At 40.9% G+C, this 288358-nt stretch overlaps 3 protein-coding genes and 1 long non-coding RNA gene across 7 annotated transcripts; 1 reads left to right on the forward strand and 3 right to left on the reverse strand.

Moving 5' to 3' along the window:
- Positions 1-11119: 11119 nt before the first annotated feature.
- On the reverse strand, positions 11120-28392 carry IL22RA2 (interleukin 22 receptor subunit alpha 2). Its single transcript, XM_059700443.1, has 5 exons — positions 28047-28392; positions 24048-24183; positions 21541-21719; positions 14278-14447; positions 11120-13307 (listed from the first exon to the last, which is right to left on the reverse strand). The coding sequence occupies exons 1-5, from the start codon at positions 28105-28107 to the stop codon at positions 13158-13160; spliced, it is 696 nt and encodes a 231-aa protein (XP_059556426.1). The 5' UTR covers positions 28108-28392; the 3' UTR covers positions 11120-13157.
- A 12311-nt stretch (positions 28393-40703) lies between these two features.
- Positions 40704-70110, reverse strand: IFNGR1 (interferon gamma receptor 1). 2 transcript variants are annotated; one of them, XM_059700446.1, is made up of 7 exons: positions 69896-70110; positions 57696-57810; positions 55898-56061; positions 52641-52810; positions 49217-49406; positions 43168-43295; positions 40704-41774 (listed from the first exon to the last, which is right to left on the reverse strand). In XM_059700446.1, exons 1-7 carry the CDS (start codon positions 69978-69980, stop codon positions 41202-41204), a joined length of 1425 nt encoding a protein of 474 aa, XP_059556429.1. In that variant the 5' UTR covers positions 69981-70110; the 3' UTR covers positions 40704-41201. The 2 variants fall into 2 exon arrangements, with proteins under 2 accessions (XP_059556429.1, XP_059556430.1); XM_059700447.1 differs by lacking the exon at positions 69896-70110 and adding an exon at positions 58500-58685.
- Positions 69113-139552, forward strand: LOC132236929 (uncharacterized). Of its 3 annotated transcripts, none has more exons than XR_009453416.1 (4): positions 69113-69579; positions 76756-76848; positions 107572-107721; positions 138564-139552. It is a non-coding gene; the product is annotated as an uncharacterized LOC132236929 (long non-coding RNA). The 3 variants fall into 3 exon arrangements; XR_009453415.1 differs by having other exon boundaries at positions 76759-76848; XR_009453417.1 differs by lacking the exon at positions 138564-139552 and adding an exon at positions 135482-135724 and having other exon boundaries at positions 76759-76848.
- Positions 139553-248602: 109050 nt separating this feature from the next.
- OLIG3 (oligodendrocyte transcription factor 3) lies at positions 248603-249421 on the reverse strand. The gene has a single exon (XM_059699602.1). The coding sequence runs from the start codon at positions 249419-249421 to the stop codon at positions 248603-248605; it is 819 nt and encodes a 272-aa protein (XP_059555585.1).
- Between the last annotated feature and the right edge of the window lie 38937 nt (positions 249422-288358).

Genomic DNA, 288358 nt, shown 5'->3' on the forward strand with positions numbered 1-288358 from the left:
ACCAGAACTTCGCTGGAGATCCTGGACAGAACTTGGCTAGAGATCCTGGCTAGGCTGCTGATCAACTGAACGCTGTCTCCGTGTCATTCCTTCTTCGCCGACTCCGTCCACACCTTTGGGGACCCCTGGACCTGCTGGGGTTGGACACCAGCACCCATTGAACAGTGAACCAATGTAAAATGATGGTACTCTGGCTGCTGCTGTTGCTGTGAGTATTAAAGGCCTTTGTCTCTCACCTAGGAGTCTCTTGTCTTCTACTAAGGGCTAAGAAACTTTTACAGGCTAACTTATCAGCTTCCAAGGAGGATAAAATACCAGGCCCCTTACAGCTCTTGATAATTGTTTATTGTACAGTTGAAGTGCTCAAAGAAAATAGGGAATATATTAAATTCATAAATATTTAAAATAATTCAATTAAATTATAAAAGCCCTTTTAAACATGATTGTTAAAAGTTTCCAGATTTATAAACACAGTAATGAAGCTTATGAGTTGAATTAAAAAAAAAACTCAATGAATTTGAACTTGTAGTTTTCATTAATTATCAATTGAAAGATATGACAACATTCCCTGAATAAATTTTTTTCTGGCACAAAAGCTATTGTTAAGGATGTTGTATGTTCTTGAGCAGAACTCACAAGTTCTTGGGTTGCACAGTCCAAGACAATTCAAATCTAAATTTTGATCATAGGCCGAGGCCTCTTCATAAAATCATTTTCACTTGTTTCATCATGGGACTCTCAGATCCCTGCCTCTTAGGCAAACTCTCAGTTTTTGACACATTTCTTCAAATTTTGTAGCCTTCAAGTTTTGTGACACTAGCTCTCCATTTTGTTATATTGACATTGACTACTGACATTTTTTAAATGTAAGTATTTACCACTCTCTTATTACTATCATTAGTAGTTTTCCCCTCCTAGAAAAGGAGAGATTGAGTTTGCCTGGGTAGCATTCCTCTGAGAACATTTGGTGAGTTTAACCTTTTGCAAGCTTCTCTCCAACCATCTTTATAATTGATCTCCCTGGGTAACTACTGGAGCTAATGGCTGCCAGGCCCCTCACCGCCCTGACTGTTGTGAAATCAGCAGAGCTGATCAGACCTTTCTATTCTTGGTACAGTTCCTGCTTCTCTAGAACTGTTTGGCTCGCTCACATGTTTTTATTCACCCTTTCCTGCTTATGAAGGTAGAAACAAATACATATGTATACTTTGAAACGTATAGTAATAAAAGAAAAACTCCATGAATGTCAACATTTGCCTACATTTAAATGTCAAGAAAAATGAAAATAACCTATTTTTTTCTTTCTTAGTATTACAGCTATCTTTTGTGTGTTTTTTTTATACCATCTCCTCCCTTCAGAGCTTTGTTTTGAAGTTAATCTCAAATAGCTTGGCTGTAGGGAACCCTGCTGCCTTCCACTTCATTCTTCTAGCTCTGACCCTGATGTTTTATAACAAAAATGGGGTGTTCCAGACCCATCCTGATATTTTGGGGGGGGATATATCTACTTGATATCCCAAAAGAGATATCAAGTAGACACTGGCTATATTTACTCCCTGTAAAAAGAGGTCTTTCGTCAGAACAGTGTTGTGTGGTAAAATATGGTGGTGAATAAGACATTTAGTAAATCCATAGGTGCTGGACAAGACAGAAGCATGACGGGTAGGAGAGAAAACCTAAATCTAGATGTGGAGGGAGGAGGGAGATAAGGATCTCCATGGGGGACAAATCACTGCTCCCTCCAAGATGTGTGTACAGCTCGCTTGCTGCTGTTGCTCAGGGAAACTCAGACTGGCAGTAGCCAGGTCAGCCTCAGTAGGAGGAAGCTTGTGCTTTCAAGCTGTGTATAATAATCGTCATTCCTACTGAATAGACAGCTGCTCATGAGCACATTCAGAAAAACTGTTGTGTCTGGGAAAGAGGCTGAGAGGTCACATGTTCTAAGAGTGGGTCATCTTCTCTGTTGATTCCAGAGGTCCTACACTTTATTTGTGCTATAAGAAAACGTTTGGGTCCAGTCTTGATTCTGTCCCTCTTGCCTCATGGCTTGATGGTCCAAGAGAACACCCATTTGTGATTGGAAGCTCCCAAACCCAGGGACCCTGGCTGTGATCTATTATTAAGGCTTGTCGCAGACTTCCTTCTTGGTCTCCTATCAAGTGTTGCCTCCTCCCATGTATTGCTCATGCGATAGCCAGAGTGATATCTCTAAAACTAAAATCTGATTATAGCTTTTGCTTTTAAAAAATCATTAGTTAGCCCTAACCGGTTTGGCTCAGTGGATAGAGCGTCAGCCTGCGGACTCAAGGGTCCCAGGTTCGATTCCGGTCAAGGGCATGTACCTTGGTTGTGGGCACATCCCCAGTAGGGAGTGTGCAGGAGGCAGCTGATCGATGTTTCTCTCTCATCGATGTTTCTAACTCTCTATCCCTCTCCCTTCCTCTCTGTAAAAAAATCAATAAAATATATATTTTTTAAAAATCGTTAGTTCAATCGCAGTGCTTTAACTCATATACAATGAACACCAATTATGTGCCCATTCTAGGTCAAGAGGAATCAGCAGAGACCAAGATAGAGGGTCCTTGCTTGTGGTACTGCTGAATCTAGTGGAGGATGAGGAGAATTGAAAATAATGTAAACAAACAAAATAGTGAAAAATGAGGAATAAATAAAGTCATGTGATACATATTAATGTAGGGGTGGGGAGACTTATTCTAGATGGAATAATGGGGGAAGGCCCTTTGAGGAGACAGCATTAAGCTGAAACCTGCAGGACAGGAAGCCGGCAAAGTGAAAAGGGAGGAAGGACATTCCAGGGAGAGGGAACACAATGGCTCCCGTTCTCTCATTCTGCAGGCTGGGAGATCAAGTCAAATAGACCATGTGACACAAACACGGACTTGTTTTATAAGCTGGGGATTGTGTTCCACTATGAGGAAAAGGGACCCAACTCCAATGGCTTAAACAGATTGGAAACTGAAACTGCTATCTAAAAATTTAGGTTCCTCATGCTACAGTGCGAGCCTCTCAAATGGGCTATGGTTGCCTGAAGTAACTGATTCTGACCTTCAAGAATAAATATAATTGCTCTTTCCAATGCAATCATGGATTGATATATCTGGTACCCAAGACATTCTCTAGGGTTTCTCCTAATACTTCCATGTTCAGTGGTAAATGTTAAAGAACAGCTACTGGAAGGTCTGGTCAATCACCTGTTACTCGTCCTCAACAATTTCAGAAGATAAAAACAAAGAGAACATGGAATGGGTATTAGAGGAGGGAAATCATGATTACCTACTACGGTCTCATCTCCAATGTCAAAAAGATAATTGTGGAGTCTTTTTCTGGGTTTTGCCTTCTGTGTCATCAAAGTTGATAAAGTTGAAAAGTTACAATTACCCACACTTTTTAACCTATAAAAGGTGATGAGGAAAGGAATAGAAAAGAAAGAAAATGTAAAAAATAAACATATGCACATGTATTTATTATACATAAATATACATATATATGTATTTTTTAAATTTCCTTTTTTCTTCTATACCTTTCCTTACTGCTTCTTGTAAGGTGCGTTGGCAATTGTTAGTTTTTAGCTTTGTCCACAAAAATGCAATGAATTGCTTATTCTGGGTCATAATAGCCAATTAGCCGAGCTGCTTGTATTATGGCCTGAATTGGCTAGAAAGCCATCTCCTGTTTTAGGCAAACTGAAACTTGGCAGCTTTTCAATTTATCTAGTAAGCTAGAGGCATGGTGCACGAAATTGTGCACAGGTGGGGTCCCTTGGCATAGCCAGTGATCGAGGCCTATCAGGGGGCTGGCCAGCCAGCGGGAGGGGCCGCAGGAGGTTGGCCAGCTGGGGGGAGGAGCCATGGGAGGTTGGCTATGGGAGCACACTGACCACCAGGGGGCAGCTCCTGTGTTGAGTGCCTGCCTCCTGGTGGTCAGTGTGTATCATAGCGACTGGTCGACTGGTTGTTCCACTCGTTCCAGTCATTTGGTATTTGGTTGTAACAGTTGCTTAGGCTTTTATATATATAGATGCTGAGGAACAGTGAACTGCAAGTCTTTTCATTGTCAAGTAGGCTCATTCTTAATGAACTAATTGCTACTTATTACGATATTTTAGAACTGCAGATAGTTGTTTACTTCTAGAAAATTGAATGATGTAAATTATTCTCTCTAGAGTAAGGCAAATGATATTTTTCCTGTAGAGATAAAAATGATCGCCAATAGAAAAGATAACCCTGGAAGTTATAGTTTTATTGACCTGTAGGACATTAATCACATTTGTATCTAAATTAACATTCTTTCTTTCAATGACTCTAAATACTTCTCATCCTCCTATAATTCTTTGTGTAAGTTTTACCATTCTTTTGGTTCCCTCATTAATGAGTTAAATCTTAATACATGCTCACTTAAAGACACACACATATACACACATGCACACACCACAATGAAATATAACTGTATAGCTACCAGTATGGCTAAAATTGAAAATAACAACAATACCAAATAGTTATAAGGATGTAGAACAACTCGAATTCTCTTACATTACTGGTAGAAATGTAAATTGAGACAGTTACTTTAAAAATGGATTTCTTACTAAAGCTAAACAAATCTACTCCTGCGTATATAGCCAACAGAAATCCTGAATATTTCTACCAAAAACATACAGAAAAAAGTTTATAGAAACTTTATTTGTGATAGCCCCAAACTGGAAGCAACCCAATGCCATAAATGGAATAGATCAATTATAATATAAATATACAATAGAAATCTACACACTAATTTTTAAAAACGGACAACTGATCCATGCCACCCCGTAGACCTAACATTAAAGGAAAGAAGCCAGGTACAGAAAACTATACAATGTATGATTTCATTTATATGAAGTTCAAAAACAGGAAACACTTGTCTCTGGGGTAGAAATCAGGATTGTAGTTACCCTTGGGCAATACTAAAAGGGAGGACTCACAAAGAAGCGTTCAGCGTGTTGGAACTATTCTGTATCTTGATCTGGAATACATACAGAATACACATGTTAAAAAAGTATTGACCTATATATGTAAGACTTGTGTACTTTTCTGTATCTTATAACAATTTTAAAAGAAAAAATAAATGAATTTTGGATAACTCACAGGCTCTCCAGGGGGTTGGGGGTGGGGCGGGAAAGAGAACCAGATTTGAGGCTGTAAAGCCAGGAACAGTGTCCCAGTTGAGTCACAGACTGGTCCATTAAAGACTCTTGTGCTACCACTGGGCACAGCCACTATAGCTTACATATCTTAGAGCTCTAACGGTAGACATTGAATACTGCCAGCAAAACCACAGCCACACCTGCCTCTATACCACCTTGCCAGCACCCTGGCCAGAATGGATTAGGCAAGACTGCCCATTTATGACCAAGCTTACAGTTCAAAGTCTGGGGCAGGGTATCAGATTGGCAGAGCCTCAGTACTTACCCCTTAGTTGCAAGGGAGGTTTAGGGAGAGGATACCTGCTACTATTTCATAAACTGGGAGAGTCCTCAGATATAAGGTGGGGATTCCAATATGAAGCATCCTGAAGCATAACACATGTCTGTCATAACACATGTGAAGCATAACACATGTCTGCACAAGGTAGGTAATTCAATTTGTCCACAAATACTTGCAGTGTTTCCATGTGTAGAAGCCATTGTGATACTGAAGGAAATCCTTGGGTTGTCTTTCTATTAGATGGTTGTTTTTCTCACTTAATTGCAGGAAGGGAAGGAATTTGTGCTCATTCAGGGTGAAGCTGCTGAGAGACTAGGTTCCGATCTTAAATAGTACACGTTTTTTTTCTTTTCAGACCAACATGAGTTCACTTTTCTTTTTATAGGTTTATGAAAGGCAAGAGTAATGATCTTAACTACCTATTTCTTATAAGAAAATGATTTATTACTTTTAATAATGAACTTGAACCATCAGAATACTTAATAATGGCAGTAGGTTTCAGCTTGTGGAGATCTTGGCAGACCATTAGTGTCTTGCCTCCACAGCTCCATTCTTGCCACATGGCCCAAGTTCTATGCCCTGGGGTATAGCTCAACAACAAAAACAAGAACAAAATGAACTTGGAGGCTGTTGTGCTGATGAGGAGTTGACAAGCCGTTGGTTCTGGAAACATTCCTCTTTGATAAAGTTAGTTTGAGAAAACAAAAAATGACAGATTAATTTTAAACAATGCAAAATATTGTTTTTCATGCAAAGATGGAAGATAGCGGTGAAGTCAGGTACTGGTTGGAATTTAGCCAGAATTACAAAGCACCTTTTCAAAACGCTGGAGATGACATGCTAGGAGCCTATAATAATGGCAGAGAGTGGGGAGGTGGGGGTGGAGGGGTCGGGGGGCAGGCACTGTAAGCATTTGAAACAAGTTCTGAAGGCATTGTAGATGTGGTTTATGGGGAATAGAGCCACTAGCACTGCCCTGGGTATATATTAAGATGTCAGCAAGTACTTGTGCCTAAACTTAGAGCATTCTAAAAGGACTTTCCTACCTTGAATATTATATTAATAGAACAACAAGAAGATATTGGCTCTTTGGTTATAGTATTCATACAGCTCTATGATTTCTGCAGAATATTGAATGGGACCTGGATTTGTTGTAAAACTGAGTACTCATAAAATTCCACATGTATTTAGAACCAGTATAGCTGTGAATTGAACCAAGGGATATAGCCAAGATGAGAATTCTCTGAATGCACAAGGTCTTGGCTAACAATATCTCCGATAAAGCCCTGACCAGAATCACAGACACATTTCTGTAGGGCTTTTCTGAGTTCAAACTGCATTAATTGTATCATCTGTAGATATAGAGACTTTCTAGCAATGTTCTTCTCAATATTTAGAGGTTATAGTAGGCACAAAAAGTTTACTTTTGTTAATACTGCACACAATTCATGCCACACACTTTTTTTTATTCTGTTAGTCAAGGATCTTTTGGTTGAAAGTGATAGAGAGTCCAGTCAAAGTAAAATAAGGAGGAAGGCAAATAATTTGCTCACTTAAAGTGGAAGTTGAGAAGCTAGGCTAGTTTTCAGCACAGCTGGATTTACCAGAAGACATCTGTCTTTTTCCATCTCTGCTCTCCTTTCCTTTGTGTTCCTCCTCTAATGGGTTTTCTCTAGCTGGTGGGAATATTGGCTGGTTTAGCTCCAAGCTTAGTTGGTCCTTAGAACGCATAATCCCAGAGAGAACAGACTTCTTTCTTCTACTCTCAGTATCAATATTTGAAAAGAACTCTGACTGACCTAGCTGAGTCAAATCTCATCAGGTGATTGTGCTGTGCATGTGTGTTGGGGAGGTGGGGATCCCTTCGATAAAGTGACAAAAGGGAAAAAGAAGGGAGACAGTGAGCAGAGTTCTGGGGGGCTGTCATATGGGAATCCTGGGCTTGGTGAGTGAAATGAGGAGTTAGTGTGAGGAAAGAATAAATGGTGCAGAGGCCACATTAGCTGCCATTACTGCCTCTTCTCTCGCCTTCCCAGACTCCCTAGATGAAACACACACATCTCCCAGATCATTGGCCTTGGACACAGTATGATTTGGGGGGCAGGGTAAAAGGCCTTTCTGTTTAAAATATATATTTCCAGTTGCACAGTGTGTGTGGAGTGAGTTTCACTCATGGCAAAGCAATTCAGTCTAGGTTAATCTGTTACAAGTTTTTTTTAAAAAGCCCCAAATGCAAATAGTCTAATTCGTGGGAATATCAGTCAAGCACAACTGACTGCTTTCTGTAACCTTCTGGAGGTCAGAGCGGAGGAAGGCCCAGGGCTCCCGAGAGGGGGAAGGAACACCCAGTGGACTAGCCCCTGCCCACATGGGGCTGAGGAGCTATGGGTAAAGAGAGGCTAGCTGTTGTTGAAGAAATGCTGAAAGGAATTGAGGTCTTAGCTTAAAAGAAAAAAGTCCACTTAGGGGCACTGGGGTCAAGGTCCTTCCTTGTCATTGGACTTCCCCTATTCCGTAGAGATTAATTTCAGTGGTTCGGTCTGGGCAACATTGAGCACTTGGCTGTGTAGTGAGTTTTTTCATTATTTAGACTCAAAGGCCTACTTTCCTTTCCAGGGAACATGGTCTCAATTTGCAGGATAAAAGAAACAGGAGAAAATTCATTGTTCTAGTCTCCAAGTTCACTTATGTCTCCGGGTAATTGGCACAGAAGTAAAGGGAACCCTATAGTGTGATGGAAGAATTTAAAAATGCTTATAATTTTAAAAAGGTTGTCTAGAGCTCATCCTAAATCAGATATCAACTTATCAGGGTTTTTTTTGTTTTGTTTTGGTTTTTTTTGCTGATGCTGTGTTGTTGTTGTTGTTCACCTTGAAAACATTGGGGGTTCAGTTACAAAATGCATTTCTGAATTTTGCTTGAAAATCACGATACCATAGAAATGATTGACACTAGCTTTCAGAGCAACTTGGAGTTAGAACTTATCAGTTAATGAAATGTTTGCCAATAAATGCATGGAGTTAAGGGATCTTTCAGTGACTAGGGACCTCCCAACCATGCAGGACAAATACATATTGTTGGACCCTGCTCCTATTTGTCCCTGAAAGCAGTAGCCACCTGCCATCTGCCTAGTTGTCCTGTCAGATTTGCCTGCCCTTATGCTGTCTTGTTTCAAAGGTCAACACTTGCCTTTCAATATCTTGAGTGACATTAAAGAGAAAAAGAAGTCCTGAAACTCAGCATGGCAAATCTAATATTTATGAAAGGAATTTTACTAAGGGACTGAAGGGACAGCCATATGTACAAAAATCCAGAGGAATTTCTGGAGGGTCTGATAATGTGCTTAAGCTACAACATTAGACTGATGTGGTTTCTGACATTGACAAGTCACAACCTCTCTGAGGCTAATCTAATAGAATAGGTGACTACCTTTCATGATAATCATAACTACTTTGTGGGCAAGTCTGAGGGTTAAAGAAATAATGTCTGTGCAAGTGTAGACCTCAGACAGGCTGAAGCCTGGACCTGCTGAGGGATGTGCCTGAAGAAATAACCATCTCTTCGCCCAATCTCACGGCCAGTTCTCAGGATTGGACTGAGCCAATTTGTCACTATTTGCTTGTTCCTTGTGATCAGGCTGAGTTCTAGCCTGGCTTCTCAAAATATCGATGAAAGGGGAACCTGGGAGGGTGTCAAATCCCTGTGAGAAGGGCACAGAAGGCCTCTCGCCTAGGAGAGTCTTGTTCTGAGCAGTTGGCAGTAGCTACGACCTGTGTCAGTGTGGGGAAATGTAGGACTCTGGGGAGTTAATGCCATTCTGGTAGCCCTGTGTTACCCTTCAGTGTTTAACCACTTCCCAGACTTCCTTATCATTTGCCATTGAAGAAGCTTTCAACCTTGTGTGTCCACTGGAATGTTTCCTCTTTTCTCATCACTGTCATATGGACACCCTCAATGTATAAATGCTTGGCAAACCCAGAAGCACAATGGAAGTTTGTTTCTTTCTGTAGCCCACTCTGTCAGACACTCATCCAAGCCTAAGTGAAGTGGGTTCACCTGCAGAAAGGGCATCCTAGTTTCTCCTGGCTTCTTTCACGTACCTCAACCCTGTCTTGGGAACACTCTCTAAAATCCCTTCTCATCAATGTGGATGTATCCTTTTCACATTCCCAATTTCAGTCCCCCTCTCCTTTTAAAGAAAATCTGAGACAGGACTTCTGGGCTTGACCAGCAGCAAGGAAAACAAATGATGCCTCGGAAGCGAGACTCAGTTGGAGGAAGAAACAGCTATTCTGGAGTAGCCAGCTCTCTGCTTTGGTGTCAGAATTGTCCGAGACCTGGTCTCCACTTAACTCCATCTCTGCATCTCCATACTCACCTGCCGAGGAAGATGCGGCAGCCGGTTGTGCAAAATAATAGGAAAAACCTCCCATCTAGCCCTCCTCACTCATCCCTCCCATGTCCTCTTGATTCACCAATTTATACAATAAATGTTGAGTGTCTGCTATGTACTGGTACTGTTCTAGATAATGTGGGGGGGGAAAGGGGACAGAGCTGCCTTTACATGCTAGTGGAAGAGGGGAGGATAAATGATAAACAAGATAAACAAGTAACTGTAGTGTGTCAGGTGGTTTCAGTGCTATGGAGAAAAATGAGGAGTAGAGAGAGTTGCAGGGGATAGTCTGCAATTTTAAATCAAATTTAAAACAAGTCTGCCGAAACCGGTTTGGCTCAGTGGATAGAGCGTCGGCCTGCGGACCGAAGGGTCCCAGGTTCGATTCCAGTCAAGGGCATGTACCTGGGTTGCGGGCACATCCCCAGTGGGAGATGTGCAGGAGGCAGCTGATCGATGTTTCTCTCTCATCGATGTTTCTAACTCTCTATCTCTCTTCCTTCCTCTCTGTAAAAAATCAATAAAATATATTAAAAAATAAAAAATAAAAAAACAAATTTAAAACAAGCCTATGGATATCTAGGGGCACAACTTTCTGGAAAGCAGCCAGTACAAAGGCCCAGAGGCCAGAGCATTTGTGTGTGAGAGCCAAGCAAAGGGGCCAATGTGCTGAAGTAAAGTGAGCAGACCAGAATGAGGGAATGAGGTCTGAGAGATCAGGAGCAAAGGGATGAGATTATGCAGTGCCTTGGAGGCCACAATAAAGATCTGGGTTTTTAATCCATATGAGCTGGAAAGCTAGGAGCACAGGAGTGTCATGATCTGACTTGTGTTCAAAGGGTTCACCCTGGCTACCCTGCTGAGACTAGATTAGAGGGAGGCAAGGGCAGGGCGGGGAGACCTGTAAGGTTGCCATAACCATTATCCAGGTGAGAAATGATGTTGGCTGGGAATAAGGTAGCTGTGAGAAATGTCATATTTTCAAACTCGATCCGGTAGGATTTATTGATGGATTAAATATATGATGTGAGGAAAAAGATGGGGATAGAGATGGCCCCAAAGCTTTTGGCCTGAGAAACTACAACAGTGGAATTGCCATTCGATCATAGAACAAGATCACCGAATGTTTGGAGTCCTGCTAAACACTGCTCCTTCTGGCTGGGATGTATGATGGGTCTAAAAAGTCTAATTTCATCTGAGAGACTTACCAATTTTATCCTCCTCTTAAATAAACCGAATAACAAATATGTCAAATTGCAAAGCAAAAGATTTATTGAAATAGGATGACCGCATATGCCTAACACAATGAAGAATGTGACAATTCTTATTTTTTACAAAGTATTTCACTCTTGCCTACGCGTGTCTAAGTGACTTGCCTAAGCATGAAAGCAAAACAAATAAACCCAAAACTTGGTGCTACCTATTAACTTTCATGAGGCAACCATAGCTGTTTTTAAATCGAGCTTCAGAACTGCTGAATTGCACAAACTTAAATGCTCTTGGCCACATGCAATCCCTGCTCCTCACAAAAAGCAAAAAAGATAATAAGGAGGAAAAAGCGTAATTCAAAAATATAAGGTAAAGGAATTTTTTGTCTCTAGGTCTATGCTCAAATTCATCTTTTTCTGACCGTAGGGCAAAGCAATGGAACCAGTTCTCTAGCTCTTGTTGTGTCCCTTGCTCTCTCCCTCCATACATTTTTAAATAATTTTTAATCCATTTATCAATTGTGTATAACTGTATGTGACCAGAAGCATTGAATATATTTTTATCACATTTTTGGAGAAACTTTCATGAGGAATTGTGCAAATGTTCTCCAAAATATACCTCCTCACAAGAAAGACAACCTCAAACAGATATGTAAGATAAAGCCACAAGTGAAGAAAGCAGCTTTCTGTTGATTACACTGAGCCTTAGGCTACGTACCTTTACTGGGGGGCAGTGGAGCTGCTAGGACCTTGTTGGGGGGCTTTAGCTGGCCCTATGATCTCTGCCAACACCAGGCCCTCTCCCGAGTAAACCTGTCACCCACTGAGTGCTGTCAGCTTCAAGCCAACATCTCCACCTGGTTCTCAGCCATCCCACATGTCTCCGGTCAAACTGTAATTCATAAGATCCTTGTACACAGGAGTTCCTAATGTGCAACTGGCAAGAGACCCTTCATCGGGAAGGTAGAGTAGTGAGGGTGGTATAAATTGGAGTTAAGGTTTCTTTTTTACTTTGTTGCTGAAATATATTATACCTGATTTTGAGAATAAGGTTGAATTCTTCTAAGGTAACATTAAGAAACAAAATAAAAACAGAAAAGAAAACCTTAATATGAGTATGTGCTAAATGAGAAAAATTGTATTGAGTAGACATCCTTCAGTATTTAGATGTTATTGTGGATAATCTTAATCTAGATATTCCTCCAGAGACTTGAGGTTCTTTGCAAGTACTATTGTTATTTACATAGGTTAAAAAATTGGTTCACTAAGTGGAAATAATTTATATAGAAAATCAATGTATGCAAAAATATCCTATATAATAAAAGGGTGATATGCAAATAAACTGGCAGAACGACCACCAATGGGCAGACGCTCAATGCAGGAGCTGCCCCCTGGTGGTAAATGTGCTCTCACAGGGGGACCACTGCTCAGCCAGAAGCCAGGGAGCCTCTCCCACCTCTGCTGCAGCGCTAAGGATGTCCGACTGCTGGACACCCCCGAGGGCTCCCAGACTGTGAAAAGGCACAGGCCAGACTGAGGGACCACCTTCCCCCACCCGCTAGTGCATGAATGTCGTGCACCAGGCCTCTAGTATTTATATAAAATAGAAATATATGGGAATATATTCATTCATATAAAATGTTCATTCATATAAAAGTTGGTACATCTATCTCAAATTGTCTCAATAGAGAGTGAAAAAGGTTGCTTGTCTATAATGCTATTTGTCAAAATTAATTCAACAACAGTTTGTTAAATGCCTACTATTCCTTGGTTCTTACATTTTTCAGAACAGTGGAGATTGTTGTTAGGGATGTTACATTCAGAAGTAAAGCTCTATATTTCGTAGAGCCCTTATTCTCTGCCTCTTTAAATTCTAATGTGTTGGAAGTGGATATGTTGCTAAAATTCAGTTTACAAATGAAGTATAAAGGAAGAAATAATGGATAAACAAAGAAGTCGCAAAAGTGTGACATTGCTTTAAGAAGAATAAAAACAATTTTCAATGAGCTACTTCAAGCATGAGCCATCCCATTCCCAGAGAGCTTTTGATTTCCATGTTGCAGAGCACACCACAACACTTCAAGGACATTTCACACATCTCTCTTCACTTCTCTGACTTCTTCTGTCTAGCATGGGCTGATATATTTCAGCCACTATACAGTAACCAGTGTGAGGTGTTACAGCTTCAATTTCAACCACTCTGTGAGTTCCTTCATACACCTTCCGTTCCTATATACAAGGGAAAAGAGAAGAGATGATAAATGGTTTCAGTAAGTCACTGGTTTGCTCTATTTTTGATACAATTAATAAGTTGTTCCTGGTCACAGTAGTAGATGGGCTGTAGGGTTTCCTCCTAGACACAGCCTCTTTCTCCAGAGTCCTGGAACACAGCCTAATACAGAGGCAGGTCAAGTGACTGTGTAGGTACTACGTGAGGGCTGCTGATTGACCCAGTGGTCAGTCTCTTTGTCAAGAATTTAAACTGTGCAGTGAGTAGAATCGAGTAGATTTGGAGACAGCTGTAGACATGCAACATGTGACCACAGAGAGGCAGAATAGGGTTCTTGAAAACTTGCTTCTCCATTTCTCCTTCCCAGCCATTACAAAGCTGAGCAGCACTTTACTCTTGCTTCTGGCTGTCCCTAAGATTGCTTGTTATTTCCTAATTAAACTCCTCCCCTCCACTAACCTACTTTCTACTTAACCAGTTTGAATGGGGTTCTGTTCCTTAGAACTTAAGGAACCCTGTCTTAGAAGGCCACCCAAAAGAAGGAACATTCAGTTAACCACCAAGTCAAAATAAAGGCACTGACAATGAATTAAAATATCATAGCGAAATGACACAAATATATAATGCTCTGACTCAAAAGCCACTTAAAAACAAGATCTGCAAAGTCCTTAAAATGAATATTTGTGGCAGTCAAATGGAATTAAATATTGTTAATACCAATCTTTAGATGTACAGGAAAGATCAAGCGGAGTGACTGAAAAGATACAAACACACATGCACATGCACAGATTCTTAATTTAATGCCAAGCACTAATTCCTCATCAATAAGGGTGAAGGAACTAAAAAAAAAAAATCTCAGGAAAAATGAAAAGGAATAGAATAACAAGAGAGAAGACATATTTTATGACTGAATTGTGAGTCAAATGAACAACAACAAATAAACAGACTTATCTATTCATCTGAACTTACCTTTTCTAGTGAGTTGTTAATTATAAAGACTCGGTACACTAGCTCATAGTAATTTTCCATTGATACATTTTTTCCTTTTTGGTTTCTATATGGTATCTTTGGAGGATGGAGAATCACCAACAAGGATCCATTGACTTGGGTTATATTCATGCCTGGAGGACCTATTTTTGCTGGAGAAAGAATAGGAAATTTTGATAAGTCATTAAAAAATGTAATATTCCACATGGATACATTATGCATAATAAATAATTATTAAATTTAGAGATCTGGCAAAAATCATTATGAAGAGATACTGTTGATACCTAAAATATAAATATCTGAGAAATATCTTTGAAGATAATTTTTTATTTTCAAAGACTAAGAGATTCTGTTTCAGCTATAAGAGTACATTTATCAATCATTTCCACATGCAGTGATTGTTTAGGAAAATGAACTCTAAAGTTTTGTTTATTGATTATGTTTTTATTCCCTTTGTTATATCATTTAACTTATTTTAGCTGCTTTCAATATTACAATATTTGAAGTGCTGAATGGGTCAGTGTTTGTTGCTTCCAAACTTGCTTCTGTCCATCTGCTTCCTTGTGCTTTTATTGTGAGCACACGTTTAAAAGTTGATACGTTCTTTTTGTTGATTTGGTTTGAATTTTGTAATTTTAAATAAACTTTTTATTGACCTATAAAATAGATATAGACAAAAAATAAATCACGAGGGTACAGCTCAACAAATTGTCTAGCTACCACTCAGATCAAGAAACAGGACATTACTAGCACTCAGAAACCGCCTCCATGTTCCCTTTAAGTAATTAATTCCAAAAGATAACCACTATTTTCCTGACTTCCATTTACATATACATTGATTTTTAGAATCATATCATATATACTTTTTTGTGTGCCTGGCTTCTTTTACTATATACATATATAAAATTATGGGCTGAATTATGTTAACCACAAATTCATGCATTGAAGTCCTAACCCCTAGAACCTCAGAATATGACTGTAGTTGGGGATGGCATGACTTTAAAGAGGAAATTAAGGTAAAATGAAAGCACATGGATGGTATGGATAGGCCCTAATCCAAAATGACTGGTGTCCTTATCAGAAGATGTGGACATGTGCAAGCACAGAGGGATGACTATGTGAGAACACAGCAAGAAGATAGCCAGCTATAAGCCAAGGAGAAGTATCAGAAGAAACCAGCCCTCTGACACCTTGATCTTCAGAACTTGGGAAAATAAATGTCTGTTGTTTAAGCCACCAAGTCTGTGGTATTTTGCTATGGCAGCGCTAGCAAATATAATTAATAATATAATATAATATAATATAATATAATATAATATAATATAATATATATGTAGTTCTTTTGGTTGCTGTGTGGTATTTAATTGTATGAGTATCACAGTTTATTGTGTTATTCACTAGGTTGTTTCTAGTTTTTTAATATTATGAGTAAAGTTGCTATGAGCATTCTTGTACATGTCATTGGGGAAATATGCATTTTGTTGGGACTATAACTAAGAATAGACTTGCTGGGTGATATATGTTGCCAGTTTTCACAGTGGATACACCAATTTATATTCCCTTTAGCAGTATATGAAAGTGCCAGTTCTTTACATTCTCTCTAACACTTAGCTTTATTATCTCAAAATTTTTTAATTTTAGACATTCTGGTAAGTGTGTGCACTTATTCTTTCTGTTTTTAAATTACATTTCCTGATGACTAATGGAATTTAATGTTCATTGCATATTTGGATATTTTTTTGTGAAGAGTCTTGCTGGGGTCCTGCCCCAGCGGGTCCAGGGGTCCCCAAAGGCGTGGACGGAGTTGGCGAAGAAGGAATGGCACAGAGGCAGCATTCAGTTGATCAGCAGCCTAGCCAGGATCTCCAGCCAGGATCTCCAGCCAAGTTCTGGTCTGGATCTCCAGAGAGGTTCTGCTTTGGATCTCCAGGGAAGTTCTGTGGCCATGTTCCCTCGCTAGGCTCTCCAGCCAGGCTCCATCCAGGCTCTCCAGTCAGGTTCAGTGTCCAGGTTCCAGTCAGGTTCTCCTGCCAATCTCTGTAGTCAGGTTCAGTCCAGGATCCCTTGCCATGTTCTCCCGCTAGGCTCTGTCTCTAGGCTCCGAGGCCAGTCCCAGTCCAGGATCCTCTGGCATGCTCTCTCCAGCGAAGTTCTTCTGTCTCTAGGCTCCGTGTAGGTTCTGTCTTCTTGATTCTGTTCTAAGTTCTGAGTGTTTCTGTCTTGTTACAACTGTATTTATACCAGTTGATTCAATCCTATCAATCTCTATTACAAAGGTTAGGGCGTTTCTTATCTCCATTCCAGGGAGAAAAGATTATGTAGTTTAAGCATGATTGTTCGTAGTTAAAGGGATTAATTACCCGCCTGGCACTTAGTTGAGGGGTTTTATTCCCTCCCTAACTTCAGGGGAAAATCCCTACCTGGGGAAAACAACCTTTCTCAGAGACCTTGGTTAAAACACATAGTGCCAAGAAGGTGAGCAAACATATTAAGAACAGTATGCCATATATGCCAGGTCCCTTGAAACAGCAAGCATGGACCGGCTCCCGGCAGAGTCTGATCAAACTTCTTGTCCATTTTTAATCTGTTGTCTTTTTATTATTAATTTGTATGAGTTCTTTTTACATTCTAAACATAATTCTTTGTCAAATATGTGCATTGCTTATATCTTCTCTCTGTAGGTTGCCTTTTCATCACTTTAATGGTATATTTTTAAAAATAGAAGTTTGTAATTTTAGTGTAGTCTTATTTATTAGTTGTTTCTTTCATCACTAGTACTTTTGAACTCTGGTTTAAGTATTTGGCTCTGTAACCTGGTACAACCTCAAGTTGATGTTTACTGAAACATGAACGTTGAATATATTTGAATCTCAGACCTTTTTGAACTTGGGAAACTCTTGATTCCTAAATGAGTCAAAACTGAAACATACACCTTTCATTGTTTCTCTTCTTTGATGGCAAGGCTTTCCCAAGTCTGCTCTTTTATAGAGAACTGTTGGTACAGTAGATTGGGCTTGAATTTCAAGTTATTCCAAAAAAACATGTGCTGGATACCATGGATCAGTTTGCTTAGTTCTCATTCCGCTCCTGATAGTTGAAGAGTTAGAAAACTAAACATGCCTTTTTCTAAACATCTAGCATTTTGGTCATGATCCAATTAGTTTGGCTCCAATGGGACATAGCACCAGCTATATCATTAGGCAAGTGAGGTAATAATGCTGCAAGTTGTAAGATACATCTTTTATACTTCCCTGAGGATAACTGCAAACTGGAGAAAGGTAAGTACAGTACAGACCATTTGGCCAATAATGGACCCTGATTCTGAGCTGATAGTAATCCTTGGGGACTCAGAATGTACTATGGGTTCTTGTAGCTGTCAGGTAATAAAAGCAGATTCAATGAGATATACATACCAACTGACAGGATCAATGCCCATTTTGGCTTTCTGAGCTGTGGCATGAAAGTTATTATGGGATGAAAGGCCAAATGGAAGCTAGTGGAATTCCTCCTCTGAACAAAATTGAAAATCAAAAGTACTATTGTATCCCAGGGGAAACAGCAGAGATTTGTGCATCAAAAGAACACTTTGGCTCTAGCTGGTTTGGCTCAGTGGATAGAGCTTTGGCTTTCGGATTGAAGGGTCCCAGGTTCGATTCCGGTCAAGGGCACATGCCCAGGTTGCAGGCTTGATCCCCAGTAGGGGGTGTGCAGGTGGCAGCTGACCAATGATTTTCTCTCATAGATGCTTCTATCTCTCTCTCCCTCTCCCTTCCTCTCTGAAATCAATAAAAATATATTTTAAAAAACACCTTGAATGATGCAGAGGTAGTAAGATGTATTACTTTCCCCATTTAACTCATTTATTTGAATTATATCCTCTTTTTTGCCCCTCACTCCCCCCAAAAAAGATGGAATAATAAAAGGGATAATGGTAAATGCACTCAGGTGGTGACCATGGTGTGACTCATTATAGTAACCGTTCTGGAGCCAATCAACACAGCCTTTAATATACAGTTACTGCTTTAGAGAATGACTCTTTTCCTTCCTTTGTCCAATAGTTAGAAAGTATCAGAAAAGTTCTCTTTCACTTGGCTTCCTTTCATTTTACTAAAGTGTTTTATTTTTATTTTTATTTTTATTGATTTCAGAGAGGAAGGGAGAGGGAGAGAGAGATCGAAATATTAATGATGAGAATCATTGATAGGCTGTCTCCAGCATGCCCCCTACTGGGGATCAAGCCCACAACCTGGGCATGTGCCCTGACCAATAAGCCATACCGGCCAGGCTCACTTGACTTTCATTGTCATCCTGGCTGTCTGTCACAAATAATCTGCAGTCATTGATCTTTTCACAGGATATCCTGTTGGTCCACCAAATTGATCATGTGATACCGATTACATTTGGTGTGCCTAAAGTACTAGGCACTCTAGATGCTTTAGTAAGATACATAGAAGCAGAACATTGTCATTAAATTTCCTCTGCGGTTTGTTGGAGACATTTCCTCTCAAGTGAAAGACAAGTTGCTTTACTTTTCACCCCCTATTACTAAGAAACATTCGCTGGGCTTGCTGGATGAATGAAACATAAAGCACATTTACTTGTGCTATGCATTTTCAAAATATCCCATGAAATTTTGAACTTTTGAGCTTTGATTTCTCCACATTCTCCACATGTTTTGTAATAAAAAAAAAGTCAGGTAAGTGTTTCTGAGAATGTGGATAAATCAGAACCTCATACACTGCTGAGGGAACTGTAAAATGGTACAGTTGCTTGGGAAAACAGCCTGGCAGTTCCTCAAATGATTAAACATAGAGTTACTATGTGACCCAGCAATTCCATTCCTAAGGCATGTGCCACAAAGAAATAAAAATATATGTCTACACAAAAACTGGTACATGAATTCCTATAGGAGCACTATTCATAATGGCCAAAAGGGGAAAACAACTCAAATGTTCGTCTGCTGAGAAATGGATAAACAAAGTGTGGTCTATCCATATACTAGAATCTGATTCTGTCACAAAAAGACAGGAAGTACTAAAATATGATGCAATAAGAAGAACCTTGAAAACGTTATACTAAGTGAAAGAGGCCAGTCACCAAAGACCACACATTATATGAAATGCCAAGCACAGGGTACTTTGTAGAGACAGAAGTAGATTAGTGGTTGTGTAGGGCTTAAAGGCTGGAGAAGTAGAGGAATAGGATGGTGATAGCCAATGTGTATGGAATTTCTTTTTGAGATGGTGAAAATGTTCTAAAATTGAGTGTGGATGATGGTTATACATATTTGTGAATATACAAAAAAAAATTGAATTGTACATGTTATAAGGGGTGTGAATTATATCTCAATAAAGCTGCTTAAAAATCTAGGTGCAGGCAGTGAAGGTCCACTTCCCTAGTGCCCCATACTTGCTTGATAGGCTCATGAATAAAATGGTTGTGTGAAATGGGTGGAGGCTATAGACTCAACCATATGGACTTCCTCTTGCCAAGGCTGGACTGACACTGCTGAGTGTCCAATTTCCCAGTAAGATGAACCAACCCTAGTACATAGTTCATTTTATATAGTAGATATTTTTATCTCTTTCCATGGGGGGGGGGGCAAGTGGCATTGGAATAGAAGCTGTAGTTATCAGCAGTCCCCCTGGCCACCCCCCACCATGGATGTAATCATGAATGCCTCATGCATGAGCATGGTACCCCACGCTACATTGCTTATGACAGAAGAACTAAGTTAATGTGGAAGAAGTGAAGCCTTACCATATATTCTATCTCAGCGATGGGGCTTTATATGAAGTAAAGTGGATAACTGAAAACTCAGTTTGGGAGACGACGCCTTGGGAACTTGTCTAGGAATTCGTATTTGCTCTAATCTTGTGACCAATATATGGCGCTCTACCTTCCTTCCATAGACAGAATTCACTGGTTTAAGATACAAGACATGGTGGTAGGAAAAGCAGTTCTCATAGCAACTGACTCATGAAATGGTTGTTTCCCATACACTTGATCCTTAATCATTCTGGATAATAACAATAGTTTCCAATACTTAAAAGTTAAGGCTGCCTCCTAATTGTTTGAAGCTCTTGGTGCCATTTAACCAACAAGGCGAAAATAAGGTCCATGGGTTGTCTGGGACGATTGATTCTGATTATCAAGAGGAAATAGAATTGCTATAGATACACCGGGGTCAGGGAGAAGTATGCCTGATATCCCTTGAGGTGCCTCCTAGAACTCTCTATTCTGTGATAAAAAATGAATGTAAGATTATGTCCAGCTTATACAAGAAAGACCAAAAGAACTCAAACTCCTCATGACTGAAGAGCTGAGTTGCTGGCTGGAAAGAAAGCGAACATTGAATTAATAGTGAGAGAAGAAATTAAAAATATTAACTACAGCTTCATGACTAGTTGCAATTATGAGGACTATAATATGTAACATTTTCTATCTTGTTTTGTTATGCATATCTTTGTATATATGCATTAAACACTCTTTTTTCTTTCCCTTTTGTCTACTCTTTTATATAAGGTCTGTTGGTAATGATTTATTTCATAATTTACATATTTGATTATAATATTATTCTTAGATTATGATTACCTTAGAAAAAGAATATACATCATGGAGATATGGATAAGAGAGCAAACTTTTTGTCTCCCCTTTGGGGAGGTAGCAAAAGTCTTAATTTCCTCAACAGAAAATTCTTCTAATGAGTATGATTATAATATTATTCTTAGATTATGATTACCTTAGAAAAAGAATATACATCATGGAGATATGGATAAGAGAGCGAACTTTTTGTCTCCCCTTTGGGGAGGTAGCAAAAGTCTTAATTTCCTCAACAGAAAATTCTTCTAATGAGTATTTTCAGGAATTTAACCCCCAATATTAGAAGGGGTCTAGGGTGGTACAACTCTTTTCTGCTATCTAAAACTCTTTTTTAAATTATTATTACCTAGGAGGTAACAATCTGGCAGAGCAACAGAGTGTCGACTCTGCAGTCAGATGCAGCAGAATTTGAATCCTGATCTGGTTATACAGGCTGAGCTACTACTGAAGCCTCCGTGCCTTGATTTCCTGGGCTGTGAAGTAAGGCTAGTGACCACCATCTTCTGGCATTGTTCTGAGTATTTGATCAAGTGAGATGATGGTGTGGACCTCTGCAAAGCACAGGGCCTCGCAACTAGACATGCTCTAGGAAGGCTACTCAAGGGCAGGAAAAGCAAATGCAAAGAAACTCCATGGACTCACTTTCCCACCAGGGTGTGAACCGCCGTGTCATGGTCCAGGCTGAGTGGGTCCCAGCCACAGCCGTCTTCACCCTTCCGTAATAAGCCTCCTGAACATCTGAGGTTTCATTGGTAAGGTCACAAAATAGTTCCGGAATACCCCAACAGTCCTCTTTATTTTTCCATTGTCTCTGTCCATAGCTATAAAAGGGAAAAGACAAATTTTGAGTGTCTTCTTTCTGTTGAAGGAGTGCGCAGTTTTCTCAGTCTGTTAATATTTTAGACTGGTTGAAAATTGTTCTCCAATATCAGTACTACTATAAAGGCTTATGGCTACTCTTAAGTATCCTTAAGAAGATTTCTTCTTGTCAACCAAAGTATTCTCTTGATAAAACATAAACTCAAGCCTGACACCTTCTGTATCACTAACCTAGAGCTTGTTTTATTAAAAATACTTTGTGAAGTTTTTCTTCTGGTCTATGGGCCAACTTTTATTTTTGAGAACTGGCTCTCCACATCCTTAATGCTTCTGGGGATTCAACTCTGTGGTTTTCCTCACTTCTCATCAGCTTGCTGTTGAGTAATGTGGCTGATTCTGAGAAGTTGCTACTACTTTTTATCTCAGGTGATGCTTACCCAACACATAGAACCAATTTCTTTATTGGAAATAGAGTGGGGGTTGTAGTGAGTGCTATGTGAGGAGCTGGAAAAGAGAGAGGGGCACCCATGAAATTGTTCAAAAGGTAGCAAGGCAGAGACAGATAGGCTGATTCTTCCTGAGACTAGGGCATGGGGTAACAGCAAAGGGGGAGGTCAGTGCTTACTTCCTTACCAGTCATAAATCAGAGAAAATGCAATAACAGTGGGAGCAGAGCACGAATTAGAGGCCAGGAGAAAGGCTTCAACGTATTTGTTGAAGGACTTGAAATCTGTGACTTTCTAGCCATAGGAATATTGCTGATATCTTTACTTTGTAAACTATATGACAGCAGTTTCACTATATCAGAAGATACCATAAAAAAAAAAGAACCAACATCATAGATTAAGCACGATTTAACGTTTTTTAATTGTTATTTATTGATGAGAAATTGTCTTTGCTCGCTGAGTTTAGCTGTAATGACTGGCCTCTCTATTAATGTGATACCTTATTTTTTGTCCTACCCCAAATGGGACAGATATCAATTATAGGCCCATATGAACTGGACAGAACCAAAGGAATGATTTCAAAAATATAAATCTGCATTGTGCTGTTGAAAATACCACAGAGCTAAGAAGGGATCCAGGTAGTCTGAATTTTATACACGTTTGGGAGCCTTCGTTAAGAAAAAGAATTACAAATATAAAATTCTTCTATGTTGCCTTTCAGCTTAACCTTCATTAGTATCATGATAAAACAACCCCTAATCCACTTTTTATATTGGACCACAAATAGGCCCACTTTGGACCTGTTTATATTGCCTAAGGAGGAAGGGCAAGAAGAACACTCCTCCCAATTCCCTACATGCTGGAAGCATCTCCGGCTATGCACGCTTCTGTTTTTGAAATGGAGGAATCTTTATAGTAAAGCTTTGTAAATTTTACCCAAATGTAAGAAAAGCTGCGGTAGTTACAGACTGATAAAATTCCAGAAATATTTCTTCTGAAGTGAGTGAGAGGTTAATGAATGGAAACATTGGACCTTGGACCTGCTCCATGCTGGAGAGACATGAATTTATGGAATAAAAATTGTTATTTTGGTCCAGAGCTACACCTGGTTTCTAAATTTATGGTGAAAAACCTTCAAAATAAAGGGTCGTATTTCCTGTCTCACGCTCAGTCAGCACCGGAAACTATGTAAGAGAGGAAAGAGCCTCAAAAATACCCCAGGAAATGCTTGAGTGAGAAAACCTGTCATTTGCAAATCAGGAACCTCTGTTCCAGGCCTCAGTCCAGGAAAGGAGTTGATCCTATCTGAGGTTTGGCAACGATCCCGCAGAACTAGCTTGAAGCTCACACGAGAGGAACATGCAGCAGCGCGTTCCAATTCATGTTCATGCTTACAGGAGTCATTAATTTTTGAAATGCATTTTCTAAATGGTAAACACACTCTAAAAAATGACTTTTACATTAAAAATATATTTTACACACTGACCTCCATGTGACCCACACCTTCTTTTTCAGTGTGAATAGTGTCAACTTAGTGAAGTGACTGCTGTATGCTTAGCAAGCTGTTTCCAACACTCGCTTGACAAATAGTAATTTGAGTGCCCACTATGTGCCAGACTGCTGTGACGCCAAAGGCTGAACCTGCAAGGTCTTGGTGCTGGTTTTTACGGGATGGCAGATGTCCCCAGCATTTTGCACCACATCATGCAGTTTGTGTCACCAGGTGGCCTTCAGGGGAGACAAGACAATCCTGTCCCTTACCTCTGCTTTTTCTCGGTCTCTCTGACACTGAAATAATGCTCATATTCTTACATCCCATTGCATTCTAGAAAATGTTCTCCCCGTGGCCATGTCTATCAGTTGGAGGAAGCTCAAATTACTTACATTTTATATTGTACAAAGTAGATACTGCTGCTGCTGGCAGAAGCCCTCCCAGGCTGCCAGTGCAAAACGTTGTGAAAGTTCCGGGACTGAAAATGTACTCTCTGAGGCTTCAGAGACTCATGGGCTGGATGAGTTTCTAAAATAATAGAGAAGGGAAAACACTGAACATTATTAATATGCGCACCATTGTTATTTTTTAAATATATTTAATTGATTTTTTACAGAGAGGAAAGGAGAAGGATAGAGAGTTAGAAACATCGATGAGAGAGAAACATCAATCAGCTGCCTCCTGCACACCTACTGGGGATGTGCCCACAACCAAGGTACATGCCCTTGACCAGAATCGAACCTGGGACCCTTCAGTCCACAGGCCAGCGCTCTATTCACTGAGCCAAACTGGTTAGGGCACGCACCATTGTTATTAATGTAGTTTTCAATGTAATACCTGAGGTGGGATTCCCTAAAGAAGTTGCTGTCAGTGCAGATAATGGAAGTGGAGCCCAGAAATCATCATTTTGAATCTTCAATGTGATGATTTTTATGCAGGCTGAAGTTTCAGGACCATTGTGTTTCAGACTATCAACACCTAAGTGATATCCTCTCATCCCATTCCCAAACCGTAGAGGAAATAAAGAGCAGTGGGAAAATACTGTCCTTCGTCCCTTCCCTGAGGGTCATGGAATGTAAGGACTGAGATGAAAGACCCATGCCAAGGCCACTCTCCCACCTTCTTAGGAGCCCTGTATGACGGCTCCTCTGATAGAACATTTTGCCTTGGATCGATTTTGGCTCTAGGACCTCAGCGCAGCACTCAGTTCTTCCTTTCTCAGATTCTTGCTCAATCTCTGGGTCCTGCCTCAGTGTCCTCCACCTCTCCCAGAGGACCCACCTATATTCCAGGTAGCAGGCTTTGCTGTCCCATTCCTGAAGGTCTGCACTGATTGGCCTGCGTCCTGGCTTCAAGTGTAAGTGCTCAGCTAAACTGGCCCATGCTATGAAGGAGGACCGCCCAAGACCCTGCCATGGGCCCAGTGTCCCTGAGAAGGCTCTCAACAGCAATCATGGCAGGAAAGCATAACTTTGCCCTGACATGGCTTGTACTTTCCACCTCAGGTCATGTGACGTGGGTGGTGCAGTCTCACCTGTTCTTAGTCCCATGGAGGCAAGAGACCTTTGACAATATTTTATTCTAGAGTCTGAAGAAAGCCAGAATGTGTCACCCCAAAATATGCCTCTTTTGACATAAAAAAAACTTATTTTGAGCTGAAGGCAAGTAAGCAATGCAGGCAGGAAAAGCCCCCTCCCCGCCCCACCCCTCCCCGCTTTTTCTGACTAAAGGCAGGATATAAATCCTTCTTCTACCGAGACTGACTCTTACCCGCCCAGAGATGGCACCAGAAGAATCTGCCAACAAATCGCACTCCATTAGTTTCCTCTCATATATTTACTTTTCTGTAGTTTCCCACCCTGGCAAGCCTAAAATTGCTTTCATTTGTCCTGCCACGTCTCTACAAATGTATTTTTATTTATTTTTTTGCTGAAGATGCTACATAAGCTCGAATTCTAACCCACCGTTTTGAGTGACTCTGTTTAGGTTTCTCATTTGTGGTGTGCTCTGTATGCATTAATAAGCTGTTTTTCTCTTGTTAATCTTTCTTTCTGCTAAAGCCTCCTAGCTGTGAACCTAAGATGGGCAGAGGTAGAGCTTCACCTCCTGGGCAGGTTCACGGTTTCTGAAAAGGGCTAGGACAGTGGTCGGCAAACTGCAGCTCGCAAGCCACATGCGGCTCTTTGGCCCCTTGAGTGTGGCTCTTCCACAAAATACCACGTGCGGACGCGCACGTACAGTGTGATTGAAACTTCATGGGCCATGCGCAGAAGTCGGTTTTCGGAAAGGAGACAGACGAAACAAGTATACAAGATGAGTGTGGATGAGAGAGTTGGAAGGGGTCGACCTCAGCGAACGTACCTCAATCAGATTGAGGACATTTTTAGCAAAGGCCAGCTTAGGAGTACCCTAATGAAGTTAAAACAATGTACCTACCTATATAGTTTAAGTTTAAAAAATTTGGCTCTCAAAAGAAATTTCAATCGTTGTACTGTTGATATTTGGCTCTGTTGACGAATGAGTTTGCCAACCTGGGCTAGGAAGTTGGACAGAAGGAGGAGTCAGGAAGCATAGCCCCTGTTTTCCCTGACCTCATTTTCTTTCTCCTGCTCCACCTGTGGGTGTGGTCCCCACTGAAGGTCCTTCCCTTTTCCTGAATGCTCCTCCCTGGATTTCCACATGCATCAAGTCTTTGCTCAAATATCATTGAGGTGGAAGCAAGTAATCCTAAACCCATAATCAGCTCTGAACATTCAAGATGTGCTATTTTCTGTTTGTTTATTTTTATCACCCAAATAGTGTTACTACTCTTATTAAGGGGGAAGGGCGTTTTTATTTTTTGACCTCCTTCAATGCATCACATGGTGGTGTGTACTTGGAAAGAGTCTATTGCCACCGTTAATTTTGCTCACTAAAATGCTGCGTAATCACTCATATTTAGTACATAAAACTCCCCTGAGTTTTTGGGAGATGACAGGCACAAATTCCTGAAACCCTTGCCTGGAGTTGATTTGCTGCCCTGAAGATAGATGATTCGGGGTCCCTTATCTGACTATGGATTTCTTCTCTGATTTTTGTAAGACAGTCATCAAAATAATAGCAAATCACTCTGTACCAGACACTGAGGAGCTTTTATCTGCATTAACTCATTTAATCTGCCCTGCTTTTCTATGAAAAATAGACTATTGTCATCTTCCTCTCACAGACTTAAAAACTAAGCCTTGTTGAGCAGAAGGAACTTGTGTAGCAGCAAACTCCAGAGCCTGCCTGTCACCACGGAAAACCAAGTACAAAGCCTCGGGAGAGAAGAGCTAATGGAGAAAACCAAACAACGACAGGCTGGAGATATTCCTCCTCCTCCTCCTCCCCTTCCTCTTCCAGCTGACATTCATTGAACATGAATGTCTATGAACATTAAACATGTATCAGGCACGGTGCTCAAAGCTTTACATCCTATTTCATTCCCAAATCACTAAATAAAGCAGGCATTTTTTTACTATATTTACAATAGGGAAGCTGAGACTTAAAGAAGTTGCCTATCTTGCCCAAGGTTACAGACCCGGTAAGATGCAGAGCCAGGATCATTTGGGTAGCACTGAATTCCTGCCATATTTTGCTAAGTTAGCCCTTGGTGTTACAAGGACCAAAGGCATAGTCTACACAATTGCACACATTTCTGGGAGATGGAGGCTTGAACTGTTTTTATGTAATCAGTCACTGGGCAACTGTGTAATTTTGGGAAACATACTTGAGTCACTCACATTGAGAGGTACCCATCTGTTAACTGGGGGTCCTAATGGCCTTGCTCAGAAGTATGTTGGGGTGATGATGGTCTCTGCTCTGGAAGAGTTCTCTGTGAATACTGAGAGCAAATTCGCACATGTTCTTTACTGTCTCTATTCTGTGCCAGGCATTGCTCCAAGCACTTGGCATATATTAATTCATTTAATCCTCACAATACGTACAATTCCCATTCTACAGATGAAGACATTGAGGCATGGGAACATTAAGTCAATTGCCCAAGTCTTCCTAAAGAGTAAATGGCAGAGCTGAAATCCAGACTCGGACAGTCTGGCGTAGAAGACTTTTTCTACCCAGTAAGCTGTCATGTCCCCTGAAGGCAAAAGAAATGCTAAGGAGACAGAGGTGGATGTGCGTTGGTCCTGTATGAACTTTGCACCCACTAGAGTAGCTACTCAATAAGTCCACGTGGAGTTAGTTATTCAGGTTGCAGATAAAAACTGACCCCACATCTGTTCTGATTATTTCAAGACAGAAGAAAGCTGGAATTTTTACAAAGCCCGGAAAAGCAGTATTGCCATTTCTAATAATCCCTCAAGCACACTCAGATGACAAAACCGTGAGCAATTAGAAAGAAATGAAGCACTTACCTGCAGCACCAGTCAGGAAGAGAGTGACGAGGAAGCCTAGAAGGCAATGTTTAGGCGCCATGGTTGCGCGTGTGACTGGTCAGGCAACCAGTGATCCCCTGAATGAGAGCACAGCTCTGATCAGAAGAGGAAATTGGAATCCTCATGCGCAGCACCCTCTTCTGAGTTTAACAGTGGTTCCGTGAATGCATTTTATTAGGGAAATTATGCAAGTGGAGAATTGCTTCAAAACATATTTGCTGTAAGTCACTTTGATGTGGAAGCTCAATTTTGTAGGGATTGAGGCTTCATTAACTGTGGAAAGGGAAAAAAATTCACTGAGGATTGGCAGACTGGAGGGCAGGGTAGGGCAGGAATTGTGCAAGGTGCTCTCAGGTGAGTGAATGGAGCAACTCATGAAATCTTAAAGGAACTTGGGCCCTGGAGGCAAAGAAGCTTATAGTGGGTGTGAGTTTGAGTGATGTGCTTGGCAGTTATAGCTATCAGAACCCCTGGCAGTGGTTCAAAGCAGGTGGGGTCTCTGATTGTTTTTCCTTTTCCTCCCTTATTGGAAGCTCTCCGAGTAAACTTCTTGGTACATCTTGTACCCTCCACACCCTCTGGCTCCCTGCAGCGCTCCCTGCCATACTCGTTGGTCTGATCCCCACTCAAGTGATGCCTGTTCCTTTCTATTCCCAACCTCAGTTCTTATGAATCTGATATTTTGAGTGATTTCTGAGTAAGTCAAACCGAATGAGTCTTTAAAAGAGAATCTGGAGAAATCATTTTGAGCTACGTTAGATCTTTTTCATATCTTTTTGGAAATTTGATTGGACTAGGTTATCTGTTCCTTGTCCATGGTTTATTATGTCATCTTTCTTGCCCAAACAGTTTTTATCACATGTTTTTAGAGACACTAAAACTGTACATTAAAGCACAAAAAAGTCAAAGGTGTTTTTTTTTTTAAAGAGGCTTAAAAGAGGAAATATATTCTGGCTTCCTTTTCCTTTATGTAGTCTCAAGTTCTTGGTAGAATGGTCTGTTTAGTAAGTAATAGTGATGGTTGCTGAGCAGTACTCATTCATTCGTTTGTTCTTTCATTCATTCAATAATGTAACGTGTATTTACTGCACTGTCATGTGCTAAGCATTGTTCTCAGAAGCAAGGCTGCAGCCCCTACCTTCCCAAAGCCAACTTCTAAAGGAGAAAGCAGACACTACAGTATCTATATATATAAAAGCCAAGTGACCGGAACGACCGGTCGCTATGACACACACTGCAGTGGCCAACTGGCCCGATCGGCCCCCCAACCACCTGCCGCCCCTCCCCATGGCCGGCCCCAATCGGCCCCCTCTGTTATGGGTTGGCTCAATGAGATAGACCACTGACTCAGAATTTAAATTTAAGAGCCTTTTATTAAGCTGGCCAGCTGACCACAGCGCCTATCTCCCCCTCTGGGAGATTCGGAGCATGTGGCAGAGATCAAGGGTGCAGTATGATCCTTTATAGCACAACAGTGTTACCTTAGAAGTTCATGGAAAGTTCATAAGCACAAAGGGGGGGTAAACAGAGTCACACCTGGCTGGAGCGTATCATAACACATTGTTTTTCTAAGACAATCTAGCAATTTTTCTTCTATGGTTCCTAACCCTGACACAATCCTCCATACGTCAGTCCCTCCTCCCAGCACATTCTGTAACATTCTGTAACCCTTCCATGCCGCAGTCCCTCACCCTAGCACACCTCCACCCTGATCAGGGGCAGGGCCGACTGACCTCCAACGCCACCCCCTCTCCCGCGGCCGGGCCAGCCCCAATCAGCCCCCCTTACCCCAATCAGGGATGGGGCCAGCTGACCAACCTCCTGTGCCCCCTCCCCCCACACTGGCCCAGCCCGATGGCCCCCACTGGGCTGGGCCAGCCGGATCCCATCTATGCATGAATTTATGCACTGGGCCTCTAGTGTGAGGATAACACTGTTACCGATTGGGGTAACACCAGTTTTTCCAGTGCTTCCAAACTGTCACACTTCTGAATCTACACTCCTTGTCCCCTTCTCCAAGTTAAATTTCTATTGCTTATAAGCTAACTTAGCTCTCCAAAAGGGGAACTTGCATCACATAATAGATTCGTTCCCTTTGCACCTTCTTGGTGCCCATTGTCTTCTAGCCTTCTCAGCATCATCCTTCACTCACTTGCTGACACCATCCTCTGAACTCTAGACTTTGCAAAAATGTTGGTATTTAAAGAGGGGATGATTATGTGAGTTTGCACTATTTTTTAAAAAATATGTTTTTATTGATTTTTTAGAGAGAGAAAGGGAGAGATAGAAACATCAATGTGAGAAACATCCTACACACCCCCTACTGGGGATAGAGCCTGAAACCTGGGCATGTGCCCTGACCTGGAATTGAACTGGTGACCTCTTGGTTCATGGGATGATGCTCAATCCACTGAGCCACACTGACAGAGCAGGATTTATACTATTGATGTTCAATAATTTCAACACCAATATCTCTTGTTTTAAAGCAATCAAATTGCTCCAAATTCTAGTTAAGAAAAAAAGAAAAATATATGAATTCAAAGTTTAAAAAGCAGAGCAGCAGAGAATAAAATTGGGGTTTCTGCTGGGTTACTGACTTTGTAGAACAAATAAAGGGAAATTAGGAGGGAAAGGGGGAAAGCATAGACTATACTAAAACCTGAATTCTCTCAAATGTGTGAACTTTTATGCTATGTTAAATTTCAGAAACCTAACCAGTTCTGTGAGCATTCAGTGAGCTCTCTAACTGTGTGATATCATACCTGCATTAAAAGCCAACACTGACAGCAATGCCTCAAAGTAGATGAAAAGATAAAATTAAATTCTAAAATTCTACCAATTTGGAAGCAGAAGAATTTTACAGAATTGTTTCTGCCGGAGTCCATTCATTGTCTTCACTAGCTGAGTTTAGACAGAGACCCCCAAAAGCTAGTAACCTTTGAAGTCCTAGCAAAGGTCAGAACTGTGCACCACCCAGTTAATCTAAGAACCACCCAGTTAATTTAGGTAATAATAGTTGAAGCATCATCCCCACTTTAGTTCACTTAATTCCTTAGATACTTATGTGGATCCTTGTTGATTATTGTTGATCAGATACTCTGCCTATTCCTGGAAATCATCTACTGATGAGCTAATCAGATACTTTGTCTATTCCTGGAAATTGTCTGCTGATCTGTGTGTCATTGAAACCTCCTTACCTAAGGCTACTCTAAGCTCAATAAAAGATTGGAGCAGCCTGAACATGGGTGGAAGTCCTTCGGGACTTGCCCGCCTGGTCCTCCAATATTGCAAAATTATCTCGTGTCATTTCTCTCTCATCTTTCAGATACTGAACCCTACTCCACGCAGAACGTGGAGGGAGTGTTACTCGACATGTTTCAAGTGAAATGACATTTGCTTTGGGAAGTAAAAATGTTAAAGAAAATGGGGGACCCCTGCTCTTCTTTGGTCCAGCCATGAAATGCTGGCTTCAAACTCATTCCCTAGCTGTCCCGCTCTGTCCCTTCCCCTCCCCCACCCTCAGTAGGAAGAGTCCACCTTGACAGTGGGAGTGGATTCCTCCATTGTGTTGGTTTGGAGAATGCGGTGACCCGCACCTTGGAGAGGGTCCGACGGGTAGAGGCGGAGTGGGATTAAAGACCAAGAGACAGGGTTGGGAGGACTGGCACAAGGCACCAGCACCAGCACCAGCAACTTTATTCTTTACACACACTCTTTTATATCTACGCTGTGGCTGGTCATGCTTCATAGATTACTGCTAGGACTTGGCCCATTATAGGGAAGTAGCAGATGGTTACAGGCTGGGCAAGACTGGGCAAGCTTTGCCTAGATCCATCTATGTTTGACAGTTATTATGACAATCAGGTTATGTTTTAGTAACTGCACTTTTAGCCACTGAGGTCGTGCCTCGGTCAAGCCTTGTCTAATTCCACTTTGCTGCAAACTCTAATTAAGCCTTTCCTGAGCTTCGACCTTAAAACCTTCCAGGATCAACTTAGGGTAGAGTCCAGGGCTTTGCCATGTCCTCTGGTCAGCTTAGACTTTGCCAGCAGCATGACGGTCCCCAACAGGAGAGAACTTGCCTAAACTTTGGCCTTGGACAGGCTTTATTCTCTTCCTCTTTTCTCCTTGTGGCTTCCAGCGGGCCAATAATTCATCTAATTAATGGTTTATTATTGATTATTTTTAAGTGTGATATGGGATTTGGGTTATAACTTTTTGTTGTTATTTTTAGAGATGCATATTGAAGTATTACAGATAATATGAATGATGTTTGGGATTTGCTTCAAAACTAAGAGGTTGGGGAAGTGGGCTGTGAGCTGATAATTGTTGAAACTGGGTATTGAGTACATGGAAGTTCATTATGCTATTTGTGTATATATATATATATATGCATATATATATATATACACACACATATATATATACACATACATACACACATATATATATAATATTTGGAAATTTTCATAACAAAAGAAAAATACAAGTTTATAAAGATGCCATCTTTATAAAACTCCTTTTGATGATTTTAAATGCAATTTTAGTGTCAATAGTAAGTTAATAAAATTATGGAGCACTGGGTTAATTTCTTTCCATGCATTATCTATAATAATAAAAGCATAATATGCTAATTAGACAGCCAAATGACCTTCCAGATGTCATTTTGGACGTCATTCCAGACCAAGCCGCGGCAGTGGGGGCCAAGGCATAGGTGGTTAGGGGCAATCAAGCAGGCAGGCGAGCAGTTAGGGGTGATCAGGCAGGCAGGCAGAGTGGTTAGGGGCGATCAGGCAGTCAGGCAGGCAAGCAGTTAGGAGCCAGTGGTCCCAGATTGCGAGAGGGATGTCCAACTGCCAGTTTAGGCAGTTTAGGCCAGATCCTGCAGGGATCCTGGATTGTGAGAGAGTGCAGGCCAGGCTGAGGAACTCCCTCCCCCCGCCCTCCTGTGCATGAATTTCATGCACTGGGCCTCTAGTCTTAGATAATCGTCACAACAAGCCCAGGAGGTTGTTATTATTACCCTGATATTACTGATAAATAAACTGAGATATAGAGAGGCTAAGAGAAACTGACCAGGCTCTATAGCCCATGTGATGACAGAGTGAGGGGTGAATTCAGGTCTGGCTGACCTCAGGGCCTGATACCTATTATAAAATCACTATGCATTGTTCTTCATTTGTAGTATTCATTCCATAAAATGATAGAATGATGTCAAAGAAGATTCGGCCATGTATTCCTTTAGTTGATGTTTACTGAGGATGTGCTGTATGCCAGGCATTGTGCCAGGCATACAGCAATGAGAAAGATGGCAAAGCCAGTCCTCATGGAGCCAACATCATTTTCATCAGCCAGGTCTTGGTAGTGAAAGGCCACATGTTTCTTATTCACCTTCAGAAAAGTGTTTAAAAAACTGGTCTTCTGGACTACTTCATCAGGGTTTTATTCAGTGGTCAGTGGACTAGGTTTCTGCTCCAGGCGCTTTCCCTTGTTCTGCGATTTGATTAGTAGATAGCTTTTTAAAATTCTATAATGAATCATAACTTAAACACCACCCTTCTCCCACTCTGACCAATAGACAACCATATGCCTATAGCACCAATAACTGGGAAACTATTTCCTCTTTCTTTTCTGCTGGACACTCAGTAACTCTTTGGAGTAATACTTATGACCTTTAAGCAGTTCTGCATTCTGGAAATAATTGTCATGCATTTCAAAATAGTTTATGAACTTTAATTTAAAAAAGGAACCTCATTGTCAAAACAGGAAATAAGCACAATGACCAATCTGATCAAGTTTAATTTTAATTGATTTCTGGACTATGAACAGTAATATATTATTTTAAATCTCCATACATAGGACTTAGGCCTTCATTCATATTGTTATGGATAAAAGATGCTCTTAATATTGTTTTGATTGTCCTTGACCAGGATCTTTCACTGATCTTGTAAACCCTATTAGATGATTAATCATTGTGCCTCTACCCTAGCATATGCCTATATATTGTTTTGACTTTAGAAAGATTTTTATGGCATAATCTGGTTCCAACCAGTTGCCAGCCCCTCCACTGCAACCACTTGGGTCATCACTACCATCATCTCTTTTCTGATTTGTGGTTACAGCCTCCTTTCCATTTTCCCTGCCTCTGTTCACTGCTTTAGTTAGGATGGTGCTGGGCACATAATAAACACTTAATGCATATCTGGTGAATTGATGAAAAGGAATGATATTAGCAGTGGGTATGAATTTACAAGACTTAAGCTAAAAGAACAGGAAGATGCTTCTCTGCTTTTTTTTTTTTATGGTCTGAGATGGTTGTCCTGAGGTATGGTTGTCAGGGGATTCTCTGATCTGTGAAGTCAGTAGGGTTCAGTCAGACACACACGGGCAACACTGGCCTATGCAACACTGTGTAGTGCCACTGCCAACTCTTCAGTTGGACGAGTTAATCTGTGTGACCTGGGAATTAGCTGCTTCCCTAAGACATTTCCTACGTACTTTTCTAGGGCCACGTGGGCATGGCATTTCTTTGGCAGTTTTCTAATTCTAATTCTTCTATGATCATTTGTCTGTTTAGATTTTCTATCTCTTCCAGGTTCAGTTTCTACAAAATATATTGTTTTTAGAAGAGTGTGCATTTCATTCATGCTTTTAAATTGATTTTCAGAGTTGAGCAAGTTATTCCCTTACAAGGTATTCAATTTCCCCTGCTTCTGTGGTTTCCCTTTTATAATTTCCCATTTTGAGTAATGACATTATCTCCCTTGTTTTCTTACTTTTTTAGTTAAGTTAGTTATTTATCTTTCATTTTATTCAAGGAATCAGATTTTATAATTAGTTATATATTCTACTTTAAAAAAATTTTTTGTCTCTTTTCAGATCTTCTTTTACTTTTTCTTTCTGTCTTTATTGAATCTGTTTGAGAATTCTTGAGTCAGATGTTTATTTTACTTATTTTACTATTTATCTTATATTAATACAAGTATTTACACTAGGAATTTACTCTGAAATGTATACCATAGGCTCCCCCTTTGGCTCTTAAGTGAGATATTTTCCTTATTTTTTCTTCAACAATTTGCAGTTTAGATTACTTTTTCTGATCCAAGTGTTTTTAAAAGAGAGAATTTTAAAAATAACATTTCCAAGTGGAAAGGAGTTTTAATTTTAATTCTCAATTTGCTTTTTCATGCTTTCCAGAGAAGGAAAAGATGCTGACTTATGCAACCACGCACCATGTAGAAATCCACTCTCTTACACCTTTGCTTTTTGGGAGTTGAAGGGCAGGCAGAGAGATAGATTAGTATTAATTTATTCATGAACAAAGATAAACATGGCCAGACAATGTCATATCAGTCCAACAAGATGTACACTTCTAAGCAAAATTTTAAAATTCTCATGAAACTGAGAGTAAGGGAAATACCTTTTGCATTTTAAAATAATGACTTTGGGGGGGGGGGGTCTTATTTTACTGTATCATTTTGTGTAACCATCATAGTAACTCATTAGAGTGTATTTCCAGCTTCATTGAAGGCTATTTTTGGAGGTAGTTGCCAGGATGTCAAAGTTAAAGTATGCCATATATTCAGAGAAGTGGTGACTAGAGTTAATAATATCTATACTAATAAAAGGGTAATATGCTAATTAGACTGGGTCGACCAACCATCTTCCGGACATCCAACTTCCTTCTGGACTAGGCCCTGGTGTTGGGGGCTGAGGCAGAGGAGGTTAGGGGCAACCAGGCCAGCAGGAGAGGGTAGTTGGGGGTGAGATCAGGCCAGCAGGGGAGGGCAGTTAGGGGAGAGATCAGGTCAGCAGAGGAGGGCAGTTCTGGGTGATCGGGCAGGCAGAGGCAGTTTGGGGTGAGATCAGGCCAGCAGAGGAGGGCAGTTGGGGGCGAGATCAGGCCGGCATGGGAGGGCAGTTGGGGGCGAGATCAGGCTGGCAGGGGAGGGCAGTTAGGGGTGATCAGGCAGGCAGGCAGAGAGGTTAGGGACAATCAAGCAGGCAGGCAGAGGCAGTCAGGGGCGATCAGGCAGGCAGGCATGTGAGCGGTTAGGAGCCTGTGGTCCCAGATTGAGAGAGGAATGCCCGATTGGAGAGGGTGCAGGCTGGGCTGAGGGACCCCCTCCGCCCCATGCACGAATTTCGTGCACCAGGCCACTAGTGTATTGTATATTTGAAAGTTGCTAAGAGAGTAGATCTTACATGTTCTCATCACAAGACAAAAAAAGTTACTACTATATGAGGTGATGGGTGTTAAGTAGACTTACTGTGGTGATCATTTTGCAGATGTGCTATGCCAGTTATATTTCAATTTTTTTTAAAAATCCTATATTCCCAAGAGTATGGACTCTACCTTAATACTGCAGAGGGGCAGTATTGGGTTGGGAACATAAACTGGAAGCTGTAACATCTCTGTTTAGGTTGTTCCTTATCTGGGTCAGTGCAAAACAAAGCCATTTATCTTTTGCCTGTAAGTGGCAATACTCCTGAACTGTGAGGATGAAAGGACAGTTTGAAATGGGAGAGAAAGAAATGGAATTAAAGTAATGTCCTTATGTACATTAAGATATGAAAAACTTTTTGCAGCTCAGGATCCTACATTCATTGTTCCTTAGGTTTGGAAGTTCCTTCCCAACTTACTCTCTCCGCAGACCATTTAATTTATGCTTAAATGCCACTTCCTCAGGAGGCCAACCTGATTCCCAATCTCAATTAGGTCCCCTTGTTATGCTCCAGCGCCAACCCATGCTTTTCCTTCCTTACATTTGTTAGTTTTGTAATTAAGAACTTGATGATTTGTTGTTTCCTTCCCACACTTATGGTAACTAATTTTTTATTAAGTGCTTCCACTGGCCAAATATTGTGTTAAGGGCTCTCTGAGATTATCTCATAATCATATTGTAAGTAAAGTCCTGTTATTACCCTTGCTTCATAGTAAACTGAAGGGAAGTAACTGGCTCCAAATCACTTGGTGAGGAGCAAAGTTGGAGTTCTAACTCAGGGTCTGACTTCAGAGCCCCTACTCTTAATTAACCACTGCACTGCACATACCTGGAATCAGGACCACCAGTGTGTGCTGAATAAATGCTGACTGAAAGAAGAGACTTCTTAGCCCACATAATCATTTCGAATTGATCCATCTTTGAGGTTTTGAATTTAAAGCACCCCTTCTCCAGCTATGATCTTTACATTTGGGTGTTTAGTGAAGTCTTGTTGCTCAGGCTCACAGGCTTCTCCCCACTTCTGTGTGCGACATGCCCTTCTTGATCTCTTACCAGCAGGAGAAAGGGGCCAAGCCAACCTACTCAGTGGCACTCTAGATTTCCTCTCCTTCCAACTTCTGGCAATCCCCAATCACATCCCTCATTTTGAAAAAGTGGCTTTGCACTGACCAGTTGTATGACATGATGGAAGTTACTCTTCGCCTACAAGCCTTAGTTTCACTTATAAAAAACAGGCAATATGGAGTTTTAGCCATGAGGTAGCACAAGTGAAGCTCTTAGCATAATGCCTGCACATAGTAAGGACTCAATAAATGTTAGGATTGTTTACTCCTCAGCTCCTCGGTTTCAGAGCTTACTAGAGAATATCAAAGTATCCCCCAAACGTAAGCATTAATCTTCAATGGGGAACTCAGTGCAACCCAGCGGGCAATCCTTCTTCTATCTCCTGTTGGCATGGATAATCATCAGATAGCTATCACTGGCTTTATCTTCCTCTATCTGCTTACTTCCTCTCCCCTTTCCTTTGGTTTTTAACTATCTCTGAAATATTTCTACCTCTATAATCTTTTACCACAGCTTAAGCATTCTGAAATACATTCTCTAAGATCTCTTTACCACCAAAGATGCAAATTAAGACAAGCAGGCAGCTGATATTTACTGGAAAAAAGCAATGAGGCAGAATCCTCATTTCATTACTCATTGAGCAAGTCACTTAACTTGCTGACTCATGGTTTCCTCATCTAAATGGGAATAATAATTCCTCTTCACAGGGTGTTGTAAAGATGAAGTGAGATGGAGTATTTTTGAAAACAGTTTAATAATTATATATTTGTACTTTTGTTTGTTCATTCATTCCTGATTGGTAGTTCTCATAGAAAGTGGCCAAGAGTCCAAGATCCAGAACATAGAGGCACAGAAAGGGAAAATTTGTACAGCAAGTATGGCACCTCATAGATGAGGCTCATCACCCTACAAAGTTGGAGTTTATTATCTAACTCATCCACTAAAAACCAGTATCTTAAGTGTGTCACAGCCAGTATTCTTAGACAGTTTATCTTGGCATGGAATGATGGTGCAATGACTCCAGTATTTGGTAACCAGTAATAATTTAGGGAAAATATTCAATAACAGGACTGTCAGGAAGACGATCCCTTTGTTAGAGATAACTTCCTCCTAGAGCAAAAAGATAGAGGTTTAATGCAACTCCTATGAGGCTAAGTGATTTACCCACAGTCACCATCTTTTGACTAATTTAGTAGGTATATACTGAGTGGCCAGATTATGACCACCTGACGTTTGTAGGCAAATTAGCTATAATTTTGTGCTGATGTTGCTAGCTGGCCAGACCATTATAAATAGGGAAGCAGGTTGTTTACCACGACAGTAGAAGTTATTTTTTTCTGAAGATATGCGTAAACAACGTGATTTAACAGCCTTTGAACATGGGATATACATACACTGAGTGGCCAGATTATTATGACCACCCCATCAGTACTTCGTTGGGCCACCTTTTGCCTTCAATACTGCGGCGATTCTTCGTGGCATTGACTCCACGAGATGTTGAAAGGTGATGCGAGGAATCTGACACCATGCCTGATGAATAGCACTGTACAGTTCTGTGAGATTTGATGGTTGTGGAACCAGCTGCCTGATGGCTCTTTTAACTTCGTCCCACAAATGCTCAATTGGATTGAGATCTGGTGATTGTGGGGGCCACCTAAGCAAGGTAAAGCCTCCCTCATGTTCTTGAAACCACTCCTGCACAATATGAACACCATGGCATGGTGCATTGTCTTGTTGGAAGAAGCCATCTCCATTGGGATAGCCATAAACATGATAGGATGAATCTGATCAGCAATAACACTTAGGTATGTTGTGCTATTCAGACGTTGTTCCACACGAATTAAAGGGCCCAAATCATGCCAGGAAAACAGGCCCCAAACCATAACACTGCCCCACCAGCTTACAGGGTTGTACTCATGCATGTGGGGTGCATGCTTTCATGCCGTTTCTGCCAAATTCTCACTCTGCCATCTGCATGATGCAACTGGAAACGTGATTCATCGGACCACATGACTGTTTTTCAATGCTCGACTGTCCAATACTTGTGTTCCTGTGCGAATTGGAGACGTTTTACCTTGGTAACTGCAGACAGCAAAGGTGTTCGAACAGGCGTTTGGCTTCCATATCCCATACAATGCAGGTACAGCTAATTTGCCTACAAACAGGTGGTCATAATGTGGCCACTCATGTTCAAATATATCCCACGTTCAAAGGCTGTTAAATCGTGTTGTTTACCTATATCTTCAGGAAAAAAATCACTTCTACTGTGGCAAACAACCTGCTTCCCTATTTATAATGGTCTGGCCCTCTAGCAACTTCAGCGCGAAATTATAGCTAATTTGCCTAACACATCAGGTGGTCATAATAATCTGGCCACTCAGTGTATTGCTTGAAATGGAGAGCCTCAAAAGTTAAAATACATCCCAGTATAAAACTGTAATTAAAAGAGTGTGATATAGTACTGAGAATTTGGCGTATGATGTGACATTTGAAACCAGCACAGAAAAGTGGGATAATTTAATACTATTGGAGCAATTAATTTATCAGATGAAAATATATTATGAAATTGAATTGTGTCCCTTAAGAAGATAGGTTGAAGTCCTAATCTCTGGCACCAATGAATGTGATCTTATTTGGAAATAGTGTTTTTGAAGATCTAATCAAATTAAGGGTCAGTGTGACCTAATCTGATGATTAGTGTCTTTATAGAGAGAGATTTGGACACAGAGACACACAGGGAAGAATGCCATGTGACAAGAGAGATTGGAATGAGGCACCTGCTGTCAAGGAAGACAAAAATAGCACCTCATTTTAATTTGAACTTTTAAGTGAGAAGAAAGTTTTCCATAATCGTTAATCTACTCATGTAAATTATATTTTTAAAAAATTTTAGTCAGTTAATTAATTTGAATCTTAAAATTCCTACCCTTAGTATTCTCAAGAATTCCTTGTGTAATATAGATAGATATCAACTAATTCTTGGTTTGCCTCTCACTGGGAATTCTCTCTTCACATCTGATGCTTCTGAGGGCTCCCTCACCCATTCCCATGGCTTCGACCACCATCTTTATGGTTCCTCAGTCCACATGCTCTAGAAATCAATCTGCTCCCATGCCACCCCACCCCCAAACAGCTTGGAACAGTGTTCTGCACACTGGGTGATATATACTGAAATATAGGCATAAAAGGACTGTTTTTTAAGGATTAGGCTACTTTTAGAACTATTTTAAAGATTAGTTATGAATAATTAGAAAATAATTCTATAGCATTAATTCATAAAAATAAGCAAATGGATAAAAAATATTCTAGTTAACTGCCAAAGTGCTTGAATAAATGAATACAAAAATGAATTTAAAAAATTCTTTATTTAAAAATCTCTAAATGCAGCATTCTATAAAAATTGTTTCTATTTACATACTCTTTATTAATCCTATTGGTATGAATTCAATTTTAAATGCAATTTTGTAAAGCTTCCAGAATTTCTTCGGAAAGTCAACATTTAAAAATATTTTTTACAGAAACTTAAAAAAAAAAAGGACCCTGGGAAATCACTTACTGTCGCAGGAAGCAGGGTTAATAGAGGATTGACTGTTTCTCAGAGCCTATGTAAATGGAAAAGTTCACATGCAACAACTGTCCCCTAAGAAGGGAGACACAGTTTGTTTTTTCAGTCTTTGCAGTTTTCAGACCAAATGGGACAGTGCCAGACTCTTTACACTGTTACCTACACCAAGGTATTCCATTTGGTTAATATAAAAAAGGCACCATTTCTGAAATCATGATCTTTTCATGAAATCAAAGCAGAAAAACTGTTCAGGATAAGCAGATCCTTCAGGCTGGCGCATTATGAAAACTCTTTAGAACCTGCCATGACTCTATAACCAATCAGGGACTCTCTACCACCTTCCCCCACAGGCAGATCCACTAGCACATGGGGCTTATCGTAACCGAAGGAGGCAGTAGTGTTTCTCAGCGTTATGGGCTCTGGTTCTTCTGTCTTCATTCCAGTTTTGTTACTTGGAGGAGATTCTGAGTCAGATAAGAAGATGCTCGATTCCACAAGGCCACTATCAGAACCATTTCTGGAGTGGTAACAGTTTAAAGTAACGATGCAGGGTTCAGACTGGTTACTGCCTGAATGGACAGAATCCCCTCTCCTTACCGGGGTCAACGGGCTACCAGGGGCCATGTCAGGAGTATTTTCTTCTGTGGTCCCTACTTGTGTTCCACTAGAATGATCTCCGTGTTCTGCTTTTCCTGGATGGTCCTCAGTCTGCATACTGGAAATTACTGCTGAAGACAACTGCTCTTCCCAGATCACTTTCTCATTTTCAGGGACAATTGGTTCATAGATGATGGGTGATATATATTTTGATTCAGCTTTTGCCTCTGAAGAGGCATTTTTTACCACCGATACCTAAGGGAAGAAAATTCAATGAATAAAAATAACATATTATTAAACTTAAAGAACTACCTCAAAAAAATGGTCTAAGGCTAATGGACAATTAAATATACCACTAAACAGCATATTTAGAACAGTAAAATACAAGCTAGTGGTAGCACTGTCTTTATTTTTAATGAAAATATACTATGTTAAGATTAGAAACAATTTTTAAAAGTTAGTATCTCACCAATATATGCTGTATTTTGTGCATTACTTTTCATACATATGAATGTTAAATTTGTAATGGGAGTCCAGCTACTTTATAAAATGTTTTTACCATTTTCCTTCATAATTATAATTTTCATTGGCTCATATGAGTTCTTTATATGCCAATGATTAAATAATTTCTCTAATAGATGTTAGCAGTGTTAACAATTTTTACTATTGATAGAATATGTTGAAATAAATATTCTTACCTGTCTTTTTACTTTAGAAATAAAAAAATGGAATGAACAAGTTCAAGGGAGGGGCATGTTTATGGAACTACGACACTTAGTACTCATTGTACGCTTATCTTCCCACCAGGGCTATATGACCAGTTTTACTACAGTTACTCCCGGATATTCAAGTTTATTTTTTTGTCTCTGGTGGGTATAAAATGGCATACTGTGAGATTGCTTTGTGCTTAATTAATAGTAAGGATGAGTGCTATAATATGTGAATTGTCTACTATTTGTTCATAGTTCTTATCCACTTTACTTAAATGTAATGTATTCATAACAAATTTAAATGGGCCCTTTGCATATCATAGATGTTATTCCTATCATATGTGATTCAAAAAGCTGTAATTATTACCCTTTAAATGTTTTTATCATCATACAAAGAATTTTAAATGTTAGACATTAAAATGTCAAACTTCTAGTTTAGTCTCACTTTTGGCCATCTTTCCTTCTGCACGCCAACCACAGTGAAGTGTTTCTGTATTTTCCTATTTTCAAAAGCCATGGTTTCTCTTGATGCTGAACCTTAGCACATATGGTCCCTTAGTACTTGGAAAAACTCAAATCTGTCCCTCAGGACTGCTCCGGCTTCACCGCCTCTAAACAAAGTCCTCTTTGGCACGTATATAACCCTCTACTTTTAAACCTGTCACACAGTACACCCACTGAATACTTACCTTTTTCTCCCATTAGACTTTAAGCTCCTTAACAGATTTGTCTAACTGTACTTTTGCCACATGCATAAAAAAGGCACCTGGTGTGTAGTGAAAAATGTGTCGTCTTGGATGTGTGGTAGATCTGAGTGATTTATGGTAGGTGACATGCTGCTGAACATCATTCTACTTTTTAAAAAGTTTCAAGTATTAAAAAGGTTCAAATCAGCACTTTAGTGTATATAATTAAAGAAGTATATTTAAATAGATTACCAAGGACTTGGGTAACATGATGCTTTCCCTCTTAAATGGATTTATCTTCTTAAAGTTCCAACATACAACTACCAGGGTAAGTACTAGAAAGAGTAGGAGAGCAGCAACAACTGGAATCCAAACAGAATCTGAAAGAAAGAAAAATCACAAATTAGAATTAGGATGGAACACTGGTATAATCAAATAGTTATAAAGTCTCTGAACTATTCTTTTTAAAAATATGTTTTTATTGATTTGAGCGAGAGAGGAAGAGTGAGAGAAACATCTATGTGAAAAAGAAGCAAAGATCGACTGCCTTTTGCAAGCCCCCCCCCCCATGGGGATTGAGTCCATAACCCTGGGCATGGGCCCTGACCAGGAATCGAACCAGCAACCTCTAGGGCAGCAGTTCTCAACCTGGGGGTCGAACGACCCTTTTACAGAGGTCACCTAAGACCATCGGAAAACACATATATAATTACATATTGTTTTTGTGATTAATCACTATGCTTTAATTATGCTCAATTTGTAATAATGAAATTGGGGGTCACCACAACATGAAGAACTGTATTAAAGGGTCACGGCATTAGGAAGGTTGAGAACCACTGCTCTAGGGGCATGGGACAATACCCAAATAACTGACCCACACTGGCTAGGACTGAACTATTATTTATATAGATTACATCAGGTAATATGATCAGGGTGTTAAGAAACACTGCCACCAAAGTCAGGAGAGATGAGTAAAAAATTATGTCCTTGTCCTAGATAGCAACATACTCTTCACAGCTCTACAATTCTTAACTTTCTGTGACTATCCTGTTATGACAATGTGGCTAAAATAGCTTTTCCCTAACCATTTCCTTACAGCACCAAATATAAGAGGTATACAGAGCTATGCTTTTCTCTCAATTAAAGAGGCAAAAGAAGAATTTTAAAAATATTTAAATAATACAGTCCCACTCCATAAAATTTTGTTATATTTTATATTTATTTCAAGATTGCAAATACTTATAAAGATACATAGACACACGCGCGTGCATATGCGCACACACAAACACACAAAGCTGCAAAGGAATAAAGTCTCCTTGACTTTTGTTTCAGAACACACACATCTATCATCACTGGTGTGATTTTTCTCTTATGCTGCTTTTTATTTTCACAGTACAATCTTCAGTACTTTTCCCCACAGTCCTCTGTTCCTAATTATCAGTACTTTACATATCGTGGTGGAATTTGGCTTCTTTCAAGGGCATTTCATTACCTTTAATTTCTATTCCAAAGTTACTTCTTTGGAATAGTAATTCTGGAAGTTACTACAAAAGGAATGCTTGTGTCATACCTGTTACATTGTGTCGAGCCAGCTCAGCCAAGGGTTCACAAGCCTGAGTGAGGGCAGCGAATGGATGAAGAAAAGACATATAAGGAGAATAAGCTGGGTCTAGGTGGATCTTCCTGTGCCTGGCTGAGGCCACAGAGAGAGAGAGCCAGAGGCAAGCTGAGCCTTTATTTTATAGCCAGAGGTAAACAAGGTAGTGGTCACCATAGTTACAATGTTCTTGTAAGTTTCACTTGTTTTGGCAGCACTTGCTACATCTCCTCAGCCCATTAGCTACCCAGATAAGATCTAGGGAGCGTCATAAGGTCAAGCCTAATTATGCTAAGAGGACTGTGCCCTCTAGGCTAGTACGTGTTTGTGGCTTTGCCAACAGGTCAGTCCGAGGCTTAACTCTATAGCCATGTCCTACGTCTCGCCCTTTTTTTTAAATTTTTAAGCTACTATAATGAAAGTAAAACAGCAAGGATGGACCGGCTTCTGGCACTTAAGCATCAAGAACAAAACTCTGGCTATTAAAACAATAAAAAAACAATGCCAATGCAAAACCCAAACTACATGTTAACATTTAAAAACTTAAATATAAAGCTCTGGCTATTAACAAAACAATGCCAATGTGTTAACATTTTTAAAACTCGTAAGAATAACAAAACAATACCAATGCAAAACAGCAATAAGTGAGAAATCAAACTACAGTAGCATTTTTCTACTAAATGAAAGTTTCTTTTGCTGATTTACTCAAGAGTCCTTGGACTTGGCTGCTCAAGACTTTGCAGAAGACTGGCAGCTAACCAATGCTAGCATAGCCAGAAACATGATTGAGGGAGTAGCTTCCACATCTTGTTTTTCTGCCATCTGCTGGGCCTCAGTTGTTAACTTCTTCAGCTGACCCCATGTTGGCACTTCAGTCCCTTGCGTAGCCTTTGTCATCTTCCTTTTCCATATTGCTGTCATCAGGGCAACTCTCAGTCTTTTGAGCGAAGGGACAAGGAGCTTCTCTGGGTCCATTGTGTTGACGCACGTAATGCTCTGGCACCAAAATTGGCTGCGCTGCTCCTCCTTTCTTCTTGTTTTCTGCACGTGCTTCACTGGAGCATCCTTTCACTTGACAACTGTAGTTCCTCTGAACTCAGGCCCCATGTTGGACACCACATGTGCTGAACCAGCTCAGCTAAGGGTTCACAAGCCTGAGTGAGGGCGGCGAATGGATGAAGAAAAGACAAAAAGAATAAGCTGGGTCTAGGTGGATCTTCCTGTGCCTGGCTGAGGCCACAGAGAGAGATCCAGAGGCAAGCTGAGCCTTTATTTTATAGCCAGAGGTAAACAAGGTAGTGGTCACCATAGTTACAATGTTCTTGTGAGTTTCACTTGTTTTGGCAGCACTTGCTGCATCTCCCTCAGCCCATTAGCTTCCCAGATAAAGATCTAGGGAGCATCATAAGGTCAAGCCTAATTATGCCAAGAGGCCTGTGACCTCTAAGCTGGGACTTGTTTGTGGCTTTGCCAACAGGTCAGTCCAAGGCTTAACCCTATAGCAGAGCCCTACATTACAGGATGTGAAAACAAATTATTACAATAGTAAAAGGTAAAATGAACTACATAATGGAACCGGCACTGGGCTCAGAAGCACTGGACAGGCAAGCAGGGAAGCTGCTGTGAGCCACAGTGGTGGCACAGTGCGGCCACTATATCAGCACAGTTTATAATTTAGGCATCTTTTTTGTGTTTGTTTTTTTAAGTAAATCTAGGTTATTTGCATTCTTTTCTCTTTTTATTTTCCTCATTGGTCCGGAAAAGATGATAAAATAAAAATAATTATTTTCAAATGTTAATAATCCATTAAGGCAATCTACATTTATTTTTTATTTATTTTTTTTTTTTGGCCTTTTTCTCTCTGTCTAAACTAAGTCTGGTGTCACTCTGACACTTTATTGAGATGTAATTGACAATGAAAAATTGTATACATTAGAGCTATACAACTTGATTTGAAACATGTACACACTGAGAAATATTCACCACAGTTAAGCCCCTTTTTGTGTTTTGTCCTTTGTTTACAGTTTGGATTATTTTTACCATGTATATGTATTAGCTACTTAAAGTAAATATATAACATTGTTAAATAAAAACGATTTTGTTTACCAAAGATAAAATAACAAATCAAGTTTAATGAGTCTTGTGAACTGGAGTGGAACACTGCTTATAATGAGTTGACCGACTCCATTTATGCAAATCCCCACTCTGGTCCTTTCGTGTGAAGTTTTGCAAAGCCTCTTGCGGTCAGCTGCAGGCAGCAAGGGGCTCTTTGGGTTTCAAGATGGAAATGAGACCAGGACTGTACTGGGAGCTTTACACAATGTCAGGCCACCCTTTCCCTGTGGAATAGGAATTGTTGGCAAAGTAGACATCCTCTCATAGAATAGTCTCAGCTTTCTCTTTGAAAAATATACAAAAAAGAAAAAGAACATTCTAACATGCAACCACAAGGAATGTGCATTAGGATCCTGTTTAGAGGAAACAAAATCTGTATCTTGAATCGGGATTCTGACTGCCCTCCATATGTCTGTCTGAACTAATAGTAGGATGATCCTTGTCTTCATTTTCGTACAGTGATATTTGAAAGCCTACGGCATTCACTGCACTATAGTAAGTTGTCAGTGAAAAGCAAAGTTAAATGGAATGTTCCAAAGTTATCCAGTAAATTCATCCTTTTTCTTCTTCCTCTTCTTAAAGGATACCTTTCAGCATTTCATATAATGCTGGTTTGGTGGTGATGAACTCCTTTAGCTTTTCCTTATCTGTGAAGCACTTTATCTGACCTTCCGTTCTGAATGATAGCTTTGCTGGATAAAGTAATCTTGGTTGTAGGTTCTTGGTATTCATCACTTTGAATATTTCTTGCCATTCCCTTCTGGCCTGCAAAGTTTCTGTTGAGAAATCAGCTGACAGTCGTATGGGTATTCCCTTGTAGGTAACTGGGTTTCTTTCTCTTGCTGCTTTTAAGATTCTCTCTTTGTCTTTTGCTCTTGGCATTTTAATTATGATGTGTCTTGGTGTGGTCCTCTTTGGATTCCTTTTGTTTGGGGTTCTCTGCGCTTCCTGGACCTGTAGGTCTATTTCTTTCACCAGGTGGGGGAAGTTTTCTGTCATTATTTCTTCAAATAGGTTTTCAATATCTTGCTCTCTCTCATCTTTTGGCACCCCTATAATTCTGATGTTGGTGCGCTTGAAGCTGTCCCAGAGGCTCCTTACACTATCTTCGTATTTTCGGATTCTTTTTTCATTTTGCTTTTCCAGATGGGTGTTTTTTGCTTCTTCGCATTTCGAATCTTTGACTTGATTCTTGCGCTCCTCTGGTCTGCTGTTGGGTGTCTGTATAATATTATTTATTTCAGTCAGCGTATGCTTAATTTCTAGTTGGTTCTTTATCACAACATCGAGGGTCTCATTAGATTTCTTGAGGATCTCACTACATTTATCGGCGGCTTCTAGACAGTTCTTAAGAGACCTTAAAAGTGTGGTTCTGAACTCAATATCCTCCATTGACAGTTTTGTCCTGTTTCTTTGTCTCCGCATTTTTTATGCTTTCTTGGTACACCCCCAAGTGGTCTTTGTGCGCAGTCTTGTTGCCTTTAAGCCTTGATTGATGTCGGCAATACCGGGGGTGATTTGACCTCCGGGCTAACTGGCTATGAGAGTCAGCTGTGTCTGCAGTGGGAGAGCTTCTGTGCTGGATCTCTAGGGCGGTGCTAATTTAGCGTTTGCCTGAGGCTATCTGGCAAATGGTTCTGCACTGGGCTTGGGCAGGACGGGTCCCCGGGGATCTACAGGGCGGGCGGGAGCGAGCAGTTATGGCTGCTCTCAGTTCCTTTCCCAGGGGTTCTGCCTCTCAGAGTCCCAGCAATGGCTGCCAACCTCAGAAAGAAAGCTGCCTTCGAGTTCCGACCGAAGCCAGACAGTCCCGCTTCTCCCGTTTGAGTCTGGGTCCCCAGAGACTCGCCCGGATCTGGAGCTCAGAGTCTGAAACTCCCTCCCGATTGAAAACAACAACCGCGCCCTCCGCCGCCAGCCCGCTCCGCGCGCGCACTCCGCACCTGAGTATTTCACTTCAGCACTGCGCCTCCTCTGAGTCTGGGTATGATATTCTCTTTCCTCCTAGTTGTAGAATTTCCACTCAGCCAGCCTTCCTGTGGTTCTGGATGCTGTCTGTTCTGTCCTTTAGTTATATCTCTGAAGTGGTTGTTCGAGGGCAGCAATCTCCGGCGTTAACCTATGCTGCCATCTTGGTTTCTCTCTATTTTTTAATATTAATTTCCAGTGCTTGTGCAGTTCACATGTCACAAAATTTTAATCAATTAACATTCCTGCTATTCAGTTTTTAAACTTACTGTCCTCATAAAGAACATACATGAATACATATCTTGAAAATATATCATCTTGCTGTATTGAATAAACTGATTTATATTATTATGCATAATCCTGAAATGTAGACATTTATCAACAGTTTTATGTGTTTTTATATTTTTCTTCCTGCACGAAAAGTTTTTCATATGGCGTCCCAACCTGATTGTTTCATATCTTGTAAGGCCTGAGATGTGGCCTTATTTGCAATTTTGAACTTCCCTGAGGAATGGAACTATTTTTAAAAGAGCAGTGATTACTGAAATTGCAAATGTCCTTTTTTCACATTACCCTATGTTATCACTCTTTATATTTAGGAAAAAAATGGTAAGAACTTACCTTTTATGCTCTTACTGTCAGAAATGGTAATACAAAGTTCTTTGGACATTTCAGTTTTAAAGGATCTTAAATTTGAGATTCCTTCTGCTGAAATACAGTACTTAGAATTCAGTGAGAACACTGGAATACTAAAGTTGCACTGAGTCTCATCACAATCATCTTCATTCTCTCCGAAAATTCTATCTATCATCTATATGAGAAAACAAAACACAATGAAAATTCATGGCTCCTTTTAATCTGCCAAAAAACCCCCCAAAAAACAACAAAAAAAATCATCATATTTACATTGGCCATACACCTGGAGAAAGCATATATGTGATGAATGTTGTACATGTCTGAAAAGACTGTTCATATCAAGTAATAAGTCAGTTTGTTACTTCAACAGAGCATGATGTAGCCATCAAAATTTTCTTTATAGGGATTAGGAATTTAAAACCACAAATAGCAGGAATATTTTATTAGTCCTATTTCTGTAATGCTAGAAACTTAGCTGGTGAGAGATAAAAGCATTTTCTAGGAGAATAATAGAGCTATTATGCAAAGGCTGTAGAATCTCTTGGTAGCAATATGTAGAAGGGACTGAAGCAATCTCTGGAAATTTATAATTCACTTCACCAGTCGAAGTGCGTGGATCACTGTGCTAAGGCCTGAAAACTCAAGGGCAGGAGAGTGGTGCTGACCTCAAAGAACTTACTGTAGGGAGTGGAAGAGAGGTAAGAATTAAATGTAAGAAATGTAATGAGTATTGCAAGAGGACATGTAAAAGGAACTAGGAATAACTAGACCATAAAAGAGGAAATAGTCTACTGTATCAGAAAATAATTCAAAGGCAAGATGATATGCCAGTTGAATACTGAAGAATAAGTAGAAATTTGCCAAAGGAGAAAGATGAAGAACATTCTATGAAAGAGCATATTACTTACAGGAATTAAGAACAGCAAGCAGTTCACCAAAGCATGAATGAAAATAAGGTTGGAAGGAAAGGGGAGACTGGGTGCTGGAAAGGATATAAGAGGCCAATTCTCGAAGGCCTTGTAGGCCATGCAGGAAAGAGAATTTAGATATTATTTTGCAGCTGATGGGGATTTGTTAAAGAGTTTTAAGCAGTGAAGTAATATGGTTCTAGAAACAACTCTGCTAGCAACCGAAATGATGTTTTAAAATCTAAATCACATGTCACTCTTCTGTTTAAATTTTTCCAGATGTGCAATATCTCACTTAGAAAAAAAAATCAAATTCCTCTACTGTCCTAAGAGATGTGGCCCCAGGGACCTCTCTAACCTCATCTGTTTCCCTACTCTGCAGCCTTGCTGCTCCCTTCATGTGCCTGGTGTCCTTTGGCCACACTCTGCCTGAAACACTCCCCTATCATGATCCATGGAGCTCACTCCTCCTCTCCTCCGGCCCTGGCTGTAGTAACATCTCGTCCAGCAGGTGAGGTCTGCTCTGACCACCCTCCTGAAAGTCACTACCACCCGTACCCCACTGCCCAACCCTCTTCCCTGCTTTTTCTCCATAGTACTTATCAGTTGAGTTTTGTTTGTACTGTTCATTGCTTCCTCCTGGTGCCTAGAAGGCACAGAGCACACATGCTTGACAAATATCTATATACTAGAGGCTCAGGGCACAAAAATTCGTGGGAGAGAGTCCCTCAGCCTGGCTTGCCCCCTCTCACAGTCCAGGAGCTCTCAGAGGATATCCTACTGACTCCTGGGGAGCAGGCCTAGGCTCAATCTGTCCTCCCTCTGCAGGAGGCAGCCGGCTGATCAGGGGAAGGTACTCCCCCATCACCCTGCAGCTGCTGCCACTGCTGGCTACCTTGGCTGCGAGGCCTGAGCCCTGGGCTGTGCAGCCGCCAGGACTCACAGCTCACTGAGCCCCGTGCTTCGCATCCGCTGGGCCTCACGGGTCACTGAGGACCCCCCACCCGTATACTGGGCCCCCATCAGAGCAGGCCAGCCGACCCCTACTCGTGTACCAGGCCTCTATTCTATACAATAAAATGGTAATATACAAATTGACCCTAAAGGCGGACGACCAGAATGAGCGCTGGACCAGTCACTTTGAGGTGCACTAACCACCTCTCAGTTTCTTCCTCGGCTGGCACACTCCAATTGCCTGATGGAGAACGGGGAATTGGGGGTGGGTGGCGGGGGATGTGGGCGGCGCCATGCCAAGGTCACCCCCCCTCCCCCCGCCAGTCGCCCCACACACAGAGGGCAACCGGTGACAGGGGTGGGGCCGTCGAGTCCCTTCTTCCAACCATCAGGCACTGAACACCCACCCGATGGCAAAACGGGAACAGGGGGTGGGTGGCGGCGGGGGGCAGGGCCGGCTGCGGGCAGCCAGGGAAGATGGCCCTGATCGCAGGCCAGGCCTAGGGACCGTACCCGGGCACAAATTTCGTGCAGCAGACCTCTAGTTGTTAAATAAAGGAATGGTAGCACTGTGGCAAATGGATGGAATAGAATAATTCGTGATCTGCACACCAGTGCTAGAATGTAATTATATGCCCACAGTATTACTGTTAGCTTTTTCTATCAAAAACAATGACTCCAATTACAGCTTTGTGTAATTTTACATTACTCCCAATGAGGAAGAAAAGCATATATTTATTCACATCTTACCAGTGAAGGAATGAAAATATACAGGTTAATATCCTAGATTAGGGCTATTCTGTTATACAAGACAAAGAAAAAACTTAAATGTGTTCACCTGGCCAGTGCTAGTGATTAACTATGCCACCAATTCCACTCAATAACATTTATATATGTATTTCATTTTTTTAACCCAAACCTAGGATTGGTAAGTCTTGGCTGAATATTCATAAGCATTTTTTGTTGTTGTTAATCCTCATCTCAGGATATTTTTTTCTATTGAGTTTTAGAGAAAGAGTGGAAGGGAGGGGGAGAGACACAGAGAGAGAAACATTGATGTGAGAGGGACACATCGATTAGCTGTCTCCCACACCCACCCTGACTGGGGCCAGGGACCGAGGCTGCAACCCAGATACATGCCCTTGACTAGAATCAAGCCCGAGACCATTTAGTCCATGGGCTGATGCTCTAACCCAGTGATGGCGAACCTTTTGAACTCGGCATGTCAGCATTTTGAAAAACCCTAACTTAACTCTGGTGCCGTGTCACATATAGAAATCTTTTGATATTTGCAACCATAGTAAAACAAAGACTTACATTTTTGATATTTAATTTATATATTTAAATGCCATTTAACAAAGAAAAATCAACCAAAAAAATGAGTTAGCATGTCACCTCTGACATGCGTGTCATAGGTTCGCCATCACTGCTCTAACCTCTGAGCCAAACTGGCTAGGGCAAGTGTTCTACTTTCTTACATGACACAGGAAAAAACTTGTTGGTGACAAAATTTTCCATTTTGAAAAAGATGAAATAGAAACACATACCAGACTTCCATTTATTCTCTCATGCACCTTGTACATGAATGTGTAACAAGTTTCGTCTCCATAAATGGTTCCTAGCACTTTTCCATTTACCATAATTAAAGGATGAAATATATTAATAATGATTTGGTCTTCCTTGTGACTGATATGCAGATTTGGTGGTCCAACTTTCCCTGGGTGGGAGGAAGGCAAAAAAGAAGTAGAATTAGTTGGCCTGGAACTTTATAGTACACTAGAGGCCCGGTGCATGAATTTGTGCAGGGTGGGGTCCTTCTGGGTGGCCTGCAGGGATCAGGCTGAAACCCACAGTCAAATGCCACCTGCATCTCCTACCTGCTGCTCCCAATCATCCCAGCCCCATTGTGTCTGCTGCGGGCTTGCGCCCAATCAGTCCAGATCAGGAGAGGCTCGTGCTGCCACAGCAGTGCTCCCCAGTCATGAGTCCTGCATCTGGCACCCTCCCAAGGGGTGGGTGGCCTGTGGGATGGGGCTAAAACCGGCTTACATCCCCCAAGGGGTTCTGGATTTCGAGGTCGCAGGGCAGGCTGAAGGACCCCACCAGTGCACGATCGAGCCTGGTAGGGACCATGGGAGGATTCCAGGGCGTGTCCGGCCCATCTCACTCAGTCCCAATCAGCTGGACCTCAACAGCAAGCTAACCTACCAGTCGGAGCATCCGCCCCCTGGTGGTCAATGCATGTCATAGTGAGTGGTTGAGCAGCCTTAGCATATCATTAGCATATTATGCTTTGATTGGTTGTTTGGTTATTCTGCCGTTTGGTCTATTTGAATATTACCCTATTATTACATAGGATTGTATAAAATTACCAAAATCAAACAACCTACTCTCTTTGCTGTTCTAAAGCAGAGCCACATTTAAACCATTCTAAAAAGATCTAGAAGATTTGAAGTGTACTTAATAAAGAAATGTTTATAATATATCTTCTCAGTCAAGAAGTATTCTTATCTAATCTAAACTCCTCTTTAACACATTATTTGCGGGTAGTTTTTATCGCACGCTAACAGGTGGCGTGGGCCATTTTTGCTAATTTTTTGCGCAAATGGCAATGTTCAGTAAAATTACGATAATTTTAGTTTACGTATTTATACGTTACCCGCATTCTACCGCTAGTCTATAAAAAACATATTAATACGAGTCCCGCGCTCTACTACACTGGTAGAATGTATAAATACGTAAAACGTGTAAACACGTTTCCCGCATACAATGTGTTACCAGTTTAAATTCATTTCAAGTCCTAAAGAAAAATAGGTGGTCATGAATCCCGGTAAAAAAACTTTGATATAATAGAAGTTATTTTTTCTTTACCTTTGGTTCTGTAGACAAAAAAAACAAAAAACAAAACACACACAACTGTTTTCACCTGGCCAGTACGGCTCAGTGGTTGAGTGTTGACCCATGAACCTGGAGGTCACTGTTCAATTCCTGGTCAGGGCACATGCTCAGGTTTCAGGCTCAATCCCCAGTAGGGAGGTGTGCAGGAGGCAGCCAATCAATGATTCTCTCTCATCATTGATGTTTCTATCTCTCTCTCCCTGTCTCTTCCTCTCTCTGAAATCAATAAAAACATATTTTTAAAAATGGTTTTCTAAAAACATGATTTAGAAAAGATGTTTTAGTTATCGTTAAACCTTTGCAGTAACTCTTTATATTTCCACACTATGGATATCTGGCATGAAAGCTCTATAAAAGTCTGCTGAATATATTCAGTTTTTACTGTGAAAATCAGAACTAGATATTCATTCATTCCAGAAATATTTATGATGTATCTTTGATGTTGGGGACTTTGTTGGTGAACCATTTAACTATTTTTCACATATTTATTATATACCTACTGTGTGCCAGGCAGGTCTGTTTTTGCTCACCCATGTATCCTCGGGGCCTACCATACTTTCTGGCATAAAGTATGCCTTTGAGAAGTCTTTCTGGGGAAAATCTGACAGACAGAGGGTATAGGTGTTGATGACAAAGGCATCATAATCTCTGGGGAATAAAACTATTTCAAGGGCAGGCAGAGAACGGGTGTGGAGGAGAACAAGCAGGCACAGTCCAGAATGAGGACCAGAAGGAGGTGGTGGTCGGGGTAATGAAGCACGAAGCTGAGCAGGAGGGAGTAAAGCCGGAAGGCAAGGCACTGAAGGGCTGGAAGCCTAGGGAGCAGTCACGTGACTACAGATCTCCTTTCACCAGACGTGAGGGTATAAGGGCTACAAGGGCGGACATTAGTCAGAAAAGGAACGGGCACTGAAGATTCTGGAGCTAATGTGATAGCAAAGACCAGGGAAACTATGGCAACAGGATGCTGGAGGCATGAAGAGCTGAAAATCATTGGGGTTAAAGAGAGTACAGAATTCTGGTATTTTTTCAAGTATGAAGTTGGTATTATAATTCCCACAACCTTGAGGACTTAAGGTAGGCAAGTAAGATAAGAAGCTGCCAAAGCCCTCAGTGAATGTAACTTATAAAGGAATGACCAAGACAGGGAGGGGCAGGGCAGTGCAGAGTCTAGTTGGACAGCACTAATCCACATAGTTATTTATTAAAATATATTTTATTGATTTTTCACGGAGAGGAAGGGAGAGGGATAGAGAGTTAGAAACATCGATGAGAGAGAAACATTGATCAGTTGCCTCCTGCATACCCCCCACTGGGGATGTGCTCGAAACCCAGGTACATGCCCTTGACAGGAATCGAACCTGGGGCCCTTCAGTCTGCAGGCCGACGCTCTATTCATTGAGCCAAACCGGTTAGGGCTAAACTATTATATTTCTATTCTACTTAAAAGGTGGATTATTAGCCCTCACCGGTTTGGCTCAGTGGATAGAGTGTCGGCCTGTGGACTGAAGGGTCCCGGGTTCGATTCCGGCCGGGGGCATGTGCCTTGGTTGTGGGCACATCCCCAGTAGGAGGTGTGCAGGAGGCAACTGATCAATGTTTCTTTCTCATCGATGTTTCTAACTCTCTATCCCTCTCCCTCCCTCTCTGTAAAATAAATAAATAAATAAATAAAATATATTAAAGAAGAAATATAATAGTTTATTAGGGGCAAAGTGATGGGCCCCTCAGCACTATTTTATGGGACTTGGGAGAAGAGGAAGACACGAATTCCCTAAATTGCTCCAAATGTTTCTTGGGCATTGTGATAGTTTTTAGCAACTGCTAATAAAAGCAAATATATATATAGAAGACACGTGTAAATACTCTCAAATTTAAAATTTAGATATGTATACGTTCTACTCACCCTGTTGGCACAAAATAAATTCTTCTGACTCTGCATAGGCTGATTCTTCTTGTCCAAGCCTCGCTTTAACTCTGGCCCAGAGAGAAACGTCTGGAAGCTTAATCATGGAAAAGATGTTACAGTGATGATGAGAGGTATTGCAGGCATCAAGCCATTCATCCTCCCTAAAATGAAGAGGAATAAAGAAACACAAAGGTAACTTTTATTAGTATATAAACCTGAACCATCTCTGGCTTTGCTTTGCTTTTCATTCACAGCATGGAGCTGGTAAAAAGAGCTAAATAAGAATACGATAGCCCTGGCCGGTGTGGCTCAGTTGGTTGGGAATTATTCTGTGCACCAAGAGGTTGATGGTTCAATTCCCCGTCAGGGTACATGCCAGGGTTGCAGGCTCGATTCCCAATAGGATGTATACAGGAGGCAGCCAATTCATGTTATGCTGTCACATCGATGTTTCTCTCTTCTCCCTTCCTCTCTCTCTAAAAAAATCAATAAACTATTCTTTAAAAAAAAGAAAAAAGAATAGGATGAAGAATCTAGACAAAGTAGGAAGGAAGCCCTTGCTCTTTGGTCAAAAGTACTATAATTTACAATAAAGAGGCTCAATTTAAATTACAAGATCTGTACAAATCATATTCCACATGCAATTTTAAAAAAAATCTGCTCTTTAAACAACTCGTTTCCATTAACATAATCATTACTCACTTACAGAATCAACCCATTACAAAGACTCCTAACACTTGTAAAAAAGTTTTTTGAAATTTTTCTTTTACTGAACAATACAGGTACACTATAGGAGGTAAGATGACATTATTTTTAATAGAGAACTGAAAGCTTTATTTATTTATCGTGCCTTAAAATCTGGGAAGTCAGCCTGGCTGGACTGGCTCAGTTGGCTGAGTTTTGTCCTATACCAGTGATGGCGAACCTATGACACACGTGTCATTTTTTTTGGTTGATTTTTCATTGTTAAATGGCATTTAAATATACAAAACAAATATCAAAAATATAAATCTTTTGTTTTACTATAGTTGCAAATATCAAAAAATTTCTATACGTGACACGGCACCAGAGTTAAGTTAGGGTTTTTCAAAATGCTGACACGCCGAGTTCAAAAGGTTCGCCATCACTGTCCTATACACCAAAAGGTTGCCTGTTCGATTTGAGATCAGGGCACATAACCTGGGTTTGATCCCCAGTCAGGGCACATGCAGAAGGCATCTGATCAATGTTTCTCTCTCACATTGATGTTTCTTCCCTGCCCCTTCCTCTCTCTAAGCATGTCCTCAGGTGAGGATTTAAAAAATAAATTAAGCCCAGCTGGTGTGGCTCAGTGGTTGGGTGTCAACCTATGAACCAGGAGATCATGGTTTGATTCCTAGTCAGGGCGCATGCCGGGTTGTGGGTTCAACCCCCCATTGGGGGCGTGCAGGAGGCAGGCGATCAATGAGTCTCTCTCATCTTTGATGTTTCTATCTCTTTCCCTCTTCCTTCCTCTCTGAAATTAATAAAAATATATTTAAGAAAAATAACAACATAAATAAATAAAAAAATTTTGAAAAGGTAAAAAGAAATCTGGGAAGTTAGTGATACTTGTCTACTTCAATTCTGACAGAAGGACTAAGAGGTAGGAAGTTTTCTGATAAGAACTACTTTGCATCGTTAGCTCTCTGGAATCTACAAGCAGTTCAGGAAGTTTTGCCACAACAGAAGGAAGGATAATAGAAGAGAACACAGTTATGAAATATGCAAGGACATGGACAAAACAGATTAAAAAGGATAAAAGAGTAACACTCACCCATAGACTTTTACCTGTACGGTAAAAACAGGCTTCTGCGCCATGATTGGGTAATTCCAAGAAAGGACAGTATCGAAGTTATAGGCCTCAATTGTAAGATTGGTTGGTATAGGCACTGTAAGAGATTTAAAAAGTAAAATGGACAAGAGGAAGAAATTAATTAACATTATAAAATCTTGCCCTAACCAGTTTGGCTCAGTGAATAGAGCACCAGCCTGCGGACTGAAGGGTCCCGGGTTCGATTCTGGTCAAGGGCATGTACCTTGGTTGCGGGCACATCCCCAGTACGGGGTGTGCAGGAGGCAACTGATCGATGTTTCTCTCTCATCAATGTTTCTAACTCTATCCCTCTCTCTTCCTCTCTGTAAAAAATCAATAAAATATATATTTTTTAAATCTTATAATAAGCCATGTTAACCAAATATAAAAATATATTTTTAAAAAGCATAATTCATAAGAATAAAATTATTTAAATTAGGAGATTTCTAAAAATAATTTTATTGTAAAATGTATAGGAAAGTTCTGATTCATTTTAAATTACTGAAGCAACATTGTGATATAAGGGAAACACAAATATAACAGAAGCAATAAATTCCTATGTTTTAGGAGTTTTTTAAATAAATGCACTGCCTGTTGTAATAATAATCCTCAATTCATTTAACAGTGGAATTTTCTATATACACTACAGATTGTATTCAATGTCTAGAGAAGAACTGGCTACAACAGAGATGGTGAATTTCACTCTCAAATACCACCACCCCGGTTCTCAACTCTACACCCAGCAGTATGACACATCTTCAGTACCTTTCCTGTAGCACAAGAGCAGGTGCCATTGACCATTCCAATCTCATCAACACTTTGCTCTCTGTAGTGTGCAAGGTTCTTTACAAAACAAACCCAATATTTCTTCTGGCCTTTGCTGTTTTAAATCATTTCATAAAACTTTTGTTGATGTGAGCCACATGATGTCACTTTAACATCTTCTCATCAGACATAACCAAAACTGCAATCTAGTTATTAAAAGTAGTCATTTCTCCCCTGGTCAATATAAAAGGTTGGCGTCCACCATCCCTTGGAAAATTAAACATCCCTTGGAAAATTAAACACACACCACACACACATACACCCTCCCTTCTTTCCCCTTTGTCGCCCTTCTGTCTCCCCTCCCTTCTTTCTCTTCGTTACGAATAAACATGAAGGTATTAAATACAATTAGCAATATAATCCCAAATGGAAAATTCTATTAAACATGATTTACTCATACAATTAAAAAATAAATGAATGGCAATGTGGCCAAGGTTCAGTGGCTTCCTAACATAACTTATCATCTTCTTCAAAAATTCTGAGAGCTACAAGAATACTTTTTAAAGCACCTCAGATAATAATGATGATCACTCAGGTTTATATCAAGCAGACTACTCTAATAAAAAGAATATTGCTTGGGTTGGACATTAAGAATGCTGGGTTTGCCCGGCTGGCAGGCTCAGTGATTGATCGGTTAGATTCCTGGTCAGGGTACATGCCTGGGATGTGGGCTCGATCCCTAGAAGAGGGTGTCCAGAAGACAGCCAATCAGTGATTCTCTCTCATCACTGATGTTTCTCTCTCTCTTTCCCTCTCCCTTCCTCTCTGAAATCAATAGAAATATTTCAAAAGAAATCTGGGTTCTTTCCTGCTGTACTACTACCTAGTTATTTCAGATTTCCTCATTTGTCAAGTGAGGTGTTAATTTCACACACATAGGACATTTACTTTCTGTTGAAGGAAACACCTACTCTACAGCATATAGCAGGATAGACTGAGGCTTCCTTAATAGGGTTCCTTGACTTTCTGAAATAGCTTACAATCCAGGATTGAGGCAGAAATAAAAGGTACAATCCTGGGTTCAATTCAATGTGAACATCAAATAACAATCAACATATAAACATAATTTTGCAACCAGATAAGAAAGAGAGGTACCTGATACTAAGAAAACTCATAATGAATCTGAACTTCCTTCAAAAGCCATTCTTAATTTTAGCATCTTTTGCCTCTTCAGAGGCGAAGAATTTTCAAACCATCAGGTCCTAGTTTCTTTTTGTTTAACAGTCTTCCTCTTGATTACTCTCTCTAGTTTTGCATTTACTAGAAGCAAGAAGAAACTACACGGCACCTTCAACACTTTGCTTGGAAACCTCCTTAGTTAGGTCATGCAGATCACTAGGCACCTTTCATAGTGTAGCCAAGCTTTAAGCTTTCTGCCACTACGTATCAAGGATCTGCCTTCCTGCAGTTTCCAATAATGGCAGGTTTTTCCCTTCCTTTCAAGCCCCTGCTAAAATACTACTCCCAATACGAATGATTTTTTAACTGTATATACTCAATTTAAAATTTCTGGGTTTGAAAAGAAAAGGCAGCCCTGACTGGTTTGGCTCAGTGGATAGAGCGTCGGCCTGAGGCCTGAGGGGTCTCAGGTTTGATTCCGGTTGGGGGCATGTGCCTTGGTTGCGGGCACATCCCTGGGGATGGGGAGTGCGGTAGGCAGCTGATCTATGTTTCTCTCTCATCGATGTTTCGGACTCTCTATCCCTCTTCCTTCCTCTCTGTAGAAAATCAATGGAATATTTTTAAAAATTTTTTAAAAAGGCATATAGAAGTCAATCTATATATAGAATAGCAAATAAACTCCATTTATATTTAAGAGATTACTGAATCATATAAAACCACAAAAAGCCCAGCTGGTGTGGCTCAGTTGTTTGAACACTGTCAAGGCTGCTAGATCAATTCCCTGTCAGGGTAAATACCCGGGTTGCGGGCCTCATCCCCAGTATGGGGCCTGCAGGAGGCAGCTGATCAATGTTCCTCTCATATTGATGTTTCTATCTCTCTCTCCCTATCCCTTTCTCTCTCTCTAAAGATCAATAAAAACATTTAAAATAATAAAAACTAATTTAAAAACCCCCTATAAACATTATTTTTTTAATGTTAGTTTTTAATGTGAATCAAACTGTTTCCCATAATTTAAGTAAAATCTGAACATGGTTAGACTAGGACAAGGTCTTAAAATCATAGCTTTCAAAGTAATCAAAACACGTGGCAGGAGGAAGAGGTTTCGATGGATTACAGCAGACAGAAATTACTAGTAGATTAAAGGAGAAACTGTTAAATATTTACACAAAAGGATATCACTTGTGGTTTTAATGCTACAAGAAGAGAAACCATGCGGTTATTAGATACCTGCCTTTGTCATCTGCTAAAATCACAGCAGGCATGAGTTTTCTCATTCAAACTCAGAATTTTGTAGCCTAAAGTTAAAATTGTTACATATCCTGATTGATATAATTAAGGCTTACAACAAACTTCAATTCATAATAAATTTATCTTATGTAAATAAGACATGTATATATATAGCCAGAGAGTATAGCATAGCATAGAGGTTAAGGAAAGATCCTACCAGATCACATGAAATAAAATAATATTACAGATTTCCCCATCTCTTCAAAATGCCCAAATAGACAGTTTCCATAACTGATGTTATTTTTGGATATGGATTCCGAGTTATTTACTGCGTATGTACACTCTACCCAGAGTAATCTAGATTATTTTACAGGAGTTCTTCCAAGAACTCCTCTAGAAACTAGCAGCTGAAGATTTAACCAAACCAAACACAGGAGAGAAGAATCAGATTTTCCTAACACTCAATTACAATGGGGGGGGGGGGGGGGTTCGGGGGGAGGGGAGAGTTCTGGTTGCAGCCAAGTGTTTCCTTGTGATAAACTAGCAGAGACAGAATATGAAAAAAGAGCAAGGGAGGGGATGGAAAATACTGATGAAGATCACATCAACAAGTCATTAAGTAGTGCCACTAGATCCGGGGTGGGCAACCCCTGGCACGCGTGCCAAACATGGCATGCCAGTAACTTTTGTTAGCACGCGAAACCCTCTCTTATAATCTTCCATTTACAATTTTTGTGAACACTTGAATGACTTAAATGTTAAATTACAAGGAACTTGCAAGACACTTGATGTTATGTTTGGTTACATAAAGGCTTTTGAAAAGAAACTGGAAGTCTTTAAGAGGGATATGGATGGTGAGAGATTTAGATATTTCCCAAATCTCAAGAGGCACATCAAAGACCTCCCAAAAGATGACAGTACAGACTGTCAAAGCCTTCAAAAGCTGTTTTTAAACATTATCGAGTCAACTATTGAGCAGTTCTTCTCAAGATTTGAGAAATTCAGAGAACTGGAAGAGATAGCAAAATTCATGAGGTTTCCAGACAGCATGAAACTGGAGGAAATAAACTTACAAATGTTTTCATGGATAGTAGACATGGCTGACTTTGAAATGCAGTTGATTGAATTTCAGAGTAGCTCAATTTGGAAGCAGAAATTTATTGACCTTAGAGTTGACTTGGAAAACATTGAAAAAAAACGATTAGAGACAGGAGTGCCAGAGAGAAGTGTTGAAAACGAACTACTGGGGACTTGGAATGCCATTCCAGAAATTTTTTTCTGTTTAAAAAACTTTGCAACAGTACTCTCCATGTTTTCATCCACATATGCTTGTGAATCTTTGTTCTCAGTGATGAATTTTGTTAAGTCTCATAATAGGAGTAGCCTGACGGATGAAAGGAGCAGCTCGTGCATATCTCTGAAGGTCACGAAATATAAACCTGATGTAAAATCTCTGTCATCAGTGATGCAGCAGCAAAAGTCCCACTGATAATATCAAACGGAGTCATAAAGTTTTCTCCCGGACTATCAGTGTACATGTATACATTAAAAAATAAATGTATTTTTCATCATCATATACTGTGTTTTCGTCGCTCAGATGAATTTTATTATTTCTTCAAGGTTCTTCACATACGTACACCTTAAGAGATATCAAGTAGGCATAACATGTTCTCAAAAAATTAGGGTTGGCATGCAGAAGAATTTTGAGTCAGAGATTTTGCTGGTTTTGGCACGCACTCACAAAAAGGTTGCTCACCCCTGCACTAGATGGACAATGGGGTTGTCACCAAAGACCAAAATACAGCAATACATCGACCAGAACAGTTCTGGGGACTGTTCATTTCTGGGAAAGGTAGGGTGGAGGGGTAAGCAGAGAGCCACAGACATCTGATTTCCACTGTATGGAGGGTGACAGACAGAAGTAAGGCTAGCTGCTACCAGTGCTGCATCCCATAACTGCCAAAAGCACCTGTTGCCTCTACTCAAAGAGGAACAGCCACAGGGATTCTTCACTAATTTTAACAACAGCGGTCCGAAAGGTTGGCGACCGCTGGTCTAGAAGATGTGTACATCTGTGTGGAGCAGAGCTCCATGCTCTGTAGACACCATTCCACAATCTGCTTACCTACCTCTCTATGGGAAGGACAACTGAGCAGCAAAGAGAAGTGAAAATACAGGAGTCAGTAAGTTGTTTTTGTGGATCTGAAGTCACCTGACATCACCACTCAAAAACAAATGCTCCATGTTAAAGCATCCAGACCCTTTCCTAAATGAGCAACTCTCAGACAAAAGATCTAACACCCTCTCCACACTGAAGGTGCAGGGCCATGGGTATTTTCACAATCATTTCTTCTTACACTGCAAACTGAGAAATGATGAGAAATATGATGAAAAAAGTGAAAAATATCAAATCAAGACTTTTGCACTTTTTTAGAATATATTTTTTCCCCAATTTTCCTCCTGAATGGTTTCATGATGTTGATAAAATGGCTATTATTCTTAATGCTTTTCCAACATTTTTTCTTTTTATTTTTTCTTGTGTTTTATTGGGATATAACTGACACACAAGTTTAAAGTATACCACAGAACTTGACTTATGTTGCAAAATGATAACTACAATAAGTTTAATTAACATTCATCATCCCAAATAGATACAAGAAGGAAAATAAAAGAGAAGCCAAATGTCTTTTTCCTTGTGATGAGAACTTCTGGGATCTGCTCTCTTAGACAATTTTTTAAAAACAGGTTTGTTTGTTTTATTGATTTCAGAGAGGAAGGGATAAGGAGAGAGAGAAACATCAATGATGAGAGAGAATCAGTGATTGGCTGCCTCCTGCACGCCCCCTACTGCGATCGAGCCTGAAACCCAGGCATATGTCCTGACCAAGAATCAACTGCCATCTCCTGGTTCATGGGTTGATGCTCTACCACTGAGCCACACTGGCTGGACTTAGCAATTTTAGAATATACCATATAGCAGTGTTAGCTATAGTCATCATGTTGTACATTACATCTCTATATTATTTTCTTGTATCTGCAGAAGTTTAAGAACTAAGCGTTTGAGTGAGGACACCTAAAATACTTAAAGTCTATTTTACCTTTTATGTAATAGTTCCTCAGCTGGGTCAAGACCCCTAGTATCCCTGCAGTCTTCTTTTTTATTCCTGTCTGTCTTGGGAACTATTCTGGTTTTATCACTCACTCTGTCTCTTAAAACATGGAGCCCAGAAGTGGTGTAATAGATGTGAATGAAATACTTCTCTTTTTTAAAGAAATGAACATATGGAATAGTGGCATATACTAAACTTGTAATTAACTAAAATCCCCCAAATCTTTCTCTCAAACCACCACCACATGAGGGCCCATCCACTTTTCTGACCTGAAACATAGGATTTTATTCTTGCCCATTTACCCAATTTCATCTAATGCCAATGAATTGCAACTAGAAGAGGCTCCTTAGTCACTGACTGTAGTCATTTCTCAAGATTAATTCCCCCTGGACTAAGTCATTCTAAGTTCAAAAATAATTTAGGAACTGGAAAATAAAAAAAAGGCCATTTTAGTCTATGGAAGGAAAAAAAGTAGAAGAGCAAGTTAGCTGCTGAGCCTATTTTAAGTTTCTTCAATTCTGCATGAGTTTTATTTTTTTTAAGGCAACACAATTTCTCATATATAACTAAAAATTTTACTATTTTTAAATATATTTGTTGCCAGGCTGGTGTGGCTCAATGGTTGAGTGTCGACCCATGAACCATAGGTCACCAGTTCAATTCCTGGTCAGGGCACATGCCCAGTTTTTGGGTTCGATCCCCAGTATGGGGCGTGCAGGAGGCAACTGATCAATGTTGATGTTTCTCTCTCATGGATGTTTCTATCTCTCTATCCCTCTCACCTCCTCTTTCTCTCAAAAATAAAATCAATAAAACAAGTTGATATATATATATATGTGTGTGTGTATATATATATACATACACACACACATATATATATTTGTTATAATGATGATGCACATTATTGAATGACAATCATAAATATATATCAAACATTTTCTACAGGACAAGGAACCTGCTCAACTTTTTTATGCATTATCTCAGTTAAGCACAACCATCCTATGAGGGAAGTAATAATATTATACATATTTTTACCAATGACAAAACAAAGGTTTAGAGAAATTATCTAAAGACTTGACAATATATGAAGTTTTGTTGATTTTAAGAAAAGATGTTTAAGTGTCATTTTTGTGATATAGTTTACTAAAATAAGAGGGAAATAACCTCCATATATAAATAGGAATTGGAAATGGTTATTTTCTGATGATTTCACAAGCACCTGCTTCAAGTAATTTTGCCCAATTTATTATACTATCACAATTATACTAGCCACTGTTAAGTAATGGCTACTGCAAAATCTGAACAATGTATTAAGGTAAATCATTTCTGTTACATGGACACACATGTATTTGGGACACCATGTGTTCGGATTACTATGCATTAGGATAATCTAAAATAAAGACACTCCCTTAATAAGAATATTACGAGTAAACTGATTCCTTCCTGTCAGAAATTCACTTAATTCTGGTTCAGCTCTCATTCTGATTCATTAAAATGGAACCATTAATTATTGATCGAATTCATCCAGCAACTGCAATTTTGCTGTGTGCAGCCAAATTTTATAAGGTAGCTCTTTAAATGGGTTATTTTTCTCTTCAATTCTATACATATTCTTTTATGTAGGACTGAAATGTGGAACTTGCAACATCCATATAAATCAGAATAAAATGAAAAGGAAAATTATTATTAACACTTGTCCAATAAGTATAATTAAAATGCATGATCTTAAATATCTGGAATCTCTGAAATAAATAAAAACAGAATCCAAAGAAAATAATGAAAAATTTAAACACACCCAGAGCATTATCCTAAAGTCAGACTGAGTAGAAGCAAGGTTGAAAAAGTGGAGGTCAATTAAAAAGCTCCACATCTATGCTAAAGTACAGGGTGTTCTTCAGATAACATCCAGAGTGGAAGATCAAACCAGAAGGAGGGAGCCACTAGCAGGCACTGATTCACTTAAAAATATATATTACTTTTATATGTAAAAGTGTCTGAAAAGTGAAACACTACTAATTATTAGATGACATACACAGGTTATTTTTGCCTATAAATTCACTTGAGAAATATTAACAAAAGCCCATAGCTGTAATATATTCCCAACCACTTGGATTTTTCTAATCCCTTGCCTGTTTCTCTGTTCCTACCAGGTCCCCTCATCTAATATAAACTTCCTAATACACAGTCAAAGCAACCACTAATAAGAACTAACACACTGATATTAAGTGCCAGACACTGGAGAGTCAGAGAAGCTAACCAAGAGCCAGAGCAGGTTGTCTTTGTGGGTTTTCCTCCTACACTCTTAGAGATTGCATTTTAAACTAATCTTAAAAGCATAGGGAACACAACAAAATCTAGAGAAATGCATTGAAAAAACTGGACAACTAACTGTATTTAAAATGCACTGAAGCCGAAACCGGTTTGGCTTAGTGGATAGAGCGTCGGCCTGCGGACTGAAGGGTCCCAGGTTCGATTCCGGTCAGGGGCATGTACCTGGGTTGCGGGCACATCCCCAGTGGGAGATGTGCAGGAGGCAGCTGATCGATGGTTCTCTCTCACCATCGATGTTTCTAACTCTCTATCTCTCTCCCTTCCTCTCTGTGGAAAATCAATAAAATATATTTAAAAAATAAAAAAATAAAATGCACTGAAAATAGGGGGTATCACCGATACTTGTGTTTACAAAATGCTGGTATACAGAAGGCCACAGCAGATCTTTCTATAGGGGACGGGCAGGCAAGGCAATTCTACTCCCAAGGCCTCCCAAGGATGTGCAAATTCTGCAGTCACAAGAGAATCCATGTTCAGGAGGGCCCTGTACTCAGAAGGTAGAGTCTTGGCACTTGGTTGAATCCTCTGCTTGAGCCAGGAACCTGCCACATCTCTTCTTCTCTTCCACATCCAGTCAGTCACAGGTCCTGCTGACTCTGCCTTCTAAATATTCGTCCAACTGTGTCCTCCCTTCTCCATTTCAACTGCCACTTTTTGTCAACTCCTCCCAGACTTAACCAGCAACCTAACTGGCCTCCCTCCTTTAATTCTACCCCCAAACTAGTTTATAAAATGAATAATTTTTCTAAATGACATATGTAATCCAGCATAAAATCATTTCTCCTCTTTAAATAATCTAATGGCTGCCTGGCTGGTGTTACTCAATGGTTGAGCATCGACCCATGCGCCTAAAGGTCACAGGTTCGAACCCTGATCAGGGCACATGCGGGGTTTCGCGCTTGATCCCTGGTATGAGGCATGCAGGAGGCAGCTGATCAGTGTTGATGTTTCTCTCTCATCAATGTTTCTATCTCTCTCTCTCCCTTTCCCTTCCTCTCTCTCTAAAATCTATAAAAACATATTTAAAAAAAAATCAGTGGCTGCCCACTGACTTGAGCAAGATATAGTGAGATTATTTTTCTCTTTAATTCTTTAAAAATTTATATGGATGTTTCTTAGTTCAGCATCTGTACTTCTTTCAGGAACATTATTTCTCTTCTGGCAACTCCCCTACTGCCATCCCCTGAAATGATATACTTACCATGTGAGCTGGCACCTGACCCAAGCTGGGTGAGTCAAAGCCTTCCCTTGGGATTTTGTTAGGTTGGAGGAAGCTGCAAACTGTCAAAACCCAAAAGCTGTCAACATCCATGATTCCTGCCAACTAGGGAAAGTGCTCAACGCTAAGGGAGTATTAAGAAATGAAGAGCCTTGGCAATTTGACTTTCTGGCCCAGCTCTCTGAGGCCCACCTTTCTATTTAACTCTTGCTTAGACTCTTGAGGAGCTGATCAATTCCTCTTTTTGCCCAAGTCATTCGAAGCTGTATTTCTATCCTTTGCTGTTACACATGACCATCTCAAGGCACTTTATTAATTAGTTCCTACTTCTCCACTCATCCTATCTCTCCTTGCACCTCACACACATATTTTAAAATAAAATGCGTAATAGTCCACTAATTCAACATGCTATTTCACGCGTCTTCCTCGGCACACACAATTGTCTCTGCATCTCCAGTTCCAATTCTGGAGTCATCTTCTCATCTTTCCTAACTCCCTGGTCAGAGCCAAGTAACCACATGTTGCTTTCCAGCAGCCTGTGCAGTAAGTTCACGCTCTTACCATAATGTACTACAGCTTCCCTTGTGTCTGACTAACTTGCTCTAGTAATGACAGTTTGCAGAGTATACGTGGAATCTAATGAACAAAATAAACTAACAAGGCTGTCAGAGAGGAAGGGGGTTGGGGGGCTGGGTGAAGATGGCCAAGGGATTAAGCAAAAGCAGCAACAACAACAAACACACCACACACACAGACAACAGTATGATGATCACCAGAGAGAAACGGGGGAGGGGGGAGGTAGAAGAGGATAAATGGGGGATAAATGGTGATGGAAGGAGACATAACTTGGGGGGATGAACACACAATATAATAAACAGATGATGTTTTGTAGAACTGTACACCTGAAACCTATATAATTTCATTAACCTTTGTCAGCCCAATAAATTAAATAAATTTAAAAAAAATAATAACTTGGGCTCTGACCGGTTTGGCTCAGTGGATAGAGCTTCAGCCTGCGGACTGAAGGGTCCCAGGTTCGATTCCACTCAAGGGCATGTACCTTGGTTGTGGGCACATTCCCATTGGGGGTGTGCAGGAGGCAGCTGATCTATGTTTCTCTATCATGGATGTTTCTAACTATCCCTCTCCCTTCCTCTCTGTAAAAAAATTAATAAAATATATTTTTTAAAAAAAGAACTTGGGAGTCTGGAGCCCACCTGCCAGACTCCCCATGAGTTTCAGCAGCCTCTCTACCAGTTGGGCAGACCTCTCTGTGCCTCAATTTCTCATCCATAAATGGAGATACCTACAGCGCCGACTTTATAGGGTTGCTGTGACATCAAAATGTGATGAGAATTTAACAACAGTGCCTACAGCTTGATAACTGTTAGCTGTATAATCATAATCCCTGAAAACAGAAACAAAGTAAACTCCCTTTTTTTTTTTTTGCATTCCCAACACCTGGTACGATGTCGGCCCCAGAGAATACGACCCAGTATTTGTTTGCTTGACTTTTAAAGAACAAGCCATAGGAGAGCTGGACCGGAGCGCAGCATTCCTCCCAGGAGCCCATGGGGTAAGCCACAGCACAGAGCTTCGGAACCAGCGTTCGCCGAGCTGGCGGGGCCGGGCCGCGCTGGCCGTGGGCAGGAAGGAGGCAGAACGGGGTTTCCGGTCACTGAAGTTTACCCGCCTTGCAGGCGAGGGATAAACCTACTAGGAAATGACCGCATCGGAGTTCCGAGTGGCCATTAAACGGAGCTCAGGAAACGCGTCTTCCCAGCACGTTTCCCGGGAAATGTCCATCAGCGGGCGGAAGCCAGACGCTCCCAGGGCGCGAGCGCCCACCGCCGGCCAATCTGGCAGGACACGCACTGTCCCTCCCAGGCGGGGACGCAAGATGGCCCATCGCTGCTCAGTTCTCCGCGGGCCAAGAACAACTTCGCTCCCACCCTGAGGATGCGGGGCCCACCCCGCCAGGATCGCCCGAAGCCAGGAGCTGTGGCCAGTGTCCAGGTGCCGGCCAGGACATTCATTTATTTAAGCATGAATGGGAAGAACTGAAGGACCGAGAGGCGCGCCGTGTTCTGCGGCAGCAGCGGAGGTGGTAAGAGAAAGGGAACTGAAGTGTGCAAACCGCAGAAACCCGAGCCGCCTTCCCCAACGGCCGCCCCCGCAGCGCCTGACGCCCCAGAGCGTCCGAGAACCGACCGCCCCGGGCGACTGCGACGCGGTCCCTCCCACGGGGCTTCCCGGCCGGGGCGGCCTCCTCCCTTCTCTCCTTCCCTTCCCTCCCGTCTACACCCGGCCGCGGCCGACTGTACCCGAGGACGGCTTCGGATCCGCCGCGCTACTCTCAGCCCAGCTCGCGGCCTGCGTGAGGAGGACGAGGAGAAGGAGGCGAGCCATGCTGCTGCGGACGGACGGGGTGCGGCCCCGAGCGGCTGCGGGCGTCTCTGGCCGACCCCGCGGCCCGGGCCTCCCCTCACTTCCGCCACCGCGGACCGAGCTGTAGGAGGCAGGGAGTGGACAGTGCGAGATTAGAACCAGAGGCGGGGGCGGGACCAGGCGCGGGAAGGGGCGGGGCCAGGGCCGGGGCCAGGGGCGGGGCCACGGGGCGGGGCGGGGCCATGGGTGGGCCCAGGACCTGAGCTGAGAGGCTGGAGACCGCCCAGGACTGAATCCAGGGCTGGGAGGCCCAGTTGGGACAAAAAGGCAAGGAGAGGCCGATTTCGAGGTATCCAGGCGTCAGGGGCAAGACCGTCTGGGGTCGTAACCCGGGTGCAGGGGTTTCTCAGGAACTTGGGTACAAAGGTTACTGTTTGTTGTTGTTTTCCTTGCTTGGCACCACCTCCCACCATTCCACTTCCTATTTTCTCAGTATCCTGGGGTTGAAAGCTTTGCCCTAGGGCCACAACCCACCCACATCACTGTATCCTGTTAGACTTCCCGCCAAGGCGCCCGGGAACTTGAGCGTTTAGAACAGAAAGAGCCCTGAAGTGCCTTCACTAATCCCTACATTTGTCTTTGAGGAATCTGAAGCTTTGCTGGTGAAATGTTTTATGGAAACTTCCACAGCCCAAATCAATTTGGTTTGGCCAAGAAATACGCTGTGCTTGAGGGAAAGTAGCTTGTATTACCTTTTCAGCAATTAAATATCAATATCAATTTATTAAATGGCCTCTCATCATGAGATCTACCCGCTTTCACATCTGCTGTTACTCCTCACCTCTCCCATCCCACTCCAGCCACACGGGGTGTGCATAAAGCTAACTACCTCGCCTGCTTCAAGTCTCTGCTTAGCATGGCCTTTTGCAAAAATTTGAAATTCCAGCCCACCTTCCCTTCTTTTTATCTTGACCTACTATATTTTCATGGCACTTAGCACCTTCACCCCACACTCTGCAATATGCATATTGTTATTTATTTTCTCACACTCCATAGGGCTGAAATCTTTGGCACTCGTATTTGTTGACCGAAAGTATACATGATTACACTACAGTTAAGCAAAATTTTAGAGAAAAACCATATGAAAATAGTGTACAAACTTGAGAGGCATTACTAGCTAGGTCATTTTATTTATATGAATAAATCCCTTTGCTAAGTACTCTCCAACTTCAATGTACAGGTGAATCACCTGGGGTGAGGGGGGCTTGTTACAATGCAGATTCAAATTCAGGAGCTCTGATTCAGGTTGGGGCTTGAGATGTTATATTTCTAATGAGATACGCAGGGAAAGCCAATGCCACTGGCTCTTGGGCCACAGTGAATAGGATGGCTTTAGCTCCATCTAGTCTGTGTTTTGGGGAATATTTTGTTTGATGTGTTTATGATGGCACTCTCTTAGTACATTCAGGCTGCAATAATACTATGGCATGGCTTATGAAAAACAGAATTTTATTTCTCACAGTTCTGAAAACAGGAAGGCTGAGGTGAGGGTGCCATCATGGACCACTGAGGGCTCTTTTCTGGGTAACAGACTTCTTGTAACCTCACATGATGGAAGAGGTAGGGATCTCTCAGGAACCTGTTGTACTAGTATCAAGGCACTAATCCCGTTCATGAGGGTTCTACCCTTGTGACTTAAGCACCTCTCAAAGGCCCAACCTCCTATCATACCTTCGAGAGTAAGAATTTAAACAGGTGAATTTTGGGTGGACATAGGAAAGGGACCTTCTAGTCACTGTAAGGATGCATGGATAAATAAGAACCGATCTTTGTTGTTTAGGAGTCTATGGAGTAGAACAGAACATAATATTCAGTTCAGTAAACATAATTGTGGTAGCCATCACAGGTTGGGTTACCCAGGAAGTAGAGTCTGAGGGGGGGATTAGCATGCAAGACATGCTCTTGTATGGTCTTAGGATCAATCCCTGTGAAAGGGAGGTGAGCAGAGGGAGAAGCTCATCTGTAATGCCATCCCAACAAAGGCTTCAGAGACCACTTGGGTCTCTTAAATTGATATGAATGGCTGGGCCTTCAACTGCCAGTGTTGATTAGACATTGGATGCAAACCAATGATTTGGGACTGTCCATTTCTTTAACTTAGGCTTCTCCAAAGAGTGCTGAGAGCTGAGGGTTTCTGCCAGGACTAGGGAGCAGATGGGGCTAAGTCTTGTATTCCTGAAGGGGGATTGGGCCGAGCTTCACAATCAGTGTCTACCATAGAAGACTAGCCTTTTGAGGCACTGTGCTAGTCACTTGTAGACTGAAGATATTGATTAATTCACTAATATTATTGAGTGCCACTGTGTATGTCCAGCACTGCTGCACAGTGAGATATAGACTTGAGCAAGGCAGATATGGCCCCTGCCCTCATGGAGCTTATACTCTGCTAAGGGATTAAGCAAACATTAATTAGCCCTAGCTGGCTTGGTTCAGTGGATAAAGCGTCTGCCTGCAGACTGAAGGGTCCCGGGTTTAATTGCAGTGAAAGGCGCATGCCCAGGTTACGGACTCCATCCCCAGTAGGGGGTGTGCAGGAGGCAGCCAATCCATGATTTTCTCTCATCATGGATGTTTCTATCTCTCTCTCCCTCTCCCTTCCTCTCTGAAATCAATTTAAAAAAACCAAACTAACAAAAAAACAACAGGCATTAATCAAGCTATTATACAAATAAGTACTGAAACTGTGGTAATCATTATCAAAGAGAGCAATGGATTTACAGGAGCATAAACAGAGACTTAGCTCAGTCTAAGTTTTAAGAAAATTCTTTCTTAAGGCAGCTACAATTATATTATAAGGTGAAAGATAAGGGAGAATTAGCCTAGATAAAGCCAGGGTTGGGAAGCGGAGTCACAAGCTAGTAAGAGAGGTAGGAGGATGATCAGTAAAACACACTTAAAAATTCAATATATAGATCTTATATAGCCACGCAGAAGTAAAATGGGCAGTGCCTTTCCTCGGTAAAAATCCAATGCCTAATGCTTAAGGATACTGAAGTATATGTTAGTCCTACTATATCCTCTGGTGAGTTTTTAAAAACCAAGAGAACCAATATGGGGTGAGAGGTGGATGATTCCAGGGCCAAGTGCAAACTGAAGTGCTGCTCAGAAGTTTGAAGTTTACACTAAGCACAGCCTAGAGCATTGGTTCTCAACATCTGGCCCTCTAAATATAGTTCCTCATGTTGTGACCCAGCCATAAAATTATTTTCATTGCTACTTCATAACTGTAATGTTGCTACTGTTATGAATAGTAATGTAAATATCTGATATGCAGGATGGTCTTAGGTGACCCCTGTGAAAGGGTCGTTCAACCCCCAAAGGGGTCGCGACCCACAGGTTGAGAACCGCTGGCCTGGAGGAAGTAAGTTTATAGGCCAACTATTTGAAAAAGTATAGAGACTGGGTGTGCAGTGAAAACGACACTTTTGTCTCCTGACGCTGAGCAATTCCTTCCCCACTTCTCTAGAGCAGAAATGTCTGCCAGTTTCCCTTTAAATAAGGAAAGTTTGCAGCATTTAGTACTAAATTCTAATGTTCTATAAATTATAGCCAATGCGCCCCTGCCCTCTCACTCTATCCATGTCTCCACACTGTCCCTTTCTTAGCTATGTTTTTGCCATAACACTTATCATTCACAAATATATAACTACTAAAATTGTGGTAAGCATTACTAAAGAGAACAACTGCACCTAGACAAGTGCCTATCATTCCATTAATATTGAGCAAATATTCAATATTTTACAAAACGTCTCCTAGTAGATGACTTGTCTCTAAGCACTGGCTAAGGTAGATGCCACATGCAAGTTAGTGAAAGTGACAGACATTCTTCATTAGCTGACTGCTAATAACCTTTCTCAATGTCCTTCTGTCTTGCTACCTTCCTACTATAGAGGCTCTAAAAGCTCAATGCTCACTTACCCAATAGTCACAGCAGTTAAGCATAGTCATATGACACAGTTCCGGGCAATGAGACAGAAGTAGGAGTCTTCCTGTATGCGTGCATACTCGTGCTACAGATGCAACAAGAGAGGGTGCTGGCCTTGACCCTTTTCTTGTCTAGCTTCCCTAAATGTTGGCACATGCTGCCTGGATCTGCAGCAGCCATTTTGCAACCACAGGTGTTAATATTAACATTGAGCAGTTGAACCAAAATCTGCAACCACCCACCTCTAGACTCTTGTTATAGGACAAAAAATAAAGTCCCATTAGCCAAAGCCAGTTGGTTTTCTGTTAATTGAGCGGAAAGTTTTCTCAATCTGCCTGGCTAGTGTGGCTCACTAGTTGAGCATTGACCTATGATCCAGGAGGTCATGGTTCAATTCCTAGTCAGGGCACATGCCCAGGTTGCTGGCTTGAACCCCAGTGGGAGGTGCAGGAGGCAGCTGATAAATGATTCTCTCTCATCATTGATGTCTCTCCCTCTCCCTCCTTGAAATCAATAAAAATATATTAAATTTTTTTTTCTCTCACTCAATATCAGGACAACCTAAATAAATTGTTTTTCAGAGAGTGACAATAAATCACAATGGACGGGAAGATGGCTGGGGGTAAGGGGAGCAAAAATAAAAAAAGAAGAAATAACCAGCTCAAGGACAGAAAGTAGAATACCAGAATAATAAGCAAAGATCCCTGGTGAGGAGAGAACTGGAGGCCCGGGTCTTGGAGCTGCAGCTGTAGCCAGAAGCTTGGTAGCACTTTGTATACCCATAACAATGTTCCCTCTCTGTGGCCCCTGGGGACCAGCTCACTGGGGACTATTTCCTCTTTGTCTGTCCCACACATCGTCACCAGAATCCCTTGGCACTAAAGGTAATCTGAGTGTCTTTGTCTCTGGCAACTAAAAGAGCACACCTAATAATGTGTGGTCAGTCCCATAAAGGACAGCTACCTTGTTCTTTTAGAAAACACTTCTCAACATCACGTAAAACATTGGTCCAGATAAACTTGCTAAAAAAAGAACTAGCAATGTAAAGACGCAGTCAATTTGTCTCCAGTACCTCACGCTTCCTCTTTCAGGGCTTCTTCCTCTTTGTCTAAGTGCTTTCCTTCACTGCACCGATGCCCAGTGCCCTCTTGCTGGTTTTTAGATACGGGCAGTCCTCCTGCTTTGAGAACCTGGAACTGCTCTGGTTCACAAGGCTTCAGCTTGAGGACTCTTTCCATCTTGATCTTTGGTCAACATTTCAGTACACAGTTCTGTATTCTGCAGGCAGATGCAAAAGGAAAAGGATCCTGGCTTCTTGCCCTTTGGGTTGTAAATAAATTTCTCCGCAGGGAAGACAAAACTAGAGTATCCAGCTTGACATTCCAGGAAATATCTCCATTGTTCTGGGGTGGGTTGGGGTGGGGGTCATTGCTCCTTGACATAAAAAATAACAACACACACAACCTGGCCTGAGTGGCTCAGTGGTTGAGTGTCAACCTAGGAGCCAGGAAGTCACAGTTCAATTTCTGCTCAGGGCATATGCCCAGGTTTCAGGCTCAATCCCCGGTGTGGGCGGTGCAAAAGGCAGCCGATCAATGATTCGCTCTCATCATTGGTGGTTCTATCTCTCTCTCCCTCTCCTTCCCTCTCTGACATCAATAACAATATATTAAAACAAAATGCACAACTCTGGGGAGATAAATCTCTCTGGATTATTAGGTAATCACATGTAAATTCACTTCCATGGTTGTTCTTTTTGTTTAAATCCCAAGTGTCAGTAAAATTTTCTCATAAAATGTAAAAGTTTTTTCTACAGCCCACAGTTCCCAGGTTGAACCACCCGCCCACTGTCTTGATTGATTCTTGGTCCTGTAGGCATTTGAGTTTGGGACCACTGCCTCATATCATCCTTTAAGTAAAGTTAACCTTTGAGAACATTTGAGATGTTGCTTCCTGTCACATGTCATAGGTGAGGACATCCCTTCTTGCTCCCCCACACCTGGCATGCCCTTTGTCCCGTGCCAGCTTTAACCTTCTCTGAAGCACTCTAGATGGCATTCTACACATTGTTTAAAGTCTGCCTCTCACATCTGGAACAGATGCTCCATGAGGGAGCAATCTCTCTAATGACCAGCACATAATTGGTGCTTAATAAATATACTGAATGAACTGATAAATGAGTGTGTGACTGAAAGAACGGCCTAAAAAAAAAGTTAACCTTTAGTGATAGCTTGGTGGCAAGCTATCATAATCAATACTTTGATCGAAGAATATATATGTGCTACCATCCAGATCTCTAAATAAAGAGTTGAAATATATTAAGTTTGTGTGAATGAAGAATTTATAAGATGATTTTTTCAGACTAGAAATCAAACCAAAAATGAAATGATAATTTCTTACTACTTGCTATAGACTGAATGTCTGTGTCTCCCAAAATTCACATGTTAAATCCTAACTCCTATTGTTATGGTATTTGGTGATGGGGCCTTTGAGAGGTGGGAGCCCTAATGAGCATAATTAAAACCCTTATAAAAGAGACCCTAGAGAGCTCCCTTGTCCCTTCACCATGTGAGAAGAAGACAGCCGGCCCTAGCTGGTTTGGCTTAGTGGATAGAGTGTCAGCCTGCAGACTGAAAGGTCTTGGGTTCAATTCTGGTCAAGGGCACATACCTTGGTTGCATGCTAGATCCCCAGTCCCGGTTGGGGTAGCTGTGGGAGACAACCACTTGATGTGTCTCTCTCACATCAATGTTTCTCTCTCTCTGTCTCTCACCCTCCCTTCCACTCTCTCTCTCTTTCTCATAAAAAAAGAAGAAAACAGCTGGCTATGAACCAGGAAGTGGGCCCTCACCAGACAGCAAATCTGCTGGCGCCTTGCTCTTGGACTTCCCAGCCTCTAGAACTGTGAGAAATAAATTTCTGTTGTTTATAAGCTTCCCAGTCTATTGTATGCTATAGTATTATGTGTTATTCAGCCCGAACAGACTAAGACACTATTCCCAATTATGTAGAGAAAATTTTTGCCTACATGGAAATGTCTAATGTGCATCTGTGTCTTAATCTTGTCACAGAAGCCTAGCTAGTGGTTAGGAGTGAGCAAGACAGTCTTTGCTATAGTCAGTCTATCATAAGACATTTTATGAAACAGTATTATTCTACCATCTACACTAATAAAAGAGAAAAATGGTAATTGGTGTACGACGATACCCTTTTCATTGGCTAATCAGGGCTATATGCAAATTAACTGCCAACTAAGATTGGCAGTTAACTGCCAACAAGATGGCGGTTAATTTGCATATGTAGGCACAATGCAGGGAGGCGAAAGGGAAAGCAGGAAGAAGCCCCCTGCCACTGACAGTGATCGGAAACCCAGGGGGGAGCTAAGAGCTGGGGGGCAGGGCAAAGGCGGCCCTGGGGCCGCCTTTGCCATGCCCCCCAGCCATGATCGGAGAATCAGGAGCCTTTGCCGCCCTGGCCAGTGATAGCAGGAAGTAGGGGTGGAGCCAGTGATGGGAGCTGGGCACGGTCGAAGCTGGCAGTCCCGGGAGCTAGAGGTTCCTTGCCTGGGCCTAAAGCGGAGCCCACAATCGCGGGGCCGCTGCAGCTGCGGGTCCCCGCTGCCCGAGCTGGACGCCTAGGCCAGAGGCGTTAGGCCTGGGCAGGGGCGGAGCCTGCAACCGCGGGGAGCTGGGGGTCCCCTGCCCAGGCCTGACACCTCTGCCGGAGGCCTCAGGCCTGGTCAAGGGGCCGATCCGGTGATTGGTGATCGGAGGGTGATGAGGGTCAACTCCTCTGGCCGAGGCATCAGGCCTGGGTGGGGGGCTGAGCTGGGGATTGGGGGGATATGATGGTCCCCTTGCCCAGGCCTGAAGCCTGGGTCAGAGGCTTCAGGCTTGGGCGGGGGGTGGAGCATGCGATCAGAGGGAGATGGGGGTCCCCTGCCCAGGCATGATTCCTGGACCAGAGACCTCAGGCCTGGGCGGGGGCCAGAGCCAGTGATCGGGGGGAGATGGGGGTCCCCTATCCAAGCCTGACACCTCTGGCGGAGGCGTCCAGCCTGGGCAAGGGGCCAATCAGGTGATCAGAGGGTGATGGGGGTCTACGCCTCTGGCTGAGGCATCAGGCCTGGGCAAGGGGCAGAGCCAGCAATCAGAGGGGTCTAGGGGTCCCCTGCCCAGGCCTGATGCCTGGGCCAGAGGCATCAGGCCTGGGCTTGGGGCAGAACCAGTGATGGGGGGAAATGAGGGTCCCCTGCCCAGGCCTGACGCCTCTGTCAGAGGCGTCAGGCCTGGGCAAGGGGCCGATCCTGTGATTGGAGGGTGATGGGGGTCAACACCTGAGGGCTCCCAGTATGTGAGAGGGGGCAGGCTGGGCTGAGGGACACTCCCCCCCACACACACCCAGTGCACGAATTTCGTGCACCGGGCCCCTAGTGATACAATAATTAATCACGAAGCCTCTGAAACTGGACTACCTGTGTTCAATGTGTCCATCGCTGCTGATTATAATCTTGGGGGTTACTTAACTTCTCTGTTCCTGCCTTTCATTACCTGTAAAGTGGAGATAGAATAATGTATACCACATAGGATCATTTTGAAGGTTAAATGAGATAATTATGAGCAGTGCTTAACCCCATCCCCTGATAGGTAAGTATATAAACATTAGCTGTGTATTATTTGCTAGGTTACCCCTATCACAGCAATTTAAAGAAAATAAGCTATCACTTACTCTCTGAAGGAATTTATGAGAGGGATTAAAAATAGCAATACACCTTTGTCTTGCAACAGAAGTTGTGCCAACTTTGTAAGAACACAGCAGGGAGTGGTCAGTTCTATTTGAAAGGGTGGAGAGTATTCGGGAAATTATTTACATAAGGAGAGGGAAGATCTTTGAACAAATTCTTGAAGCCAGTTTCTATTCTCACCTTGGGCTTCTAGCAACCACCAAATAGTGGTGAAGAAAAAAAAGTTAACAGTATGTCAGACGAATACGAAATGACTATATATTTGACAAAAAAATGCTTACTACCTTAGATTTCAGTGATTGCAAGTAACAAATTTGTCAGCATCATCAGGAGCTTAAATATCAAATCTTCCCGTGCTTGAGTGGCCATGCCTGTTCTGGCCTCTGACTTGTTCTCAGGTGTGACTGACAAGTAAGCATCTTCTCAAGCACCCTGACCTTACTGGGCAAGCATCTATTGTCCAGTCCCTTCCCCAGCGATCTGATCTGTGAGGAACAGACTTGGAGAATGTCAGCTGTAACTTCCTGGCAAAGTGCATAGATGACATGCCTATATTATATAGTCTCCCCTTTACTCCTTTCCTGTTAATTAATAACCAGATTGTTATAACTGGTATCAGTTGAACTTGGCCCCAATGACCTCTGGAAGCAAAACATTCAGCAAAAAGCATATTAATATCATCTGCTTCAGGAAGAAGACAATTGGTGTCTAGGACTGTTTTCATATACATTTTGGGTGTAATACCACAGGAAAATTGGAAATCTGAGACAGAGGAGAAATTAGGGAGGTGAATGGTGTCCTGATTTTGCCTTGCAGGACCTGGGCCCCATTTCTGACTGGGTGAGGATGAAAAACACCCCCAGCCCCAATCCATAAGCCACTGTTGGCTGTGCTCAACCTCATGGGGAACAGAGTCTGAGTTTATGTCTTATTGCCCTAAAATTTTCAACAAGTCAGAATTTCATTATAAAAATGGTTATTGAAATGTGATTGTGTTAAATTTAAGTTATCTAGCTCTGGCCGGTGTGGTTCAGTTGGTTGGGCATCATCCTGTGTATTGAAATGTTGTCTGTCCGATTCTGGGTCAGGGCATGTTCCTGGGTTTTGGGCTCAATCCTGGTAGGGAGGCAACAGATTGATGTTTCACGTCAATGTTTCTCTCTCTCCTTCTCCCTTCCTCTCTCTCTAAGAAAATAAATTAAAGAATCTTAAAAAAAAGAAATTTAAGTTACCTATATAGTATTTCTTTTAGAAAAATGGACACAAAGACAGAAGTAATATTCTGATGGCAAAAATTATGCTCATTTTCTGCCAAAAAAAAAAAAAATTGGGAGGTTTCGAAATAGAGCCTAGAAGTTTAAATAGCCATAGTGATGAGTTTCATTTTTAGAAGGTGTTAAATTCTAATCGTTACTTCATTATCACTTCAAAAGATTTGCTTTTTCAACTTTGGAGCTTAAAATGTGTTTGTTAAAGTGTCAGCAGTGAAGAGGAGCCAGGGAGTTGGTTGGGGTGTAATTGTAGTTTTTAGCTGGAACACTCACTGTAAACATTGCTTTAGGCCAAATTGATGTGGACAGACTCTTCTCTTTTAAAATAAAAAACAGACTGGGCATGCAATCTATTTCTTAAAATATGAAAATTTGGATGTAAAAACTTATGAACCCAGTCCAGTTTGGAGGGTAGGAAATGAGAAAGAGTAAAACATCTAAAGAGGTTTTTACAGTCTAGACTTGCCACTAGCTACATATGGTCACAAAACACTTTTAATGTGGCTTGTCCAAACAGAGATATGCTGTTAGTGTAAAATACACCTTGAATCTGGAAGAGTTAGTATTAAAAAATGTAAAACGCGTCACTAATGTTTGTTTTTATATTGATTACATACTGAATGATTATATTTTGAATATAATGAATTAAATGAAATGCACTCTCAAAATTAATTTCGCTTGTTTCTTTATACCTTTTTATACTTAACTAGAGGCCCGGTGCATGAAAATTCATGCACGGACGGGGGGTTCCCTCAGCCCAGCCTGCCTCCTCTCACAGTCCGGGAGCCCTCAGGGGCAGGAGGTGACCCAGCCATCAGGGGAAGGCAACACCCCCATCAGACCTCTGCTGCTGCCACTGCTGGCAGTGCAAGCCTCAGCCAGCCCTGGTTACCTGAGCCTCGGGTGGCCCTGGGCGGCTGGGCAGCCACCATCCGAGGCTTGCCTGTGCCTCGGGCCGGCCCTGGGCGGCTGGGGGGCTGAGGGCAGATCCTGCTGCATCGTGCACCTGCCACCCCCAGCGGGGCTGAAAGGACTGGGGGACTCCGGCGGGGCTGAGGGAACTGGACTTTGCCATCTTGTGGCTATGGGCGCTGCCATATTTGTGACAGTATGATGGTCAATTTGCATATTCCATCTTTATTAGATAGGATGTGGCTAAGAGAAAGTAAAATGGCACATGAACTCATTCAAATCTACTGGACTAGAAAATGATGTCCTTCATTTCTGCCATCTTCTCTACATACCTGTGATCACTATGTTGATCTCAGGCTGTTTTTGGTACTGCAACAGCCTGCCATCTGCCACCACATTCATTCCCACCTCGCTCCATTATAGAGGAGGAAGAATAATTTTCTTTCTTTCCTTCTAAGTTCTTCTGGCTGGTCTAATCAAATTGACATAAGACAGATTAATATGAGAAAATAAAATTTGTTATATATGTACATGTGGGGATTCCCTAAAAATATAAGACCTATGAACAAATCTGGCCGTTGAGGCATATATGCTATTCTGAGCTAAGCAGAGGAATCAGGGGGCTCAGACTTCAAAGGGAAAGGAGGCAATTCACAGGTAGATGAGAAGGAGCAAACATTTGGTGAATGAATTCTTGCTGGGCCACTAAGAGACAACAGGACATAGAAGAGAGTCTAGCAAACAGACTTTGCTATATTCTTCCCTGTCTGCCATACTTAGTTCATTTTATGATGCTAAGGTGATAGCTTCCTTCCTTTAGCCTCCCTAACAGGTTTTCTATCTGAATTTCTTTAGAGAAGTAAGGAGGGAGATTCAAAGGTGTGTTTATTTTTTGTTGTTGTTTTTTAATTCTGAGTCTTCCCTTAAAATGAGCAGCTTAAAAGAATCAGTATCACAGAAGGAATATTTTGGGGTGACAAACAACTCTACTTCCTCATGGAGACCACTGGATAGCTTCTGATTTTTATTCATGAGTCTGCTCCAGCTGTAGGTGGAGAAGTACGCCTCTTACAGTCTGATTATAAAATGAAGATGTTTAACTGGGGCCATGATCTAGTAACTGTATTTAATATTTCTTTAATCTTTCACATTGCAGTTTACTTGAGCATATACACCATCCCTAAGGGACTAACCTGATATTGACTGATATAACAATAGAAACAGGAACATATTGTTTGCTTTACAGCTTAGGAAGCACTTTTATTTTATTTATTTATTTATTTTTAATATTTTATTGATTTTTTACAGAGAGAAAGGGAGAGAGATAGAGAGCTAGAAACATCAATGGGAGAGAAACATCGATCAGCCGCCTCCTGCACATCTCCCACTGGGGATGTGCCCGCAACCCAGGTACATGCCCTTGAATCCGGGACCTTTCAGTCTGCAGGCCGACGCTCTATCCACTGAGCCAAACCGGTTTCGAAGAAGCACTTTTAAATAGCCATGATATTATTGGAATCCCACAGTTGTAAGCTGTAGATAGCACCATTATTGGTTATTATCATTTTATATATGTAGTGTGGGGACTAACACAATTAATACTTCCTCCCACCTTCTAAGTTCTTCTAGCTGGACTAACAATCAAATTACAGAGATTAACATGAGAAATTACATTTTAATACATGCATATGGGGAATTCACATAGACACGAAAATTCCAAAGACAGTGGGGGCAATATTGGGTATATATGACATTTTGGGCAAAGGCAAAAAGGGGGTGAGTGGGGTGTTAGATTTTAGAAGCAAGAATGATTTACAGGTAGTTGAGGAAGAGCAGAAGATATGTAGCAGGTAAATTATTGCTAGGTAGCTCAGAAACAATGGAACCCAGAAGGTATCTAATCAACAGGCCTTTGCCTGAAGTCACACTATCATACTTAAGTCAAATTAGGGTAGTGAACATGATGCCATAGTAATTAACCTAGTTATTAATAATGATAAAGGAGCAAAGGGAAGGCCAAATATTATAGGCCTGTCATTTGGGCAGCTTTGCCAGGAAGCTACAATTTAACACTTCCCAGGGAGCCACCAGTCCATTCCTGCAGATCTTTGGGGGAAGGGACTGAACAGTGGGGAGATAGATGCATGCCTCGTAAAGTTGGAGGGCCTAGCAAAGGTCCTTGTTGTCCGTCACACCTAGAAACAGGGGTCATTGGCCAGAATGGGTGTGGCCACTGCAAGCTTGGGAAGATTTGGAATATTTGATTGCCTGAACAAAGGAGTTCCCTCTCTTGGCCCTCTGTGCTCTTGGCCTGTTGCTCTTGGTTGACTCCTGGCTTCCGTGGCTCTGGCTCCTGCTTACCTGCATTCGCCCACATGGCTCACAGCCATGTGGACCTCTCACACAATGGACTAACGGACTAACCTGATACTAAGCTGGACCCAGCTGCAACATGCAACAGAAACGCTGGACACTGGCTTTGCTTCTAGCCCTACTTATCCCCAGCTACACTTCTTCCAGGACTGGATTAAGGGAAATGGGATTTTGGAAACAGAGATGTAATTCTGTGTGAATGTCAGAAATTCTTTTTCTCTCGATATTATAAGGACACAACCCCCAACACTCAGTGGGAACAGGAATATCCCACTTCCACTGATAACAAACTTCCTAAGACCTCCTTCCTGGAGGAGGCCTTTCCAGCTGAATCTCTGAGGTACCAAGGGAAAGGGTCAAAAAGTTCTTTCGGAGTCTTTTGTTTCTTAATAAACAGCTTAAAAATCAATTTCCATAAAAGCCAGCTTCAGGGTGCCAAAACTTTGGTTCCCTTCAATGGTAACAGAGGTGATGAATTAACTGACCTTACCGAAGTCCCAACTCGGTTGGCTTATCCTGAAGGCTGGGCTCTTGATCAAGCATCCAGGACTTTCCACTCTTGCAGGCTTCCTACTACTGTCTTTTTCCAGGAAAAATCCCCTCGGCCCTGACCTCTGAAAGAAAGCATACCTTTAAAAGTTTCCAAACAACCTGGTCTACTTTCTATCCAAGGCTCCTTGCACTGTGGGAAGAGGAAAGTGGTAAACTGTGATAAATAGATTAGTCATTGTTTCAAGATTGAGGTAGCCAAGATTTTATCCTGGGGACTTTTGAGGAGAATGATGAAAGTTTCCTGATGTTAAAACCAAGTATGCAGAAGAAAGAAGGAAAGTAGACCCCAAGTTTTTATTTTCCTTTCTTCCTTTTGATGCACATGCTTCCTCGTACATTTCCCACTGGCCATATTTCTTACTAATTTTAACAACTGTTTGTTAAAAATTATTTTTATTTCCCAACACTGTAGTTTACATTCTATACCATGTCCTTGAAGAAGACTAAAGTTTTGCAACCTTGAAGCTGCCTTTTGGGATATTGATATTAATATTTTTATTAAGAAACAAAGACTCAGAAAGAAACTTTGACCCTACCCCCTCTCCTGCCCAAGAGATTCAGACAGAGAAACCTTTTTTTAAAATAGGAATGGAGCCTTAGCTTAATCACCTTAAGAATATTCATCCTAGCATAGGCCAAGAAGACTCCAAGCCCCCTACCCCATGTCCCAGTGTTTCTAAGTTGCCTGGTAAGAATTTTCCTGCCATGAATGTTCTACTCTTCCTCAACTACCTGCAAACTGCCCGTTCTCACTTCTGAAACCCAATACCCTATGCCCACCACCCTCTCCTTTCTCCAAAAATGCCCTATGTACCCAATGTTGCCTCACTGCCTTAGAATTTTCATGCTTATGTGAATTCCTCATGAGCATGTATTAAAAATTGGGTTTTCTCCTATTAATCTGTCTCTATTAATTTGGTTATTAGCCCAGACAGAAGAACTTAGAAGGTGGGAAGAAAAGTATTAATTTTTTTTTTTTAGCCCCACATTCTTCATTAACTACTCTGTATAGGTATTGATACATATCCTTGACCAGGTCGTTTTTCAAGAAACCTTTTCTAACACTCAGATGTGACCTTACTTGTCTCTTTTCTTTCTTTTTTGTTTGCCTGTCCTCCTCCTCTTCCTCCAGCATTTTACTCATTTGCAAAAAGGGTTATGAAAGGTGTCCTTACTTCCTTGCCAGGAAGGAAAGAGCCATGAATTTCATTCCTGGTAGACACACATAGATGAGTCACATTCATAGCATAACTCTTTCCAGTATATGTATAATTCTTAAACATTTTCTTGCCAGCCTTTAACTGCTTTGGGGGGTATTTAATATTATCTGTGAAAGTCTGGAGGGCTAGTTAGTATTAAGGTATAAACTTTTCTTTTTAACTATGTTGCTTATTGTAGTGGGATGAATTAAGTTCTCTACTGAGAAAATAAATTCACGGGACAATGTTTTCTTTTGTTGTTGTTTTTCAGTTACAGTTTGTGTTCAGCATTTAGACAGACCTGAGCAGAGCAAGGACAGTGGGCCAGGTACAGAAAGTCACCAGGGTAAGCCCACAGTGCCTGGCAATGGGCGAAACTGGGAAAACAAGGACCTCACCTCCAGGCTAATCTTTCCTCCCCTAGCATATGGCTGGTCAGACAGTTTAGACCCCCTGACCTTTCTATTTCTGGTCATATGTTTCAGACCCTCCCCTGACCTTTCCTCTCTTGTCACATGCAATGGGGCCAGAGAATAGCCCTTAAGCATTAAGCCCCCAGTGCAATGAGGTTCTAACTGCATCGGATACATCTAGGCCTCAGTTGTATTTAAGCTCCAGGCCCAGAAAGGCAGCAAAACCAGGCAAACATTCCACAGCTGACTTCAGGATCAGCTGCATTGACTAATGACTACCTGCCCTGGTGCCCACCAATCAGTAGAGACCACAACTCTGAAAGTGTTACCAGAAAGGGGACCTGGCCCTTGACAGGTCTGCCTAGAGCCAGCTGGTAGTGTATGGTGCTTGACTTTGTGCAGGAAAAATTTCACAACATGAGTCCAGGTGAATTTTGGAGGACATTAATTAAAGCTAGGAACAGGAAACAAGAAGGAGCTGGGGAAATGAGCCCAGGCTGGTCTGCTCACAAAGAAGTCAGAGAAAAGGGAGCCTTGGGGACAGGCTCCGGGTGTTTGCCTGGGGTGAACTGCCATTGCCCACTGCCACCCTGTTCAGGCTTTGTGGGGTCCCTTAGAGTTTAGGAGATGCATGCCTGAGGGGAAAGAAGGGGGAGAGGCATGCGTGTGCTCTTGGGAAGAAGACTTGGTGCTGGGACTTTTGTTTTGAAGGATTTTAAAGGCTGGGTTTTTTGGGGAGGTCTTAGGAGTATTTCAATAGAATATTCACCAGCTTTATGCTGATGTACCAACATGAGATTTACTCTCTTAATTTCATCTGTCCTTGGGTATGGTCTGCAAATCGCACCAATCAGATATCTGCTATCTGTTTCCCTGAATAGGGTGGTTTAGCTATTTACCCTCTGGCTGGGGAGAAGTGCTAACCATTTCCTCTTAAGTGTCCCTGGTTTAGGAAAGATAGGATTTACTAGATGGCTGCAACTGCTTGGCATTGTGATTTTCTACATGGCTGCAAACTGCTGTACAGCTATCTGGTCTCAGTTTCCCTACTCTGCTCGCCCTGGCTTCCTGGCCTATCTCAAAAGGACACACCTGGAAAGCTGATGAAGATCATGTTGAGATCCTCCCCTGAGACCTCCAGAGAAATACCCTCAAGAAGGAGGACCTAATGTGTTCGGCTCTCTCTATAGAGCACACTTGTGCCTCCGCCCCCCCCTCATCTCCCCCCAGACTGGCCTACCCCAGGCTCCTTTTCCTTGCCTCTCTCTTTAGCCTAAGCTGCAAGGGCCCTTCTCTTGCCTCTGTAACTTGTTTCCTGAGACCATTTCTTCTATGGCTCACTTCTTCTGTTGTCAGTGGGGAACAGGCTCTAGAGCAGCGGTTCTCAACCTGCCGGTCGAATGACCCTTTTTCACAGGGGTCGCCTAAGACCATCCTGCATATCAGATATTTACATTACGATTCATAACAGTAGCAACATTACAGTTATGAAGTACAACGAAAATAATTTTATGGTTGGGTCACAACATGAGGAACTATATTTAAAGGGCCAGAAGGTTGAGAACCACTGCTCTAGAGAAAGGCATTTCAATAATTCACGTGGCAAGGTGGTTTATTGGTGATGGCCGCCCCTGCTCCTGGGCTTCTAATGTCCCACCTCCCTCCATTCTGCCATGGAAAAAATCCAACCATGTCTTCAGCGGGGCCAAAATAAAACCAGTGTCCAGAGTTTCTGCTTCATAGTCCTTGGGAGCCTGAGTAGTCTGCAGGCTCCAGATGGCCACTAGACCCACATGGCCATGAGCTCCCCTGCAGGAGAGAATGCATGATGACACCGATGGGTGAGAGTCAGAGAGAGACAGAGAGAGAGACAGAGAGAAAGACAGAGAGAGAGAGAGAGAGAGAGAGAGAGAGAGAGAGAGAGAGAGAGAGAGAGAGAGCTTTGTCTAGTCGGGTTTTAAGAGGAGCATTTTCAAAATAGCCAATTAACTTCCCAAGATTTCACATGCTTGCATTGGGATCTATCCCCCTAGCAAAAGATCTTTTTCCCAGGTTAGAATGACAAGTATCTATGGTCCAGGACCTCCCCAGCACTATTTTGACTTTATTGCACATGTGATTACCTCCACCTTTGTTCTTTCCTTTGCCCCCAGTGATCTGCCTGGAATGGACCAGTGGTTCCCTGGTGTGTGTGTGTGTGTGTGTGTGTGTGTGTGTGTGTGTGTGTGTGTGTGTATGTGAAGCTGTAGCTTTCAGGTGAAGCAAACAGGCCTTTGCTTCCTAGCTGACCATGCTCAACAGTGTCTCTATGTGCTTCCTCTCCCATCAATAACTTGCTAATGACAGTGACACTTTTACCTCTGTGACTTTCTAAATAAACTTTCTCTATAGTTTGAGTCTTGACTCTGAATTCTTTCCTAACCAGAACTCATGTACCGAGGTTGCTGAACCAAGGCCTCGTCTGACTCCGCTGGTCTTATACCCGGTGCTGTTTCACTGCCAACCACTTTATTTTGTATTGGTTTCAGGTATACAGCATAGTAGTTAGACCAGCGGTTCTGAACCTATGGGTCATGACCCCTTTGGTGGTCAAACGACCCTTTCACAGGGGTCACCTAAGACCATCCTGCATATCAGATATTTACCTTACGATTCATAACAGTAGCAACATTACAGTTAAGTAGCAATGAAAATAATTTTGTGGTTGGGTCACAACATGAGGAACTGTATTTAAAGGGCCAGAAGGGTTGAGAACCACTGAGTTAGACAATCATGCTTTACAAAGTTTCCCCCCTATATTTTTAGCACCTACCTGGTACTGTTTGTCTGGCTTTTTAATTTAATTTTTATTTTTAAAAATATATTTTATTGATTTTTTACAAAGAGGAAGGGAGAGTGATAGAGAGTTAGAAACATCGATCAGCTGTCTCCTGCACACCCCCTACTGGGAATGTGCCCGCAACCAAGGTACATACCCATGACTGGAATCGAACCTGGGACCTTTGAGTCTGCAGGCCGATGCTCTATCCACTGAGCAAAACCGGTTAGGGCTTATCTGGCTTTTTTCACTTAGCAATGTGCACTTGAAATTCATCCAGGTTGCTGCATGCATCAAGACTTCATTCTTTTTATTCCTTTGTAGGATTTTGTTTTATGGATATACAACAATTTGTTTATCTGTTCACCGTTTGATGGCCATTTGGGTTGTTTTCAGTTTGGGGTGTTTATGAATAAAATTGTATAACTATTCACTTACAGTTATTGTTGTTTTGGGGTGTGGTTATATGTTTTAGTGTCTTTTGAGAAAATAACTAGGAGTGGGACTCTTGAGTCATATGTTAAATATTTAAATTTTGAAGAAACTGTCAAACTATTTTCCAGAGTGCATTCCTACCAGCAGTGAATGAGAGTTCCAGCTGCAACTTGTCCTTGCCAGTGCAGTATTTGATGGTTTAGGTTTTTTAAGAATACTTTTTATTTATTTACTTTAACTATTTTAATAGGTGTGTGAGGTTATATTTTATTAGAAAGCATTAGTCCTTGGTCCAATTTAATCAGTATTGGTATTTTTTAATCTCCCATGCTTCTTTTTTTTTTTTAAATATATTTTATTGATTTTTTTACAGAGAGGAAGGGAGAGAGAGAGAGTTAGAAACATCGATGGGAGAGAAACATCGATCAGCTGCCTCCTGCACATCTCCCACTGGGGATGTGCCCGCAACCCAGGCACATGCCCTTGACCGGAATCGAACCTGGGACCCCTCAGTCCGCAGGCCGACGCTCTATCCACTGAGCCAAACCGGCTTCGGCTCCCATGCTTCTTAAATTAAGAGAGACTAAATTAGTTCATCAAATCACTGCAAATAGAGGGGCCCAATCATTCTAGCTGCTGGCTCTAATCATGGTTCTTTTCTGTGGAGTTCAGGCAGACCTTTGCAGTTCAGATGGGTATCAGGAGGGTATGTTTGTGCATGGGTCTGGGGAAGTGGGTGAGAGAAGCCTCTTATTGGTATGTTCTGCTGAAAGCCACAGGGCCTGGGAAATCCCTGAAAAATGTTTTCTTCCAGGATGACTAATCAGGATGGATTGCTAGTGAGGAGACTAGAAACCAGTGGACAGTTTAGCAGGGCACTCAGCCATCTAGTCCTGAGGTAACAGGGGCCTGAATTAGGTTGTGCTATTGGTAAAGGCTGGATATGATTTTTTAAAAATGAAATGATGGATATAATAAAAGGAGAATCTAAGTGTTGGTATGAAGGTAAGTAAGGAGTTGATATGCTTGAAGTCTTACATTTAAATGATAGGCGAGGATCTCAATAGCAAAGTGAAACAGCATTTTACAAAATCTCCCTCTTGCAAAATCCAATGGCCAGTAAATTAATTCTCCAGCACATTTTACTTATCAGGAATATTGATATAAGTCTCTTGGACACACTAGACACTCCCTTCTTTTTCTCTTAATCTAAGGATACACCTTCCTGAGTCTCCTTCTTAACACTGCCTTCTCCTTATTCTCCTTTTTTGGTTCCTCCTCATCTCCACCTCTGAATACTTGTATCTCTAGCTTGAACCTTTTACTTGAACCCCACACTTTTATATCTAACTACCTACTCAGCACCTGATTTGATGAAGTAATTCAGTCTCTCTTAACTTAAGAAGCATGGGAGATTGAAAAATACCAACACTGATTAAATTGGGCCAAGGACTAATGCTTTCTAATAAAATATAACCTCACACACCTATTAAAACAGAGTAAATAAATAAATAAGCATCTCAAGCTCAGCATATGCACAACCAAACTCCTGGCCTCCACAACCCCAGGCTGGAGTCTCCTTTAATCTGCCTCTCTTCTTCCCAATGCTCAGGCCCTGAACCCTGAAATCATCTCTGACTTCTCTTTCTCTCACCTTTACATCATATCCATCACCATATGCTTTTGGCTTTACCTTCAAAATATGCCTAGAATCTGACCATTTCTCCCTGCCTCTACTGCTACCAGCATGGGCCGAATCACCATTATCTCCAACTAGATTGTTTTGGGTCTCCCAGTTTTCACCCTAGATCCCTTAGATCTGCCCTAAAAGCAGTGATTTGAAAGAAAAACAGTCAGATCTTGTCATTCTTCCATTTAGCATCCTTCAGTGGCTTCTTATCTCACTCAGAGGCTCCTTACAAGGCTTAATGGCTACAACACACTACAGCAATCAAGTTTTGCTACTGCTCTGACCCAGGACCAGATACATGATTTGCAAGGCCTGGTACGAAATGGAAATGCAGAGCTCCTTGTTAAAAATAATAATTCCGAGGTGCCAACCTCAGAGCATTCAACAAAGTACATGGCCACTGTAAGCACAGAGCCTAGTCCATGAGCTGGCCCTTCTCTGACCTCATCTTCTCTTGCTCTTGCTCGTGTTTACTCGGCTCCAGCTATGATGGCTTCTGAGAGTTTCTTCAACATGCCAGTCAGGCTGAACCTCGCATCCTGTTTGCTCTGCTTGACTTGCTCCGTCCTAGAGATCTAAGTGGGTCCTTTCCTCCTTTCCTTTAGGCCTCTGCTCAAATGTCCATTCAGAGACATAGGCAAATTCAGAAGGAGAGGTTTGGAGAATAATGTGATGATTTTTAGTCCTATATATAGAATCACAGAACTATACAGTTTAGACATTAGGGACCATTTAAATGTAGTTCTTTCTAGGACTAAAAAACAACCAAAACAATTGAGGACCAAAAAATAAAATAAGAATTAAATGCTTCTCTTTCTCTGACTGGCTTATTTCTCTTAGCATAATATTTTCCAGGCCCCCTCCATTCTGTCTCAAAGGGTAAGAGATCCTTCTATTTTTACTGCTGCATAGTATTCCATGGTGTAAATGTACCACAGCTTTTTTATCCACACAGATCTTAGCTATTGTAATGTGATATGTGGAATCGAATGAACAAAATAAATTGATTAACAAAATATATCCAGAGTCATAGAATCATGGAACAGACTGTTGAATTTCAGAGGGAAGGCAGGGGTGGGTGGATGGGTAGGTGGGTGGGATGAGATCAACCAGAGAACTTATATGCATACTAGTATATGCATAACCCAAGGACATAGACAATTGTGTAGTGAAGGCCTGGGGCTGGGTGTGGGTGTGGGCTAGAAGTGGCCAATGGGGGAAAAAAGAGGACATATGTAATACTTTCGATAATAAAGATTTAAAATTAAAAATGCTTGTATATATACTCACACAATTACCTGTTGAGTTTAGAGTGAGACACTTAGAATAGACACCCGCAGCTAGAATTTAAGGGAAACACAGAGGAATGGTGCAGAATAAGTCAGACCTCACCAATCTGCAAAGTTTTATAGGTAAGAAGTGTCCTGATTCTAAGGTACTAATTTTGGAGGAATTAGTTAAAGGCAACAGTTAAAATAAATGAAAGAATATATGTAGTGGAAAGAGCAAGGGCTTTGGACCTGTTCTTTGAAAATACCTATTATTAGTGGGAAAGAGAATTTGCTAAAAAAGGAAATAAATAGAAGCACTGATTCTGGAATTAGACAAATATGATTTTGATTTTTGGTCAATTCATTGATTAACTATGCAACCTATTCTTCAAGCCTTATTTTCCTTGCCTGTGAAAAGAGGGTAATAATAATAATGTCTTTTTCATAGAATTTTTGGAAGAATATATGAGATAAGCCACATAAAGTAGTATAGTGTTTTCTGCATAATTAACATTAATTAACTACTGTTCATTATCTCTGTAATTTATGGGAAGAAGTACTCTACCAGAAAATACACAAAGCTACATTTCAAAAATAATTGTCCTTTTTTCCATAGTCCCAGCTTTGAATCTATTCCCCAATTGCTCCATTTTAAGGGCATCACTGTTTATGCTGAGACTGTTTGTGGTTTGGTTGAGGGGAAGTTGCACAATGTTCTGTATTTATGCTGACCACTTGAGAAATTTCTCTGTTGTTATAAGGAGTTGAACGCTTCTGAGTAACCTAAAGCATTGTTTTAAAATGGGAATTTCTGGGTATTGAGAATAACTAGCATGTTTCTAAATTGTTGTCAGCTGTTCTTTCTGTTTACAATAGAATGAGAAGTGCTTTTAGATTGGTAGTTCTTTCTTACTGTAGAGACCAGAACACACTCTTTCCTTGTCCTCTTTACCTCTAATCCTTACAATGAATGCTCATTTATCAAAAATTGGAGGATGGTTTTATTCTCTACTAGAGGCCTGATGCACAAAAATTTGTGCAAGAGTAGGCCTTCCTTCCCCTGGCTGCCGGCACCGGTTTTACTCTGGCAACCAACACCCACACTTCCTGCCGGTGGCCGGCAGGCACCCAGCACCCTAGCGGCTTTCCTCCAGCCCTGGCTTCATCCGGAAGGATGTCTGGAATGACGTCCGGAAGGATGTCTGGTCTAATTAGCAAATTACCCTTTTATTATTATAGATTATTTGATAGAAAGACTTATTAGGGAGAACTTTTTTGTTTTAAAATCAGCCATAGTTATTGAGAAAGAAAGACTAAAAGTGCTCTTATTCAGACTTTAACTTTTTCATTCCAAAAGATAAGAGGTTTAGATTTTGGAAAAATGTCCCAAATAAATGTTCTGTGGGTCACTAAAGAAGTCTTTATTGACTCATTATCCTGAGGACATAGGTTTCTGGTCATGATTTAAAAAAACAAAAAAGTTTTTCACAGGACTCCTTGTGAGAACTTCCTTCCTGCTAGAAGTGGCTGACTGGGACATGGGACACCCACTGTAGTCACTGAAAGTGAAGCGAGTTGGCAATGATTGTGTTCCCTCTCTAGCTGGGGATGGCAATATGGGACTCCTTTTTCTTACAGTGTGCATTCGTCAAATATTTGCGGGAACAAACCATAGAACTGTGGTGGCTTCTTGGAAGTTCTTTTTTGCTTGTAAACTATCCTAACTGGCTATGACCATTGCTATCACTATGTGTTGGCTAGAACTTACCAGCTCAGTGCTGGGAATACATGTATATTGAAATGAGGGTGGTGTACCAGAACCAATTGTGCCTTGGTTCATGGTCCAAATGAGGAGGCATCACATTAGAGCTCAGATTCATGTAAGAGTTCTGCCTTTTTCCAGTCATGTGTTTCTAAGAAATCATAAAGCCTTGACTATGAGCATGATTATTGGTCACTATGGTTAAAAATTGTAATTAGAACAAGAATTAAAGAGATATACATACTTAAGTATAATTAATGTTCTTTTCCCTGGTTCATAAGTACTGGTTCTTCATTCAATCTTTATTTCTTCATTGTAACAAATACAACTGTATTGCCTTTAGCTTCCTGCTTTGAGTGGAGGCCACTCTAGGAATACACCCAGGAGTAGGATTACCTTTACATGGTCTGTTCATCTGCTGAGGACTACTGGAGTACTCTCCTAAATTGCTAAAACACTACAGTCCTTCCTAGAGTGCATAATCATTCTCATTTCCCTCTGTTTTTACTAAAATCTAACATTTTTTGATTGCCTTTTTGTCTTTCTGATGCTTCGTTTATCTCAATTTACATAAAGTTTAATTTTGTTTAATTTCTCCAATTTATGGCAAAGTTGAGCATGCTTTTATACTTGTTAGCATTTTGTATTTCTTGTATATAAATTGCATTTATCCTTTGTTCATTCTTCTATTATGTTTTCTGTCTTTTGTTGATTCATATATATTCCTTCTCTATTCTAGACACAAATCCCTTTTGGACTTTAAGTATCACAAATATTTTCTCTCAGTCTGTCACCAATAAGTTTATCTTGTCTGTGGTAGTCTTTGTTAGCAAGAAATCCTGAATTTTAATGTAAGTTAGTTTATCTTTTTTTTAAAAAAAAACCTTATGACTTTTAGCATTTGGGTCACATTTAAATTATTCCTTCTTCTCTGAAGTCTGCAAAAATATTCTGCTACATTTTTTTTTCTGTTAACTTTATGGTAAAACTAATGTGATGAGAAGAAGAAGAAGAATATAGGGAGTAGAACCAGAGGCGATAAGAGTGATCTGTTCAAGGAAAACAATAGATCTTGACAAGAAAAAAAATTTTTTTTTTGTTAATCCTCACCTGAGGATATTTTTCCATTGATTTTTAGAGATAGTGGAGGAGAGGGGGAAAGACAGAAACATCAATATGAGAGGCCCGTTGATTGTTTGCCTTTGAGCATGCCCACCAGGGCCAGGGATTGAGCCTGCAACTGAGGTCCATGCCCTTGACCAGAATCGAACCCAGGACCCTTCAGTTCCCAAGCCTATGCTCTTTCCACTGAGCCAAACCAGCTAGGGCAAGAAAATTGAAAGAGAAAAAATAAACATAAACACAAACATGCATATTAGTAAATAAAAGGTGTTCACTGGACAGATTTAAAATGTGTAAATTTAAGACAAGGAAGTTTGAACTACCTAATGAAAAGTATAACAGGGGGGGAAAAAAAAACACCAGAAAGTATGGTCAATGGAAAATATAAAATACAATCACAGAAGAAGTCCTAATACAGTAGTAATTATATTCTATTTAAAAGGCTCAAACTTATTTATCAAAATGCACAAATTTTGTAGAAAAAAAGAATATAGAAAAGTTGAAAGGAATAAATAGAAAGACATATGCCAGGAAAACATGAATCCAACAGTAGCAATTTTAGGTTAAGTAAGAATTTAAAGTAACAAACATCTTAAGAGTCAAAAGAAAGACATTACACAAGGGAAAAGAAACTTTAGCTCAAGAAGATATAAATTATACATGTACCAATCAACTGGGGAGAAGTGCTTCAGGCTCATCAGCCCTTTTGTTATTTATTTGCCTTTAGCTGGTTGTGTGCACCTGGGAAGGGGACAAGGGCTCAGTTCCTAGCTTTTGCCCTTCCAAGTGCATTTAAAGAGTGAGCATGGGGAGATTTTCCTCAGCGTGGAGAGTTTTGATGTGAGATTCTTGTTTATTGTGTTCCCAATTCCCATTACCTCATCTGTCAGGTGACCTCCTGGGACATCAACCCGGCATTGCTCTGTCCCAAAAGCTGCCTCCTGGGTTGTCAATTCCTAGCTCCCAGGGGTAGCCTCTGCAGAGCTGAGGGACAAGGAAGGGAAGGCAGCTGGTCGTCACTATGTCCTTTTGGGGCCCAGTGGTGGAGTGATGGCATCAACATTAGTACATCATCTTGTGAGGAACTAGAACACCATATGCATCTTTATTCCTTGCAGATAGTAGATGCTTAAGCTATGTTTGCAGCCACATTGATCTGAACTGTCTCACCTACCTTCCAAGTTCATTATGAGGAATAATCACAGTTGAAAATTATAAATAGAAACATATAATACAGTGCACTTAAAATAGTATGACTTCCTATCTAATAAAAGAGAAACATGGTAATTAGCCATACCTCCGCTACCCTTCCCATTGGCTAATCAGGGCGATATGCAAATTAACTGCCAGCCAAGATGGCGGCCGGCAGCCAGGCAGCTTGAAGCGAACATGAGGCTTGCTTGCTTCAGTGACGGAGGACTCCAACGTTCCCCGCCTGCCGCTGCTGGCCTCTGAGCTTGCAGTTTGAAACATAGTTACAAATATAGAAGCTAAACAAAACCCCAGAAACCTGCTTTCAGCCAGCCAGGATCTCAGAGCTGGAGTTGAAACAGTGTTTCGATTATAGAACCCAAACAAACCAGATAACTGCTTTCAGCAGGTGAGGCCTAAGAGCTGGAGCCAAGCCTCAGAGCTAAAGCAGGACCAGAATAAAAAGAAAAAAAAAGAAAAAAAGGAGCAGTTGGGAGCTTCAGTCACCCACCAGCCTTAAAACAGCCCTCAGCCCCTCACCCAGACTGGCCAGGCACCCCAGTGGGGACCCCCACCCTGATCCAGAACACCCTTCAGGGCAAACCAGCCGGCCCCCACCCGTGCACCAGGCCTCTATCCTATACAGTAAAAGGGTAATATGCCTCCCAGCACTGGGATCAGCAGAGCCGCAAGGCCTCCTGGCACCGGGATCACCGTGACAGGGGGCAGCGCCCCAACCCCCTGATCAGCCCTGCTCTGTGCCTGATAGGGGGGAGCTCCCCAACCCCCTGATCGCCCTGCGGCTCTGTTTGGGACAGGCTGCGGTGCCCCAACCCCCTGATCGGCCCTGCTCTGTGTGTGACAGGGTGCAGCGCCCCAACCCTCCCACCCCCCGCCACGGGCCCTGCTCTGTGTGTGATGGGGTAGAGCCATAACCTCCCCATTGGCCCTGCCCTGAGTGTGACAGGGTGCGGCGCTCCAACCCCCTGATCCACCCTGCTCTGTGCGTGACAAGGGGTGGTGCCCCAACTCCTATATCGGCCCTACTCTGTGAGTGACAGGGGGGAGCTCCCCAACCCCGTGATCGACCCTGCTCTGTGTGTGACAGGGTACGGAGCCCCAACCCCCCTGATGGGCCCTGCTCTGTGAGTGACAAGGGGCAGTGCCCCAACCCCCTGATTGGCCCTGCTCTGTGCGTGATGGGGTGGCGCCACAACCTCCCCATCAACCCTGCCTTGAGTGTGACAGGGGGCGGTGCCCCAACCCCCCAATCGGCCCTACCCTGAGTGTGACTGAGGGTGGCATCGCAACCTCCCAATCCGCCCTGCTCTGTGCATGACAGAGGGCAGCGCCCCAACTCCCCAATCAGCCCTGCTCTGAGCCCGACCAGGGGCTGCACCTAGGGATTGGGCCTGCCCTCTGCCACCTGGGAGCAGGCCTAAGCCAGTAGTCGTTATCTCCTGAGGGGTCCCAGACTGCGAGAGGGCACAGGCCAGGCTGAGGGACCCCCCCCCCCCAAGTGCACAAATTTTTGTGCACAGGGCCTCTAGTTACATATAATAACCACTTAGTAAATAACCACTAAATAAATGTTAATTTGGGTGAGCAATTAGAGTAGGCTATATGCCCCTATGACAGCATTGTTTCCTATCACTACAGCTGTTATGCTTTGATTGGAGAGAAGAAAAGATTACTTCAGGTCAATGTGAGCCAAATCTTTTAACACAATTTGTACTTGTTTGAGGTGTCATTTCAAAAAATTTTTAACTTCCCAATTTTGACAAAAATACCACCAATTGTTTGTGAATGAGCTTTGCAAAATTGAATACAGAAGTTTTGATTGTGAAGCGAAAGCACTCTCACCCATGTTAAAGAAAATGTAAATGTTGTTCTTGCTGATATTTTAGGAAGAAAAAGGAGAAGTGTTCTCCAGAAGAGAATTTTCACTACCCTTGTTTTCCACCTCCTTGCAAGAGTGGAATAAGTCCCCATTTATTTGACAAGCAAAACTACCCCATAATTTCCAAATAAGGAGTAAAGTTTGCCATGTGCACATCTGGTACTTCAAATCTGTGGATCCAGTCTCAGTAAACAACAAAGAATACTTGTATTCTATGAAGTCACCAGAAAGTTCAGTTTGGAGTTGACCTAATTAATTCATGCAAAAAAAAATGCAGCTGATATAACTGATAATTGACAACAGTGTAAGTAAAATATTAACCATTTGCCCTTTGTGAGATTTCAATTCTAGCCTTTTATCATATTAGGTCACCATAAATTAAACTATCTGGTCTGAGTAAGTGTAACTCTGTAAAATTAAAATGTCCTTTACTAATGTAGCTTTATTGCTGTCTTTGGCATTCTTGAATGTTGATGTTAAAAGAAATGGTCCTGTGGAATTAAGATCTCTGCACCATTTTGGATGCCTCCATTGCAAAGATTAATAATCTAGCAAGACCTACCATTCAGAGAGTACACCGTATGTTTCAGGCACGTGTGTTAATGAATTTCATTCTCAATATAATCTTGCTAAATGGATATTATAATCTTCCCATTATAGATGAGGAAACTGAATCCAACTGAAACAACTTGTCCACAGCTAATAACTCGAACCACAGAATTCAAACTCAGGTCTGTTTGATTTCAAAGTCTGTAGCCTTAAAGAATGTTTTGCATTGTTATAATGCTACCCAGTTTCTTAACATAAGGATCCCAGTAATCAATTATTCTTATATTAGAGGTCTGGTGCACGAAATTCACACACAGGTATGGTCCCTAGGCCTGGCTGGTGATCAGGGCTTATGGGGGCCTTCTGGCTGTCGGCTGGGGCCTTCCTTCATTTTACGCCGCCCCTTGGTGGTCAGCGCACATCATAGCAAGTGACAGAACTCCTGGTGGAACTCCTGTGGGGACACTTTGCATATCAGTCTTTTATATGTATAGACTAGAGGCCCGATGCATGAAAATTAGTGCAAGAGTAGACCTTCCTTCCCCTGGCTGCCAGCACCGGCTTCCCTCTGGCACCTGGGACCCAGGCTGGCTTCCCTTGGGCCGCCCACAGGCATCTGGGACCTGGGCTGGCTTCCCTTGGGCCACCTGCAGGCACCCAGGACCCAGGCTAGCTTCCCTCTGGCTCTGGCTTCATCAGGAAGGATGTTTGGAATGACGTCCGGAAGACATCTAGTCTAATTAGCATATTACCCTTTTGTTATTATAATGACAAGAGGCGATCTTCAGAAGGGAAGAACTACATTCTAGAGCCACAATTCTGGTTGAAGTGGCGTGCCACAACCAGGATGATCTGTGACACATGTAGGATTGCCTGTAGATTCCCAGATTCCTTTTGCCAGGCAGTTAGAAAAAACTGGACTTTGGTTAGCCAAGCATGCTGGGTGACATGGACACCCAAGCCTTTGTGACTGGACATTGAAGGGAAATTTGATTTCACAGGCAAAGACATCTGGGACATTTAGATGACTTATATGCACAAGAGTTTACCTTTGATTTTAGTGTCTTCATGAACTACAAAGTGTAAGAACTCCCGATCTAAACCATGTCATTTCCCAGTATTTCTTAGTTTTAAGGAAACGTATATTAACTGAAATACTCAATTCTAATATTCCCCCAAATATTCTTATGTGTTTCCCACTCTCTAAGTTGATAGATTTCAAATTGTGTTTTGTGTAGACCTAGGGATCCCACAGTCTCTCTTGAGGGGTGCCCCATTGCTAGGGGGGAAGAAGGCATGGATGGGGCTCTGGCTAGGCATCACCACACCTCAACTGAAGCAAATCCTTGGACACAGTTGTAACGAACATAAGCTTTAGCTCCACTGTCGGGTGGTTTGATTTCTTTATGCTCAATGTCCTCATCTGTAAAAGGATACTAATGATTCTACCCTGTAGATTTCCAGTAATGATTAAATGACTTAATATGTATATGGAGCACTCAGTAATTTTTGGTTATTGCTATTACTATCTTAGTTATTACTACTGCTTAATTATGCTTCTGTATATAATCTATAATAATAAAAGCATAATATTCTAATTAGACCAGACGTCCTTATGGACGACCTTCCAAATGAAGCCAGGGCTGCGAGGGAAGCCCAGGTCCCAGGTGCCAGAGGGAAGCCTGTGCCAACAGCTGGGGGAAGGAAGGCCTACTCTTGCACAAATTTTATGCATCAGGCCTCTAGTTGTATTATAATAGAGAGTGTTGAAAAATTTTTAAATCACTATCTTATGATCACTGAACTTCTTTTATTGTATTTAAACTCTTTTTCTGTTTATTTAGTTTTTATTTAGATGTTATTTTCTCAGTAAACGGGATTAACTTATTCCCAGAATACCACTTATGAGGCAGTAAACTATCCTTCCTGAAAATGACCAGTTATTTCTCTGAGAAACTTGAAAATCGGCTTTATTTCTTGACTAGATGATCTGATAAAAATGAGATTATGACAACTTAAAATTTTTAGTCGCCCTTTCTTCAAATGAGGGAAAATAGAAGTAAAGGAGTTGGCTAACAGCAAAGGAAAAATAATGCCTATTACTAGTCATTTTGATGTTTCTTACTTTCCTTGGTCCTCATTTCTCTGTTTGAAACATCTGTAAAGTAATTTTTTAAGATGAAAAAAAAAATCCCATTATTTTTATTGTGCTTTCCCCCATTTTTGAGCGGTAAAATGTATCATACATACAAACTCGTATAAAAAACCTAATTTACTGATTTAAAAGGAGAATTAAATGAGCCCCACTGTGTGGATATCTTTGGTTTTCCCTTCACCTTGGCCCCCTTGCTCCATTCTGCCAATGTTCTGTGCTCTGCATGATCTCTACCTCCAGCCTCCTTTGCCTTCTGACTTCCAGTTAGCTTTGACCAATGTAGCACTGCATGAACTTATTTTTCTACACAGTGCCCCTACCTTTGTAAGTAATTGCCATAGTAACTTCCCTTCAAATTAATTTGAGTACACCATCTGTTTCCTTTAAAGACCCAACCAGCTCCCCAGGATTGCTGCAGCTATTCGGGATCTTTTTTTATTCCAGATGAATTTTTGGAGAGTTCATTCTAGGTCTGTGAAATATGCTGTTGGTATTTTAATAAGGAGTACATTGAATCTATAGATTGCTTTGGGTAGTATGGACATTTTAATGATGTTGATTCTACTACTCCATGAACATGATATGTTCTTCCATCTGTTTATGCCTTCCTCTATCTCTTTTTTCAGTGTCCTGTAGTTTTCTGAGTACAGGTCTTTTACCTCCTTAGTTAAGTTTATTCCTAGGTATCTTAATTTTTTTGGTGCGATGGTAAATGGGATTGTTTTTTAGTCTCTCTTTCTGTAAGTTCACTGTTGGTGTATAGAAATGCCATAGATTTCTCGGTGTTAATTTTGTATCCTGCTACATTGCCGAATTCATTTATTAAGTCTAATAATTTTTTATGGAGTCTTTAGGGTTTTCTATGTATAGTATCATGTCATCTGTGAATAATGACAGTTTTACATCTTCTTTTCCAATTTTGATATCTTTTATTTCTTCTTCTTGTCTAATTGTTATGGCTAGCACTTCCAGTACTATGTCGAACAGGAGTAGTGAAAGTAGGCATCCCTGTCTCGTTCCTGTTCTTAGGTGAAATGGTTTTAGTTTTTGCCCATTGAGTATGATGTTGGCTGCCAGTTTGTCATATAAGGCTTTTATTATGTTGAGGTATGAACCCTCTATTCCCATTTTTCTGAGGGTTTTTATCAAAAAAGGGTGTTGGATTTTGTCAAAAGCTTTTTCTGCATCAATGATATGCCTATGTGATTTTTATCTCTCAATTTGTTTATGTGAAGTATCACGTTTATTGATTTGCAGATATTGCACCATCCTTGCATCCCTGGGAGAAATCCTACTTGGTCATGGTGTATGATCTTTCTGATGTAATGCTGGATCCGATTTGCTAGAATTTTGTTGAGGATTTTGGCTTCTATGTTCATGAGGAATATTGGCCTGTAATTCTCTTTCACTGTGTTGTCTTATCTGGTTTTGGGATTAGGATAATGCTGGCTTCATAGAATGAGCTTGGAATTGTTCCTTCCTCTTGAATTTTTTGGAATAGTCTGAGGAGGATAGGTTTTAGTTTTTCCTTGAATGTTTGGTAAAACTCCCCTGTGAAGCCATCTGGCCCCGGGCTTTTGTTTGCTGGAAGCTTTTTGATGACTCCTTTCATTTCTTCCATAGTTGTCAGCCTATTGAGATTTTTAGATTCTTCTTGATTGAGTTTTGGAAGGTTGTTATTTTTCTAGGAATATGTCCATTTCCTCCAAGTTGTCTAGTTTGTTGGGATAGAGTTGTTCATAGTATTTTTTAACAATCCTCTGTATTTCTGTGGGGTCTGTTATTATTTCGACTCTTTCATTTCTGATTTTGTTTATTCTCTCTTTGCTTCTTGGTGAGCCTGGCTAGAGGTTCATCAATCTTGTTTACCCTTTCAAAGAACCAGCTCTTGGTTTCATTGATATTTTTATACTTTTTTTTTGTCTCTATGTCATTTATTTCTGCTCTGATCTTTATTATCTCCTTCCTTCTGCTCTCTCTGGGCTTTTCTTATTGCTCTCTTTCTAATTCTTTAAATTGTAGAGTTAGATGATTTACTACCATTTTTTTTTAGGTAGTCCTGTAGAGCTATACATAAGATGGGAAACCATAAAAATATTAGAGGAATCCACAGGCAGCAAAATCTCAGACATATGCCAAAGCAATATCTTCACTGATACAGCTCCAAGGGCAATGGAAACTAAAGAGAAAATAAACAAATGGGACTACATCAAAATAAAAAGCTTCTGCACAGCAAAAGAAACCATCAACAAAACAATAAGAAAGCCCACTGCATGGGAGAACATATTTGCCAAGTTATCACTGATAAGGGTTTAATCTCCAGCATTTACAGGGAACTCGTACAACTTAACAAAAGGAAGATAACCCAATCAAAAAATGGGCAACAGACCTAAACAGATACTTTTTGAAAGAAGACATTAGGAAGGCCAAGGGACATGAAAACATGCTCAAAGTCACTAATCATCCAAGAGATGCAAATAAAAATAGCAATGAGGTACCACCTCACACCTGTCAGAATGGGTATCATCAACAAATCAACAAATAACTGCTGGTAAGGATGCGGAGAAAAAGGAACCCTCATGCACTGCTGGTGGGAATGCAGACTGGTACAGCCACTGTGGAGAACAGTATGGAGTTTCCTCAAAAAACTAAAAATGGAACTCCCATTTGACCCAGTGATCCCACTTCTAGCAATATATCCCAAGAAACTAGAAACACCAATCAGAAAGGATATATGCACCCCTATGTTTGTAGCAGCACAATTTACCATAGCTAAGATTTGGAAACAGCCTAAGTGCCCATCAGCAGATGAGTGGATTTGAAAACAGTGGTACATCTACACAATGGAATACTACACTGTGGTAAAAAAGAAGGAATTCTTACCATTTGCAACAGCATGGATGGAGCTGGAGAGCATTATGCTAAGTTAAATAAGCCAGTCAGAGAAAGATAAATATCACATGATCTCACTCATTTGTGGAATATAATGAACAACATAAACTGATGAACAAAAACAAATCCAGAGATAGAGAAGCATAGATCAGACTGTCAAACCTCAGAGGGAAGGTAGGGGAGGGTGGGGGTAAGGGAGAGAGGTCAACCAAAGGACTTGTATGCATGCATATAAGCCTAACCAATGGACACAGGCACCAGAGGGGTGAGGACATGAGTGGAGGGTGGGGAGAGGAAGGGGGGGTAAAGACATGTATGTAATACCTTAATCAATCAAAAAATATTAAAAAAGAAATGTTTTTAAAAAACAAACTTTGGATGCTGTTTTAATGCAAGGATATTTTCCAACTAGTATTGATTATGATGTGGAGGAGTGGGGATGTGGTGATGGAGGGTGAAGAAGAACGAGGCCTTGACCTTCCCTGGAGGCCGAACTGCTCTAGGACAGGACCTCAATCATTCCTTCTTTCCTTTTCCATTCTGGCTCAGCACCTTTGCATGTGCTGTCGCTGCTGCCTGGTATGGTTTCCCAGGTGCCTCATTTGGTTAAGCACCATTCTTCTTCAGATTTCAGCTCAAAGTATCACTTCCTCACTGACATCTTCTTGGACCTCCCAGTTAGGTACATGCCCTTATTAGGCATTCATAGCTGCACGCACCTTGCCTTTAGGCAAATCACAAATGTAATTATTCTGTTTCTGTGGTATTTTGATTAATGTCTGCTGCTGGTAGTAACCTAGAAGTTCCATGAGGGAAGGGTCCGTGCATATTTGGCCTCTTGTCGTACTCCTGCTGACTCACACAGTGCCCTGCATAGAGGCACTTTAACGTCTATTTGTTGAATGAATGAATAAAGATACGCAACAAATATTTATTCAGTACCTAGTAGGTGCTCTGTGATAGGCACTATGACCACCTATAAGGGCCCATGAGAAAGGTCCTCTGCCTGAAGTAGTATTCTGTGCAGTGGGGGAGAAAAAGAAATATGATGCCCAGCTAGAGGTTACACACACAGTTCTGGGGAGTAAAGATTTTATGCTGGACATGAAAGATGTATTTCCAAATCTGCCTTTGAAACTCTACTCTCCATTACCTAAGATGGTATTTGCATTAGGTGCAAGGTCTGGTTTTTAAAATTTGAGATATAATTGATATACAACATTATATTAGTTTCTGTGTACAACATAGTGATTTAATAATTGTATATGTTGTGAAATGATCACCACAATAAGTCTAGTTAACAACTGTCATCACACATAGTTACAATTGTTTTTCTTGTGATGAGAACTTTTAAGATCTAAGCAACTTGCAAATATACTCTTCAGTATTATTAATTCTAGTTACCATGCTGTACATTATATTTCCAGGACTTACTTTATTTTACTTTGTAAATTTTCAAGGTATTTATATCCTTTCATTGTGATTTAATTGCACAACGTATGAATAATCACTCAAAAATATTTGAATCCCACCTCTACCATTTGTAAGCAGTGTGATCTGGGTAAATTAAGTTACTTAATGTCTCTAAGCTTTAGATTTTCTGCTATAAAATGTGATAGTAGTTCGCACCACAGGACTGTGGTAAAGATTAAATTCAGTAATGGGTATAAAGGGCTTCTCACAGTTGCTAGCACTGAAGAAGTGATGACTGTTATTATGCTGAGTGTAGCTTCATTGATGCCTATTCATCAGTGCCACCCCAGTCAGCAGCTCTAGTCAGGGCTATCTGACTGCCAATTGGAGGCTCTGCTAGGGCACACTGGCACCCTGGGGCTCAGCCTGTCCACAATCAAGCTTTTCCTGTCTCAGTGGTACCCTCACCTTCCTGTCATTCAGACAGAAACCTCTCCCTTCCCCTCCCTGATAACCAAATTCTGAGGCTTTTCCTCATCTAGCTATACCTTGTTAACATCCCTAGCGTGTGGCTTCTCTTCATCTACAGTGAATTTCAGTATCACTGACAGAATTGCCTAGCGTCTTACCACCTAGCCTTCTCTTGAGTGCATGACTGTCACTGTGCCTTTTCTAACGCGAGTTTAATCATGTTGCTTCTTTTCTTGAAACCCTTCAGGGGGTCTTGATTGCAGGCTGGGATGCAGGGTCCCTCCCAGACTTCTCCTGGCTTTCCTTCCAGAGCACTCTTCTCACCTCCCTCCCTCCCTTCACTTGCACTCTTACCCTACAGCGTGGGATGGCTGCAGGTTCCTGAATCAGCCACACCTAGAATGTGACTCAGGGGGATATCCTTTATACTCACAGAGCCAACCCTGCCTCACCTTCTTCACCCAGCAGACACCTACTTATCTTTCAAGACTTGGTTTAATCATTACCTCCTCTTTAGAAATTTCCTCCCAGGGTAGAGGTGACCATGGTGACTATCATGCCCTCACTTCTGTCAGGACACCTCCCTCTAACACTTTACAACTCTGGCCTCATTGCTAGACTGTGACTAGGTTTTTCATCTTTGCATCCAAAGGAATGGTTTGGAAAAGAAGGTAGTTGTTAGATGAATGCTTTAAAAAAATCAAACCACTGAAAACGATTCAATTCATATTGAAACTCTGACTAGGAAATAGGTGGTCTATATCTACAACTTCTCTGAACAGAGTGACCTCCGTTGCATGTGTAGATATAGTAATAGCACACCTTTGTGCTGCACAAAAAATGTCCACTGTGCTTGTGAAGCTATCCAGTGTCTTTCACATGTCACACTGTAAATATTTGCTTAATTCATGCAATGTGCTAGATACTTGTGGGCTTTAAAAAAGTATTTGGTCTTTTTCTGTTCTCTGAAAGAGGATGAAGTCTAGACTAGGTGTTGGCACCACTGGGCCGGCCAAGAGACTCTGTCTTCCTGTCTGTACTAAGCTCACCAGCTCATGGGGACCATGTTCAAGTCCAGGACACATCCTCTCCACCTTGGGGTCTATGATGATGTCTCTGCTCTGCTGCGCTGGGTCTTTGCCCTTCACTGGACCCCAGGGGCCCAGCACTTAGAAGTCCCCTAGCTGAGCATATTTTCTTTCTGAACTAACACCCTTCCCTTCCTAACTCTACTGTATTTTCCTTTTGAATGAACACCCTTCCCTTCAATACTCTACTGTATTGATCTAACAAATTACTACAAGCACAGCAGCTCCAAACAACACAGATATATTATTGTACAGTTCTGGAGGTCAGCAGTCTGAAATGGGTCTCGGTTGGTTAAAAGAAGGGGAAAGCAGGTTGTGTTCCTTTGGGAGGCTCTAGGGGAGAATCTGTTTATGCTTTTCCAACTTTTGAGGCCACTCACATTCCTTGGCTCGTGACCTTCGTCCTCCTATTCAAAGCCAGCAGCTGGAGGTTGAATCCTTTTCACATTATAGTACTAGAATCTTCTCTTCTGCCTCCCTTTTCCACTTTTAAACATTACACTGGCCCCCCTAAATAACCCATAGTAATCTCCCTATCTCAAAGTCCTCAACTTTATCAACGTCTGCCACATCCCTTTTGCCATGTAAGGTATAGGCTCTGACCGTTAGGATTGGACATCTTTGGGAGTGGGCATTGTGCTGCTCACCACATCTACCATTCCCATGATCTTTGTCATTTTTCACCCAAATATATATATAACCATCTGATTATTTTCCATTCTTTATCAATTTACTTATGAATTTAATAGATAATGTATTGCTTTTGTTATAAAGATGAGTTAAAATATCAGTCTAATATAAAACATACAACCAAGTAAATAATTATAAAACCATGTGAAAAGTACAATATTAAAAGAATGAGTGCCAAGAATCCAAGAGGAAACAGTGCTCCAGTTTTCCCCGAATCAGACAGGAACTTGGAAAGTGCAGGGAAGGCCTCTAAGGGGAGGCTTCTTTGGACAGAATCTTGAAGAATGCGTGGAACTTACTAAACAGAGAGGCAAAGGTGCCAGATAGAGAGGACAGGATGTACAAAGGCCCTCGGGCTAGGCTGTGAGAAAGTGATGGGGTGTGGGGAACTGCTATTAGTGTAATATCTCTAGGACTTTCTGCCATGATGGAAATGTTCTCCATCTGGGATGCCCATCGTGGCTGCCACTGCCACAGTGGCTCTTGAGCAGTTTAGATGTCGCTAGTTGACAACAATACTACATTTTTAATTTGATTTAATTAAAGTAATTTAAAGAGTTGCATGTAACGAGTGTCTACCATAGCGTCAGCCCAGTTACAAAGCATACGGTATCTCTGAGGGATTAATGGGAGGAGAGGAAGCTGGAGAGGTGAGTGGGGGTTAGGTGACTGAAGACCTTTTTTGCCATGCAGGTGATTATGTGTTTCTCTTTTAGAGGTGTGGTTTTCAAATTGTGTTTCATGGAGGCCACTGGTTCCGCGGTTACTCAGAGCTGCTGCCAGAGCTGGTGTAGAGGTGGGGGAGATCCAGGAAGGCTGAGTGGGTGCATGGATGCCTGTTCCTCCTCTTCCTACCAACCCATCTCGTGAGTCTTCAGCTGAGTAGCTCCTGTTTTATCATTTTAATATATTAGGTGTTTTTTTTAATACAGTACTATGGGGGGAAATGAGCGGATGGTGAGAAATGGGATGACAGATTTGCATTTCTGATAGATCACTCTGTCTTGAGGTTGGGTTTCAAATGTGAGGAAGGGGTTAGAGGCGGAGAGAAGAATCTGGAGTTGTTTTCAATAGTTTGGGGAAAAGGTGATGCTGCCTGAATGGAAAGGGGGGAGGGCAGATTTAAAGGGAACTTTAAATAGAAATGAGTAGAGTGAATAGAAATATCTAGGGAATAAAGGGAAAAAAAAGTTAAGAGAACTAAGATGATAACACAGGGCCCTGTTCATTTACACCTCAAACTACTCACTTGAATACATTTTTATCATGACGAATAAACTGGGAGCTGGAGCCACATGGGCTACTGTTTATAGACTGACCCTTCATAGGCTAACTGGATTGTGGATAGCACCTTGCTGTAAGAGGGGAGGTGCAGAAATGACTTGGAGAACATGTGGTTGCATCATACAGCCTGCCACTATCTGAACCAGCAATACCCCGGAGAGGTGCTTTCCAGGTGGCCTGTGGACCTTCAACACGACCAGTTCAACTCAGAAACCTGGGGGAGATGGGGGTGGGGGGTGGGGAATGAATGGTTCAGTAGTCTGCATTTTCAACAACTCACCAAGTAATTCTCATGCACCCTGGGACTGGAAACCCACATCTCTAGAGATGGTTTGCATAGACTTCCTGCGCTTAGTGCCAGACAGAAACTCAGATTAGGGCAGAGATTTTGAGAATCAAGTACCAGAACAATATCAAGTACATGGAGACCCTCCACTACTGTCTGTATTCAATGGAGAAGCAGCAGCAGGGCCCTCCATGGTGTGAGTGGAGCTCAATTGTTTGCAAGTAAGCACCTGTGAGACACACCTGGGCACATGAACTTTACAGGAAAGTCTAAATCCTGCGTAAGCTGCAGGCAACAGTTCCAGGGAAGTATGTGTCATCCTTGTTAATGCGACCTCACCTGCCTGGCCAGCTGGTGAGGTCTGGAAGAGATCAGGTTACAAGTATAGAGATGAGGAAGCTGAGGTCCACAGACTACAGGTCTGTTTTTTCCTGTTGTCTAAGACAACACAGCTGCGGGGTGGGATTCTAACCCAGGCCTGCCTACCTTCAGAAAGTGAGGCTTTGCTTCTGTGCTTCCACATGACAAAGAGTGTTAAAGTTCTTCTAAAGGTTTTGTAAATAATTAAGGAGTGGGATACTCTCCAAGTTTGAACTCATTGTTTTGTTTGTTCTTGGCAAAACTTCCACTGACGTAACTCGGGAGACTTCCAGGGTGTAGTTGAAAGTAGTTTTTAAATGCGTTGAGCAAGAGGTTATTCATTATTGATACAGAACTGAGTACAGATACACTTTGCTTAAATTTATTTTTCTAATTTTTCTCACAATACTTTTGCAAATCATTTATTAATGCAATTCTTATGTAAAAAAAAAAATTTAAATGCTACTGTATAGTTTTGCAGTGTAGCCTGGGTAATCTTAAAAGAAAGGAAATACTTGTGTTTTAAATGATGAGCAGAAAAGCCTTTTACGTAAATAATTGACCACTTCCCTGCAAAAGTTTTAAGATTTCTCTAGAGACAAGGTGAATCATAACAAGTAACCTAAATACTCTTTAGTTTTGAATAGGCAAATAGTTCAAGGCAAAGTGGCTGTTATGCTAAAATGAAAAAAGAAGATGTAAGAAAGAAGGCTTATCAAGAAATTGTCAAGAACTAATGGGCACAGACTTTCTTTTGGTGGTTATGAAAATGTTCCAAAATTAGGTACTTGAAATTAGATGGTTGAATAATTCTGAGGATCTACTTAAAGCCATTTTCCAGTTTAACAGGACAAATTTTATGTTATGTAAATTATATCTCTGTAAAGGTGTTATTAAATAAAATAGTAATAAGAGAACATAAGAAGAGTCAGTAACAAAAGAGAGACCCCCCCAAAAAACTTTCTATCTAGAACTAAAAGGTTTTAAACTAAAAATTTAAAAGATAAGATGGTCACTGTTGAAACCCTAATTAGTTACCTGAGAGATTTTTTTTTTTTTAATCTTAGGGAAAAAGAGACAGAGGGGCCTGATGCATGAAATTCGTGGAAGGGCCTTGGCCCCAGCCCCTACCTGCCGCCACTGCAGCTGGGGGCCTCTGCCCCTCTGCTGTGGTCCCTGCCCACTGCAGCTTTGTGCGGAAAGAAGGACGTCCAGTCTAATTAGCATATTACGCTTGTATTATTATAGATAGATAGATATATATCTATATATATATATGCCCATAGTGTCCGGGCAGGATGCTGGTGGCGTCACCCCGGCAACGTGAGCCCAGCAGGCAAGTGAGGCCCACAGGCAGCACCCAGCAGGTCCTGCTTGCCCATCACCATGGTGTGGAGCAGGCAGGCCCCTCAGAGAGCAGAGAACCATGGGGAGTGGGCCCAAGCCGTCAGTAGGACATCCCCTGAGGGCTCCTGGATTGGATAGGGTGCAGGTTGGGCTGAGGTACCACCCCCTCCGTGCACGAATTTCGTGTACCGGACCTCTAGTGTAAGTAATAAGTTTCCAGAAGAACAAAATACCTGGGTTTTAAAGTTCATATAAGCCCTAGCCAGTTTGATCAATGGTTAGAGTGCCAGCCCATAACTAAAGGTTCTATTTTGGTCAAGGCCACGTAACCTTAGCTGCAGGCTCGATCCCCGGCCCTTGTTGGTTATTTGTGTGTGTGAGGCAACCAATTGATGTGAATCTCTCACATTGATGTTTCTTTCTATCTCTCCCCCTCCCTTCCACTCTCTCTAAAAATCAGTGGGTAAGGGTTAACAACAACAACAACAACAAAATTCATATAAAAATGCAAGAGCAGGCTTCTGGTCAAGATGATGGCATAGGTAAATGTACTTAAACACTCCCACAACCATATCAAATTTTACAACTAAAATACAGAACAACCATCATTCAGAACCACCTGAAATCCAGCTTTATGGAAGTCCTTCAACTTGGGAATTAAAGAAGCACATGGAGACTGGTAGGAGAGGCAGAGATATAGGTGGAATTGGGGAATTGGCTGGTCCCACACCCACGTGTGGTGGTTTAAAATCAGGAGAGATATCTTGGCTGTGAAGGTTTCCTTAAGGAGCAAGGGGTCCCCAGCCCACACCAGGGCTCTCAGCCCAGGGTTCTGGTGCTGGGAAGAGACGTTCCAACTTCTGGCTATAAAAGCTAGAGGGGATTGTGACTGCTGGAGTTCCAGGCAGTTCCCTTTAAAGGGTCTGCACACACACTTACTTCAACTTACTCCCTCAATCTCCAGCACTGGGGCAGCAGCTTGAAAGGAAACTGAGATATTCAGGGAGGAACTAACTTGTCTGGGATCAGGGCAGGAGTTAGAGTGGCAGTTTTCTCCCAGCAGAAGTGATATATCCTATCTAATAAAAGAGTAATATGCAAATTAGTTGTCATTCCATCACTCCGTCGCAAAGATGGCCACACCAATAGCCACAAGATGGCTGGGCCCCACATCAGGACTCATGCAGGAGGCAACTAATCACTTTGATGTTTTTCTCTGTCTTTCCATTTCTCTTCCACATTCTCTAAAAATCAATGGAAAGATATCCTCAGGTAAGGATAAAAAAATAAAAATAAAAATAAAAATAAATGTCATATCCTATGAAAGACATCTTGAAAATGCCTAAAGAAAGTTGTCATTTTTTCATGGTGAAGGGACTGGAGTTGTGTTGATGAAAACACCTTGGTGGCTGTGGTGACTGGCAGTGGCTGCAGCAGCGGGGTGATGGGGCTGGTGTCTTCCCCTGATCAGCCCGGTCGCCTCCCACCAAGGAAGGCCAGACTGCGGCTTAGGCCCACTCCCCAAGGGGAGCAGGGAGCGGGCCTAAGCCATCAGTAGAACATCCCCTGAGGACTCCCAATATGTGAGAGGGGGCAGGCTTGGCTGAGGGGTCCCCCTCAGTGCACAAATTTTGAGAACCAGGCCCCTAGTGTGTGTGTGTGTGTGTGTGTGTGTGTGTGTGTGTGTGTGTGTGTATTATTGATTTCAGAGAGGAAGAGAGAGACAGAAACATCAACAATGAGAGAGAGTCATTGATTAGCTGCCTTCTGCATGCCCCCACCCACACACACACTAGGGACCAAGCCCACAAACTGGGCATGTGCCCTCGACTGGGACCCTTCAGTCTGTCCACAGGCTGACATTCTATCCACTGAGCCAAACCTGCTAGGGCTGTGCATATATTCTCTAGAATTAGTGTTTCAGGATTCTTCAGGTATATTCCCAGAAGTAGAGTTGCTGGGTTATAAGGCAGTTCTATCTTTAATTTTTTGAGATAACTCCATACTACTTTCTACAGTGGCTGCACCAATCTACATTCCCACCAACTGTACACAAGGGTTCCCTTTTCTCCACATCCTTGCCAAAGCTTATTGTTTGTGATTATTGATGATAGCCATTTTACAGGCGTAAGGTGATATCTCATTGTGGTTTTAATTTGTCTTACTCTGATTTCTTAAATATGCTACAACATGTGTACACCTTGAAAACATTATACTAAATGAAAGAAGCTAGTCACAGAAGAGCACTTATTGTATGATTTCATTTATATAAAATGTCCAGAATAGGCAAATCTATAGAGACAGAAAATAGATTAGTGGGTGCTTAGGACCAAGGTGGGGAAGAATGGAGAGTGATTGTTAATAACTATAGGGTTTGTCTTTTTTAGGTGATGAAAATGTTCTAAAGTTAGATTGTAAAGGTGGTTACACAAATCTATGAATTTATTTAAAAATATTGAACCTTATAATTTATGTAATTACTAGATGCCCATGTATGGGTGGGGCAGGGCAGGCAGGACACAATTGGCCTTCCAGGTGGCTGGTGGGATGCCCTTGCTGGCCCAGGATCTGGATCCATCCCACTGACATTTGCGCCGGTTGTTGGGAGCCACCTGGTAGCTGCCTTTATATTATTTCTTTCTTGAAGAACGTCTAGGGAAGGGAAGTGGCCGCTGTGCCCAAGGCTGACTTCCAGGAGGCCAGCAGTGCTGTTGGGATCATGCTTGCAGTGCTGGTCCATTGGTACCTGGCCCGTTCTCCAGAGATTGGACCTGCAGGACTACTGAGGGAGTGAGTGGCTGCCGCCAGGCTGGTGGACCACCAGGACAGGTTGGTCCGCTGAGCGGCGCTCCCACTGTGGGAGCACACTGACCACCAGGGGTCAGCTCCTGTGTTGAGCGTCTGCCCCCTGGTGGTCAGTGTGCATTATAGCAACTGGTCAACTGGTTGTTCTGGTCGTTCTGGTTGCTTAGGCTTTTATATATATAGATAAATTTGAAAATGCTCTTGAAATTTATGGTATATGACATATCTCAATGAAGATGTTTAAAAAACTTAAAGAGAAATAACAATAATGCAAATTATGCAGTTATTTCACTTTCCAGAATCCCATTAATTAATACACTTATGACTTGCTAGTTCTGATCCTTAGGCCAGATTATAATAACCCTGCACTTCACTAGGAATTTCCTGGACACATTCCAAATGGGACTCCTAAGCTGGGCTGGAGAGTCTTAGAAAGTCTGCATTCTCTTTTGATCAATAAAATTGGTCAAAGGAACTATTACTTCAAAAATGCAGGTGTTTGGTTAAAATCTTTCAAAACTTAATGTTAACAGAGAAAATTAATAACAGGGATTTTTTTTGTAGCGGAAGTATTGGGAACATTAGCAAGGCCTGCAGGAGATAGTACCAGAGCACTCACGTATTTATCAGGCACTAATTGAGCTCCTACTATTTTCCAGAGGTTAATAGGCACTGGAAAGACATGGTTACAGGCTGGATACCTGCCTGAAAGTAGCTTACAGTCTAAGGCAGTGGTCGGCAAACTCATTAGTCAACAGAGCCAAATATCAACAGTGCAACGATTGAAATTTCTTTTGAGAGCCACATTTTTTAAACTTAAACTATATAGTTTAACTAGTATACAATATGTAAACTTAAACTATATTGTTATTAACTTAATTAGGGTACTCCTAAGCTGGCCTTTGCTAAAGACGTTCTCAACTTGATTGAGGTACGTTTGCTGAGGTCGACCCCTTCCAACTCTCCCCTCCACACTAGTCTTGTATACTTGTTTCGTCTATCTCCTTTCATTCATCCTATGTGTCCAAACCATCTTAACATACCTTTCTCAATCCTCGACACTACATCTTCTTTCACTCCACAACATTCCCTAAAATTAACTTAATAATCTTTACTTAAAGTTTTAAGTCTTAGTTAAAGTTTAACTAAGTGGGCGGGCGCTCACATACAGTGTGATTGAAACTTCGTGTCCCATGCGCAGAAGTCAGTATTTTGTGGAAGAGCCACACTTCAGGGGCCAAAGAGTCGCATGTGGCTCGCGAGCTGCAGTTTGCTGACCGCTGGTCTAGGGAAAGAAACAAACACATTTAAGTTTCTATGTTGGTGCAAGGAAACTGAGGACACAGGTCAGTCAGCTATTGGCAGGGGAGGCTCTTTGGAGGACTTTCCAAGAACGAATCAGGGTTGGGGTAAGAGTGGGGCTGTGAAGCACAGGCATCTGGGATGTGCATTCCAGGGAGAAGAAAAAGTATTTCAGAAAGGGCAAGCCAATGTCTGCAAAACCCCACACAAGATTGTTCTCTTCTGCGATGCTGTGTTTAAGTGTCTTTGAAGAAGGAACTAATTTGGAGAAGCAAAGTATCTGAGCTTGAGAAAGAAAAGCCTGTGACTCAGTGCTACTTCCTCCTTAAAAAGTATTGTCTCAGACAACAGCTTAAATATGTGTACTAGAGGGAAAACAAAGTTAGTGTTCATTTACCTTCCTTTCTCATCTCTCTTCATACTCAGGTAAATTAGAAAACCAAAGTTCTTCATCATAGGAGCAGCAATCTATATATATAAAAGCCTAAGCAACTGGCCAACCGGCCAGTAGCTTTGATGCACACTGACCACCAGGGGGCAGACGCTCAACACATGAGCTGCCGAGTGACAGCAACTTTGCAGAACACTCTCTTGCACTCCAGGACCCCTCAGGGGATGTCAGAATGCCGGTTTCGCCCCAATCCCCACAGGCCAGGCCGAGGGACCCCACCAGTGCACGAATCCATGCACCAGGCCTCTAGTATACAATATGTATACTTAAACTTAGCACAAATTTTACATTTCCTTTTATAACTTTTTTTCCCCAAACATACACAGAACAATGTACTGAAACCCTATATTCCTGTCAAAAACAGGGAAATACTATATACTTTTTAACTATATATATTCTATGTTAGTATTTGTTTTCTGCTTCTTAAATTGAATTTCTATTTACTATGGCCAATACTATATATACTTCATGTGTTTTCAGTTTTTGAAATATTTGGCCAATTTTCTTTCTCTTTGCCTCAGTTTTCATAGCTGAAAAATTATTGGATTAGACTAGAGATGATCTTTAAACTTTTTCAAAGTTAACATTGTTATAACTAAAAATTGAGAGCTACCTCCAACCTTGTAATAACTGCTTTAATCCACCAGATGTCAATGCAACATAGCAACCTATTTTTTGGTCATTTAAGTCTCTTAGATCCCAGACTTAAAAACAGGAGAATAATAGTAAGTTTTATATCTGTTTTTTATTTTTGTTAAAAGATAAATGTAAAATATTCTTGTCAAAAAAGTCAATATACAAGCCTGTTCTACTTCAAAGACAATAAGCATAACTCTACTAGAGTTAATATTTTTGCAAAGGTATCATATTCTCATGGTTTAAGTTTAAAATTCAGTTTCTCTTTTGAAATCAACACTTGGAGACTATTTCCTATCAGGTAAGTAAGTGGCACCAAAATTTGAAAGTCACTAAATTAGCCGAAACCGGTTTGGCTCAGTGGATAGAGCGTCGGCCTGCGGACTGAAAGGTCCCAGGTTTGATTCCGGTCGAGGGCATGTACCTTGGTTGTGGGCACATCCCCAGTAGGGGGTGTGCAGGAGGCAGCTGATCGATGTTTCTCTCTCATCAATATTTCTAACTCTCTATCCCTCTCCCTTCCTCTCTGTAAAAAATCAATAAAATATTTATTTAAAAAAAAAAGAAAGTCACTAAATTAATCAGTCACTCAATAATTTTTAAAAATTTGAGCTACTGAGGAGAAAATGTTCAAATGTTCAGCGGTAATGGCTCCTCCAAATAGTATTATATTGAGTTAAACTATATATGAAGGTTAAACTATTTATTAACTTATTGATTTAATAATCTGCTTCATTCAGATTTAACTCCTTATGATTAATATTTATTCTGCAGATAAATATAAACACTTTTTTCTCTTTGAAAAAAGGATGATAAAAGTAATTTTAAATATAGATTGACGTCATGTTTAAATCAGAATGTTAGAAAAAGATTGGTTTATTTTATTTTTCATTAAAACTTCAAGTGTAGCAGGGTGAGGAAGCTGCTGGTGTTGCAGTTGTTTAGTTTTAAAAATTCTACTTTTTGCTTGTGAACCATCTTTCTATATATATAAAAGCCTAAATGTTAAGTGTCCAACCGAGCAGTCTACTGAATGACGTGCACTGACCACCAGCAGATGCTCCAACTGGTAGGTTAGCTTGCTGCTGGCGGTCCGGCTGATCGGACTGGGTGAGATGGGGCCGGACATGCCCTGGAGCCCTCCTGTGGTCTGTCCCCAGCCAGCCAACCTCCTGCAGGGACTGGGCGAGATGGTCCTGATCAGCCCCGATCGCAGGCCAGGCGGAGGGATGCCACGCATGCACGAATTCGTGTGCCAGGCCTCTAGTTATAAATATTATGTTCAAAATGTTTGAATTTCAAGCAAACACACACACATACACATGTCAATTATATCTTAATTTTTAAAAATCAAGAAAAAATGAACAATAGTGAAGAAGTTAGTAGGGAACTAAACTGTTAAGTTTTATGAAAACTCATGTAATACAGGGAAGCAATGGCCAGCCTCAGCTCTATATTACCTTATAACAGAAAATTAATGTAAACACATGAGTGAATGCTATTTAAACATATTTAATGTAAATTTATTGGTGATATTATGAAATATGTGTTTGTGTATATTTATAACTGTCTATATTTATATAACATATTTGTAGCTATGTCTATATCTGTTATATCTATCTAGCTACATTACCTTGACTGTTACCCCAATAAATTCAATGTATAAAGTTGTCATATATTTTTAAAATTTTAAAGGAATTTTATAATTATAAAAGGAATATATTTGATTATAGGCCATTTGGAAAATACAGGGAAGAAAATAAAAATTATACTTAAGCTTATCAGTATTTTGGTTTATATCCACTTTTGGTGCACAGGATGATGCTCAACCAACTGAGCCACTCCAGCCGGGCTTATATCCACTTTTAAATGTTTACTTATTTTAATAATAATACAAATATAAGTTTTGGATTAAATTTCAATTTAACATTTTATCATGAATAATTTCCAAGTTTTTAAATATGCTTTGGAAGCATCATTATAATGGCTGCATTATATTATGTCAGATTCATAAATTAGAAGTCATAATTTATTTTGCTATTTACCTACTTTTAGACCTTTGGATTATTGTTAATATTTCACTATTATAAATAACACTACAACGAACATCTATACATATATATTTGTGAACCTATCTATGACTATTTCTTTAGAAGTAGAATTACTGATTTAAGGACTATGAATATTTTGAGATACTTGTCAGTTTACTTTCCTAAAATTAATATCAACTTACATTTTTATAAATAATGTATTGTGAGTACCTGTTACAGTGAAGATTGAGAATTAACATTTAGAGTATATTTTGTCAATTGTGCAGATCATAAATAGAATCTTAATGTAGCTTTATTGTATGTTTCTCTAGTAATGAGGTTGGTAATTAAAAAAAATATATTCATTGCAGTTAGTGTTTTTCCAACCAGGGATTGTCTATTCATGTTTTTTATTATTTAGTGATTTTTAGAGCCTTATTGTTATTTATTAAAAAATCTTATTACCCAATTAAAATATTTATTTTATATTTTTATTGTTTTGTTTATTTTTTTATGCATAAAAGTTTTAATTTTATTTTATCATTTTCCTTTACTCTTTTATTGCCTTTATCTTAGAAAATCCTCTTGTACCTTCATATCAGTTTAAAGACACATCTCTTTTCATCTAATATATTAGAGTTTCATTGTTTACACTAAAATCTTTAATAAATCCATTAGTGTGCTATAAGTTAAATACTTATCTTAATATTTTCCTAAGGGCAGATTACTGGGTTAGTGAAGAATAAATTTGCTGAGCACCTAAAGAAAACAGAATGAACTATATTCAGAGATTCATAAATAATAATTCATAAATGCTAGTAAATTATTTCTTGATAAACTATGTAAGATAGAGATGTCTAATAAAATGGCAAATAAAAATACTTTTAGGTGCATTTATATGAAAATAAATTTGAATGATTCATGAATGTGATTTTAGAATTCAGATATCTGCATGCTTCAACAATGTAAAAATGACAGAGCTTGATTCTTATCCTTCTGATTGCTTAATCCTTAAACTTCTTGTAGTAAAAACGTTTTCATGCACATTTTCATCATAGTTTATATCTTAAACAGTGTCAGGAAAATTTATTGTTGTTTACTTAAAATAAAATACGTAAATATTTCTATATCTGCATATTCTGTGATGTTAAATATAGTTTTTACATAGCTGATGAAGCATCTGAAGGGACTTCCAGTCTTTTGGTCACTGGGGTTTTGGACACTGAGTTCAGTGTTAATTCACTAGGGCTAAAAATAAAATTAAAACACACACACACACACACACACACACACACACTCTGCATTTGTCATCCTCTCAATAGTTCAAAACCGTGTGCTTATTTGCACAAAGACACAGAGCCAATTAATTTGAGTTTAGTTTGGAGATACTTCACAAAACTGTTAATCTCAGAGATAAAACCATAATGGTGCTACATTTCACACTAAACAGTTTTAGCAATTATTATCAGATATAATAGGTAACTTTATGTGCTTTTCCTTTTGGATAGTGTCTACTAGTGTATATTAACATATATTTTATATACAACACGATACACATAATAATAGTAACATATTGAGATGTGGTGAGATAAAATTTATCTTAAAATATAAATAACTAGATCAAAGAAATACTCCAACTATATGATGTAGGTAATAGAATTCCAATTTTAATTTGAATAAATTCAATGGGTCAGGCCAAAAATAAAACTCCATCAATCACATTTAAATTCTTCCCATGGATTTTAAATTCATACCATGGACTTAAGTGCATGACACTATACTTAAGATTTATTTTCAAGAGGTTTAAATTATAAGCTTTTTATAACTAATTATATTCATAATAAGTTGTGAATAAATTAAGAACACAAGTAAATTATTTTTCAAGCAACATGTTCTTAATCTAATTAAGGCTCAAGATTTTTAAAATAATTTTTTAAAAATTTATTTTTGTATATTCCATTTAAATGCATCTTATAAGATTTTGTTTGTTTACTCTTTTGTGTTTTTGTTCATCTATTTGTAAGCAGTTTTTACTAAAGGGGTTATTAGAAATATAATGAATACTTACCACTAAGTTTATAACAATACATGATAGAATACACATATACATATATGTGTGTATATATATACACACAAGATGGTAGATAATGATTAAGATAACATCTATCTACAGTTCTGAAAATTTTAGAAGAATATTGATCTTTGTAATTGAATTACAACATTGAACTAATGTACTATCTTCTTTTATTTGGAATCTTGAAATAAATGTCTAATTCAGAAGCATGGCTTTAGCTGAGGGTCTGTATTTATTCTTAGGAGAAATTTGAAGAATTTCATAATTGGAAGGCTTTCCACAAGCCCAGTTTATCAACCTGTTCTCTAAAGGCTGCTGGAGCCCTGGAATTATCCATGGATTGATAGTTTTCAGGTGCTTGAGAGTTACTGAGAAGGAAAGGGAGGAAGAGATGGGTTGATAGTGCTAGGTTAGCCTCATTAATTTGCCTGGTTAGTGTTCATATGAACAATGATCAATTGAAAACTTATAAAATCTTTGTGGGGAAAATAAGGCTAATTCCATCTGGAAGGCTGATCTGGCCTGAGCCTGTTGGTATAAGTGGGTAGCAGTCTAAAAGAGTAGGGTCTACAAAACTCCAATATCTGTTTAGATCGATAGATGTGTTTACATACAACTTTGTATCATTTGATAACTTTCTGATTGGGCTTCTTTCAGTGTGCTGAAGAGCTAGGATTTGGATCCACTAAATTAATGTTTCTGTCTATAGCCTTTTGAAACCTTACAGCCTATGAATAAAATAGATAATGTTTCCCCATAAAATCAGCCATGAATTTTAAACAAATTAGCCCTTAAGCCTCCCCACTCCCCCCAGATTCCATGGTGACAACTAAAGCGTATTGTCCACCATTGCTTCTGTGAAACACAGTTCCCGTGAAAAAACTCTAAATGTAAACTCTTGAAGAACTTTTAGATCATTTTTGTTTTAATGAAGAGGCATTGACTTCTGCAATTTATTATACTGTATAATTTCTTTCTTAGAAACAATATTTTTTTTTATATCAATTGATTGGGTTTTGGCTATTTCCTCTGCTGTGATGTGTCTTTCAAGTTCAAATCGTGTCTCAAGTAGTATTTGTTTCACAAGGATCATGGACACCAGCCTTCCAGAATGTGTTTTAGAAAAGTCATGAAATGGAGTTCTTGTGGAGACTGAAAATGCACGTGCAGGACATGCTAATGAACCGTAGTCCAATTAACTCCTGAAAACAACAGCCCTAAATATCCTGTAAATGAACTGCATTCAGGTGCTAAAAAGACCTTCCATCATGATGGGATTATAAAGATCCTGCCCTTAATTATGAGTTGTAAAAGCCACTTTCAGGTAGAAATAAAGAGGGTGACAGTTGCTCAGTGAGAGGTGAACATTCATCTAGGAGGGGGGAAAGCCTTTCTGTGATAAGACCCAGAAATATGTTTTTCTGCTAATGCAATTTCATACATTTTTGTTGCGTGGTGGGCTAAGCAGCATTCCTGGTCTGTTGCCCCGGATGGGAATTGTTCAGCGCCATGTCACACATAGCTGTGCCCTCATGCTGAGTGGTGCACTGATCCCCTGGCTGCAGTGACAGTTGCTGCAGAAAGCAAGGCAACACTAATTCATTCTCAGCCTCCTCTTCCCAACTCTGTCTCCAGCCTAGCATCCCTTTCAGGTTTATTCATGAGCTCATCACTCCAGAAGAAAAAAAGTTTATTTGCATTATAACATTAGATTTAAAAGCTATAAATTATGCAGAGCTATAAATACTGCTCCTGGGTAAACACCACCTCTTATAAAACCTGTGTTTGTGCACACGCACACATGAGTATGGTCTTTGGATTTTCTCCCTCGCCTTACAACTCTACTCAATCTTCAACATCCTGAAACATAGCAGTTAAAACAGTGCTGTTTGGTTTTCTTTCTTTAAATGGAGAGGAAAGAATTTGGACTTTTTTTAGACAAGCTGGGATTGCTAGTGAAACATGACACCAGGCTTACTCAAATTGGAGACTCATCATCATTCCACAGTAAAAGTACTGCTGCCATATACTAGTATGTATCTAGAAAGTTAAAAAACCGATCATTTTTTGTCCTGTATTGTCTATCCACCAGAGGCATAGGCAACTGGCGTGATAAACAAATTTTCACCAGCTTTGCCACCCTGGAATACTCCTCAAGTGAAGGCCAAACTTCAAATCCTCGATATAATAATTACTACTGATCAAATATTTTCAGAAACTGAAGAGTTGGTCATTTGAGAAGAGGCTAACCTCAGATTGAATATAAGAAAGTCACGACTCTGTATCTCTCTTCTCACTGTAAAAAAGAAAATCCTGTTCACTAAGTTTGTTACTCACATGTGCACACAAACTTGAATTTCAATGAATCGTTGTGTCCTCTGCATCTGGTGGCCCGGGTACTTGGAGGTGCTGCTAGGAGTCAGACATGGCTGTTGTGTCTTTGGAGCCTGTGTCAGGGGTTGGGTGGGGGTGACCCAAGGTAGATTTGGCCCCAACTCTTTTCTCCTCGGTGAAATGCACATTGTGTACTGGCTTGATTCATTAATTCCAACTCATCATGAACCAACATATGAACTACAACTTTAGGAAGATTATAGACCAATCTTCTCTTTTAAAAATAACAATCACCTACTTTTTTTGGTATTGTCTTTATATTGCAGAAAGTCTCCCTCAAGTCCAATTGGAATCCTTCCTAACTCATTTTAAACCTTTCTTTTTTCTTGCCTGGACCTACTGTGTGCCAAGCATTGCTCAGAAACAAACTAAATAGACAAAATCCTGCCCTCATGGGGTTTCCATGCTGGTGGGCTCCCTTCCACTGCCCAGTTATTCCCAGAACTATGAGGGAGGGATGGAAGAAGGTAAGAGGAAAATTCAGCTGTGGGACCTGGAGGGAAGCGAAAGGGAGAAGGAAGTGTGGCGTCCCAGGAAAGCTGCCAGGTGATCTTAAGTTGCCTGGCTACCTGGGAAGAGTGACCCTCCTTCCTAAGCAAAAGACCCTCTTTGTGAGGCCAGGGAATAATATTAATTTCCCATCATTGCCTCTCCTTTCTCCTCTCCAACAAAATGTAAAACAAAAATAGAAGAGGAGCAAGAGGCCCCTCTCTCCCAAGAGCCTTCACGGTGCTGAGTCTCAGGGCAGTTGTAGAAGGCACCTGAGAGAGATATTACAAGACTTGGGTTCTAGTGTAAATTCTGTTGCTAACTAACCATTCACTTGTGTGTCAGATGAGTTTAGCTTACATAATCGCTAAAGTCTCTCTCAGTCTAAACCATCTATGGCTGTGAAACTCACTAGAAGCAGGAATAAAGGTGACCCCTGGTTTGTAAACACGTTTCTTGATCAAAACTCAAATCTTTACATAAAGGTTACTAATAGAACAAACAGAAAAGGCATGGAAACTCTTATATATAACAGAATGCCTGATATTCCTATATATCCTATCTAATAATAGACAAACATGGTAATTGACCATACCTTCGCTATGCCTCCCATTGGCTAACCAGCAAGATATGCAAATTAACTGCCAACAAAGATGGCGGTTAATTTTCATATGTAGGTGCGAAGCAGCGGAGCAAAGACTGAAGGAGGCTCTGGCCGGAGCGAAGGCCTAGGTCCTGGGTGCCGGAGGAAAACCGGTGCTGGCAACCAGGGGAACGGAAGGCCTATTGCACGAATCTTTTCATGCAACAGGCCTCTAGTGTGAATATAAGTTGAAATACCCCAGTGATGTTTTTATTATTAATACTGAAACTTCATAGTATGAAAAGTCAAAATAATGTTTTAATTTTAAACCAATCTACCAATGGTCAAATTTTCTTCCATGTAACAACTACATCTTCTTGCCTACTGAAACTTGTAGATTGTATCTGAAATATTAATTTACCCATAAAGTTGCTAATATTCTCAGTCAGAATGATTTTTTTTCTCAGCACTTACTTTCTCCCTCTATTGAATCACTTGGCATACTCTGACTGGCATACTCTGTGTGTGTGTGCATGCATGCATGTAATTCCCACAGACTGTGAGTTCTTTGAGGGTAGAACTTGTATCTTACTTATTTTTCTGTCTAAACAGTTAACACAGAACCTTGCATAAAGTAAAACACCAACACATGTTTGTTGGATTGCATTCTCTGGCCCCTGACCTGTTATGCCAACTGTTCTTATGCAATTTCTCAACTTCCTCAGTTCCCAGGAAACTCAGCTAATAGAGATGAAAACCCACAGATTGTAGAAGAAAATGAGATAAAACAGACAGATTGTTCAAGTCTTGGAAAGGACGTATTACAGATGGAATTAATATTGGCAAAACACCAAATAACATAAAAATGTGTTAGAATTGATTGATTCTGCCCAGTAAACAAAGTTAATTTACCTTCCCAGTTAGTCATAGACCTATCACTCCTGGCCTAGGCAGGGGTGGAGGCTTGCAAGCTCCTCAGGTCATAGGATAGAACCATTTGACCAGAGAGTCTGAGACAGGGTTTTCTTGAAAGGTATTTAATACTGTCTGAATCTACCCAGTTTACAGAATAGGGCCCCGATTGGTAGAATTCCAGTTTTCCTGCCTTGAGAGAAAGGAAACGCACTCCTTTTGTTTCTGTTCTTATATTTATGTTTTTTGTTTTTGTTGGGAGGGGAAGTCAGGGGCAATGGTAGGAAGTTGATCTACCACCAGGCATCATGGATGGTCTTTGTTTAGCAAATAAAGGAAGCCCTCAAGCAGAGGTTCCAGACAGCCAAGCCAGAATGTGCTCTTGGTTTTGGATCTACCACTTATAGCACCAGGATTCATCTCTTAGTAAATGGCTCTTTGGTATAAACTCTAGACCAGCTCAGGTTATTGCAAACCACTTTGATAGACTTTTTAATGTTACAGTGAGGAGAGGTTGGCACAAAGTGAAGGGGAGACAAGACTAAGATGAGTAAAAAAATAGTTCTTGTCCTCAAAGTTGGATATGGTCTGGGTAAATATTGACATGTCCACACTAGAAAGGGAAGTGGTTTTGTGGGCTAAATGTGGAATTTAGGAAATTTCTAACTTCTTACATTTAGTCCTAAATTTTTTTCTCTTCAGTTTTTTTGCTCCATCAATCAATAATGGGCTTCCAGAAGCAGGTATAACAAGCACACAGATGATAAAGTTACTGCCTTTAAGGAGTTTATAAGCATTTTATTTGTTTTTATTGTTTCAAAAAATATATTTTTATTGATTTCAGAGAGGAAGGGAGAGGGAGAGAGAGAAACATCAATGATGAGACAGAATCATTGATTGGCTGCCTCCTGCATGCCCCCTACTGGGGATTGAGCCCACAACCCAGACATGTGCCCTTGACTGGAATCGAACCTGAGACCCTTAAGTCTGCAGATTGACACTTTATCCACTGAGCCAAACCAGCTAGGGCTATAAGCATCTTTTAGAGAGGAAAAAAAAGACTCCATGAAACAGAAACCATATAAAATAGTCTTATGTGCCATGTTATAAGATAGTAACACTAAGTGTAGTAGAATTTTACATATACAGAAAAACTTGGCATTGGCTTGAGCAATGGGAGATGTCATGGAGGAGATAAGACTTGAAGTGGACCTTGAAGAAAGTCAGGGCTTACAGAGAGAGAAAATCCCAAAAGAGAGCTAACCCATTAGCATCAAAATCATATTGTGTAAATCAAAATAATTTTCTGCTATAATGTGATCATTGGTTCTTAAAGAAGCCTTGTGTATTCACGATAAAATTTTGATTTCAATTGGGTGGTTGGGCAAAAGAAGGTTAGGAACTAGAGAATTTCAGAAGTCCATTTATTTTTCCTGCAGGAAATTCAATTTTAAGAGTTTTATTGATGCATATTTTGCTATAACAAACTACAAAAAATTGTTAATCAAAATTAGAAAACAATAATCTAATGTTTCAGACAATGATAGGAATAGTACTTTAAGACCAGAACAAAAATCAATGAATTTCTAGATCATTATTATTTATACTCATTTTGGGGTAAAATTCCAAACTGATATAACTTTCTTTTTTTACAAAAACAATAAGATTAAAGCAAACTGTAGTGTAGTTCCCATGCCTCAACCAGCTTCTAGCCACTCAAACAAAGAAGCTATGTGATCCGAGACAGCTAGTTTCTCAGAGACACCGTGCCAACAACCTGATCAAACTACATTCTAACCAACAGGCATGGGATAAAATTAATGCAATTAATTAATGAAATTATATCTAATTCTCATTATGAAAATTTAAGCTGTAGGGGAAATGTTATGTTTGAATGGCAGTCCTAACCTTACCGGACTCCTACGTGCCTTTACACATATCACCTTGTCAGATTCTCACTCAGATGCCTAGGCAGACTTCCAAGATGACCCTCAATGGTCCTTGCTTCCTGGTATTCACCTTTTATGAACCCTCTCCTCTTCGCTGTGGTCTGGATCTGTAGACTTGCCTCTAACCAATAACATATGGCAGAAGCAATGGAATGTGGAACGTCACTGAGGGAGAACAAAGTTTTGCCACCTTTAAATATGCTTTTTTGGGATATTGATTTTAAGCTGGTTATTTTAAGAAACAAAAGATTCAGAAAGAACTTTTGACTCTCCCCACACCTGCCTAAATGAATTTAGATGGGGAAAACCTGCTTAAAAGAAGGGAGCTATCACTTTAACATAATATGAGCTAAGTGTGGCATATGGTACAATCTAGCAACTTCTGTTCGTTAGACTTCCCTCTGTGTCCATTGTTCCTGGGTGGCCTGGCAAGAATTTGTCTATCAAATGTTTGCTCCTTCATATCTACTTATGAATTGCCTACTTTCCTTTTGAAGTCCCAGACACCAACCTCTGCTTAGTCCAGAATGAAATATAATCCTAACTGCCAAATGTGTCTTTGGAACCCCTCTGTGTACATACATAATGCATTTGGTACTTTTTTTCCTGTTACTCTATGTCAATTTGATTATTAGATTAGCCAGAAGAATTTAGAAGGAAATTTATTTTTTTCTCCCTTACTGGTAGAAAACTGTGGAAAGGCCAATAATGGTAAATACAAGTTAGTTAGGTGTGCAACCTAGATTCCTCTGGTGCCTAGTAAAAGTCTAGAGTTGTCTCCAGTGATTCACTCTGTTCTTCCTATAGAGAGGGGAGATGAGAGAGGGGACACCTTTATAAATGTGCGCCCTGCTTTTAGGCAAAGAGGAAGAAGGCAGAGAGCTTTTATTGCATTTGTTTCTTTTTAATTGCCTTCTGCTCAAAATAATCCTTATGCTAAAGTGAAATACTTGGAGGTGGCATAGTCTGTTACCCTTCAACAGCAACAGATAAGGAATATATTTTGTAATATCGTAAGGGTCAGCAATATCTCCACTGTACAACCACACTAGTGTGGCTCAGAGACTTTAGATAACTAGTCTTCAGTAGAATGACCGAGCTAGGATGGTTGTGATTCTCAGCTGGATGATGTGTCATCAGTCCCTCAGACTATGCTCTTCCTTCCACATGAGTGTGATGCAGATGGACTGTCCAACAGCACCAGTCTCTCTTGTCACTTCTCTTTCCTCTACCTATTACTGCTCAGCCCAAGCCAATTTCCACTGAGAATATCTTTTCCTGTCCCCCGTTACAATCTATAATTGTGAGGAATGTTAAAAGATTCTGGGCTGCTGTATTTGGATCAAGCTCACCTCATATTGGTAGCTGAGCATCATACATTTGTGCTGTCAGGAGACAGTGGGGAAGGGGGTTGTACCTGTCAGGACCATAGGTTCTGGCATTAGGCACACCTGGGCTCAAATTTTAGCTATGGCATTTAATTGTTATTTGAAACTAGTGACCCGGTGCATGAAATTCGTGCACATTAAAAGGGAATTAATTAGAGGAAATATTTTAATATTGCTGTTTGCCCTTTCTCTATAATAGAAGTGTCAGAGATAAAAGAAAATTAGTAAAATGTATATGAAAATCTTTCTCCTGTCAGAGTCTGGGGTGCGCCACAGGAACCAGAGTCAAGTCCCCACCCACCCACGTGCACCTGGAAATAGCTCGAGACCCAGATCCAGCCTGCCCCACCCCTGTCAAACCCCGCTGGGTGGGGGGCGTAGCCTCAGGTCCCTCGGCCCAGTGCCAGCACGGGGGGCGTGGCCTGAGGTCCCCCGGCCCAGGCTGGGGCTGGGGGTGCACCTTGGGGTGCCTCGTCAAGCCCCACATGGCAGGGGGCACAGCCTGAGGTGCCCTGTCAAGCCCTACCAGGCTGGGGGGGGGGGGGTTGGCACAGCCTCAGGTCCCCTGACCCGGCCCAGTGCCATGCAGCCTCAGGTCCCTGCTGATTGCTTGTTAAGGCTCATTAAGAGAACTCGGCCTCTGTTGTGGGTGCAGCCATCTTGTGTTACGGAATCCCTGCCTCTGCTGTGGGCACAGCCATCTTGACCATTACAGTGTGACAATCAATTTGCATATTCCTTCTTTATTAGATAAGATATTACTAAATGCTTCTGTATACCAATTTCCACATCTGAAAAACAGCGGTAATAAAATTCTCTATCTCAAAGTGTTATGAAGAGTAACACATAAAGTCCTGATACAGAAATACTCAAATGTTAGTCTCTCCTTGCTCCTGTCTGTCTGTAATGTAGCCAGAGGTGCCTGTGGATCTCATTCCTCTCGGAAGCACATGTGTATTGGACAAGCTTCAGCCTTTTTAGAGTTATAATTTTCAAAATTTTCACTCAGTTTCTGCAAATTGATCCTGGCTATACCAGTGTGTTGCACACAAATAGCTGTAGTCACATGGCTCTAGCTGTAAAAGCACATTGGAAGATAGTTCTCCGTGAATCTCTCATGTTCCTTGTGACTTGCAAGCAGGAACTGACAGTTCTTGTTTTGGTCTGGACTACCCTTTCCAAGGATGTTTGTATCGCAAGCAAACAGCCTTGGAAGAAGGTAATAGGATCTGTCTACAGAGGAGATGGCAGATTTGCTTGCAATACAGTATAATAATATTATCTCTCTCTGGGGCAAAGGTCGAGCAAGTTTTCTTATAGCCCACTTAAAAAGTTGGGTTTCCTATGCTTGGAATTCTTTGGCTGTGATGCAAACCCACTCCATGTACAGTACGCACCAGGCCCACTCTCGTCACCACAGTAACACTTAGGGGACTAGGGGGTTGACATAAATATGAAAAATTCATGCTGCCTATTGTGCTGGGACTCATAGAGTCCTTTGTCTCTAGCCTGGATATCATGTCTTTTGCTATCATCCATGAAACTGCGGCAGCTAAATTGTTAGCCTGCATAAAGGGCAAAAATCTCAGACCCATGATAGTTTCCTCATCTGTATGATGGAGATGACGGGGTAATAGTACCAACCTCATACCTTGAGAGAATTAACTGAGAATATATACACACACATAATTATGATTAGAACAGGGCCTGGCACATGTACACTCCTTGAGTGTTTGGTATTATTATGCTTTTTTTGTTGTTGTTGTTAATCCTCACCTGAGGATATTTTTTCCATTGATTTTCAGAGAGAGTGGAAGGAAGGGAGGGGGAGAGACAGCAAGAGAAAAACATTGAGGTTAGGGAAACACATTGATTGGTTGCCTCCCTCACAGGCCCTGACTACAACCGAGGTATGTGCCCTTGACCAGAATTGAACCCGTGACCCTTCAGTCCATGGGCTGATGCTATAACTGCTGAGAAAAACTGGCTATTATGCATTTGTATAATTGGTGCATGAATTAAGACCAGTAATTCATCTCAGAATCCAGAGAATAAGACCTGAAATAACCATTACATGACTTTCCCCCCCCCTCACTAAAAAAATTGTTACTTTGCTTGCAAATAAATATTAGTGTGGAATCTCTAGCACAAACACAGCAGTCATTACTGTAATTATTTCATGCTGGATAGGTTGAGCCAAATAGGTAAAATTATAATAGTTTTCCTTTGCAGACTTGAGGGTTTTTAACCTAATAATCTATTACTGAATACATTTTTATTAAGTACCTATGTGAACAATTACATACTGGACATTTTTAGCTCAAAAAGATTGTTTCCTACTAACTCTGAGTCCAGGAGAAATCCTCTGTAAAACTTTTCATTAGCCAAGAGGGCATAAAAAATGTTGGGTTGATAGTGTAAGTAATTATTTCAGGATTCACGATTGCAAGTTTTTTAATCCAGTTCCCCTTACATTTTAAGACTACCTATTGCTTTATCTTTAGCTGGTAGATTAAGAGTCAGCATGTTCTTATTCATTTTTAGAATTTGAAGAACATTGTGATCAGAGACCTTCTTTTTCTTTTCATTTTGCAACCTAACTTCCTCTTTGGGTCTGTTGTGCCAAAAGCTATTTTCTAACACCCATTTCCTTCCCTTCTGCATCATATAGTGTCAGACTTTGCAGGACTCACTACCCAATAAATGTTATAAAGTGATTGGTAATCTATGATATCAGTTATTTTGGATCAAACTTAGAAGTACCTGGATAGCATCTCCACACCATACCTGACATAAAAATGCTAAGGACCCTTTAAAAATAAATAAATAAATATATATATATATATATATATATATATATATATATATATATATATATACATACACACACACACATACACATATATTTATATGTCAGGAATTTTTCTAAGCAAAATCTCATGTAACGAAGTTAAATTGTATCAAATGTGCCCAGTTATTAGGAATCAAGTAGCTGTAAAAGCAGCTCAATTGCCAAACCCAAGAATTATGAGTATTACATATTATGTGCTATTCTGAGTTAGGTTGAAAGTCTCATGTAGATATTGCTTAACCAAATATTTCCTCCAAGGCAAAGTGTAGCAACTCAGGCCAAGCTGCAAAGTTTAATTATATTGGTACATGGAGCAAGGATTCAGGCATTAGATATTTGGAATTTATATTTGTAGAAAAAAGTCACAGGAAATTATATTTTCAACCATTTTTTGCACACTTTAATTATGTCAAAAATAATTTTAGCTAGTTTTTTTAATGTTTAATTGGGTTTTTTTTTTAGAGAGTGGAAGGGAGTGGGGAGACAGAGAGTAATGTCAATGTGGGAGAGACACATTGATTGGTTGCCTCCTGCACGCACCCTGACCAGGGCCGGGGATCCAGCCTGCAACCTAGGTACTTGCCCTTGACTGGAATCGAACCCATGACCCTTCATTTTGAGAGCCAACACTATCCACTGAGCAAAACCAGCTAGGGCTTATCTCATTTTTCTTTTCTTTTTTTCTATAAGAAAAGGAGTATATCTGTGTTTTAAAAAGAATATATTCTCTCTTATAGCAATGTCAGTATATAAAAGGGCATGATATATAAACATCTTTCCTAAAGCACCATTTATAACCCAAGCTGTGGATTTATCCTTATGCCCTGTGGGGACTGGCAAGGTCTGTTTTATTATTTCCAAGGTTTGAGGTGTTTTGAAAATCATCTAGTTCCATTTCCTTGTTTTATAGATGGTGAAGGGAAGGCCCAGGAGATAAATTTAACCCAGTCAAAGTCATTGAAGAAGAGGAAAGAATAGTGTAAAATCACACTCCTCGAAAATATCTTCCTTCATAATTAATTTGAAAATTCCATGTCTAATCTGGAACTAAATATATTCTGTAAAAGAAAATTCTTTGAATACCATGGATAATGCATTCTAATATCTAACAACCTTTCTAGTCAGAAGTGTCATTCTTGAGTGTAATAACCTCTTTTCATGCAAATTAAGCTTATTTCCACTTGTTAGATGCTTAATAGAGATGGATGATAGGCACTTTAGTAATTACAATCACGCACATGTATTATAATACTTTTTAATGTTAACTTATTCTCCATTATTTTCTTTTATATGCATTAAAGAATCAAACACCTTTAGTTTTTGAACATATGTCTTTGCTTCCCTTCCCTAGTGGCTAAGCCAGATATCTAGATATCATGATTCACTCCTCTATTTTTTCACTTTCACCTCCATTTAATTACTAGGGTCTTCTGGGTTTTACTTCCTAAATAGCGCTTGACTCTCCCATCCTCAATATCACCACTATAATTTATGCCACAGTCATTTCTTATCTGAATTATCACAACATTTTACCTGATCCATTAGTCAACCATTACTATGACAACAAGCGATCCCAAAATTATTGCTCTCATTACATGAGGGCTTTAATTTGACCTTGAGCTTGGCTGGGCTTGGCTGAGCTTGGTTGGGCTCCATGTGTCTTCCCACTGTGGCACCAGATGAAAGAGCACCCCCCATTTGAGATTTACTAGTCTCACGACCAATAGCATAAGCTCAAGGGGGATAAAGCCATATTATGCTCATTTAAAGCTTCTGCTTGGAGGTGGCTTACGTCATGTCCTTCAAGATTATTTTGGCCCAAGTGAGTCTCTTAGCCAAGCTCAAAGTCATTGGAGTAGGGAAGTATACTATGCCCATTGATGAATGTGGCAAAGGTAGAGAGAGTGCAAACAGTTATGAACACTGAGTAACCTGCCTATAGCTATGTTCCTCTCCAATTCCTTGTCCACACTATCCACCTCACAAACAAGATCACACAATACCCAGTAGCTTCAGGATTTTTAAGAACAGGGGTGAGGGAAGAATTAGTGACTTCTTCAGAGAAATGAGTCTTGAGAGATAAATAGAATTTTCTACAAGAGGAGAAGAAAGGAAGAACATCCTCGACTGAGAGTTCCAGAGCACAATAATAAGAACATCCTTCTGATTGACTAGTTTATTTCTCTAAATCATTTAACCATGTAGACAGCTCTTCATATGATTGTCTCAGTTATAGTGCAATGATTTGTTGTATTGTCATCTTTACTCTGTCCCTGCACAACTGTGAACTTTTTAAAAATCCTCATTTGAGAATATGTTTTTTTAAAAATTGATTTGAGAGAGAGAGAGAGAGAAACACTGATGTGAGAGAAAAACATTGATTGGTTGCCTCCCATTCATGCCTCAACAACCTAGGTATATGCCCTGACCAGGAGTCAAACCCTCAGCCTTTTGGAGTATGGGATGATGCTCTAACCAATTGAGCCCCCAGGCCCGGGTCAGTTGTGAACTTTTTGATGGCGGAAATCATCTGTCTTATTTCTTTGATTACCCAGTACCTCAAATGGTGCCTGGAAGGCAGTAGGCTTTCAAATTACTTGAGGGGAACATTCCTATGTTCAAAAAAGTTTGATTTAGGTAACTGGACCATCTTAAAACCATGCTGCTGGTCTGAGACTGCTGGACAGTAACTGGCAAACAGACTGTCATTATCCAAATCCCATGGCATGCATGGTCCGAGACACTGCTTCTATTAGCTCTTCCTTAAGTATCCTTACTTATTTCCTCACCTCATTTGTCTTTTCTTACTTATTCTTAAATATTGCTTCTTCAATTCATCAAGGCATATAAAATGTTAGCCTGCTTTCCTGACCTGGCAGCATCTGTGACCCTAAAGGAACTCATTATTCAGTCTTTCATACAAATGCTTAATACCATGTCAGAGGTTGACCTTTACCTTGCACCCTAGATACACACTTTTATCCAGCTTTAGGGCTTAACCTATACTTTCTCCATTTCTTACAAAGTAAAGGTTGAGTCCATTCCTAAGATTTTTCATACCAGGCCCCTTACACACTTTTGTCCCTTATGTGCTGCTCTTCCCCTTGCACCTTCCTCCACAGACCATAAGCCTCAGCACATCCTGCTCTTCCACATCTCTAGACGTGGCTTTTGTTGATCCCCTTGCTAGGAACTCTTCCTCTTTGTCTTCGAGGAAAATCCTACTCATACTTCAAGGCTCTACTCTGTGAAGAGGTCATTATTTCTGCCTTTACTTCTCTACAATTGTCAAATGAATGAATGAATGATTTAGTTGACAGTTCAGATTTATTTCATATTAATTTTCAAGTTCTCTTTTCTATAAGATATCCTTTATTTTCCCCTTATTTGAACTATTGGTTTTACAAATTTATAAGCCCAATGCTGGCTGAGGCTCTAGATTTTTTTTGTGTGCACAATTAGGTTTCTGCCTTCTGAAAATTCAAAACTTAAAATGGACATTATTTTCTCTGACAAGTTTTTTTTAAAAATCTTTATTCATGAGAATATCACAGGTATTTTCACACACACACCCCACCCACCCACCCAGTTTCTTCCATCTATCTGGTTTCTCTGACAAGCCTTAATATGATAGATATGTCTGTAATAGTGTGGATTTCAAGGAAATAATGCATTTTTTAAAAGTACAGATGAGTTATTATTATGGAAAATAAGAGGAAAATGGAATTGTATCATTTGAGAAGATGGGATGAGAGAAATTACTATCTGACTTTCAGCCGATCAGACAGGCCTAATGATTCAGTGGAAGAGAGTGTATTGAGAAGTCTCAGTTCTAGTAGAGAACTTATGCCTGGACCCTGGAACCTGCAGCTTTAATCTGAATTCCAGCTCCACCACTTGGTTTGAGCAAGTGACTGAGGCTCCCTGTGCCTCCGTTTCCTTACTTGTAAGATTTGGGGGAATAACAGTGTGCACATCACAGGGTTGTTAGGAGGACAAAATGAGCTAATATATGTAAAGTACTTAAAATGGTATTGGGCACATGGTTAAGTGTTATAAATTGCTATTTCTGCTTTGGAATTTCTTCCACTTTTTTTAAAGTTGGAGAACAAAAATCCTTGTTCTCACACTTCTGGGTTTCAACTGAGAAAATTAGAAAACAGTATAAAGCTTTAAAGTTCTAAAGAGATGCAGCTAACCACCTGTCCTAGGCTGCTCTTTCCCCTCCCCCACCCTCAACCACTTGAGGATGCTGCCCTCTGGTGGTCACTCAGAACTGCTATCTAGCTCTTCATTCTAACTCAGGCCAGAATTTTCTTTGTCTCCATCTCCCTGTAACTTAAACTTTAATTTATCAGAAGTTAAAGTATTTCTCTCTGGGAATTGCTTGAAACGTAGCTGCTAAGTCACAAAAACATATGTAGATTTCAAAAATTGGAATGATTATTAAATATTCTATTTTTTATTTTAATGGTTATAAACTATTAGAAGATAATATATGCAATTACAAAATGTATTGCCTAAGTCTTTTCATTGATATACATATTTAAAAAACAGATAACTAATAGCCAAATACCTGAGGACCAAGTAGATATCTCTTTGTTACTGATTTAGACATTCCTTTTAAAAAAATATGAATGCTAGTTTAGGTATTATACTTCATATTAAAATTTGAATTCTTTTATTAAAATTTTATTATTTTGGCAAAATGTTTTCCAGAATTGAGGAGACAAAAACTATAGTCATTAAAATGAGAACTCGTGCATGTGTATGAAGTCTATTAATATTCTAGATTTTATTATTTTTATCATCTTTAGTCTGCCCAACTGCCTAAACCCTATTTCTCCATGAATCTCATTTATAGGCATTTATTTTAAAGTGAAATTATGAAAAACTATTCTTTGCTAATTCTTTGGAAAACTTACATAATTCTGGAATGTAGTCTGAAGCAGCTAGCTCACCTCTGCTGGGTGAACTGTTAATGTCATTCCCAGCACCAAAAAAGAAACATCAGAAGATCGGTGACTATTTATTTACACATTTGTTATAGCTTCTACTTGAGAATAAAGAATGAGTTTGAACTCTAGAAGCTGAGCCTGCAGGAAGCCCCATCAGTCTCTCCACACTTCTGCTGTCATTCCTATTGTAGGGGAAACATTATTCAAACCACAGGCTCCAAACTCCCAGGTAACTGAAGCCAGCAGGAAGCTCTGTTTGATATCAAGTATGTTCTTTATCAACCTTTTTGTTGTGATGGGAAGAAATGAACTAACTTTACTTTTATCTTGCCCTGTTTTAACATAACCCAGTAGGTGAATGCTTTATTGGTGTGTGTTGGCCAAACTCTTTGATATATACTGACTTTGTGGTCATAAATTTTCCAAATAAAAACAACAGCAATCGTTTTTCATCCATCTATACTAATCAGAAAATATTACATGTTCATATATTTTTATTAAAAGTGTATTTGAAATTTTGCTTACAGAGGTTGCCACAGAAAACACAACTTGATTTTTCTTACAAGATTCTGGGAAACAGAAGCCCTTCTGCCATCACTCAGAGAATCAAACATAACAATGCCACCGTGAACTTTGGGGTCAACATTAGAGACTCCACTGAATACTTGGTCTCAAAATGCTTTTTTGTATTAGACTCGTGTAAAATAAGGAAATTAAGGGTTTTTATGTTTTTCCCCCACAAGTAGTTGATTTTCAGTGGACAAGATCCTGATGCTGTATTGTGCAGTTGGTTAGCAAAGGTACTTCTAATGCTCATCTGCTTTTTGATACACCGTTAAACCATACATTAAAGCTGTTCTTTGTTCTTTGTAGAATATTATTTGTGCAATCTCCGATTCAGTATCTGTGTTTTACAGGGAAGGAACAAATTTGAACAAAATATAGAAGGTTGAAGCAACACAGATTTAGAATGATTTTAACCTCATGTCTTTATCTTTCCTGCATCATTTTCTGTGATACATGGTCTCTTTTGGTTGCTGAGTTTATTACAAATTCCCAGAATCCAAATAATTTAATTCAAGGGATTCAGGCTCTAACAGAAAGAAGAAAAAAAAAACATGAGAAAATTTTACTATTTTATTTTAACGCAACATTTTGCAATTTAAAGCTCATAAGTAATTCAAACACCAATTATTTCAGTGCTATTTTTATTCCAGTATTAGAGACATTATATATATTTAAACAAGTATTATTTAACCACTGTCTTGAGGAGGGCCAATGCATAGTTTGTTGAAGCTATACTCCATCAAAAGACAAATCTAACCAAGTATTAACCCACAATATGCTGGTAAATTTAGAATTACCATCAGAGTCTCATTCCTTCTTATCTTCTTGGTAAGGTTCATATTAGCCTTAATTCCATTAGTTGGGAGGTTTATGCTGATGGGAGTTAGTTAAGCATATTTGGTAAAACATGTGCCTATTTCTGTGGCTCCTGGGTACTCTTTCTCCCATTCGTTACTTTATATTCGTATCCTGTTTTTAATCACTAGTAGCAGACAAATGCCAAAGTAGATCTATAAGAGCATCCTTCAGCTGTTGGAAGTAGATTTTTGACACATCTGTTCTTGAAGGAAACAGGTATAATTAGCTATAAGAATTGAAAACAAATTATTTCTTTCAAATTAAAAAAAAAAAGACATTTTCAGGTTGAAAGGATGTCTGAGTAGAAGAGCAAGATAAAACACAAAATTTTAAGATGGCTGCATCTTTCTCAGGGAGATTTTTATATGGAGCATTCCTAGTGGAACAGAATACGACATTTTCTTGACGTTGGAGACTAAGCCCAGAGCAGAGAGGAAAGCTCTGTGGCCTTTATCTGAGCAGGAGTCCATACTGGAGCAATCCTCCGCTGCGTGTATCTTCTCCTTCCCACTGGCCTTCTTCCTGGGCAGGAACCCTCCGGAGATCTCAGCCCCTCGTGTCTGTGGCCAGAGGAAGAGGTGGAATGGTGTTTTCAGCAGCAAATGGCAGGTCCCATGGAAGGATAGTGGAATGGTCCAAAGGATGAGATGGAGGCCAAGTTTTCCACCTGAGGCTTTCTTTCTGCCCATTCCACCTTGTCTCTTTGCATTCTTTCCACTTTACGAATGACAATGTTATTCTCAGATGTATGTCATCCCATAGCTGGAAGGCTTCTACATCCAGAGATGTAAAAGAAAAAACTCTTTAAACTCCATGGGATCATTTTATGTGGAAAAGAGCTAAAAAAAAAAAAAAAGTGGATCCATGTGTTCAAAGCTGGGTGGGTGTGCAGGGCAGCAGGTTGCTGATGTGTCTTTGCCAACCTACATCCACGCAGATGCATACCTCTGGAACACCACAGCAGCTCCTGGCCTGCGCCATCTCTGTACTGAATCAGGTAGAAGGTCACTGGCCACCAGACCATCTCTGCTGGGATTTCAACCTCCTCGGGCTAAGGGAGTGAGGGGCCAAGGTTGTAGGGTATGCAAGACTACATTCTGGTGGTTTTCATACTGGTTACAGGGGCTTCTAAAAATGCTTCCCAGGGAACTGGTTAAAGTCATAGTGTGTCTCACCAAATAGCTTTTAGAAATATTTGGTGTTTTTCTTTTCTTTTTTTTTTGGTACACCTAAAATCCATACAATCCCATTAACCAATGTGGTGTTTTTCATTTTCAAAATGCTGCCTGTAATTTATCCAGTTCTTATGACATTGTTTCTGTTTGTGTGGTAACATTTGTTATCATAGACCCATTATAGAGAAAGAAAGGCCAAGACTATGAAAGGATAAAAACTGACAACAAATGGAGGGCATCTCAGATCATGAATATTTGCGATTTTCTAATATCAGCCTCAGACAGCATTTAGGAACATTTTTAATTTATGAAAAAGAGTTATGCTGTCAGTTTACATTGGTAACTGTGGAGACCAAAATTTAATAAGATGGAGAACATACCAAACAAAGGGGGAAAATGTGTGAAAAATTAAAATGACAAACTGAGGTTGGTATGGTGTTGTAAAGACCATTTATGTATAGTCTGATGGAGCTAAATGAAATATGGACTCAACTTGTTAAAAAAGAATTACAGATTTTATAGAAAATCTCTTCATAAATATAAAATTATACTTTTTATTTTTTCTATAAATTTTAATATTTATTGACTATTTTCACTACCATTTATTTTATTTATATTTAAATTGTAGTGGCTATGATTTCAAAAGCTCTGAATAAATTTTCTTAATTTCAAGTTAAATTTATTACTCTATTTTGGGATTTCTGGCAAGAAGTAAAAGACAGATACCCATTTGCTTTCCAATAAAATAGTAATTCATCTGATTTGTTAGCAGGAGCTTAGAGACGAATCCAGTATGAAATAGTTCAATGCACATAATACAATTTCTCATTTTATACCTGTGATTCTGAAGTCCCTCCTGCTCGTACAAAAAGTGAGAAATACATTTCCAATGACAACAGTAACCATATACTTATAAGGACATTGCTGAAATTGAAGTGCAGGGTATGTTTGTATGTGTGTGTGTGTTGTTGTTGTTTTATTAACTCTAATATTATCCCAAACCTATCAGGGGATTTGGAGAGACTGACAGAGCAAAATGCAGTGACCATCCTGTGCTGATGGTCAGCACACACTCTGAGAACCTGACGAACAGCTTGACCCGACAGCCTTTGACGCCCATAGTGAGTGGCTCTGGCCACAGCTCTCAGGCATGAGATGTGGGTTCTTCCAAAAGCAAACAACCTTCGACCCATGGTCTTCATTTGGGCCCATCAGGTCAACAGTTGTTTCACAGGACATCGGCAATTGTCTTTCTCTGTGTGTCAGGAGCCTCTTGAAACATTATACGAGGATAATTAAGTGGTGAATAAGGGTCAATGCGGACAAATAAATCAAACTGATAGTTTGAACACAGACTGATTGAGCAAAAACAAGGACTTCTGCCATGCCTGTTACTGCAGTGCTTGATGTTAACTGACTTTGTTAACATTACATCCAAAGGCAGCAAGTGGGAAAGCTTTGTGTGGAATCAAAAGCTGAGCAAAGAGACATGGGATTTAATTGTTCAGCTTTATTTTTGAAATAAAGACATGCAGCGCATCCATTTAGTTGACTTTAATGGAGCACAAAACCAAACCCATTCTTTAGCATGCTAATTGAGTTAGAAGATGCTTTCCTCTTGGATAACAGAGACGTAAGAAATACCAATGGAATCGTCAGACTTTTAGAGCAAAAGTTCAGAGTTAAAATATGGTGAGAAGTTAGGTATTTGTATCTGTTAAGGTAGGTTAAATATACCAGTAAATGTAATACAATTTTATAATTATTTTAAATCTTGTGTTACAAATCTGGTGGTACTGTATATGTAAATGAAACATTTGATATCAAATATATTAATGTATGGAGGAGATTTTTGTTAGCAGAAGGGCAGCCTAGAAATCAAGAAAAGAACAAGAGAGAGGAAGAGAAAGACAGAGAGAATCCTTAAAAAGGCTTGTATATGTCCACAGGATTGTTCTAAGGGGAAAAATTATTAGAAAAAATGTAAAGAATAAATCTGTCTTTTAATAAGAATAAAGAGCTGCTATTTTTTTTTTTTACTGTAAACATGAATCTAGACTATTTTATTTGGGTATTGAAATTCAACTTTTCCTAGCAGTCAAACTTTCATTTTTATTACCCACCTCTACATGCAGAAATAAGCATGTAGTTGAAACTATTACCTTGTTATATTAATTATCTCAGCTGTTCTTTAAAACTCTTGTCTTAATTTACCATATAGAGCTTTATCAGATAGTGTAGGACATTGCATTTCATAAATATCACATATTATCTTTACGCATGAGCAGCATGGTCTTTTTAAAGGGTGACAATTAATAGTCTCATCCATAAAGTGAGAACAATTAAGTTTGAAATATAAATTTAAAATATGGACAATATTTTATTTATATAATTATATCATACACTTGTTGAGCATTAATGAAATTTGTTTTCATATAGAAAACCATTATTTTATAATCTTAGTCAATAGAAAAATCTCTAGAGAGAAATGAGGAATTAATGACTTCTATTCTTTTGTGCATTTTCCACTTTATATTTAGATCATTTGAAGTTGGTAATATGGTGAACAGTGATTACAAACAGTAATTTATGAATTTAAATACATTTACATGACATTTGCTCAGAAACATTATAATTACACATTTATTCCCTTATTTGGGCATCTGTCTGCATTTAAAAAAAATTTAAGTTCAGTCACAAATACCAGTATGATGGGATTAATGAAACTCACACTATTTGTCATTAATATTGGTTTTTATAGTAACTGTGCTACTATAAAATGACTATCAAGAATAAGTTATATAGCTAGTTATATGGACAGTGGCTACTTACTGCAGTGCTCCTGGGGTTTTCTTTTGGCCCATAAATAATTTCACATAAAGAATCTAAGAGAAGCTCTTCTATGAGCCGCCTACCCTGAGAAAGTGGGCTGAGAAAGGTGTAATGGATTATGGAGGGAGATGAAGGCGAGCTTACACCATATCCAATCAGGCTTTTTCTTAAAGGTCAGGACGTTCTGTCTGGGTCCATTTGTGTTTTGATTCTGCCGTTTCACTATTCAGGAGCACAATGTAACTGTCAGTCTCAACAGCAGTTCCTGGCCCCACTGGCTCCACCGCTCTGGGGTAACATACAATATTTCACATCCACAAAACAATTCGGCGTCTGCGTGGGCAAACCATATGATGACCACGGGGAGCAATATGGTCACACCCTACTGAGCACTCTTAAGGAGGCTCTGTAAAGAACTACATCTAAAAAAGAATAAGGCTTTGCTCTTCTGGGCTTTTGCGCACTTGCCAAATAGCATTTTAATGTTTCATTTTTATCAGCAGAAGTCAAATGCAAATGTTTGCCCCCCCCCCCCGCCCGCCCCCCTGTTCCAGCTCAGCAGATAAAGACAGCTTTACTGATATGCAAAACATGTGCAGTCATGGAGTTAGGAGGGAGATAGATATTACAAATAATTTAGTACATTAATGATGGCCTTGTTGGATCTCCCCCGTGTATGTTTTGTGATATTATTGATTTCTCTTTCCAAACAAAACCAGACATCAGCTCAAATTTATAAGGGCAAGGGATGGGTTCTGACAGTCTTGGGAGAGCAGAGAACCAATACACTGTCTAACATAATTTTTAACCAGTGGGTTCTGAACTGAGCTCTGGAGAATTAACGCATATGGTACATTTTCACAGGATTTGGCCTGGGAGACGACTTTTTTGACCAGCTGATTGATTTAAGTTACATCCCAGTCTGTCACTGTACTCAGAGGAAAATTAAATAAAGAAATTATTTACATAAAAGGATAGCAAAGAAAAAAAAGCTTCTATTTGGGGGCATATAGATCAGATTGTTTCCCTACTATCTAATATTCATTCTTATGGCTGCATTTTCCATTTTTATTCTTTTTATTCAATAGCTTCATCATGAATTCATTTTTAAATGAATTATTTTTTAAAATATTTTAAAAACTTTATTGAATTTTTCTAACAGCAAACGCTTTTAAAATGTTTTAAAATGTGTGTTCTCTTTTTATCCTTCTCAACATTTCACCTGTGCCTCTGAAAATTTCTTCAAGTTCATAGCACTTAACTCACCAGAGACATTATTGAAAATTACAAAAATATAATGAAAGACAAAATAGAAATAATTTGTGGCTATTACCATTCTCCATCATTACATACACTTATAAGTTGATGGTAGTCCACCCAGGAGGAGAAAGTCCCACATGTGGGCAACTCTGGTGCAAAATGCAGAGCGTCTAAATGAACATTTTACAAATATGACTCAGCATTGTTTTCCTGTAACTTTTATAATGCAATAATATTTATCTGTCTTTTTATTCCTAGTAAAAATGAGCAAGTTACTTAAACTGTTTTTCCATAGGATCTTTCAAATCGAAACTTAGCATAAATTTATTCAGCTGTTTTAGTGACTGTCTCCCGCCGCCCCCCCTCCCGCACCACCCCCCCTTGCCAAGGGAAAAGTTGAGGGATGCTTCACAATGTGTTTCTGGCCAGAACAGAAACTATTGCTGTTTGCCATTGAGTAATGCAGGAATCAAGAGGTGTGGAACCAGTCATTTTAAACACAATTTTATTTCTTCTCACTCATACCTTTGGTCCCCACCAGTTCAATACCTTTTATCAGATTAATTTCAGGTGGCAAAAGGCAAGCAGGGAGGAGTCAAAATGGGTCTTCACCAACTAAAATGGCAGTGCCCTTCACAGGTTTAGAACAAGGGAGAATTATTGAAATCATGACTATAGATCTCCTCAGAATGAAGACCCTTGAGGTGGTATCTCATCCATCTCCTCTCCACAGTCTCCTGCCAGCACCCACCCTGTGTATAAGCAATGCGTGTGCCTGTTATACTGAAGAGGCTCAACAAATGATGTGGGGGAGGTAATTGACATGGACAAGCAATGACAGCATTTAGCCATCGTATGTGCTTGGGTACATGTGTCAGTGTGGGCAGAGAAAGCACTGTCTAGATTCTACGCCATGGGACCTGGTGGCCTGGCATAGGATGTTCCCTTTTTTCTAATCCCCGCCTTCAGGTCTGTTTCTCAGGGCAAACATTTTCAGGCCCATGTCTATCATTCATAGAGTGAGCAGATGGCTTATTTCCACGGACCTTCAGCAAAGGCATCAATCAGGCCAGCTTTTCCCAGGTCAGAATGGTTTGTTGCCCAGAGGAGAGGATGAGCTGTTCTGTTTTGTTTTCAATGTTGGAACCAGGAGGTAAGCACACTCCTTTCTTCTAGAATTTCTTGAAGTTCCTCTTCAAACTGCTCTCTCCAAGTCCATTCTTCATCTCTGCAACCCTCCTGGTTCTATCAGAGCCAGATCTATTGCTAAATCCTCAACCCTTTTCATGGATACATTTCCCATTCTACACTTAAAACTATGAAAAGTAGTGTAACCTATTATCGGAGAAAGCTGGGCTCTGAACTTGAGCCCTGGGTTTTCATTATTATCTACTGTACAATGCAGTTATATAGTACTCAGTACTTCCAACAATGAAATGAGAAGGCCGAAGATAACCAATCTCAAAAAGACTCAACTGAGCAAGGATTATTACTTAATCTGGCAGGAGGTGAGAAACGATATGCATTGTTCTCATATTAATTGCCTGTTCCTGTGGAGGGCACTGGACTTAAAAGATCTTGTTCATGCCTCATGACCACCTCATGAGGTAGGAATCATTGTTGCTTTTTCACAGAGAAGGAAGTTGTAAGTAGAAGGGATTTAATGAAACCCTCAAAATCACCCACCTGGGAGGTTGCATAACAGAGGCTTGAATTTGGAGCTACCCACCTCTCAAGCCCATCATTTCTCTCTCTCCTATGTTCCTGCGCAGGGTCAGGCAAGGCTCCTGCGTGCACAGCTCTGGTAGGGTTAACCAGAAGTAGGCTTTTTTGAACCTGCAAGTAATACAGTATTTTGTCCCAACATGCACTCCCAAAGTTGATAGAGCTTAGTTAATTGATATGTATTTATTATTCTGAATAGACTTTTATTTTAGTTTCACTTTAAGTAGAGAAAACATCAATTTCTTTAGACTTTAATCAAAATTTCTAACCCACCACATGCAGCCAGCTTGTGGTTGCCCTTCGGAGGCTGCAGATTATCTGAAAATACTTGCAGTCTATCCTCACATAATCTCCCTGATGGAAATGTTTCACTGACATGAACCCTTTCCTCTATCCCAGTGGTCGGCAAACTGCGGCTCACGAGCCACATGCGGCTCTTTGGCCCCTTGAGTGTGGTTCTTCCACAAAATACCACGTGCGGGCAGGCACGTACAGTATGATCGAAACTTCGTGGCCCATGCGCAGAAGTCGGTATTTTGTGGAAGAGCCACACTCAAGGGGCCAGAGAGTCGCATGTGGCTCGCGAGCTGCAGTTGGCCGACCACTGCTCTATCCAAACTGCTTTACTCACTATCTCCACAAGACAATCACCTTTATTTCCTTCTTGCCCTTGTTCATACGCCCTGCTTGTCTAGAATGACTTTCCTTCTCTCTTTGCTCAAATGATCTTACTGAACTACCTTCAACTTGCAGTTCATCTCTTGCTTCCTTAATGGAGTTCTCCCCAGTACTTGGAGAGACTTCAAGTTCTCGTATGCTCCCAGAATGCTTATGGCTCTTTATTACTCATTTGACATTTAACATTTGGTGTCTTCTATTAAACTAGTAAAGTGTGACAGAAAAGTCCTGGCCTAGGTGTCAGCAGACCTGAGTCCCGGACCTGACACAGGATACCACTTGCTCATTGTAACCTTGGTTTCCTTGTCTGTAAAATTGAGGTAATAATACTCAAGTGAATTGCTTTGACAACCCAAAGAAATGTTAGAACATTTTACAAGCAATAAAATGTTATACAAGAGAAGGTATTATTATTATAAGCACATATGTTTTACTGGTACCACCCTCCCAACGTCCCCCCCCCCACCAAAAAAAAGAACAAAAAAAAACACCCAGCCAGCATAGTGATTTGACCATAATGTCAATAAAATGAATGAATGAACCAACTAGGAATCTAAAGAGCTGATCACTGGAGCCTGTCCTGTCAGCGGCACAACCTTCAGTTTGACATCTGAATTCTATTCACTTTTTTTGTAAAATGTGAGGGTTTGTCTAGTCTAGACTAGACCAATGGTCACAACCCTGGTTGCACATCAGAAACACTAGGGAGCTTTTTAAAAATGCAGATGCCTGGGCCTCACCTCAAAGCAATCCAGATTCTCTGGAGGAGAAGCTCATGAATAAGTATTAAAACCTGTTGTTTTTAATTTTGAAAAACTACAACTTACAGAAAAGTTGGAAATACAGAATAAATAACTTTTTAACCCCGAACCATTTAAATTGCACACCTAATGATCCATCACTTCTGAATACTTTAATGTGAATTTCCTACAAACAAGAACATCCCCCAACACAAAAGCAAAGTAACTGTGAAAATCAGATGGTTAATATGGATACATTCAAGTTCCCCTTCAAGTTTCACCCATTGCCTCAAAAATGTTTTTGTATACTGGACCTGATTAGAATCACATCTTCCATGTAATTATCATGTCTCTCTAATCTCTGTTACACCAGAACATTTCCTCAGTATTTCCTCCATTTTCATGACCTTGTCACTTTTGAAGATTACAGGCCATTTATCTTGTAGAATGTTCTACAACTTGGGTTTGCCTGAAATTTCCTCGAGATTAAATTTAAGTTTGCATGTTTTATAAGAATATCATAGAATAGATGGCTCTTCCTGTTGAAGTTTATCATTTTAATTTGTTCCATCACTGATGAGGTTCATGATGGCTTGATTAGGGAGATGTTGGCCAGTCTTCTAAACAATAATGTTAACCTTTTTCTCCTTTGTTATGAGTAAGTATTTTGTGGGGAGGCACTTTGAAACAATATAATTATCTTGTACCTTATCAAGCTTCAACTGTATTCATTTATTTATGTCTATATGTTGTCATGATGTTCTATTTTATTCAATGAGCTGTAATACATTACTGTTGTTATTTATTTTGATGCTTACATCGTCCGCAGTTTGGCCAGCGGACGCTCCATCAAGTTGGCTCTGTGTCCTTTTCACATGCCCCCATCATTCTTTGAGCGCTTCCTGCTTTCTGACACAGTATGATGTTCCAGGCTTGTCTGGTACTTGCCCCCTCCCTGGGATCAGTGATCTCTGCAAGGAGCTGGGCTCCTGGGAATGGTATTACAGCTAAGCTCAGGGTGCTAGGTATGCACCTTGCTATTGAGCTGTCAAGTGGCTCTGAGACTCTCTCAGTGGATGATGTTAGGGAACACATAAATCTGCAAATATGTGCACACACATACTTGATGGGTATATTTATTTCTGTCTCTATGGGAAGAAATAAATATACACATAAAGTATATTTTGAAACCATGAATTTATACTAATTGCAGTCCTAAACCTGCAAAGTTTATTCTAAATTTTTCCCTTTCAATATTTGTGGAGTTTAGGCACTTGATTCAAACATTAACAAAGAAAATCCTCTTGAGATTTTCTAAACTTTTATTGCTTGCCAGAATAAACAATAAATTATAAAATTATTAAACAAGATACATCTATTTTTTAGTTCTATTATATTGTTTCTACACACACACACACACACACACACACACACACACACACATTTGCACACAGTCATAGTCACACATTTTTTAAGCTGAGAAAAGAGCATTCTACCAGACATTTAAATATTGCTTTTATACAAGCTTATGGATCTATGCCATTCTTTACACCTATTTAATTGCCTTCATAGAGTAACTGTTTAAAAATATTATAGGAAAAGTGACCTTTTTGGCATTTTAAAACCAGAGTGAGATACATAAATAGATTTGTTTCTTGTCAGGAGCAGTGGAGTGGAAGCCCTTCCACAAGATGGGAAAAGTTGTGCAGGAAGCAATCCGTGACGAGCACATGTTGAGCCAGACAACACGGTGCTGGAACTCTGCCCGCCTGATGGACACCCAGAGATGGGATTATTTGTGTTGGGAAAGCTTGTATCAGTCACAATGGGAAGGCGGAGGCTGCTGTGGATAGAGACTGCCATTTGGGAATGCTTGTATCATGCTAATTGCACTTTGCTTCTGATGCACTTTATTTTCAATATTTCCCTGATTGGAAGATTATACTGTATTTCCACTCAGAGGTATCACACATTTTGTTCACAATGTATTCACAATCCATACAGTTAGTTACAAGGAGCAGCTGAAATGATGTAATTTCTAACATTTTCTGTTGAAGTAAGTACACGATACCTTTGAACTGCCATGAAATTTTTAAACATGGTTGAAAAGTAAAAGAAAAAAATCACTCTCATTGACTTTTTAAAAACTGGTATGATCATACGTATTTTATTGGATTGCCAGCTTGGGTTCACTCTTTGTTACCTAAATACTCTTTATCTTTTAATAATTTCATACCTCTTATCACTGCAATTCTATGTGCCCAGTGTGATTCATTTCCTTCTTACCGTTTCACCCTCTTTCTTTTTATGATATTTTAAATCTTTATTATTGAATGTATTACAGTTGTCCCCTTTGGTTTTGTTTTTTGTATTTTTCCATTGATCCCCTCTAGCCCATACCCACCTTTTTTCTAGTATTTTTTTTGAGAGAGAGAATAAAGGAGAGGGAGAGAGAGAGAGGGAAAAAAAATCAATGTGAGAACATAACTTGGATCGGCTGCCTCCTGCACATCCTGCACTGGGGATTGAGCCCAAAATCTAGGTATGTGCCCTGACCAGGAATTGAACCTGTAAGCTTTTGGTGCCCAGGATGATGCCCAACCAACTGGGCACCAATTCACCTGCTTGGTAGATTATTGAGCCTCTAGGGTATATGCCACCTGGGTATATTCATAATAGATACTATCTTAAGTAAACAATTATTATGTTAGCTAATATGTCTTGGTTGAGCATTCAGCCATGCATTAATTACTAATCCACTCAATACAATGCAATCAATATCAATCAATTAATCAGGGTATTTTTAACCTGTTAGTTTGTCATTAAGTGGAAATCAGCTATTCCTTAGAATTTCTTTGATAATTCTAACCAGATTTTTCTTTTTAGAGATTAAAGCTAAATAGTCGAATTACAATTTTTTATTTTAAAATAGATGATTATTGGATATCTATTAATTGCATGACTAAGTTAGTATAACCTAGTTGGTAACTAATTGTATTGGCTTACTTGCTTAAAGTATATTTCTCTTGGAGGTGAAAGGAGGTAGAAAAAGATGTTGGGAGATTGGTGTAGAAAATGAGTCGTCAGTAGTATGAGACTGTAAACAAATAAATTTTCAAGAGATGGGAGTCATTTTAGACCAAATAAATTTTAAAGTGAATAATCAGAAAATGTGGGGGAAAGTATTTTACAAAATGAAAGGTTGAGAGTAGGATTTTCTCTAAAGGAAAATATTTACTAAAAATGAAACTAGAATGTTACTCTCTAAGAGTATTTTTACGTAACGAAGTGTTTCCTTTTTATATTTGAAATACATAAAGTAGTTTACTTTTCTATCAAGTCAGCCGAATGATTTAAACTCTGCAAAATTATACTGTTCTAATGATCTGAAGAGTGATACCACAAGAAAGATATCTAGTCTAAGAGCTGGGTATATTTTAGAAATGTCTAACCATGCATTTGAACTCAGCCCATTCTATCCCAAATAAGACAATGTTCCATTTTAGATTTGAAAAAATTTTGTATATTTCTGCCAAATGTTTAAAATCCTAGGGATTGTCCTTCCTCTCAGAGTCTTTTCTGAGCTGTTTAGAAAAGGGACTGTGTCGAAGTAGCTCTGTTTATAATAAAACCTCCCTTTTTGGTATAAAACCAGTTAAGTAGAGAACATTGCATCATGCATGAGAGAATCTTCCCTTGGGTGCGTCTATAACGGACTACAGAGTACCATCCACAGACTTTAACAGATGCCCAACAGAGGAGTTCCAGGCCCTAACCTTCCTCTCGTCTCTTGTGTTAATGAGGACTCTTGATGCAGTTTAAGGCACACTAGTGAGCAGCTCTAAATCAGAGTTCGTCCTGCAGAAGGAAACTTTACAATGGGTACCGAGGCCAGTTGGTTAGAATTCCAGATGTGGGGCCTGTACCCTGCCTCTGACCAGCATCCATTTCTGCGCGTCACAGCTGGTCCCTGTAAATGTGCCATATTGCCGCCCATCTGCTCAGAGAGTGCACAGTGGCACATCTCTCTCTGACAGTGGGCCGTTTTATTGAATGCTATAAATATTGAAATTCATAGGCATGAAGCAGCAGATTTTTAATGTTACTTAGAGAGACATTTGAGCCTCAACCTTTGGCAGAAGCATACACTGTTAGCATCTCAGTACACTGTGCACCATTTGGTTCAGACTCATGAACAACTTTTCCAGGGATTTCATGGCTCTCCAATCCCAGGTAAAATGGAGTACAGACCCTGAGGGATGATATTTAGTGTGAATGTCACCCTGCATACAATGCGCATTTGGGATATGGACTTTCCAGCCCTGGGCTGTGTTAAACCATATGTTAATGTTTTTATACTCAGAAAAGATTAGTTTGGGGACCAATAAAGTTTCAAAACTACAAATAATAGGCTAACCATTGAGAAACGTGAAGCATTCCTTCGGCTGATTTTTTTTCCAGAGTCTCTGCAATTTATAATTTTTAAACGGCAGGGCTGTATTTTGTTACAGGAAACTGGCTTATCCATATTTTATAAGCTAATATGTGCAAATTTTGGGCCAGAGAGTAAACATCCCCATTAATTTGAAATCACTGGCATGTGAGCTGGATAAGAAATAGAAAATTGCTTTGCGGTGTTTTCCCCCTTTGACCAAATAATCCCAAGCGAACTTTGAGGCCAAAGGGAAGTAAATCAAAGCACAGAAATGAAAAGGGTGCGAATCACCTTGCATGGTTTGACCTCTGGGTTAATATTCTTTGTCCTTAGTGAACTGTGAGCCAAAACAAAGCTGTTTAAGACAAAAATAAACGTGGTCTTTATATAAAGACCCCTCTACTTTTCCTTCAGTTCTACTGTGAAAATGCTAAAGAAACAGAAAATGCCCTTTTAGCAATTGTCAGGGATTTAACAACAGGAGCTAAGTCATTTATTTAGAACAGTAAGTAGTTGGAAAGAGACACGATACTGCTCCCAGTTTGGCATTTGTTTACACCAGAGCTGCTTAACAACGCTAATGTGACAACTATTTAAAAATAAAAGACTTTTCTTGCCTAATTGATGTGAAGAATTGAACACGATCAAAATCCAAACTGAATTTCAATTACTCTTCTGGCACGTACATTTCTCAAGACTGTGATGCTTTTTAAGTTTGCTTCATTATCATTTTCCAATTGCTCTGCAGTCTTTGCATTTTTTTTTTTCAAGCAGCAACTTGCATCTTTATTACTGGAGTTGTCACGTTGCACCAATAAGCTGTGTCATTGCTCAAACATTTCCCCGAGTTCCCAATCAGCAGAGTTATGTAAGGTGGCAGGTTAATAAATGCGACACACTGAAATCATTTGTACCAGATTATCTTTCTTTCCAAACTCTGACAGATGCTAAGTCCAGCTGGTACAAAAAGTTTATAGGCGAGTTGGATCTGGGGTCTTCACACACTCCACAATGTTGGCTACCAACGCTTGTTTTAATGAGTCACGGATTGCCTGTTTATCTTCTGCTCCCTGCTGTTTCTGCATTTTCTCTTCCAGAACAATCCTAGAAACACATGCTGCTACAGACGCTGGAGCAATGTGTGTAGACATTTGAGCCAAATTATTATAAAGAACTCTTTCTTCTCCGATATTAAAAAAAGGAGCGAGAATTGCACATTGCCTAGCAAATCGTTATCTCAGATGTTCACTGTGACATGCTCAATATGGCCTACCAGAAAAAGTTGGAGACATTTGAAACCTTAACAACTACACAGAATGACACTGTAATTGGCGGGTTTTGTTGTTCATGTTCTGGCTCAGCTAAAACTGCTCTAAACACTTTGTTTAATGATGTTACATTATGACAACACATGGCTTCTATACAGCAGGTCATCATGTTTAACATGCAACTACACAGGAAAAGTAGCAAGTGGCCAGGAAATGCTACCGGGAGTCACCCTTCAAAGTTCTTGCCACAAACCGAAATATCATTAAACATGAAATCTCCAAATAATGACGCTTGCCACTAAGGGCTCACTGAAGCCAGGTTCCCAATTCCACTAGTTTAGGGTGACTTTCCCAGGAAAGCTGTTGGTTTGAGTGTGTGTGTGTGTGTGTGTGTGTGTGTGTGTGTGTGTGTGTGGTGTGGTGGGGGAAGAGGAAGGTATTGCCATCACAATATTTAACTGCAACTTGGGAAACTAGGTTAAAAAAGAAAGAGAAAAGCATACAAGCAAGATCATGCTTTAAGCAAATTGCTGAAATTTAGGCATTTTCCTTTGAATTTCAAAAAATATTGCTTAACAAGAAACTATATATTCTCCTCCAAATACATTTGTTAGTATTCTACTGCATTTTAGTAATGTTTTTGGTCATCTCCTGAATGCCTAGCTTTTGCTGTCTGAGAAATATAGTGTGAAAATTAATGCGGACTCTATCTACAGATATTTTTTTATAATATCATGGGGAGAAGAAAGATATAGACAAATATAACATGCCGGGGTCCTGCCCCAGCGGGTCCAGGGGTCCCCAAAGGTGTGGACGGAGTCGGCGAAGAAGGAATGACACGGAGACAGCGTTCAGTTGATCAGCAGCCTAGCCAGGATCTCCAGCCAAGTTCTGGTCTGGATCTCCAGAGAGGTTCTGCTTCGGATCTCCAGCGAGGTTCTGTAGCCATGTTCCCTCGCTAGGTTCTCCAGCCAGGTTCTGTCCAGGCTCTCCAGTCAGGTTCAGTGTCCAGGTTCCAGTCAGGTTCTCCTGCCAATCTCTGTAGTCAGGTTCAGTCCAGGATCCCTTGCCATGTTCTCCCGCTAGGCTCTGTCTCTAGGCTCCAAGGCCAGTCCCTCTCCAGGATCCTCCGGCATGCTCTCTCCAGCGAAGTTCTTCTGTCTCTAGAGAACGTTCTGTGTAGGTTCTGTGCCTAGGCTCTGTCTCTCTTGGTTCTGTTCTAAGTTCTGAGTGTTTCTGTCTTGTTACAACTGTATTTAAACCAGTTGATTCAATCCTATCAATCTCTATTACAAAGGTTAGGGCGTTTCTTATCTCCATTCCAGGGAGAAAAGATTATGTAGTTTAAGCATGATTGTTCGTAGTTAAAGGGATTAATTACCCGCCTGGCACTTAGTTGAGGGGTTTTATTCCCTCCCTAACTTCAGGGGAAAATCCCTACCTGGGGATTCAACCTTTCTCAGAGAGGTGACCTTGGTTAAAACACAGCGCCAAGAAGGTGAGCAAACATATTAAGAACCGTATGCCATATATGCCAGGTCCCTTGAAACAGCAAGGATGGACCGGCTCCCGGCAATAACAGATATATACAGAAAAATATAGATGTAAAATGATGGAGGAGTTTGGTTAAAGATCACGGTGACAGGTTGCAAAATGTTTGGAATGACATTTGTGAAAGAATTTTCTACCGGGATAATAAAATATTGGAGAGGAAGGGTTGGACAAAGAAATATAAAATTGCTTTTGGATGTTTGGGATATCCCAGGAGAAGCCAGTGGGAACTGATGCCACGTCTATGCAAGAAGCAGGACATTCTGACAAGCTGGTCTGAGTGCTGTAGAAAAGGCTTGGAGGTCATTACTAAAAATAACCATTTTTTCCGGAGAAATCAGGAAACTGGCGTGTGCCATGAGCAAGGATAAAAGGTGAAAAATTTCAGAGGAGACAGAAGCAAAAGGCTAGGAAATGTGAAGTCATCTAGAATTATATCATGCTTGAATATCATTTTATTATCTCAGAAAATATGCTGGAAAATTTTTTCTGCATCTCACTCAATGTACTTTATAAAAGATCCCATGTGATAAATTATCATTCATATTGAGTTTCAGAAAATATTTTATTTCTTTAAACAAATTTGTATTTTTATTTCAAAAAATTAAGCATGGGACAGACTGTACCCTTGCCATTTTAGATGTCAAATACTTTAGCATCAGTTATTAAGATTCACTTGCTCACAGAGGAGTCTGAAATATTCTTCTCCTTCTGTTTCTGTCAGGGCATTTCTGCCCTGTTTTGTCTTTAAGTCCCTTGGTTCCTTTTGGAAGCAGAGGGTACAAAGTAGAGAAGGTACACAGATCTCCTCACACTTCAGGATACTGTGCAATGAAAATGTAGCTTCTTCATTAAAAAAATAATTTATCTAATTTTCATTTCAGTGACCTGATAGGTAAAGAGAAAAATAAACGATATTTTCGTACTCAGCATGTTTCATTAATTTAAACACGTTCTGTAAGTGGGTTAGTCTCTTGAAGTAAATATTTACTGTTTCAGGACCTTCTAGTGCTCCCCTCCAAAATGGCACCTGCGTATTTAAGGAAGAGGGGCCTCCATGCCCTCGTGTTGGAATGGAAGGAGGTGTCTAGTTATTCTCTGCTTGTCCTCCCTCCCCCTGCCCTCCATCTCTGCCTTTATCTGCTCTCCTGTGTGTCCTGAAAGATTGGCACCTGCAGACACTCTCCCAGGCTTCCCTGCTGATTGGCTTCTGTTGGGTTGGTTAATGGGAGACACCAGCAGGAAATGGGGGTTTGGAAGGTGAAGAGTGGGGGAGTTTCCTCCCTTCTCCCTCGTGCTCTGTGCCTCATGATTCAGACTGGCACAGTCCCAGCTCTCATGGGCTCTGGTTTATCCTCGCTGGTCCCTTTAGCCCCAGGGGGAGGGAGACTACGTTGCTTGTCTCTGGGCGCCTCACCATCCATTGTTGCTTCCTCAACTCTGTGCATGTCCCTGGAAGTGATGTCCACTGAGAGCCTTCATTTGTGCCACCTCTGCAACCTGCTGGGGCCTTGGCTGACTCACCAGTGTCCTTGCACTGACCTCCTTGCTTTCCTTTATGAGAGCCCTGCTCTTGGTGGCTGCTCCCCACCCCCTGCCTTTGTTACTGAAAGCTAGTGAACACAGATTGTTCTTTCTCAGCTTACTCTGGACCCACTGGTCCTCCTTGGCTAACAAGGGTTATTTTGGATCCTCTAGGCACTCAGACCCCCACCGAATTTCCTCTACTTCCTTCATGCCTAGCTTCTGGCTCAAGCTGTGAACTGCACAGCATCTATCTAACGCCCTGGCACTCCCAAAACTCACTGACCTCTGCCTGGAGAGTCCTCTCTTCTACCTATCCAACATGCTCCTTTTTTTTTTTTTTTTTTTTTTTTTTTTTTTTAAGAATTCCCGCTTCAAGGGGGAGCTTGGAATACACAGGTCACCATCTGCTTCTCCTTCTTCTTATAATTCTATGGGGCAAAAACGATGGATTCCCTGCTCCCCTGATTTTTTCTCTCAGTAACTATTGTCTTTACATTTTCTTTGAGCTATAACGATAGAATTCCTACTAGAGATTATGGGGAAGAGGTTAAAACATACATTAGTTAAATACTTTCAAAGTATTTGGCTATCTGGAAGATTGGACTGTAGAGAAAGGAATTTAGTCAATGGATAAGAAAGAAAGATTCTAGCCTTATAACTGTGGCAAAGAAATACAGGCATTTCTCAGATGCAATGTATGTGTTCCTGAAAAGCCTCATGTTCTACAAAATGGCAAAACATATACTAAAAATAACAGGGCTCTTGGGAAAACCAGGTTTGGGCAGATTTTCAAAACCCATATAATTTGTAACCAGAGTGTTAGCAAAACAATAGCAACCCCAACAAGAATTCTGGTACAGCTGATTGATTGTCCACCAGTCATGCTGGGCCTCTGTAACCTTAAACCTGGGGCTCCTGCTTCCTTTTTTGAAATATCTCATCAAAATTAATAATCTGATGCAAGATACAGATGTCTTCATCAATAAAAAAAATTTTTAATCACAGGTGGATTCTTCATCTGTACTGTTAGATTCTCTGGTTGTTTTTTCATGTCGATTTAAAAAATTATTATGCATTTTTATCACATAAGTCTATTTAACTAGAGTTCATTGTTTGGGGTGTACATTCTGCGGGTTTTGAAAAATGTATTATACAGAAAAATTGTTTCACTGCTCTAAAAGTTTTCTGTGCTTCACTTGTTCATCTCTCCCTCCTGCTTCTGAAACCCTGGAAAGCCCTGATCTTTTTTTTAATCCTCACCCGAAGATATGTTTATTGATTTTTTGTAGAGAGAGGAAGGGGGAGGAGAGAGAGAGAGAGAGAGAGAGAGAGAGAGAGAGAGAGAGAGAGAGAAGCATCAATCAGTTGCCTCCTATATGCTCTCTGACTAAGGACTGAACCCACAACCTAGGTATGTGTCCTGACTGGGAATCAAACCCTCAACCTTGTGAGCCACCCAGCCAGAGCAACTACTGATCTTTTTACGGTCTCCATAGTTTTGCCTTTTCCAAAATGTCCTATAGTTAGAATCATACATTATGTAGCCTTTTCAGAGTGGCTTCTTTCACTTAGCAATATGGCTTTAATTTCTTCCTTTTCATGGCTTGATAGCTCATTCTTTTTAGCATTTAATAAAACATTCCAGTGTGTGGATGGAGCACAGTTTGGTTATCCCTTCACCTATTGAAGGGCATGTATGTGTAAATAGTTAACAGAACAGAACACATAGGGACACTCCTTGTGCTAAAGAAAGTGGCTTCTGTCAAATTTACAGCTTTTTTCTTTATGACTTTCAACTATTGATAGAACATGAATTATGATAAACTTTGTCCAAGACATTAAAGTTTGGGGAAAATTGCATATGAACTAACATCATGCTATAGGTTAAGGTGTACTTGTACATAATTGTGTTGAAACCTTCTTTCTTATTACACCCTCCCAATTCTTTCCACAAGTAAGCATTTCTTGGACCCAAAATACTCTGTTGACTGTATTTAAAAACATTAGCACCTATTCCATCCCTCAGGAGGATTCTTCTTACCTTTTATCTTCCCTGACTCTACCAAATGAATCCCTAAACCTTGAGTGGTTTGACAGCTTCTATGTATGCAAGGCCTCTGTGTTCAATTTTCTAAATTTTTTCAAAATTTCCTTTGTTCCACTTCTTGGCCCAGACATCATTATCTTAGCAGCTACTTAAAAAATACTTTAATATGTCATTTTGACCATCTCTACAGACTTGAATTACTTGTCAACTTGAGGCATCTATAGCAGGAATAAGACACTTTATCCTTAAACTTGGAGATGACACTGTTCTCTAGAAACAAATAGATCCCTGTGGCCATCTGAACAGTGGGTGAGAGAAGAAACATCACATGTGCAGCAATTGAAATAGGGTAGTAGGTGCTCAAAGCATGTTTTAAATGATTATTATTGATTGCTATCTATGGAGCATTTTCTCTCACACCAACTCTGTCTCAGGCATTTCATGTACTTTTTTCCTGGATCCTCACAACCACCCTGAATGATAGAGTCATTCCAAAATTTTAAGGAGAAAACCGACTCAGACAAGCCACATGATAGCTGTACAATGACAGAGCTGGAGTCTGTCCCAGGTCTGCCTGGTTCTAACCACTGTCTTCTTTCCTCTGTCTGACTCATTTGAGCAGCCTTTCCATCAGAATGAGACATGGGCACCGCATCCAGGTAGGGCGGGAGCCTGGCGGGTCATCGGTTCTACAATGTGAGGTCAGGACTGAGGGTAGAATGTAGGAACCAGTGTGTGCTGTGGACCCGCCTCCTTCAGAGCCAGATTTTATCTCAGACTGCTGGGAAGTGTCAGTAGTTAGTTAAAAGCCACTATATTCTTCATTTTCCTGTACTTCAGGATGGTCCATAGCAGCCTCATCTTTGTTTTACATATTTCCACAGCATGGCTGTATAAATAGGGCCAAGTCATTTCTAACACATAAAATATGTTTGTATTGTACACAAATGGTGGATGCTATACAATATGATATATATATATATATATATATATATATATATATATATATATATATATATATCCCAGTGTATGAAATCCATGCACTCGGGGGGGAGGGTTCCCTCATCCCAGCCTGCACCCTCTCGCAGTTCGAGAACCCTTGGGAGATGTCCAGCTGACAGCTCCCATGGGGAGCGGGCATAAGCCTGCAGTCAGACATCCTTAGCACTGCTCCGGAGCCGGGAGAGGCTCCTGCCACCAGCGCTGCGCTAGCCAGCCATGAGCCTGGCTTCTGGCTGAGTGGCGCTCCCCCTGTGGGAGCTCACTGACCACCAGGGGGCAGCTCCTGCATTGAGTGTCTGCCCCCTGGTGATCAGTGCACATAGCCACCGGTCATTCCAACGTTTGGTCGATTTGCATATTTGCCTTTTAGTATATAGAATATATATATATTACAGTCTATCAAAATTTCAAGAGTACTACTCAGTGAAGATAGAATTTTGAGTTTTTGTTCCCTACTTTTTTATATTTTCACCAACAAACAAAATTATGTGTTGATATTTATTTGAGAAGCAGTAAGGTATGGAATAATATAGACTTTAGAGTCAGGCAAATTGGGCTAAAATATGTTCTCTGTGACAGTATCACAATTCAGTGGACTCTATGAACTTTAGCTTTCTCAGTCTTATAAACTAGAGAATTATTTAGTCCTTATAGGATTCCTTTGAAGTTTTTTAGTAATAACATATGTTACTACTTACCATAATGCTGGCACTTATTGAATGCTCACCAGAGTCCCTGTGGGATCGTGTATTACCACCCTTCTCTCTCAGATTTGGAAATTGAGGAACAGAGAGGTTACCCTGCCTAAGGCTGCACAGAGAGAAGTAGTGGAGCAGGAATATGAGCCCAGGCATTCTGGCTCCTGAAACACCTCTCTTAATCAGAAAGAAACAATGCTTTCATTAACACTGTTCTCAGTAACACTCCACTAAACCACAGATTTCTCTAGACCCGTGGTCGGCAAACCGCGTCTCACGAGCCACATGCGACTCTTTGGCCCTTGAGTGTGGCTCTTCCATAAAATACCACATGCGGATGCGCACGTACAGTGCGATTGAAACTTCGTGGCTCATGCGCAGAAGTCGGTATTTTGTGGAAGAGCCACACTCAAGGGGCCAAAGAGCTGCATGTGGCTCGCGAGCCGCGGTTTGCTGAGCCGCAGTTTGCCGACCACTGCGACCATAGTGTTGGTAGTCATCTCCCCCTAACCTTTTAAAAATAAACCTTTATTGTTGAAAGTATTGCATATGTCCCCTCTTTACCCCTATCCCATCCCCTCCCCCCCAAGCCTTCACCACCCTGTTGTCTGTGAGGATGGGTTATACATATATGCATATGAGTTCATTGGTTGGTCTCTTCCCCCCTCCACCCCTCCTCTGCCTTCCCTCTGAGGTTTGACAGTCTGTTCAATGTTTCTATGTCTCTGGGTCTATTTTTGTTCATTAGTTTATGTTGTTCAATAGATTTCACATATGAATGAGATCATGTGATACTTATCTTTCTCTGATCCCCCTTTTCTTATTATTAAGAAATCCTGTTTTCATGTATAGTTAGTATTCAGATATTGACTTAAGCATGACACCTCTCTTAAAAGAGTTGAAAAGTTGCTATGTCATCATTTCTCCTGCTATGTTTAACTATTTTCTTCAATTCCTTTTGTTCTAGATCTCCTATTTAAACAAGTGGCATCTGACTTCTGTAGGAAGATACATCTTAACACAGTTTTCACTGTAATTAGGTCCAGAATCATGTTGTTTAATAAAAACATCATGATATTTGGCAAGAAATAATAAATCATTTGCTAGCAATAAATAAAAAAACTCCTTTAACACTTTCAGAATTTTAAAAGACCCATTTTCAGCCTACCGATGGATTCTATGTGCTGGGATTTAATATGTGAAATTCAAATGATAACCATTTTCAACCATCTTGCAATTATTTAAAGAAAATTTTGTTTTCCTTTTTCCTTCAGCATGTGAAAGTGTGTGCCATCTTGACAGATGTCAAAACACCAAATTTATGTCCATCCATTTTGACAATGGTGTCAAACATTGTTTAAAAACCATTTGATAGGCAACATAGTCAATCACCCTTACTGAGTATTTGGCTAAGAGAAATTTTGTTCTGGGTATTTCACACATCCTCTTAAAGGAACCATCATTAATCTAAACAGTACTTTTTTTCTCAGCTGTTTTCCTCTTATGAAAAAGCCTGTGAACTTTACATTAACACGAGAATTATTATTTATAGCAATTCCCCATGGCTATGTTCTCATTCCATTTAGCTGTTTTAACAGTATGCTAATGACAGGAAGAAAACATACATATAAAATATTGTAAGCATCAGGACTTGGTAGGAGAGAGTAAGTTTGGCTTCTGACCATGAAATCTTATTCTGTGGTGCCTTCTAATGGCATCTCTTGAGGCCAGTGGCTTTGAATTCTCCCAATTGTATGTGGTCACTCTGGCAGCATTGACCAAGTAGAAAATATTCAGCCAGAGAAAACAATAGCAGAAGTCACCCTTTAAGTGTCCTGCCTCCGACATCATGCAATTGACTCCAAGGCTCCCCACTAAGATGTCACTGTTTGACCAGTTTGCTTTAAAACAGCTTAATTAGCTGAAAGGAAAGCTATGTCTGAGCATGTTTGTGAGAAAAAAAACACACACAAAAAAGATCTCTCCTTTCAGAAAGCTCATGCTCCATCTTGTCGGAAATCTTTGGTTCTGAAACAAAACAACATTCCTTTCATTCGAAATCAAGTCCCTGACAAATTTTCCTGGATTGGGAAATCAGTGGCCTGGAGTTATCTCCATGTGGTCATTTGAGTTCAGATTCTATATGCCTGGGTCTGTGTGGGACCCAGGCACAGTCACCTGAGGCAGTGCTAGAGGGATTCTTGCTGATATCATTTGTTTATTTCATTTACGAAGCAAGGTCTACAATGGGCATCACTGCATAAGACTATGTACATTTTCTGGTCAGAATCTACTGAAGTTTACTGTAATGTCAGTCATGTCAAAATAACTTAAATGGTCACATTGAAAACCACTCACACCACTTGATTCATTTGCTTCTAGTTAAAATTTAATAATTTCATTCATAAGAAACAACTCAGATTTCATTGCTGGAAGGATATGGATATCAACTTTGTGATAAAAGTTAAAAATATTCTCGATTCAACATGGACCTCCTGTGAATGCATGCATACCATCTACTGTCTCTGGACTTCTAGCCGTGCAGTGAATTTGGGACCCATTCTAAATTCCTTAATGCAAGAGGAAATTCAATGGCTAACAGTGGATTATAGTGGACCTTTCTTGGGATGTATTTCTGTTGCTACACCCATTTGAGCAACACAGGAAATCCATGTTTTTATTTTTCAAGGCAAATTGACAGGGAATTGTTTTCATTTTGATGGGACAAGTGGAAACAGCTATAGAAAAGTTGAATCCATGTAAAAACAGTTCACAGGAAAGCCAATGAATCCCTAAAAGGGAGGACCACTGGCCCCCTTTATCACCCCACTCCAGAAAGCTTTGTGGATTTTGTTTTTTTCAAAGTCGCAGAAGAAAATCCCCATGGTCGAAACGATATCCAACTGTAAAAATCAAATTCTTTCAAAAATTAACCACAGCAGTGTGGCCTGGCTACTCATCCAATTTCTTCCATCGTTTCCTGTCTCAGTAGTAATTACCTGATGAACACACACATTCCCAGGCAACTCCAGTTTAACTTTTAAGTCCTAATGAACACCCAATTCCAACCAAAGTACATTTGGTGTGTTTTTTTATTGTGCCGAACTCTGGAATTTGGTATAACTGTAAATAGTGCTCTCTCTCTCTCTCTCTCTCTCTCTCTCTCTCTCTCTCTCTCTCTGTGTGTGCTGTGTGTGTTTTGCCTATAATAACTCGAGAAAGTCAAAATTGTGGTTTGCAAAATCCCCTAAAGATGATGCCACCCTTCCTAAAGTTACAGTGGATTTTAATCTGGAACTGTATCTCCACGTTTTTTTCTAATGAAGAGAAGAATGAACAAATTAGAAAATAGTCTATCATAGCAATATAAATCTTTCACCGATTTCAGGAGATCACCAATGAACTGATGCAGACTTCAGACACATCTGCTCTTTTGGCAACTGCTGCCTCTTCCAAGCCTGCTCATTGGCTCTCGCTAATCATATGCGAGGCCTCCTGGAAGCGTTTCGTGCCTCTCAGGCTGAAGCCCGAAGCCGGGCAAGGCCAGGGACCAAGCTGCATTGCTCAGCTCCAAGTACCAACGCCATGCCACCTCCCACCTTCAAGAGGCCAGCAGTTGGGGTGGTGCAGCGGGAGCTGGATGTGGCTGGGGTGGGCAGTGGGAATCACCATGTGAGACTGGAGGAGCACGGTTTTCAGCCCCCAGAGGCTGGCAGGCAACTGTCAGGACCTGGTATTTTCAGAAAAGGTTTAGTGCCCACAAGGTGGCATCATTGGTGTCAACTTCAGAAGGTGGCCCTTAGCTAATCTTTGGAGTTGAGGTACTGTGCCGGTAGAGCCGTGGGTGAAGACAGAAAGGCCATTCTCATGAAAGAATTCAAATCTTAATAAAGTTGTTTCTTTTAACACAGTGTAAACAACAGTGGGGAGAAGGGGCTAAGAGTGTTGCTTTAGCTCACTGGCTATTGTGTTGTGAGGCTAGAGGCCAAAGGCCTAGTGCAGTGGTCGGCAAACTGCGGCTCGCGAGCCACATGCGGCTCTTTGTCCCCTTGAGTGTGGCTCTTCCACAAAATACCAACTTCTGTGTATGGGCCACAAAGTTTCAATCGCACTGTATGTGTGTGCCCGCACGTGGTATTTTGTGGAAGAGCCACACTCAAGGGGCCAAAGAGCCGCATGTGGCTCTCGAGCTGCAGTTTGCCGACCATGGGCCTAGTGCATTGAACAGCACTGGCCATCCTATATGATAAAAGGGTAATATGCAAATAGACAGAGGGCAGAATGACCAGAAGCCTGTGGCCCCTTGCCTTGCCTGCCCCCCTGCATCTGGCATGCCCTGTCCAGCCCCGCCCCAGATCAGCCCCCCCGCCCCCAATCAGCCCCCCGCCCCAGCAGGCTTGCTCCAAATGGCCCCATCGGGGCTGGCTGGCTGGACCCTACCAGTGCACAAATTCATGCACCGCACCTCTAGTGAATTAATAATAGAAACTAGACACTATACAGCTCAGTGCACTTTCATATAAATAATTGTGATTGTAAAGTATTGGTTTTCTCAGTGGCTAATGATGTGATGTAAATCCTAGGTTCCAGGCTGTGCATCTGAACTGGGAATGCAAATTCTGAACTGGGAATGGAATCATAAAGTTCCTTTTCTTGAAAAAGCTGCAAAATATTGTCAGTATGTGCAGTAACCCAGAGGAATAAGGCACTTGAGTCTTTTTTTGTATCAATGCAGAGCTAAGAGGCAGAATGTAATCCAAGTACAATATTATTCTCCACATTCACAGGCAGTTTCTTGCTTTGTATGTTATGGTAAATTCCCTTTTCATTAAATAGTGAATTTCACCTTATCTGTGACACTTTCTTATGATTAGGTAAGATCGACAGCCTCCCTCGTGATGCAGATACAGGATGTGGGTATACTCGTCTAGTAAACAATTCCTCGTACTTAACAAAGCCCTTTATTCCATGTTATTTTCGTTTTGATAACTGATAATTGTCCATTTTATGCCATCTGGCATTTAAAGATGTATGTGTCTATTTTATGGGGCCACTGAAGCTGGTCACTAAATATACTGGTCCAGCTCTGAAGGCGGAACAGGCAGGGGTTACACTTGGTCGCACACTGCATTTGGGAATGAGTCTGGGGAGGGGTGCTGGGCGGGGGGTCAGAGTGGAGTGGGGAAAGTCCGGAGCCCTCTCAGCAGTGAAAGGGCCCAGAGCAGGGGTGATCCCTGGCTGAGCATCTACTGAGTGAAGCCTGCAGAGCCTTTGTGCCTTGACACCATTCAAGGGAAAAACAAAGAGAATAAAAAAGACCTACTATTTTGAAAGCTCTCCTCATATTTTACTATTTTATTTAAGCCCTCTCCCACCTACTGGTATTTTCATCTCTCCCAAAACTGTTTGAGAAGATAATACAGCTACATGCTTCTAGTGTCCATATATCCTAGCATCTCTTAAAGTCAAGAATATGACTAAGACACCTAAGTTAACTAAAAAGTGTATTTATGCAATAACATATGCTGTCTCAGAGTCTTTCAGACACCAGTAAAATGTTCTTTACGCCACTTAATGCTACTTTCTGGTAGGCTATTTTTTCAGATCCAAAGCTAAACATTTCTAAAATTAATGTTACTGTTTATGTTAAAGGTGCCTGATCATATAGCCTAATCTCTGATTTATGCTAAAAATGATCTTTAAATATTTACTTTATTAAGTTATAACATATGTCCTCATTGAGAATAGGTCTGCTATCACCTTTACCTGAGTTTCTTATAGATAATTACAGAGAAAAAATTAAACAAGCTCTGAAGAAAAGTGTGTGATAGAAGGGGGGGAGGAGAAATATGCACAGAATTTTTAAATTGGTATTATTTAGGTGTTATTTTTACTAAGATTTCACTAATATGATTTTGTATGCACAGAACTGTTAATGATCTTAGGCTGTCTACTCTAAAAGAAACTTAGAAAACTTTTTTTTCAATTTTATTGAGATATAATTGACATACAACACTACAGAAGTTTAAGCCTAATGACTTGACATACATATATTGTGAAATGATTGAGAAACTCAATCTTAACCCAAGAACACAACTGTGTGAAGGTTTAAAATTAAGCAACTGTGGTGATGGTTGTATTTTAATGGCTATTTTGAGATAGTTTTAACCAGCTGTTAATTTTGTTAAATTGAGGTGATAGTGAAGTACATTCATAGTCACCTTTTCACTGATAAAGACTTAGCTATCTATATATATAAAAAGCCAGTGACCATAACACTATAATGACTGGAATGACTGGTCGCTATGATGCCCACTGTGGCCAGCTAATGGCCTGGTAGGAAGGGTGGGGCCAGCCAGCCAAACTCTTGCAGCTCCTCCCCCCAGCTGGCCCCACCTCTGATCAGCCTCTCCCACCCCGATTGGGGGGATGAAGCCAGTGGCCAACTTCCAGCAGACCCTGCCCCCACTCAGCCCAATGCCCATGGCCCCTCCCCCCAGCTGGCCCGGCCCTGATTGGGCCTGATCGGGGCAGGCCATTTGGCCAACCTCCCCCTGTCTCCTCCTGATCCACCCCAATTGGGGCTTGGCCAGCCATACCCCACCTGTGCACGAATTCGTGCACTGGGCCTCTAGTCTATAATAATAAAAGTGTAATATGCAAATTGACTGAATGGCCAAACAGCAAAACGACCATCTGGATGACCACACTATGACATGCACTGGCACCAGGCCAGCCAAAGTGGGTACGATGCGATTGGTTGGGGGGGCCCCACCATCGCCCCATGATCGTCCTGTAGAGGGAGGCCCAAGCCCCCGGCCAGTGGGGAGATCAATCAAGGGGAAAGGGGGGGTTGGTGGCAGACGAGGGCAGTGCCAGACCAAGGAGGGTGTGGGTCGGGGGTGGGGCTGGCTGCCAGCAGCTGGGGGAAACCCAGGTGCCAGCAGCTGGAGGGAAACCTGAGTGCCGGCAGCCAGAAGGAAGCCTGGGTCCCAGGTGCCAGCAGGCGAAGGGAAGCCTGGGTGCCAGTAGCCGGAGGGAAGCCGGTACCGGCAGCTGGGGGACGGAAGGCCTACCCTTGCACAAATTTTGTGCATTGGGCCTCTAGTAAGAAATATATAGCAATGTGCAATAGTGGATACACTAGATATTTTTGAAACATCTCTATGCAAATTAATACAATATGACCTCAAATATTAACTTGCCAAAGACCAATAATAAAATGTTTTACACTTTTTGGTGTGTCTGAGCTGGTAATAATTTGTACAAAATGTGTGATGGGGTGAACTGAAAAAATTAAAAAGCTAAATGCAAAGCTATAAGAATCATGAAACAGCAACCAATATTTGTTTAAATATATAGTTGTATTCCTTCCTCTTACCAATAAGACACTTATTTGATTACATATTTATTTAATCTTATTAAAGGGGATCAGATTCTTATTTTATTGCCTTTGTTGCTTATTTTGACACCAAGTTGAATTCTCCAGATTTTCAGAGATTTCTCAATTTATGATGGAGCCCAATCATTTACAGTAAGCAAAGAAATGTCTTTCCTTTGAACAAACTAAGCATGGAATAGACACCAAAACCACGGTTGGGGCTAGCTAAGTGAGTAGATCAAGGTTTGGGTAGCAGGACTCGGTGTTGTGTGGGGTACCATATACGCAGTAGCCCGGCCATCTCTGTGGAGTCCTCAGAAAAGAGGAGACTGGTCTTTCTTCTTCCCAGAGGCAATGAAGGCAGCTCAGGGTCTAGGCCGAGGGTGAGAGCCTTTGCTTCTCATGATTAGTCCTTTCTGAGCATCTCATCCCCTGCCAATGCCCCAGAGAGCAGGTTGGATCTCCCTGCAACTTACACAAGGAAATCCCACCTTTTCAAGATCCTTCTTGTAGTTTAAACGGAGGAGGAAACCCATAACTAAACTGTGGGATGGTACTGCACACAATGGGGTATTAAGCAGGTGTAAAGGACTCCTCCTCATTCTTTTGGGAACATGCCCTTTCTCTTTTGAATTGCCAGGGAAGGATGGAAATACGAACTTTCATGATGCCTATACAACACGTCATAAGCCAAACGCGAAAAGAAAACAGATAAAGGAGATTGGTGGGGAGAAAAGAGAGCTACCAAAAGAATGTCCAAGGTATCAATCAATTTGGTTCCCCCTATGGTATGTCACTCTTCAGTGTACATGAGGCTAAAGGCATAGTTCCTGGCACAAATCAAAAGAGGAAGAGATTCTTCTTGTGTAGAGAGAAGGTAACATTAACTTTGCTGAAATGACTTGGACAATACCTTCCGTATTTTATATAGGGGGAGAGGGAGTGGAAGATGAACCATCAGTGGTGTCCCTCTGTGGCAGAAAGGGAAGGTAATTTATTATCTTTCGGCTCAGTCTATAGAAAAGTAAGAAAATAAACTTGAGGAAGAATAGCCTGGAGCATACACATTCAGCAGGTCCATCTTTTCCCAAGCAGATTTCCAATGGAACTTTTTATGAAATGCTCCTTTCAAACCAGTGTGACATCTCACAATAAGGCACGATTTCTAGTCAAAACGAATGTCCGCTGTGATGCTGACAGCCGCCCAGTGGGATGGGGTCATATAACAGCACTGCAGGCATCCAAGGGACATCGGTTCTTGACCCCTGAGTCAACCTCCAGAGTTCCCAGGGTCGGGCCAGCATCCTCAGGACGCCCGTGGCCTCATTCGGGGACACCTCTGGGCTGTCCCACAGAACAGGGCCATTCTTTGCCAAAAGCGTTCCCAGCCCCACTTTGTGGCTTGCTTTGTAGAGTGAGACCATGGAGCCTGAAAACAAAAATGCCTGGGGAGTGGAGGTTGGGACAGAGATGGTCAAATCCTCGAGAAGCCTGGAAAAGGCAGCCTCCTCTCTGGGATGGTTTTGATGGGAATTATGGATTCGTACTGAGGAGTGGGAGGTAAAGGAAGGATGCTTTCTTTACGCAGTTCATAAAATACGTGATCACACAGAGTGCACATTCATAGTGCGGATTTTCATTTTTCAACTACTTGGCAAATGCTGGATTATAATCTTTAAGGAACATGCAAACTATAGCATTAACATTCCACTCCTCTAGGCTCAGATTTAAGAAATCCCTGTGCCCCAGGACAGCACCAAAGTGAGTAAAAGATGCCACTGTCCCCAAAGTCTCTGTCACAATCCTTTACCCTAGGGCTCCATTAGGAGCTCACTCCAAGCCTTAGTGTCTCTTAGTTTGGGTGCATTTTAACCCAAGTAATAAGTAACACAGAAGAAGAAGGGAACCTGCAGGGTGAAAACTGTTAAGGGGCAGGCAATGAGACAGCTGATATTCTGCTCAGAAGAGAAAACTCAGGATAGAATTATGATCCTGCATTGAAAAAATAAACATCTCTAGAGGAAACTCCAAGTCACCAAGACAAGTTTAAATGATATTACTATGTTCAATATATTCAGTTTTATACGGTAAAAACATAAAAAAGTGTACCCAAAGCAAATTTCCATGAAAAATATGGGAGAAAAGAGCTTTTTGTGTAAGTGATGAAGTTTACATTATTGTATAATTTGCTTGTATGGACCATGCTAATCTTTAAAGATGGATAATAAAACACTGCACTTGGGTACATATCGTTGGAAATTTTTAATAGCTTATTATGTGTAGAAATTTCTTTTCAGAATAAGTTATTTTTAGTTATTGCTAAAAATGATAGTAATCGGCCCAACAAGTGGTGTACAGATAACTCTGTCCTTATGAAGCTTATTTGTACAAGGCGGGAAACGAGTGTGTCTTTTTCTATGAGAGTAAATGCTTTTCTTCTGAAAGTGGCAGTAGGTTCTGCTTTCTTACCCATTGGGAGGCCCGTGAGAGCCCATGTACCCATTCTACCTCTAAAAGGAATGCTCCCAGGATGAAAAGCACCGCCCCCCACTAAGCTAATTTCAATGTCTAGTTCTGAAATATTCAAAGTGCACTACTTTAAAAATCAAATAGAAACAAAATTACTATTTTAAAAAGATATCTGCACCCCATGTTCATTGCGGCATTATTTACAATAGCCAAGACATAAAAACAACCTAAGTGTTCACTGATGGATTAATGGCTAAAGAAGTTGTGGGATATATATATATATATATATATATATATATATATATATATACACACACACAATGGAATGTTATCATCCATGAAGATGGAAATCTTGCCATTTGTGACAAGAATATGGATGAACTGTGAGGTCATTATGCTAAGTGAAATAAGTCAGACAGAGAAACACAAATACTGAATGATCTCACTTATATGTGGAATCTAAAATAAAAACTAAAAACACTGCATTCATAGATACAGAGAATAGATTGGTGGTTGCCTGAGATGGGGGTGGGCAAAATAAATGAAGGTGGTCAAAATGTACAAACTTCCAGTTATAAGATAAATAAGAACTAGTAATGTAATGTACAGCATGGTAAGTATAGTTAATAATACTGTATTGTATTTTTGAAGGTTGCTAGCAGAGTAAATTACAAAAGTTATCATCACAAGAAAATAAATTGTAATATGTGAGGTATCAATGTTAACTTATCATGGTAATCATTTTACAATAAATATGTATATCAAATCATGTTGTACACTTAAAGCTAAAGTTATACAGCTATTACATTTAAATTAAAAATAAGATTAAAAGTTTGAAAAGTCTCCAAATAAATAAAATGTTAGAAAAATAATGTTGATATAAATACTCTTTTATTACTCCATCCTGTCATTAACAATGGCTAATGTTCATGAAAGGAAGATGAAATTTATTCATAAATCTCTTAACCAACTATTTTTTGCATATACTAGTATATAGCAGGGATTCAGGGTTGCAGGGTTATTTTTGTCAAATAAACCACACTGTTTATACCATGGAGCATGACATGAGTTTCCAATATAGACTTCTTGAACTGCATCACTACTATTGAACTGACAGTGCTCACCTACTTCTCTTGGTTAGTCTAACATACTTTTATGCTTTTAACTAGGGGCCCAGTGCACGAATTTGTGCTGCAGCCCCTGGTCCCCTCTCTACCGGCAGCCCCGCTCCCGCCACTGCTGTTCGCACTCACTGATGGCTCTGGCCCTGCTCGCACCTGCTGCCCCGATTGCCCTTCAGAAGCAGGGGAAGGTGGAGCAGCCCTCAGAGGCAATTGGGGCCAGCAGCTGCTGCTCGCACTGAGTGTTCTGGACCGGTGCCGGGCACTGGCAGCGGGTGTGAGTAGTGGCTCCGGCACCAGCTGTGGGTGCAAGTGGGGCTCACGCCAGCAGTGGGTGCGAGAGGTAGCTGCCAGCCCCAATTGCCCCTCAGGAGCAAAGGGAGGTGGAGAAGCCCTGAGGGGCGATTGGGGCCAGTATCTGCCCCTTGCAACCGCTGACGGCGCCGAGCGATTGGGGCTGGCACCGGGCACCAGCAGCGGGTGTGAGCGGGGCCAGTGCCAGCAGGAGGTGTGAGTGCCAGGTGGGATGGTGGCACATGTGAGCAAAGAATTTTCAGTAACCACCAGAGGCTTGCCCCAATGACACTGACTGGTGCCCTGCACCTTGGTCTGTGCCCCTGCTCACCTGCTCCACCGTCCCGCTGCAACCAATGCCCACCATGTTTTGTGCGCGCCCCCTGGTGGTCAGCGCACATCATAGCAACTGGTTGTTCGGTTGTTCCGCTATTTGGTCTATTTGCATATTAGGTATATATATATATATATACATATATATGTGTCTATATATATATATATAGACATATATATATGTCTATATATATATATATTCTGGTGATTTGCATGGGACTTTGGGAATCCATTTACTAGACTCAGTGCAATGTAGATATTTACTCATGCAAAATAAAAACACGTTTGTCCTGTTAATGTATTATGCTACATCTGTGAACACCATCACTGGTTTCAGGTCTGGGCTTGAAATGTGAATTCTGGTTCTCATGCATGCACCTAGGTAATTTATGGGAAAATAGGTGTATCAGGTGGGTCTAGGAATGACCTTTTATTTGAGACATAAAAAAAACTGACCCACAAACTCAAAAGTAATTAGAAAATGTTGTATCATCTTGAAAATAGGAATATGGAAGTGAGAAGATAGCACATAAACAAACAGGCAAAAGGAAGGAATGAACTAAAATATATATCTACATGATATTTAACATGGAGGCTATCCATGGCAGAGTCTTAGGTTAGCTTCAAATCTATATAAGTTACCTTATTGGTAACTTATCAGGTATCCCCTCTTTCTCCCTAGCATAAATCAAGTCTAAAACTTCCCAAAATGCCTGTGTCATATATTTTTAATATATCTATAGTCTTATTTCTAGATGGTCAATGAATGTTCCTTCTTAACAGAAGCTTTCTTTGACTTTCTAATAATCAACTTCTGATTAGCGGAAACTAGGAGGGCATGGGCATGCATTTTAGATCTAAAAATAATCTGAGGCGCTCATTTGCTCTGGGTATCTGCTTTGGAGAAGTAAGATACACCCATTTCACAGAGGTAGTTGAGGCTCAGGGCCATAGAAAGAAAAGGAAAGCAGAGTGGGCACATACTGTATTTTAGACCTTTTCTCTCTGCTTGTGCCAATATTGATAGATCTCTTTATTATCTTAGAGGCATTTTGAAATCTGCTCATGGGGGTAATTTTTGTAAAATGAAAATAATATCTACAACTGCCTGCCAGTGCTGTTGTGAGCCTTGAAATGAAAGGATCTGTGTAAAGTTCAATACCAATCTGTTATTGTAATGTTATTAGGTGTTCATGAGCCATGCCTGTAGGGCAGAGAGAAACAATGTCATTTAGTTATTTTTAAAAATAAAGAACTTTTGAATTCTAAAGAACCTTAAAGATAATACCTTCTAACTCATTGTTTTATAAATGAATAACCTAAACTTGAAAGGGGTGAAGTGAGGTCAAGGTTACCCAGCTAGTTAGGGATGAAAATGAGACCAGCACTCAAATCTCCTCATTCCTGGTTCAAGCTTTCCACGGTGTTATGATGTGCTTGGTTTTTAATCCAGCATATTTAGCTATGTAGACACATTCTAGGACAACCTTAGAGAGCAAGGTGCATTTTTTAGAAAAAAAGCACTAGTTTCTGGGGCCACAAGCACTTGAATTCACAAAATGCTTCTGCAGGACAGTTAAAGGCAGCCATTGTTCCTACAATTATTTGACTGAGTTGCCCAATGTGTCTTGGAGAAACCAGTGTGCACATTCTCCGTGTCAGAGACTCCCACTCCTAGGCAGACACAGCCACTGTTTCCCCACCGGAAAAGGCCCTTAACCACAAATAATATGTACTTCATAGTAAATGCTAGACATCAACTAAATAGCAAGCGTAACTCTTCAACATCACACAGTGAATCAAGTATTCTGCATTCTAGGAGCAGAAGGAAGACTGCTTGCACACAAGCATCATAAGATTAAGGTGAGAGTAGATACCCTTAGGACAGAGAAAAATAGGCCAAACAGAAGAGTGTGAGAAAATTAGCTCAGCTGATTTGATGTGAACATCTGCATAAATTGTTAATGGGCACTATGTCTAATTAAATCCACCAGACAGATGCATGCCAGTTATCTGTGGAAAGGTATTCTTCCCCACGCTGCACCTGTTGCTGGCTGGGGTAGGCTTGAATTCTACCACGTGAAATGTCAAAAGGATTTGAGGGAGACGAATGCGAAGCTCCAGTCTGATTCACTTAGAGACAAGCACTTCAGCAGTGGGAGATAATCACATTCAGGACTCAAACACAGACTGTAAAATGCAGATACGCTGAACCCTCACTGCTCTCCAAACCACCCATCTGGAGCTCCTCACAATTCTCACCTAGAGAGTAGACCTCTGAAAGGTGTAGATTTGAAAGACAAATTCTTACTGCGAACCAAATTTCAAAGAGTTTATTCAACCTGTTCCATTGGAGGGCAACATATTTATGCTTATATCAACCTCCATTTGTGTACAAATGATTATTGTGCAAATAACAAATGATCTTTGCACAGCTGAACAGGCTTGTTTGGGGCAGATGTTTCCTTGGTTGTTCCACATTTGGTCAGGCATTACTTTGTGTCTAGCTATGTCCCAAGTTGTTCCTTTGATGAATGGTCTCCACTAATTCAGACAGAGCATCTCGCCAGTGAAGTGGGTGCAAGCTGCACTGATAAAGCATCAGGCACAGTGATGAATAGATAGGCTCTGGAGTCAGTTCCAGATCCCCACTTGCTGTTTAGATGAACCCCAAACAAGCCACTTCAGCCCGTAGGCTAGGTTTCCTTATCTGTAAGGTGAAGATAACAATAGCACCCACCCCGTATAGTACTAGTGAAGTTTAAATGAAGCGTGTCAAGTGCTTAAGGTTACATTGGCACAGTGGGAATACCCTCGAATGTCAAATACAGGTTGGGGCAAATTAGGTTTACAGTTGTGAGTACACAGTTTATTCTTGTATTATTATTATTTATTAGTTATTGTATTATTTTCCATACAGACAACTGTAAACCTATATTTGCCCCATCCTATATTTTTGTCAATTATTACTGAACAAACTAATTCTAGCAGATATCAATTGCAGCTGAGTGCTCAGTTTTGTTGTACTGAGGAGAGAAATGCAAATTAAAAACTAAGCTTGAGGTTGAATAGAGCTATTTTAAGACCTATAATACCAATAGTCACTTTATCACAACCACACCCTTCCCCCCTCTCCCATACACAGACACACATAGATACATGTTCATGTGCTGATGTAATTTGGTGAATTAAAAATTAGACTGATAGACAGGAAAGTTATCAGGGAAATCTTGGCTAGATTTTCCACTAATTCTGTGAAAATGTGTATAGTCAATATGCTTACTTAAGTTTTAAGCTAATGATATAACAAGGGACTATGCTAAAGCTAATATTTCCTCATGGGCTAATGAAGAAATTCTAGAAACTAGATCCTAATGTGAATGAGATCATCATGTGAAGCATTTTGTGGTCTTAGCAGGAGGTTTGGAATCTAAGTCGAATGGAGATGACCTTGCAGAGGACTTGTGCAATAACACTCCTCTGAGGGCATGGAGGTATTCTGAAGCAGAAGACACCTGAGATCACTGTAATTGACACTGGACTCTCCACAGAAGTTCTGCATGGATACTCCCTATTTTTAGCTCCTTACTTGCTTTTATTTCAACTTTATTGAGATCTGAATGGTGATTAGAACAATTGAAAATACAATGCACTAGTCCTGTCACAATGTATTTGAATTTTTATTTGCTATATGTATCTAAAAATTTTTACCCTTTCATTTAACATAATTTATTCATTTAGACTTGTAAATAACATTCTGTAATTTTTCAATGAATATGTCCTATTTTTGTGAGCCATTTAAACATTTATAAAGTGTAATGTGAGACAGAAAAGAAACACTAGATAGACATTAACATTCACACATCTCTTCCATATCACGTCTGAGAAATTCTTCTCAAATTAACCCCCACGGAGGAAAAGTCTGTGTAAACAGATGGACTTTGCACCTTGCCCTAAAGGTCAGCTGGCTGGACTGTTGTGAAGTTTGACAGAAAATCCTTTCGTCAAGGACCTTCCCATAAGAAAAGCTTCGTCTTTATTTCAATCCAAGTGACATCAAGGGGACCCGGCTTCCACCATGGACACAGCATTCAGCTAGGCTTTCAAAGAATTCTGTGATGATGGTGATGGTTGGGGAGGCGAAAAGCACGTTATATTTTCCAAGGCACTTTCACATCATTCTCACAACTGAACCTTAAAACAGAGAGAAATACATATGCAAAGTATTTTTTTTCCGGGTTAAAAAACAAACAAACAGAGACATATAAATCAATTTGAGTTCTTGAATGCCTCACATCAAAAGAACTTTACAATGTTTGAATATATCTTGACAGAATCCAATTTTAGCATTTTTAGAAGTACAATCTAGACTAGTAATTTCACCAGCAACTCTGGTTTGGGAGCTACAGAACTCACAAATCATTCAAATATGACACACTGTGCACCCCTTTCCTGACTCTGCCAAAAGAATAGCCAGCAAGAAATATGCTCATAGAGGACTGCTGGGCCGTGATGCATGCTGCAGCTGCATTGTTCTGGGGGGATCTGAGTTTACCCCATAGGAAAACTCAAGAATCTGGTTCTTGCCTGTCCCCCTTTTCAGAGTCCTTGGACAACACCCATTTTATGTCTCTTAAGTGAAAATCCTTGCTTAACTGTGTGTTTTGACAGAAGTATGTTTTGAAACTGAGTGCCTATTGTATCTTCTCTATGACCATAATGGTACAATTCAAAAGAACTTTATTCAAGATTTGGCTAATTTTCTTTCTTTCTCTCTGTCTCATCCCCCCTCCCCAAACCATTGTTGAGCTGTCAAATGGGCATCTCTCTCATCTGCCAGATTGATGGCGTCGTCTAGGACTTCCCACATAGACAAGATAAACGAAAGGCTTCCCTGGACAGGTATGTAACTGTGGAGACAGCAGTCCTGCAGAAGAGGCCTCCTGATCAGAAAGAATGCCTGTCCCACAGTCGACTCTCTGGCTCTGCAGTCACCTTTGACATGACTTGCTGAATAGGAGTTTGTTTTCCAATTTCCATGGTTCAGCCATAGGCCATGCAAAGTAAATACTAGTAAATGAGCAACAGTAGGTACAAAGAAACATAAGACTAGAATCCCTCCTCCTTTGGAAGCCAGTTTGGGTAGCATTCACATGTGAATCAATCTGTTTGGGGTCTTTGAAGTGACTTTGATTAAGAGTTGTGGCCCAATAGTAGTGAAATGGGATGGGACATCAAAAGAATTGGCAGTTTCAATGTGGACACTGGATGTGTGCACCGTATCCAGAGAGCCCCAGGTAATGGGATGCTTTTTGTCTTTAATTCCAGTCACTATAAAATTTGCATCTATCTCATTTGCATTTTCCAATTTAACTTACTATTTTCTTCACTTTCAAATAACCGTTACTCCCTATTACTTCACTCTGGGGAATTATATTTCATTCTCAAATATGGATTAATTTTGGAAGCCAAACAAAAAGGAAATATTTGAGACCAGCAATATAGTTAGTATCATGGAAAAAATACAGGCTTTGAGATCACATAGAAACTAATAACTAAGTGATACTCGTCACTTGTCCCACCTTCAGAGCCTCAGTTTCATCCTATGAAAAAAGGGAACATAATGCCTCCTGCTGAGTTGCCACGAAGATTAGAAATAAAAAATATGAACTATTATTTGTTCAAAAATGGCCATTATTATTATTAAAATTTGAGGCCTATTTTCTGATTTTCATCAGAAATACCAGTTTCCTTTTTGGTTGGTGCTGTTTTACCCTGGGGTAGCACATATTTCCAGTTTTCATGGCATTTGAATCATAAACACATACATGCACAGTTGATTTTAAATTCATTTCTCTTTGGGTTGGTCATTTATACTACTAATGGCTATGATGAATGTATTCTGGAGCAATAATTAAAAATAAACACGAAAATCAGAACTACATAGTTATTGACTCAAAGTATAAATGAGAGCAAACATATTCCATTCAAATAAGAATATTGGAATTGTTACCCAAATTGATTCAGGAGTGAGAAATCTCTAGCTAGTGTGGGAAAATCACTCTCCTTTTCTGTGCTGCAGATATCTGAAATTCGTTACAGTCTCCAGTCCTCTTGCCTACTCCCACGCTACCATCCCAGGCTGACACTCTGGTCCTTTTCATCTATGACCAAAAAGGAACAAATGCTGCTGTTCTTAGCAAATTTTATTTTCTAAAAAAACTGGAAGATCTGTCCACATTGTAAGAAAACAGATTGAATGCTTAGGTAATCTCAGAGGAGTATCACTAAATAGCTGTACAGCTATTGAGCAAGTCTTGTGTATTCATTAGCAAGCCACTTGCCATCTGGATGCCAAAACTTTGGTCCTTCGAAGTCTGAGACCTAACAGATTTGGTGGCTAAGCTCTTTCTGCACAAGCTGCATGAATGAAACCTGGATCAAAAGGTCACAAGTTGCATGTTTACAATGAAAAAATTAAAAAAAACAACACAGAAAACTTGAGACGTTTCATAGCATCATATGCCAAGTGAAGTCATGATGGCTCTGGTATGGCACGAGGGCTGCTTGAATTACTTCCCCGGGTTTCAGCTCATCAGTTTGCCCTCATCCATCCCAACCAATGCATGCCAGCAAAATGTGAATGCAGATTGTGTCAGAGACAAATTATCTGACCCCTAACAACACTTCCTTCCCAGATAAGCCTTTCCTCTAAGGAATGAAAAACGCCTTCTCTCATTCACAGAACACTCTTGCTAGCAGACGTTTGATTCATTAAAGATGGGAAATGGCTCTTATTTTCCTCTATCATTTCTCCATACTTTCTTCTTCTACCCTATCACCTCTTTTTTAGAAAGCAAAATATTCCAAGTTGCCATTAGACGTTCATACAATAAGAACTTTACACACTCTACTAATGAGATAAGAACTTTCAGAAATTCCACTTTTGGTTTGGCGGAGACAAAAGTTGGGGATGAAAACAGAACATCTGGCAATAAAAGTCAGTGAAACAGGAACAGAAAAAGAGAGACCCACAAGAGTAATCATCACTTGGGAGTGTGTGGCCTACTGTCTTCATCTAAAACCAAGAGGAAGGGGTAAGTTCCACATAAAGGAGGAAAAAGGAGCGAGAGGCCTCTGCCAGGTAAGACTGCATCACAGAGATGACCTGGCCCAGCCATTCTCTCTAAAAAAGGTAAAGCTGTACTTTGTTTACTTGTGTTCATCTGCTTCAATAGCTCAAACATATTTTTATTAGAATTTTGTTTGGCAATTAATTATCATTTCTTACTGGAAACCTAATCACTGCAGACATTATCATAAAGTAATCCCTGAGTCTAATGATCCTTGATAATTCTACTTTTTTAAAAAATAAAGTTTGAATTTGAAATGTCTGACCATGACCTATATTCTGGAATATCCAGCACTGATTACATTGGATTTGATCTTTGGTTCAGATGTGGCTGCACTTAATTTGTATTATACCTTTTTGTAGTTTACAAAATGATCTCATGTGAATTATTTTAATGATAGATAACATGCTGATTTTTATAGACAAGTAAGCTGAGGCACAAAAGAAGTGGAAAGACAGGACTCAAGCCAGCCCTTTTAACTCCAAATCTAACATTCCTTCCATCAGCTAGTGTACAAATTAAACCACTGGACATGATGCAGACCTTCCATAGTCTGCAAAAAGGTGCCATGGGGGCAGTTATTGCTAATGAGTGGGCAGGATTGTAGAACACTGCCCAAATGTCTTACTAAAATTTATCCTAAAAGCTACTTCAAGGGTGGAGAGGGCCACCGTCCTTCAAGGCCTGAATGATGTGACACCACTGATTGACACAAACCCAGCTCAGACCTCAGGAAGAGTGGGGGGAAGACAAGCCAAGTCACAATCCAAATTAGTGCAGCCGCTCCTGCAGCTAGGGGAACACAATGTGGTCTTTGACTAACCTTTCAAAGCTCCGTGTAGCTTGAGCTCTGATGGCACTTGTTAAAGAAGAGCAGGGCGGTGCCGAGTTGACAGCCTGGAACATTGACCAACATGCTGCGACTGACGTGTAAATAGCCCTCTGACTAGGGGTCCCGAACTTGGAAAAGGAAATGTCATCTCCAGACTTTGCCCATCATGTGTTTATGCAGAAATGGTCTGTCGAGGTGCCTTTCTCTACCTTTGCAGACAAGTGACATAATACTGGTGGAGGTAACATTTTTTGGAGTTTATTCCCAAGATTGGCTGTAGTTTTAAAAACATTTTTTTTACTTGAAATTCAACCATATTTTTTCTTTCTTGAAATGTCTCATCTCTCTGTCCAGAGAATAGGAAGAAGAGAACATATATAGTCAATGTATCAAATATATCAATATATTACATATTAATATATAATATATTGATATAATATATTGATACACATCAATATATCAGTGTACCAAATTTATCAATGTATCAATATATCATTGGTCAGCCTGAAATTCCTCTCTGCTACCTTTGCAGCTGCTACACCCAAACTCTTCTCAACCTTCCCATGCTCCCATATTGGCTTCTTCTCATGCAGGGGATTTGGACAAGATATAGCATCCTGAGATGTTCAACCAATCCATGTGATTTATGAATTGTCTACTCCTTCTCTTTTTAGAAATTTCACCAATCATTACTAATGAGTGAGAAAAATGAAACTAAAAGTTAGCCGCATGGATAGTAACTTAGCATATTTTTAAAGTATTGACAAGGATGAAGCCAAGATGTTATGTTTACATACAAGGTCAAAAACTACAAACTTCCAGTTAAAAAATAAGTAAATGATGGAGATGTACTGTACAGCATGGTGACAATAGCTAATAATACTGTATTATATATTTGAAAGTTGCTGAGAGAGTAGATCTTAAAAGTTCTCATCACAAGACAAAAATTTGTAACTCTGAATGGTGACGGATGTTAACTAGGCTTATTATGGTGATCATTTTGCATTGTATACAATTGAATCATTACATTGTATACCTGGAACTAATGTAATGTTATGTGTCAATTGTGTCTCAACAAAAAATATTCACCTAAAATAAAGCCTTTTGTCTTCTCTATTTTTTTTAAAATACATTTTTATTGAGGAAGGGTGAGGGAGGGAAAGGGAGGGAGAGGGAGGGGAGATAGAAACATCAATGATGAGATAAAATCATTGATCAGCGGCTCCTGCATGCCCCACACTGGGGATGAAGCCCACAACCCAGGCATGTGCCTCTACCAGGAATTGAACTGTGACCTTCTGGTTCATAGGTTGATGCTCAACCACTGAGCCATGCTGGCTGAGCTGCCTTTATTTTTATTCCTATTAACATGGCCAATCAAGAGTTAACTTAATGTGTGACTGTTAAATGTGTACATTAATTTCCTGGATACGTTTTTTTAAATCCTCACCAGAGGATATGTTTCCCATTGATTTTTAGACAGAGGGGAGCGGGGAAAAGAGAAACATCAATGTGAGAGAGATACATTGATTGGTTGCCTTCTGAACATACCCTGACCAGGGCCGGGGATGAACCTGCAACCAAGGTACTCACCTTTGACTGGGAATTGAACCCTCAACCCTTCAGTATGCAGGCCAACGCTCTAACCACTGAGCAACTGGCCAGGGCACCTGGTTACTTTTGGTTTAGTATGTCTTTGTGGGGAAGGGGGGCTTGAGATTCTGCATCTTTTGATACTGATGTTGTTGGTCTCTGTATTACACTTTGGGTAGCAAGAACCTGTATATTATTTTATAAAGATTGGCAGCGCAGAGTACAAGAGGGCAAGTATGATAAAGGTAATACAATTCAGATTCTTCTAATAAATTATAAGGATCCAGTAAAAATAGAGCTTATACCTCTGGAAAAGCAATCATGTTTTAGGAATGCCTATCAGTTTAGAATCAATAGCATATAAAAGTAAACTAAATTAAGAATGGCCTAAAATTTGCTTTCCTTAGTTTGCAAGACACAGAAAGTGCTAAATTCTCTTGATTCATGAATGAAATACTAGGCTGATCTCTTAAAACTGATTGGTTACTGAATAGAATTCAGAACGGAATTGTGAAAAATTAGGAGCTATATTGAGACCTAAGTCATCAGAAACGGAGTGGAGCTATGGGACCTTCATCACACCCTTAAAGGACCTCCCCAGAGACTACTCAAGCCAAATTGGCCAGCCCTCACACCCAAGAGTGGAACAGCTTTTCCCTAACAATAGCAAGTATTGTTTAGAACATTGTGCACATGTAAGATGAGAACTTTTATGGAAAGGAGAATTCCCTTTGCTGCTGTGAAAAGCAATGTTTTTGGTTAAATGAAGTCATCATATCATATCTTTCTTAATATTACATTCAGTTTCAGAGATATATATAGAATGCTTTTGAATTCAGATTGCTCACATATATTTATATACCAGGCCATTTTTGGGGGGCGGGGGGGGGGGCAGCAGGATGAGGAATTTAGGATGAACAAAGCAGACATAATTCTTGCCTGCATTAAGATGTTAGTCTACATTTGCTTTTTCTTTCCTATTAAATATGTTTCTTGTAACTTTGTAACTCCCTTCCCAAAAACTTTTTTATTTTTTAAGGAAAAAGTTGAATCTCGAACTTGGATCCAAATTTTTTAAAAAAACATGTGCAATTGAAACATTTGTAAATGTTGCTACAGTTAGAAAGATTATGAATCTTACACCTCATTTTAAAAAAATATGGTTATCTAACATATATGCACTAGAGTCCCGGTGCACAAATTTGTGCATGGGTGGGGCCTGGCCAGCCAGCCCCTATTGGGGTGGGGAGGCTGATCGGGGACGGGGCTGGCTGGGGGGGGGGGCTCTGGGTGTTTAGCAGGCTGGCCCTGGCCCCTGGTTGAGCTCCAGTGGAACTCTCGGTCAAGGGGACAATTTGCATATTAACCTTTTATTATATAGGATACAGTATGACTTCTGCCCACACATTCATTGCAACTAGTTCTAATTTTGTGCACGATATTGTATTGCAATTACCTGTTTATAAATCTGACTCCTGAACTAGGCTGAAAACTTCTTAATGGAACCATCACTATCCACTGAGTTTCCAAGTCAGAAACTGGACCTGTCTGGGCTGAGTCATGCTATAAACATCTCTCCAATCATCTTTCTGGGTGCTCAAAATCTCATTTACAATTGCAGTAGCCTCTTCACTTGGGCCGTTCCCAACCTTGCATCTTGTATTTCCAATCTGACATTCTCGGGTCCAGAGGGAGCTCTCTAAAATGTTAATGGCTCATGTCACTTCTGGCTTCCGTAGATTCTCATTACCATCAGGATAATCTAAATCAGTATGCAAGTTCCATGAAGGTACATGTGAAAATGTTGGACTCTATCTATCTCCTTTAACAATGTGTTTTAGTATTTTAAAGGTTCTAAGAAGACCTGCCGTGAAACAGTCCGGAAGGTCTTAAACCCATTTAACTATGGAATATTTTTGCCTAGTAATTCCTGTCAGCATCCACCCAGCCAGCTCTAGGATAGACTTTAGGGAGTTCACTTGGTGATCTGAGTGCAGAGCACTGAACCCATAGTTGCCTTTCTGAAAGACCCTGAGTTGATCCCCCTAGAGTAGCTACATTCAGCTGCTGGCTTGATTACAGACAGATGGTTCAATTTAAAACTTTAGAGCTAGATTTTATACTTTTAAAATGATTGAGCACAATTGCATAATTATCATTGTCCTAGTAGCCAGAAAAAAACAGGTAAAATTAATTTGAATATTTTATTTAATCAATATACCCAAATTATCATTTCAATGTGTACTAAAAGCTATTAATGTGATACTTTATATTCTTTTTTTGTTCAAAGTTATCAAAATCTGGTGCATAATTTACACATACAGCATCGCTCAATTCAAACTAGCCACACTGCAAGTGCTGAGTAGCCATGTATATATAGCTAGTGGCTCTCATGTTTGACATCACAGAGATGGGACATGTCTATCATTTCAGAAAGTTCTATTGGACAACACTGACTCAGAGTGGCGGTTCTTAGCTGGGGATGATTTTGCTTCCCAGGAAACATCTGGTGATGTCTGGGAACAGTTTCAGATGTTACAACAGAGGGGGAAGTTGCTACTGGCATCTAGTGGGTAGAAGCCAGGATATTGCTACACATCCTACCATACACAGAATGCCCCTGTAACCCCACACAAAAAATTATCAGGCCCAACATGTCAATAGTGCTGAAATGAGAAACCCTAGTCTAGAGAACTGGTGAGCTAATGAGAAATTATACTCTTGTAAAGGCTCTGTCTCTTATTCACTCATTCCACAAATATTAATAGTTTTAAATACCACTGGCTACTATGTTAGTACTTTAGACATAAAGACACATCAAATATCATAAAATATGGTCAATGAGTACAATAAATGTTATACTGTATAGGATTCAGAGATGGGGCAAAGGAAGGAACAATCAACATTGGGTGTCTTTGTCCACTACAAGGTTAGCATAAGGTTTTACATGCAGATGAGTGGAAAGGAAAAAATTTAGAAGGGGGAGGGGCGGGAGGAAATGAAATGAAGGCAAAAATAGAAAAATCAGAAGGAAAAAATATATTTGAAAGAAAACAAAGATAAATAATACACTAAGTTGAGAGACTTGGGAGGAAAGCGGAGTGAAAAGGGATTTAAGTAATATAGGTGGAAAAACAGGAGCAAGGCCAATGACATTAGCCATGGCTCCATATTCTAGTATTCTACTGTCCCTTTGTTCAAGGTGTCCCCTCCCAGTCTCCGTGATCCTTCCTAACGGATCCTCTCCATGACTATCTCCAAGAATCAATTTTCATTTTTTTCCCTTCAAGAGTCAAAAGCACTTATTTTCTAGAAGGATATCAAGTTGCTCTATACTGGGATTGGAAGGCAGGCTGACTGGAGATTCAATGGGGTCAGTGTCTGGACAGCAATCTGTCATGAAGCAAAGCCCGTCATAGACAGCCCCACAGACACAGACAAAGACTCACGGCCATTATTCTCCCAGGGGAGACTTTAAAGCACCTTGGGGTCGCAGTTCTGTGCGGGGCCTTGAGCTTCCATGTTGGACCACCTGCCAGGAACTGTGCGTCGGGCTGACCTCTCCCAACCCAATGTGAATAACTTCCGAGAGGTAGCCCCACATAAGGGCAGGGGCTGCAAGTGGGTGAAGAAAGAGAGGAGATTTATAGCTCTGGCATATCTCTGCCTTTTGAAATGAAATGGCACATTAGGGGGAAAATGGGGCTGGGCTGAAAGGGCCTATCCCCAGGCATGACCAGTTCAATATTCATTACCCATTGCAAAGGCTTGGGTCAGTCCAGGCAAGTGTGCAGAGAAAAGAAAGGATTGGTGTGCTTGGAACAGGCAAGCAGAGGCTCCCTCAAGATGCCTCTGACCCATTTTAAGACCTTTATTCTCAGTGATTTTATTTTCCCTCAGAAGGCTGTGTTTGCCTGGAGCCATTCCCATGACAGGGGAGGACTCAGACTACCACCTACAAACACGTTAGGTTCTACACTGAAGTATACTGCGATGTGGAAAAGAACTCTACATGCTGTTCCCCTCAACATAAAAAGAAAGCTAAATTTTGTGACTTTTTGATTTTTTTAATCTCTAAGAAATTGGACTCTTAAAAAGCCCAGTGATTCCCTTAAGCCCTGATGATTCTTTTAACCACTTAAAAAGGATCTAAAAGTGAGATGATGGTAGCCTCTCTGAAACCTGTCCCTGCAGGACATTAGTTACTTATGTTTGAGTTTTGATGACAAGCAGGAAAGTGAGGGAGTTTCACCATCTGAAAATATCATATTCTTAGAGGACAATGTTTTCTCCAGTTTTGAGGGACAAAAAGGAGCTCTGGGCATAGAATGAGGTTCAGTTTCAGCACCACGGACATGTCTGAGGCTGTACCAGGGAAATCCATACACAATGAAAACACAGACAAGGGAGATTTGCACAGCTTTTAACTTAGGTCAAAAAAACATGTAATTTGTTAAGTAAGAGGGCACTAACACGTGCCACGTCACGCTAAATTTTCTTGAAAAATAAAAAAAAATAACAAAGTTAAACTTTCAGTCAACCTGAAAATATTAGCTTTTTATGGGGCAGGGCGGAACGAATGGAACAGCAGCGCTTTTTTTTTTTTTATTGCCCATTTTCTGAGTCTTCTCAGAGAAAGAATGATAGGGGAGCAAGGCAGACAGGAAGGAGTAGCATAGGGGGAAATACTTAGACAAGTATTAAAGACACAACACAAGTGTAAAAGGTAGTTTTCTATGATAGTGACCAAAATATATGCCAGGGCACGATGATAAATGTTTCTCTGAGACTGAAATTGGAGGTCCTTTAATTGAAGGAAGAAAAATGCAAATGGAATGTTATAGATCATGCAGATTGAACCTTTCTAACACCTAAGTATAGTACTTTTCCAGAAGTATAAATTGCATGGGCTTAGGAAAAAAAGAGATTTTGATTATAAAAAATTTTCCTCTTTAAACCATTAAGACAACATTTTGGAGGAAAGAAAAAGAATGGCTGGCTCACAAGGGTAAGGTCAAAGATCAGTATCAGTGGGCCAGAATCATTTTTATTAAACAAAGTCTGACAGAAAGCAGGTAGATAAGACACTGTGCGAGAGTCAACAATGAATTTCACATCTCAGTCTAGGAAACCAATGTGTACTAAATGCTTTCATTGAATTTTTTTTTAATTTTTTAAAAGTTATACTATTAAACTTTAAATTTTCCCCATCTGTTTTTTAATTATCTTAATTTCTTCCTTGTCATTGTTTCTGAGCATTTTTTCTAATAACAAAGCTCGATCTCCTCTCACTTCATGTGCTTTTTAAAATAGATTTTTAAATGATGATGAGGAGGATAAGGATGCTGAATAAGGTGATAGGATGTTTAATGTCTTCTTTTCTGAGGTTGGTGAATGCCTGTTTAAATCTGAAACAAACTCTAATTATTTATCATTAATTCCCTCCATCATGATTTCATATATTCTGTCTGGTCTTGGAATGGAAAAACTGGTATCAAAAAATATCTGAAAAAAAAAATGTCTGTTCTGTTGATGTTTCATATTGGGACATGAATGGTGGGGAAATGGTGGACACATTAATAATCCTACTATTTTTTTTTGCCCAAATGAAAGTCCAGGGAGAGTTTACTGTACTTCTACTCCCACCTCTTCTCTCCACCATACAGGCAAGAATCGGGGGAGGGAGCACTGACCCCCAAGGTCCACACAAAGAGCTTTTGGACAATAAAGAAGGTCGACTCTTTCTATACAGACATGCCTTTGTGCTCCATGTGGGGCTTGATCCTTGTGGCCCCGAGAGCTCAGTAGATGCCAGGGAGATAGATGTGGCGTGTTAGCCTCATCCAGGGCAGCAGCTGAGCCACTTTCACACACACAGGCAGGTACAGCCCAGCCTGGTAACAGATGAGAGCCCCTGGGGAGCCCTCGACTATGGAGAATGAAAAATCAAAAGGAACCATATTGGACACAGATACAAAGGGAGTCCCCTGCTCCTTTTCTCTCCTCCCTTGTTCCCTTTCTCCCCTTCCTTAGGAAACATCAATGAATGTGGAAAGCTGTCTTCCCCCTGGAAGCATTTGAGTGCGCTGGGACTCCAGATGCTATTCTATGCAAATGGTTTCCACTCTTTCCTGCCTGGGGAGATGCACTTGAGCCCATCTGCATATCCATTTTCTTCTGGCTTTGCTGGGAGGGAAGGCAAAGCCAGAGTGAAAACCCCTTCCAGACAACTGTCTCCTGGCTTCACTCTGGTTGAGTGGGAATGGAATCCTGTGGAAGGGTGGACAGGTTGCTGTGCTGCCCGTTTTGGGGTATCAACACCAGCATCTCGGATGGGAGGGCTGGGTGTACAGATATTAGGGAGCAAGGCCCAGAAGGGAATCAATGAAGTACTCAGGAAAAGCTTTAAAAATACTAGGTGTTTCTGTCAAATTAGTAAGTAGGGGGTAAAGGTATTTGAAAAAATTTGGCCCCAAATTTATGTAAGTACTTTCAATGTAACATAATTACATTTCACTGTTAAAGGTGACCCACCTCTACTTTCCCTATTTGTTTTTAAAGTACAGCAGTATGATTTAAGTTTTTGTTGTTGTTGCTTGTTTTACATTACCTCTTTATGAGGTAAAACCAATTCAATCATCCTACTTGCATGACTTTGAAATTTTTTAAAAAGTACAGAATGACAACTCCTTACTAGGATGTTGAGGTAATAAATTGTGATTGTGAAATTAAAACACAGTTTCAGTTTCATGTCAAAGAGGATTCCAGGAGTTTTAGAGTTGGCACCTCATTGACCTGGAATCACACTTAGAGCTCAATCTCAGATAATGGTCAAACAAACTTGATATATACTAGAATGTTTAAGAGATATTTAGAAGTATTATATGGCTGTTGCACATATTTGCCTCTTTATTAAATATGTATTGAACTAATATCCTGATGAAATGGGACACATGTATACTACATTTAAAATTTCAATGTAGGGTAATTTATACTTTATTTTGACACTTCTGTTAGCATCATTGGTCTGCCATTCTAGACTGATGTTATTTAAAAGAAGTAAATAACTCACCATCAAATAATAAATTCATCCTTTAAAGAAGATCAGGACTTCCTTTACCACATTTATCTTCAAGTACACACACACACACACACACACACACACACACAGAATTCTAACTGTCTTTTATTTATTTTTAAATATTTTTTATTGATTTTTTAGAGAGAGAAGAAGGGAGAGGAAGATAAAGATAAAGATAAAGATAGAAACATTGATGAGAGAGAAACATTGATTGGCTGCCTCCTGCATGCTCTCTACTGGGGATGGAGCCCACTACCTGGGCCTGGGCCTGGGCCTGATGGGGAATCCAACTGGTGACCTCTTGGTGCATGAGACAATGTCCAATCCACTGAGCCACACCAGCCAGGTCAACTATGTCTTGAAAACAATTTCTATCAGGTAGTTTGTGATATGTAAAAATCCCTTGTGCTAAAATTGAAACACAAATAATGCTTTTATTAAGGACCAGCCTACACCCCCATTCATATGTATACATAATTCTGATGTTAACACTGCAGTGTAGTGACTTTTATGCTTGTTTGCTTTTTCCTTCTTAGAGACACAATCATAGTTAAGAAGAGAGCACTGGAAATGGTGGTTTTAAAAAAAATCCAAGTTCAGGTCCCAACTCAAATTAAATAATGATAGACTGATCTAAAGATACAAAGTATGGACCACATGTGTTCCCTTCCATACCCATGGCAGACAGCAGCAATCAATCATGACACTTTATACATTCTTGTAGTACTGCCCCAGGATGGACTGAATTCAGAAACAAAACACTCCCCTTTTCACTGAGCATAGCAGTTTGCGGGGGATGAGTACAAATGCTGGGGGAAGGTTTTATACTCATTCACATGGAGCGAAACTGGCTGGATCATCTCTCTCAAAAGTGTGCCTAGAGGCAATTGACAACAAGAGGAAGATTTAAAGCTTGATGCCTCCTAGACATTAATTGGAAGTAAGTGGGAGAGTCAATACAAATGAAGCCACCTGCCTGCAAGACATGTATTTAGAGAAAGGATTTATGCAAACTGTCTGATTGTCTTTTGCTGTGGATACCCACGGAGTCCCCAAAGCAAGGAATTGGTGAACTTCTGGTGGGCAGCCCAGAGCCTGGCCATAGTACTCTGTTCAGGAAGCCACTGTTGGGGTTAGGGAACACAGACTTGGGGTCAAAAGAGACTGATTTGAGATATTGCTGTGTCACCCCTATGTTACTTATCCCCTGGGTCTCCGTCTTCAATTTCATAAGTAATAATACTTACTTAGGAGGATTGTCATGAGAGTCAGTGTTAAGGCTCTATATAAATGGTGGTTCTCTTCATTGCTATGTGCCTTATGGCAGTCATCACTATGCTTCTCCAACTTTACTTTTATATAATAAGGGTGAGACTCACTGCCTTACTGGAATATTATGTAGCTTACTAGATAATACCATTCTGCTGTTTTTTTTAAAAAAAAAAAATCTTAGAAAAACTACATTTTGTCAAAATATTCAACAAAGATAATTTGTGGTTGGATTAAAATCATAAACTACATGTTCTAGCCTCCCTTTTCTTTCTGAAATTCTAAAAATATCAGATTTAAAAAAAAGACTAACAGATCTGGGAAATAAGAAGTGGTATCTTAGGCAGATTACAAATTCTAAAGATACCATAAAAATTAGGAAAATAAAAAATAAAATTGGATTTAGAGAGAAAACCAAAGATCAGAAAATATATATGAAGGGATTAGTTCACAATGTAAAAGTAACCTTGAGGGTGCTCCCCGCCTGAACCTGGCAACTATGGGGAGCTGAATGAGGCTTTTGGATGGCTGATACCTTGATATTTGACTTCTAGCATCCAGAATTGTAAGAAAATAAGTTTCTATTGTTTAAACAACCCAGTCTGGGGTACTTTGCTATGCCAGCCCTAACAAACTGATATACCTGGATGGAGTTAACCATGGGTAGAGGGTTTGACTGAGGTAGAAGGGATCTCATAGGGGTAGTCCTAGGCCAGACTTCCATGTGCTCATGTAAAAGGAACATTCGATAAACATGGAAGGAAGAGGCCAAGTTGCAAGGAGCTGCTCCTTTGTAGGTACCAGGAGGGACAACAGAGGCTGGTTTCTTGGGTGGCACTTCTAAATATTTAGGGAAATACCTTCATTCCCAGGAGACAGAATTGCATAATGAGTAAGAGTTTGGCTCCAAGTGGAGAAGATTAAACTAGTGAGGATAAAAACCACAATGAGTCAGGAGACCCAAGAATCCTGCTGAAGTTGTGCTGGTTCCAGCCTTCCTGTCATCTTGCTGATACCACATCATCAATTGATGGTGCACTTTGTCTGAGCTCTGAACTATGACTCCAAATGTCCAGATATCGTATAGTCATGAGAACCCGTGTCTACCTGAACCTAAGGAGCCTGCCAGGTCCAGCACTCGGACCCATGAACAGTACGGGTGGATAAGACCTACTTCAACTAACTTCATAAGGACTTAACCCAGGAGACTTGCATTAAAGAATCACCATCACTTGCTGCCCCCCACCCTTACCAGCATTTTTAGAAACACATACTCTGGTAAGCATAAATCCCTTGGATTTCTCCCCTTACAGTCACTCTGATGTAAGAGTACAGAATAGAGCTTAATTAATAGAGGGAATATAATTACCAAATATAACCAAGTCTTATAAGTCCCCACGTCTCTCAGGGTATCAGTATCATTATAAAACTGCAGTCACAGGAAAGGAAAGAAAGAGACTTGAGAGGTTTTCTGATGCCAGAACCCCCTAGGCCTCTCTGTCATTCTCCATTAATTTGTGACATAGTCTAAAGTGTTTCTGACAATGGGCAATGCATTCCAATTCACTCTTGGTTTCTTATTGGAAAAACTCTGATCCCCATTTTCCCTCACAACTTTTCTTGTTCCTAATTTTGTTAAGTTGTTTTAATATTCTCCATTAGTATGTAACATCTAAGAGTTTATGTACTGATTAATAATGTTCTTGAAGTTTTTCTAATATTTCCATCAGATTTGCTCAATAAATGATCAAAAAGGATCATATCTGTCTCTATATTTTAAAAGAATATGTCCTTTTCAGTAAGATCAAAGTTAAGCTATAATTCAACATAAAAAATGTTTAGAGTAAAATAGATCAATTCTCCCTGGTCTTCTTTTTCTTTGTTGCTGCTGATATTTCTGTATTCTACAGTTTTGCAAAGGAATTAGGAGGAAACGTGAACCGGAGCTCCTACTTGTGTTCTCACTGCCTTGTCCATCTCCTCAACTTGCTGAGACAGAAGGAAAATCAGGAGGGGTGGAGTGGAGATAACAAGAGAGATGAGGGGAGAGAGAAAGGGAGAGAGGGAGAGAGGGAGGGAGAGAGGGAGGGAGAGAGAGAGAGAGAGAGAGAGAGAGAGAGAGAGAGAGAGAGAGAGAAAATGAGAATAAGTGGAGATGAAATAAATATATAAGGGAGTAATATATGGGAACCAAAAGAGACAGAAATGAGGCATTAAAACTTTTACTTCATCTTATATTTACTTGCTAGAATATAAGCATAGAGATTGGGTGCTTTTACTAGGGAAAGTGTGTGTGTGGGGGGGTCGTGTTATTTTTAGCCAGGATAGATAACTCCTTGGAGCGCTTAGCAGCAGGCTAAACAAATCGTCTTAACTGCCTTGAATGCTCTGAGCAAAGTTGCCATTTTTATTCATGGGCCTCTGAGCCATGGCTCCCAATGGAACCATGAAGATTAAATAAATTATGTCTCCAATCATTAGTGAGCCTTACTCTTTTTTTTTTTTTTCATGGAAAAGGGAGCCTGCAGTAATGCTGTGGACAGAATCTTAGCTTTATATTGGACAAAAAAGGATTTTGTGCACATCCCTATTTTAAAGCAAGCGGGCTATGCAGTGGAGTGAAGATGGTGCCTGGGCCCAATCAGCCCATCTAGCAGATGGGGTATGGCCAGGGCAAGGGAAAGGGGATGAGGGGCCAGCTGGTGACTTCAAACAGGGATGCTCATTCTCCTGCAGCAGCTAGGCTCTGCTTCCGCTACAAAGGGAGGGAGAAGTTGAAGGGAGCTCCTCTACATCCTCATGGAACATACTTTCCTACAAGGTGAGAAGAACAAAAGCCTGCCTAGCGTTACCGGAAAAGATACCCACCCCCTGCAAGGACCCAAAGTGCTTTACTTTGTGGTAATTTGTGGCTTTATTTTATCACTCCAGACCAAGGCCCTCTATGCATCTCCTCATCCCTTCAGTCTGGTGTTGACCTTAAGCCTAGACCAACAATCAGAGTCAGCAGGGAAATGGGAAATCTATTCTGAAAACTGCCACTTTCCTTGGCTCTCCACCTCCCCTCCCCACCTTCATCCTCCTCTCAAAGGTTTGTTCTCCTGTTAGATGTCAAGTTGATGATTTTAACTCCCAGATGTGTCATGCTCAGTTAGTGAATAACAGACTGTCAAATAGAGCAATAAATCTTCTTGCTCAGTGGCTGCTGTGCAGAGCCGCCATGCCATAGCACTCACATACCCACTAATTCTGTGTGATGAGTGAGGCTGGCGGCAGCCTCGTGTTCTCCAGGGACTGGCATCAAGGTGCAAACATATTGAAATGGGATGATTGCTGGATCAGTCCTGCTTTGCTGGCCACGCGGTTCATGACTGGAAATCCACAGGCAATCTGCCGTGTGAGCACTGCTAATTATGTTGGCTCAATGCCTCTTTGGAATCTCTCTCCTTCCCGAGAATCTGACAACTTTTTCAGAGAATAGCATGGTCCTGGCAAACTGGTGGTTTGGATTGTTGTGTGAGGTTGTTTTTTAATGCTGGGGTTCCTTTGTTTTTCTTTATTAGGTAATTAGAGGTGGAGCTTTTATAATCCATTTCCCCAAGGATGAACCATCTAGATCACTGGGGATTTCTCTTCTCTTAGGTTGGCTCCTTAGCCAGTCCTTCGGAGGAAAGCATTGAGTTGGCTTTCACAAGGACCAGGGGATGGAATCAAAAGGACTCATGGGATCCAGCCAAAATATTGCTAGCTTCATAACCCTTCCACAGTTGTATTTTTCCTTATTCTATATTCTGAGATTGTCTCCAGGGAAGGGAAACAAGAGTTACCTATTGCCATATGTGCTACTAATTGATTATGACCCAAAATGGTGACAGGATGAGAATTCTGTGCATATATTGGTGGAAAGTAAGAACTCTTATCTGAATATCTCTCAGAGTATGGCTTTCACTCAATGGCTAAAAGCAGAGATACTAAACTGGCTATTGGGGTTTGAGTTATAGTTAAACTGAAATATATAAATATATTGAAATCACAATCCTTTTATCTTCTGCATGCTTGATTCTTCTTAGTGTAGAAATAAGGGGAGGAAAGCTCTAGATATTCAATAGCATGCCCTTGGAAATTTAACTTAGAACTATGTGACAACTCACAAGTCACTCAATTTCAAATTCTGGTTCCATTTCAGTCTTAATGACTTGCCCAGATTCATATAATTTCTATTTTATGGACTCTTGTTTATTCAACATTGTGGCTTCTGCTTGTATTTGGAGAAAATCAGAGAGAGAGGGAAAACAAAGTGCTCTCAAGAAGTAGTAAATTTAAATGGAGAAAGCCAAAACAATTGTCTCTCCAAATTTTGATCGCAATCAGTGTTTACAACCTTCTCTCTCTCCAAGTCTATTATTAAATATAAATATTGCAAAATTGGCTTGCTTAAGTTTAGTCTTCTCTTAGTTCCCCTGAACTTATAAAACACTTGGAATAAGAGAATTTATTCAAGTATTAATTGCGAGAGTAAATAATTGGAAGGGGGAAAACTTCCATTAAGAGGGAACTCATCAAATACATATTATTCAATTTCATTAAAAATCATGACCCGTGTCTCTAGATTTTAACATGGAAGGCGATTTTCTACCTCTGACCTCATCTTCCAGCACACTCTCCATTGCTTCAGTGCTATAGTCACGCTAGTCTCCTTTCGGTACCTTACACATGCTATGCTTATTGTCACCTCAAGGCCTTTGTATCTGCTCTTCCCTTTGTTTGGGGAACTCTTCCCTGAGATTGTCATCCAGTTGCCTCTTCCTTATCATTTCAATGTTTACAGACATGGCCTCCTTAAAGAGGGTTTCCCTAACCACCTAGGTGAAGTGTCTGCGCCCTGTCACCCCATACCCAGAAATCTCCCTATCTTCTTCATAGCTTTTCCCATTCTGCAATTACTTCACATTTCTTACTTATAAACTGTATTGTTTGTCCCCTGCCTTTAGAATACGTTATCTTGGGTCCAGGTCTCAGTCAACTTTGTCCACCACTTTATCCCCAGTGCTTGGAAAAACCGCCTTGCAGGGAGTAGGTACTTGATTGATACTTGTAAATCCTATATAATAAAAGCTCTAAGAGCATAACAACCATAACGACACCAGGGGCCAGCCGCTCAACCCAGGAGAAGGGGAAGGAGGGCACAGTGACGCCTAGAGGTGCATTCTATGGCCCAGGGATCCCAGGAACCGCAAGCCCATAGCCTGCTTTCCAATAAAAAGAATAAATTGTAAAAAACAAACAAACAAACAAAAAACAGCTGATGCTGCTAACCTGGGAAGAACGGCTCCAGGAGGGAAAGGCCTCCCCATGCCCCGCCTGGCCTGGCTGATGAGCAGTGGCTGCAAGGGCCGAGGCTCATGCAGCTGTGGTAGCTGGCAGTAGCAGCAGTAGAGACGTGATGGGGGCATCGTTTTCCCCTGATCGGCCAGTCACCTTCCACAGAGTGAGGCCAGATTGCAGCTTAGGCCTGTTCCTGGGGAGTGGGCCTAAGCTGTCAGTAGGACATCCCCTGAAGGCTCCCGGACTGTGAGAGGGGGCAGGCTGGGCTGAGGGAACCCCCACCACCACCCAGTGCCCTGGGCCTCCAGTACATTAATAAAAGGAATCCATGAATATCACCATGGGGAGGTTGCTTATGCTTCCTCTGTTTCCTCATTGGCAAGAGAAGAATAAATAGCACCTACTTTATGATGATGTTGTAAAAATTAACAAGAAAATGGCAATGGGCTCCGATATAGTGCCTAGCACATAGCAACTGTTTCTTTCTCATCTTCTCTCCTGATTTCTCAGCTGAGTTCAGTATCTCTGAATGGAATAGAAATGTTCTTCTCTCCCAACAGCCCTAAGTTACTTGTGTAGTACATATGAACCTTGTTCTGCAAGTTTAAGTAGGCAAAGATATAAGGTATTTTTTAGATTCAAATTTAAGTTTTATTATGATCCTGCATTTCTGTTCAGTGGTGTAGATTTATCTTAGTCAAATAATATTTTATTTTATTTTATTTATGATTTACTAAACAGCCAGTTTTTTTCCCATTTATTTGTAGTTCCCTTATACATACAGTAATTTTCTGAGCTATCTTTTCAATTCCATTGATCTATTAGTCTGTTCTTGAACCAATATCATGGTGTTTCTTATTCCTGTGGCTTTATCATACACATGATATTTGATAGGATAAGTCTCTATCCTTTATACAAGTTGATTTCACCATTTGTGAACCTTAATTTTTTTCATATGTCTTAGAATGAGTTCATTAAATCCCAATTGAGGTTTTAAACTCTCCTTTCCACTGGACTGTGTATAAATTTCAAGAAACTTACAGAGTGCTAAAACTGATAGGAGCCAATCAACTCATGGTGTTATCATTGTTCACCAAGCTATCCCTTTTCCATTTACTGCAAAGGAAGTGGAGAGATTTTAGGGACATTTGGGAAGGGGAACAGACCACACATGCTTATAGGTGTACATGAAGGGTTTAGAAAGGGAAAGTGTGAAGAACAATTTTTAGTTAGGTAGCTTGAGCAACTAGATGGATAAGGCTGTCATTTGTTATAATATGGGAGAAAGAAGAACGAACAATAAGGGATTTAATTCTGGACATATTGAACTAGAATTGTGTATGTGGCAGCCAGGCAGAGTTATCCAATAAGTTGTTGGAGCTACACAACTAGAGTCTGGAGCTCAGGGAAGAGATGTGAGCTTGACAAGTACCACCTAAAGGAAACACGTACACAAGAGAAGGAACAACTAAGTCAATAGTGACAAATGCAGTAGTTAGATGGACCTTATAAATAAATATTTGTATGATTTTTTAAATCATGCAAAACAAGAGACTCTATTAATATCTCACTTTATTTGTCTTACACTACTAACTGGCAGCACTCTGCCCAGCCTCTACTCAGGCCTGCCTTTGCTTCCTGGGAAGGTAAGGAGTGGTCATCACTGAGCCCTGCAGCGTGATCCACCTCCCATCATCTGGTAAATGCTCCTCAACCCAAACTATCCTCACATCAATGATTTACATTGTCAACAAATGTTCTGAAACAAAAATTAGATAAAAGTATAGCTTCTTGTGATTTCTAAATGCCAGATTACAAACATCTGTTGTGCTAGGCCTATCTCAAAGCGATAACTCAGGAAAAATCCATCATGAACATTTTCTGAAGATCAAGGCAAAAAGAAAATGGCAAAATCTCTAACCCCCAGGATCAGGATCCTCTCAAGAGGTAAATTCAGCCTTTAGAATATGTTATCTTGAGCCCATGAGGAAGGTAGAGAATTTTTCTACTCTCTGACTTCTGTAGGTCAGAGAAATGGGCTGATTGTGCATAAGCTAAGGAATGTGAGCGTCTTATGGACTGCCTAGGATTCTGCGGGTCCTAACAAACCAAGTGCTCAAAGTGTACCCCCTTTCCCAGGCCACGTGCCTCCCACACCCATCTTGTAGAAGAAGGGCTCTTACTCAGGACAGGAGCGTGATCATGGTTTGTGCCCTGGAAAGTATTCTTCTTACAAATGCAATCCTTGTGCCAAGAATACATGAGTAGCAGTGTTCTTCTATTTTTCTCCCACTAGATCTACTTAGGAGGAGAATTATAAGAGATGGAAGACAAAATATGTTGGTTTAAAGTCAATTCAAATGTAATCTGTTAGTAAATAATGCCTAAAGGTGTCACTTTAGGACAAACATAGAGTTACTTTTAAGAAAAGAGGCTCAGGAAGACTAAATTCATCCCAAGATGCTAAAGCTTGGAATGCATTTGGAGAAAAGTGGCTTAGTTTTTCTCACCCCCAGGATAAATCATGTTGTCATGGTTCCAGGTTTTTGTTTTGTTTCGTTTTGTGATCATTCAGTTTAGGGCTTGTACCCTAGGGTTGTATCCTGGTTCCGCCGGGAGAGTTGAGCAAGTATCATTTTTAGTGAGGCAACATATGGCCAGGTACTTTGTTAGCTATTGTGTGCCTATGCTTATGTGTGTCAGCCATATGTAATGCACACATACACACGCACGCACGCACCATTGTTTCAGTTCTAAATCCAACCTTCTGTAAATTAAGTGAGCCGCGAGAGTTGGAAAGACAGCAGCAGCAAAAGTCTGGAGCTTGCAGCAACTGCTTCAAGCTGCATATGACATAAAACTGGATTATAATGTCATTCACTAACTGACAGATCATTTAGTGTCTTGGAAGAGCCTGTTTTCACACTGCTGAAGCTCTCACAGGGGAATTCCGTGTGGGCTCCTTATTGTCAGAGCTATTTTTCACCCAATTTGTTTCCAAATGATGTCTAACCTGAGGTCTTCCCACTGAGAGAGGTTTAAGCCATGATTAATGAGGAGTGTTTGGCCAGGCCCACCTGGGAAATGGCCCATCTGCAAACTCAGGTAAGATGGGGAGGCCTACAAGGCATCAGCTTGTGAATGGCAGGCAGCTTCCCATGGCTCGAGGCCTTCTCACAGCAGTGGCAAGGTGTTAGGTATTAGCGGCATAATGTTTCCGGAGTGCTGGAGATATGTGTCACTCTTGCTATTTTTTTTTTTCCTGAGATGGTCACGAGGAAGTGCTATTGGTCTTGGTATTAAAAGAAAAGTTCCTTGTTTCTCAAATTCATTTATTGTCATATGCTTTCATACACATATGGCAATAAAACCCAATACATATGACACAGAGACATGGCTTTGTCTCAAAGAATAAGATTATTAAGCAAGCAGAACTTAGATATAGAATACTGAGAACTGTTTGGACCTGGTAGATGAACCTATATGACCATCTTTTATTTTTTGTTCCTAAAATAAATTGTTCTTTGTTATATTCAAATGTACCTGGTAATTATTTTTAAATGAATCATTTCCTCTGTGAAATCAATATTGGAATGTATTTGTTTTTCACTAGCTAGTGGATAGTATCAATCCTCTAATAACTTGAATAATTTAGAATCTTTGAAAGGGGAGAGCCTTTCACTCAAAGAATAGAATAATGGAAATGTGCAGAATACAAAACCACATTTGTGCTAAGATAAAATTATATAAGCATGAATTGGATAAAGAAGTCTAGATTCTTTTAAAATAGCTAGCTGTAAAAATGAGTGAATCTGTGGAACATAGTCTTTCTTCCTCACCAAGCTCATTCCTTCTCTCATTTAACATGCACATTCTAGGCTCTCTCTCTCTCTCTCTCTCTCTCTCTCTCTCTCTCTCTCTCTCTCGACTGTCATTAAAATATGACATCCCACAATTCCGTCTGTCAGGACTAAAATCTAACTGATCCAACTGTCTCCAAATGAAACAGATTGTTTGCTAGGAACATTTATGACCCATAAAGAGTGAGAGCTTATCCTGGCAAAACAATCCTTCTTGTAAACAACCAACATTCCCTGAATCTCACCAGCTGACTTTGCATCCATCTATTTCTCACTTGGCGCTTGGCTTCATCCAAAGATTCTTTAATGGCATTTTGTACCCAACTACAGGACAAAAGTCACTTTCCATTGAGTGGTTCTACATTCAGACACCAAAACAATCCCACACTTTCTTTAACTACTTCTGTTGCCAGCAACATGTTTACCATGATTTAGATGTCTATTATACGCATGAATGACTTGTCTACTTAATTTCATCAAAAAAATGAACCTTCATAAGTGGCACAGATGCTGGTATGATGGTAATCAAATTAGTTTTTGGACAGGTTTATGGCCACTTGCTGTCAGTTAAGCTCTCTTTGGCTATCTTCACTCCTAATACAGTTTTGATGGTGATTAATGGCTCCATTAATACATGGTTTATGTTATGATAGACCTAACATTATGGTCTCATTTTCTGACTACAGATGACATTATATTTGGTAAGATTCAGGCCCACAACATATTAGCATTTAATGTCAACATCTAATGACAAAGTTTTACTTTTTTGGGCCTAGTGTATATTTAAGTCCAACCAAGATGAGCATTCTGTTTGTGCCAAAACTTTTTGTTTAAGTTAATATTCCATTCTGTGATCTTTTTCTTTCCCTTTCTTTGTTACAGGAATATTATCCCCCTAAATTATTCTCGCTAGCCCAATGTTCTATATATATCCTTTTCACTTCTAGTCTTCCCTGCTTTCACTTCTAAATGCTTTAAATCTTTGTTGTATATAAACTTTTAGCATTTTATTCAAAATTTTTCATTTTTTGCCTGCTTAAATATTTTTTTTAAAACCTCTAATTATATATTCTGCTAAAAATCATTGTCTTTTAACATTTTTCTTCCAGACAGTGCCTGTCATCCCATTCACAGCTCTTCCATCCTATTTCTTATATTCTTTTAGGAGTTAATTTTAAATTGAAGTCTCTTGTGAGCAGCACAAGTTTATTTGCATTTGTACAACTGGGCTGCTAAAAGGATGAGAACAAAATGGGAGCCTTGTAGGCTAAACTACGGTAAACACATTTGGATTGTTTACACAGCTTTTTTATGTTTAAACAAACATGTTTTTTTATAATGAAATTGAGTTTCCTCCTGCCCATATTTGATTTTTATGTTCATCTGTGCACTTGCCTAAACTCCACCCACTTGCTGCTATGCAAATACAGATTATGCAAATTTTTGTTTTGAATTGGGTGAACTGAGCAGATGCCCATTTCAGCATAAACAGTCTTCAGAAAAACGGCTTGAATAGACAAGTATCATTGTAAAAATACCTAAATGGACATTACTGTTTCTTTTCACACTGACAAAAATGTTAAGGTTGTTTATTTCATTCTTATAAGGAAAATCTAAGGTCATTTCATAACAAGCCTAAGTGCTAAAATTCAATTTCTCATTTAATAACAGGACTCTAGACTAGGCCGCATCTACTACAGTGGATCTTTGAACCTATTAATTTATTGTAATCCCCCCTTCACTTAAGTAAATATGATCCCAGCTGTCCAGTAAATTACCTTTATCTAACACTGGCATGTCTGTTGGTGGAGGTTTTTTTTAGTTGTTACTACATGCATTTACCAATACAAAATGGCTTCATCTGTATTTATTTATCTATTTATTTTCAAACCACTTTGAGGTATGATTGACATACAAAAACTCTATGTGTTTAATCTTATTATTTCTGTAAGGCCTCCCTGGGACTCTCTCACCTGACCTCTCATTTTCCAGAACTCCTGTGGCATTTTTCTGTACCTTCACTTGGCATTTATCATACATTCCTCGACCATTTTTTATGGTTTCTGTAAGTTTTATGCTTGATACCCTAACAATATGGTAAATTCTTTGAGGTCAAGACTAAATCTTCTTTGGCACCTTCCTCCCCTGAGCAATGAGTACTCAACACAGAACTTCCACCCCTGGCAAAGTCCAAACTACATGTCGACTGGAATATATTGTAGTTTCATGTATATAATTCAACTTCCAAAAGTATTTTATAATGTTAGTAGGTTGGTCGCTGGCAGGTTTTAAGGAAATTTGGCTACTCAGAGAGATTGACTCAGATCCTAATCCTGTTCCTTCGTGATGTGCCAATTGTGTCAGAATTAATGTTCTGTTTAATTCATTCTCTGTCACCAAAAATTTACTTCTGGGGTATAGATTAGGTTCAGTTTCATTAAACCTGCCTTACTAAGCCAGTCTCTATGATGCAACAAGGAATCTACAAGCTAGTATTAAACTCCTCCAGGAAAATACTCCAATCTGACACTCTGAATTCTATTCAAATCCCTAAAATAGACTGGATCCTGGACTCTCTACAGATGCAGTCAGTAAGTCACATTAGATATTATGGTAAGTTTCAGACCCACCACAGTTATGAGCTGGTGATTAATCTAAAAGAATCAGTCTGCAATCAGGGCAATCTTTATTCAATAAAAGTTTTCCCCTTGGAATACAAAACAAAAATGTGTTACTTTGGCTCTACCCTACCAAACAATGCCAATATCAACCAAGAAGTAAGAGACAAAATTTCCAGTCAGGCCATTCTGTCTGTAGCAGCAAGCCACAAACTGAACCGTGACACATCAAACAATGGCAGTGGCCTTCTTCTTTCGTGGAGACCAGGTCCTGAACCTGTCAAAATGTCATGCATGAGTGAAATTTGCAATGCGAAGGTCCTAGAATAAAGTTAATCCACCAATACTTAAGCAATGGCTGCTACCATTCTCTGTTAACCTGAATGTGTCTATATCACATCAAGAAACCCAAAAAGAGTGTTTTCACTTGAGTGAAAAGAGGGCAGATAGGGAGGGCCTCTTAATAAACACTGTTCCACCAACGTTATTGCAAATGAAAAGACTTGTAAGATACTGACAATTGCAAAAGATCTGAGTTTCCTTCATGGGCAAGCAGGCTCCAGCCAGGTTTGAGTGTTAAGATACTTCTGACTCTGAGATTGAATAGTAGAGTCCAAGGGAATTTGGAAAGATCAAATTAAAAAGTGAAGCTGAAGGTCAAGGACACTATAGTCAAGGCAAAGCATCTTCCTGAAAGAGTCATACAGAGAGAGAAAATATAGGAATGAAACCATGGTATAGCAACCAGAGATATCAAGGGAAGCTAGCAGGCACTAATGATTGGGTAGCAGGGGGCTTGAACAGTTTCCTAAGTCTCTAGAATGTTGACAGAGAGCTTTTATGGGGACCCAATGAGTCACTCATGAGTGGAAGGGAAATGATTAAAGGTGCTGAGTCAATGTGGACATGAATATTGATTTTGCCTTCTGATATATTTCCAATTCCCTGTTCATATCCCTTCATTATTCTTCAAAAAACTCAACTTCAGAGATTCATTTGGATCTCAATTCTTTCTGTCACCTTCTTAGGAGCAAAAATATTCCTTTATCTTTTTAGATGTTGTGAAAAATTCACTTATAATCTAACCTTTGGAAAAAAAGACATTTTTCTTCAAACGTCAAATATTTCTCATTTTCATAATATGTGACTATTACTTCATTCATCCAATCTTTTCAAAGCATTTGTTGAATTTGTAAAGTAGAGCATTTTGGCAAGATCAAAATATGACCCTTTGACCAATAGGTACCATTTCAATCTCAGTAGTCTAGGAATCTACATGCATAGCATTTTGTAGGATATTGTGTTAGTCTTAATCCTGAACTTTCTTCCTCTTGCATTAACATTATGCTATCTACCACATGGAAAGTTATTCATTAACTTATTCTAATACTGTTTTTCTGTTTTACTATTGTTAACATCTGTTCTTTTGAAAAAAAATCTTTATTTCTCAAACTCCAAGCTTTATTTACCCAAAACCTGTATGATCATATTGACCCATGTCACTCCAATACATTTAATTTTTAAAAAGGTTTATTTCATCAAGTTCTAACACATTTTGCCATTGACAAGTGATTTTACCTGCTTCACATAAGAAGGTCAGTGACCATTACACCAAAGAAGAAACCTCCTGCATCCAGAGAGCCACAAGAAAATTCATATTTCAAAGGCCATGCAAATCTGGAGTAAAAAAACCTTTCAGTTTAGTCTAAGAAGTAACTTACTTTTTACCTATATTAATTTGAAAGTTAATGGGTGAAAACTCTCATTTTTTCTGAAGCAGGTATTTTTTTTTAATCCATTAAAAAACAAACCCAGATGGCTTGAGTTTTAAAAACACCCACAGATCCATGTTATTTAACGACTTCCTCGTTAGCAGTTGCTGGTCTTCTCACCTTCCTATGCAAACACACATGAGGCTCTGCACCAGCTTTCACTGGCCCAGGCAAAACTCCAGGTATTTTCTTTTGCTGACATTTACCTATTTCTTAAAAAATGATAGGTAAGCAAGATTTAGAACTTGAACTCACAAAAAAAAAGTTTTAAAAAGCAGTACTAATTAAAATCCTCACCTACCAGAAAGGTAAGGGGCTAGTGCTAGCAGAGAGGCAAAAGGACAAGCAGATTCAGGCTTTAGCCATTTGCTTATTAATGCATCACCACACAAAACAAAAACAGGTCCACACACAGCTCACCATAACTCAAATCTGCAGGGAAAAATAAAAATGGGGGGGGGGGGGACTTAAATGTCGAACCACATGTGTTATCATTATTAGGAACTCAGCGTTTTTTTCTCCTCCTGGGTGTGTCTCATGCCACATCCCACATGCCCTCAGAAGGAACCCTGATTTGAAGGGGCTAGTGGTATGGAGTTTAGCGTCAGAGTTGCAGTTATTGAGTGAGGAATAGTGTCATACAGCCAAAGAGAGACAAGTGTGGGACAGACGCTCAGGGCCAGGAATTTAGTATATACCATTCTGCTAGCACAAAGGGAAATGGTATCATTTCAATCTCACTGCTGCTCCATCTGATTCCAAGAAGCAGGCTAGGGTAATAGGCTGCACACTTGCAGAAAGCATCAGAAAACGGTTCAAGGCCCTGAAGCAAATGAGACTGCACATGTATATGAGAACTTGCACTTGAACCACATTAGTGGCCTCGGCCACTGCCAAGTTTCATGTTACTCAACACACAGAAAGAAGAACCACAGTACCAGTTCAGAGTACCTGGTGCTTGTGAGCAGCATGAAAGGCAGATTTCAGCTGGAATCCAGATCATGAAATTCTAGTTTCCCTGGTCTAGTCAGAGGCCAGCAAAAGGCTCATAGAGCAGGTGGAGACACCGCTAGCCCAGAGTGGTGTTTCCAAAGTGCAACTTTGGGCAGTGCAGCTTTTTACCCTGATGGTTTTAGAACACATGTCTATTCTCAAATTCCAAAACAGCGGGGCTGCCTAAGAACTTCAGGAGAAGAGACTACCAGGAGAAGAGACTGGCCATCATGCAATAGTGGAAAAGAACAAAATCTGCGGCCTTAATCATACCGTTCAAATATGCGGTCCAATTATCATATAATTATTTATATAAATTACTCTTTAAAACTTTTTAAAAATCGAGTTCTTTCAGAACACGAATTATTTGTTTTTCATGATCTAATCCACTATTCATTCTAACTTTTACTTTTCAAATTCTCTTTTTACTTTTTTTTAAGTTAGAGGTAACATTTAGTTTTGTGATCTGTGATGATTTGCTTCAAAAGGATTATTAATAACATTAATTTGTTGTATATGTACAGGATTACATTTAAAACAAGTAGCTCATTTAGAAAGTGCTCTGTCCTATCCAGTTTGGCTCAGTGAATAGAGCATTGCCCCATGGACTGAAGGGTCCCGGGTTCGATTCTGGCCAAAGGGCACATACCTCGGTTGCAGGCTCAATCCTTGGCCCTGGTTGGGGCTCATGTGGAAGGCAACCAATCAATGTGTCTCTCTCACATCAGTGTTTCTCTGTTTCTTTTTCTCTGTCTCTCCCCTCTCTTCCACTCTCTCTAAAAAAAATTCAATGGAAAAATATCCTTCTGTAAGGGTTAACAAAACAAAACAAAAAAATGCTGCTATTGCAAATTTATTTTTAATTAAAATATTAAACACTTTGCTGACATTATGTTTACTGAGCTTTAGAGTAGGGATTTACCCATCTTTATATTCATTAGTTAGAAAAATTTTATTTTTATTTTAAACATTACTTATTTAATACATCTCTTCAAATAATCATTATTTCTTGGGGTCAAAAAAGTCAGTATGCATTATTTAGAACTAGAGTTCCGGTGCACAAATTCATGCATGGGTGGGGTCTGGCGGGCCCACCCCATCGGGAGCAGGGCCAACTGGGGGGAGGGGCCACAGGCAGTTGGCTGGCTGGCCCCGCCCCCTGGTTGAACTCCTGGTTGAGGGGACAATTTGCATATTAGCCTTTAATTATATAGGATTCTTCACATATATGCATGTTCAATCAAAGTTAATCTATTAGTAGTATAAATGATCCTCAGACCTCGGTCTTGGTTCAGGAGTGGGAGTTGCTGAAGGTGAATTCCGAAGCCAGATAAGATGGAAAGGAGGGCAGCCTCCATTGCTCAGACTTTCCCCATCTGGAATATCCACAAACCCCTAAAGCCAGGCTGCCATGCTGGCTGCTGCTGCTGGCTCAGAATGGGAGGAGAGGAAGTGAAGAGCATGGCAGGAGACAAAAAGTCTTAAGGACTTTCTGGTCCCTCTTTGTCCAACTGTTGGGGAGATCTATAAAGGACATTTTCATTCATCTCTAGCAAGTTTTATGTGTATAATATCAAACTAGAGTCTGAATATTTGAATTGCATTTTAAGCTTTGCCTTTTATCAAAGCATTTCCTTATATTTGTTTACCTTCTATAGACATAGAATGTACTTGAATAATTGTAAGGCTAAAATTAAAAAAGAACTTTTTGGCATCTTCTACTTGTTTTCTTCTGTTTATTTGTATGCCTCAAAAAATAAAGTTATTATTCAGATGTCTAAAAGAGATCTCATGTTTGTTACCACCCTTTATTAATTTTTTTCTTGAACACATAATTTAACATAATAGAAGTCATGAGTAGAGATTGAAATTATCTTTTTACAATGTAAGAGGTTATTGATGAGAGAATTCACATGTTTAGGCTTGGGTCTTTACTGGCTCCTAGAGTTATCTCTTTGTCCTAAAAATGATGATTACTGAGGACTCAGATGCTAAAGTATACGAGTATTTTGATATACTGTTAATGTCCAGATCTGTTTATAACCACATGAAATAATTACAATATTTTTTTAAAGTCCAGGAAAACCCCTCTCAAATTGCGTTTGACAACAAAAGCTTTAACTTTTGGCACCCCAAAGATTAGTTTTTGCTTCTTCCATTGTTGGCCCTCGTGGTTTCATCTGTAATATGTATAGTGATTGTTTGCAGCCTGGCAACAGCTCAAGGAGTGAGGGGGGCTGGAAGACTAGAGCCCCCTGTTAGTTGCAGTCCAAACTTCAAAGGCTTTGAGAACAGTGAACAGACAGGTTTCAGCAGCCGATAAAGCAGTCATGCAAACAAAAGGCAGCTTCCCTCTCACTGAGGTGTCTCCAGATCCAGGGTGATTTTCAACCCACTTTTTTTCTTTTATTTGTGATGAAACTCCTGGCAATGAGAAAGACTCATTCTGCCCACGGTTGTGTGCCCCCTGGATTCGGCATCAGAGGGAGAGATGGGCATTTATGGCACCATAAATCAAGGGATAAACCATACATGAGCAGCTGGCACATGTGCTAATAACTATAATTATTAATCATGTCAATTTCACACCCTTCAAATTTATGCTATGTGCTTTCTGTAGGCAAGCCATCCCTGGCGCCTTGAGCTGTTTATGGTATGAAAATATGATGTGCTGATGGTCTTTGATAATTGTCTTATGACAGTATTGATCTGCCTACAATTGGGTTTGTGGGGCATCGAAGCCCTGCAAAGTGGTTGTCCTTGTCTCCTGGTATATATCATTGTCACACATCCCCCATTGTTAGTGAGTGGCGTGAATTACTTTCAGCATTTGGCCAAGTCTCTAGCTGCTAGGTCACCATTATTCTATCCTTATGTCACTGTGAGGACATTTACTTTGATGTTTCCTTTGTACCTCTTCGAAGGCAAAATCCTTTAACTTCAGGACGGTCGCCTGCAGCAGGGTTTCAAAGAGAAAAGACACTACAGGTTTGGGGGTGGGTGGAGGCCAAAAATTATGAAAAAATGTGCTTCCTCAAAGAAAGGCAATTTTTTACTTTCCCTTCCTTGCCTCTGTCAAGGGTTGTCTGTAGCAGGGGAGGTGTGGAGAAGGGGGAACTGGAGGCATCAATCGATTGCCAACTCTTGTGTTCATTAAACAGCCCCTTTCACGGCACCCCAAAGTTGCTGCCACACACTAAATTATGAATCTCTGCTTGTGGCACAGATGGTCCAGCTAAGAAATCAGATTGGGTCTGGGTGAGCAGTTACCTGGGGCCAAAGTGGCTAGTTTACTCCGAGTCAACCATTGTGAAACCATAATGTATCTTAAAGACAAACCCCTCCAAGACCAAGAACAAAGCAGCACCTTGCTGGTTGATCTGCATATTAATTTGACCTCCTGGCCAATCACCTCTGAGAGGCCCGCAAAGGTGCAGAGTGCCTGGGACTCTCCCCACTTGTTTGGAGCTCTGCACAGCCCTCACTGGGCAGTGCCGAAATCACTCCTGCTGTCTCTACAGCTGCTCTGTTCCAATGACCCCCGGAAGGTTCTGGGGATTGTTAGGAGAGATTTCTATTAATCAACTACAAACCGACTGTTACAATTTCACACTTTTTTTCCCATCATTTCACACATTTAATGAATTTGGTGTCTTTTAAATTCAAAACATTTACAATCAGGCAAAAAAAAAAAAAACCCACAAAAAAATCCCCCCCCCCCCCAAAAAACCCTCTTTAACACAATAGGCAGCAGCAAGACAGCAAATGCTAGTCAAGCCTGAGTTCTTGAAACCTGCAGTTTAGCTAAGGCCCAGGCCATTACCAACATTGTTACCCTGCAACATTTCAGTCAATCATCACCTAGGAAATGTAGAAGTTGTCTGAAGTTTCAGTTTGTTTGCTGTTAGTGGGATTATTTCAGGGCGTTTTTTCCTAGGCCAGACTGGAGTTCAAATGTAAATCTTGCCTTCCTTAAAACCAGGTCAAAGAAAACAAAAACTCAAGGGCAGCCTGAGACTCAGCATTTCCTACAGAGAAGGGCTTCAGGCGCTCTTAGGAGAGTGTAGCAGGGGTGGGCAAACTTTTTGACTCGAGGGCCACAATGGGTTCTTAAACTGGACCGGAGGGCCGGAACAAAAGCATGGATGGAGTGTTTGTGGGAACTAATATAAATTCAAAGTAAACATCATTACATAAAAGGGTACTGTCTTTTTTTTTTTTTTTTTTCAGTTTTATTCATTTCAAACTGGCTGGATTCGGCCCGCGGGCCGTAGTTTGCCCACGGCTGGTAGAGTCAGCCTGACTCTTCCTGCTCTGCATTCGGCCTTCCCCAGGCTTCCTACAGAAGTTGGGTTTCCCCCGGCTCTAAGAGCTAACATCCAGGTCTGGCTCACAAAGATGCAGAAACTTCCAAAACAAGGAACATCAATAACAATGTGTTTGCTTCTTAATCTCTAAACCCAGAATGGCTCATTTCTCCACGGTATACTAGACCGTGGTGTGGTGCGAAAAGCCCTGACTGTCTACCAAAGCTTTAATTTTCTCAGAGGGTTTCTCTCCCCAGCTCGTCTGGTACCTCTGCTAGAAGATACGGGCCTGGATTGCTCTCTAGCAACCCCTGCTGGTTGACACTGAACACCAGCGACTAACCCAGAGGTGTTAGCTCACTCCCACCAGAAGGGTTTCAGGGTTCCGGAGACTTAGGAGCACAGGGAAAACCGAGTGAAAGGACAGGGTAAAAGCATTTAGCGTTCACCTTTCCTAAATTACCACGAGAAGAAGAATCAAATTAGATTAATGTTAATATTTGGTGTGATGGACAGAATAGTCTATCCCTCTGTGAAAATGTATCCTATTTCCTGTAAAAGTCATTAGATTTCATTGCTAATTATAAGCTACTAAATACAAAACTCCCATTTAAAAGTAATTAGTTTTATCTTCCTTTGCTTTTACCTTCTCTCTGTTTTTAAAGTCTGGCTCTCCCTTGGGGCTACATTAAGACGTTCGAGGTCCCTGGGCACTTTTTCCTTGGTGGGCCCTACCCACTAAAATAATATCACCATATTATTATACAACTTTAAAAATGTCAACATTTTTCTCTCTCTTTTAGGGAAAATGTAATAGGTTTTTGGAGCTCCTGAAAGCATGGTGGGCCCGGTGCCTGCTAATGGAGAATGCGGCCCGAGGGCTCTGGAGCACGTTTCTTCTTTAGTGGCCTCTGTGTCTAAAGACATGATAGTGCTGTCCTCACTTTTTACCAGGACAGTGGTTCTTACAGTTTATAATCATTTCTTCATACTCCATGTCGTGTATTTAAAAGCAAAACATTGCTTATTGGTGAGGAAGCCACTGTAGGGGAGGACTCTCTTGGGGTCTCTGGCTGGGTCTGAAAATTAAACTGACAAATAGAGATTAACAGGGAAGAGCATATAGACTTATTAAATGTAAGTTTTACGTGACACAGGAGCCTCCATAAGGAAATGAAGACCCAAAGAAACAGACCTGTGTGTTCTATGCCAGGTTTGATGAAGGCTGGATAGTTATAGAGCAATGTGATAGGTGAGGGGTGTGAGGTAAGTAGTAAACTGGGCACCTGAGCAAGGCCAGTTTGTTCGGATTCTTGTCTGTCTTAGCAGATAAGGACACTCCTTCCCCTTGGGTATCCTTATGGCCCTCTCCCATGAGGGTTTCATTGTCTTGTTTCAGGGAAGAAGAGTAGAAGGTTAGCAAGAGCTTCCTGCTTCTGCTTAAAATATGCAATATGGCCAGGGGCCACATGTTGGGGTGGCATGCCCTGAACCCCTCATCACTGAAGCAGCTACATTCACAGGCTCTGGATTTCCTCTTGTCTCTTGAATTGAAGAACTAGACTTAATGTCCTGCAAGCATTTCACTGTACCTGGAACATATGGACAAAGTTGCAAATAAGGGTACTCCCACACATACACGTGTCCACCCACTTACATCCATTTAATTTGTTCTGAAAAAGAGAGAGTGAGAAACACCTATTTTTTTCTTTTGTTTCTCACCCAATGAAACTGCTACATCTAGGACTGTTAAAAATTTTATGCCCGATTTCCCGAATGGGGCCAGACTATTTGATCTAAAAGAAGTTGGCTCAAACTACAGTGTTTTTCTTTTAAATCTAAGACAACATGCACAAACATGGAGATTTCAGGTGAAAGACAAGACGTGCAGCTTCTCTAGCAAAGAGCTGGCAACATTGCACTGCATTCCTGTGCACAGGACCCCATTTGATGGAATCACACTCCTTAGCCCCCAGCCCTTGCCTTGCCTGTAAGCTGGCATTTGTGACCTGCTTTGTGACGTGTGGGATTTTGAATTTATGATGCCTGTTCTATTCTCCACACCTTTCCTGAGACTTAAGATGACACATTAAAGGCTCTGGGAATTCGGATAACTTGGTTTAATTCAGCATTTCCAAAACTTGTTTGAAACCCAAGAGCACAATGACTATTGGCATGCCCGGTAGCATTCTCTAAAACAATATGTGGGGCGTGGGGACAGCAGGCGGTACACAGAATTAGAAATAAGACTCGCGTTCTATCCCAACTCTTACCAGTAACACTGGGTGACATTAGGGAAAATTGTTCTTTTTGCCTGAATTTTTACATGTTAGAGGTAATCATTTCCATATCTACATCAGAGTATAATAGTAATTCCAATTCCAATGATATGTTACTTGTGAGAAGTCTGAAAAGTGGAAAACACTATAGAAATGCTGTGTTTTGGTGTGTGTGGGGGGAGGTGTTCACTTGCACTAATACAAGATCTAGCATTAGTGCTCAGTAAATAATATCAATGGCGCTGCATTCGTAAGTCTGTTGCTATATAGCACCTCTTATTTTCTGTTTTGGAGAAGTTGATATTGGGTAATTTGTGTATGACTTTATACTGTAAAAAATAATTTTCAATAACTGAGAGGGAGGGTGGGTGAGAAGGAAGGAAGGAGAGGTATACAGTTAATATTAGATTCTTTTCTATAAACATAAATCTTGCAGAATGTACTGTTTCATTTTCAATCCTTCAGAACAGTTGAGATTCCATTTTCCATAATCTGTCTTCAGATATTAGGACATGGGCATATATAAGACCATTTATTTAAACTTAAGAAATTTAAGGAATAGCTGAACCAAGTGTTCACTGATGGCTGTAAAGATAATTTTGTGAATACATGAAAGTGTGAGGGTCTCTTACTTTCAATGTATGCACACGAACTAATAAAATTGAGTGCTGTTTTCATTTTTTAAAAATGAACTCAGAAATTTGAGTTCTTAGGAAATGTTTCCAGAGGCAAATCAAGAACTATCACATCTGGTTCTCTGAGCTGCTGATCCTCTATGGCCCAGACAAGCCCACTGAAGAGAAGGCTGCAGAGTGACTGTGTTCCGGGAGCCTGAACTAGGTGTCTGCACTGCCATCCAGCAACAGGCAGGCCAAGGGGATGTGAAGGCAGAATCATTCTGCCACTAGAAATGAGATGTCCAAATTCAACAGGGACTTCGTTCCCCCCCACCCCCACCCCCCACCTCTTCCTTTTGAGGATGGTTCTCCCTGACAAGAAATATCAGAGAAAAGCACAGCTTCCTTCAGCTGTCCCTTCCTGTGAGTTTTCCCATACGAAACTATGCACAGGCTGCCGCGATGCACTTTGTTATTATGACAGGAAAAAATGAATTTCTAATGTGTTACCTCTGCCAGCTGCAGGCAGCTTGTAGATCTTCCGTCACCAGGCACCCTGGGGGAATGAGCCTGGGTGGGTGGAGAGCCAGTACAGAGAACATAATATTTAGGTTAAAAAAAAATCTATCTTCTTTCACTTTGAGATTGGTATGGAGATATTCTTAAGAACAAAGGCAAATTTACAAACGCATATTGGAAAGGACACTTATCAATGTCCCTTATTGAGTATCTGACTGTCACATGCATTATTTCATTAATTCTCACAACACTTTGAGTTAGTCCCCTATTTACATACCAAGAAAGTGCAGGTCAGAGAGACCAAGTGTCCTGCCCAGAGCTGCACAGTTAGTAAAAGGCTGAGCTCTGGCGTTTTCCATTCGAACACACTATATTTTAATGATGTATTGCTTTGTAAGCAGACAATTGGTTTTTCTCTACCCTGTCCTGTTATGGGAATGGCTCTGTCCACGCTCCTGACAGCATTGGTGTTTGATTAATACCCACCGACTGCAGGCTCATTTTAAAAATTTGCTTGGACCTCTCAAGAATCAGTGACTGGTGAAAAGGAGCAGCCACTCATCTCACAGGGGACTGAATCAAAGAGGGGGAGAGATCTTCAAGGTCATTGCAGTTCAACTCTTACTTTACCTCTGAGGAATCCTTAGTTCAAGCCTTCAGCGTTTCACATTTGAATGATTGCAGCCGCTTCTTCGCTGGTGATTCTGTCCTCCTTTGACACTCAAGTGGACATTTTTAGACTTGAATCTGATCATCTCATGCTTCCCCTTTGTTTATGAAATAATTCTACCAGAGTTTTAAGCATCTGTGGACAAATTCTTTTTGCCTCTCAAATCTATTCTTTCTTTCTTCCTGGATATACAAGGCTGACCTGAGTGAGAGACCACATAACCCAATCAGGTCTAATGAGCAAAAGGGAATCCAAAGACTTTTACCACAATTTCCTTGGACAATGGTGGGTACAGACGTAAGGTCTGGAACTGCTATTGTCATTTTGCTTCCATGAGAAGACACAGCATGAAGATGAAGGAATGCAAAGCAGATAGAGTCGCAAAAAAAATGGAGTCCTATATCAAAATATTCCTGAAGACAGACCTACCTTTCTTTTGATTCCAGCCATCTTGAGATAATTTCCAAAGTATGCTAGAATTCTTGATTTTAGAGGTCACAGACTACTCAACTCATTATGTCTTCTTGGGGAGATATACTCTTTATTTTATTTCATTTCATTTCATTTTTATTGATTTCAGAGAGGAAGGGAGAGGGAGAAAGAGATAGAAACATCAATGATGAGAGAGAATCATCATTGCATGCCCCCTACTGGGGACTGAGTCTGCAACCTGGACATGTGCCCTAGATGGGAATAGAACCCTTCAGTCCACAGGCTGATGCAAACTGGCTAGGGAGGAAGATATATTCCTAAATGAATAATTGCAACACGATAAAATGATAAAATTGATGTGAAGAGTTCCAAGAGCATTGAAGCAACAAAGTTTATTTCAATCAGTAGTAAGAAAACAATTATTTAAAATCAGACGTTTTCACAATTAGAATTTGTGAGTTAGTGAACTGCCCACCAGTGGAGGGAATGAAGCTTGCCCTGCGTGCCCTGCCTGCTGTCGGAGAGTAGATTTAAGTATGGGCGTCCTTTCCGTTCGAAGATCTCCTAAGTAGCTTCTCATTATAACCCACTTGGTTCTGTCTATATGATGACTGGAGTAAAATAAAAAGGACCACAAAATCAGAAACTCAAAAGATTAGATGAAAGTTTAAAGCCATTATATGTCTCAAACGTCACTGAGCTCTGCCATGAAAACTGTTTCTTTTTAGTAATGTAATCTTAGTGGGAATATAGTTTTCCATACAATTAATACCTCTCATTTAGGATTATTTAAGAACAGTGAATCTAGAAGAACAGGGGTTAGGCACAATGACCTCTAAGGTTTTCTTCCTTCAGTCCTGTGTCCCATGATTAAATCATTAAAAGGTGTCGGGTATCGCCCTGACTGGTTTGGCTCAGTGGATAGAGCATCAGCCTGTGGACTGAAAGGTCCCAGGTTCGATTCCAGACAAGGGCATGTACCTGGGTTGCGGGCACATCCCCAGTAGGAGATGTGCAGGAGGCAGCTGATCAACGTTTCTCTCTCATCTCATCGATGTTTCTAACTCTCTATCCCTCTCCCTTCCTCTCTGTAAAAAATCAATAATATATATATATATGGTGTGGGGTATTGCAAGACTTTGGTGCAGTAGACTGGGATTTTGGCAACCTCAAGGCCAGAGAGCAGATGGGAACTTGTTCCCTGAGCATGAGAGATCAGAGCCTGGTCCTGGAGGGAACAACTGGGTATGTAAGGTGCAGTTCATCAACACGATTTGGTACGTACAAGGAGGTCCAATTGCCTGATCCAACATACAGAGGAAAGCTAAGCTAGGCAATACATTCCCAAGCTGAGTCCCTCTGGTAGTTCTCCCAGGATATCACCCAGTTCAATAGGAAAGCAGGATGCAGACATAGAAAAGATGAAAGCAAGAACTGGACCTCATCCAGGCATTTTGAGGTTCAGGATAGAGCATTCAGACCTCCAGAGAGACTGGGCAAGCCATGGAGTACAGACCACTCAGAGAAACCCAGTCATTGATGGTTGGACTAAACCAAGAATTGGAAGTGATGCAACTTGCAGACAGTTGGGCTCTATGCTTCACCTCTAATCCATACTGTGATCCAGGGGTGGTTGTAGTAAGTAATGTGTACATAGGCAAAAAGTCATGGCACTGATTGTAAACTTTATTTTATATTGATACTAGAGGCCCAGTGCACAAAATCTGTGCACGGGTGGATTCCCTCAGGGTGGCCTGTGGAGGTCAGGCTGTAGCACGTGCCCCACATCTCACAGCCCCGCAGCCCCACCTGGCATCCCGCCTTGGCCTGGTGCCACCCGCTCACCTGCTCCACCATCACACTGTGGTCCTGCTCTGTTGGGCCCATCAGGGTCAGCAGCGCCTCCACTGCCACCTGCTGCCAGCGCTGCATCACCAATGCCAGCCATGTTCCATGCTGCCCCCTGGTGGCCAGCTCATGTCATAGGCGCAGTCCAACTCCAAGTAGGTCGAACTCCCCCCAGAGGGGACAATTTGCATATTAGGCTTTTATTATATAGGATATAATATCCCTCAATTTAAAAAAGGAAGCATTAATTTTTATCTGCAATTTTTTATTTATTTACTTATTTAATTTATCTTTATTGTTGGAAGCATTATAGATGTTCTCTTTATCCTCCCATAGATCCCCTTCACACCCACGCACACACACACACACACACACTCACACACACGCCTACTGCACTATTGTGTTCAGAGAGAGAATTTATGACAGAGACAGGCTTAACTCATTAGCACCTTTTCTAATTAGGCAGCTAGTTACCATGATTTAGTCCGGATTTGCTTGATACTAAAGTGTCAACATTAAAATAAATATGCACACAAAAGAGTATGTTTTTGTCATGCATGAAAGTTTCTACCTTATTTGTGTGAACTGCACAATGCTCAATTTTAAATAATGGTCCACATAATTCTAGGCAGATACAGAGCAAATATCATCTTTGTTTGACCTGACCCTGACCAGTTGTCATGCAGGAGAGCAAAATCACCAATATATCTGGTAATTCTGAAAGTGGAGACTTTCTTAGAACTTAACTGGTAGGAAAAAAAAGAGCCCGTATATAATACCGTTGGAACCCATAGCATAGCCCCCACTGGGCAGGGACTAATAGCCAGCTGTCAGGCCTGAGTGACTGACTGACCATTAGCTGGGTCTCTGTAGGTGGTGGTGACATTGATGGAGAATGATGGATGACTCTGACACAGCCCCACCCCACTCACTTACCCATATGCATGACAGAAGGGCTCCTAACCTAGATGTCCTGGCTGACAATGCCTCCAAGTAGGCATTCAGATATGTAAAAACAATGCATTCGGATCCAGCAGTGATGCAGCTACAAATTTGGAGGCATTTAATGAGTTGCTAATGTGAAAATAATTTTCTTTTCTGATTCTTGAATAATAGGAATAAAGACAGAGGGAAGCCATACAACTGGTAATGACTCTGCTGAAAAAAAGAAAGTAGAATTCAGGAAATGTAAAAAAGGTGGAACCTTCCCTGTCAGAGGTTGAGAGGGTTTTTTGATATACCCCTCCTTTATTTTTTCCTATCTCCTCTCTCTTCTCACTCCAACCCATCCTGCTTTGTGCTTATATATTCAGTATAACCTCCTTCTTCCCTTCACCAGAGCTGAATTCTCTCTACCTCTTTGATGCATTTTCTCCCTCCCCCGCTCTATTCCGCAAGCCTTCCCTTTCTTCTCCACTGCCCTCCACTCTTCTCTGTTCTCGCCTTATCCCGTAATCCCTCTCTCAAACGAGTTTGTTTTCCTTTCTTAATTTCTTTTTCCTTTTTTACCATCATTTTTGCAAGAATTTCAGGGCATGTGTGTCTTTAGAAATTAAAAAAGAACAAACCAGGACATTTTAGAATAAAAAGAGCAAGGAAAACTAAGGGAGGATTTTTCAAACTTAGAGCCACCTTGGGAACTGGGAGGGGAAGGGGTTAGTTGCTCAGGATTGTGCTTTCTGTTGTCTATCAAGGAGGCCTGATGGGGGAGCCTCTGGAGATGGCTCAGCTAATTGGATGACATAAATGATGGGGTGCTACTTGCACTGACACCAATATGTTCAGATGGGAAAACCGCATATAACAGCGAGACTCACTAACGAGAACTCATTTTTTGCAAAGTTCTGGCTAAACTAGGAAGAGTCTGAATTATAAAGCACTTGTAAAGAATGAACCTTTATTTACTTTCAAGGACATGCAGTAACAGAAGTACTGTCTTCTCTAGTGGTGGCTTCTAGGAAACTAGTTTTATTGACTAGAAACTAACATGTTAGCAACAGACAAAATCTGATTGTGACACATTATTTGTATATAGATGAGCATTTCAGCTAAGGTTGTTTGAGATGTTTTACTTTCATGATTAACTAAAAAGTGCTTCCTTCAGTTTTGCTTATGCTATCAATGCAGTTGGTAAACTTTCCTTTTAGAGAAAATATCAGGTTAAACTTTATCCCAGCATAATTTCCAACAATCACACACTCTAATTTTGTGAAGCCCATATTCATAAGTCTTATTATCTTTAAATAACTGGCTACAAACACTTAAGGACCAGAAATATTGGTTGAAAATATCTGTAACTCCTTTCCAGTTCTAAGTTACTGATAAGTAAATGGAACCACATGTTGCAAGTATTATATGAGGACAAACACCTTACCTTTGAACTTGCTGATTGTGATCTATTTGACAGCCATATTTGTTGTGTTTTTTGTTAAATATGTTTTTTTATTGTTGATAGTATTACAGATATCTCCCATTTGTCCCCCTTTATCCCATATTTGAATGGTTGCTCAACATAGCATAGGCCTTGGGCAACACTTTCAGAATAACTGACAAAGCACAACCAACTGGCCTTATCTTCAGGGACATCCAGGGGCCTGGCTATTTGTCTATGTATTAGACATTCACTCTTGGGCTGGACTACAGGGATTTATCTCCCCAGCCCTCACCTCCAGCTCACTCTACCACATCATTGGAAATCTCTGAAAGGAGCCCAAAATATCTATGGTGGAAAGTGATTGCCTAATTATGCCTTCAGAGAGGTAGAGGTTGACAATTTGAAAGAGACCTTTGGGACACTTGAGGGCTAGTTTTGGAACCTTTTCTTATTGGCCGAACATAAGGACAAAAACAAACACCAAACCACCAGAAAAGATGTGACATGAATGAGGAGGAACTCAGAGCTTTTCTTGTTTCATCACCCTCCACAAAAACTCTAGAATGGATCCACAGAAGTAATTCTGTATTTCAGTTGCTATTGGCTTGGTCCACTTGGATCTGCAGTATGTAGAGGCCATTGGTACAACCTAGCTATTGGAGGATTGCCAATTGGGGCATGAGCATAGATGCACATGTTCAAATGGCTGCCAGTACCAAGCCATGGATTCAAATATTAGCTCTTCCACTTACTTGCTATGTTATCTCAGACAAGTTACTTAACTTCTCTGTGCCTCGGTTTCCACATCTTTAAAATGGAGCTAAGATAGATAATATGATATGGTACCTAAAATTTTCTTCAGAAACTGGGGAGATGGCACAGTAGCAGTAGCTAGATAAACCAAAATTGGCCATGAGTAGTAGTAGTTGAGTTGAGTTGTTCATATATGGAAGATTTTAATACCATTCTCACTACTGTGCTTGAGTTTTCCATAATGAAAAGCTTAAAATTTTTGATAAAATGTTTATAATATTAGCAGTGAGAATTGAACCTCCCTCATAGATTGTTTTAAGGATTAAATTAGTAAAAAATATGAAGCCCTTTGGGCAATGTTTGGCCCACAGTAAATACTACACAGGTGTCAGGTATTAGTATTATTATTGTTGTTGTTTTTATCATCTTACATGGGGTGTGTATTTGACACCCAGAGAGCATAACAATAACTTGAATATTAGATGTATCAGTTCATCTCTACAATCCCATACTTTTTCTCTCTATTTCAACTACCCAAAATTTTAGGTCATGGCCTAATTTTCTCTATCTCAAAGTTGTCCAACAGCCTCTAAACTGTTCCCCTATCTCCTGTCTTGCCCTCCACTCTTTAAACACAGACAAATGTAGAAAAGAGCTTGAAAGAGTATCAAGAGGTAGGATCTTCAAGGAATAGGCACGGCTGGAGCTTAGGACACATGTCGGGATGCAAAGCTAATGAGGCATCTAGGGGTCAGGTCATGGGCTGGACAGGGATGGGAAACGCAGTCACTCTGGAGGTTAGAGTCAGACTCTACAACTGTAATGATGTGAAACTGAATCAGGACAGTGACACTGGGAAGGAGAAGAAAGTAACAAGAGAGACAGAGACAGAGAAAGACTGCTAAATTCAAGACAACTCTACTTTTTGGAAATAGACTGAATGTAAGGGCTGAGAAAGAGACCGAAGTACAAGATGACTTCAAAGTTGTAGATCTAGGTTAGTAGGAGGATGGTGACGGCCTTTAATTAAGTAGGACCACAAGGGTAATATGCAGAACTGGGGAAGGTTTGGGGGGGAAGAGATGGGTTTGGTTCTATAGGGGAGGAAAAAAGTTGTCCTTGACCCTTTCGGGTCCCTGGCTGGGTCTAAAAATTAAACTGACACACAGGCTCACAAGGAAAAAATCCAAATTTATTGAATTTAAGTTTTATGGGAGTTCTCCTAAGGAAATAAATTCCAAAAGAAACATTTAAACACAAGTGTTTTTATGCTGGGTGTGATGAAGTATGGACAGTGGTGGAGGAATATGACAAGGTAAAGAATATGAGGTAAGTGTGGTAAACTGAGGGACACTTAGCAAGGCTTCTCAGTGTCCATCACCCTGTCTTAGAGATAAGGATGCTCTTTTCCTCTGGGCATATAGAGGGCACCTCTCACATGAGGGTCTTGTTACCCGCTTCAGGGGGAGGAATGGGAGACATATCAGGGACACCTTCCTGCTCTGCTGTTCCTCAAACTCCTTCAGCTTAAAATATTCGATGTGCCAGGGTGTCACATTTTGGAGTACTACATCCTGAACCCCATAGGTTCTAATGAGCTAAACTTGTGCTATATCAGAAGATTAGAGAATTATCAGGAAGGTCAATAAAAATGAAAAATGAGAATTTGGTTCATCATCTGGTCTCCTATTTATGTGTTAAAAATATATAATCTTCTTAAAGTTGGGGGTAATTTGAATAAATAAAACAGAGAAAAATAAAAGATCAAATTAAGAAAGCCCTTCCTGATATATCAATACTGAAAACAATTGACTCAAAAAATATTTATTTCTAGGAAAAATAGTTATAGGTAATAAATCGAATCGTGTGTGTACATGTGTACATCTAGCTTCTCTCCCCCACCCCCCTCCCATCTCTGGTCTCTCTCTCTCTCTCTCTCTCTCTCTCTCTCTCACACACACACACACACACACACACACACACACACACACACACACATATACTCATTGTGTTCCTTATTTCATCAATTTAGCAGAGAGACACCATAGCACCAAGAAAGGAGTAGATCACACCCAGCCTCCCTATTTGATTAATAAGCAACAGAATCATGGTCCTATTTTCATGGAGCTTTCCTATCATGGCTGTAATCTCTGGAGAGCTCAAGCCTACAAAGCGACAACATCTGGTGCCCATTATTTCCCCAGATCTGTTGTGATTAGTCCATATGATAAGCCTGACCAATTGCTATGGGCAAGGGATTGCTACATTCCCCCCATCAGGGTACTGGAGCTGTCACTTCTGGCTGTGGCCCCTGCTAATTTGCCACCACAATTTCCAATATCTGTTAGAATTCCACAAGGAAATCTCAGTGCCTTGCAGGGGCGATAGGCTGTGTGGCTGTAGACAGAAGGCTAGCACTACTAATAAAAAGGAGAGGTTTATCAATTAACTAAAGCAGGGCTGATAAGACAGTGACTAGCTATCCACTCCCACTTCCGTTGTGCTATGCTGATGAAATGGTCCAGAAAACTTCAGATTTGCTGATGACAGAAACAGTGAAGCATCCGAAAGTCAGAAGGAAAAAACAAAAAAAGTATGAGAATAAAGAAATTCTCTTTGCTATTTTATAAAGTGAATTTTCCGGCTTTCCAAATGCTTTTCATTCTCCCTCCTTCCCCCTCCCTCACAAGAACAATACAGACCAATAATAGTTGGAGGCCATCCAGGTGGCAGAATGGCTTGTCATTTTAGATGGTGGAAGAAGATTTAGGGCCCAAAGAAGGACAGTTACACTACTTAGAAGAACTCATTAGTATCAAAGCTAACTACTGAATTATGTGTCCCCTTAAAAACTGTTACACAAGTTTTAAAAATTTATTGGGAGCAACTATGGTCTGACTGCGAAAAGTGGAGGAAAAATGGAGTTAATCAAATAACTGCAGTTCTTACAGAAAACTAATATAATTGAATAATCCTTTCTCCAAAATGAATGTTAATTTTGTCATTAAATAAGTCCTACAGATGAAATTTGGAACATTTCACTAAACCGATATAAAGGGACAGATTAAGTTAGCTCTTTTTACATTTTTTTGGATCTTATTAATCATTTAAAAACTATTTGCTTCAAAAACATTTTTAGAAGCATATGCTCATTTTGACACCTTTAAAAGTAATGTCAGCTAATACTTCAGAAATTGAAATTAAATAGTAAAATGTAATAACTTGTTATGACTTATGCAATAGAACCTATAGTTTCTAACTAATTGCATGCCAACTGCTGTGACTACATGTTGTCATAAATAGCTTAAATTCATGTCACGTAAATTTGCATGAAGAAAGTAAAACTGTCAGTTATCATGGGAGAAAAAGACAGTGTGACAGATGCCAGAATTTCTGCTCCACCATTTAAGTGCTTATCCAGTGTAAAAACCCGAATCTAAGATCTAGAGTGTAAAAAGGTTTCCTTGGAACTAATAGAGGAAAGGTTAGGAGTGACAATTCCTTAATCTGGTAAAGGAAGGTCAGGTTTATATAGCCAGAATCACTCCAGGAAATGTAAAGTTGGGCAAAATAAAATAGTGGCAAAGAGACAGAGGGAGAAGTTTGGCCTAAATTATCAAATGTATTTATTTATTTCTTCATTAGCAGCAGGGCCCAGAAAGAAAAATAGAGATATTTATTTAAGGCAAAAATACAAACTGTCCTCCATCATTACTTTTCCTGAGTCCAGATGCCATTTTCCTTTTCCTGTTTTTTAGTGATCCATTTCTAGTCTTGCTTGTGCTGGCCTGCACACCTTTAACTATGGACTGCTGGCCTGGCCTTGGTGATCATTCATTCCCCTGGTTCCCCTTCTAGTCACTCTCCCCTTTTCCCTCTCAATCTCTGGCCTTCAGGCTCAGAGATCCCCTCCCATACAATGACTAGGTCTCCCTGATAAGGTTAAGCAACATTAATGGCAAAGTTGTTATTTCCTGAATTGTAGAATCTAATCATTTAGGTCCCTACTGGGCTTGGAGAGGCCTGAATGTTACTGATTAGTTGTGTGCAAAGAACATTCCCTCAGTAACTAATTCTCCACTTCACTTTGCATGCTGGTGATTCAACGAGGAGGGGCCCTGTAGGCAGGCCACTAAAGAAAATGGAAAAAAAAATCTGTCATTAATGAAGTTGCCTCTTGAGATAGATCTGTAAAGACAGATCCTGGCTGGTCCAAGTCAAAGCTGAAGTCATTTAAGTACGAAATCCTGGGTCATATATTTGAATAATTTAGGTCCGAAGTCTCCAATCATGAACCTCTTTCCATTGTTTGAATTACCTAAGAATGTATCATTTCCTTCAAAGAGGAATTATCAACAAAACGTTTCTGCTGTTAACATGGGAAAATCAGAGTGTAAAACTAATAAACAGAACTGTTTAAATGATATAAAATATTATAATCTAAATGTGATATTTTATTTCCTTTGTGTTTCTTTAAAATTAAAAATAACTGCTTTAATATCTCAGTTTTCTATGCAAGAATAGTTACATTTATGTCTTTTTAAATAATGCCCATTTATCACAGGTTGATGATCCCTGCACAATGTTAAAAATCCAAGGAATGAGAATATTTTGCAAGCTTTCATATACATAAACAAATTCTGGTCATTGTCAAGTTGCAGAAAGTAGAAGACCATAATAATTTCTTGAACACAAATGGATTCCTTATAGGATATTATCAATCCAAAATTTTTTTTGCTTTTAGTATCCCTTTCTTTTTCTTTCATAAATTCCTTGTATTAGTCATTTATTTCTTCTCTTAAAAGGAAATAATTTAGTAAACTTTAACGTAGTAAAAAATGAAGAAAACCCAGGAGTTGTTTTCATAGTGACTCCAAGTAACAGTCCTCATTTTTGCAGCCAATGTGTTCAGTCAAATCCTCAATTGTTTCTACTGATCCATTGCTCAAGAAAGTAAAAGCCAAACCTCAAAGCAAAATGTAATGGATAAATTTGATTTGTATTAGCACCAATACAATTGTGTGTGTGTGTGTGTGTGTGTGTGTGTGTGTGTGTGTAGCTTTGCTGTGATAAAACACAGCCCTTCTGCTGGTTTAAAATATTTTAAATTAATAAATAGATTACTTGTCATTATTTTTTTTTAAAAAAATTATATGTATTTGGGTATGTTCAAGGACTTGCCCAACTTTGCTAAAATTATACTTTGCAAATTAAAAGTGGATTTTCTCTTGTTTTTGCATTTAATGCATATTAACGTAGAAATCTCCTGGAGTGAAGACCTCACCTTACAGTCCAAGCACAACCCCAGCAGTTCCACCTGACCAGGCTTACAGCGGAGCTGAAGGTCAGACCCTCTCCATTGACACCAATGGACCGTTTTATGCAAAACTGTTCATTTTCCAGAAGGGACCATGTCTGACTGGTGGAGTGATTCACAAAAATCACTTCATTAAACAAACACTCTTCATGCGTGGCCTTATTCCCTTTAGAGGGGCGGGAACGGGGAGTCTCAAATGGATACCCAAGGGGGAGGAGCTCATCTCCACAACGTGGATCCAAACTCAAGTTGCAGTGCCTGCCCCAGACAATGACATCCTGGGGCTGCACGCAGGCCAAGGCAAACCTTGCGACTCCATTTGTCCCTGGAATGCCCACTTTCATGCAAGCGAGCATGGCACACAGCATTAGGGAAGCCATTCCCATAGGGGAGCCCTGAGAGCCCAGTCTCACACCCACACATTTTCATCTCTCTCCCAATTCTGCACGGAGCAGCAAATGATGCTGTCCATGACAGGCGTGGCCAGTGGGGCCTCGCGTGTGACTCCTGGACAGGCCCATGAGAACACTCTTCCGTGTAAACCTGGAAGACCAGCACACACTGAATATGCTCTCCACTCCTGAAAGAACACTGCTCCCAGAAATTCTCTCACTGTCTCCAACAACATGGCCAGTCCAAGGACATGAACATAGAAGAGGAAGGAGCTTCACTTGGAAAAGGAGAAGGAACAGGGACTATTGAGGTTTGGAAGGCAGAAGGGAAGTAAGAGGATGAGAAGCTGAGATGTTGGTTAGAGGGTAACAAAAATGCCGGGAGATTTTGGTACAATTTATCTAAAGCTTTTGAAGGTTCAGATGACCCAATTACCTTTAACCTTGAGTCATTCTTGTTTAGTGGAAGGTGATTCTTTTAGCTGCAAAATGCCACAGCTTCTCATTTGTCGGAATGGCAAATCTGCTTCTCTGATCAGGGAGTCTCTCTCTCATGCTACTCTTTAACTCCTGCATGGGGTTTCACTTAATGCTCAGAGTCTAAACCTTGTGACCTTTCAAAATACTAAAAATTAGTCCTCTGCCTTTAAGAGTGCCATGGCCAGCGGCCTGTGAAAGGTCCGTTTTGCTGTGATTTGCTCAGCCCAGGACGGCTCTGAGCTCAGCTGCACCAGGCTAATTTCCATAAGCATCATGTGGTGTTACAGAAACCACATTTTGCCAAGCTGTCAACTATACAGCCTTCTCTTTGCTAAAAAGACTCCCATTAAAACTGTCTGCACAATTTGTCAGTTAAATGAGGTACAAGAGGGACGCTCTATTTGCCCCTAATTAGCTGCGCAGACTACCTTTGTCTGTTTGATTAAGCATTCACATTATCAATTTTGTTTAATCTGATTCATTTCACACACCTCCCCTGGGACAAAGCCCATACGGTTAACTAATCTCTGATATCATCTCTCATATCAGGCAGCTATCATCTCCCCCACAACACATTCTACCCACAGGCACCGCGATCATCAAGCTCCACAGAGGGGAGTTGTTCTGGTGAGGGGCACAAATCTCACTCAGGAACTGGAGCCCAACCCTACACAGCAGATTTCCCCTCAGTGCCATCTGTCCACCATCATCCACCCATTCATTTATTCATATTCACTAATTCATTCATTCAGGCAGTAACCATATTGGCTGCCTACTATGCACCAGGGGCTGTGCTGGAAGCTGGGAGTGATACAAAGATGTATAAGATAAGGTGCCTGCTCTCAGATTGTTTATTATATCAGCCTGGGAGAGCATAGAGTGAAAACTGTCCACGGGCATGGAAATCACACATTCTCCCTGAGGCCAGCTCTAGTTATCTGTCATGCATGGCCTGTTTGGCTCAGCTATGAAACAACTCTCCAAAGAAGGATTTCAGATAGAAGCATAAAAGCAAGTGGTCATGGCTTCCCGGAGTAATCTCCCCTCCCATTTCCCATTTGCAAAAATAATTGACAATGGGGAAGGAGGAGTTTTAAGAATAAGGATGAACAAATCACTTGGTCATAAATAGTTCTGAAGTCTCATTGTATCTAATAGCTCACTGAAGTTATCGTTTAGTGAAACCAAACTAGTTACAATCAACTTGGCATCTTCAGTAGGTTGATGAGAGAGCAAATATAAGATGCTAGTAAAGCACGACTGAAAATTTTGAGAGGAAAAGTGACTTAATTTAGTGGGAGGTCTAAAACTATTCTGGGAATGGGAGTAGTTGAAAAATATACAGGTATTAGTGCGGTTTCCTCCATCCAGTGAGACTATTACTCTCTGCTTGGACTCTGTTTCCTGCACCACAATTTGGAAAATACTATTAGGGAGAAAGCCAGGGTAAGTGGTGGGTTCACCTCAATTGTTTTCTTTCTCAAAGATTGAAGCCCTGGGTTAGTTATTGCCCAGTACTTACACTCTATTCAAAAGAATTTTGAGATAAATTGTGTTATCTTTAAGAAAACCCAACTTTGCAATGATAATTGACTATGATCAAGTAGTAAATATTACCAAAATGCAAATGTATTTTGCATTAGAACACCTATAATGTACTATTCACAATAAAAAATTAAAGAAGAAATACAATATGAATATTTTCATAGATTAAGGGAAAACCATTTGATAAAATTTAACATATATTTATAATTTTTAAAAAAGCAAACATTATTCTAGATAGTGAAATATTTGAAACATTTCAAATCATCTATACTAATAAAAGGAAAATATGCTAATTAGACCAGACATCTTCCGGACATCCTTCCAGACAAAGCCACAGTGGCGGCCAAGGCAGAGGCAGTTAGGGGCAATCAGGCCAGCAGGGGAGAGCAGTTAGGGGGATCAGGCCGGCAGGCAGGTTAGCGGTTAGGAGCCAGCGGTCCTGGATTGGGAGAAGGATGTCCAACTGGCAGTCGGACATCCCCTGAGGGGTCCAGGATTGGAGAGGATGCAGGCTGGGCTGAGGTGTTTTGCCGGGATCTCTATGTTTAGTCTTTAGACCTGACCTTGTAGAAGCATGTGCTTTCTCAAGGATACTTACCCTACTGATTGTATCTAGAAGTTAATTTTAGTTCAAGCTGTTGTTACAATAAAAGCCCAAGGAGGCCGGTGAATAGAGTGGTCTGGTGCCTCTTGCCAGGCAGCCCTTTAGCCCTCTCTTTCACAGGAATGTGTGTCAGAGTAATCATTCATTCGCTACTCAGGGTCTGCTGGTCAGTCACGGCAAAAAGGTATAAAAATTGGTAAGGAGTTTAAATTGTCTTAATTCACTGAATTCTATGTCAATAAAACAATGTAATCCATAGAGAAATTATAAGAATTAAGAGGTTAATTTACATGGATACTATAAGATCAATATATATATAAGTCAATATTATTTTTATAATCTGCTAAAACTAATTAAAAAATACATCTTATAAATAGTAATAAAGTACTTTAAAATAACATATATAAAGTGATCCTATTTAAATATTTTACATACATTTTGTTCATAGAGATCTGGGAAAATATCAAAATTTTAATTGTGGTTTTCTTCAAAATCTTGCCTGATATTTTTTACTTTATTTACAGATTACTTTTCTAAATAAATCAATTAATATTATTTGTAGAATATTAAGAATACTATGTAGAAATCAATTTTTAAAATCATACTTTTACTTCAACTATTTAGAGTTGGAGAGTAAAATGTAAATATGTACCCAGAGGTTAATGTTAACATCTACTACTCTGTCAAAACTAATTTGAAAAAATTCTAATTCTAATGTGAAAGAAATTGTCAGAATGCATACTTAATGTCATAAACTTAGACTATTGGTTCACGGATTTAATATTTAATTTTAAACATCTTTTAGAACCTCTTAGAACATTAGAGAATCAGCTAGTTATCCAAAAAATGTATGCTAAAAATTTCAATAACTTAAGCAAAAATAGACTTTTTATTCTTTGGTTGAAAAGACTAAAAGAAAAACAGTTTTAGTTCAAGGATTTTAGAAAGTATGTTTTGAGAGATTAGCCAGGGAACTTGTATGCATATATGCATAAACCAGGGATATAGACAATAGTGTGGTGAAGGCTGTGGGGGTGGAGAGCAGGAGAGGGAGGTGGAGAGGGTCAATGGGAAAAGAGAGGTGGGGACATCCGTAATACTATCAACAGTAAAGATAAATTCTTTTAAAAAGAAAGTATGGCCCAGTGGTTGAACGTCGACCTATGAACCAGTGTGGCTCCGTGGTTGAACGTCGACCTATGAACCAGTAGCCACGGTTTGATGCCCAGCCTGGGCACATACCCAGGTTGCTAGCTTGACCCGCAGTGTGGGATGTGCAGGAGGCAGCCCATCAATGATTCTCTCTCATCATTGATGCCTCTATCTCTCTCTCTCCCTCTCCCTTCCTCTCTGAAATCAATAAAAATATATTAAAATTTTAAAAAACAAAGTATGTTTTGAGATCACTTAAAGTTAGCAAGTAGAGTTTTATCCCCATGTTCACTTTCATCTCAGTATTTCCCCAACATCTACTTGGATGTTTTAATTTTTAATGTAAGTATTTAAAGATTTCATATTTCCTAATAAACAAACTGACTGATTTACATTTAAGACTATCATTAACTAAAAATTCCTACCTCCAGAATCACTAGATTGTTTTTCCTGGTATTAAACCTCATGGAATAAACATAACTCAGAATGCTTATAAGCAGCCAAGAACATCTGGCTTACATTCCTAATTTTAAAAAACCTTAAGTTAAGAAACACTTTTTTTACTGAACCCAGAAAAATTTAACTTCAAATGGGTCCAAGTTTTGCCCCACTTATAGGTAGAAAGTAAAACTATTTTTTAAAATTAAATACAAAAATATTTTATTTATTACAAAAAATACTAGAAGATTAATGTAAATGGATCATTCTAAACTTCATAGCAATAGCTTAAACTCAACAGTCCTTTATTTTCATGAATACATTTTTTAATAGCTATATATGCTCTGCTCTGGGAATCATTGTGACTCATTAGTTTCTTTTATTCGATGCTCTTACATATCAATACTTATGCTCTTTGGCATTGCCATCGGTTTTATATCAATCTAATTAGTATCCCTATATGTAGTCATGTCAATTAAAAAGGATAACAAGTCTCAAAGATGAAAGTTTTGTTCTCCTTTATAGCATTTAGCCAAAGAATTACAAAGGATTATGGATAAGTGCAAGAATATAAATTCATCTTGTAAAGAGAAGCAAGTATTGGGAGGTAGCTAATTTTTCTCTCCCTTTTTGAGGAAAGTAATCTTGTGGAGGAGGCTTTATCATGTTCTATGTTTGAGAAATACATGAGGAAAATTGTGGTTATTTTATTTATTTATTCTAATCCAATTTGATGGATTAATCAAACCATAGAGTCCTGTCCCTAAAATGGAAGTGTAATTTTTTAAAGAATTTTTTTTATTGATTTCAGAGAGGAAGGAAGAGGAAAAGAGAGATAGAAACATCAATGATGAGAGAGAATCATTGATTGGCTGTCTCCTGCCTGCCCCCTACTGGGGATCGGGCCTGCAACCCAGGCATTTGACCTATCTAGGAATGGAACCGTGACCTCCAGTGGGGCCAGGCTAGAAGTACACTTTGTAATCTCATATAATCTATAGTGTATATTTTTAAATGAAATTAACTAAATTATATCTGGATCTTCCTATTTGTTTTTTATTGTGCATTTAAATTTTATTCACTCATTCATTAATGGATTATTGAATGATTGACTCATTCATTTGATGAATACATATATAATGAATATTAACTAGAGAATGCATTTTGAAATGGTTAAGAACTTTTTCCTTTGAGCCAAACAATTTGAGTTTATATTCTGCCTCTACCATTTAATAGCTTTGTGCCTTGATGTCCTCATCTGGCTAATAATGGGGAAAACAATAACACCATTATCAATGAGTTATTAGATGTTGAGTGCTTAGCGTGCCATAGCCTATCATAATTGTCAGCCTGCCATATTGTGAGTATTTAGTAAATATTAGCTTTTATTACATGTGCTAAATACTGTAGGCTCAGACAATAATTAATATTCACTACAATAGTAATTTCAAACTTTAAAAGCTATTTTAAGCTGTCCTGTATTTTAAGCACCATTGCATTTACTGTCACTATTAATCATTCTCATGTTGTATTTCCCAAATAAATCTCTCTGTGTGCACCAAAATGCATGGATTTTTTTACATGATTGTTTTGTTCATTATTCTTTTGAACTACATTATGAATGTCTTGAAAATAGGAAGTTTGGGATCAACCAAAAGACTTGTATGCATGCATATAAGCCTAACCAATGGACACAGACACCGGGGGGCGGGGGGTGAGGGCATGAGTATAGGGGTGGGGGGCAATGGGGGAATAAGGACACATATGTAATATCTTAATCAATAAAGAAAAAAATAAAAATACAAATTAAATATTACAATACAAATCTTTTTTTAAAAAAGAAAATAGGATGTTTTTACATTTCAATGAGTAAACCAAAAACAATTTGCCAGGCCACAGCTCAGGTGCTGGAAGTTTGGATTTCCTGATAGAGTGGAGCTTCCTTATCATAATAAAGACATGAAGAGCCGAACCGGTTTGGCTCAGTGGATAGAGCGTCAGCCGGTTTGGCTCAGTGGATAGAGCGTCAGCCTGCGGACTCAGGGGTCTCAGGTTCGATTCCGGTCAAGGGCATGTACCATGGTTGCGGGCACATCCCCACTAGGGGGCGTGCAGGAGGCAGCTGATCGATCTCTCTCATCGATGTTTCTGGCTCTCTATCCCTCTCCCTTCTTCTCTGTAAAAAATCAATAAAATATACTTTAAAAAAAAAAAGACATGAAGAGACTGGAGGGCTGTCCCCTGCCTCAAGGGAAAACAAGCCAACACATGTTATATATGTTATGTTGCTGTATTTTGTATAATTTATTAAAACCCAGGCACTAGTGATCCAGGCTATGACAAAATATAGAAACAATGTGCTAAGATGTTAATTGAGAGACTACCTAGACTGCTCTCTCAATTGGAGAAAAATCCAACCATCAATCAATAGACTATCCAAAAACATCACTTAAGAACTTCATTGTCAACATATCCCTGGCATTGTTCTCTTTTACTTCCTATTAATTTTTACCATGGTGTTCAAAGATTAAGATCACATTTTAGAAGATTTGGCATCAAGCAGATTTCATTTTGAAACATTTCCTAACTTGAGGATAAATCTGAGAAAATTTATGTCACTCAGTTGGACACCCAGAGGCATGCTCTGAGTCAAACAGCAAACCGAAACATTATCTGGGGACATTCTGAGCAGCCAAATAAAACTAGACTGATCACTATCATAATTTGTTTCGCTCACAGCCTTTCTAAAATGTAGTTATATTTGCCAAGTGCTTACAAGTTGTTCGGTTATACCTTAGAGGGAATACATGTAAAACTTTCCAGTCTTCTTATGAAAATATTGGTAGAGAATCATGAGTAACAGTAAAAATCATGTTGAGATATTCATTGCTATTTTCATGAAGTTACTCCATGATTCTGTCACAAACATTCAGTAACTCAATTAAGAATAGTGTTGCCCAGCCATGTGTCTCAGTTGGTTGAGCATTGTCCTACACACCAGGAGGTCCCCAGTTGGATTCCTGGTCAGGGCATATGCCCAGGTTGCAGACTTGATTCCCAAGTAGGGGGTTTCCAGGAGGCAGCCAATCAATGTTTCTATCTCTCCCTCTCTCTGTAAAAAAATTTTTAAAAAATTTAATTTTTTTTTAGTTTTTCCAAATTTGTTTTTCTATAAATATTTATTGTTGAAAGTATTACATAGGTCCTCCCCCCCCCCCCCCATTAACCTCTTTCAGCCCTCTTCTGTCCTCCCTTCCCATCCCCCAGGCCCTCACAACCCATTGTCTGTGTCCATGGGTTATGTATACATGCATACAAGTTCATTGGTTGATCTCTTCTTACCCACCCTCCTCTGTCTTACAAAAAATATTTTTAAAAAGAAGTGTTGATTTTGGCTAACTAATGAGTTATACTCTTTAAATAATAGTTTAAAAATAGTAGATACACTAGTACCTAGACATTAGCAAATATTTAAGCTATCCGATAAAGAGTCATTTAGTAGGACATCAGACACCAAGTACATTATATTTTTTATAGTACTCTGATGGAAAAGATAGGCTAAGCTGATTATTAATTTGATTAATTCATACATAAAGATGTTAGAAAATGACTGAAGAATTATAAAAAAGAAAATGGTCTTCCCAATTATATACCTTAAGAAGATTACTCTTGTAATTAAGAGGTGGATCAGTGATGGGACCAATTCTAGAAACAGAGAAACCAATCTTAAAGATTACTTAGGCAAGAAATGTTTGTCATTATTTAAGGTAAGGGTTGACAAAGTTCTCTATTAAGGACCAGATAATAAAAATTTTATTTTTTAAATTTATTTATTTATTGTTAATCCTCACCCAAGGATATTTTCCCATTGATTTTTAGAGAGAGTGGAAGAGGGAAAGACAGAGAGAAACATCGATATGAGAGAAACACATCGATTGGTTGCCTTCTGCACAAGCCCTGACTAGAGCCAAGGTTGGGGAGGAGCCTGCAACCAAGGTACAGGCCCTTGACCAGAATCAAACCCCAGCCCCTTTGGTCCAATGGCCGATGCTCTATTCAGTGAGTCAAACTGGCTAGGGCCAGATGATAAATATTTAATCTCTGCAGGCCCTATGGTCCCTGTAGCAACTACTCAACTCTGCCATTGCAGTGTGAAAGCAGCCATCAACTATCACAAATGAATGTGTATGGTTGTGTTTCAATAAAGCTGTATTTATGGACCCTGAAATTTGAATTTCATATATTTTTGTGTCACAAAATATTATTCTAAAATAGTATGGAAAAACATGGGAAAAGCAGTTATTCCAATCACTTCATGTAGAAATCATTCTTAGCTTTCAGACCATATGAAAATAAATAGTGAGCTAGATTTTGCTTATGACATCAGTTTCCCCCGATCTAAGATAGTAGAAGTGGCACCAAAGAAGAGAAGAGGAGTTAAGTGATATTTGGAAGACAGGATTTAGTGACTAATTGAATATTGGAGGCTGAGGGAGCAGACTGGCTTTGGGTGAGTCCCAGCATTCTGGCTTGGTTAAATGGTGTGATTCTCTGAAGCAGAGATCCAGAAATAAGCTAGACAGCAGGAAGGGGCTACACTAAGAGTTAGACTTGATCTGAGAACAGACTGAATACACTGGATCCAGGAGGAGTCAGTTGCTGGAAGCCAATTCCAGCATGTCATAATTGCAAGAGTTTCATCAAATTATTGATGGAACTTGGGGACTCAACAAGGGCTGAGTCACATATGTTATCGCCTGTTGGGAATGGCTGAGGGCATTTCCCCAAACCTGAAAAGGGATGATTGCTTGCTGCCAGACAGCTCAGGGCATCTTAATCTACATGTTATTGCCTCCTACTGGCCAAGCACCTGAACAGCCGTAGGCAAATTCTTCCAATCTGACAATGGACTCTGTAAATGAAACCTGGCCCTTTGATGTGTGTATCTCTGCTCACCTCAGGACAATTGTGTTAATAAAAAGCATGGGGTCCTGAGACAAGGAGATCTTAGTTTCTTTAGCTAGGCTCCTCTGACCCCCAAAATGCCTTTCAAAATTATGCTTCATTTCTGGACTCTTCATGAAGTTACACACAGCCCTTCTCCAGATTGCTGAACCCTTCTAGATGCTGAAACAAGAACCCCAGCAGTCAGTAATTTCCCCTCCTTAAGTAGCCATTCTTATTCCCTCAGGAATTCTGCCAATAACACTATCTGTAGGATGCATTAAATTTAACTTTTTTTTTTTTTTTTTTTACCATAACTGCATCTCATTCAATGTTATTTCTCAACAAGAAAGTGATCTTACAAAAAAAGATGTGGGGAAATGGGCTAATGCTCATGGGACTTTCTAATAATGACATGCACCCCATTACTTAGAAGCAGCTGGCTTTGTACAATGCAATGTCCTATTGAAGATTCAGGTTAGTACCTTAAGAATTGTTGTACCCTAAGCCCCTCTGTTAAGGAACTAATGACCTGCAAACATAAGCTTGTGCTCATTTGGGAGTTCCATACTTAAAAAAGCGGTAAAATGAATAATTTTTAAAATAAAAATAATGTAAAACAGTCTGGCCGGCGTGGCTCAGTGATTGAGTGTCCACTTATGAACCAGGAGGTAACGGTTTGATTCCCAGTCAGGGCACATGCCCAGATTGTGGGCTAGATCCCTTGTATGGGGTATGCAGGAAGCAGCCAATCAATGGTTCTCTCTCATCATTGATGTTTCTCTCTCTCTCTCTCTCTCTCTCTCTCTCTCTCTCTCTCTCTCCCTTCCTTTCTGAAATTAATAAAAAATTTATTTTAAAAAGTAAAGGATGTGAGTAAAGCACTCACATTTCTCTGTTCTATAATTACTCCAACACATTTTTTGCACATTTTTTTAAATAGGAGAGTAACATTTCCCATAGTGGCTGCCCTCCAAGCTTACTCTACCTAACGCCTATGGGCAGAGTGGGTGAAGCTATTTGAGGGTCTGTAAAACATTTGGGATCCTCCTGGGTAAAATGTGGTGTTGGAATTATAAAACCATTATCATTAACAATTGGCAGGAGGCTCCTCTCATTTCTCCTGGAGAGATTACAGGGATTGCAGGATGTTCCCTTAATCGCCATGCTGACCTCACCTGACAGAAGCTCATGCTACTTGAAAGGGAGCCCAGCTCCCTGAGGTCCAGGCATCCCCTCACTCAGAGCAGCAGGGGCACAGTCTAGGGCTAAAGAAATAAAATTCCTTTGCCAGACAAAATGGTTATGGCAGTTGGTGGTCATTACCCAGAATATTGCTTCAGGGTGAATTAAATGTGAGAAATGTCCTAAGAGATACAGTTAGGGCAGCTTCAGTCACCAGCTTCATCAGTCTATGCATGTAATCCAGACATTCTGGTACAACATTTATGACCCACATTCGAGTTGACATATATAGCTACACAATATAAACCAGTGTTTATTTAGTAAAACAATAATAATTATAATGACAGAAGGCTTACTGTGTGCTATGCACTCTATATACCTTTTCTCACTTAGTTGTAATAGCATTTCCATAAATTGTAAGTATTTTCCATTATATAGATGAGCAAACTGAGTCTGTGAGAGGATTACACAGCTGAAAAATGGAATAAGTAGGGTTCAACCACGTTCTGATATAGAGTTGCTGTTCTTTCCACATCTATACACTAAATTCACAGTACAGCTGCAGAATTTAGATTCACCTGCTTTAAAAATCAAGGAAATAAGTAATAACTAGAAATATAAGGGCATTCGAAGAAAAATATTTTGCTAGAGTGAGGATTCTAAAAGGGTTATTTGCCAATAAGGAGATAGTGATAGAACACTACAATAAATACTTTAAAAAACACACAAGATCAGTAGAGAATAAAAACATACCTTTGTAGAATGCTTACTATTGTCTAAGTACTTCTCAGAGTACTTATTAACCTAGTCCATCCTCCACAGTGATCCATTAGGCGAGTATTATTAATAGCCATTTTACAAATGAAGAAACATCAAGATGTTCATTTGCCCAGGTTCACACAGTTGGTAGGTAGCAAAGCCAGGTTTTCAGTCAAGAACATAGCCCCCGAGTCTCGTCTTTTAATCTCAAATGCACTGGCCAGAGTAAGAATGCTGGTTCTACCACTTTCTGGTTTTGTGACCCTAGAGAAGTTACTTAAATTCTCAAAGTCGTGCTTTCCTCGTTTCTGAAATAGGGATGTTGGTACCTAACTTTTGAAAGTCTGGAAGGGTTACTCATTTGATGCACCAACAGCACCAGGCGATGTGTGGCCCATAACACATTCTCTACAGATGTTAGTTCCTTCCCAATTCCTGGCTAGTTCCCCTTTAGTTTCTCCTCTCCTTTCTCTATCATTCTCGCTCTTTCCTCTTCCCTCATCCTCTCTCTTTTGGTTCATTAGCAGCTGCCTCACATGCTCCTGAGCTGTTTGCATCCACAAAGGCATTAGGGATGCACACCGTGTCTCTAGCTGGGGGTGGTGCCCAGAACAGCAAGGACAACTGACCGAACCTTTATCACACTCTCTTCTTCCTCCCCCGGCATCCGAGGCCATGCCACTAACAGCTGAAGTCTGATGAAAGCCCTGGGGTGGGAAAATAGCTGTTGCTCTAGAGATCAAAACTAGCCCAATAGAGAATTCCAGCAAGTCGCTGCAGGAAGTGCTGGTACCAGAACTGGGGTTGCTCCAACACCGTCTATTCAGTGACAACACCATTGTCATAAAGTCTGCTTCCCAAGCCGTGTGCAATAGGCCCATAGAACCAGAGCTGAGGAAACATCAGCTGGGCTGGCACGGTCCGTATTTCTTTCATGTCCCCCTTGTCAACAGTTTGAAAGTGAGATGGCTAATTTTGTGCCTGACAAGAAAGGACGGATCATTTTCTCAGATGCTGTTATCAGCAGAGTCAGAGCTGGTACACTCTCCCAGGGAGTCCCTGAACCACAGGTTACTGGCAGGCAGACAAACACTCGCTGACAGCCATTTGTGACCGACTATGAAACACCATCTGCCGTGGCTGGGGGAGGAAAGGCTCCAGCAAGTGAGAGCCACTGCAGAACGCGCCCCTGTGTTAACTCCAGCGGCCTGTAGGTAGCCTTAAAGGAAAACCAACTTTGTATTCCTGGGTAGTATGTCTCATCCAGATCGTATGTATATAAGTTATACAATATGATGTTTTATGTGGAAGTGAACAAATTTGAATCTGTCTTTATACTAAAATGCAAACATAAAACCATGAAATCCAGTAAAAACAATATTGGGAAATAAATGCAGTCAGTAAGGGAATCAGTTCCTTTGGAGATTTGAGCCAACTGTGTGTGGGCATCTTTCAAAGAACAACAGTATCGAAGTGTCTTTGATGCTTTAGTTTGGGATTAAAAAAAAGATCTTATTATTTCCGCATTTTGGAGGATGAGAGGGGGCAGTTCCTGGAAAGAACTCAACTTTACAATTCAATCTATATGTTAAGAAAAGGATTATTATTTATAATGCACAATAGATACATTATTCAGAAGAAAAAGATACTTTACTGGGAGGAAAGAGTTCAGGTCTTTAAGATACTTAGAAAAAGGGAGTCTTTTTTGCTCATTTGCTTTAATAAGGCACACAGCCAAAGGCATATGCCAACCCTCTCCCTCTCTGGTAGGAAGTCTGGGTTCTCATTTTTAAGAGTCTTAATAGTCCTGCGTCTCATGATTAAGTAATGAGAGCTGGCTTCAAAGTATCTGAAGTTTAGCTGATCTTGCAGTTATCCTTATAGACCAGGGAAGATCATAAAACCAAATGTTTTAAAGCCAAATACACAAGCAAATATGGGTTGATAGATAGATAGATAGATAGATAGATAGATAGATAGATAGATAGATGACAGAGATGATAGAAAAACGCCATTTCTTTCCGACTCTGCTTGAACTCTGGGGCCTTGGCAGGGATTCCAAGGTTTGCTGATGGGAAACACTTTTTACCTAATAAAATGTCTGAGTTTTGTACTTTAGCTCCTAACTGAAAAGTCAACCCATTATTTAATCTTTCTGGTTAAAACCTATGGGAATGTCCATTCTATGTTCTTTCGAAGTTCCTAAGATGGAAGAGATCAAAATCTGTGCCTTTGGGGGAGGTGAGGGAGGGGGTGGCAGCCCAGGCCTTTGTGAATCCCATTGCACGAAAGCTTGGGTACAACCTGCTCAGGGGAACATAACACGGAGGTGATGGAAGATAAAGAAAAAAAAAAGATTTAAATGTGCTTTCACTTATGGCCATGCAATATGAAAAACAAATCCAAACATTTGTCTGTAGAATCAGGTGATGATTGGCTGCCTCCTGTCTCAAGGGGGGCAGGAAAATGGCCCATGCACCTGCCACCTAATTCAGTTTAAAACCTGACACATTCACCAAGAGTGGGCTGGCATAATGAAGTTCATTCAGGCTGTCAGCAGAGTCAATAACTTATCCCCAACTGCTTTTGTTTCAGCAGAGGCAGTGCCTCTGATGGGCTGAGGTACTTATTCAAGTAAAATTTATTTTCAATTGCTGGCCATAACGCCATGGGCACAAGCCTGGCTTTGACAGAACCTTTTGCTCAAGGCTATACTATTGTGAAAGTTTGTGTCCATTGTTTGGGGTCTTTGATCTGTCAAAGCTGCTTAACAAGCTGGTTAAAAACTGTTTCAGATAACAGGTGTGTTCTTTGAGGGCACAGGGACATTTTTCAGCTCCTTGAAAAGAGAGGTTTGAGGATTGACAAATATTTACCAGCCGGTTGGTGGTGATATATCTACGGCACTGGTAAAACAAGAAACAGATTTCATGTCCTTGGATTTCTGCAACAAGCAATTGCTTTGAATGAGAGATTTAAGAGACATGTTGTTGATTCTTTAATCAAGTCAAGTGTTAAATTGTTTGTATGTAGATTTGTATGGAATTAGGGCCAAAGTTCAATGTGCGCTGGAGGTGTGAGAGGTGGGTGCAATGCCTATGGTCAGCCAATTGCTTCCTGAACATTGAAAGTCTTCTAACTTCCAGAAAGGACAACCTGACAGTGAAAGGTGATAAGCATGCCATAAAGATAGTTAAAAGTGTACTCCTTTTCCTAACTGTCCTGCCAGAAAAATAAAAATTAGGTAGGTATTACAAAGGTGCTCTTTGGGAGCCAAATTATTTATTCCTATTAGTTTCAGAAATATCCCGATATTTTTCTGAAGGGAAATGAAATATACCTTCAGCTGTCTCTCTTCAAGTCTATCATAAACTGTCTTACTCCCTCCTCTGGCAGTAATTTTGTTTTGGCTGAAGATTAATGGGGCTAGAAAGAGGTGGGGCTTGAATCAAGGGGCACCATTGGGTCATTTACATGCATTATTCATCTGCATAAAGCTGTTTCAAGTTCACCAAACCCTTTTTGGGAAAGAACAGAAATTAGAGCGAGTCTTTACTCTGCTTGGAAACATTGGAAAAGTACCTTCCACCACATACTTAACTCTCTAGATATTTATAAATTGAGTAGTAAGAAATAGTAAAGTTCAAATTCAAGAAGCCAACGGTATCTTTCTAGTTTAAAATCATCCATCAATAACAGAATCAACAAAACTTAGCTGAAATAATTATGTGCATTGATTTTCTTCCTAAAGTAATTAAGTATGAGTGCAATTATACTTAAAACAGTTTTTTCCCAAAGGTCTCTAAGAAAGGATGTTAAAAAATAAAACAAGTAGAGAATTTTTATTTCAAAAATTATCTTTTAAATGTGTTTCTTATTCCCCCAAACAAAGGAAAGCGCGCGCGCACACACACACACACACACACACACACACACACACACACACACACACAGGAAAGCAAGAGCATTGTGTGCTTACTAGATGTAAAAAAGCCCTTACTATATGCAAGAAAGGCCTTACTACCTCTGAATGTTTCATATATTATAGAGACATTCTCAATAATGGGAAAGGGCAGGGAGAATCAATAAATCTTTTGGGGAAGCGTGGGCTGTTATGAAGGAAAAACAATCAATTTTGGTTCTTGTCCTACAACATTCTCAAAATAGTTCCCAGGTGCAGACTGTACTTCATACTTGAGTGGAGGCTTTTTAAATTTGGAAAAGGTATTTACTTCTCTAAGACTCATTTTTAAACTGCTGCTCATTCATAAAATAAAGACAATTTGTATAGCTACCTCAAGACTGTTTTACAATTAAATATGGTAATTTTTTAAAAGTAAGTTTGGCCATTGGATAATACTAGCTACTGTTACTGAGTCACATTATATAATTATGAATACAAAAGGTCACGCTGATTAGCAGTATCTGGGTACAGAAGGTCTTGGAAATCATAAAAGTAAGCTGAAATAAACAAATTCATGTTATAACTATAAATTTTCTGTGAACTAAAAATAGATACCAAAAGAAATTAAATACAAAGAAAATGTTAAAGAAAAAAATGAAAAGAAACAAAAAATAATAGATAAATAACAGCCAAAACAACCAATCAAAATTAAAAGGCAAATGACAAACTAGAAAAGACATTTTTAAGAAAAGATTTACCGATTTTTACATAGAGCTCTCGCCAGTTAATTAGTAAAACACTGTTTCCAACAGATAATTTAGTAGTAAGCATAAACCCACAATTCCCAAAAAAGAAAATACAATTTTTTGATGACTATAACACCAGATTATAAACTTTGGAGGGCCCAGGAACTTTATCAACATTGTTTATGGCAGTATCTCCAGAAACTTGGAAAGAACCTACCATATAACAAATCCTCTCTCCCTCAAATATTCATTATTTAAAGGAAAAATGTTCCTCTTTATTATCAAAAAAATATAATTTTAAACAAGTAGATAAGAGGGCAGCCCTAGGGAAACTCAATTGTTTATTCAATGTGGAGAAAATACGGTCTACAAATATAGAAAAAAGGCAAGTTTTCATCTTATAAAAGGAAAAATATCCTGATTTTTTTTCCTTCCAACATTCATTTTAAGGAGAAACAATAGTTGTCCTGACTTACACATTCTATTTGAACTTCTACAGAAATACTCGGCAGGGATGATTTTTTTGCTATTTTCATAAGAATTGGATTTAAGGTGAAATTAAGGAGTTGTCAGTCAGGTATTCAATAGCAACCTTTTTAAAACAAACAAACAAACAAACAAAACGTTCCTATTCTAAGAGCAGGTCAGAGCTGTTGTTCACAGATGCTGATATCTAGAGAGTATTAAAGGTTCTTCCTCCTGTCATGCCCCTCCACACCCCTACTTCAAGTTCACTCCTCCCTATTTGCCTAATACACTCCTGCAAGATTACATAATGTATACACATAAAAACTTTTATTTGGATCAAACAGGGCATATGTACTCAGTTCACAGAAAAGGAGGTATAACCATCCAACAAAAATATTAAAAGACTTATGACACGAGCAGAATGGGCAACATTCTATGCTCATGGGCAGCCATGATCCTCTCCTAAGCTCTCCTATCTTCCCTCCTGAATAGCGTAGCCAATGGAGCAAGGCTGGGCTAAATGATGGTGGGGTGGGTGTACTGAGTGAAACAGTGCTCCCTCCAGCATTGATTTCCACTAGGAACCTGTGAATGTGATGTTACTTGGAAATAGGGTCTTTGTAGATGCAATCATGCTAAAATGGAGGTCATACTGGATTAGGTTAGGATAGGCCGCAGATCCAATGACTGGTTTCCTATAAGAAGATGGAAATTTGGACACAGAAGAGAGAAGAAGATCATGCGGAGACGGAAGCAGAGATTGGAGCTATGGTGCCACAAGCCAAGGTACACTTGGGACCACCTGGAATCTGGAAGAGGCCAGGAGAGATTCTTTCTGAGCACCAGTGGAGGGGCATGGTGCTGCCAACACCTTGGGTAAAGGGTCAACAGGTATAAACGTCTAGTTATAAAATAAGCCATGAGGATGTAAGGTATAGCATGATGACATTGGTTAATAATATTAAAAGTGGCTAAGAGAGTAGATCTTAAAAGTCCTTATCACAAACAAGAAAATTTTGTAGCAATGTACATGGATGGATGTTAACTAGACTTACTATAGTGATAATTTCACAATATATACAAATACTGAATCATTATGTCATACACCTGAAACTAAAAAACAAACAAACAAACCCTGCTGAAAGTGACAGTAGCTGAAGGTTAGGATGAGGTTTGGAGGATCCTAGCCCTCTCTCATGTGTTGTATGAGTAACAAAAACTGACTTCTACGAAAACATTTCTAAAGTTAGCCATTCTCATTAGTAGGTCAGCAACTTTCTATTTATCCTTATCTGCCTTCCACTTGCTCTCAGAGAATCACAGATAATTGGAAGAGGAAAGAACCTAAGAACATTTATTTCAATGCCCTCATTTCATAGAAAAGGACACAGGCTCAGAAGAGGTAGGTATGTAAACTCTGGTCACACAGCTCTGCTTGGGGAGAACTTGCACCAGAATCTTATTCTTTGACTCCAAGTATCATTCCCTCAGCAAATGTTTGCCCAGTGTCTCTATTGTTCAGGGCCCTGATCCCAGTGCTTAAAGAGATCTAAAGAGAACAGTGAAACAGTCTCTGTTCCTGAAATTACATGCCTAAATATATAATCAGTTGTCTCTCTATCTTTCATAATGAAGCTTTGTGGTGGCAGGAGTTGAGTCTTTCCTCAGCAATCATCCAGTATCAGTCGGTGAGAGAGAGAGAGAGAGAGAGAGAGAGAGAGAGAGAGAAGGAGAGAAAGAGAGAGATTTTAAGGAACTGGCTCATGTGACTAAGTCTGAAATCTGTAGGGCAGGTCAGCATATTGGAAACTCAGGCAGGATTTCTATGTTTCAATCTTGATACAAAATTCCTTCTTCTCTGAGAAACCTCAGGGTTTGCTCTTGCAACATTCAGCTGATTGGAGGGAGCCCACTCACTGTGGAGGGTAATCTCATTTACTTAAAGTCAATTGATTGTCTATACTATTCACATCTACAAAATACCTTCACAGCAATATCCAGAAAAGTGTTTGACCAAATAACTAGACACCATAGACTAACCAAGTTGACCCAAGTCAAACTCAAGCTGTCCCAAACAAGAATGACAGGGTACCAATCACTAAAGGGTGAACCCATCTCAACCCTGTTTTGGGAGACAGTCTCTTGTATCTCTGCATGTCTTCTGATCCAAGATGCTAACAAACTTTGTTCTAGACTGTCTATTCAGGGATATTTGTATATAGAACAGCCTTGGAAGACAGTGATAGTATCTCTCTTTGGAACAGAGGACAGGTTTGTTTGCTCCCAAGGAAAAAAATATAATGTCCTGTTTCAGGACAAAAGTCAGATTGGTTTGCTAAAAGCTCATTATGAAAGACCGGGGTTTTCTAAGCTAAAGATTCCTCAAATGTAACACAATCCACTTCATATGCTGCAGGTACCTCCACATTGCTCTCATGGGAATTAAAAGGCCAGGGAACCAATGTGAACATGATGTTCATGACACTTTCTATGCAGTGAAAAATACAATTCCCTGTTTCTATCGAGGAGTCGTGTGTCTTCTGCTAAGACTGTGACAGTCTGTCTTACTAGTTTGTAAGGTAAAATCTCAACTTGTGTTTCTAACAAGTTCCCAGATGCTGCTGATACTGCTAGCCTAGGGAACCACATTCCAGCTGCATGACCCTAGGAAGGTTATGTATCTTTCTATGCCTCAGCAACAGCCATTTCAATGCCAAGTTAGCATTTGGTTGAAGTTTAACTAAAACTGTTGTTTTTTTTTAAAAAAATAGTTTTTTCACTTTTAATGTATTCAAAAAGTTTTTATTCTTACTATTTTCCTTCAAGTTATAGCTTCTTGTATTGAGATCTAGTGTTTACTGTGAAAAATATAGTGAATGTTTCTTGGTATTTTTTAATTTAAACTTGACTGTATCCATAATGATGAAAAGTTACTGGTCATAAGTCAGTGTACTCTGGCCCTGACATGATCAAATGTCTCAGTTAAGAGCCTGAAAAACAACACTCCTAGAGAATCAAGTACCTAAGGGTAAAAAAAAAAATGGGAAAGATTTCTAAATTATAACATGGTGTTGGGAGGAGCATTGATATCTGAGTGTACTAACCCATCTGTATTCTCTACATTGTATGGTCAGTCAGTACAATTTCTAAAACTGTACATTATTCAATATTGGAGTCTAATGTGCTTATAATATAATTCAAGTAAAAATTAGCAACAGATTGCCTCCTCTACTTCTAGTATTCCCCATGGACTATTTAGCACGAGGAACGGTTTCTCATTTTTCATGTTTGGCTGGTAGTTATACATACTATGGGGAAGTCAGGATCATGAAGACATCATTGAGTAGACATACAAAGATGGCCTTTCGTATGGGTTTTATGGAAACAACACTATTTGGGCTACCCCGGTTACACTGTCGCTCTATCCCTGGGACCCATTTCTCACATGACTGGAATCATTTTTTTCACTTTCCCAAAAGAGAGAAAAGTGTTTGTTTGCTACCATTCTATACGAAACACAATTATGGGCACAATTTAATGCCAGTCACCTTTGAGCTAGACTCCCTCATGTCCACGCCTTCATGTTGACTAGCTCATACACCACGCAGTATCACTACCTTAAGAAGCAATGGTGGGTGTGGCAAACCAGGTAGTTTGACAGTCTTGTTGCAATTGCATAATTCAGACAAAGAACTAATTTTAAGCAAATCATATCAACATTTTGGTCACTTTCACAGTACCCATTTCTATAGATGCCATATTTTATTTTCCTGCGAGGTTTCATTTAAATGGGCCCACAAAGGCCAAATGCACACCAGATTGAAATCAGCGCTTTATAAATCGATGTAAAGCATGCTTATGTTCTTCCTTAAAAAAGTGTTTGGGAAATTGAATTTTTCTACTTCCCCGTCTCTGATGCCAAATTAACTGAGTGATTGTTCAGTTTTGCTTGGGCTTAAGTAGAGGTTTTAAAGTTTTGTTTTTTATTTTATTTAAAAAATATATGTAATTGCATGAAGCCATTTATACCTTTCAGATGAGAAAAAGTCAGAGAATAACATCCCAACGCTCTTTCCTACATTTTGATTCCCTGCTTTTTGAAATATGACACTCAAAGTTTGTCTTCCAGGTTTAAATCATTCATAGAGAAACAATTGCAAAAGATGACCAAATCCCAAAGGTATTAAATGATGACACAAACTATAATTAGTACAAAAAAGGTTAGATAAAAGAAGTATGGAATGAAAGAGAAAGAAATTTGACATAGGAGAATAAGGAGACAAAAAACAAAAACAAAAAAGTCAAACAAGCTCTCTTTTTTAAGAAACTTTTGTAGAGGAACCCCTGGCTTCAAGCTTTCAAGATTACCGGAAGCCCCACAGGACCTCCCTCCTGTTTCCTCGGAGGATCCAGCAAAGATCTGACAATTGTATTCGGAATCTTTGTGTCCTAGGTAGGATTATTTATCAGGGATTTTGTTTGTGTGAGTTTTCAATGGCCCAGCCCCAGCTGTACATTTGGGGGCAGACCACAGCTTTGGTGAACAGAGGGTCTGCAGCAATCCTTTGGAAGCCTCCCTCCCCCTGCAGGGATGGAGTAATTAACAGACCATTAAGTCAACTCTGCTTTATTGAGGGGGATACCGTGCAGGTCATTGCTTAGAAAACTTTTGTTCTCGAAGGAAATTACAGGATTGTTTTATGTTTAGAACACAGCCTGGTGAACCCGAGAGCCGGGAGGCAAGTTGCTGCAGCTCAGGCACCCAGGGAAACGAGGAGGATAATGACTCTAATCCCATTAAAAAAAGATTTCTTCCAACTTCCCCCCCTTCTTTTATTTTTTTTTTCTTTTAAAAACCAGTTAAAAGAAAAACGATTTGCTCATTTGGTAATAACGAACGGAGACACGAATTACAGAGATGCCCCAGACCAAAGTTTATCTCAGCAACTATAAATCTCTAAACAACTGCGATGAAACTACGGCCACCACTACTTCCTTTTATTTCCATGTTAATCAGAGGCATCTGCTCCCGGCCTCTCTGCCGGGGCGAATGGGCAGTGAGTTTCCCAGCACCCGGAACACCCTGGGCAAGGACGCGCTGGCTGTGCTGGCGAGGACCGCGGGGTTTCCACCATCGAATTTACGCATCGACCTGTTTTCCCACGAGGCTCGGAGGACCCTGCGCGCAGGGGATGTTTTTTATGCGCTTAAATGTATTACTTCGCTCGCTGTTTTGCTCCTTTTCCTCCGGTGCCTCTCACAGTGCCTGGCACATCGGAGACACTCAGAAAGTGTTCACTGCTGAAGTGGAGTACGATTAATTAAGAGAAGCTCGAAAGGAAGTGATGGCGAGGCTTACATTGCTGGGGGTGCCCTAAAGTGCTGTATGTTTACATACGGGTTCAAAGGTTGATGCGAATTTTCTGGTTCTTTTTGGGGTAGATGGGGAGCGGGGCGGGGACGGGGGCGGGTAAATAACCAGGAGGGGAACAGAGTCTCTATAAAATGTGTTCGTTCCAACCTCTATTTCCTCGCGTGGAGTTAGGGATCCTGCCTGTGGCAGAAACGCGTTCTTGGCACCGCAGCTGTGCAGCATGCGCTGGGGGGTGGGGGGGGGGACGGAGGGGAGGGAGGAGGGGGTCAGAACAGGGCTTCTGGAGTTTTCCAAGGCCCAAGGGACATGCGGGGCTCCTCAGACGCTGCATCTCACGTGTACACTGTGGCGTCCCCAGAATCACTTCCGACTCCTGCACTCTCCCAGTCTCGGGCGCAGAACGCGAGGGAAAGACGCGCCCTGATCAAGTTGGGGCCAGATGGAGCTCTAAAACTTTCGGGGAAAGCTAGCTCAAGTTGCCGCACAGACCTTCGGCGCTGCCCCCTTCCTGCTCTTCTTCGGCGCAAGACGCCTCCCTACTCCGCCTGTACCGGACCCCCAGGGCTCTGAGCGCCAAGATCTGGACACCCTCACTCCCCCCCCCCCCCCGCCCCGCTCCCTGGTCTCAGCCCCAGCAGGTCCCCGTCCCCCGCGGCCCACTCCCGGGTGTGTTGCACTTCCTTTCTCGAGTGCTGGTTTCGGGGTGAAGTCTAAACTTCGGTGCCAGGATGGGGGACAGGGCCGGGGCTTGGATTAGAAGCAGAGGCTCCGCTCCTGGGGTTGTGGCCCGGGTCCCCCGCGGATAGCCAGGCGCTGGGGTCCTCTGTGAGGGTTCCCAACCAGCATACGCGGCCGGGGCAGCGGGGGGCCAGGCCACCCGGGCGAACGCCGACTCGGTCTCTTTAGCGAAGTTTACAAAGTGTCCGTGCCGTGCTGGGCTCGGGGCGCAGCCAACAGAGAGAAAAGAGCGCGCCGCACCACACGGCTCGAGTTTAGGTTTGTTGGTTGTTACTGTATTGCTTTTCCTCCCTCCCCGTTTCCATAAATGCTTAATTCGAGGCTCTCCACAAGAGTGGACGCAGTCGGTCCCGGCCTAGTTCCCAGATGTTCCTCTCGTTACATCTTCCTTTTGCCGCCTGCGCCCCCGCCGCTCTGGGCCTGCGGGGCGGACAGCGAGGAGTCGGGGACCGGGGTCAGGAGCAGAGACCGACACTCCCCAGGGGATGCAGCCCCGACCACGGGACCCCAGCTCAGCACGAAGCTGGAGTCTCAGCCCCGCTCTGCGTTAGGTCCCGGAGGCAGAGGCGAGTGCGGGCCAGTTCCCGCCGCGTGGGATACCGACCAGGGCCGGCTACCCGCTCCCTTTGCCGGACACAAGAGGACAGAGGGAGGCCACACACCCAGCCAAACCAGGGCCTCGGGAGGGATCCAGTCCGAGGGGTTCTGGAGGCCTCGGCGAGCGGATTCCGGCGGGTCTCCTGCTCTCTGCCCTGATGGATCCCCGCACCCCACGGTCTCCAGCCCCCTCGCAGCCCAGCCACCGCAGTGTCCCAAGGAGGGACGTCATTGAAAACGGGCAAAACTAAAAATCGAGACTCTGCAGCCCCAAACCTTCGGGGTTTGCCTCTTCCCCGCTACTCAGAAGGGAGATAGGCACACAAGAGGCTCAGAGACTTGGCAGGGGTGCGGAGGGAGAACACTCATCCTCCCCCAAGTTTGAAGAGACACAGGGAAGACGCAGGTGCGCCCGTGCCACCGGGGCTCCTCTCTTGGCCGGGTTCTTTCCGAAGTCACTGCCGGCGCTCGCTCTTCGGCTGGGCTGCTCCTCTGGCTTCGCTTCCTACACCCGCGAAGCCAGGACCCCGGGGCCGAGCTACCCGGCGAGGCTAAATCCCCAGCCGCCGATGTGGGAGCGCCGGCCCAACGTCCTCTCTGCACAGCTCCCCTTCTCCCGCTCGGGCCCGGAGCGGCGGCCGTGGAGAGGTGCCGCGGGGAGGACTCTGCGAACCAGCGTCTGAACCCTCTGGCCCCGTCCATTTCAGAAGAGCCCCGAGGATTGAGGCCGAGCTCCCGTGGGGCGTCTCCAACGCGCTCGGGACGGATCCACGCCCACCCCGGAGGCCTGTCCCCCGCCCCAGGCCTGTCCCTGGAGCCCCAAGGGCGGCAGAGCGGCGGGAGCGCGCGGCGGTGGGAGGGCTAGGAGCGCACCCTGAACGCGGGCGTGGGAGGGGGCGAGCGGGGCCTGGAGTCTCCAGAAGGGACCTAGAAAGCGCAATTCAGTCTCCTTAGCTGAGAGAGGTGCTGGGAGAGCCCGCCGCCTCCCCGAGGGGAGGGAAGGGCGTTTGCAATCCCCGCTACGTGTACTAGTGGAGGCGACAAAACCTTGCTGACCCAGCAGCTAGAAAACAAAGTTTGAGGAGACGCAAGACCTCGGATTCGTGGGCTGCTCAGGATATAAACCCAAACCCACACCAGCCCGGGGCGCAGGAGAGGCTCCCTAGAAACCCAGGGCTAGCAGCCTGCTTGCCCCTTCTAAGTGCGACTCTTTCTCCCGCCCTTAAAGTTCCGCCACTTAAAACCACAGGGGTGTTTCGACCTAGGCTTCTCAAGATATCTCGGCCCAGGAAGCTTTCGCCTTCCTTTGAACTATAAAGCAACGTTTATTCTTGGAATGAAGGGATCGTTGTCGTGTTTCTAGGGGGAATTATAAACTTGAAACTTCAGAACTTTGGAGACAGTGGCAAATTTACAACACGGCGTGCGCTGCCCGAAAAACCATTCTTAGGTTTGAGGCCATGTAATTTTGTTTCTGGCATCAGTCATTGGAGAATTCAAGGGGACATGCAAGCAAGAGTTGCCTGCAAAGTCACATCCCCAGCTTACCAGCTCCCACCGCTGTAAGGTCCTTTCTGGGGATGCAAGTGGTGACTGTTCCTACCCAATAAATCAATAAATTCCCAAGGACCTGGCTCCCAAATCGCCTTCCTTCTTGAGTTCCTGCCCTGTTCCAATCGGTTCTCCCAGTCTCTAGGGCGGGGGAGGTGGGGAGGAAGGAGTTTTGTGACCCAGAATAGGGCTCAGCCTGTTTGGGAGACCTCCTCAAAGTTGGAAGCAAGGCCTACTAGTACTTTTCTGCTTCTGGACAACCCAGGGAGAGTGCTCTGGGCTTGGGTTCTTTTTAGCGTAGTGGCCCATGGGAGTGGAACCCACAGCTCTTTAGATTGACCTCAGAGATAACTCAAAAGATTCTTGTCCCAGCAACAGGACCCCAAAAGCCAGCACTGTGGGTAGGGAGTGTGGTCTTACTCCTTCCCGCGCCCAGGTTAAGTTCCAGCTCTAGAGAGGAGGTGAAACCCATTGCTCAGCCAGTGGCCAGGCCTCCAGTCTGTTTCTTCCCAGAACCAGGCCTTTGGAAGCAGGACTCAAAGAAGCAAGTGGCTCAGGGGAAAGTCGTTTTCCTGATTGATGGAACTTCTCTGTCCCCTCCCCTTTCTAAATAATAAACTCCCCGGGAAAGGCTGGAGGGCTGCCTTGTGTTGGCTTCAAATAAATCCTCAACAGCTCTTTGCTCACCCGGAGAAATGAATCACTCTTGGGAAACAAACGATTATTCTCCCATTTGTCTGCCAAAAACCAGAGGAAATAAGCACCCTCCACTGTAGACCCGCACTTTGGTTGTTCTCCCTGACAGTGGGGAAGTGGGGAGGGGGTGCTGGGGTAGAACGATATGGAGAGTGAGTTAAATGGAGCTTGGACCCACAGAGATGCCCTCTCAGGGAGGGGCAGCACCAGGCAGGCAGGCAGCGGGGCCCAGGAAGGAAAAGACAGATGCTTCTTGGATGTGCTGTCCATGCTGAATGCTGGAGAGAGAGAGAGCTCTATGACCATGGGGGGGGACACCTCGGGCCTCCCCCTCTTGAAGAGTTTAGGCCTCACCAACAAGGAGGTGATGTTACCTGTAGTCCAGAGGCAAATATGGGGTGACACATTTTAATCAGGTTTTGATTTTCATTAGTGGGAAATACAGACATGTGCTGCTGGGTTTATCATCACTTGAATTTGATTTCTCGCCCTCTGTAAACAAACAAAGCCTTCTTGCTGGATTACTTTGGCTTATATACACGCTTTGGAACTGTTATGGGATGGAGGGATGAAGAGAGTAAAGTAATTTATTTAAATGAGCCCTGCTTTAGCCATCATTAATGTAGATTTTTCTCTTCATTCCCCACTCCTCGCCCCATAAGACTTGCAAAGAGTTTGTATTCAACTAAAGACCTGACATCTTCTAAGGGAGGAAAGAAGGGAGAATTGCCCCTATAAATCTGCAAGATACTGAGACTTGGGCGGGTCATTGGCCTCACCCTGCTCACTTTACAAAGCAGAGCAGCCTTCCCTTTTCTCTGAGGGGCTGCTGCCCCAGCAGGCAGGGGGCCGGGTTTGATTCTTTTCTAGAATCACGCTTTGTTGACTTTTAAAACATATACTGCATTTTAACCTGTTTTTTTTTTTTTAAAAGGCCACATGGTCCATTTAAAGAGAAAAGAAGTTAACTTACTGCTTCATTCTCATCTGTTGCCAACACAACCACCACAGACTACTCTGCCTCTAATTTCCTGCCATTTTGGGTTTCCAGGTTACTTAAAAAACAACAACAACAACTCAATTTGCTGAGTTTATGAGGGTCTGATTATTGCAGAGACACAAGGAGCTCAAATATCACAAGGCTACCAACATCGATAATGCCCACATTAGGAGGACATTTAGTTGTAATAATTAACACCAATTTATGTGACCTCTTTACCTGTAAATGACCAGAGCCAACTTCACATCTGCTCACCCATCCAGATCTCTCACCCAGACCCAAACACACCTTTCTGGGTCCACATGTTCCCTACCCACTACCCCATCTTCAAAAATTTTAGGCAAAGGCAAAGCCAGGATTTAAAGGTTCTTTTTTATTTGAAATCTCATCCAGAAACACTGGTTATTAATAAATATATCATAGTTATCAAGAATATATAAAAAATAAAGACAGGTATTGTCTTTGAAGCCCTAACAAAATATTTCAAGCAAATGTTCAGGAAAATAAAAACGCACCCCGCCCCCAACCACGATAAGTTTTCAGAGCTGATGACAGAGAGCCTACCCCGCATGCAGAATAACTGAGCAAGGGGGAGTGAGGCAAGCTAGTGGAAGGAGCCCAGGCTCTGGCAATCACCCCTACAACAGCGGTGGAGGGTTGGGAATGGGGGTTTGAAGGGTTTGGGTGGGAGAAGAAGCGCATGTGCGTGAGTTTGGGTCTTTGCACTCTGCCCCCGTTTTCATTTCAAACAACCACAGACAGATATACGGAGTACTTGGGAGAATTCACTAATAAATCCTTGTTACAAGGAAAATGGCATCACGGCCTGCACAACATGTTTAGACAAGATTCATGTAGAAGCGTGCATGCATTCTTTTGACCTACACTGCGTCCCAGGGAAAACGCACATAAGAGATGTCATGCTCTGGACCGGAGGTGAGATTCAGAACTTGGGTCTTTATCTCTCTCTCTCTCTCTCTCTCTCTCTCTCTCTCTCTCTCTCTCTCTCCTCTCGTCTCTAGAAAACAAAACAACTGTGGAGAGGACAGTGACCATCCGAATTGCACCCCTCTAAAGGAAATATTTACATTTGTTTTGCACAAAAGGGATGGTTGTCTTTTTCAAGGTGAGAACACAGAGCCAGAGGAAGCCAACTCTAAAGTCCCTTCGCAAGTTCTTAACTGCACAGATCCCCCATTCACACAACAAATGCAGTTGCGATAAGAGCATACGGTAGTGAGGAAGACCGGCGCGGCCTGGGGAGAAGCATGCATGCGGAACACGCGATGTTGGTTCGAGTCCCCCTTCGCTACCACCTAGAAATTGCAGTTTGGTTTTGGTCCTTTCCCTCCGGGAGTCCAGTGGGGTCTGAGATCTCTCAGCCTGTGCGGGAGGCCACGGGGCCCGGGCCCACCCTCCCGCCCGCCCGCCGAGGGGCCAGCCTCCCCCTTCCCTCCCGGCCCGGCACCGCGGCCCCTCCCGCCGCGCTCCCTCCTTCTCCGCAGCCGGGACAGCCCGCTGCTCACTTGAGCAAGTCCTTGGACTCGGCCGACAGCCGGGCCATGTTGGCCGTGGAGAGGGCGGACAGGTGCGGTGCCGGCGGCATCTGGCAGATGGTGCAGGGGCAGGGCAGCCCGGCCCAGTGCTGGAAGCCGCTGCCCAGCTGCAGCGCGGGCGGCGTGGAGGGCGCCTTGAGCAGCGAGTGGGGCGGCCGGATGGTGCCGATGGCTGGCAGCGAGGCGGCGGACAACGGGGACGAGGCGTTGCCCGACGACAGCGCGCCGCCCAGGATGGGGTGCACCGGGTGCACGGCGTTGGCGGCGTGCGCCGGGTGGCCGGCCGAGTGGCCCATCGTCCCGCAGTGGAAGGCCGAGTGGTGGCCCCCGTAGATCTCTCCAACCAGCCTCTTCATCTCCTCCAGGGAGCTGGTGAGCATGAGGATGTAGTTTCTGGCCAGCAGGAGAGTGGCGATCTTGGAGAGCTTCCGCACCGAGGGCCCGTGCGCGTAGGGCATGACCTCGCGCAGCCCGTCCATGGCGAGGTTCAGGTCGTGCATCCGCTTGCGCTCTCGCCCGTTGATCTTCAGCCGCAACTGCTGCAGGTCCTGCTCCGACAGCTGCTTCTTGATTTTGTACTTGCTGCTCTCACCTGCGGCCTTGGCGCCGGCCCGCGAGAGGCTCTCCCCGGGCATCTTCTGCACCAGGTCGCCCTGCGTGGAGGAGACCGAGTTGAGACGGCTCTCCTGGTGGTGGTGGTGTCGGTGATGGTGGTCCCTCAGATACATCTCATCCATGTCCGGAGATGAGGCTCTGCTGGAGACAGAGCTCGAATCAGAATTCATTTTATTACAGGGGATGCGTCCCGGTCGCGGGGAGGCTTGAGGCGGGAAATTAAAGAAAATCTTGAATTTTTTTTTAAAAAAAATCTGCACAGCCCAGCAACCCACTTCTCAGCGACAAGACGTGAGAAGAAAAGCTGAGGCACTGCCTTCCCCTCCTTTCTCCCGCCCACTCCCCTCTCTCTGGGTAGGCAGGTCCCTGGACAGCTAGTTGGTGTGTGCTTGAACTAACCTCGCGCCGAAAAAGAGGGGCTTTTATAGAGCTGCGGCGGAGAAAAGAGACAAAAGAAACCCTCCTATCTATCCTGGGCTGGTTAGGATGACGTGCCATCATTCAGGGCGGTGGCTTTGCTGTCCCATTTAGCAAGGATTCCTATTCATATTCATTACGGGGCGCCCTGGGACACCTCTGCTGAGAACCGCTAGGAGCCCCCAGGCACAAACCCTCTGATTGACACACTCACCGCTCCAGCTCACGCCTTCCCGATTTTTTAAAAACTTGCTTCCACCCCAAGTCCTTTCTCGATTTCCCTAAACAAATCACACCTAAGACAGCGAAGGAAGGGAAGGAAAGGGGCTAGGAAGGCCGGCAGGGATTCCTCTGCGTTTGGAGAAAGGAATGGAAACATCGTTTATCCTCCCTTTCATAGCTGCTCTCAATTTCGGACAAATGTGGGCACAGAAGTCCGAGTGGAACGGTTTCAGGGGCAGAGGCGGATGGAGGGCAGGTTCCACGGGCAGTTGGGGGGTGGGGGGTGAGATGGCAGTCGAAGGGCGTTCTCTCAAGTTTTTTTTCTTAAATTAGTTCGCTTTTCATAATCAGATAGTGCGTTCATTCTGTTAATTGGGCCCCTCTGGTGTGGCTTCAACGGGAGAGTCATATCTGGCGATGGGTTTGCCCCTGACACTGCTGTGGACATGGGTATAAAGCTTCCTATGTCTTGTCTTTGGTTTTAAAGAAATTGAAAGAATTTCAGCTTTGCCCAATTCTCTAACTTCTTAGACCTGGAACCGTGGGGGGGGGGGATCTTAGTGTTTACAAGAGCATATTTAAGAAGGGGAAGGGGGGAAAACCAGCCGAGGGGCGGGGAGGAAATAAGGGATTGGAAAGCTTCCCGGGACCCGGAGTGTTCCTGCTCGGGCTTCCCCGCGGCCGCCGGACCCCCGCGACGCGGACCCAGGTGGGGCCGGCCCGGGCCCGCAGCTGGGCGGTCTCTGTGCCCGGGCGGAGTGCGAGGCGGGCGGGGGCAAGCTGCAGCTCTGGGTCGAATGGTAAACTACATTCGTGTGTGTGTGTGTGTGTGTGTGTGTGTGTGTGTGTGTGTGTGTGTGTGAGAGAGAGAGAGAGAGAGAGAGAGAGAGAGAGAGAGAGAGAGAGAGAGATTCGGCAGCGAAAGGGTCTGGGAGAGCCTGTGTGCGCGCGCGGGCACCGAGGGCCCCGCACAGTGTTTCTGGGGATCCGGACAGGCCTGGCGTTCGGAGCTTTCAGTGCGAGCGCCTAGGTCGCCGGTTTGTCTTCTCCTTGCTGTGTTTTTGTTACTCGGAAATAGCCAGGCAGAGTGAGGGGTGGGAGGGTAGAAATCCCCGGAAGGGAGAGCGCCCGCGGACGGCCTCTAAGAGAACTGGGCACCGCCACGCTCTGGGCGCGGAGGAACCGAAGACAGACACCAGGTTGTGCCGAGTGTCTGGGTGCAGAGTGTGACACCGACACTATCCGGGACCCTCAGGTAATTAGGGCTTCCGTCTTCGTGGCAGTCACTGCAAGTCTCCAGGACTCGAGAGGAGGAGGAGGAGGAGGAGGAGGAGGAGGAGGAGGAGGAGGAGGAGGAGGAGGAGGAGGAGGAGGAGGAGGAGGAGGAGGAGGAGGAAGAAGGAAAGCAGCACTGGCAACACCGGTCGGATGGTGAGATGCAACATTGGAACAGATGTGTTTTTCTAACCAAACTTTGCTTCTCTGTAAAAAGCAAAGAAAATGGCCACAGTCCATCGCCAAGGCCAGGACTTCAGTGCCCGTGAAACTCGGACACAAGCATCTTATCCTACAACAGCCTCCACCTCCATGGAAGAAAAGTTTCTTAAAATGGAGGAACCAAAAAATGCCGTTGATTGTGGAAAGATTATGTCCAAACGCACTCCTAATACCCAAGCCAAAGGAATGTTTCTTAACTCACCAGACTGGCCCGTTTTAGCTCAGTGACACTCACCCCCGCCCCCCCCCCCCCCCATGCGAAAAGGGGTTCCAGAGAATCCGACAGAAGCTGCGGGGAGAGGCACGGGCCAGACAACAGCCCTCGGAGGCTTGCCTGCTAATCAAGTGGGGGTGGGTGGAGGTGGGGTGGGGTGGGGGCGGGGAGCGCTCCACTGCGGGGCGAAGTGGCTTCCCCGCCTCCGGGCAGCGCCCCAGACCCGCCCCCGCCCGCCTCCTGGAGCCACCCCGCCTGACCCCTTGGCATGGACTCGTCTTTCAAGCTGGCAATGCTGCGCTCCAGCTTTGTACCAAATCAAAGCCTGTTTAGAGCAGAAGGATTGCAAGTGACGAAGTAGAAAAATCATGCTGGTGAAAGGTATTCTATCTTATTAAAAATCCCCAGTTTTCTCCATGGAGAATATGAAATAAGGTGTAACATTCCCCCACATTATTCGAGAAGATTGCAGGGGAAAAGACGGTGTTGAGGAGCAGTCCTCGAAATTCAAGTGAACAGCTCACTTGCAGGACTAGAAAGACAGGGGCCAGGGCTCCGAGAGTACGAACCAGACATCTCTCTTCCTGGGCACAGCCTCTGCACAGACCTCGACCAGCTCCCAGGGGGTTGAGTTGGGCGGGGAGGGGGGGCCGGGGCCTCCGCCTGCACTCACCCCCTCCACCCCCAAAGGGTTTTTGGATCCCGTAGCTTGGCGAAGCGTGAGCGGCAGATCTGCCACGTCCAGGCCCAGCCCCTCGGCCTCAATCCGGGACACAGAGTGTCCTCTCCTTTCCGGGCGCCCTCTGCTTTCCCGGGGGGGGGGGGGGGGGGGGGGGCTGCGGTGACAGCGCGCCTCAGCCGGGCAAGCACGTTGAATGAGGCCTCCCAGGAGTCCTGTCCTGGGACTCTTGTTCCTCGGTCTCTATTTCTCAGAGAGATTAACTACGAGAAGAGGGACAGCAAAGGAGCCATAACTTTGCTCGCAGTAAAATGGGTTGATACTCGCCACGGTTCCAAAGGCGCCGTTTCTGCTCCCCAGCTTGGCTCTCCGATGAGCCCAGAGCCGGAGCAGGGGCAGGCGGAGCTCAGGAGCGCTAGCTGACCGCGTTTCTCAAAGGGTCTCTGCCCTCCGCCTCCCGGGATCCCGGGTGTGTGCCGGGAGGAGAGAGGAAGGAAGTCGGCGATGGGCAGAGGCTGCTGAAACCGCCCCAAGGGGCCCTCGCCGGAGACGCGCCGTGACCTTGGCCCTGGCCGGGGCCCGTTTAGGGGGATCAGACTGGCGGCGAGCCGGAGCGAGCCACCCTCTCGCGGGCCCCACCCCGAGTCCTCGCTGCGCAGCGGCGGCGCGGAGGTGGGGTCCTTCTCTGGCAACAGGTGCGTTCCCGGGCCTGCGGGCTGCATCCCGCCAGCCACCTTGGCTCTGGGAGAGCCTGGGAGCTCCCCAGCCTCTGTACCGCACCTGAAAGCAGGGTGGGCGCGGGGACCTGGCCGGCAGAGCAGCCCAGCCCGCCCCGCGCGTCCCGGGTGCGCAGCCTCAGCTCTGGGCTTCCGGGGGACCGCACGCTCCTCGCATTTCCTGACATCCTCCCCCCTACCCCACCATCGCCCGGTCCCGTCACCGGGGACCGTCCCTTACCCGGTGCCGGGTGCGTGCCGCTCGGTGCCCGGCGCTCACCGCTCCCTGCGCCAGCCACGGAGGTGCTCTCCAACAGCTGCCGGCTCTGCCTAAGGCCGAGGCGATTTGGGCTCAGGAGCAACCCTCCCCCCAAAGCCTCCTCGGAGTCCGGCGGCAAATGTCGCGCTGGCCGACCTGCCGGGGGGCTACTGTGAGGAGGCAGTCAGTCCGCAAGGTCGAGGGGCTCCTGTGGATCGTCAAGCCTCAAACTTGACCAGCAGAAACTTTGGCCGAGACCGGGCGGCGGGAGGCGGCCCTGTGGTCTTCACCTTTTAACCCAATCCCCCTTTCAAAACCAAAAAGATAAAGGGGACCCCCAGGAAGCTCTAAAGATGCGCCGTCATGTGCAGCCGGAGAAATAGTCTCCAAACTAGCTGCCCGCAAGGAACTTCTTAAAAAGTACTTTCTGTCTTTAACTGAGTAAAACAATCGCTTCACAACAATAGCAGTGGGGGGTGAGTCAATCACGGCTGTTAGGTTGATCAGAGGAGCCCTTACCAAAAGGAACATTGAAAAAAAGACAACAGGTTTTTAAAAAATAAATTCAAAATAAATCACAGCCAAGCAGGAATCTTCTCTCGCAGCAGCACCTCCCGGCGGATGGAGTCGTGGCTGGGGACTGGACCCCATACCCCCAGTCAGAGATGCCAGCGTGGAAACCCCAGCAATTAAATGGGTGCTAGAAGGGCCCCAGGATGGATCTGGTCCCACTGAGCAAAGTGCCTCCGTTTTCTGGGTTGCCCCATATTTTACATAATATCTTGAACACTCAATGGCCTGCCCAGTATTTCTCCTCTTCTTTTTAAAATCTGACGTTCATACAGGAAAAATAGCAGAAGGTGAAGGACAGCAGAATTTTATGAGGAGATAGTTACTGCTTTTTGCAATGTTGGATGTGAGATTGGAAGATGCAAAGAAGTACCAGAATAGCATAAATTGATGAGGCGCTAATTATGTGAATATATAGACAAGTTAATACACTGGCAGAAGAAGTTTGATTTTAATGATGCATAAGCAGCAAGTCTGGCTAGAACTTACAGACTCATTGCAATTATTTAAAGACTGACTAAAGTAAAAGGAGATATGAATGTCTGGGCTTCATGTGTAGGATTTTCTCAATTAGTGAGCATACTTCACTACTCTTTTTTTTCCCATTCCAGTAACATCTGCTCAATTGCCAAAACCTCTACTGAGTTTCCCTCATAAGCCTATAAAATGAAAACATTTTTTCCCCTCAAGATTGGAATGTTTAAGTCGATTTAAATATCACTAGTGATCAATCATGGAAACCAATGAGTTATATTAAAATTTGCATACTTACACACATTCTTGGCATGTGTCCTGACATTGTGGATTTGTGGTTCCATTAATACCAATAGTTTAAGAACCACCAGATGATTTCAGGCTAGTATTTTATTGTTATTAATGTAATTCTTTTGTGACCTTATAGTTAAAGCTACTATATACAATTTTATATCTTAACACAAAATAGCACAGAATATGAAATTGTTTTTATTTTCGGAAGTTATTATACCATCTCCTTGGTAATATTGCTGTACTCTTTGCTAACCTGCTTAAGGAATTTATCTTTATTTTAGAGATAAATATTCATATTAGAGATAAATATGTTAGCATTTTTATGTTTCATTTTCTGTTCAATAATATTCAGGTTTATACAAAAAGTATATAAATAAAAGATACCACAAGACATTAGAATGTAAGAACCTATGTTTAGAGCAAGAGAGGATAAAAAAGATGCTAACACTTGTGTCATCAACTTATTATGCTACTTTTTCATTATAGGTATCTATACTTGTACATTCTGAAACACACATGTATATTTGCATAAAGTTAAATACATTAAAATGTTTATTTGAAGCCTTTCAGTCCTAAATGAAAAGGAATAAGTTATTTTTCAGATGATAATAAAGACAACATATTATACATCTGTTCATAAATAGAGTTGTATTTGACATTTGTTATGTGGACTCTTAACAAATATAGATTTACATACATTATTTTGAGAAGGTGATAATTAAGGACTCTGCTACTGAATCTTGAAAAGTCAAAATGGCAGTTTTCTGAAATCAGCATTTCCATGACTGATTGATTTTATACAGAATCTGTGATATGGACCAGGTGGACTCTGCTCCATTATTTCTAAAAGCAAATGAAAATGTCCTTCCTCATTAGTCCATTGTATTTTTCTAGTTATAGCTAAGTCTTATTTTGTTTACATAGCACCAACAATCTGAATGTAAAGTTTCTAAGACCAAATTGTCACTATTTACAGGATTGGCTGGATTTTCATCTTTACACTATATTATAATATGTAATAAAATTTAAGCAATTATTCAGGCAATACAAGCCTCAGGTTACTTTTATTTAGGTTTGTGTGGGGGTGTGGAGGGTAGAGAGGGAGGAAGCAGACTGGAAACAAACTATTACTCAAAGTTTTTAGATATTTATCATTCTGTATTTTACATGCAAATGACTCCGAGTCTGCTATTTAACAATTGAAATGATATTTTCAACAGCACTATCAAGAACCGGATGTGAAAACAGTCCATATATTTGGAATATGTTATTTTTTACAACATAAAGGGATAATGAAAATAAGTATATTTTTATAACATAACATTAAGATATCGATGAAACTTGATAAATTTCCAAACCCTTGTATTTCCCTCATAATTTTTATTAACTTCTAACCATTGATAATAGGAAAGAGCAGAATATTGAACTACTTATATTTACAGAGGTGATTATTTCAATTAGATACCTTATCACTTTGTTTTTCTTTCTTTTTATTATGGCAAGTATAATAAATACAAGTAGACTTTCAGAAAAAAACCAATACCTTTGAAATGAGAAGGACCAGGAAGAGAAGGAGGGTGTAGAAAATATTGTGTACATGTCCTTAGTTTACAATACATAAACTTAATCCTACCCTTAAGTGCACTTAATGGAGTTGTTTATATGAAAGCACTCCCAAAATATGTGTTTTAGAAATTTATGGAAATTGTAACATTGATGCTGATATAATATTCTAACATAGAGCACATCTGTGGCTATTTTCCAAAGTCAGAGGTGTAGCCAGTTTAAGATAAAATCAAAGCCCAGCAGACTCTGGCACTCTCATCACCAGCCATGCATCTGCCATACGTGAAGCCAGTCAGATTGCATGAGATAGAGCTGTGAGAATGAACACTGAGCAATCCATGGGGGATGGTGCTTTTGAGTCTGGGATGGCTCAGATAGTGCTGTAGAGGTGAAGTGGAAAACTGGGAACACTACCAGGTTGAAAGCCTGCTAAGGAAAAGAATTTCTGAAAGTCACAACTATAGATATCCTAGTGCTGCTGGACAGTGTTCCCAAACAAGCTCTTCATTTTTTTCCATTGCTAAGAAGAAAAAAATAAGAGAACTTTCAGCTTTATATTGAAGGACAACTTCAGTGTCCTAATTGCTCATAATGCAATTATGTAATACAATTACTTAAATAAGAATGTGAAACTAGAAATTCATAGTGAGAAAGAAGTTTTTATTTTGTCAGTGAGATTTATAAGCTTATTTAAAATTATTTGCAGAGTAAAAATTCTTTTTCTCTGAACAATAACTTTTATATGTGATTTATTTGTATAAAAAGGAACCGAATGCAATTGTGTATATAATTTTCAGGTACACTTGCTATAATTGCCATCTCTTCATCTTTATCAAAGTTTTGCGTGCTGTAAAAGTAAAGAAGGGGAGAGCAGCTCTTTTGCTCCCATTAGATTTATTAATTAAAGTAATTACATTAAATAGAAAATAATGCCAAAAACAAACACCCATTAGAAAAATATTGCTAGAAGATCTATGTGGCAGGAAAGATGTTGACCAAGAGCCTATAACCAATTTGCCTTAAGAGTTTTAAGTAGCTGCAAAAACTAAAACCCAAAGGGTATATGCAGATTAGAGTTGAAAACCTTTTTTTAAGACAGAACTAGAATAACAAGGGAATAGTCCCTCTCAATGTCTGTGGTATCCTTCATGTCCCTTTGATAAAGCCATCAGTAACAAAGAGGACAAAAATAAGCATCAGCAAATAATATAAACGCATGAAGAATACTGTGTAGTCTTTTTTAATAAGTTGTCTTCTGGTCAAAGCTTGAAAATACCATGAGCTTACAGGAAAGATGAGCTCTTGGAGAGCTATAAATAAAATTTCTTGATAATTCTTAAATTGTAAACAGAAATGCCACTTCCCCAGTAATGAGAGTGCCCACTTTATGCTATGACAACCAGAGGCAGATATTATACATGAAAGACTTCACAACACATCAGATTTCTTGGATAGGAGTTGCTGCTTACCAGCTGTGCAGACTTACACAAGTTTCTTACTACTTCTGAGCTTTCATCTTGTCATCTGCACAATGAAATTAATACTCATGACATATGCCATTGTGAGGATTAGATAATATTGTTTTGCAAACCTTTTAAAATCACAATTTTGAAAAAAAAGTCTTACCTTATCTTCTGTATATGTTCTTACCAGTCTACAATCTTTGTTCAGCTTTATTCTTTTATAGTTTGCCTTATAAAAATATCCTGGTCTTCTCTTTAAATTTTTCTCTTATCTCCCCTCACTTTTAAGACAGGGACCCATACTTTTCTGTGCCCCTACCACTTGGCAAGCTGAGAATTAGTAATATAAGAATACCAAGGTACCTCTCAGAAGTTGGAGTAGGTACCTGAAACGTGCTGTGGCTTTTAAAAATAAAATTGAAGTATAGAATCCACTAGTTTTAGGAGGTAGTATGACAAGTTCTCAGTCCCTCTAAATAACATGCTAGGGAGAAAGCCAAATGAAAACAGTTTTAACGAAAAGGCAGTTATCTGCAGAGTCAAATTCTCTTGATAGGTCTGCTGAGAGAAAGACTAAGCTTTATCACTATGGAAGTCATTGACAATCTATGATAAAAACAGTTTTAATGGTATAGTGGGGGTAGTAGTCACAATGGAGTAAATTTGAGAAAAGGTGGGATGGGGAAAAAATGGAAAATGTAATGATAAAAACTATTTCAAATAGTTTTGCTAGCTGAAACCGGTTTGGCTCAGTGGATAGAGCGTCAGCCTGCGGACTGAAAGGTCCCAGGTTCAATTCCGGTCAAGGGCATGTACCTGGGTTGCGGGCATATCCCCAGTAGGAGATGTGCAGGAGGCAGCTGATCGATGTTTCTCTCTCATCGATGTTTCTAGCTCTCTATCTCTCTCCCTTCCTCTCTGTAAAAAATCAATAAAATATATTAAAAAAAATAGTTTTGCTAAAAGAGAAGCAGAAAAATGATGCAATACTGGAGCAGTATTTCTTTTGTTTTTTGAAGATGGTAGAAATGACAAAATGCTTGTATACTTATGGGAATAATCTAGTAGTGAGAAGAAACTGATGATGCAAAGGAGAGAGGGAACAATTGCTAGATCCATGCCCTTGAATAGGTGAGAAGGGGTGGACGCCACACACAAGTAGAAGGGAAAGGCCTTCAATAGGAACACAGAAAGGATAGCAAAAAGGAAGGCAATAAATAGACCCAAATGCAGGGATTTATGTGGAATTGGGGGTAGGTGCTTTTGGAAGATTCTTCTTTTAACCTAATTCCTTAAATAAGAAACAAAGTCATTGCTGAAAGTGAGAACTGGGGAATGAGATATTGGGGATTTAAAGAGACAAAAACTATGAACCAATCTTTTAGGAGAATGGGAAGTAAGTGGACTAAGAACAATAGAGGGGTTGCCACATCACACCTACAAGAAGATTACACTATGGGCACCGCCATTTAGTCATCCACTAGCTAGGAAGGACCGTGACCCTGGGGATGCTGGGCCTTCCACATGGATACCACCAGTTGTTTGTCCAAGTCACTCCTCATTTTCTTGCTAATAAACAGATGTCTACTTTTTTTATATTTGACAATGCGCTCACACTGAAGGGATGACTCCGGATTGGTCTCAATCATGTTAATCTATTTCCATTTTGTCAGATCTTCACTTTCTCTACTAGAGATAGAGGCGGCCATATGGCCCAGTTCCGGCCAATGAGAATAAGAAGAACCCTGCTGGAGGCTTCTGGGAGACCTGTTTTCTTCTCTGACAAAAGGAAATCTCTTTACTTCTTCTTTCTGCTTCTTGAGGATAGAAATGGCTATAATTGTGGCTGACATTTTGTGAACATGAGGTTGCATGAGAATGAAAAGCCAACCTACTAACAGAGCAGAAGGGAAGCAAAGAGCAAGCCTGATTAAGCCCCAGAACAGATCTGGATCAACTTCCCAACAATCTTTATACTGAGTCTAATAAATGTCTAAATTGTTAAAGCCACTTACTTGGGTATTCTGTTATTAGAAGCCATATGCATTTTAACTGATATCCCTAGATTTCAAAGCGATAACCAACATTTTTAAATTTTATGCACAGTGAATGGCTATATAAAGGACTCAGTTCCCCATTTCTTCCAAAATAAGGTACATACATTTCAAAATATTACTGAGATCCCATTTTGGGGTTTATATTCAAGAGTTGAAAGCAAGATCTCAAAGAGAACCCATGTTTATAGCATTAGTCATGAATATCCAGAGTGGAAGCACCCAAAATGCCATTGATAAGTGAATGGATAAGCAAAATGTGGCATATACATACAATCAGATATCACTCCACTTTAAGAAGGAAGGAAATTCTGCCCTGACCGGTTTGGCTCAGTGGATAGAGCGTTGGCCTGCAGACTCAAGGGTCCCAGGTTCGATTCCTGTCAAGGGCATGTACCTTGGTTGCGGGCACATCCCCAGTAGGAGGCATGCAGGAGGCAGCTGATCGATGTTTCTCTATGTTTCTAACTCTCTCTCCCTCTCCCTTCCTTTCTGTAAAAAAATCAATAAAATATATTTTAAAAAAAAGAAGGAAGGACATTCTGACTAATGCTACACTATGGGTGAGGACATTATACTAGGTGAAATTAGGGAGTCACAAAAAGACAAATACTGTATGATTCCTGGATAGGAGTTGCTGCTTACCAACTGTGCAGACTTACACAAGTTTCTTACTATTTTTGAACTTACATCTTGACACCTGTACAATGAAACTAATACTCATGACATATGCCATTGTGAGGGTTAATTAATAGTGTTTTGCAAACATTTTAAAGTCTCACTTTTGGAAAAACAATTTCTTACCCTATCTTCAGTATATATTCTTACCAGTTCACAATCTTTGTTCAGCTTTATTCTCTTATAGTTTGCCTTATAAAAATATTATCCTGGTATTCTTTTTAAAATTTCTCTTATCTCCCCTCACTATTAAGGCAGGGACTTGATGAAGGTTAACATCTAATTAATAACAGATTTGGGACTGGATCCCAGGTTTAATAACAGCTAGTGTAAACTTTTTCATTAATAAAATGAATTTAGAAAGAGACTCATCCATAGTAAAGGGGCATGATTTTTAGCACCACCTGATCTTACAATCAAGGTTTCCTGTTGCTAAGTAAAATATAAAATATAATGTAATCTAGAGAAAAACTTTTCTTACATATTTGCTAATGGGAGTTATGGAATCAGTGGTGATACAATATAATCCAAAAACTGGTAGTTCTTTACCATGATATTTTGCTCCTTTAGAGAAGAGAACAGGCCTTTTTAGGAGTAGGAGATTGAAGGGGCATGAGGGGGGTGGGGTGGGCAGAGAATATATTGATAAGAAAATAGCTCTGTTGCATTGAACTATTGCAACAGGGGTGATGGGGGGGGGGGTGTCTACTTTGTCTCCACAGAAAGTATAAGAAAAAATTTTATAATTTCAACAGCTGTTTTCAGATTTCAAGTATAATTCTACTACATTTTCCTTTATTTTCTATTACCCATAGTACCCCTTACCCCTCAACACCAACAAATTAAAACAAATCAAACCTCTGTTAAATGTCATTTCTGCAAAGCTGAGTATCATTATTACACTTGTGCAAATAGAGTCATGAGTATTTTTGCAAGGGGGATCCTGAAGAAATGCCTATATATATAAAACAGTAGATCACAACTGGGAAAGGAACCTGCTGTAAACACACACTCTGTAGCATGTTACTTGGAACACCAACAACCATCAAAATGCAGAAGGTTGTGATTCCAGGGCCTGGGAGCACGGCTATTTGTTTCCCCAGACTTGAGGCCATAGAGGCTGGACTGGATTAAACCTAAGAGGAATCTGTTTATCCCTTCTGCTTTAAACACCAATCAAAAGCCCTGGTCCCCGCTTGAAGGTGCTGAAATGCAAAGCAAGCTCCCTGTTCCTTTTCTCTCTCTTGGTGGCATTTGAAAGTGTAAAGCTTTGAATACCAATTGCTTGAACTGGACATATGTGAATCTCTTCTAATCCTACTAATCCTGTCCCCAAGTGCTTCTTTGTATGTGGAGGCAGCACACATAGATCTAAGTAAAAGTGGCCGTAATCCTGGAAATGTGGAAAAATGTCCCAGTGTGAGAGATGCGAGAGGGAGAACCCCCTGCCAGAGGGACCTGCTGAAGAAACTATTGTGTCAGTTCAAGGAAGAGAGAGGCTACGGAGGAGCCCTCTCACCTTTTCTGAGCTCCTGGGAGGAGAGCAAACCCACGCAGCAGGCAGCCTCCCTTGCAAACAGCCTTCATGCACTTGAGCAAACTCACAGAACTGAGACAGTTTCTAAAGGCTGAGAAATTCCCCCGGCGGCTGCTTTCAGTGTCTTGAACCCAGCAGGCCAGGCCTGCCAATGTGCAGACTTCATTAAGCCCCAGAATTTCCTTTTAAACAGCCGGCGTGTTTACAGATTTCTGAGCTGCTGCTCTGGCTGCAAACAGAGTGGAGAGGGGCAGACATTTTTGTTGAAAACCCAAGAAATAAAATAATCCTACAGACAACTGCCTTCTCAAGACCTTTCAAATAGACAGGGAAAGACAGTAAGTTTCTACATTTTTCTGTTTTGCCAAAACGACTTGTAATTCTCTTCTGACTGGCTGCCTGCAGTTGTCAGTTAGGAGCCCGGCAGCTTTTGAACTTTCTAAAGGAAATGTGGCTGCATTGCCATCCTCATGAAGAATGCCCAAATCCACCCATTCACAAATAATAACTTCTGCAAACAGACTATTTTAAAGTTTGCAGAATATTTAATTACTGATTTCTGAGTCAAGTTATATGGGCAGAGGGCTGATTAATAATAGAAATGTTGCATTACAAATTTTTTTTGAAATGTTCAATTTTACAAACCTTGTGAGAAGGATGATATGGGTCTTGCTATTGCCACTTGATGAAAAAGGTATCACAATTATATATTAAATACTGTTCATTTATATGAATAGATATGTGTGTTTTTTTCAACTCAAAGGGGCCTAAAATATTTTTAAAGAACCATCAGTACAATGCCCCCTTCAAGTGGTTACAACAATTTAAAGTTGTATCAGGAAACACAATTCAAACATCTTTATTTCTTCTACTGTGTTGGGTTAAATGTTGTTGTTGTCCATTTGTTCTTTTTAAAAATTATTGTTATTAAAAATTTGGTGAAAAATTTTAGGCAGAGGATATTTCCAAAACCCAAGACTTGGCAAGAAAATGGTTTTAATATATTTAATATCAAAAGAGAAAATAGTGCCATAAATAAATGAAATAAAGTACTGTGGAAAACAAGAAATAGGCCCAAAATGGAGTCACTTATGCTAAGCCCAACATTACCAATCAGAGACTTACTCAGAAGATTCCGGAAATGGAAACTTAAACCAGTCCATCAGGAATTGCCTGATCAACAATCGTTAGTCAAAATGCCTGATAGACCCCTACCATGTCCTAAAGGAAAGTAACTTTGCAATAACCAAGCCAGGTTTTTTGCTCATATAACTTCCTTGTTCCAACTCCCTCTGTCTATAAAAGTCTTTTTATTTTGTACAACTCCTCAGGACTCCTTTCTGTCTGGTGGATTGGATGCTGCCTGATTCACATCAATTTTTGCTCTAATAAACTCTTAAAATGTTTTAATATGCCTGTTTATCTTCTAACAGTATCCTATCTAATAAAAGAGAAACATGGTAATTAGCCGTACATCCACTACCCTTCCCATTGGCTAGTCAGGGCGATATGCAAATTAACTGCCAGCCAAGATGGCGGCCAGTAGCCAGGCAGCTTGAAGCGAACATGAGGCTTGCTTGCTTCAGTGATGGAGGACTCCAACGTTCCCCGCCTGCCACTGCTGGCTTCTGAGCTTGCAGTTTGAAACATTGTTACAAATATAGAAGCTAAACAAAACCCCAGAAACCTGCTTTCAGCCAGTCGGGATCTCAGAGCTGGAGTTGAAACAGTATTTTCATTATAGAACCCAAACAAATCAGATACCTGCTTTCAGCAGCAGAGGCCTGAGAGCTTGAGCCAAGCCTCAGAGCTAAAGCTGGCCCAGAATAAAAAAAAAGAAAGAAAGAAAAAAAGGAACGGTTCGGAGCTTCAGTCACCCGCCAGCCTGAAAACAGACCTCAGCCCCTCACCCAGACTGGCCAGGCACCCCAGTGGGGACCCCCACCCTGAAGGGTGTGTGACCAGCTGCAAACAGCCATCATCCCCTCATCCAGGCTGGCCAGGCACCCCAGTGGGGACCCCCACCCTGATCCAGGACACCCTTCAGGGCAAACCAGCCGGCCCCCACCCATGCACCAGGCCTCTATCCTATATAGTAAAAGGGTAATATGCCTCCCAGCACCGGGATCAGCGGAGCCGCGAAGCCTCCCAGCACTGGGATGAGAGGAGCTGAGAGGCCTCCGGCACCGGGATCAGCGTGACAGGGGGCAGCGCCCAAACCTCCTGATCGCCCTGAGGCTCTGTGTGTGACGGGGTAGAGCCATAACCTCCCCATCAGCCCTGCCCTGAGTGTGACAGTGGCAGCGCCCCAACCCCCTGATCTGCCCTGCTCTGTGTGTGACAGGGGGCGGTGCCCCAACTCCCCTATCGGCCCTACTCTGTGAGTGACAGGGGGGAGCTCCTCAACCCCCTGATTGGCCCTGCTCTGTGCGTGACAGGGGGGAGCTCTCCAACCCCCCGATGGGCCCTGCTCTGTGCGTGACAGGGGGGAGCTCCCCAACCCCCTGATCGACCCTGCTCTGTGAGTGACAGGGTACAGAGCCGCAACCCCCTGATTGGCCCTGCTCTGTGCGTGACAGGGGGTGGGGCTGCAACCTCCCCATCGACCCTGCCTTGAGTGTGACAGGGGGCGGTGCCCCAACCCCCAAATCGGCCCTACCCTGAGCATGACTGAGGGTGGCATCGCAACCTCCTGATTCGCCCTGCTCTGTGCATGACAGGGGGTGGCGCCCCAACTCCCCAATTGGCCCTGCTCTGAGCCTGTCCAGGGGCTGCACCTAGGGATTGGGCCTGCCCTCTGCCACCTGGGAGCAGGCCTAAGCCAGCAGGTCATTATCTCCCGAGGGGTCCCAGACTGCAAGAGGGCACAGGCCAGGCTGAGGGACCCCCCTCCCAGCTGAGTGCACAAATTTTTGTGCACCGAGCCTCTAGTATAATATAACCACAGAGATGTCCAACGTCTACACCTGAGAGAAAATAGTTAAGTATGAATGGAAACAGTAGCCTTGACAATGATGTAAAAAACAAAACAAAACAAAACAAAATAAACCAATAACCTTTCTCGTCCCCCAAGAGACCAATTTTAAAGGTCCAATTATTTTAACAAAACGTATTCTGTGTCAGGCACTATTCTAAGGGACTTACAAATATTAACTAATTGAAGCATCATAATAGTCCCATAGCATGTACTGTAATTGTTCCCATTTTATAGATGAGGAAAATGAGGTAGGCAGAGGCAGGGTAACTTGCCCCAGGCCCATGGCCCCTGAGCAACCTGTGATGCACCCAGGCAGGCTGGTTCCTGGCTTCCTCTCAGCTGCCTCTGCCTCCAATATATCTATTCTGAATGAATTGCTTTTTATGCTGCTAGATTTCAAATCTACAATATTAAAACAACACCATAAGCCCTTTAAGGGCATTAGTAACAAGATAAAAAACAATGATTTGCTCTATCTCTTGGTAACAAATTCCAGTATAAATGGGAATCTCAGCAAGCTAAATAAATATCTTTGTAATTGGCTAACCAAACTCAGAGATAGCTCCTAAAGAAGGTAATGACATTCAAATCCATTGAATTCATCTACATGTTTCAGACACCTACGAACTATTTCTCAACAGTGTAGTTTGAAAGACCTCTACAAAGTGATGCAGAACACTTATTTAGATCAGATTTGTGACTTGGGAAAAAAGTTCCTCCAACATGTGTGTCAGTTTCCTTACCTCTAAAAGAATCTCAAAGGCCCAGTCTCTAAAATATTTGTGATTCTATAACTTTTGAAAATTCAGACAACAGCAACAATAAACCCAGTAGTACCAAAAAAAAAAAAAAAAAGACTACAGAGTCAGTAGACTGTAAGTTAAATACTCCTTGGCCTTGGGATCCAGTTATCTGTGCCGGACAGACACCTCTTGTCCCCTGCCTCACACCTTCTCATCCTACCTTTTCCTAAAGCCATTGTTGTTGGTAAGCAGCTTCACACGTGGGTACCTCACAGCTTTCATGTCTCGCTTTGTTTGCACCAAGGCTTCTGTGATGCCAGCATCGGCCTTGCACATGCACAGACCTGGAAGGGTAAGGGACTTGACAGCCCATGATCAATGACATCCCTTAACCCAGGATCAGTGAGGGAGGTCAGCCAATGGGTACATATGTTTCTCTTTTGTTCCCTGGGTCCTACATGGTCAGTGTCCCAGTTACTCGCAGTGGTCACTAACTGGGCATTGTACTGGCTATATGGTGTGACCTTTTAATGATTAAACCTTGTATTGTGATAAAATGAACATCCATTGTCATGGCCACACCAATTAGGCCATCCAACCGGTGACAGGAAGGACTTTGGTATGGGAGAAGGCACTAAAAGAAGGGACAAGCAGGCAGCCCTGTGGTATGCACAAGGTAACTGCAGCAGTACATCACACAGAGAGACATGGCAGCCCAGGTTAGTTCCTTCAAATAGCTTTCCACTGCAACACCTTCTTACAAGCTCCTGGCACAAGGAACATTAGTATTTTACAGATGGCCAGTTCCCCTCTTTTGTTTCCACATAGTGTTTTACTGGTTCATTTTAATTGTTACTATTCCTTAAGTGAAGGTTACTTAGGGAAGTTGATTGGAAATGCCATTCTATTCTAAATCGTTTGTCTACAACTGTGGCAGAGCCATTAGCATTGTCAGAAGGATGGGATTGCAAGCCCCCCTCTCCTGCAGTTAGCCTATCCATCCAGTCTGTGCCAGGAGGTGAGTTTTAAGCAGACATTGCCTCTAACTCCACTCTTGAAAAGGAGCCTGCATTTGGGCTGACCTCGTAATTATAGGCTCTCAACTTTCTAACTTCCCTGAACACTTCCCGTGACTTGGAAGTTCTGCCATTCTTTTCTCCTACAGCCTTCTATTATGAAAAACAATAGAGGCCCAGTGCACAAAATTCATGCACTCAGGGGAGGGAGGGTCCCTCAGCCAGGCCTGAGCCCTTTTGCAGTCTGGGAGCCCTTGGGCGATGTCCTACTGATGGCTTAGACCCACTCCCCACAGTCCAGGGAGCGGGCCTAAGCCGGCAGTCAGACATCCTTAGTGCTGCCACGGAGGTGGGAGGTGCTGCCGCCACTGCTGCTGCGCTCACCAGTCATGAGCCTGGCTTCTGGCTAAGCAGTTGCTCACCCTGTGGGAGCACACTGACCACCAGGGGGCAACTCCTGCATTGAGCGGGATCAGGCTGAAACTGGCTCTCCGACATCCCCCAAGGGGTCCCAGATTGTGAGAGGGCACAAGCCAGGCCGAGGGACCCCATCGGTGCATGATCGAGGCCAGGGTGGGACATGGGAGGTTGGCCAGCCAGGGAGGGACCACAGGAGGGCTCCAGGGTGTGTCCAGCCCATCTTGCTCAGTCCCGATTAGCTGGACCCCAGCAGCAAGCTAACCTACCAGTCAGAGCACCTGGCCCCTGGTGATCAGTGCATGTCATAGCGAGTGGTTGAGCGGCCTTAGCATATCATTAGCATATTACACTTTGATTGGTTGAAAGGACCACCAGATGACCAGACACTTAGCATATTAGACTTTTATTATATAGGATTACATCTTCTAATGTAGCTTTTTTTCATCTTCCCCAATGAAACACTGCACCCATTAAACACTAACTCCCCATTCTTCTCTCCCCACCCCCATCCCTAGCAACCACCATTCTACTTTTTGATTCTGAATTTGACTATTCTAGTAACTTATATAAGTGGAGTCATACACAATTTGTCATTGGCTTATTTTATTCAGCATGATATCCTTAAGGTTTTCATATTATAGCATACATTAGTTCCTTTCTTTTCAATACTGAAAAAGATTTTATTGTATGTATGTATATATTACATTTAGCTTGTCCATTCATCCCTCAATGGACACTTGGGTTACTTCTCCCTTTTGACTCTTGTGAATAATGTTGCTATAAACATGGGTGTACAAATATCTATTAAAGTCTCTGATTTCATTTTGGGGGCTATATATCCAGAAGAGGATTGCTGGATCACATGGTAATTCTATGATAATTTTTTTAGGAAACACAGCAGCCCATACCATTGTACATTCCCACTAGTAATGCACAGAGGTTCCAATTTCTCCATATCTTTGCCAACACTAGTCACTTTCTGGTTTGTTTGCTTTTTGATTATAGATATCCTAATGGGTATGAAGTGGTATCTCATTTTGGTTCTTTATCCTATTCCATTGGTCTATAGGTCTGTCTTTATGTTAGTATCACACTGTTTTGATTACTATAGTTTTGTAGTAAGTTTTGAAGTCAAGAAGTATGAGCTTCAGTTTTGTTCTTCATTTTCAAGATTGTCTTGGCCATTCAAAACCCCTTAAGGCTCTATATGAATTCTAGGATAAATTTTTCTGTTTTTAAGGAGCAAATCATTGCAATTTTGATAGAGATTGCATTGAATCTGTACATTGTTTTGGGTAGTGTTGATATCTTAACAATATTAAATCTTCAATTACATGAACCCAGGATGTCTTTCCATTTATTGGTGTCTTTTTTTATTTTCTTTCATCAATGTTTAGTTTCCAATGTACATGTCTCACCTCCTTGATTAAATTTATCCCTAAGTATTTTATTCTTTTTGATCCTATTGTAAATGGAATTGTTTTCTCAGTTTGCTTCTTAGTTTTTCTAAAATAGTTTTTAATAAATAAAAATATAACACTTTTACCAAATTTCTACCCAAATCTTATTCTAAAGATGCTGGTATGATGAACAATGTAAAAGGAGGTTGACCAAAAACCAATCCCATGCCCAGCCAGCATAGACCAGTGGTTGAGCATTGACCTATTAATATGAACCAGGAGGTCACAGTTCAATTCCTGGTCAGGTACATACTGGGGTTGTGGGCTCGATTACCAGTGTGGGGCATGCAGGAGGCAACCAATCAATGATTCTCTTTCATCATGATGTTGCTGTCTCTCTCTTGCTCATCCTTCCTCCCTGAAATAAATAATAATAAAAAAATTCCCAGTTCCTACTCTCCCTCTGATTGATCATGCTTCTGATGGCAGGAAACCACTAATGAAAATACACAATCCAATTGCAATTTTTTAAAAAAGTATGAAAGCATTGAGATGTTGTTCTTATATAAAAAATAGTTCATATTTTTAGTATCTGACAGGGTACATCCATCAATGGCCTCCTGTATACTCCCTACTGGGGATTGAGCCTGCAACCTAGGCGTATACCCTAACGGTGAATAAAATTGGTGACCTTCTGATGCATGGGACCACATTCAACCAACTGAGCCACAGTGGCCAGGCTAAAATGTACTTTTCTTCAGGGGTGAACATGAATTGTGTGGTCAGTAGGCAAAGGCTGAATAGCAGACACCCAAATCTGTAAATGTTGTCTTACCAGAAAACAGGGTCTTAACAGATGTGATTAAGTTAAGGATCTTGACAGGAAAGATTATCCTGGATTATTGGGCAGCCCTTAACTCCAATCACAAGTGTGCTTATAAGAAAAAGGTAAAGGGAGATTACACTCAGAAAAGAAGAAGGCAATGTGATCATAGAGGCAGGGACTGGAATAATGCAGTCAAAGGTCAAGAATGTTTGCAACCATTCTGTTCATTTCAAAAATCAGATATATCACAGCAAATGACGGTGGCTTCCTTTGGGTGGCAGCCCAAACTGCAGGTGCTTTCCAATATAATGTTTTTACAGCAATAGGTCAACACAGGTTATTGACTTGCTGAAAGCCTAATTTTTTATTCTATCAAGAAAGAGAATCAAAATAAGTTGTCCCTTTCCAGGCAATGCTAGCAGTACATATTCACTCTCTTTCACCAGAACTATATTAATTCTCCGGCTTGCTATCATGATATAGTCTTCAGGGACCCAAATCCTTCACAGTCCACAAAAGATCATGGTTGGCCATTATATTGGTCACATACTGCACATTGAACCTCTTAAGAAAGAAGTGACTAATGTCATGGAATATCTTAGTAAAGTGTTACAGGATAGAAGATAAATCCAGTGAAGATTCAGGGACTTGACACATGATATAATATTTAGTGGTCCAGGGTCTTTAATTGTCCATGCTAGGACAATTCTGCTAAGATAAAATATTGTACCTCATACTTTCTCCCACTAAGAAAGAGGCATTGTACTTACTTGATGTATATCTTTAAATTGTAGAGGTAGTAAATCTCACTTTGGGAATATGTTAGCTCACATTAAATTCCTCTATAATAATGTAGTTTCCTGCAAAAGGAAGTCTAACAATACCTATTGGTGAAGAGAATATAAGATATTAATCTCTTATACATTGCTGATGAGAGTATAAATCGATAGGCAATTTGGAAAGCTGTTTGCCATTATGCTATAAAGTTGAAATTCACATGTCCTTTGACTTGGCATTTCCTCTTTTAGTAAGGTGTCATGCATATGGAAACATACAGAAAATTTTTTTGGCACTATTCATAATAGCAAAGCAAAGGGATTGTGTAAATTAATTGGGAGTATTTCTATAGTGTAATATCATATAAGTCAAATAAATGAATTATAACATTGAAGCACTGTGGATAAATCTTAGCAAGACAATGTTAAATGAAAAAGTAAGTTTCCAGAAATGATGTACAGTATTATAAATTAGAAAGTTAAAAATAAGGAATATAGTTTTAGGGATACATATAGATGTGATAGATTATCAAAATCACCCAACAAGATTCAGGAGAGCAGTTGACATGGCTTGAGGGAGACAGGAAGATAAGATGGAGAACAACATTGGTAATAAAAGTTTTGGACAAATATTCTAGTTCCATGTATGAAGTTCATTATATTATTAAATACAAGTAAAGAAATATATAAATAAAAAAGAGCCTTGCATGGGTCAGTGATGAGACTGTGTCATGAACCAAGTATTGTGATTGCCCCCGTTCTCTATAAAATAAAGTCAGTTCTTTGAATTATGCTATTGTGTCTATAGGAATTCTCATTAAAAACTAAAAATCAATATGAGCCATTGTCCTTCCCTTAATACAAAAGTATATGCAAGTTTACATATTCTTGCACACAGTAGGATACTGATAAGTGAGATTTGATGAGGAAGAAGAGAAAGTTTGGGAAGAACCTGAAAAAGTGAAGGGGCCTGCCCTGAGTGGCTCAGTTGGTTGATCATTGTCCTGTGCACCAAAAGGTTGTTGGTTCAACCTAGGCAGGGCACATACCTGACTTGCAGGTTGGTTCCCAGTCGGGGCATATACAGAAGGCAACCAATTGGTGTTTCTCTCATAGATCAACATTTCTCTCTTTTTCTCTCTCCCTTATTCTCTCTAACCAAGTCCTTGGGTGAGGATTAAAAAAAAGAATAAAGTTGGACCCTTATAAATAAAAAGGTGAAGGAGAGAAATTTCCTCTGAAGGAAAGAGAGGGTGTTGAGTGGGATGAAAGAGAGTTTTAAAAGTGTGCAAGATTACCTTTCCTTTGTTTAATATATTGTCAAAACCTACCTTTACCCTAGCCGGTTTGGCTCAGTGGATAGGATGTCAGTTTGTGGACCAAAGGGTCCTGGGTTTGATTCCAGTCAAGGACGCATACCTTGGTTGCAGACTCCTCCCTGACCAGGGCCCTGGTCAGGGCTGGTGCAGGAGGCAACCAATCGATGTGTTTCTCTCACATCAGTGTTTCTCTCTGTCTTTCCCTCTCTCTTCCACTCTCCCTAAATATCAATGAAAACATATTCTCCGGTGTGGATTAACAAACAAACAAACCCTTGTCCCAGCACATTTACTTTCTAATTACTTATTTATTTCCTGAATATAGGAGTTCACAATCTAAACAAGCATAGTTATGCGATTCCAAAGTTTGATTTGAACTATCTTGAGCAAGTATTAGGACTCTAAATTTTACTTATTTAGAAAAGAAGATAGATGAAAGTAATATATTCCATAAAGAAAATATTACCCAAATTTGTTGACAATTATTTTTTCTCCCTTTTTTTGAAAGATGAGGAAAAACATGCATTTAGCTCCAAAATTTTAATTTAAGTAATTAATCTCTAACTGTAAAAACAAATTCTATTGGGACAAATTTTCTTTTTAGTTCATGTCCCCACAACATTAATATTCTATCAGTGATACCACAGACTTTCTTGTAAGTACTTTTATCTTTCTTTTCTCATAGTATTCAAAGTCAGGAAAGAGATTACTTTCCAATAACTAGATTTTGGAGAGTAAAATCTCCATAAGATATAAAAAATAAAGATTTAGTTTCCCCCATACTACACAAAAGTTTCAAAGGTCTGCATATGATTTTAAAATAACAGAAACCTAACATACAAAATAAAACAACACAAACACTTCATTAACACATGCTGTTTTTAAATAATCTTAGATCATATTCACTTTAAAGAAGTATAGATGCCAACGTAGGATAAGAAATGGTCTGTTTATGTGTGGGCCATGTTTCTAACAGTCATGATTTTATGAAGCCTTTGAGTTTGGCTTCTCTTTGCAGCAAGACTGTGTGTCAAGTATAATACTCCTCTTGGACCTGTAGGAATACGAACAAAAAGATGAAATCCCTTCACTTGCTGCACTTTATTCTGTTGTCACAGTTAAAGCAATATTTATTTTCCTCCTCCCTGCTTCTTACCGGCCCATAGTAAATCAAAAAAGTAAACTCTCAGGTTCATTGTGTAAGGGGCTTACTTCTAGGCCTCTACAGTTGCCACAGTAACTAATTAGAAATTTGCATCTCTAAGAGAATTATTTAATGCTGATGTGTAAGCCCTTTTATTCCTTGGAGCTTGGCCTTTTGCAAGGAAGCTCCTGGTAGATGTTGGGCCTCGAGGTCATACTGTACAAGCTCTGAACGTAGGTGGCCCTGGTTTCCCCTTTTTATCTGGATGATTCATACTCAGTGAAGAAAGTGTCTTGCCATGTCTTTGTTGAATGGTGGGCATCTGAAAGGCGGCACTTGATTCATTTAGGCGCCATTTGTTTTAACCTGTAACTTCTTCCCATCGCTCATTAGCTAACTCTTGTGTAATTGAGTCATGCATGTTAAACTAGTACAGTTGAGTTATGCCAACTGACCCACCAACAGGAATCTCTCCTTAGACTTGTCATAAAGTTTGAGGAGACAATGTTGCTGAAATGCAAAATGTTTTGCAGATTTGGACAACGTTTAACAGTAATGGGAACATGAGCGCTTTCCCTGAATAGCTATTCCTTTTCTAAGGTTTAAACCTGTTTTCCCCCAGTGTGGGAAGAAGAGAGAAGCCTTCTTGTGGTGCAAAGACAGAGGCAAAAGGGAAGGCACTGGGGACTCCTGCCTGGGCAACTTGTTCTGAATCCAAGAAGGTGCTGACTACTTTCAACTGCCATCCTGTGTTGTGAGCACAGGTGAGAGATGCAACCTACAATTGGGGCAAAAAGGAGGAGAAATGTGTTCAGTTCCTCCCAACCCCCCTACCCACTACTCCTACCAAAGTAGGGGAACCCCTGAGTTTACTGCCGCCAAAGGACAAAACAAATATACCGTCTAAGTCAATGACCAAGATTGTGACCAAGAGCAGATTTGCACACTGGTGTTCAGTGAAGCACTGTAGGCAAACAGTGGAAGCAACCCCAGTGTCCGTCAACAGATTTTATGTGGACAAACAAAATGTGGTCTAAACATGTAATGGAATCTTATCCAACCTTAAAAAGGGAGAAAATTCTGACACATCCTGCAATGTGGATGGACCTTGAGGACATTATGTTAAAGGAAATAAGTCAGTCACAAAAGGACAAATATTTCCTGACTCGACTTCTAAGAGGTATTTATATGCTATAGATTGAATGTTTATATTCCTCCCAAATGTATATGTTGAAACTTAATTCCCAAGGTGAGATGGCATTTGGAGGTAAGGCCTTTGGGACATGAGTTGATCATGAGGGTAGAGCTTATAAAAGAGACCCCCAGATCCCTGGCTGGTGTGGCTCAGCTGGTTGGAGTGTCATCCTGTACACCAAAAGGTGGTGGGTTTGATTGCTGGACAGGGCACTTACCCAAGTTTTGGGTTCCATGCCTGGTTGTACCATGTGTGGGAGGCAACTGATCAATGTTTCTCTCTCACACTGATGTTTCTTTCTCTCTCTCTCAAAAAAAGTGTGTGTGTGTGAGAGAGAGAGAGATCCCTTACCCCTTCCAGCACATGAAGACACACAAGAAGTCAGCCATCTATGAACCAAAAAATGGGCTTTTAAAAAACACTGAATCTGCCGGTACCTTAATCTTGGACTTCCCCACCTCCAGAACTGTGAGAAATAATGGCTGTTGTTTATAAGCCCCTCAGTCTTAACTAAGACATTAGAGTAGTCAAACTCATAAAAACAGAAAGTAAAATTGTGGTTACCAGGGGCTGGGGGTGGGAGTGGAAATGGGGGGTGGGGAAGAGGAAGTTGTTGTTTAATTAACAACAACTGGAGTTGTTAGTTGCAGTTTTAAAAAATGAAAAAGTTCTGGAGATTGGTAGCACAACAATATGAATATACGTAACACTACTGAACTGTATATTTAAACATGGTTAAGATGGTAAATTTTGTTATGTGTTAACCACAATTTTTTTAAAGAACCCAGACTAGATTATGTATTTACTATATATGTATTTATTTTTAAATATATTTTTATTGATTTTATAGAAGAAGGGAGAAGGAAAGAGAGACAGAATGCCCCCCACCGGGGACCGAGCCCATAACCCGGGCATGTGCCCTGACTGGCAATCGAACCATGACCTCCTGGTTCATAGGTTGAAGCTCAACCACTGAGCAATGCTGGCCGGGCAGAATTATATTCTTGTCATGAGTCAATATCTCAAATCGATTTTTGTAGAACACCAGTAACTTTGTCATTTAATTTTTGTACTCATGTCTAGTTCACTCAAAAGTTTGACCAATAATTAACTTATGAGGCTTAGAACATTTTCTGAAAACATGTAAAGAGACACATCACATATGTCTACACAATTACATTCTATTTTTAAAAATAGTAAAATAAGTTTAAAGGCTGCTTTTAAGATGTGGCCTCTCCATACTACGCTGGGTGGAGATGTCCTAATTTCATAGATTAGAAGGGTTCAATTAGTATACCTAATATGGGCTAATCCATGGAGAGCTAGCTCAGTTTCTCTAGGCTCAAAGTAATTTCATTAACATTTATATCTTACCTTAAGGTAGGAGAAAGAAGTGAATACATGTAACTGCTGATTAGGAATCATAGATAAAACCTGGAATGTCAAAGTCAGAAACATTGTAAAATATATTATTACAAATAAAGTCAACAGAAATGCGCCAAAATGTTTCTAGGGATATTTTCATATTAATTAATTAATTGTCCATCTTTACCCATAAGAATCCTCACTATGACACTCCTGATACCCCACTCAGATATCTTTTCCTTTCATGGACATTTAGAACACCTTCCCCCTTAGAGCACTTTTTCCTGTGAGAGCATTTGCTATGTGCCATGTTTTGTTTTATATTCCTGTCCTATACTATGTTTTGTTCCTTATTATATCATCTACAGGACTTGGCACATTCCCTTGCAAGTGACATGTCTGATATCAATTCACTGGATTGTGTTTATGTGCATGTCTGAACTGTTTTACTGTTTGCTATGTACATGAACTAAAATGAGTAACCATTGCTAGATTAAAAATTTAACATATCTGAATTAGTTTTTATTAACAATTACTTAAAGATTTTATTTCCAGAAAATAAGGTCATTCAAAAACTGTTCATGAATTTAATATTCAGAAAGGTTGGCCAAACCATCTGGATTTCAAAGCAGTAAGTGTTTAGGAAGGGAATTTGATTAAAGTGAGAAAAGTTCCAATTTAGACTGTGACTACCAGGATAGCACAGCACAGCAAAGCAAAACAAAGGGTCAGTTTGTGAAAACTGAAGAATGCACTATTTTCTACATTGCCTGAGCATATTCCTCATCGAAAATTTTATTTATTTTGTCAATGATTGTGGGGAAACAGGAATTCTTATGCATTACTGGTGGGAGAGTTGATGGTACCAACTTTAATCCAGGGAATTTGATCTTTTCTATCAATATTACACGTGCACCTACCCTTCACCGCAGTGCTTTTGTTCCTAAGAATTGATCCTACAGATATACTCACATGTGCAGAATAACATATGCACAAAGCTTTTCATTGCTTTGCTGCTTCTACTTGCAAAAGTTGAAAATAATCTAAATGTTTATCAGTAGGGAATTGGTTAAATAAATTATATTACATACATGCACTGAAATATACAGCTGTTGAGTAATAATTAAATATTGACACTATTAAATATTGATATGGGGGATCTTCAAGATTTATTGTTAAGTAAAGAAATAAACAAACAAAACCCACCAAGTGCAGGATAAAGAAATAAACAAACAAAACCCACCAAGTGCTTTTTATACTACCATTTGTATAAAAAGCAAGATAGAAAAGATACATGTGATTTTGTTTGAATGTGCATAAAATATTTCTAGGAAAAATAAAACCAATGAGAAACTGATCCATTGGTTACCTCTGGAGAGAACTGGGTGGTTGGTAACAAGAACAGAGGGAGACATTTACTCTATAAAGTTAAAATAATTTGTTGAGGTGAAATTCACATAACATAGAATTAACCATTTTAAAATACACAATTCAGTGGTATTTGTATGTTCACACTATGTGTAACCACTACCTCTATCTAGCTCCAAAACATTTCCCACTTGAAAGAAAACTCCCTCCCCATTAACCAGAGCCTCCTCATTACCCCAACCCAGGCAACCACCAATATTCCTATGTCTCTGTAGATTTATCTGTTCTGGATATTCCATATTAATGAGTCATACACCTAGTGTCCTTTTGTGTCTGGCTTCTTTCACTTAGCATAATATTTTCAGGATTACCTTTTTTTGTTGCATTTTTGAAATGTGAACTTTGTTGAGGTATTATGTATTCAAAAACTAAAAATTTAAAAATAAAACTTGTTGAACACCATGGAAACTAAAAATAAATAAATACATACATACATATATACATAAATAAAAACAAAACTCCAGACTATATCAGAGATGAATATTCTGAAGAACACTTATGAAAAAAGATAAAAATATCCTTTGACCATGCAACATCTCATAATCCCTTTCCAATCTGAGGCCTTTCTAATCACCATAACACACTCTGAGGGGGCGGGCATTTTGGAGGGTTTGGTTTTACATGAGTGACTTTTGTCATTAACTTGCAGATATATGTCTAGAGCAATACACTCCTATTATTTTATTGTGAACCTCAATAGCTAGTGAAACTGCCCATCAGCCAAGGGCCCTCCCCTCCCTTGGTACTTGCTCCCATCACTTTATATACAATATAAAGAAAATATCATTGTTACCCCCTAGCAAACCATAGGGGGTTCAGATAAAGGGATTTCTGTCATAGATAAGGAAATGTGGAAATCCAGGAGAACAATGCTGCTGAACAACTTTCACTCCAGGCTTTGTCATTTCAATAGAAATTCCAGAGTAATTTATCATTTTCAATTGTGACATTTCTATTACCCAGAAGGTTGGAGTGGTAACACACTTTAGAAGTCATCCAGGCTGACCTTTTAATTACTCATATAAGAATGTGTTCTAACAGGGATAGTTGATCACTGAGCAGGCTTAGATGCTTTCTGCAACAGGGAGCTCACAACTCAAAATAATATTATTTCAGCCTGGAGTAACCAGCTCATGCTGGTTTGCCTAGGATTTTCCAGATCTTAGCACTGAAGTTGCATGCGCTGGGAACTTCCAATCTTACCCCTCAGTCCACTGCTAAGTTGCTCTCATAGTTCAGAATCCAGAAAGTTTCAAGCCTTGGATTTCCCTTTCTTGTCCTTTGTAAAAGGCATAGAGTCAATGTCTAAAGGCAATTTTCCTTTCCCAGATCATAGTATTCAGTTTTCCTGGGAACATTTCCTACTGAGCCACAAAGTTCTTAATAACAAGACTCCAGGCTCTAAGATTCTGATGTATATTATACTGTTGCTGCTGGGAGACCTATTGCCAAACTCAGAAACCTGCCCCATTCCCTGTGCAGCTAGGGCAGGTCATCTCCTATGTATTTCTTTTCAAAAGCAAAGCATTCCAGTTGGGTTTTTCCAACTTTGCTCTCCCTTCTTCTGTAATCACTTTTTTTTTTTTTAAATTTAGAAGTTCTAATGAATCCATGGAGGCATTGCAATATTAATGCAAGGCAAATGTAAAATACATAAATAAACAACCACAGCAATAAGACAAAAGCCAACGCCAGTGCCACCCACTTTGCTGGTAAAGAAGAAATTATACTGCTCCTCCTTGTAAATAAGGAGTTTGCAATGTGCTGTTCCTTTTCTGTAGGGGAGGGGGTGCTTATTGATGCTGCATCTGTTTTGTCAGAGCGTCAGCTAATGGAGAAAGTTAATTGTGTTGGTTGTAAGGCCACCTGTCACACACATGCCTCATTTCCATACTAATGGTCCAGCAGTGGCAGGCAGCGTGCTCTCTGCAGTAACAGCTACTGCCGCTTTGGAAACGTGGGCCAAATGTGCCTATGCAGCAACTGTAGGCCTCGTATGCGAATGCCTCTAGTATTGTGTTGACTAGGGCTTATATTAACCCCCTACTGGCGGCTCCGAACTGGATTTGCAGTAAAACTGGGGACGCTGTAAATGCTGCTCTAGATGAGGAATGAGTCCATGATGGACCTACTGGGAGAGGCAGTTTTGGGGCTTCAGGATTTTAGAAAATAATCCTCTGTGTAGCCTACCCACCCCACATTAGGGAACAGGGAGAGAGATGAAATTCTTGATACTCAACTTCTCCTTTAAGAACAGCCTCTCTATCATTTCATTGTAATATTTAGTATTCTTTTCTACGAGCATTTTCACTACCTTCCTTTGACTTTTCAGTCAGTTTGCATCCCTAGGAGAACTGCAGATAGACGCTCATTCATGCGGCAAAGGTGAGTTTTAGAGCTCTGAGTAATCAGGTTTCCAGTTCTGTCGCCGAAATTATGCCAAGCAGCCTTGACTCTTGACTACAAAGAATTGCACTCTGGGCAGTACTTCACCCAGCAGTACTTTTTACAAATCATTTGCATCTCAGGCATAGTGGAGGAATCAAGGCCCTGGAGAAGAGGTTGATGAATATTTTAGTGGGAAACTATTAGATGCAATTTGAGAGAGGTGGCTATCCCCTCAATGAGGCAGGCCAATAAAATTGAGAGCCATTTTTTCCCCAGTTCCTAATCCCGAGGATGCAGGAAAATGCCAGGTTTAGTTTCTTTGGGATCCTTTTATATATGGCTTTCTGTGACCTTACAAAGCCCTCATAAAGGGATTTGAGGCTAAAGGCCAAATGCTGCCACACTGACTGCTCTCAGAGAGATGGGGAACACATGGCCAGGCTGCTTACATTTTTTAATGGCCAATTTTAGTTGAATTGATGATTATTTTAGGCTGGGTTATCTCTATACTTGTAGCAACATACATTTTAGAATGGATGTCACAGTCTGCCGGGGTCCAGCCCCAGCGGGTCCAGGGGTCCCCAAAGGTGTGGACGGAGTCGGCGAAGAAGGAATGACACGGAGACAGCATTCAGTTGATCAGCAGCCTAGCCAGGATCTCCAGCCAGGATCTCCAGCCAAGTTCTGGTCTGGATCTCCAGAGAGGTTCTGCTTTGGATCTCCAGGGAAGTTCTGTGGCCATGTTCCCTCGCTAGGCTCTCCAGTCAGGCTCCGTCCAGGCTCTCCAGCCAGGTCCAGTCACCAGGTTCTAGTCAGGTTCTCTTGCCATGTTCTATAGTCAGGTTCAGTCCAGGATCTTTTGCCATGTTCTCTCCAGTGAAGTTCTTCTGTCTCCAGGCTCCGTGTAGGTTCTGTCTTCTGAATTCTCTTCTAAGCTCTGTCTCTTTCTGTCTTGTTACATCTGTATTTATATCAGTTGATTCAATCCTATCAATCTCTATTCCGAAGGTTAGGGCATTTCTTATCTCCATTCCAGGGAGTAAAGATTATGTAGCTTAAGCATGATTGTTCGTAGTTAAAGTGATTAATTACCCGCCTGGCACTTAATTGAGGGGTTTTATTCCCTCCCTAACTTCAGGGGAAAATCCCTACCTGGGGAAACAACCTTTCTCAGAGAGGAGACCTTGGTTAAAACACATAGTGCCAAGAAGGTGAGCAAACATATTAAGAACAGTATGCCATATATGCCAGGTCCTTTGAAACAGCAAGGATGGACCGGCTCCCGGCAACAGTCATTTGGAGGAGGCTCAAAGTCAGGTAGGTAATGGTTTTGACCACATAGCAAGTGCTTAGCAGAGACATTCTTTCTGGAATACGTCCAGCCAGAGTTGCTCAGCTAGGTAAGGGAGTGCTGTCTTCTGGAAGCACCCTCAGAGAAGCCCGGGAAACCGAATCTGGAGGCTGCAGAGTTTTATGAGTGTCTTTAATAGCAAAGGTGACAGAAACCTCTGTAGGTGAATCCTGGCTGACCTCTGTTAGGTCTGGATTTGCCAATGTACCACAGAATTTTCCCAGAGGAATACGGAAGAAGGGGGTTTGGGTCACAATGGAAACCTATCACAATTCCATAGGAATGCTAATGGGGGAGCCACTATAAATTTTAGGTCTGTGACTCAGCCAGGCCACCGATGCTGCCCAGAAGTCTTGCATGTCCCAAGTTGACACCTTTTCCCATTTCCCACCATAACTATTTCAAGTTATATCACTTCCCTCCAGCTTCCCACCCAGAAGACAACTTTATTTTGCATTTCACAGAGAAAATGGGGTAACCAAAGAAAACTCCTCAACTTTTGACTCCAAACTATACCAACAAGATGGTATTCTTATCCTTACCCTTCTCCTTTTATATAAGGCCACTAATCTCAGTCTTGAGGGCTCCACCCTTATGAACTAATCACCTCCCAAAGCCCCCAACTCCAAATTCCATCACCTTGGGTGTTAGGTTTTCAAATATGAATTTGGGGGGACACAAACATGCAGAACATAGCAGTTGTCACTACACTCGTCTCCATATGGCAAAAACAGATAGTCTGAGAGCAAGTCTTACCCTTGCAAGTGACCAACAGAGGTTTCTGTTAGGTCTCTGACATCAAAGCTTCCATTGTCCCCACGGATCCAAGCTGACCCTCTTCAGTGTCCCATAGTCTATACATGAGAAATGTGAGAAAAGCACAACCTCATTATCATGGCTTATCTCATCTCTTCAAAGGTGCCGTATTACTTAGAACACAACTAAGCATGTAAATCCCACCACCTTTGCTGGCTCCTTGGCACCAAGATGGTCACAGACTTGAGAACCCACACTGGACAAGTGGCTGGGAGGATGAGTTTCAAAAAGGAGCTCAGAGTGCTTAGAAGGCCCAACCTAGAAGCTCGGGCTCTTTATTACGGGGAAAGGGGTTAACTGCGCCCCCCCCTCCCCAATATTTACTGTGCTTATATTTTTCTTGTGTTAGAATACTAGTATTCTCCTTCTTAAAGCTACTGAGGGAACAGATCTCATCCTGGCTGTGTTCAGCCTGCTCCCAGGTAATTTGAGGAGATCTACTAATTCACCATAACACTTGTAATAAAATGCTAGAAACACATTTTTATTTTTCTTCTGTGCTTACTTAAGCTGGTTATCAAAGTAAAAAATAGAGCATAATTTTTGCTCACTGAGTAAACTTACTTTCCTGCCTCCACAGCTTTGCCCCACCAGGCTCCTCCACCCATCACCCCCTCTCTCCAGCTTGTGGTGGGGATGAGGAAAGCCATCCCAGGAACTTGGAGTGATGTCTGATATAGGAATTGTTTTTTGTTGCAATTGCTGAGCCAATGAAAAGTAGTGTACCTGCTCCTATGAGCAAAAAGTCAGGTCTGAGAAGTAGGACAGAAAACAAGGGAATGAATGGAAGATCAAAGGCCGGGTAACTAAGTGCTGTACCTGAGGTGTGAGTGGGACTCAGTTCTCCAGACAATAGTGTCCAGACAATAGAACCTCATTGCACTTCATGTGTGAAGTACAGGTCCCGCAGGGCTGAGAGAGTAGTTGTATGGGCTGGGTAGATTGAGACTGGGTGTTGTACCAGAACAAACCATTACATTAGAATAGAAAAACTATAAAGTCCAAGAGGAGGTAAAAAACACATTTCCTAAAGTAACACCCCAACATTATTTTTCTGTCAATCAATTACTTTTGCACCAAATTGAGGTGCTCTGAGTATACATACCACCCCTCTGAGCCACATACATTTTCTCATTAATTGTGCAGAAACCATTCGTATTCTAAGTGTGAAATTGTATTTGATATTATGGCCCTAGTGGTGTTTTCTGATGGTTGAATTAAAGAAATTCATGTCGGGGTTCTTGTTCCACCATTAAGAAGGGTTCAGCAATCTGGAGAAGGCTGTGCATAGATTAAATAGGAGTCCAGAGACGAAAGATAATTTTAAAATGCATTGGGGGTCAGAGGAGCCTAGCTGAAGGAGCTAAGATCTAAGTTCTAAGTTCTCAGGTCTAAGGTCTTAAGGTCTAAGGTCTCCTCATCCCAGGACCCCATGCTTTCTATTAACACAAATTGTCCTGAGGTGAGGCAGAGATAGACACTTCAAAGTGTATACACAAGTATTGTCAGAATGGGGGAAATAGCCTACGGCTGTTCAGGTGTTTGGCCAATAGGAGGCAATAACATGTAGATTAAGATGCCCTTTAGCTGTCTGGCAGCCAAGAATCAATTTAATGTATCCTATTCAGATTTGGGGAAATACCTTTAGCCATTCCCAACAGGTGACTACATATGTGACTCAACCCTGTTGAGTCCCCAAGTTCCATCAACCTTTTGTTGAAACTTGAAATTATGACATGCTAGAATTGGCTTCCCGCAAATTCAAATAGACATTTATTTATTTATGTGATTTTTATGTCTTCAAGAGTCAAGAATGCAGACAGGATGTATAATTTGGCTGTTATGAGCATATGTCCTAGGATCAACTACTCTGTTCTGATGCCTCAGACACGTTAAGTCTCAAAACCTCAACTTGGCCTGCTATTCCAAGGGCTGTTGGGGAGATTAAATGAATTGATTGGCCCTTGCACATATTTTAACACAGTTCTAAACTTTATAAACTCTAGGCTCATTAATATCCACCTAGGACTCAAGGCTAGGCCTTTAGAAAATGTAGAATCTGAAAAAGCAGAATTTATGCTTTCCTTGCTCTTGTTTAAGCCTTCTCTTAAGAGTGCAATTCTCCAGGTCTCACTTAAGGAGGAAATAGATGATTATCAGGGTGATGATCACATACTCTCTCTGGATAAGGTTTTCTTTGTTTTTGTCTGGTAATTAGATTTTGCCTTTGAAAGTCTACATAATTGAGTCCCATAATTGATTTAATCTTGATTGTAAAATTTGCTTCTATTAGTTGATACTCAATTTGAAACTTATGGATGTGCTATGAGTGGATGTGGTGATAGATATGTGCTCTTTCCTTTTCAGATAGGATCTCCTCCCCTGCTGGGATTTCACCCCTGTATCAGCACGTGGCTCACCAAATCCACCTTCATTTATTTAGTAAATAGTTACTGAGTGCTCACTGTGTGTTGGCTCCAGATTAGGTGCTGAAGAAATTCATGGAACAGTTGCCAGGTTTAGCATATAAAAGTAATGTATGGGACATAATTATATTTTAAAAGGACTGTTATTTATTTGAAATCCAAATATACCTGGGTGTCTGCTTTTTAGCTGGCAACCCTAAGTTATGGTCTGAGTTTTCATATTGTTTGTACTGAGCCAGGGATATCATCAAGAATCCCTCAGGTGACCACTAACAGTACGGTGAGATTTATGAGGAAATCTAAGGGTATCCCAGAGAAAGGGGCATGGAAGCTGAGATCTGAAGGACGAATAGGAGTTCGCCAAGCCAGTATCCTGCCTGGGAAAGTGCTTCAGGCAGAGGGATCAATCAGCCTGTGGGAAAGTTCTGAGGCAGAAAGCAGCTTGAGGAGTTTGTCAGAAGCTGCATAATTTAACAATTCAGAGACCCAGAGAGAAGGGGAGTGGGCAAGGTTCCCAGGGAGGCCCATCTGCACCTCCTGATGTCCCAGTCATCATCCTATTCTCCCAGCCATCTTCTTTTACTTCAGTTAGCCTGAGTGCATTTCTGCTCTTTACACTGAAAACACTAACTATAAAGGTAGATACTTAGTAAATCCTGAAGTGACTGTAAGTGGAGCTCTAATTTTTCAAGGGGAGAAGAATGGAGTTAGATTATAGAGTTGACTTGTGATGAGAAAAATCTCATGCTGTCCAAGTTTTCCTTGAAAGAAATCTCTTAGATTACCCACCAAGACTTACATTGAGAAGCATTCAGTGGGGAGACAGACCAGGAGAGCAGAGGCATGGGTCCCTCTCCTGGGGTTCCAGGAAGTGGGCTCTAACACTGGAATAGTAGGCCACTAGCTGCTCAACACTGCTCCTTCTGTTAGATAATTGTCTTTTGCTGAATTTGTGTTGGAGGGATTTGTGTAAGTTGACTGAGAATTCATTGATAATTAGTGGATAAAGATTATTGTGGTCACCCCCATGGAAACAGAATGGACACTCCCTCCCCCAAATTTGGTTCAGGTCTCAAGACTGATGATGCCACATATGCACCAAGAGGGTATGAAAACATTTATGATTCACATAATGAGGCTTTCTGGGGAGAGCAGGCAGCCTCCCAAGCAGGTCTGGAATGGTTTGAGAGAGCAGGGAAAGGACACTGGCTGGCATTTATGGTGGTTAGTGGGTAGGGCTGTTCCTGGGCACAGCCAGGACTTGTGTGATTTGAACTTCCAGAAACCAAGAGAGGGAGCACCCAGGCTTTAGGAAGACAGCACCCAGGCTTTCTCATCAGCATGTCTTGTTAAAGAGCAAGAGAAAAAGAGGGAGGATTGGGGTTTGAAAGCTGTCTGCAAACATAAAAAATGGAGTCTGACTCTATAACAAAGCAATTTTTCTGCTTCTAATTAGTAATTGTTTCAAGGATCCTGAGAAAGAATGCTTAACTTTGCAGCAACTTGTACGATAGCTATATCAAACACGATCTGACAGGATAAAAGTAGTGCATGTAAGTAGGGTAATTTGAGGAGGGTTTGATAAAGGGGCAATTAGCAAAAATGTGAGTAAGGTATAAGGAATCAAGGCATACTGCAATACTGGGGACTAGTAATAACACCTAGGCCTCCTCTTATCCCCACTCCTGGTTGGGTGGCAAAGGAAGGTGCCAGAACCCAGAGTGGGAGGGAGAGAGAGAGGGAAAGTTAGTGTGGAGAGGGCTGCTGAATGAGAGCTGAGTTAGTTTAAGGAAACCAGCCACCTATGGAGATGCCCAGGAGCTAGTCATGAAAACCCCAACTGCACTCTCCCACTCCCTCTCATCTGCCAGTGCCCCCATTGGCCAAACCCAACCAGAAGTCAGAGGGCAGGGTGCTCACTGAGCCAGTCCATGCAGTCCGGCTCCCAGCACACAGAGCAGTGTGGACGGACTCTGGAGAGCCAGGAGAGGGCCGGCATAGGAAGCTGGTTTTCCCTCTGGCCATAGGATTGAAGCCTGAGTCTGCCTGTAGACAATGTGGTCAAAGAAATGGTTCCACTCTCACTCTCTCTCCTGGGAGAGTCAAGAAGTATTTGTATATAACATACAAAACAAATTATGTGCAATATCGCTGCTATTTCAAACAAGTGATTGTCATTGCATATGCAGCAGTCATTTGGAATGTGTAAAGGAACACGTTTTATGTTCTCATTCTTTGTCTTTTTTTGTTGTTGTTTTTACTTTAATTTTTTATTTTTTGATTATAGTTGATGTACAATATTATATTAGTTTCAGAAGTACAACTCAGTGTCACTTTCCTATAAATTAATGTTAGACGTTCAGAGCAAACAAGAGCTAGGACATGACAACATGTATATCCACATGGTAAGGTGGACCAGAGCCTTGGACATAGTGATGGCTCAATACATCTTTACTCATCAACTGATTGGCACAATGAACAGCAGAAAACCTTCTGTGAGAAATGGGATGAGTAAGATGGATAGTTTCAAGGCTGTCTTACAGTATTTAGGTGGTTTGTCTTGTCCATACCAAAATTTAATTCCATTGTCAAAGCATCCCATGTATTTGCCACACACCCTACGCTAATTAATCCCATATCTGGGAATAGGTGCACACAGCGCATGAGCACTGAGGCTAACTGAGCCATAAAGCAGTTGTTCGGTGTTGTCTACCTCTATTCCTGCTCAATTCCTATAGAGTTAAAATTTAATGTCAGCTCAAATTGAAAACAACATAGCAGCTTTTCTGAAATTTGTTATCTGTTCTCAAATGCATTTGCATTTTTGAATACTTATTTCTGGCCTTAGTTTTTGTGGGATTTTGTTTATATCACTAGAAATAGGGCAATGCGACTTTTTGTTCCTTTTATTACTTCAATCTGATGCCCAAAGGGATGAAGTCAAAAATCATTAAGCAAATGGTAGAAAGCAATCAATGTTCCCAAATATAAGGTCACACAATAAGGAAGGAAAAAGTGGAAAAAATTCCACTTATTGCTTTGGCTCAAAAATCTTTAAATTGTCATCAATCTGCAAATAAAACATTGAAATTGGAACCATGGCTATATTTGGCATTACTTGGTAACTATTCTATTTCCATTGAGCAATGGACTATGATTTTGCTGCTGGATAGCCATTTTTGAAAATCCCTCATAATTACAAAAAATAAAAAAAAGAGTAGGAAAAAAAACTGCGGTTGAGGATGAGCTTTTAGTATTTAGTATTTTATGCCGACCAATGAAGAGTCCTCAAACTGTGAGAGGTCAGGCTTCTATCCCAGCACAGGCTCAATGAATGCAGAGTCAGTGCGAACTAGGTGCCAGAATCCGCTGAGGAAACAATGAGCGTGTGTTCCGGGAACAGAAATTAATGTGTCTCAAGGTGTGGCCTCAGAGGTAGCACTCTTCCAGGAACTTCAGGACAAGGCCCTTAACGGCGTTCATGCTTAGTTTTAAAGACAATGATCACAGGCGTGTTTGGTACGGATTTTCTCCCCCAGCCTGGCAAGCCGCCTGACCAAACGATGCTTCTCAGTGCTGATGTGCATAGTGCTGGATTAGTGTCGGATCAGAATGAAATAAATGCGGTAATGTCTTTTTCAGAGGCATCTGTCACTGGAAGTGTTGACACAAAATGTTTGCTTTCTGTTACATACATATTGGACTCTATAAAACACCCTTAAGTAAAACGCTACACTGAATGGAAAAACTGCACCCAGCACACCTCAAATACTGACTTTGCCTGGGAAATCACACGTGATAAACACACACAGGTGGCGGCTGCTGGTGTGTAGAATACTCTGACACAGAAGAATGGGGATGACTGTAAGACCATTTGTAAACTTTATTTGATTTCCTCCAATAATTTTACATTTTTTGTTGGGTAGGGATAATTTGATGGAAAAACTAGAAGTCTGGGTTCACAAGCTACAATTTTCAAAAGCATTCTTCTCTTTCTGCCTTATTAAGAATATACAATCAATGGAAACATATTATGAATGCATTTTTCATTTGTATATTTTAATCTTTTTAAAAAGATTAGGATCCTTAACATTTTGTTAATGAAAAATGAATAGCTCTGCTTCCTCCTCCCTCTGTTCCTCTCTCTCTCTCTCTCTCTCTCTCTCTCTCACACACACACACACACACACACACACACACACACACATACACACACTATGCACACAAGCAGGGCCTAAAAGAGTATTGTTTTGGGTATATGTGTGAAGTTGATGTCCGGTAAGGGCTGACTTCAGTTTCTTCTCCATTACAGTTGACTATTGGCTTATACAGAACAAAGGTCCATAAAATATTAATTCCCAATAAGCAAAACCTGTAACTTTAAATGAGGAGATTCCTTCTGCAAAACTTAGAGAGTTTATAGATAAAGGACACAGTATGTGGTGCTATGGATGATGGGAGTTTCTAATAACACCCTTGCTATGGCCTCCTAAGAAGGTTCCTGAATTCTCTTTTCTCCTTCCTCTCCATCCTGATCTTATGGAAAATGTAGTCTGAATGGAGGAATCTGAAACATGGTTTAAATTTGTGCAGAAAAGGGAGGAAAACTTCAGTCATCTATTTTGTTTCTTTTTTCATTCTGACATTTAGGAGGAAAAACCTGAAATTTACTTGACAGAGTCAGGAAAAAGCACAGTACAGAGGATCTGAAAACCAGTTAGTATTATAACTTTATAGTGTCTCTCCTAGTTGAAAAGGTTAGCTAGAGGTCAAGTGTTGACTGATAACAGTTGGCCACAAAAGACAGTACATAAATCTTTGTGGCACTGTTCTCTTTAAATTATTCTAAGCTGTCTTAAGTACAGGTAATATACAAA

The sequence above is a fragment of the Myotis daubentonii genome, chromosome 6 (assembly GCF_963259705.1).
Source record: "Myotis daubentonii chromosome 6, mMyoDau2.1, whole genome shotgun sequence".
Classification (NCBI taxonomy): domain Eukaryota; kingdom Metazoa; phylum Chordata; class Mammalia; order Chiroptera; family Vespertilionidae; genus Myotis; species Myotis daubentonii.

What these genes read in the sequence shown, in the direction of transcription:
- IFNGR1 (XM_059700446.1), bottom strand. Translation starts at nt 69,980, where the DNA reads ATGGCTCGCCTCCTTCTCCTCGTCCTCCTCACGCAGGCCGCGAGCTGG. An exon ending in GTACAGGTAAAAGTCTATGG is followed by an intron (nt 56,062 to 57,695) that starts GTGAGTGTTACT and finishes TCTTCATTTTAG; the next exon opens with GGAGGATGAATGGCTTGATG. An exon ending in TCATGTTACCCAAGTCCTTG is followed by an intron (nt 41,775 to 43,167) that starts GTAATCTATTTA and finishes TTCTTCCCTTAG; the next exon opens with GTATCGGTGGTAAAAAATGC.
- IL22RA2 (XM_059700443.1), bottom strand. Translation starts at nt 28,107, where the DNA reads ATGGCGCCTAAACATTGCCTTCTAGGCTTCCTCGTCACTCTCTTCCTG. An exon ending in GTTCACACCCTGGTGGGAAA is followed by an intron (nt 14,448 to 21,540) that starts GTGAGTCCATGG and finishes TTCTTTCTCCAG; the next exon opens with CAAAAATAGGTCCTCCAGGC. An exon ending in TTAACAACTCACTAGAAAAG is followed by an intron (nt 13,308 to 14,277) that starts GTAAGTTCAGAT and finishes CCTTGTATATAG; the next exon opens with GAACGGAAGGTGTATGAAGG.
- OLIG3 (XM_059699602.1), bottom strand. Translation starts at nt 249,421, where the DNA reads ATGAATTCTGATTCGAGCTCTGTCTCCAGCAGAGCCTCATCTCCGGAC.